Source organism: Pseudopipra pipra, chromosome 12, assembly GCF_036250125.1.
Source record: "Pseudopipra pipra isolate bDixPip1 chromosome 12, bDixPip1.hap1, whole genome shotgun sequence".
NCBI lineage: Eukaryota > Metazoa > Chordata > Aves > Passeriformes > Pipridae > Pseudopipra > Pseudopipra pipra.
In genome coordinates this window covers 13,224,046-13,484,035 of record NC_087560.1, presented here as the reverse complement: position 1 = coordinate 13,484,035, position 259,990 = coordinate 13,224,046, and the positions used below count along the sequence as shown (strand labels likewise).

The 259,990-nt window shown below is 50.4% G+C and overlaps 11 protein-coding genes, 5 long non-coding RNA genes and 1 other non-coding gene across 27 annotated transcripts; 9 read left to right on the top strand and 8 right to left on the bottom strand.

The window, feature by feature from the left end:
- Positions 1-12,999: 12,999 nt before the first annotated feature.
- On the top strand, positions 13,000-51,229 carry ABHD2 (abhydrolase domain containing 2, acylglycerol lipase). The gene is made up of 11 exons (XM_064669002.1): positions 13,000-13,076; positions 22,895-22,983; positions 23,816-24,016; positions 33,243-33,418; positions 34,342-34,509; positions 37,248-37,431; positions 40,986-41,078; positions 42,696-42,806; positions 43,981-44,050; positions 44,823-44,907; positions 45,780-51,229. The coding sequence occupies exons 3-11, from the start codon at positions 23,823-23,825 to the stop codon at positions 45,974-45,976; spliced, it is 1,278 nt and encodes a 425-aa protein (XP_064525072.1). The 5' UTR covers positions 13,000-13,076; positions 22,895-22,983; positions 23,816-23,822; the 3' UTR covers positions 45,977-51,229.
- A 2,062-nt stretch (positions 51,230-53,291) lies between these two features.
- RLBP1 (retinaldehyde binding protein 1) lies at positions 53,292-58,954 on the bottom strand. Its single transcript, XM_064669003.1, has 8 exons — positions 58,559-58,954; positions 57,624-57,667; positions 57,230-57,358; positions 56,747-56,948; positions 55,478-55,656; positions 54,650-54,808; positions 53,898-54,008; positions 53,292-53,787 (listed from the first exon to the last, which is right to left on the bottom strand). The coding sequence occupies exons 2-8, from the start codon at positions 57,633-57,635 to the stop codon at positions 53,629-53,631; spliced, it is 951 nt and encodes a 316-aa protein (XP_064525073.1). The 5' UTR covers positions 57,636-57,667; positions 58,559-58,954; the 3' UTR covers positions 53,292-53,628.
- A 1,961-nt stretch (positions 58,955-60,915) lies between these two features.
- FANCI (FA complementation group I) lies at positions 60,916-85,396 on the top strand. Its single transcript, XM_064668999.1, has 37 exons — positions 60,916-61,067; positions 61,147-61,219; positions 61,828-61,958; positions 62,347-62,503; positions 62,581-62,638; positions 63,078-63,119; positions 63,407-63,530; positions 64,413-64,498; positions 64,678-64,810; positions 65,050-65,142; positions 65,640-65,776; positions 66,598-66,778; positions 67,305-67,392; positions 68,285-68,415; positions 69,057-69,127; positions 70,020-70,134; positions 70,520-70,642; positions 71,723-71,791; positions 73,031-73,132; positions 73,928-74,110; positions 74,205-74,326; positions 74,724-74,888; positions 75,153-75,332; positions 76,614-76,777; positions 77,193-77,269; positions 77,721-77,837; positions 78,540-78,591; positions 79,155-79,282; positions 79,416-79,484; positions 79,613-79,700; positions 80,001-80,185; positions 80,808-80,864; positions 80,945-81,004; positions 81,712-81,798; positions 82,845-82,940; positions 83,490-83,615; positions 84,446-85,396. The coding sequence occupies exons 1-37, from the start codon at positions 60,984-60,986 to the stop codon at positions 84,509-84,511; spliced, it is 4,020 nt and encodes a 1,339-aa protein (XP_064525069.1). The 5' UTR covers positions 60,916-60,983; the 3' UTR covers positions 84,512-85,396.
- On the bottom strand, positions 84,118-94,747 carry POLG (DNA polymerase gamma, catalytic subunit). 2 transcript variants are annotated; one of them, XM_064669001.1, is made up of 23 exons: positions 94,646-94,747; positions 93,693-94,299; positions 93,189-93,384; positions 92,616-92,783; positions 92,219-92,365; positions 91,980-92,059; positions 91,339-91,521; positions 91,047-91,207; positions 90,707-90,830; positions 90,412-90,636; positions 90,151-90,271; positions 89,897-89,968; positions 89,665-89,784; positions 89,329-89,489; positions 89,161-89,214; positions 88,946-89,063; positions 88,361-88,496; positions 88,012-88,258; positions 87,810-87,932; positions 87,332-87,503; positions 86,857-87,065; positions 85,633-85,790; positions 84,118-84,955 (listed from the first exon to the last, which is right to left on the bottom strand). In XM_064669001.1, the coding sequence occupies exons 2-23, from the start codon at positions 94,265-94,267 to the stop codon at positions 84,894-84,896; spliced, it is 3,612 nt and encodes a 1,203-aa protein (XP_064525071.1). In that variant the 5' UTR covers positions 94,268-94,299; positions 94,646-94,747; the 3' UTR covers positions 84,118-84,893. The 2 variants fall into 2 exon arrangements, with proteins under 2 accessions (XP_064525071.1, XP_064525070.1); XM_064669000.1 differs by lacking the exon at positions 94,646-94,747 and adding an exon at positions 94,579-94,595 and having other exon boundaries at positions 93,693-94,293.
- A 69-nt stretch (positions 94,748-94,816) lies between these two features.
- TRNAR-UCG (transfer RNA arginine (anticodon UCG)) lies at positions 94,817-94,889 on the top strand. The gene has a single exon. It is a non-coding gene; the product is annotated as a tRNA-Arg (tRNA).
- A 3,256-nt stretch (positions 94,890-98,145) lies between these two features.
- Positions 98,146-99,349, top strand: LOC135420978 (uncharacterized). The gene is made up of 2 exons (XR_010433804.1): positions 98,146-98,383; positions 99,185-99,349. It is a non-coding gene; the product is annotated as an uncharacterized LOC135420978 (long non-coding RNA).
- Positions 99,350-100,688: 1,339 nt separating this feature from the next.
- Positions 100,689-141,005, top strand: LOC135420975 (uncharacterized). Of its 4 annotated transcripts, none has more exons than XR_010433800.1 (5): positions 105,333-105,449; positions 105,610-105,859; positions 106,935-107,628; positions 115,536-115,605; positions 140,380-141,005. It is a non-coding gene; the product is annotated as an uncharacterized LOC135420975 (long non-coding RNA). The 4 variants fall into 4 exon arrangements; XR_010433801.1 differs by having other exon boundaries at positions 105,336-105,449; positions 107,128-107,628; XR_010433799.1 differs by lacking the exons at positions 105,333-105,449; positions 106,935-107,628 and adding an exon at positions 100,689-100,918.
- On the bottom strand, positions 103,991-105,231 carry LOC135420977 (uncharacterized). Its single transcript, XR_010433803.1, has 2 exons — positions 104,326-105,231; positions 103,991-104,213 (listed from the first exon to the last, which is right to left on the bottom strand). It is a non-coding gene; the product is annotated as an uncharacterized LOC135420977 (long non-coding RNA).
- Positions 141,006-141,612: 607 nt separating the features above from the next.
- Positions 141,613-165,839, top strand: LOC135420976 (uncharacterized). The gene is made up of 2 exons (XR_010433802.1): positions 141,613-142,932; positions 163,904-165,839. It is a non-coding gene; the product is annotated as an uncharacterized LOC135420976 (long non-coding RNA).
- Positions 165,840-182,628: 16,789 nt separating this feature from the next.
- Positions 182,629-191,095, bottom strand: RHCG (Rh family C glycoprotein). Its single transcript, XM_064668996.1, has 10 exons — positions 190,567-191,095; positions 187,252-187,438; positions 186,622-186,772; positions 185,734-185,881; positions 185,174-185,340; positions 184,352-184,489; positions 183,866-184,002; positions 183,235-183,359; positions 182,952-183,025; positions 182,629-182,851 (listed from the first exon to the last, which is right to left on the bottom strand). The coding sequence occupies exons 1-10, from the start codon at positions 190,775-190,777 to the stop codon at positions 182,786-182,788; spliced, it is 1,404 nt and encodes a 467-aa protein (XP_064525066.1). The 5' UTR covers positions 190,778-191,095; the 3' UTR covers positions 182,629-182,785.
- Positions 191,096-195,321: 4,226 nt separating this feature from the next.
- On the top strand, positions 195,322-212,468 carry TICRR (TOPBP1 interacting checkpoint and replication regulator). The gene is made up of 22 exons (XM_064668983.1): positions 195,322-195,987; positions 196,535-196,808; positions 197,383-197,624; positions 197,875-198,118; positions 198,612-198,747; positions 199,446-199,588; positions 200,267-200,479; positions 201,023-201,171; positions 201,845-201,939; positions 202,297-202,390; positions 202,558-202,637; positions 202,962-203,198; positions 203,773-203,869; positions 204,088-204,160; positions 204,876-205,016; positions 205,505-205,595; positions 206,110-206,171; positions 206,990-207,145; positions 207,881-208,038; positions 208,252-210,547; positions 211,798-211,902; positions 211,999-212,468. The coding sequence occupies exons 1-22, from the start codon at positions 195,337-195,339 to the stop codon at positions 212,115-212,117; spliced, it is 5,856 nt and encodes a 1,951-aa protein (XP_064525053.1). The 5' UTR covers positions 195,322-195,336; the 3' UTR covers positions 212,118-212,468.
- A 1,674-nt stretch (positions 212,469-214,142) lies between these two features.
- Positions 214,143-224,610, bottom strand: KIF7 (kinesin family member 7). Of its 3 annotated transcripts, none has more exons than XM_064668985.1 (18): positions 224,156-224,610; positions 222,708-222,908; positions 222,055-222,466; positions 220,964-221,495; positions 220,511-220,648; positions 220,141-220,365; positions 219,521-219,720; positions 219,134-219,240; positions 218,669-218,824; positions 218,167-218,369; positions 217,857-218,054; positions 217,514-217,639; positions 217,017-217,193; positions 216,520-216,735; positions 216,092-216,298; positions 215,424-215,622; positions 215,182-215,331; positions 214,143-214,996 (listed from the first exon to the last, which is right to left on the bottom strand). In XM_064668985.1, the coding sequence occupies exons 1-18, from the start codon at positions 224,454-224,456 to the stop codon at positions 214,611-214,613; spliced, it is 4,134 nt and encodes a 1,377-aa protein (XP_064525055.1). In that variant the 5' UTR covers positions 224,457-224,610; the 3' UTR covers positions 214,143-214,610. The 3 variants fall into 3 exon arrangements, with proteins under 3 accessions (XP_064525055.1, XP_064525056.1, XP_064525057.1); XM_064668986.1 differs by having other exon boundaries at positions 214,143-214,993; XM_064668987.1 differs by having other exon boundaries at positions 219,521-219,693.
- Positions 224,611-225,005: 395 nt separating this feature from the next.
- Positions 225,006-228,201, top strand: LOC135420972 (ras-related and estrogen-regulated growth inhibitor-like protein). Its single transcript, XM_064668995.1, has 4 exons — positions 225,006-225,482; positions 225,864-225,917; positions 226,174-226,250; positions 226,795-228,201. The coding sequence occupies exons 1-4, from the start codon at positions 225,344-225,346 to the stop codon at positions 227,218-227,220; spliced, it is 696 nt and encodes a 231-aa protein (XP_064525065.1). The 5' UTR covers positions 225,006-225,343; the 3' UTR covers positions 227,221-228,201.
- A 200-nt stretch (positions 228,202-228,401) lies between these two features.
- PLIN1 (perilipin 1) lies at positions 228,402-235,460 on the bottom strand. Of its 4 annotated transcripts, XM_064668991.1 has the most exons (10): positions 234,359-235,460; positions 233,620-233,710; positions 232,782-232,980; positions 232,571-232,653; positions 231,997-232,249; positions 231,549-231,811; positions 230,890-231,024; positions 229,959-230,192; positions 229,185-229,469; positions 228,402-228,651 (listed from the first exon to the last, which is right to left on the bottom strand). In XM_064668991.1, exons 1-10 carry the CDS (start codon positions 234,646-234,648, stop codon positions 228,580-228,582), a joined length of 1,905 nt encoding a protein of 634 aa, XP_064525061.1. In that variant the 5' UTR covers positions 234,649-235,460; the 3' UTR covers positions 228,402-228,579. The 4 variants fall into 4 exon arrangements, with proteins under 4 accessions (XP_064525061.1, XP_064525060.1, XP_064525063.1 ...); XM_064668990.1 differs by having other exon boundaries at positions 228,402-229,469; positions 234,359-234,718; XM_064668993.1 differs by having other exon boundaries at positions 228,402-229,469; positions 233,620-233,678; positions 234,359-234,718.
- Positions 235,461-237,687: 2,227 nt separating this feature from the next.
- PEX11A (peroxisomal biogenesis factor 11 alpha) lies at positions 237,688-243,452 on the bottom strand. The gene is made up of 3 exons (XM_064668994.1): positions 243,321-243,452; positions 242,450-242,565; positions 237,688-240,934 (listed from the first exon to the last, which is right to left on the bottom strand). The coding sequence occupies exons 1-3, from the start codon at positions 243,374-243,376 to the stop codon at positions 240,375-240,377; spliced, it is 732 nt and encodes a 243-aa protein (XP_064525064.1). The 5' UTR covers positions 243,377-243,452; the 3' UTR covers positions 237,688-240,374.
- LOC135420973 (uncharacterized) lies at positions 242,617-243,314 on the bottom strand. Its single transcript, XR_010433797.1, has 2 exons — positions 243,057-243,314; positions 242,617-242,957 (listed from the first exon to the last, which is right to left on the bottom strand). It is a non-coding gene; the product is annotated as an uncharacterized LOC135420973 (long non-coding RNA).
- A 75-nt stretch (positions 243,453-243,527) lies between the features above and the next one.
- On the top strand, positions 243,528-255,116 carry WDR93 (WD repeat domain 93). 2 transcript variants are annotated; one of them, XM_064668988.1, is made up of 17 exons: positions 243,528-243,660; positions 244,107-244,418; positions 245,180-245,375; positions 246,030-246,094; positions 246,338-246,420; positions 247,276-247,399; positions 247,951-247,989; positions 248,875-248,962; positions 249,546-249,723; positions 249,922-249,992; positions 250,437-250,523; positions 250,843-250,974; positions 251,492-251,708; positions 252,373-252,433; positions 253,167-253,323; positions 253,454-253,628; positions 254,816-255,116. In XM_064668988.1, exons 2-17 carry the CDS (start codon positions 244,155-244,157, stop codon positions 254,925-254,927), a joined length of 2,049 nt encoding a protein of 682 aa, XP_064525058.1. In that variant the 5' UTR covers positions 243,528-243,660; positions 244,107-244,154; the 3' UTR covers positions 254,928-255,116. The 2 variants fall into 2 exon arrangements, with proteins under 2 accessions (XP_064525058.1, XP_064525059.1); XM_064668989.1 differs by lacking the exon at positions 243,528-243,660 and adding an exon at positions 243,749-243,766.
- Positions 255,117-259,990: the final 4,874 nt, after the last annotated feature.

Sequence of the window (259,990 nt, the reverse complement as noted above, 5' to 3'; positions counted from 1 at the left end):
GCCAAAGGTGCCTCATTAGCAGCCTGGAAGTAAGAGCCGCCACGGGCAAATTGATGATGCTCCAGTGCGGGGGGTCCGCTGGTTCGCCCCACGCCAGACCTTGACCCTCAGCTGGCCGGTGGGGACTTCCTGAGCCTGGCAGTGCCCATGGCTCCCACCCCTGGCAGGCAGAGGGTGCAGAGCTGGGCTGGGATGTACTTAGGGGCTGACAACACTTGGCAGGCAGAAGAGCTGTTTTGCAGCACAAACCCCACTTTTCTTTCCCTGGATGGGATGAAAGCTGGCGAGGGCTTCCCCTCTGCTGTACAGGGAACACTAGTGCCCTGTGCCGCCCTTGTCATCCAGCATGCCAGCGGCATGGGGTTTTCCCAAGTTCCTCCTAGCTAGCATCGAGGAAAATAGCTTTCATCCAGGTTGGGCATACACGGGAAAGGGACTGGGAGGGACATAACAGTTCTCTGCCCAAAGCACCACACCACAGCTACACTGGTTCAGCCACAAACTAGCTCCTCTTTGAGCTGTGCCCAGCCACCAAGGGCTGGAAAAGCCCAGCCATGCTATTGAGAGGAACTGGTGCCATGTGGGGAGCTCTGCCCTGGAAGGCAGAAACATATTTAACCCTGAAAGACTAAAGCATATTCAGGCTAAATCCATATTCAGCAGCAAATTCTTTGGAAAAGAGCACTGCACAGCACAGGAATGCTGGATCATTTGACCCTGTAATGGAAAGCCCTCCTCCTCCTAAATATGAAGCTGATTTTTATCTCTTCTTGCAAAACCCTCCATTTCAGCCTTAACTAACCCACCTCAGACACTTGGGCTGCTCATATTTATGTGTTGACTCTGCCCAAGTGTTGCTACATTACTGCTTTTGGCAATGCAGCCACGGCAGCAGCCACAGGCCGGGCAGCCCAGCCAGGCCATGCACTTTGACCAGTCTTCCCAGTCTGCTCCAGTGTCCAGCTAATTCTTTTCTCAGATGCAGTCAACCAGTGCCCATGAGAGCACCCAAACTGGGAGTGACACCCCAGGGACAGACCTGCCGGCAGGTCCGGGTGCACTGGTGATTTGTCAGAGTGCCAGGACATGAGGAACACATGGAACTGGACACGTATTCCCACCTACATCCATCACCCTTGCTGGTGGTGTTTCCTTTAATTAATAAAAACCCAAAGGAAACTCCAGGTAGAGTTTAAACTCCAGTGCAGGGAGAAACAGCAGCTGGAACGGAAAGAGAAGACAAGACACAGTACTTGCTTTCGAATAACCCTTCAACCTCAGGGTAATTACTGCTGTGGTGTTCCGACAAAAACAAGGTCAGAAGGAGGAGAGTGCAGGGCAAGATTCCCAGGGCTGTGCATAAGCAACTAGGACAAGGGTGTTTGTTTGGCCTTTTGAGGGGCTACTGCCTGGATTAGTCTCAGAGAGAATGCAAGACCCAGAGGGAGCTGCAGAAAAAGCATCAGCCTCTCTAAAAACAGAAATGTTTTCCTTCTGTCCCCAGAGGCATGAATGCCGATGTCCTGAGGAACACGCATGGGAAAGGATATTAAAAAGCAAGTCGTGGAGGCCTGGCGGAGCAGTGCTCTCTCCATAGGGATGGTGCTTCCTGCAGGCATCAGTGAATGGAGACCTGCAATAGAGAGGCATCCCAATGAGAAAACAGGGTTGGGAAGAGTCTGTGCAGTCCCAGCTGGCAGTGGGAAGCTCTGGTTATGGGAAGCAGAGAAGAGAAGAGAAAGGAACAACCTCTCAAGGACAGAGAAGCAAGAAGGAGTGGAAACAGCTCCCACAGGCGAACACCACGCCTGAGCTCATACAGCCGCCAAGTTTTCGCAAGGGATGGCTCTACTTGAAAGAGTTGGGTAGGTCGAAGGTCAGGCATAATTTCACTCCCTTCTGCAGGGACTACTTAGGCCTTGTTATAGCAGGATTTACCACTGGGTTTGGTTTCTTCTGCATGGAGATCTGCCAGGCTTTGCTGTGCTACAACCCTTTCCAAGCTGTGCTGATAGCAGATAGCCTGGTTCCCGTAGCTGGGGTGATAAAGACAAAAATAGGTGATGGGGCCACTTGTTTGATGCAATCCTCTTTAATTTCCAGCTTATACAAAGGTGTTTTCCTGTGAACAAGGGAGGTGAACAATACACAGCCCGCCCCTTGCTCAAGCTTAAAGCCCCCATCTGCCATAAAACTGGCCAGGGTGCGTCCCATGGCCAATGAGTGTGCAGTGATGGCTCAGGTATCAGCACAGATCTGTGTTCCTTCCCTCCGCTCCCTCTCAGACACTCACCTCTGAACCACAGGATCTCTCACTCCACATCATCAGGTAGCAAAGATGCCCTCCCCACCCCCAGCAAAGTCCTGCTGAGCCCTTGCACGGATCTTTTTTTCGTAGCAGCTCCTATTGTTTGAACTATCTGTTCTATAAAGGAGTTCACTGGCTTAGGTTTATCTCATAATAAAGTCAGCCGTTACACCCCAGAGGGATTCCCCACCCAAAACGCTCCCACAACCCTCCTTGCAACACGGTTTTCCTCCCTCACTCCAGCTTCAAGAGCCCAAAAAAAATACCCTGCCAGAGGTAGCCAGCCTCATTCCTCACAGGCATGGCTCTGTCCTAGAGCCCAAAGTTGTGGTTCAGGTCACAGCACAGGTCCTGGGAAGGTTTCCTGCCCCGTGGGATCAAGCCTCCCATTCTGCCACACGTCAGCCACTCCAAGCAGGAAGGAGAAACGATCGCAGCACCATAGCAGTGGATTAAGCCCCAGTCTGCTCCTAATCCCTCTAACAGGATAACCAAGGGCTTGTGCCAGCATCTCTAACCTCCTGCAGCCCCAGCCAGCGTCACTGCCTGCCAGCCTGCCAGCACGTAGTTTCAATAGCTGCAGAAGACATCCACTGGCCCAGACAATCCTTGTATGTAGCTGGACTTCTCTGTTTATAGATTTTTCTAGAGTAAAAAATAGCTTTCCACACTCTCTGGCCTTTCCACCAAAAGGGTGACAGTTTCTTTAAAAAGAGGCTGTGCATTTAGGGATGCGAACGTTTAGGAATCAGGAACTTCAGGGAAAAAACCTAGATACTGAATATCTTTAGGGCTAGCTGGATACAGCTACTGAGTGCTCTTCAGGGTATCTAAAACTTTCTGATTTAAAAGGAAGAAGGCAAAGGGCAGCACCGTCCCCTAGTTTTGCTCAGCTGCCCACTGCTGATCCTGTTGGAGCTCAGATGAGATCCCAGCCAGTTTAACTTCAAGTCCTTTGCTCTAACCTAAATAAACAAGATTATACTCAGCTTAGAGCTGGTGTGTCTGTGTAAGGTACTTAATATAAGCACCTTTATATAACCCCCTTCTCTGAATCCTTTGCAGTCTTTAAGGATTTATCCATGCTTATCTCCAACAGAAAAGGTGTTGCCTTTATCTTCATTTGACAGATGGGAAACCAAGGGCTAGAGAAGCTGGAGGGAAGGACATGTCTCTATTTTGTCCACCCAAAAGCTAGGCACGTGGGCTTGGCCTCTTTCACACACTTTCTCATCAGTGGTAACAGCACCATTTCCAAAGGTCATTTGTACGTGCTACAGCAGGAATTACCCTGGGAAATTCCTGTCTCCTCACTGATGATGGATCAGCACTGACCTCTGGTCAGGACTAAACCCCTGTGTAGTGATTCCCTGTGGTTCCTGTCTCAGAGCACTGCCCGGGATAGGCAGAGCAGAGGCCACATCCCAGACTTGCCTTGCCACTCTCTAGCCTGTTGCTTGGAAGCACCCATCCAGTAACGGAGTTGGCACTCCATGGTACACCATGATGCACAATCGAAACCGCTTATGGATTAGCAGCTGGGAGCAGCATGACCGTGCCTGAGCACCAAGCAGATGCCACAGGCAGATAAGCCATGGCTCTTTTGTTCTTTTTCAGGAAGCTCTTGGCAAGCTACTGCCTTGACAAAGCACTAACTTGTGTCCTTGATAACTTTATCATCCAGGTTCCTCTGATAACCCAGGTTTCTGTGTCAGGTTTCTGATCCTTGCCCTGTTATCACGATCTCAAGACCACTCCTTACTCAAGCCAACAATTTGCTTCTGGCATACCCTTGATGGAAGGTCCTCCAAGACCTGCAAGGATCAAGGCAAGTTTGCAGCCTGATTAAACACAGGGCCTGATGGTGCTAATGCTATATGAATATGTAACAACACGAATGAACTCTAATGAGCTGGGCCACAGGGTTTGTTTGCAAGGAGCCCAGAACCTGTCTTACCGGCTGGTGAAGAAGAGGCAGTTTGCTCATTATGGCACGCTCCCCTCCCGCCCATCCATGCCGGGGAGAGGCTCTGCCCAGGTGGAGGCCTTATTAATTTGTAAAGTTGTCTTTTGATCTCTATCTTGGAGCATAATGAGAAGGTTTGAACTCTGCCCGTCCCACCCTCTCTGTGCCTCCCACTTGCTCTTATCCCCCAGAACCTGGCAGGCAAGGGGAAAACTGCCACAGCTCTGGGATTCATTTCTTCCTGGAGAGAGGAATATTTGGGGCCTTTTAAGACATAGTTCAGTAGACACATCTACAGCAATGTAGCAGGATAGCACCAATCCCTGCACACCCTCCTCTCTGTCACACAGACACCTGATCCTGGGGGGAAATAAGGGGAGATCAAACCTCAAAGGCAGCTCCTTATTCCCTTGGTTCCCCCAGCCCAAAGCAGCAATCAGAGGCCACCTGGAGCCAGTTGTGTCCCTGTGTGGAGCACCATCGATGCAGGATGTTGGCTCCTATAGGACCTCTGCTCTGGAAGGAAGTTCCTGGTGCCCTGTGCCTTCCCCTGGAGCTGCTACAGGAGCTCCTGTGCTGGCAAAGAGCCACACATCCCCCCATGTAATGACCCATCAGTCTTCCCCTTGTGATGTAATCTCTCTCCCACCCTGGATCAATCCTGCACTCCTAGCACACAGGTTGCAGCTCCTTCTCCACCGCTTCCTGCCCCTTGGGCTGCAGCCTCCAGAGCCACAGCAGAAACCACAGCAAGAGCTTGTTTGGCACTGTAGTCTGTGTCCAGGAGAGCCAGCTCAGCCACTCAGTTACTCCTCTCCCATGACTCCTCCTTTCCTCAAAAGGAAATGAAAACAAGCTCCAAGCCAGACATGTGTCCTCAACGAAACCCATCTGTCAGAGCCATTGCCACGGTCCGACCGGGCTCTTGCCTGGACAGGGCGTCCAGACCCGCCATGGAGAAGCGCACGTAGCCAGTCCCAGGGGCAGCACGCACCCAAGGGGACACGAGGCCGGAGCAGTGGACACCACGGGACTGCCAGGGCAGCTGTGTTGTCCCCAAGAGATCTGCCTGGGGCTGTGCTACCTCCCTTCTCAGCAGTGACAACAGCTCCCAGGCAAGGAGCCAGCTGATAGCTCTGCACATCCACAGATGTCTCCATACCGTTTCCATACACACCAGGCAGAGTGGTGACGACCTCCTTAGCAGGAACAAGAGTGTCCTGAGGGGCAGAGGTATCCACCCATCCCCTAGCTGCTTCACAAATTTCCTCTGAAGGAGGTTACCTAGATCTTAGTTTTGTATCAGACCCTTGTAAAGTCCCAAGTGATTCTCCCTCCCTGCCAGGAAGCTTATACTAAAGTGTTTTTAATACATCCATTGTGTTAGTCATACCCCATATGTCCTCTGCAATCACCCCTCCTTCTCAGTGGGATCTCCCATCACACCAATTACTTTGTCCAGCCTCTGACAGAGCCTTTATTAGAGCATGAACCCATCTGCCTTCTGTCATCCACCCCCCTCCAGGCATTTTCACATTTCACTGTTCCCTCTCATGTCCTTTTCCTGTCCCACAGCCCAGTTGATACTAGATGCAAATCCCACCTATTCTGCATTCTCCCAGTGTCCTTAGAGAGTTAAGTAGCCCCAGCTCCAGTACTGAGTCCCTACATGCCCCCACCTGGCAATGGGCTTCTGCCCTGACAGCCCCAGCAGTAAAAACAGTGGCTCTTGCTGCAGACATCCAGAGTAGACACAGAGAGTGAAAACACGTGAGTTTCACAGCCCCTCTTAGCTCTTCAACAGAGCTTCGCATCCTCCTGGGGCATTCCCTTTGGTCCATGTTCTGGGCCAGGTTTGTTTGTGCCTCCTGGAGATGTGCCCCAGGGACCTATGGATGCAGCCCCAGCACTTCCTTTGCTGTGTGCGGTGGGACCAGGGCAATTATTAGGGGGTTGTGTGGTAACCCATGTCCAGTTTAGGATGCTCCCTTCCAGTCCCTGCTACCCCACCTCAAGCTCGAAGTGGAAAACAGGAGGGAGGTCACCTACATCAAGACCTGATGTGGCTCATTTCTGTGAGCGAGGCAACTGCACGGACACGGTGCTGCACGCACTGCGCACCCGAAAGAACACCAGAACCTCCCCGTGGCCCAGAGGGAGGTGCAATCCCTTTAGCTGTGAAATGGGGCTCCTTTGCAGTCTTCCTCCTCCCTTGTATGCCTGCGCCTTCCTAGTTTTGGTAGGCTGTCTTCTCCAACACCTGGGAAGGTAAGCACGCTTGCCTCACCTGCTGCAGGCGGGCAGAGAGAGCAGCTCTGCCAGCTGTGAGGACAGTGACCCCACAACCGCAGCCCCACGGTGGCAGGGCTGTGTTTTGCAGAGCACGTGCAGCCCCAAGCAGGAGGCACGTTCGCTCCTCCTGCCTGTGGTGAGCTGGCAGGCTTTCCAGGGAGCCGCGATCTGCTCACAGAGCTGCTTGTTCAGGAGCGTGCCGTGTTTTTGCCTGGTCTTGCAGCTGCCTGTCAGCTGCTGTACAAACACAGCCCTGTCTCCCGTGTCTATCCTGTCTCCCCTCAGCCCTGCTCTTTGTGGGGCTCAGGATCAGCCACACCTCAGCTGGGTAAACAGGAGCTGATCCTGCCCCAGCAGCCGAGGGCTTTGCAGCCTCAGCCGCCGCAAGCAAGAAGTGCTCCTTTATTTTTCTCCCAAGCAAATCTCTCTTTCATCATTCAGCAGATCTGAAGCCCTTAATTGGACACAGTAGCTGATGTGATCCTCTGCTTTGGTTTCATCTTCTATTTTCTTTCTTTATCCTCTGCTTTTGTTCCACTCAGCTTCCTTATTTTCTGATCTGTTCCTCATTTTCTCACTCTTTTTCCCCAGTCCTGTCTCTGTCCCCTTTTTCCTTTTTCACCCACCAGAGAAAAGCCACCCTTTCTGTATGTCACCTTTTTGGGTGCTAAATAGTGAACTAATGAACTATTATAGTCTGAAAAAGCCTTGGAGGTTGTTAGTAACTATAACCAGAACCTTGGTCTTCAACTCAGCTCAGAGGCAGCGTTTCCCGCAAATTTTTACCTGGCTTTGAAGGGGTGCTGAGCAGGGCGGGAGGAGGACGCCCATTCCCTGCAGCACAGCACCCTCTAGCCTCCACCGGGGCGGTAGCTCTTCCCTGAGCTGGAAGCAGGAACGACCTCCACCATCATCACTCAGCCACACATCCTGCATCCTCCCACGCTCCCTACATGGCCAGCCCTGTGTAACTCCAGCAAAATCCTCCTGCAGCACCATATCCAAGGATAGATTTCATGGGAACTCCAGGGATCAGGATCATAACTCTGGTCTGTTCTGAGCAGACGTGTGATAACTCAGACGTCATTTCCCAAAGGTTGAGACATCAGCTTTGCCAGGTGGAGCCTGCAGTGAGTTCAGGTGGTGTCAGCCCGGAGACGGGATCATTACACAGCGTCAGCAGCGCTGGTTACTTCCTCTAGCCCATGCAATACTTTAACTTGGTGGTGGTACAGGCAGGGTCTTCCAAGGGGAAGTGCTGCTCCTGCAAAGCCGGCTGAGGTCACTGAATGGTGTGGAATCAGTGACTGCAGTAGCTCTGCAGTTGCTGTGTTTTCTTGGGAGGCTGATCCACAGCCTGCCAGGTTCCCTGTGCATGGAAAAGGGTGGTCACCCCCAGCACACCTCTGGATGTGCCAGCAGGCCTTCCCCATTTGGCTGTGACCGCCAGTGCATCTCCAGGAAAGCATCAAGCAGATGGAGATGCTCTAGATTAGCCTTTCATGCCAGCCACCACACTTTTCCTTGCTGCCTCCTGCCCACCCGTCCACCCCCCAAAACATTCTCCTGTGGTTCCCACCAGCCTTACCCACAACCCACCTCCCTGCACCAGTATCAAGCCTGTTTCCTCTCATCCCCATTTTCCTTCTACACCTCCAGGAAATAGAGCTCTGGTTCTCTGCTCCCTAACACCATCACTCATTCTCCCAAATCACAACTGCAACCATTTCCTTTGTACTCACCCTCCTCCAAAGACAGTTGTCTGTTCCCTCCCTCCCAGACCTATTCAGATTCCCACTATTTTGGCATAAGGCAGTAGCTTCCGCCTCCGCTCATTTCATTTCCATAAATATTGCTCTCTAGGAAGAGGTCCTTTCCCATTCCTCAGGCAATACTAAAATTTGGATTTTTACAAGGGGTTGATAATCCTATTGTTCACTTCACTGAGCATTTCAGTTTGCAGGATTGCAACCCTTCATTCTCCCCAGGCACCACTACTTCCATGGAAAATTTTCCAGAGAAAATATTTCACAAGCAGACACTGAAAAATAAATAACTATGGTTTTAGCAGTCTCCCTCACCAGCTTTCTGAGGCAGGATAATCATAGTCTTTCCAAACTCCAACCTCAGGAACACAGTATAATGGCAAATGTCAGACAGACCACTTGGGATTAAACAGAAGACCAATGGCTTCCTTTATTCAGCATGACATCTTGGAAACACTCCAGGAGAAACTCATACATCCTTCTGGTTCTACTACATCAATTTGTTCAAGTCCATCCTGCTTTCCACCAGAGATGTCTCTTCTCCCTGCTCTCCAGGCCTGCCAGACACCTGCTGCTCTGATGCCACCTGCCCTGCACGGAACCCTTCTGCTTGTGCCAGTGGCTTTAGGAACAGGTGCCACACCAAAGCACCACTTGGCTCCTGCAGCTGTGTCTCGATTCACCAAAATGTGTGATAAAGGGGCAGAAGTGGGTGAGAGCAAATAAGAGGTGGCATAAGAAGTGGCTGCGGGGACAGGTCTGCTCAGCCTGGCAGCTTTTGGTGAAGAAGGTAGGAATTTCACCTAACCAGACCCCCTGGAAAATTCAGGGGTGTTGTGGCACAGATTCATCTGAGGGAGATACAGATGGATTCTTCTCCTAGAGCACCGAGACTGCTTGTGGAGCCAGGCAGGATTCAAGTGCCATGGAGCATCCAGAAGCAGGACCAGCAGCACTGCTGTTGCTGGGGAGTGATTTTCAAAACCTTTTCCTCCATCCAGCAGCTGTGGCTGGATGTGGGGTAAAAGCCGTGAGCTGGCTATTTGGAATTTGTGGACAGAGCAGCGGAGCACAGCCTGGTAAAGTGCTCAGCTAAGTGGCATTTCTCTTTCGGCCTAAAGAATTTGGGAATGCAATAGCCCATCTGCTCTGAAATGATTAGTGAAGCTCCCTGTGTTAGCAGTCAGAGCCCTCTTGGGTTTGGTAGAAAAACAAAAAAGGAGTCAAAAAGTCTCTAGCAATGGCTTTCAGCCATTAGAGACCAGAGCCTGTGGTCTACAGGGGACAAAAAGGTGGACAGCAGTACCCAGCAGGGCTGACTGAGGTCAGTCGCTTCAGTTCTATAATTAGGAAATAAATACCATGCTAAATAAACCCAGAGTAGAAGCTTTTGAGGAGCGTGACAGAGCTGGAAGTTGGAAAGGAGCAGCTGAATGAGAATGTGATGGAAAAATACTGAGCAGGTGGGCCACGTGCCACCTCCCTGACTGGTTTGTATGATGCAGCCGTTCTCCCATCCCAGGCACTTGCCTCCGTGCATTGCCAGCTCCTCAGGACAGAGGCTGGGCTATTTAGAGCTCTGCAAAGTGCCCATTACGCTTTTAGACACCATTTTCAGAAAACACGTAAGAGTGCAAAGAGCACTGTGCCTCCAGATCCAACAGGCTCCGGAACAGCACGGCTCTGCAGCCCACGAGCCAAAGCCTCGCTGGCACTGCAGGGAAGGCAGAGCGGGAGAAGAGGAAAAAAGCATTGCCTTTATTTCCATCTGCAAAGCTTTTTTTGTGCTCACATGTCACTGACAGGCACTTCGCTTATTTTCAGCTGGCAATCAAGCCCTGCCTAAGAGATGTTTTCCTTTTTTCTCTCTGCTACACCACTGGCAGAGATGAACACCCTGATGTTTCCTCCAGCAAAAAGGTTCCCTCGGGGGTGCATAGTCCGCGGGAGTCCTTCAGCACACGGCGGGTTTGCTGAGCAGGAGAAAAGCTGGGCCAGGGGAAATGAAGCAGAAAAAGAGTTTGAGTTCCTTGTGGCAGCAACAGCCAAAAAGTGAGAGGGATGTGAAGAACAAAAGGTGACTGTCACCACGGTGTTGCACGGGGGTGTCTTCAGGCTGGCTCAGCAGCACGTGGAGTTCTCTCTGCCTGGTACCTTTCCAATTGCTGCGTTTAAAAAGGTGGAATTATCATCAGTCTTTTTTTGGCCTCTGTACAGAGGTAATTGCCTGCCCAAAGCACAAGGCAAAGCTGCATTTTTCCCCGTGCCTGCAGTTCCCTGCACACACATTTGGCCCCTTTGACAGTATCCACATTACTCAGAGAAGGATCCTTCCATCTCTAGAGCATTAGGGTGTTCATGGACACCCCCATCCCACTTCCCTGCACTAACATCAGGCAGAAACATCTGCTGGGCTGGTGCTGCCAAATCCTTCCCTACAAGACTGGGAATGAAGCTCGGCCCTTCCCAGCACCCTTCCTTTTGGGATGGTTCAGGCTCCCACTCAGATGGCATTTCCTGAGCATGAGCTGTTTGCTGTGAGTGGCACAGCCTCTCTGCTGGCTCAGGGCTGGAGCGCTCCACCTATGCTGCTGTTCCCAGCGCCAGCCCTATGGAGCGGGCCGGCCAGAGCAACTCCCTGCACGCTATGAGAGAGGGCAGCTCCCTTCACAAGCCCTTTGTATTCCCAAAATGCTCTTGCTCCCTCCCAGACACCCCTGCTCCCACACCACAAGGTACAGCTGGAACCCCCCAAGGTCACTCAGAGTGAAATGCGAATGACTCGCACCGATTCTTCTTCCCCTTCCTGGAGACACGGCACCTTTTCCATCCCTTCCCTTCTTACTGCAGTAAACAAAACTCAGGATTTTGGCTACTGCTGCCACAGCCACCTGAGAATTTGTGCTGCCACCTCTCCAGTGTTAAGTCCCCTCCAGTTCTTGGCTCTCATTCCTCACTGATGCATCTGAGCAACCCTGGTGTAAAAGACCATTCTATGTTTCATTTCTCCTCAGCATGAAGTAGGCAGCTGAGAGTTTGGTTTGCTCTGCTTTGTGGCAGGATCCATAACAAAGCTGTCTTCTAACAGCTGAGCTTCTCTCAGGTCAGAGAAATCTCCAACAGCCTCAAGGATTTAAAATAAAAGCCTTACCCACAGGCTCAGCTCCGGTCTGTGGCATGTTTTCCTGCCTGGATCTGTTTTTTCCTGCCTGGATCAGATGGTGAAGGAGCTAAGGTACACCCTGAGTCAATTGGACTGCAATTTTGTGTAATCAAACTCAAACACGTTCCTGAAATACTTAGTTAAGCCTGATACCGGATGTTTATCTGCTGAGCCTATCTGGTAGCTTGATCACAAGCATAACTCAGCTGCCTTGAGACACACCAAACCTCAGCCCAGCTGAGTTGCTGACAAATTTAGCAACCATAAACCCTGGGCAATCCCACAAGGTTAATAAAATGATAAGGAATACTGCTGTTTGACTGAGTGGTGCAGGATCACAACTGGAGTAATCGAGGAGGAGAGGATGCCACTGTTTGTTCTGCCACCGTCACTCCAGCAATTCCCTCTCTCCCCTTCCGCAGGGCTCTCTCCTTCCCTGTGACTCAGGCTACAGCAGTTACTCATCTCTCCACATGCACAGCGCCCTGGAAAATGTGACTTGCTCCTTGAGAGCTTTCTCTACGTAGGAAGCTCCAACTCCCAGTAAACAGAGGAACCAAAATGTCTGAAATGAGAGGAAGGATTTTTCCACCCAGTTATATAAAGCAACCATGAGCACAGCTCGGAACAGTTGATGTTACCAGCAACGTAATGCATGGCTCTTTTGGGATAACACAAGAAAAGCAGGTTTATAAACATCACACTGTGGACAGTTTGTTATCTTATTATTTGTTTCCCTCCAGTGCCTCCCTGACATGGTGGGGTCCATCCACCTTCAAGTGGATTTCGCTGTCCCTGTCACACCCCCCAGTTGTGAGGAGGACGCTGGGCACTCCTGTGCCTCTGAGGGACCAGGGAAAGCCCTTCCCTGCTGCTGGCACAGCCCAAGGGTGGTCCCGGTGTTTGCCACACACAGGTGGCCTGTGGGCCCATGGCAACCAAACCCAGCGTGGTGAAGGCCCTGACACCATTTCAAGGCCCTAAAGTATTGTTCCTGAATGACTTTTAGTTGCAACACATGACCAGCATCCAGCACCAGCTCATAAGTAGCCTAGAGGGGGCTTTGGCCCTCAGGACTATGGAGCTCTGCATCACTGAGGGGTGAACGTGTCCATCATCTGGAGCCGCTCCTCACGCAGCCTCCCCTGCACCACGGGCGTTGGCTCCGGCAGCAGGGAGCGGCGAGGCTGAGGATGGAGCCGTGGCTCTCTCAGGCTCTGTCATGGCGCCGACGCTCCCGGCCCCCCTCCGGCACGGGTAGCCCCACCCCCTGCGCCCTCTGCCGCCAATCACCGCTCTCCGCCTGACTGACAGGCGCTGAAGCCAATGGAACCACGACGCCCCGCCCCGCCGAACCTTCTCCAGCCAATGGCGCCCGCTCGTCTCCGCAGGCGCGCGCGCTCCCGCCCTCAGCTCCCTTCTGACCAATCGCCGCGCGGTCCTAGGCGGAAGCGACACGGCGGGGGCCAATGGGAGGGCGAGGGCGGCTGCTAAAGGGCGGCGGGCGGCGGGCCCACGGCAGACGGGCGGGAGCGGCGGCGGGAGGAGTGGAGGGTGCTGTGAGCCCGGCAGGGCCTGCAGGTGAGGCGGGGAGCACCTTCCCGTGGGGCTCGGGAGGTTGCCGGGTCTCCCTCCCTTTCTTCTCCCGGCGGTGCGTGGCCGCAGGGGGCTGCCCCACGGCCGGGTCTCGCCCTGCCCAGCCGCCGTGCGTTGTCCTCGCGTGTCTATTGCCCGGGGCGGAGGTGGGGTGTCCCTCGGCGTTGGGTTCTCCCGGGGGTGGAAGCTCTGGGACTGGCGGTACGGTGACAGCCGCCCCCTGCCCTCCCTGGGGATGTGAAGCTGGGCCGGGAGCTGCACATCCCTGTGCTCGCAGGGAGGGAAGGCCGGGTGGGATGCTATCGGGAGCTCAGTGCAGAGCAGAGGGTGGCCCTCGTGTGGGTTAGAGCCAGGGCAGCTGTGCCTCCGGCTGTCAAGTCACACTGTTCTCCCAAACGGCTTCTTCTCTGGTGCTCCAAGGTCCTGACCCCACTAGGAGCATCTCGCATCAGCTTCAGACTCCCTTTTGTTAGATACTATGTACCTGCTTGTCAGCCTGTGTGATGGGATTGCTGCTTTCTGCACCTTCGCGTGTAACTTGTGACTTCCTCCAGCTCACGGTGGGTAGGTGCATCTGTTACAGCTGATGAAATCCCTCACCTGACACTAACTTCTTTGGAGAGGTTTGTCAGCAGTAGCTTTATTCATGCAGTTATGGCTGGAAGGATTGCATTCTGCATTTTCATGCAGGTCTCCTCAGAGAATTCATAACAGCTTCCTCTTATTGTTGATGTACAATTGTCACTGGCCTGGCAAGCACTAAAGATTCCTGTCTGCCTCTTGCAGATTGCTGCTTGGCTTCCACAGCACTGGTGCCTCGTTCTGTGACAAATGTTAGTGGCTTGTTAGTTAGTCAGCTAACTGGTACAGTATATTCATCTTACAGGCCTTATTTATCACACTCAGCCGCATTTGTAATATTGCTCAGGTTGACATGTTCTAGTCCCTGCTGATATGGTGTTTGTAAGACACTCAGTTCAGCTGTTTGCATTTGTGATATCTCATCTTCAGACTTCCTTCGATAACATTTATTTCCTCTACAGGGAGTTTTGTTATTGACAACTCGTCTCTGGTTGTTGTGTTATCTTTTCTTGGTTTGTCTGTGTCCAGGGAGTTTTGTTATTGACAACTCGTCTCTGGTTGTTGTGTTATCTTTTCTTGGTTTGTCTGTGTCCTCTCTTAGGTGCTTGCTTAGCTCTCATTTCACAAGAGGAGTTTCAATGGATTCTCCTGTCTCTTGGATCAGTGGACGTGCAGCTGCTCTTATTTGAGGCATGGCTTATTTTGGTCTCAAAGTCAAGAGTAAGAACAGTAAGGTTATTAAAAGGGAAATCAGAGCTAATGTTTGGGTTCTTCTATTCTCTTGCCTTATTCTTAAAAACAGTTGATTTTGCACAGGAGGTCCTCTGTGTTACTGAGTGAATTAGCTGCACAGAAGATGGGGCTGATCTAAGATTGTGCCAAACTGTCTTTTTTAGGGGTGGAGAAGATGGGGAGTTTGGGAATAAGTCCTTCCATCATGCACAACTGTTTCTGAAGAAGTTAAACTTGAAAATTAATTTATTCTACTCTTGTAAAAGCTATATTTTTCTATTCAGGGAATGAATAGCAGCTTAAGCTCTTAGTGTTTCATAAATCTGCTTTATTAAACTTGTCATGGGAAAACGCAGAGATTAACACGTTGAAATAGTTGTTCTGGGATGTGGCACTGGGAAAGAAAGATGGCTGAATAACATCCTCTGTCCTTGACACAGGTTGTCTGAATCTACTAAGTTCCAGTTGTACTTCTAGGTGTGATTTGGTGCACAACAGGAAATGGTGGCTTTAGAGCAGTGATTCAAACCTTCTGTAGTTTAACCTTGTTCAATAGTGGAAATTGAGTGCTGAGTGCTGCTGGATTCACATTGTCCTGTTATTCCCCTTTTTTGCTCTGTATCTCTTGCCTCCTCATCTCTACTTTCACACTGCTGGCTCTGGCAGTACCAGAACTTGGAATAAGTTAACAAAGAACAGGGTTTAGCAAAGTCTCTGGTAGGGGTTTAAGTGCTGGGATCTTATAATAAGCTGGGTGCTTATAATTCCTATTGCAAGGTATAGCCTGAAACTGGTGGTTTGGACTTTCCAGCAAAAGCCTAAATAACCACAGTTTTGCTAGTATATTGGAGTCTTCATCTTTGCTTTTGAGTTTCTCTGAAACAGTGTTTCATGAGGTGTTATAGCTCTGAATTGCTATTCTTAATGGTGCTATAGAACAATTGATCTTCTGTGCAAATATTTGCCCTTCTTCAGCCTAAATATCTTGCAAAGTTTAAATTTATATACAGTTAAACAACTGATCAAACTCAGCTGACTGACTGCAGTACCAAACAGTTGATTTAATTTCAGTGTGCAAGGGCACATTGTCCTTCTTGTGGAGAAGCAAAGTCCCACTTGCCCATCATATGTGGGTGGCAGTGATGCTAACCCAGTCAGGCAGCTAACTCGGCCTCTTCTGGCTCTGGGAAGGCTTGTACGCCCAAGGGCTTGTCTTTTCTTCAGCTGTATCAGTTGACTTAATAATAAAGATTGTCTCTGACTGCCAACCTTGCTTTGCTGATATCAGGCAGCAATAATTGAAAATGCTTTGCAAAGCAGTTCTGTACAAACCATATGCTTGAAGCACCTTCGTGCTTGTGCTCCATTAGAGGTAACGGCAGTGGAAGGAGGTGTCACACTTGCCAGGGTACAGATTTTTATCTGTACCTCTGGATTGACCAAGAAGTGCGGTTGCCTCGCACTTACTTACTCTGCTGTTGAGAAATACTTGTTTCCTTTCATTGTGGGTTTGATCTGACTAAAATAAAGGAGTGACAACTTCCTCTACTAATATGGACTGAGCCCTTGCAAAGACCATTCCAAAATGTCTTATGTATTAGTTTCAAGTAACTGAGATACAGCCCTATTCAGGACATTCTGTCCTCAAAAAGCGTAGTACAGACTCCTCAAAAGGGGACAAAAGACTGCTGTTGAGAGGGTCACTCTTCAATAATTTGTCCTGCTTCTAAACTTAATCTTCAAAGATGCTTTTGCATAGAGCTGCAGGTTCCAGAAAGGTTATGCTGAAGGTCTTCAAGCCTGGCTGTCCCTTAACTGGAACACCCAGTTCTGTGAAGGTTGGGCATATGTGACTATGAAAGGTTGCACTAAGTGAAATAAGCAGATGCACAGCCACTTACAGTGAACGTCCTTGTAAGAGGTAAGGACAAAATGTCCTAAGATATATGCCTATAATATCTCTAGCCTCTCACTTGGAATTCAGTAGGAGAGAGGGCAATGTAGCAATGGTGGTAATTGTGTGTTGGTCAGGTCCTGTCTCTTTGTATGCAACTCTTCTGTCCTGAAATGTTGTTGCTTCGTTTTCAATGTCATTACATGAATTGGACTTCTCTAGTGTGAGCCTTCTATCAGTCATGGACAGACTCTGAGAGAATGACTCTGCAAATCTTCTGTTCCCCGGTGGAGAGGAGCTGCTCACTGGGGAAAAAAAAATAAGATGTTTGAAGGCCTCAGTCAAGTGGCACCTCAGCTTTGGATCATGTTCAGATATAGGTGTTTTCAGACTACTTGAACTGGACCAGTCTTGAATAAAGTTCTCTTACCTGTGTTGCGCTTTGGGATAGGTGGTCTTTCCTTGCTCTGCAGCTGGTCTGGTGTGGAGCATGTTCCCTACTTGCTTGTCTGTGCACCCTGTGGCTGAGCAAACAGCTGTGATGTGCTTGGACTTTGACCTGCTCCTCCAGTATGAAGAGCTGAGCTCTGCGACTGCGGATGGAGGGGTTGGAGTTGAAGGGTAAATGAGGCTTTAACAATATGATGCTGTGCTTCAAAATATAGTGAGGGAATAGAGCAGACTCCTTGGGGATGTTGGTCTGTAATGTAGTTTTTATTAGCTCTCCCAGCTCTATGGCTTGATGCTGGGATCATTCCCTCAACTACTGAGCATGGATTGTCAGGTTCTCTACAGCCTGTTTACTCCACTTCTTCCCTTGAGCTTGATGCTGCTCGCTGGCACAGGGTTGTGTGATAAGCAGCTAATGCTGTAAGGCTGTGGAAAGGTGTTACCCAGTATTTCTCTCTGTATGTAGAAGTAAGCTTGACCTCTTGAACAAGAAGCTGAAGCTTTGCCCTGTAGTTCCATAAGGCAGTGGTCAGGGTGTGACGGTCCCAAGTATCCTGTATCTTATCATAAAGGAAAGGCTTATGTTATCTAAGCAAACATAGTTATTTGACTACTGCAATTAATTGATTTCTGTGAAGTCAGAGCCTCATTCTGTGTTAGTTTAATCATGTTCATCAGGTGTGTGCAATAAAAGCTAATGCAGTGGTTTTCAATCCGTCTGAGACAGAGGAACCAGATAAGGCAACGTACACGGAGTCTACATAGCAACCTCTTTGGGTAATACACAAAAGCTGCCTGTGGGGCAGTTGAACTATTTTTGATCAGCTAAAATGATATTGTAAAGAAACAAAGGCAGTTCCTGTAGTTGGAAGGGAGTGAAATTCAAGGCTCATTTGACTGTAAAATGCCCTTTTTGGAGACCTGAAGGACCTAAGGAGCCTTCGGACCTGTTGGCTGTAGAATTATTCTCAGGTGCTTCTTAGGCGAGTTCCCTTGGGATATACACCCAGCCTTCTTAGGTGGTTGATTTCTGCTCTGAAGATGTAGGATTCCTCAAAGTCAAAAAGGAAAAAGCTCCAGTTAAACGCACCTGTCTTTCTGCACTGATGGTGCCTTGTGCTGGGAACTTTATCCCTGTAACCTCACAGTACCTCTAAACTTAGTATGAGCCAAGTATTGTAATTCATGAAAAGGTCAAATTCCAGTGAAGGCACCAGCCAAGAAATTCTTTTTGGAACAGGGTGTAAACAATACTTGCTGGTGCCTGTGCTTGCCAACCGGCCAAATCCTGGCCTGGGTGCAGGCTCTGGCACGAGGTGGAGGGATTTGCACCAAAGACTTCCATGTGCTGTCCAAGTAGTGTTTTTTTAACCATCCTTGTGAGGGGACATGTCAGTGTGCCCTCTGTGTTTGGAGATAAAATCTGTCAGATATAGGACAACAAAACCATGGGGGGCTTTGCTGGACTCCTGAGGACTTCGCTTTATCTCTCGTGGCCACATCTAACCCTAAGCTTAAGTTCTTGAAGTGCTCAGCTAATTCTTAATTATACCCTCTGTGCTCTGAGACTTAGTTGGCTCTTTGAAATGGCCAGAAGTACCGAGTGATGCATCAAGATGATCTCAGCACTTGTTTCACATGTTTTTCTTTAAGCCACCACCAAAGGTTATGGGAGGTTTTGCTCTGGATAAGCTTGGGCTGGGTACATGCCAGTCTCAAGATAAGTGGTGTTGTGACTTGCTTTGTGTGCTTAAGCTGATGAGGTATAGTGCTGGCGTGGTCCTAAAATACTTGTATCTATTTAATTTTCTTGAAACAAAGTAGCAGTTTAGACTTGACACTTTTCCATCAAAAGGAAATCATTTTTTTTATACAAGTGCTGGGTAAAAGGTAGGATATGGGACTGTGCAATAAAGCTTGAGGCTTTCTTCATGATTGCTCTTGAACAGGTTCCTGTAGTTGTGTGGATTGTGTGCCTTCAGACTGCCCTCCAGTGCTTTACAAAAAGTCTGGCAGCCTTTCCCATCAGGACACATGCTTCAGAGCCTTTCCCAGGTATATTCATCTTCATCTGGATGGTCTCAAAATATCTTCCTCTGCATTGAAACCCTTGAATGCTCAGTAATGTGACATTTCTGTGCACTTCCTGGAGTGAGATTTGAGTAATATGCATAAAACTTTCCTTTATTTAAAAAACTATGCACTGCTCTGGCTTTCAAACCTCTCTTAAATAAAGTTCCCTTCTCCATAACATGGTTCTAAATATCTTACCTGGCAGTGACAGGCCTGTAATTTCTGGTTTTGCAGTGTATCTTTCAGAAGAGGCATTAGGTTTGGTTGATATTAAAGACAATTAATTTCCTAGAAACATTCCCCAAAGAACTAATTTGAGTGAAACAGCCATCCTTCTTTGCCCTTCAAAGAGGTGGTAAAAAAAAACTTCTGATCTGCCTAGGAACAACTCTTAAAGTAGGGTGAGTTTGCTTTTCTCTTGTCTAACATACTTACTTTGAGTTTTATTCCCCAAGTGGACACTAAAAATGTATTAAACCAGTCCAAGAAGTGTGTGGTGCATTAGTTAACAAAGTCTGTCTGCTTAGTCTGTCAGAAGCAGCTTCTTTGACTCTTCTGAATCTTTGTGGGTAAGAGAGTATCACACTACTTGGTGGAAGCTGTAAAAGCATAAGAAAGGGGATTTTTAAAGACTTTCAGTGTTGGCCAAGCATTCTTCACTTTGGTGTCCAGCTGAGCTCTGAGAGCACCAGTGAGCCAGAGTGCTGGCTGGTGGGAGGGCAGCTATGAGGCTTTTGTACTCAGCTGCCATTGCTGGAAATGGCATTCCTTCAAGATTCTTCAGTCAATGTAATGGAGCATAAAATATCTTGCTAGTGGAGTCCCTTTCAAAGAGGCCTTTGCTCTTGTCTGTTCCATGTAGCTGCATCTTTGCTTTAGCCAGAAGGGTTTCTAGTGAAATGAGGCTTTCAGTGGCTCATTAAAAGGCCTGAAGGAAGGACCCTGTGGGAATGGCTTCCTTTAATGTCTTTGCTTTTTTTAATGTTGGCTTTCCAGTATGCACAGTCAGACTCTGCTTCCATGGGTGGAGGAGCTGTAGTGCTTGGTAGTTAACAAATCCTGATTGTGCCGCATTGAGTCACAGCATGAAGTGACTTCTGTCCCTGGAAGAGTTTCCTCTCCACAGGAAGCCTGTAACTGAAACATGTACAAGTCCTGGATTTGTTGACAGTTGTGTATTCACTTACTATACAAGTAAATATTTTGATGGCTTTTCCAAAACGTAGTGTCTTTGAAAGGATAGTAAGGAATTTGCTGTAGCTCTCCTGGCTTTTGTTGTACTTGTTTCTGTTCCTGTCTGGAAAGGGGAGACATGGGGGTTTTTTTCTCATTGTACTTGTACAGGTGAATTGCACTCTAGCAAATAGCGCTGAAATGTTTCCTGCAACATGATTTTCAGCTTTTTGTGATGAAAGGGGAAATGAAAAGACCACAAATTCAGCACTTGCTTTCCAGTGATTGATTTTAAACTTAGCTCTCAGTCACAACTGGGACTTAAGAACATTACTTAAAAGGGCTGTAGGTCTTGGGGGCTGTCATGCCTGTGATTCTTTAAAAAAAAAAATGTAATTAAGGTTCTTCAAAATAACATCCTTGGGGTCAAGAGTTTCAAATTCTTTGTGTTCTTCAATGTGGATCTCAAACCCTGTGATGGATGTACAGGCAGGCTTGATTGCTTCCAGTGATACACTTACTGCCTCTTGCTAGTTTTGTCTAACCTGCCAGAAGTGAATCCAGTGTTCTGCATACAGAAAGGACCAAATGTTTGTCCATTTAAATTAGTGCTGACCCTGTTAGAGGATATTCTAGATTAAAATTTGTCTGGCTCAACACTGTGGTTATCTGTCCTTTTTCGTAAATAGACAAGTTTATTGGGTCAATGCAAAAAGGGTTTAACAAAACAGAAGCAAGGTGACCTTATCCCAGCTGGTAAAGAGGGAAGCATTTGTCCTATGTGATTAGAGGCAGAGCTCAAATTCATTTTATTAAGCTAAACCCTTGAAATTTTAGAGCAGGGTGCCTTGACTCAGCCCCTGCAAATCTGCCCTGGCTGAGATGGGTCTGTTTAGGACTTCAGAAATACCAGACTGTAGAGGAGGTACCTGAAGTGCCACAGCTGGATCCATAGGGCTTGGAGTTTACCAATCTAATCTTCATGGACTTAGATCCATTGCTTAAATAATCACTGCAGATACCTGTGCAACTGCAGCAGCAGTGCCAGCTTTGTGTTACATCTACAGACTGATCTGAGCTTTTGGGTGAAGATCCTGACAAGTACATGATCCTTTAGCACATGTTTGAGGTGCGTTAAGTTCAGTGAATGTGTGTTTAGACTGTCTTAAAATGGAAAAGTACTGGTTCACAAGTGTCAAAGCATAATCCTGCCTACCAACAGCTGATTTTTCTGTAAGTAATATCAAGCTGTTTTAAGGGAGTGACAGCCTAAAATGAGATCTAAAAGTATCAGAAAAGACGTGGTGTGTTTGTAATCTGAAGATTATATGGGAGAGAACATTCTCAGGGAGATAGGGCTTAGCTGGATCAGTTACACTGAATCACTAGTACAAAATCCTAATGACTAATTGTGCCCAGGTTTATTTTTAACAAATTCACTAAGGTGAAAGCTGTAAATGACAAGCTATCTTAAAATCCAGGTGGCAGGAAGGTCTGGGATAAGTCTTGTATTAGTGTCTCATAATTTTCTAAATAAAACAATGAAAGGAATATGTTAACAGAACTCCAGGGAGTTTCAGCTGTGGAAGACTTGCTCAAGCACCTGGTTGTCCTGGAGTTCAGGAACTTGGTCTGCTCTTCTGCCACTTGTGCCTTCTCTGGGGAAGCCATTTCTGTAGTTTGCCTGTTGTCTCCTACACAACTGATGGTAGGGTTGGTGAAAATATACTAAGTATGGACATGATAGAGCTGCACATTTTACTTGAACTCTTCACTGAGATATGTGATGCCAATGTAATCTTCTGAGTAGAAGATGTCTTTTTGTGGCCCACTCTGCTCCCTTCTACTGTGAAGCTCAGAATTGGAAAATAAAAGCTTCAGAGCTGTCCAAAATTAAATGTCTCTTCTTTCCTCACCTTCTGTTCTGTGATGCATATGGTTACGGTGGCAGAAACTTGCAGCTTTTCAGCACACTGTTAATCAATAACTGATGTCATTTGTGTTTTCTTCCAAGGGATTTTGGTGTAGCTGCACTGAGTACAGAAAGTACTTCTGATGCTCTTCATTCCTGCTAGGAAGAATAAAGCTTTGATATGATCTGTCCTGGTGGTGTGTTTTCCATTTGGAAGCAGCAGCTGTGGTAGGGAGCAGACAGTTCTGGAGCTTTTCCTGGAAGCTCTGATTCCCCATCGATTTGTTGTGCCTGTAGGAAGCCAACTCTAATTGTAAATATCACTTACGCTTTTATGGTCACAGACTGAAAGCTCTGTCCTTTATTGGCATCATCAAATTCTTGTAACAAGCCTTCTTGCATGTGCACTAGTATTAATTAGGTGGCTGTGTCTGAGCCTCCTGTGGCTCTCACGGTCTTGAAGTGTGATATGTTGTAACATCTCAAAAAGCAAGTGTGGGAACAAGCAGAGACTGTTTACAAGCTTCCATCTGTAGGAGTGAGCTGCCTTGCTAAGCCTGAATAAAAGTAGCAGGAAACTTCTTTCAGTCTGGCTTCACACTTCAGTAACAGTGTAGATATTGCAGGAAGTTGAGTAAAACAGCATCCTGTTAATTCTGGTCTTTTAAATACAAAAGGATTAGGATAGTTCTTCTAATTTGGTACAGTGCTGCACTGTCTTGCAGAGATGGGGTCTGTCTCTGCTCATGAAGGTGTATTTACATACTGCAGATGCATTAATATGCTGTAGGCAAGTGATCTAGTCTGGAATCTGTCCACGGGCAAGAGATTTCTGATGCAGATGGATCAGAGTTGAAGTGGTTATGACTGACTACACAAATCACTAGCAATGTCTGTGGTGGGACTTTTGTATAAATTTGTGTTTATCTCCAGCTGAGAGATGCAGCTTTATCAGTAATAATCAATTTGTTTTTCTTCCCTTCACAGGGTAATTCCTGTAGCACGTGGATCCAGAAGGTGACAAGTCTACTGAGGACTGGCAGGTTTTTTTCTAGCTTGAGGAAAAATTGAAATTGGTAAGACTTGGCTTGTTGGTTGATATCTTACTTGGGCTACCCATATGACTGAGGGAAAAACCTACCCCTTCAACAACTGCAGCCAGCTGCTTGAACTGTGTGTTCAAAGAAAGCTGGATCAGTTTAAAAACTTGATTTCAAGCCAGAAGGATGTATTTTTTTTTTTTTAGTTCTTTTCCCTGCCTCTGTTCCTTTACTCTGAAGCCCTTGAAAGACCAGATATTAATCTAGTCCTTCGGCTGCAGAACTGCAGTGAACTAAAAGAAATGCTGAAATTGCCAGTATGTAAAGTGACCACCTTAAACCGAGGCAGGATTTAGTACCAGTATTCTCATGGAATTGTAAAACTCAGGCTGAGGAACTAACACAGTAGTTCTTTCAGGTTCTCATTTTCAAGTCTGTCTTGTACATTTGTGAGGAAACACACATCCAAAGCTGCTAAGGTGTCTTTATAGACTGACTTTTCACCTGGCTTCTGTTTGAGCTGTGGGTAGTCTTGTGCAAGATCCTGAATGCATTGACTGGCTGCAGACCAGGGCTTGACACCTGAGACACTGGTGCAATTGTAATGCAGCACTGATTAGGAATAAATCTCCTTCCCAGCTGATCACCCAGTTTCCATTTCTTCTGTTGGTCAGGGTGCTTAGACCAGTACCAAATAAATTTCCCTTCATCTTGAAAGTTGCTAGTCTGAGTTGATATGCTAGGATTTCTTAGCAGTGTTGACTAACAATTTAGTTGGTTAGCACAGTTGTGTATTTTACATGACAGTTGATACATCCAACGGTATATTTCTAAAAGCTTTTATATATATTTTTTTTTTAATCTCTAGGCTCAAAATGAGTGCAATATTGGAAACCTCTGAGCTGCCAGCAGTGTTTGATGGGGTGAAGCTGGCTGCAGTTGCTGCTGTGCTGTATGTTATTGTTCGCTGCTTGAATTTAAAAAGCCCAACTGCCCCTCCTGAACTCATTTACCAGGACTCTGCTTTGGCCCGCTTTCTACTCAAATCATGCCCACTTCTGACCAAAGAGTAAGTACATTTTTTCCATGTTGACCTGTATTATAGGAATAAGAGCTGCACTTATCTCTTCTTCTGCCTAGTCTGTTTCTTAAACCTGGGTGCAAATAAATTGGTGCAGGGTGCAATCTTGATAAAATAAACCTGTTCCAAGTCAAGCATTTCATTATTGCTAGTGTCCCAGGTACTTGGAGTTAGGACCAACCCTTGTTGTGCAGGGCTCTCCACGGATGCAGTCAGCACTTGTTCGTGTTCTTGTACTCCTTTCTCTTAGGGAGGAAATCTGTTGGGGGTCACAGGGAGGAAATGGTTTTTATGCTGTGTCAGTGTGCTTATAATGAACACAGGGGTGGCTATTAGTTTTAAAGTGCCTACTCCTATTTGAAGTGCCTTAAGTTGATTGAAAACTAATTAAATGTATTACTGGGTAGAGCACATCATAACTAGTTTAATAAAGTGATGACATACTGACCAGCTCTAAGGCTGTTGCATTCACTTCAAGTTGACCTTATGTCAGCTGTGTATTTGAGCAGGCTGATCCTTGACCCTCCATTCTAGGACTTTCAGAATCAGTGCAGCAGCTTTTATCTTCACCAGTAACCTTCACCAATAATAGGAAGCATTTAGTACAATTTCATGAGCATTTGGAGGGACAAGGACTTTGATTACAGTATTTATCTTCTGCAATCACTTTGAAAACTTGCAAGTCCTATTTAGAAGCCCTAAATACATCAATTATCTAGTAAGTGCTCAGTGCAGCTGCATGAACTTTCCTTCTGGATCTCAAAAGTCAAACTGACTTAAGGATAGTCATTCTAGGGGAGATGAGAGGCTTTTAGCAGTGCTGTGTTGGGTGCCTTGATTACATAAGGTGTAAGATATAAGGCCATGGGGTCTGTAAACTTTTAGAGGAAACAAAGCATTATCTGTTTTTAAATTGGAACCCAAAGAGGGTTCTGTGATGCACTCCAGGTTCAGTAGTAATGTGTGTTTGGATTCTTGATTATGTCCACTGCCTCAACTGCAAAGCAATTACATACCTAAAAAATACATTAAGGAGGTTCAAGTTACTTGGTACCTTAGACACTTGCCACCTCAGTGTAGCAGTCCAGACTGACATAGTCACTGAAGGAGAAACCATGAAGCTGTGCTGGTGTCATGAAGCTGACACCAGTCTTGAAGGCATATTAGTATCAGCTAATCTTTGGAAATGGATTGGAAGCTAATTCAGAGTCCATATTACCCCTATTTCAGCTCTTCTCACAGCACAGGCTCTTAGCACTACTGTATTACAGCCATGTTTTTGACTTTCAGTTGGAGAGCAAACCATACCCTAAAGAGTGAAAATGCAGAACATGTACTGCAATTTTTAGACATCTGTTGTGCATTAATTGCAGGTGTGAAGAGCTGCTTGCAGAACCCTGGTGTTGTGTTAATAGTGTGCAGTTGTGGGTTGTTTTCTCTGGATCAGCTGAGCTCAGGCTTGCCAACTTCTCTGAAAGCTGCAGCAGTGATCTCCAGTACATGGTTCTTGGGTAGAATATTGTCTGAAAGGTTTCCATGACCCCAGGAAGCAAACTCAGCTGAAACAAGTTAGAACAATGTGTCAATAGGTAGTTGTTCAGTCCTCTTACCACTGTACCTCTGTTAAGGAAGACAGGAGTATAATTGCTGTTGGGGATTGAAAGGATTTACAGGACAGACAGCTTTAAGATGATGTATATGTGGGTTTTTTTCTTACTATTGATGTTATCATGGACTTTTTTCAATACAGAAATTAAAAAAAAATCAAAGAAATCCTGTCTTTAGGCATGAAAGTCACCTGGGGACTAAAGTGGAACAAATATATTTAAATTCCTGCAATTATGCATGAAATAGTTTGCAGGACTAATTAGCAAAAAGCTGTGTGAAAACAGCTTGTGCCATACTCCACTGAAAAATCTTGCAAGGCTTTGATTACTTGCTAATTATTCAGAGTGTTAGGAAAGCTGATTAAGCAGCTCTTTTCAAATTCTACCATGAAAGCAAAATAAGTAGCCCAGCAATCCCTTTTGTTATATCAGTACTGGGTTTGTTGTCAGATCTGTTATATGACCAATTCTTCTCTACAGAAGAATGTTCACAGCTGTGAACTGGCTTTCAGACCTGGTTTGTTCAGCTCCCTTACACTTCAGGGAGGAAGGGGTGAGGGTACTGCTGGGAAAAACAGGGTGGCAGGGAGAAAGCAGAAATAAGCAAAGTTATTCTATCTGTGCAGGTGTTCAGAAGTACTTGGAGAAAACACTTTTGGACTTTATTTTCCCTTTATGGCACCATCCTCACCTGTGAACTTAGCCGTGGTAACCGTGGTGTTGTTCAGTAAGCCAAGTGGTGGTAGATGAATAATTTAGGAACTTTGAATTGTAAAACTGCCTGAGATGGCTGCGTGCCAGGTACCTTGTACTCACTGATGTTAGTACTGCTTTTTACAGTTCTCTAAATTGGTAGAAGCTTTCTACTTATCTAGCAAACACTGGTAAGCAAAAGAATGTCTTCTTAGAGCTCATGTTTTCTTACCTCTGTCTCCCTTCCTCTGCTCTGTCCAGCTTTGTACTTTGGCTTGCCAAGTGGAGTAGTATAATCAGACCCTTTTCCATTCAAATTGCTGCTGCTTGCATGGAAGCTCTTGCAAATCAGCCCAGCTATTGGTGCTCTCGAGCCCTTGGGCCTAATCCCTGGCCGAAGCTGTCTCCTTTTCCTGTCTTTCAAATGGGTGCAGAAAGTCCTTCATCTGCTCTTACTCCTGTAGAAATGCAGCGTTGGCTCTTTGATTCATGAAGATAAATTTGACCAGTGCTTGCTGTAGTAGGCTAGACTTTTTTTGGCTGTTTACAATTTATTCTATCATCAAGTGTATGTATCTTTATTTCTGTAGAGATGTGGCACGTGTCACCCCTATCGAAAATAATTATCCTTGCTGTCTGCACACTTTTTATCATCAATAAAGGCAAGCTCCTCAAAGATTGAAGCAGATGACTGTCAAGCCTGTTAGTAAACACTGTCAAAGATCCAGCCTAGATCCTTCTTATCCTTTGTTTGCACACTAACCTATACTGGATAAGTAGGCTGCCTGGTACCATAAGACTCCTTTGCACTGTCACTGCGTTTCTCCTGGATGCAAGGAGACAAGTAGTCAGAAAAGCTGTCTTCAAGCTTTTCAGTGTTCTTTTCTTCCTCCTAATAGCAAGCAGTGTTTGATTCCTGTCAACTCCTTAGTGTTTTACCCTGGGAGGAACACTTCCAGGAGAATAATAAACTAGAACAACAGTGTTACCCCTGAAGCTTTGGCAGGTGAACATGCTGAGAGGTAGAGGGAGAATGGCAGCTCCCTATTGGTAAGTCGAAGTGTTAACCTTGGGGAGGGAAGCAGCCTCGGGGTTTTGAGTTCTTGCTGGGTGCTGTGGCATTGGCAGCAGCCTTATTCTCCAGTTCTTATCATCAAAAAGCCTTCACCCTCTGAAGGAAGACTGTAAGTGCTGTAATCCTCATGCCTTGTTTCGACTAAAATACTTCTTTGTAGTTAGTGAAGGTTGAGGGAGGGGTGTGTTGGGCACTTTACTAAATAAAAGCTGCCTAAATGGTGAAGGAGGTGGTTTAGCCAAGGAGGCCAGTCTGTTCTTTTAAATACTTTTAACTTCATACAGTTTCCATGGGCAGCAAACACTTCTACTCCAGTTGTTAAGCTCAGGGGACATGGAAGCTCCTTAAGCTGCTTAAATTTTTTTTGTTACATATTTGCTCTGTTTTCATCATATTGAGCAGCCTAGATGAGCTGATGCAGAAAAAGCTGCTTTCTATATATTTGTGGGAGGGGGTTGAACCCTGCAGACTTCTAGATGAGTTTTCTTGATCAGAATTCAAATTGCATTCCCTCACATCAAGTAAAGGACAAGGTTCAAACTAAGTTTGATTTTGTAAAGCATTCTTTAAATACTTCCAAACTGCTCAATAAAGGGGGAAAAAATAATCTGTCACCTGCTGTAATGCTGGCAGCAGTTCTCAGTGTGTCCTGACATGGACAAATTGTAGGCTCTGTTTTCTCACCATCAATATCCAAGGTACTACAGGACATCAAAGGCCATTTAAGAGTTAATGTTTAAAGTGTTAATCTCCTCAGATGAAATGAAGTAATGCTCCAGAAATAAGCCTGTTGCTGAACTTCCACTTCAGATCTTTGAGGACCTGAATGCTGATGCTTGCTAATAAAAATAGCACAGTTTTTATGTGCTTTGTGTGAGCTGCTTATACAGCTGCTGCTTTCCTAAATTCCTGCATACTGAGCGATGCACATGCTCTAAAATTATAATCTACTGCCTGAGAGCCACTAAACTTAATCAACAATCACATGTTGGAATTGTTTTAAATATTAAAATGCTAGGAGAAATATTTATGGAAAACCTAGGAATTCTCTTGCTGTTGGGCACTGTTGTGTGCAGCCACCTATCAAGATGGGGGGCTGTGCTGCACAGTTGAAATGCAAATTTGGTGCTAAAAAATTAGCATTTGTGAGCAGATTTATGTAACTGAACTCTGTACTCTCGTGCCATGTAAGTCAGCTTCCATAATAAGTAACTTGCATCCCCAGCCCTGTTCTCGTGTCTGCCTTCTGTTGCAGAATCCTCTTACTGGAAGTTATAGGGCTGGTTACTGGAAGACATAACTGCTTCAAATATTTATCTTTACCCAGAGTCCCTGCTGTCTATTGCAACCAAATCAAAACAGGAAAATGAGTCAGTTAAAAGCCTTTGGGTCTGGAGCAAACTGGGAAACCATTTTTGTTTCTCAGACATAAAAATATCCATTTCTAGCACAATGCAACTTTTCCTTTGGATTTTATCAGTACATGCTTCTCTGTGTTACTGTGGTACATTATTCTTGTCCTTGTGTGGAGGTCTTGGCAGGAGGTCTTCCTGAGTGCTGTTCACCACCCAGCTGTCTGCTCAGCTTCTGTTGCCATAAGCCACTATTGCAGAACAGTGAAAATGCTGCTTATAGGCACTGTTTGGGCCTGGGCTCTTGTACATCTGTGAGCAGCTTCACTGGAACAGGATACTGAGGAATACATAGTGAGTCATCTCCATACAGGGAAGTTTGCTGTGCTGGGGTAATAATCTCTACAATACACTGCTTTTCAAAACCACTTTGTTTTATAGCAGACATAGAGGAGTTGAAGTCTTTGAAGTCTTTCTCTGTTTCTGCTGATTATCAATGCTGGAGGGAAGCCAACTGCTTTTGAGTGAAGGGCCCTTGTTTGAAAGACATGGTTAAATTTAGCTGTAGTGATAGTTTTAGCATAAATTCTGAAGGGCAATGCTCAAATGTGCCTTATACTGAATACTACTTAGTTGCTCAGCCTGCATGGTTGTGTTGCATCCTGTTGAGCTTGTTTTGTTAAGGTAAGCCACAAGAAGGATACCCTGAGTACATGCTCTTGTCTGCAGGATGTTGTTTTGGAGGAGCATCTTTTTCAGCTGTTTGCCATGAGGAACGTTGGCTTCACTACAGAACAGTCTGTGCTAGCTATTGCTATCAGCACTGGGTTTTTTCAGCTGGGTTGAATATGGGAATGTCTTTGGAACTGTTTCTCACATAATAGGCTTAAATAAATTTTATCTTTCAGAGGGGTGAAGGCTTTTGCACATTTCCTGGCGAATATTTTCCCTCACCAGTGTGGTATTGTGCACCTTCATGGCTGAAGAGTTCTTTCTGTGCTTTCCTCTTTGAATGATTTTAGTAAATGCAAGCTGAAAGTCCACACAAACCCTGTATAAAAAGATGTCCATTCCCTCAATCCTGTACAGTCTTGCACTATCAGGCTCAGTACTTGGTCTTGGAAGTTCTTGTAGACTTCATCTCACTGAAAGGCATAGAAGTCACTTACAGGAAGATTTCAAAAATAGATTTATCCATTCCTAAAATGGAGGGTCAACAGAGAGCATGATAGACAGATCATATGTCTGATTCTGCTATAGATTATAAGGATCTTGTCCTTAATTGAGGACAGACTTTACCTGAATTCAGTGATAGAGAGGAATCACTGTCAAGCAGTTAGTAGGTTTTGCAGTAGTTAGATTGGCAGCTTGTCTTGGTAAACAAAAGTAATATTTTTTTTAATAGCTGCTTGTTTTTGCATCAATCTGGTAAGGTAAATTTTAATCAGTCTTAGTTTTTCTCTGATAATGCAAGATCTGTACGATCTAGGCAACTTCTTTCCCCCTCCCTGTTCAATCTCCCTGGTGTTCAATCTCCTGGAGCCTGGATACTTAAGGGATGTGTTTTGCCTCACAACAAGCCTGTCCCTTAAAGGTTGATGGACCTAAACAAAACTATTGGTGAGATAAGCTGCTGCTCGAAGGTTTGGATATATTTCAGAGCTTTAACTGCTTTAAAATAAAGTGCAAACTGTAGAAATACACTTAACAACTGTGCTTAAGTATTACTAAATAGGAGTAACAAAACTGCATCAGAGTACTATGCACATTACTCATGCTGAGTCTTGACCTTTAAATATTTATTTGAGAGTGCATTTTCATGCAGAATGACTAACACAAGGCATCTTTGCTGCAGGCAGTGTGATGCTTAAGCAGCTGACTGGAGTTAGCATCATAAAAGATAAGCATTTTACTTGGTCCATAGGATGCTCAAACACTTGTTCACTCTGAAAGGAGCAACAGTGAGTGTTCCCTTGTCCATAGGGCTTCACAGAGTTTAAGCTTTGAGGAAGATGTGGAAACTGTAGATATCATTTGTCCATTATGGATACTCAGAGGGATTCCTGCCTTAAATGAAGAATGTATCAATGAAACTGCATGTGCTGTTTGCCCGTAAAAGTAGCATAAAGGTTTGAGTTATTGCAGATGGGTTATTCAAAATCAGGTTTGGGGGTCTCTTTCCCAAGAGGAACCATCTGTGGAGGCAGACTGGTAAGTAGTATGCTTGAAGCCTTTTGTCTTAAACTCTGGCAGTAGTGGTGACTCTTTGAAGACTCTTCTTATTTCCTCTCTAGGAACACCCTAGAGAGGGTATCTGGTATCTGCTGCTGCATCCCTTCCAGTGGATGACTGTAACCTATAGCTGGAAACTGAACTGTAGATTAAACATGAGGAAAGGTTTTGTGCTGGCAGAGATCCTTGATTTTTGGCTTATATTTTTTTTTCTATCAAGATGGTAGCAGTAATCAGTGACAGCTGTATAGCTTAGCTGCTGTAGCTGAAGGTATTGCTTCCCTGTTAGCCTCATGGGGTAAGATTTTGGGATAAATGTTGATTTGAAAAGCACTGTATGGAAGCAGAATTGCCAAAACTTTCCAATGACTGCATTATTCCAATGGATATCTACTCTGAATCGTGAGAATAGATCCACTGACTACTTTCTACCTCTACCAGCTATTTCAGAGGATGAGCTTGTACAGTCCCTATCATTAGGAGTCTGCACAGCTGCACGTGGTACCTGGCAAGACCCAGTGCAGAGATGCTGGGCTGACAGAAGAGGGGTAGTGCTACTGGCCTTGTATGGATCCTTTGAAAAGCTTTATAGTTGAGTGATCAAATCCAAGATGCACTGAGGGCCAATTTACGAGGTTGCTGCAAAAGCTGCCAGCTGATGCTTACCTTTATTGAAGTGGCAGCTGATTCTACAGGAATCTATTTTGGGTTTCTTTGGGAAGTGCACTTGCAAAAATTTGAGCGAAACTACAGTGAACTGCTGTGTTGCTTTGACTGTAAGAAGTCTCCCTCATAGATGAGGGAAGAGAACAGGGAGAAGGAGCATACTGCTACTCTTATCTTGCTAAACAAGCCTAAATAGTTCTTATTTTGTAGGAAGTCTTTTTAAGGAGCGTGCGGGGGAAGAGGGAGTTGCAGATATGACACATAGGAGCTGGCATGGGGAAGGTCCAGCTGTGTGAGTAGGTAGTGTCAGAGCACAAAGGTAAGGTTTCAGTCACATTCTAGTGGATTATGGGCTTAAGTAGTAAATTTGAGTCCTGAGATGCTAGTTTTCTGTGGACAGGGAAGAACATGATCTCTGCTTCATGTGGTCTCAAGAATTCAAAGGGAGTAACCGAGGAAGCCCTAAACACAACAGGGAGGGAGTTGCTAATCTCTCGGGATCCAGGGTGGTGTCAGCAGCTCTAAAGCTTCTTCTGGATACCCTGTTCTGTGTAGCAGAGACCACAGTTTCTTGATTGGAAGTGTGTCCCCTGGGACTGCTGTTCTAAACAATAAATCATTCATGCTTTCCTGTTCAGTGCTGATAGAACCGTCTTTTTCAAGGCATCAGCTCAGTCTCCTTTGCTGAGTGGCCAGGTGACTTTCCCACATGGTGGTGGTGTAGGGCACAGTATGTTTCCTGTTACACCACTTGCAGTTCTGCTTGTACTAAAAAAACCTGATAACTAAGCCTCCAATGCTTTCCAGCACATAGCTATGTTTCTCACATATCTGTTTTGAGGGCCAGTAAGCCAGGAAAAGACAATCTGCTTTGTCACTTAGCTTTAATATACCCTTGATGAACAAAAATAATTGGTAGACTCACCCCTCTGATTGAAAGGGATTTATAATTCAGCAAAGCTTGGCCAGTTCTGAATGGGTCTCTTAAAATTGTCCCAAATTTACCTAATTCTGAGAGGCAAAATCAACCTGTCCTGTGCTCTTTCCTTAACTTAGTAAAGCAGTTCTGTGTAAAATGGTCCCAACCAGCAAGTCTTTCAGTTTTCTAAAACTTGCTGTGAATCCTGTCATTTCTGCTACTAGCTTGTACGGGTAAGTGCTTACACAAGGTCATGTGGCTCAACCCAGAAGGCTTCAGTGTTTCAATTAAAACAGATTTACAACACTTTGCAGTTCTAGAGGTCACTTTGGTTGGCTGGCAACATGGAGTCCCAGTCTCACCGAGGCACAAGGCCTCTGTGTATTTATTGAGGAGCATTTGTGCCTCTAACATCTCAATATAGAGGAATGTCAGGGTTTTGGCTGCTGCTGCTGCTATCGGTGCTGTTTTTTTAGCTTTGAGAGCATTTTGGTCTCTCCTCTTGTGTAAGGCTGCAAAGATCACTGCTGCCAGTTCAGTCATAGCAAAAACAATTCCATATCTGTTACTATATTTGGTAACTGGTGAGAGATTTGTTATGGGAGTGCTTATCTGTTCTTAAAGGATCATTAACACAGCAAGGGTAAGCCATTAAATTACTGCCTTTCAGGTACATTCCACCCCTGATCTGGGGAAAGAGTGGACACATCCAGACTGCCCTTTATGGGAAAATGGGGAGAGTGAGATCACCACATCCATACGGACTTCGCAAGTACCTCACGATGCCAGATGGAGCGACAGCCACATTTGATCTCTTTGAGCCACGGTCTGAGCACTGCATTGGAGGTCAGTCAAACAGCTGCTGGCTGCTAACCTTGATTCTGTGCTCTGGGAGACGGATGAAGATAGAGCCCATGACTCCCATTTGACCTTCAGAAAAAGCAGATTTCTTTATTTAATTGTCAGTGTTGAGATCCTCATGGTACAATGCTGCACTAGAGCAGTTACTGTTATCTTTGTAGCTGAAGAGAATCTGAACAATGCTTCTCTAATGAGGCAAAAATTCAGTGGCTAGAGCTGGTAATGTTGGAGCTTTGCATATGAGAGTGATAGCTAATTTGAAGAGCACATGCTAATCCTGAATGTAATTTACTGTGGTTACTTGAATTACAACAATTACTTTCTTCATTGATGAAATGATATCTTGTTAAAGTAGTGAGCAGTGTCAGCAGATCAAATATCATTAGATTAGCCACAAAGTAGATGATGGCTAATGTCAGCTGATCAGCATGTCTGTGCTTAGCAAAGCTTCATTTCAAAGATCTGTATTACACCCAGCTCTGGATGGGAAATGAGGGGAAAATAGCATAACCAATCTACTTGGTGCATGAATGAGCACTGGGCTCCACAGCTTCCACACACAGCACAGTCACAGCAGGCTGTCAGAAGGCAGAACATGTGTAATGTCAAAAATGTCCATCAAAGGGAAGAATATACTCTTGGTCTCTAGGCAGTGTCTGTAGAACTGTTTGCACAGCTTTCCCTGAAGTTAAAAGCCGTTCATCTCCCATAACATGAATTACTTTTTCACATCTGCAGTGCTGGAGCTGCTGGTCTCCTGTCCTGCACAGGATTTTTGGCAGACTAGTAGGAATTTTAGCTCGCTTGTGGTAGATGGTTTCCCATGGATCTGGAATGGAAACCTTCTGAGCCTCTTCATTTGCATGAAGTGACATTTACTTAACTTCCTCCCCTCTCTCTGTGCACAGAGGATGTCACGATGGTGATCTGCCCGGGGATTGCCAACCACAGTGAGAAGCAGTATATCCGCACCTTTGTCGACTATGCCCAAAAAAATGGGTACAGATGTGCTGTCCTGAACCACCTGGGAGCCTTACCAAACATTGAGCTCACTTCTCCGCGAATGTTCACATACGGTAGGTATTTCATGGCACCTGGGGGACTTATTTTCAACCTTATGGAATTTCCAGGCATTGATCAGCCTCCTTTGGGATAACACAACTGCTGCACCCAAATGAGGGTAATAGTTTCTTACTGTTTCCTAGGAACTAAACTGAGCTTACATGGGAGGAGGAGGAGGAGGAGAAGAGGCTAATAATACTGAATTCACTTTTTCTTGGCTCTTCTGCCAGTTCTTACACATGTTTTAATCAAGGAGGCATGTTTTTGAAAACTTCTTCTGGAAAAGAACTCGTAGGTCTACCACAAGCCTGCTCAAATGATTTTAGAGATGCTGAAATTGCTGGTTTAGTGGAATGTGAAACGAATCTGTCTCTAAAGGATAAACGCTACTTCTGAGGCTTTGTAAAATGTGACCCGAGAGGAGTTTGTACCAGTCCATCCAGAAAATACATTTCTATCCTAGGAGGATTAGCCCTGCTTGTAACACAGTGCAAAGAAACAGCAACAGTTCTAGAGTATGACAGCAAAGCTACAGAGGTGGTAGTGCTTAACTGCCATGATTTTGGGCTCTCACCTTGAGTGAGATGTCTTCCTTGAGCTAGCAATGAGAAGAAGTAAAGGATTTGGAACAGTGTTAAGGGTGACTCCAGCTAGTCTCAACTGCCCTATTAATGAGTCATGGGATCTTTGTAGAATGTGGCCTTTTTGCCTGTGACCTAATCTGCTTGTTCCTGAGCTCTCCTGAGCCTTTGTGTACCTCTTTACTGTAAATATATATAGGAACACTGTCAGGAGTCAATTGTGGGTTTACCAGACTTGTGCTAGGTTTTAAGATGACTGCGACAGATACTGCTTAGTTTGGATTAACAGTTAGAATAGTTATCTCAAGTGGTTAAATTGTCAAAATAGAAATACTGTGCTTTGAGATTCTGAGTCTGGCAGGCAAATAGGCTGTAATGCTTTGTTGCTTGTTTTAGAGTTATTAAATCTACTCCTCTTTGGAAAACACTTCAGGAATACGAAGTACCTTCATTTGTACTGAGGCCCTAGGCTGTTAGTGGCTGCAAGCCTACCATGTCTTCAAAACTAAGCTTGTCCTCATTAAAGCATTTGCTTTTTTTGACAAAAGTTGAGAGCTTGCTTTAGGCCTTAGGGAGTTACTCTCTAGTGCATCTGTTGAGGCATACCTGTTTGAGTCTTTTATAACCTTGGAAAAGGCAAGGAATGCATAGCACTTCCTTTGAGTAACGGAGTAAATCACTTGGCAGAGTTGCTTGTTAAGTAAAGTGCCAGCAAGACCATGAGCAGGCTTTACTCTGCCTCCAACCCAAATAACACAGTGTCCTTCTAGCTTTGCTGTATTCCAGACATATTTGTTGAGGAGCAAGTAGCCTAAATATGGGATTCGCTGAATCCTCCAGCCACTACATCAAGCTTGACCTGTTGCTGTTCTAGCTTTGGATTTCTGAGCTGCCCTGAAATCATGAAGGTCAACCACTAAAGTGTTTTGACTTCTGGCTTCTTCCAGAGGAAACCAGAGCAAGGCAGCTTTTGTTGTCTTGAGGAAAGTTGCTCATTAAGACTGTTCACAAGGGAGTGTCCAAGCCCTGCTAGATTGCTAAATACAAACCCTGGTGTTCAGAGTCTACTCTAGAGGTAGATAAAGCCAGAGTGATGTCTAGGATGCTACAGCTGGGTTGGTACGGGGTAGAATCCCAACTCTCAGAATTTATCCTGGACAAATTCCACAGGGTAGAGCTGAATTTCTGACTCTAAACAGCAAGAAACATCTGCAGTTTTATTTCTGTTATTCATGTGATGCCTTCTGTGGTTTGCAGTCTTAATCCAATGAGGAAGTTAACAACGTGCATAGATAGTTGATACCAGTGTACTAATGCCATCACTTTAGCAGCTTCTCTGTTTCCTTTTCCCATACTCAAAGGCAGGAGAAATAGCTGAAGGTACTCAAATGTTGCAGGTGTGGAGGCCTTCAAGTCTATCAAACAATTGGAGGATGCCAGAAACTGGACCCCTTGGTCCCAGCAGCCTGTGGGATCCAAATGGGTGCTTGCTGAGAGCAGAATAGATCTATATAGAGACACCTAACTCTTCCCTTGATGAGAGGATACCCATGTGTCCTTTAGAAAGCTGCAGTATCTTTACTTCTTTGGTGGTAGCAAAGGGCTGTCTGTCTCTGCTGAAACCCTTCCCCCTGATTCCAGAGGGAATCCTGCTTAATCAGGCTCTGCAGGAGTCTGCTGAGAGCTCTTCCTGACAAACCACTTTCCCTTCCCACATCAGTAGGGATTTGGGGACCCATGACAGTCTTGTGAAAAGCAAAGGAGTGAACTGCTTTCCAGATAGCCCACTTCAGAAGTGGCAAACTGCCTCAGGAAGGTAATGAGGTATGGTACTCTTCCATTGTAATGTCAAGCCTGGAGTTGCTGGACTCTGCATTTTAGGCTGTTTTAGAAGAGTTTCGATTGTCACATCAGCTGTTTCCATGATTTTTAAGTGCATAAATTTCATCTTACTTTGGCACTCTCTCAGAACTGAGCATGAGCTAAGCTCCACAGGACTTTAACAGATTCACATGTGTGAATCAGAGCTCTTAAAACCTTAAGGCTATTGAAAAGTCAGAAAGGGTAAGAAGCTGAACTCAAAGCACGCAACTGAAGCTTCAAGTGGGAATTTAAGTATGTAAGAAGATGAATCTTTAACTTAGTCCTTTTTTTTTTTTCTTTTTTTTTAGGTTGCACCTGGGAATTTGGTGCCATGGTGAATTACATCAAGAAGACCTACCCTCAGACCCAGCTGGTTGTCGTGGGCTTCAGCCTGGGTGGAAACATAGTGTGCAAATACCTGGGAGAGAGCCAGGCCAACCAGGAGAGAGTCCTGTGCTGTGTCAGTGTGTGCCAGGGGTACAGTGCACTGAGGTGGGTCTGGAGGCTTCTCCATGCTGGTCTCTTCTGGGAGTGCAGGTGGGGGCAGATCCTTGGCAGGGTACATGTGGAAGGGCAAAGTGAAGACAGTTGTTTCTCTTGTATTGACCTGGCATGACAGACTGCAGTGTGCAGGATGCCACCCTCCTGAAGGAGCAGCTAAAGCTTTGTTGATTGGAAAGACTTAAGCTTCTTGTCAGCAATCCAAACAGGTTTTCTGTACCTGGCCAGGTACATGCTGACAGCTTCTGGGCTGTGCTTGTGATGCTGTGTCATTGCTACAGTGTCCCCAGAGGATGCATCCCCCGTGCAGTTCTGGTGTAATTAACCAGGCAGGCTGGGCAGTGTGACCAGCTGCTGAGCTGATGCCAGGTTTGCAAGCAATAGTTTACACTGTCTCATCACTCTGAAAAGTATCCCGTGGTTCCTAATAGCTTGTTTGGCTTCAGTGTTTAGTTCCATCTGGAGGCTTTTAGCCAGGGAGACTGGAAAGAGACACAGCACATAGACTGTCAGTCCATGCTGCCCTCTTAGTGTGTGTCACTGAAACAGTGCTGTGGGCTGATGAGATGGAGGGGCACTTGCAGCTGTTCTAGAAGTGAGAAGTTGGGGAGGAGAAGGCTTTTATAGCCCTGGAGTCTGCTGAAAATTTTAACATGTCTCCCCCCCCCATGGAAGCCAAGGCTGTGGCACTTCAGGAGCTGTGGTGGCTCCACTTGCCTGTACTGATGGAGGTCCAGGCACAGTGCTGCTGCTTGAAAACTGGTGCCTCCTCAACTAATGTGCTTTTTTACTCCATGTATGCACAGTTAATGAAGCCAATGTAACTGGCTAAGCAGCTGTTTTCAGTTTTTACTTTCTGTACACTTGGACAACTACTAAGATGTATCTGACTTTACAGTAATTTAACTGCAGTTTTTGAGCCACAAGATTATTTACAAGGCAAGGGGGGCTGTTGAGACTCAGGTACTTGGTTCATGATACTTTGGACTGATAAAAATAGTGAAAACTATGGCAGACCTGTGAGGAGCTTGCTATGGAATTTGGCCTCACAGCCCAGTCAGGGTAGCTGGAACTCTCGATGCTGCTGATGCTCTACCAGTATAGGGACCAGTTTGATATTCAGCAGTCTGAAGATGCCTTTTATGAATTAGGCTCTTAGAGGTAAAAATAAAAAGCTTTTCTGGAAACATTAAAATGAGAGTATAAGTTTAATATACATGTAATATTCCAGCATACCTAGTCCCTTTTGAGGTCAGATGTGATACTGCTAAAATATATATAATCTGCTGCTAGTTCACACCCTTAAAATCTGAACAGATGCTGCAGGAACAGCTGTTCTGCTTTGTTTCAAGTAAAATGTTCTTAGCTGTCCTGGGGTTCTGGCATAGAGTACACAACATCCTTTTGAAGCCAGCTCCTTAATTGCAGCCATCAGACAGAGTTTGCAGGAATAACATCTGGCTGAGGTCCACTTGCTTCATCTTGTTCAATTACGCAATACTGTATTTCTGGTCTCCAAAATGATGTTTAGAGTAATGCTGTGATGCTTACAGGGCAATGACAACCTGATTAACAATACTCCACTTGGATATTTGTGTGGAAAAACAACTGGGTTTTTTTTTCCCTGAGTTTAATGCAAGTATTGGGTGGGTTGTGTGGATTACTGAGCTCTTGCCTCCACCTGCTGGGTAAACACTTCCTAGCAAACCTCCTGTCACAAAACATCTGCTCTCTATTACTGGTCAGCCAGCAGGAAGTCTTTTCAGGTCTTGTCTCCCTACCTAATATCTGCTGCTGCTTTAAGTGCTAATTAGCTGAAGAATTAGGGGAAAGCAACATCTACTGAGCGAAAGACAGGAGAGGGAAGACCTTGTGCCCTGGTTATAGAAGTGGGAGGGAAGGAGGTACAAAGCACCTCCATGTAAATGGTTAAAGCCTTAGCCTTCCTAGGCTTGGTCTGGTAGATTAAAATAGCTGGCTTCAGCCTTCTGGGCTACATGGAAGTGGAATACCCTGATAGATGTGACTAGTTAGTTTACAATTCCATTTTTTAATATTGATTTGTCCAGCCTTTATCCCCCATATAACTTTAGGAAGTGAAGGAAAAAAATGGTGGTGAGCAAGGGATCTCAAATAGGAAAGCATTTCCAGAGCAATACTAGGATTTGCCAGAAGAATGAGACTCTTAGTTTAATGAATTAACAGAATCTGGGGAATGTGTTCCCTGAGGCTAAACAGGGACAGGTCTCCTTATTCCTTAATCTCTGCCTGCACAGGCTTGATTCTGCTTCTTGATCTTGTGGAATGCATCATCTCCATAGCTACAGGCTGTGGGGAGAGACCTCAGCTTTAAAACCTGGGCAGTCCTCAAAATATGGGAAGCTGCCTGTGGTTTGTTTTTTTTGTTTTGTTTTGTGTTTTTTTTTTCAATGCTTACAAGCTCTTCATATTGGGAGCACTGCTGTACACCACAGGAACTGCAGGGAAATGTAGTAGCTTTAACATCAAACATCTTGTAATAACTTAGTAGGTTTGGAAAATCTTTTGTGAGGAAAGAAATGCACATTGTCCTATCTTCCTTCATTCCTCTGCCCTGTCATAAATGTGGTAGGTATAGTCTGGCTAAAGAAAAAGATTTTGGAAGGTTTGGTGGTTTGTTTGTTGTTTTGGGTTTTTTTTCCTAAAGAAATTCTGTGCTCAGGCATTGCTAACTACAAGAGAACAGCTTGCCCTTACTCTGGTAGGGGATTTGCTGGTTATGGCTTGGGAGGTCATGCTAAATCTGCTGCAGTTCTTATAGTATGTTAATGTTTAAGTGGTAAAGTGCTTCAGTAGCTGAAACTGCTCCCAGCATTCTTCAGTCGCTGGGTAAATGATAGTGTGTTTCCTCAGTAACAGCAAACCCTGCAAAGACTAAAGCTCTAACCTGCCCATGACCCTGCATAGCAAAGGAGTGCTGGTGTCTGGCAGAGCTCACAGAACTGTGGATGGCTTTAATTCTGTTTTAACAACAGATAAGCTGTGAAATGCTATTCTGCTTTGAGAAAAGGTAAAGACAATTCAGATGATACTTGCAGCTGCAACTAGTATTTATTCTTACAGTTCCTGCCAATGAAGCTGTGTCTGTACATATTGGAAACATCTGCACAAATTATTTCCTCTGCAGAGCTATATGCACAATAGGCAACACTGTTCAGCAATGGGTTTTGGCCCTTTCCTTGGTAGTGCCATTATGTAAATTACATTCAACTTCTGCAAAGGGATACTTTGTCAGTGTTTTGGATCTTGATTGATGGCTCTTAAATGCTCTTATCAAAACTTCTAATTTTGTTGTGCAAGATGAGACTGCAGATCTGTTTTCTGATAGTAACAAACTTCATCAAAGTGGAAGTCATTTCCTGGAAAAGGTTAAGCTGTGGCGGGGAAGGCCTGGAGGTTTGTTTACATAGCCTCCAAGCTGCCATGAGATGTTAACAGTGTATTAATCTGATCTTTCAAGATCTCCATTAACAGCTTTGTTTGTTCTGCACTGTGTCTTTTTCTAGGGCACAGGAAACCTTCATGCAGTGGGATCATTGTAGAAGATTTTATAACTTCCTCATGGCAGACAACATGAAAAAGATCATCCTTTCTCACAGGTACTGCAGTGCATCATTTACACTGATGGTATTGATTGGGTCAATTGCTATACTGGATTTGTCTTCCCGGTCCTTTAAAATAGGACTCCTGAAAGTTCTTTGATTGGTCTTTAGACGAATCAACAGAGAAGGGGAGCCTGTGTCAACCTCATTAGTGTACTGTAAAATATACAAATAAGCTTTGGTCCTCTTGTTGAAAGAAAGGCTTTGTTGTCCTTCTGTCTTCTCTGAAAACTTGCTCAATGAATAAACAAGGCATGCACAGGAAAACATTGCAATTAGACTTCAAAGTCGAGTATTCTGCATCTGTTTCACTTCTAGCCAAAGAATTCCCTATTCAAGGAGCCTCTTGTTCTGCCACCTACCTGAGGTAGGACTAATCTTCAAGATCTACTGTATGGAGCTGCTGCTTATCAAATAAGCAAATAGTCAAACCTGTAGCTCTGGCTTCTAGCTGTTCCTCTAGAAAGAGCCTGTAGCCAGCAAAATACTTAATGTTGCTGTTCCTGGAGTGCAAGTGCTGCTGTTGCGATCCGTGTCTCTCACATAACAAAGGAATGTGTGTACTAAACAGATGACATACTCAATGTTGTTGTTTTCTCTCACTAAAAGTTCTCTGGATGGTACTTTCTAGGGCAAGAAAGTACCTCATCCGTGCCTGACTGGAGAGAAAAGGAGAGGAATATCTAAGATCCACTGAATTAAGAGCATGTGTTACTTCAAACTTTTGGTTCTTTGTTTACACTCTTGTGCAGTATGAAACACTTGTAGAAGTTAGGGCAGCTGATGTAGGATGATCCACATAATTCATTCCAGATTTACAAATATTTAGACAACTTGACCAAATTTAACATCTGAAGTTAGGTAAGTTCCCTTTAAAAGGTACTTAAATTTGTAACTCAGAAAAAGTCAGTGCTGGCTTGAAGGCAAGTATATTAAGTAAACTTTTTCCATAATCACTTGTGCTCTTAGGCAGCTCCCCCAAATCAAACCTAGCTCTGCCCTGCAGCTGCCTCTGAAAGGGAATAAAAATCCCTTTCCAACTTGTGTCTTTTTTTTTCCTGTTTGTTCAGGGAGAAGTTTGTTCTGGTAAAGAAACATTCTCTCCTGGGGGCAGTAATTAGTTATGACAAGTGTCCATAGTAAATAGCTTTCTGCTAAGGTAATGCCCCAAGTGATTTCTGTTGTGTGAGCTAGGCTGATGTCTGTGCTGGGGGGCTTTAGGACCAGATGGTGGAGGAGATGCTGTGCCCAGGACTGCTCATGCTCTCACCCAAACCACACACAGGATTGGTCTGAAGCCAAAGAACCCTCCCTCTAATATGCAGCCTCTATTCCAAATACCTTTAGTGCTCTCTGTTCTGGGAAGATTGTTTTTTAGAGGCCCCATCATGCAGTTTTTCAGTATATCAGGACAACATTTTTCTCTGAGGAAAAAAGGGTTTCTGTCATGCTGCAGGGGGAAGTGGACAAATATGCTGTTCTGGTTCCCAAGAAAGCCTCATGTATATATTGCCCACTTCTAGTCTTGTCAGATTTGGCAGACTCGCTTGTCCTTGAAACAGGTCCTGCTGCCCTTTTGTTGTCTGGATGTAATTCTTGATGTTACTCTTTCAGGCAAGTTCTTTTTGGAGATAACATGAAGAAGCCACAAAGCCTGTCAGATGCTGATCTGAGCAAGCTCTATACAGCAACATCCCTGATGCAGATTGATGATAACGTGATGAGGTATGAGGGACAATTCTCTGCTCCTCTATAGAATTCTGAAAGTACCTACTCTTCTCAGTGTTGCTCTTGCATGCCCCTTGCTGTGCCTGTAGGAATCTGCTGATATACAGTGAGCTCAACTTCAAATTCTTACTTACCTCCACACTGAAGAAAACTTAGCAGGAAAAACCTTACTATTGACAGTCACAGCTTCTTTAAAATAATCCAGGAGGTGTTTATCAGTAACACCTGAACCTGCAGCCTTTAATAATGTAGGAATAACCTGCTCTGCTGGTGAACTCTAGCAAAAAAAAAAACCAACAAAAAAACAACAGTGGAATGTGAAAAGCATCTCAGAACAGCTCCTGGATTTCCTTAGCTCTGTTTGAATCTTGTAAAGAACCTTCTCCCCAAAAAACACTGCTGCCTTCTCAATACCTATGAGGGTTGGTTGAAATAATACAACTTAGTTGTCATACTAACAGCTAAATTAAGTTCTCTGCTTTATTAAGCTGTAGCCTGTTATTGCCTGTGTCCTTAACAACACCACAGCACCTTAAGTGGCAGTGTCCATACCACAGCATGTTCTGTGTCAGGCAATGCACCTTTCCAAAATAAAGCTGTGAACTTATATGTAACTCTCAGCTATAACACTTCTGGCAAACTTGGAGTATTGTTGGCTACTTATTAAAAAAAAAAAAAGCTATTCCCTGAGAGGGAAATCTCCCTACTTGTTTGGCCCAACATACCAGCTATGTTGTCTCTTAGATAAAAACAAGGCACTTGAGTATAGGTTTACTGAATTCTGAGGGGCTTATCAAGTATGTTTGAGCTTCATAAGCTGTGGTGAGGTTGTATTTGAAAAGGCTTTCAAGAAAAGATGAACAAGATCATAACTTTGTCTTTCTTCTACATGTACAGTTAAGTGAAGTGGGATACTCTAAAAGAAATGCCCTGAAGCCTGCTAGTTTTCAACTTGTATTTTTAACTTGCCCATGCTCTCACAATGTTTGAGTAAGCACAGAAAGCATAAAGGCATGTAATGCCAAAGGTGGGTTTTGCAAAGACACTGGGTATTAAATTCTTTGAAAATTGAGGCATCATTCCTGTTTCTGCGTATATGTCCTCACTTGAAAGTAACAGTCACATGGGTACTAGAAGCAGATGATTGCAATGACAATCTGCTCTATTTCAGGAAGTTCCATGGCTACAGCTCACTGAAGGAATACTATGAAAAGGAAAGTTGCCTGCAGTACTTGCACACGGTAAGCTCTTGCAATAGACTGCTCTTGTACATTCATTTTCCTACTGGAGAGAAAATACTCTGTGGCTTCTGTTGTTGATACCTGACACAGCTGTCTTAGCTAGGATTTTCAGAAATAATCAGGCACAGTATATTGGAGTGGGATTTCAGTTCTTGCTACCTCTAATACTGGGGGTAAATGCTCTGAGCTCTAACCAGGTCATAATTCTGGCAGGTAGTAGCACCCAAGTGATCTGGATAAAGCCGTGTGTTCAGCCGAGCTGCTCTGAGTGCATCATGACAAGGTGGGAAATGGGTGGTGGCATAGAGCCTGCAGTTTTCAAGAAGAAAGGTTTACTAGATGGCTGTGGAAGAGACTTGGGACACTATCTGGCAAGCAGATGCTTAGTAGAGCAGAGTTTTGCAGAAGTGGAACTGGGATTAATTCTTCCTTTTTCTGCTGAACCAAAGGATGGAGATGTTCCAAGGGAGTTTCCTGGACTTCAACCAAGGTGTCCATAACAGAGCTGGCACTAGCTGCCTGATGTGCAAAGCAGAGGAAAAAAAGGGTGTAGCTATTTGGGTTCTGAGAATGGGGACTTGGTCTGTGTTTGCTCTGATACACCCTGGCCTCTTTCTTACAATTGAGAAATTTATTTAAACAATAAATTAACTCTGCAATAAGTAGTCTTAATTGAATTAAATGAAGATACTTTTACAGTTGGTAGATTGACATTCAAATAATGAACCCCTTACTTTTGTTTTTTTCCTTTTATGCCATGTTTTTGATACAGATCTATGTTCCTCTTCTGTTGGTTAATGCTGCTGATGACCCTCTTGTCCATGAGAGTCTTCTATCAATTCCAAGAGCTCTTTCAGGTATGCTGAAGCAGTCTCCTCCAGCTGTGCATATTTGTGCACCTGCAGCTTGCTTATCACATCATGATTCACCATCTCAAAGCATCTGGACTTCCTCCTTATGTCTGTAATGCTGTGGGAGGTGTGCTAAGCCTCTTTAAATCACCAGTTGCTAGAACTAACAAGGCTAACCTTGAGCAGGCAAGAACTTTAGTCCACTCTGCTGTTCTGGCTTGTGTTGATAGCCAGCAGGTGACATCCAGGTTTATATTCTTGGATGGAAAAAGTGATTCCTCATGTCTTCATTCCTCACTGGGATTTAATAGAAAGGTGGGTATTAGTGACAGTCTGGAAGAAGCACAGATGAACACCCCCCATTGATGATGGAAGAGGGAGAGTGTGTGAATGGCTGTGTCACTTGGCACTGGACTGAGATCTCTCCCTTGAAAGGAGTTGAGCTATCTTCAGACAAGGAAAAAGGAAAATTATCTGTATTAGCTCAGAAGGGGGAGCTGCTGCTGCTTCATCACACAAATAGTGGGTGGGCAGGGAAGGAAGCAGGCTCCATTCTTTTCCTGGATGAAGGCTGTGAGCAGAGAATCTATCCACAGGAGCAAGCACAGGGTTTTGTTCAGTATCTATGAAACAAGATGGCTGATACACTGTCAGAGTTTAGTGCAGCTTGACATGGTGCAACAGTCCTAGTTCCAGTGGATGTGAGTTAAAGATGTTCATTTGTTAAATACAGTGCATTCTTAGAGCAATACAGCTATTGCTGTAAGGGCCTGGCCAGCAGAATTTCTTGGGCAGCCTTGTGCTGTCAACTTAAGATGGTTTCATTCTCAGCTCAAAGATGTTAACCTTCTGGAACTTTGTCTCCTTTTGTTTTACAGAGAAAAAAGAAAATGTCATGCATGTGCTGCCCCTTCATGGAGGCCACCTGGGATTCTTTGAGGGGTCTGTACTGTTCCCAGAACCTCTTACCTGGATGGATAAGCTCGTGGTGCAGTATGCCAATGCCATCTGCCAGTGGGAGAAGACAAAGCCTCACTGCTCGGATGCAGAGCAGGCCATGTCTGCCCAGGAGTAATTGACCCAAAGACTCTGGATCACTTCAATATATCTCCCCCTTTGGGAGCATCTTGTTCCCTCACCTGCTGCTTCAGGTTTCCATTCTCCTTGATATCCTATGGCTGGGGTTTGATCACAATGTTTTCTTCCGAAGTGGAGTTAAAGCAGAGGTTAACATCTGGTCAGAGCACTTTTGGGTGTATAGTCACTTGGGTTTGTAACTTACTCCTCTGCTTGAAGAATTAAGTTGCTGACTGTGGCTTGTTACAGGGCTACTGAGCTAAAGATTGCTTGCTTTAATATAACAGAAGTTTCAAATGTCGAAATCTCTTCACCTGCTGGTCAAAAACTTGATCTGCAGCATTTGTTTAAGTATAAATGACCAGGTAGCTATGGCTCTGTCCCCTGTTCTGGTGCTGGAAAATACCTGTACCAAGCCACAAGCCAGTAAATGTTCAGTCTGTAAGCCACTAAAATGTGGCTTGGAAAAATAGATGCTTGACTGCAAGTGGAGTTTCAGCTTTGCACCATCTCAAGGGAAACCTTGTAGTTCCTAGGAATGCACTTGCACAAGTGAATCACTTTAAAAATATTCAATTTTCTATGCTTCAGCTGTCTGTGGTTTGGGGTGGCTTTATACTGGTACTCCAAGTAGAGAAGAGCTGCAGCCTGGTAATGCCAGTTAATGTTTCTATGTGTAGACATTTTCTCACTTCAGGACCTGATCAGTCACTTTGTCATTTTTACCTCTCTTTAAATGCAGTCATCTTTTCAGTACTGGATTCTTTGTTTGACCCAGGGCTGGCTCTGGCTTCCAAATGGAAACCCATGATCAAAAATCTGCAGGATTTTTCCGTGAGATCGATCTGTTTGAAAGAATATTTCATGGAGAGCTATGGACTCTTAGGGGTTAATTGGCAGGGGGGTGGCATGTATCTCTTTAGATTTATTCACCTTATGTCATGGCAAATAATATCAAAGTTCTTCCCCTTAGCTTTCAGAGCATCCAATGGTTTTCAGACATGACTTACCTTACAGTTGATGGGGAGCAGGATGTGTCTAGCTCTGTGCAACTGAAATGACATCTTTGCATGGCTGACTACTTCCATAGCTGTATAATGCTGTAGGATTACTGGCTCCAGTAAGACACTGGGCTCTATCTCACTTGAATTTCTTTTCCACACTCAGACATCCCCTTCTAGTTTTAATGTGCAAAGTGAGGTGTGAAAGCTGGTTGCAGAAAAGATGCCTGCTCACTTGTGCTTTTCCTTCAAGTGGTTGTTATGGTCTGTGCCAAGATGGTTATTAAAGACTCTAGTCCATCTCCTGGAAGGAAAGTTGTCCCAAGACAATCTGGAGACTGAAACTTTGTGGTAAAAAAAAAAATAAATCTTTTTTCTGTTTGTTCTGTCAATATTGTAGTTTCATTAATCCATCTTCAGGATTTCTTTATCACAGTGTCAGTGAAATTCTTTTCCTGTCACAATTCCCACATCAGCACTTTATTGCTTCAGCCTTGGTCTGTGTTCCAGGCACTTTAATTTATAACTTAAGGGTGAAACAAGCAGCAGGACTTCAGTCTGATAATACAGGGGAACAAGCCTTCTGGACTGCCCTGTCCCTGAACTTCAGTAGGGTGGAGAGGTGGGGTTTTGGTTTAATAAAGCAATAATTAACTATTGTAGCAAAGGTGCATTGTCATATCAGGAAGTTTCTTTCATTTGCCTTAGGCCAGACACCTTGGCCTGTTACAATGAACTGTGGATATCTGCACATTCCCCTTGTTAGTAAATCCAGGTTTCCTTTTTCCTTCAAAGAAAAATGAAACTAAGTAAAGCTACAGCAAGACTTGGCCATGCTTGTGGCTGTTCCTTAAGAACTATTTTAGGGCATCAGTTAGCAAGGATATTCTTAGCTGATGGATATCTTGTCTCTGTTATCCTCTTGTTCATACTGCATCACCAAAATATGTCATAAAAGACATTTCAGTTTTTTGCTTAAGTAGTGTTCATGCAATATTCATTGGTTATGACTTAAATATCTTCTCGCTTCAGCAAAGTGGGGTGTAAACAACACTTGTACACATCAAATAGATACAGTATAAATTTAGGTGTCTCAGTCTCCTAAAATGAGATGAGCAACTGGGCAGTTCTCAAAGCAGCAGGAGCTGTAACTTTGTCTAATGAAACAGATTTTTCTTTCAAGTTAGAGGGTCTTTCTGAGGAATACTTCTTCCTGTCCCACAATCCAAGCCCTCATAATTCAAAAGTGCCAGTGCTGTGCACTTCTTGAAACTCTCAAGAAGTAATATGGGTCTCTGTCTTGTTCCTTTGCCCTGTTTTTGCACTTGCATCTAAAACTGTTCAAATGGCTTGTGACTTGACTGGTTCTGGCCTCTTTGGGGAAGAAGAGCTTTTGTCATGGCTTATTCATGCAAAGGTTTCTGGAGCCTGAAGTTCAGCTTATTAAGCCTGTGTGTGGAAGCAGTGGAAAAAACCCTATTTTCTCTATCTCAGCCAACTCGATGCTTCTTTCAAAGCAAGATTTGTGGTCATACATGCAGAGTCAAATCTTGGGGAACTGGGAGAGGAGAAAATTAAGCTGCAGTGCATATTATCTGAAGATCTTAAAATTGTCTATTAAATCTTGTTACCAGCAATGACTGACAACTGATATCTGGTGCCAGTGCCCCTAGACACATGGGACTTTGGCCAGTCCTCCTCTGAAATACTCTTACTTCCCAAAATAAGGCAGTACTAGTCTTGTTATGTGGGTGGGTGATCTTCATTTGCCCAGTGAACACAAACTTAAGTGCAGTCTGAATTTTTCAGTCTTAAAGGTGAGGTTGTCTTTCATCTCTCATCAAGACACATGAAGCTGCTGTGGTGTGCACCTGTAGATCATTGCAGTATGGTCTGATAGAGCAGTTCAAGATCACAGCATGACAAATCTGATGTGTGCTCTGCTTAGTTTCAAACTGGAATTAGAAAAAGCATTAGGAGAGTTCCTCCACAGGTAGTCTCATGGTATACACACCTTTCCCATCACTGGATGTAAGTAGCACTTGAGCATAAACCCCAAAGACCTTCTCAATCAGTCAGCAGGTTGCAGAATTATTATTCTTTGATGGTTAGGCTGGTCCAACCATCACCTTTGCCATTTTTCTGGAGAGATCTGAACATGATAGGTAAGAAGCTCAAGCTTGCTCTTACTGAACCACCTTTTTAGTGGTACCTTTGTTAGTTTCTAAAGGGAGATGTTTTCAGATGGGACTGGCAGTGTTGTAGTTGCACTGTAAAGGCAAACACTTGAACTTCCCTACGGTCTTTTTCCTGAGTGTTTTTCTGCAGTTCCTGTTTGTGAAGATACAGGTTACAAAGGGAGGGCATTTAGTAAAAATATTGGGAACTATTAACTCCAGTACTGAATTTAGCCAAGCTATTCTGTGTGTCATCTGTCCTGGGTCTGCCACAAGTTCCTAGACCCACAGCCCTTTGACACGTGGTGCCTTGCCCTTTTTCTCCTCCTCCCTTCACATCAGCATATCTAGAGACTTCAGTAACAGCTCTGTCAGAGCTTTTGGGGCTTTGCTTTTTGGTAAATGAATTTTTAGACACTAGGTATCAAGGCACATCCTTGTGTACACTGTACAAGTGTGTGCGGACTTAAAAGACCTTTGCGGGCAGCCTACAATTAGCTACAGTCTATTTCAAGGCATAAAATAACAATGTATATAAGCAGTGGATCATTTGCAGCTCTCTGCTCCTCTAGCAGTTGGAACTGAGTCATAGAAGCAAGATTTGCTTTGCTTGGTATGTGATTTGTTGTCTTACAATCCCAAAGTTCTTGTGTCTATTAACACTCCAGCAGCATAGCTGGAGGTAGATTAAGTGACTACATCTGAAAAGAAAGAGCAGAGAGTAACTTCTTCAGGATTTAATTGCCAAACAGTTTAGTCACCTGGATTGCTTCCAACTTTTTCTGGAAATACTATGCTTGTCTGGAGCTTATTGAAACTCTTCAATTTTTTTTTAATTTTTTTTTTTTTTTTTGTGAGGCCAGAGAAGGCTTGAGCCTTCTGCTGCATGTAGAAGTCATTTGTTGTAAAGAGCATCTTGTTTCTGGCTTGAGCCATACTCCTTGTGTCCTTATTCCTTAGGTGGGTCTGTTCATTGGGAAAGTCCTGGAGCCACAGTGACTCAAAAGCAGTGTCTCCTTCATGGCTTCTAGGTGAAAAGCAAAGAGCCCTTCTTGGTGTGAGGACTTTGAGTTTTCTCCAAGCTTAGACTTCCTCAGAGCAGCACCAGCCCAAGATGGGGGAGCCCTATAACTGTCCCCTCTTCTCACAGGGAGTAGGCTTTACACAGGCCTGGACTTTGTCTGCTTTCCATGCTGTGGTGTGGAAGGGTTCTTAGGGTTCTCCTGAACATCTGTACAAGGTGGCACAAAGCCTTTTTGCTTTTGTCTGAATGACATTGCATTGTAGTCAAAGCTCTTTCATGACTAGAGATGAGACACAGAACTTTCTTCTAGGATCTCCACTATGGTTCTACTGGAATGTTGACCCTTCTCATGGCTCCTGCCAACTGGGAAGTCTTTAAAATAAACAAAAAGCCAAACAAAACCCATTTGTATTTGATACAACCAAACCCTACTGCTTAGCCCAAGCCAACAGCTTTCCAAAGAAGCATATTTTCTCATGTTAGGTGACAGCTTGACCATAATTCCTAGTGACAGATCACTAGATGTTCTTCCTGAGAAAGCATAACCTCTTTTCTCTGAAACTTCCAGGCCAAAGAGGTGTGTGAAGAGCTTGGGAAGAGGAGACCTGTGCTCTTGTTTTGCTTGTGCAGATGTATTAGAACAGGCAGAGTGACTTCTAATGTTCTTGGTGAGCAGTTGACTACAAAAACATTTTCAATTTGGCAAAATTATATTCTGCAACCATCTCTAAATGCTACCCTGAAGAAACTTGTATATTGAGACACCCTCCCTGCTGCCATGTTCTGAGTCAAATTCTCTGGAGCTGAGAGCTTCAGGGGAGATGATTTGCAACTAGCAATGCAATTTTTCTATATCTGCTGATGTTTACCTTTAAAATTATATATAAATATATATAAAACAATGTCTTTGATTTTTTTTCATTAATTTTTGTTCTTGTGTGGTGTAAAATGGAAGTCACTGCAAAACAAAATGTAATTTTGTTATCTTTGATTTGGTGGGATTTCTTTATTTAAAAATAAAGGACTTATTGAAGTCAGTGCTACATCTAGTGACTGTGTGTGAAGTTATATATGTTGGCAGAGGCTCTCAGTCTTCCCTGAGGCCCAGTGTGGGGAGCTGGCTGGAGGGGTGACTTTATCTTCTCCCCCTTTCTCCCTTGCAGCACATAATGCAAGCACTAGTGCTGCTCGAGCCTTTCCCAGTTGCCTTTTGTCTTCTGGACAAGAGGGGGTCTTTGCCATTCTGGTGGAGAATGGGCAAGGCATCAGCTTAAACTGCATGCCTGCCCTGAAAATAGTGAAGAAGGGTTATTTTTGCCAGTGGAGAACATCTGTTATTTTACCCTGCCTGACAGGGAGTGGATTTCCTAACCTTTCAGCTGCTGGCAGAAAAAACAACAGCACCTCCTGCCAGGACAGTGACACTTTTGAGCCCAGAGTATACAAAAGCACTACTCACCTGACACTTAAGAGCTCACTGATGTGTGGTTCATTATCTACAGACCAAGTGAGATAGAGGTGGAGGGTAACTTGGACTTGTGAGTCCTTGGGGCAGCAAGGTTGGGACAGGACTGTTGCTGCTCTTCCCCTGTAATGGGAATTACTTTGTGGGAATTGTTTTGGGCTTCATCTCTAGTTTACTGGCCATTGAGATTTAGCTGTTAGTTCTGCTTTAAACCCGCTTCCTGGCTTGGTCAGAGTCACTGCTCCCTGCTCTGTTTGCTGTGCTGTTCTGTCTCCCTGTCAAAGCAAGCTACTGGCTGACAATCTGTCCCAGCAGTGGTGAGCAGCCACAGGGACCTCACAAAATCTGTCACTGTCTAAGTCCCAGAGGCAGCAGTGTGGTGCTTCTGTCTGTATGGTTTTGTTGGGTTGTTTGTTTTTTGTTTCCTTTTCCTGTTTTCACAAGCTGCAATTGCTCTGACTCCCAGGCAAGCTGTGCTGTTGTGTTTGCACTGGCCTGATGGTTGCAGAGTTGTCACACGTGGTTTCCTTGGGATGACTCCAGATGCAATAAGGAGCCAAATGAAGCCAAGAGGTGCCTTTTGCTCTCCCTCTGGCCTCTCGCACAAGGTTGGCACAGCCTCAGGCTGGGACTTGCCGTGCATGGCCTCACCATGCTGCTGGGGCTGGAGCAAACAGATTTAACCCCAGTGGCCTCTGGCCAAACAGGCCCCATCTTCCCTGTGGCTTCAGAGCCCACGTCCTGTTTGGTTTGAGCCTGAGCCAGTGCCGTGATGAATGTGGCTCTTGTCAGTGCCCTCCACCTCGGCCAGCTTTGGGAGGGAGGGCTGCTCTGGCTGATGAAAGATGAAGATGGGAGGGGGGACAGAGCACACTACAGGACCGGGATGAGGTAACCCCGGCAAAGACAAGTAACTTGCTCCTCTCCCAAGCCCTGCTGCTGACCAAGGGAGAAGATGGTCTAGAAATGGGTATCTGATCGGCTCCTTGGAGGAGGTGCCTGGTTCATGGACCAGAACAGACTGCCTTGCCTGGACAGCTACTTCTGCCTCCCTCCTCCCCACCCAGGTTCTGCTGACTCCACATTAGCAAGGTCAAATTAGCATCAGGCACAGCTTGTTTACTGGGCCAGGACCCTCCTCTGCCCTCCACCCTGGCTTTTGGTTGAGCTTCCCTGACTAAGCTCCCTCTCACAATGCAGTGCTAGGAGAAACAGCTTTTGAAGGATTTAGGAGGGTACATTCTGCTTGTCTTTCATTATTCTGTGCTTGAAATCCATCTCCTAGTCTCTGGCTGCCGCAGCCTCTGTTCCTCCTCCCTGCCTACCTGGCTGAGTAGGAATCAGGCACAGCCAGCTCTGCTCCAATTGGGTTTTTCTTTGCGTCTTTTGGGCTGTTTTCTCCTTCCTGGTTAGGGCAGGTGACTAAGAATTGGGGGTCCTTGCTCAGGCAGGGGTGGGACTTGATCTGGGATGCAGGGGGGATGGAGACAGACAGCTCCTTGGTCCTTGTGCCAAAGGGTAGTCAATGATGAGGGACAGGGGTCTCCTACGAAACACTGACACTCCTGGCCTCCTTAAAACCACCAACACAGCCAGTGCCCAAAAAGCTGCGTCCCTGTTCCTTACCACGAGGGACCCCAGAGCTCTGTTGTTAAACACTTTATTTCTCCCTCGCTGTAGCCCTCCCTTCCCAGAGCAGACACTCTCCTGTCCTCCCCCCACAGCTCCAGGGAGTGCTGTGGGAGGGGGCTGGTGGCCTCCTTTCTCTGCTGGCTCCCAAGGGAAGGGCCCGGGAGGGACAGAGCTGCCGGGCAGCCCCGCTGCCTGGAGTGGGGAGGGGAGGGACAGGCGTGGAGCAATGCGCCCAGAGCGCCTCGTCACGTCACGAGCAGTCACTCGACCAATGCTACAGAAAGGAGGTGGCTGGGGTTAGGGGGCCACCTCTGATGCTACTTTACAGGGCAGGGGGAGCAGGCCCCTGCTTTAGAGAGCTGTGTCTTCAGACTCGATGCGGGGCCCAAAGAGCTTCTCTGCAGTTGCTTTGCCGTCGTACTTGGGCAGGTTGCCACCAAAGTCTGCTGGCAAGATGTCAGCATCGATCTCCTGGTAGAAGGACTCCAGCTCCTCCCCGTGCACAAAGACCTGGAGGGAGATGGGAGTGACTCTCAGCAGAAGACTGGAGCCATTCTTCCCAACTGCTCTGTTTCACCCAGGGATGTGCCTTTGCCTCTGGGTCCCTTTCCCACACTCACCCTCTCCAGCAGTTTGCTCTTCAGGAACGGTTTGACCACGTTGTAGGTGGTGGTGAAGTACCAAGGCTGGTGGATGAAGTGGACGGCCTTGAACCGTGCTGGGAAGGAGTCCTAGGATCCCAAACCGAGACACAGATGGTTACAGATGGTGCCCAGATCTGGGCAGGCAGCAGTGGTTACCCAAGCATTGCCACAGCTCTCCTTGCCCAATCTCCCCTTCTCTGTTTGATGGCCCCTTTGTGTTCTGACCCAGAGGATCAGCCATCCCAGTCCCAGGAGCACCAGGAGGCTGAAGAGCCTCCTAGATAGCTCATTGCTCCCACTCCCTGAGAAGGATCATATCTCTACTGTCCTCCTTCCCTGGGGAGAGCTGAGTCTTTGGCCTCTGGTCCAAGGACAGAAATCCTGAAGTGCCTGTAAGTCTCCATCCAGCCTGGGTAGGGCTGGGCCAAGAGGTTGGTGAGGAAAGACCTCCAGGCCGTGCCATAGGATGTTGCAAGTGATGGTACTACTTCTGGTCAGACTTTTGAGAGGGCAGGGAGATGGGGTGGGAAAATTAGGATCCATTTTGCAAAGATTAAGCCAATTAGCTGGCAAGGCAAGGAGGGGGTGATGGGAAACAGCCTCTCCATGATGCCTTCTCATTGTGCCATTGTGGTGGCAATCCCAAACCCTCCTGCCTCCCTTCCCTAAGCTCTCTGCTCTACCAGGGCCCTCTCTGCCGCTGCTGGGCACAGACTTGGCCACCTCACCTGCAGCATGTCCACCATCTTCTTGAGCTCAGAGGGTTTGATCCCTGATGCCTGCTGCATGGTGAAGCCCTTGAAGTTCTCAACAATGCAGAACCCATTGATCTGGGTCTCTTCATTTTCCAGCAGCTTCTCCAAGATAATACAATAGGCACGAAGGATCTAATGGAGAGGAGAGACAGTGGGGTCTCGTATGAGGTCCCATCTCTAATAGGAACCTGCTGTAGGAATCAGGAGGTTCCCAGGAAGAGTCCCATAGAGTGTTAACCAGGGTCTGCTTGTCACAGCCAGCCCCAGGACTTCAGAGGAGGGAGGGCATTTCAGGGGATGCTCAGCCACCACCATATTCCCTTTCAAGGTAGGAGCATCTCAGATCTGGATCAATGATACGTTGCAACCAAATTCAGAGCTAAGCAGAAAACAGAGCTGAGAGAAGCTGTGAGTTACGTGCCTGGAGACCTCTTTGCCAAGAAGCCCTTTCTGTGCCCTCAGCTTCCTCCTCTGCCCTGTACATGCCTCCTTTCTGAAGGACCTTGTTTTAATGGCGTGGTGCCTTTCTTCACCCCGTGTTACCTGGGGGATGTACACCCCGAATTTGGTCCGCACCTTGCACTGCACTGGAGGGGAAGGAAGGGGAACACTTTCGGATGGGCCATGCTCTCCCAGGCTTCCTCAAAGGATAAATTCAGAGGGCTACAGACTGGCTTCAACCCGGATGTGTGTGTGGACATGCGTGTGTGTGTAAGGATGCTGTGCTCAGACCTGCCAGCAGGAACAGTCCTAGAGCGGGACCCCACCCTGCTCTGGGAGCGGTGTCTGAGGTGAACTGACCTCATCGAAGGTGATCTCCTCATAATCCCAGTTCTCGATGTTGAAAAGCATCACCACCCGCCCATGCTTGTCCCTGCTGGCCAGGATGCCAGGATACCCGGCCTCGATGGTGCTGCGCACGGCCTCGGGGCTCAGGTTCTCAAAGAGCTCAGGGTACTGCTGGCGGAAGTTCACGTAGCCTGGGGAGAGGCAGAAATTGAGAGGACAAGGGCTGCTTGCCCAGCCTCAGGCAGCTGGGGGAGCTGCCACAGATAGGATGGACTGGCAACAGTGAGATGTCAGTCCTGACCCCCAGAGCTCTGCCTGGGGTCCACATGGGTCAGGACTCCTCCAGCAAAGGGGGGGGAAAGAAGCTCAGCAGCAGACCAGCCCCAGCATCCCCGGTGTTATCCTCCCCTTGCTGGGAGCTTCCCATACCTGCCTTCTCTTCAACACCTCAACAAGCAGATAAAGTAATTTTTCCCCCCGTTTCCCTTCTCTCCTTCCTCTCTGTTTGGGTGACATACCCCAGCTCCCCTCTCTTGGTACCCTGCAGGCACGAAATAAGGAATTTTGTCCTGGGAAAATGCAGGCAAACAAAACAGCTCGTTTTGGAGCCAGCACTGATAATTACAACTCATTATCTCCCAAGCTGACACAAAGAAGAGCAGAGCTGGAGCCAGGCAGGTCCCAGTCGGCAGCCAGCCTCCAGGCTGCCCTCCCGCTTCTTCTCCACCCCTATGGGTCACTCCATCCATCCCTATGGACGAGGGGGTGCCCCAAGCCCTCCAGCCTGCCCCCAGCCTTTGAGGTGTCCCAGGGATGCTAAACCACCCAAGGAACTGTGCATAGAAGCATCGTGGGGTGTGGGACTGGCTCCTTAAAGGGGTACAGAGGGGTGAGTATAGGGCATGTATAGGGCATAGGGATCTCAAGGGGATGCAGCCCAAACCATCTGGGTTTTCTGCACAAATGAAACATCCTGACACCACCAAATGCATTTTTTTTTCCATTTTGTTTGGTAAATTGGCAAGGAATGGCATTGCCCTGGTGTTGCAGGATACCTGGCATCACCCTCACTTATTTCTTTCCCCATCCCAGCTCTTTCTGAGCCCCCCAGCCCTGTCTTTCTCTATTTATCCTTTCTCTTCATCCCCTTTCTGTGCCAGGGTCCTGCTCTGCCAGCCCAGCCCAGACTGGGGGCCTAGGAGGCACCAGCACAGAGCTGGGGGGCTGCTGGTGGACGTACCCCACCCTCACCCAACATCACAGCCCTGGACCCCTCCCCACCTTTCAGCAGCTCATAGGCCCTGTGGACATCGAACTTGCGGGCGCGGATGAAGCGGAGCAGGAAGGAGTCATCCTTCCCCTGCACCTTCTCGGCCACCGCCTTGCAAACGTCGTCGCCGCTCGCCTGCTCCTGCACCAGGTCCCGCAGCGCCTTCACCGCCACCCCCCTCTGCTCCTCCGTCTCGTTCAGCTCATCCTTCGCCTGGGGGCAGCAGAGAGGGTACCCAGCTCAGTGATGCCCCACAGAGGTTCTAAAACACCCTGGAGGTCATTTAGGCACCCAAAAACCAAGGCAGGACAGTCAAGCTCCTTGCGGCACCTCAGCACAGGGAGGGCAGGCTCACCCAAGTCCCCTACTTGGAGTCGCTTTGGGGTTAGTGCATCCCCAAATGCAAGAGCTGGTCAAGGGTCTCCTCTGCCCCCTGAGAAGGAGCAAGAGCCTTGGGCTGCAACTGCCCCCCCACTCCCCACAGCCACCCTCACCTTCTGCAGGGTGTGTGGGGGGATCTTCTCGCACTTCCCGAAGACGGGGCCATGGTCCTTGGTGGTGAGGCGCTCCAGCTTGGTGCGCAGGGCCTGCTCCTCCTCCGAGACGATCCGGAACGTGCCCGTCTGGGGGTGAGGAGAGCATGTGGGGTCTCCCCAGCCAGCCCCCAGCTCCCTGCCCCACTGCAAGTGTCCTGGGGCAGGGAGAGCCTCCATGCATGACCCAAGAAGATGCAATGGGATGGGGATGGACTGTGTGCTGCCCAGGCTCCCCACTGCAGGCTGAGAGCAGCTGAGGGGGCAGGGGGTGCACAGGTGAACCCCATCCCAGCACTGCAAGGAGGGGTTGCTGAGAGCCTAAAGGATGGGGTGGTGTGGGGGCAGTACTCACAACCGCAGACATGTTGTCCTCTGTCCTCTGTCAGCTGCAGGACACTGTGAGAGGGAAGGAGGAATCAGCAGTGCTGGTGATCCTAATGATCTCTGCAGCGCTCCTATGCCCCATCCCCTGCCCCTCTTGCTCAAACAGGGGTAGAGATGGGTGCTTAGAGGACACCTCCAACCCTCCTCAGCTCCATCACCTACTGTCTGTATCTCTGCCTGCCTGCAGAGACTGAGCAGCCTGGAGAAACACCACAGATGTTTGAAAAAGCAGCTTGAAAATATGTGCATTGATCATCTGATACCTTCATATGTTTTTCTCACTCTGCCTTTCCTCTGGAGGCTGGGGACATCTCATGGGAACCCCCAACAGCCTGAGCTCACACAGCAGTGTTCTGTCTCAGACCACCTTCACACAGGCAGAGGTGAGCACCCAGCTTTGTTCAGGCAGCCAACTCATCCTTTTATTGCCTTTTGTTTCTACTACCAAAATAAATAATATCCCCAAAATAAATAATTATCCCCAAAGAGTTTCCCACACCCTCGAGTCCAACTGCTCCAGCCCAGAGCCCACCACCAGCTGCAAGGCTGGACCATGAGCCTCTCGGCATCTTCCCAATGCAGTCTTGGTGAAACACCTTGTTCCCATCCCTCGGGAGGAGAAGGAGAACTGCCTTGATCCTATCTCCAACATCTCCCCCAGCCTGTGCTGGGCTGTAGGACCAGCTCTAAGCTCAGGCTGTGTGAGGGATGCTTGGCTCCAGCATTTGGCTCAACCATCTCCCAAGGGCATTCTCTTTCCCTCCAGCTCCTGGGGAAGGGACAGGCATCCCCTTTTTCCAGGCAGTAAAACCAATCCAAGCGCTAGAGGTACCAGGTTAAGTGAGGGCTGGATGACAGTCTTCAGTGCAGTCCTTTCTGGTGGAAAGAGTTCTGGATACTCACCAGGGAGAGGAAAAGCTGAACTGTCCACAGAAGGTCAGTGCACAGGGCCGAGGTGGACGCAGGGATGGTGAAGCCAGAGTGGAGCAGTGAGAAAGCCGGGCGAAAGCTTTGTAGAGTCACCGGGTTGGGATTAGACCGTCACAAGGCATCAACTCACTGCAGCTTTGTAATTAAGTCAGCACAACCCAGGCAAAAAAACCCATTAAAACATTACAAAAGGCAGCTGAGGAGAAGGAAGGAGGGAGCTGGGGCTCGGCCGGCCAGCGGGAGCGTGCGTGGAGAGGCGGGCTGGGATGCTGGACCCGATTAACAAAGTATAAAAGCTCCTTGTTGTGTAACTCGCTCATTAGCGCGGGGCAGGGGCAGAGGCAGGTGGTGGGCAGCCTGCCATCCCAGCCTGCTCCCCGGGGAAAACAGGACAGGTCTCTTCCCCAGCTTCTGCCCCAAAAGCTCTGGAAAGGTCCTGCTGTGGATTTGGCTGTGTGGGCAGAGTCCGACTGCAGGGACAGGACTGTGGCAGAGGATGCTCCTGGGACTGGTCTGTCCTGGGGCTCTCCAACTCCTCCCCAGTGAGGCCACCCGAACCAGCATCCATATGGGGCCCCTTTCAGCTTTTACAATAAAAAAAACATGGCCAGAATTTTTACAACATCCTCAAGCGCTTGGAGCTTTGGGAACTGGAACCCATTTAATTTCCAGGGTGATGCCACAGACCTGTGAGGGAGGGGAGCCCTGGGAAGTGGTAGGGACCACAGTGAGTCCACATGTGGGTGCAGCGGGATGGCAAAATGAGTTTTTCTGGGACGCCCCAGTACGCTGCAGCTGCATAGAGCAGGAGAGCCCTTGTAGCCTTAACTCTTTGGGCCCGGGATTGTGGGAGCTGGGTGAGGATGTGGTGAGGATAGAGCTGTGCTCAAGCTCAGGAGAGGAGCTCAGCTGCGCTCTTACAGCGATGCGGATTTTGGGGAGGTGGCAGGGCAGGGCTAAGCACCAGAGCAGGGCTGAAGTGGCTTACACAAGGCATGTTTTGTAATGCCTCTGGGATTTACGGATTTGGGTTCCACACAGGGATGTCCTGCAAACAGAGCTGAGACCCCAGTGTGAGGGAGGGAGGAGGAGGAAGGCACGAGACTCCAGATGAAAGGCAAGGGTGCTGCTGATGGAAAACTGGGACTTGTGCCAAACCCCTGAGCAATGCTGACATGGCCAGAGGCACAACAGCCAGAAGCACTGGGCACTGCCCTTCAGAGGAGACCCTCAACCCTGCTGCCCCCTTTCAACACCAGCCCTGGTGCAAGGCTCAGCTCCCTCCTACAGCTCATTGGACCTCTGTCTGCAGCCCAGCGGGCAAGACAGTGCACAGTGGGGGATACTGTCAGTGTAGGGGTTCCCAAACAGACCCAACAGTGCTCTATTGGGGTGGCAGAGAGCACCAGAGTGATCCTTGGGCCACCTGGGCACCCTGGTCATCATGTTCATCACAGATGAAGTAGTTTTGCAGGCACATATAGAGCCCCTGGCATCACCAAATGAGTGCTTTATCCTGGGAATAGGGGTCTCAAGGAAAGGGGTGGCAGCCCCAATGGGGACCTACCCTGGAGTGTTGTGATGGAGCCCTAAGAGGATCTCTCTCTCAGGTCTGGTTATCCCCCTCCCCACGGGCCCTGGCCTAGGGCAAACCCGCTCCCCTTGCTCGGCAGCATCAGCTCTCACTCCACGTGAGCACAGGGCTTGCGAAAGCTCCCACGATGTGCTGGCACCGGATCTTTTGGCTAAATCCCACTGCTTAAAGGCGGGCTAAACCTCCTGGTACGCCCAAGGCCACCCCTCACACCCCCCGGAATTAAGGGGCTTTTACTCAAATGTATCCTCACGCCACGTGGGTGGCACTCGCGGGGCCGGGTGCCGCTGATGCAGGGTGGCCCTGAATGAGCACTTTGTGCCAAGCACCTCAGTGCCCCCTCCCAAACTGCCTATCTCATGTGCCTGCACCCCATGTCACCCACCATCCCACTCTGCACCCCACGTGCCTGCACCCAACTCCGTACTTCTTCAACTCCATGAACTTCGCTGTGTGAGTGACCGTGCACTGGGAACAGATTGCCCAGAGAGGTTGTGGACTCTCCCTCGCTGGAGATGTTCCAGAACCGTCTGGACACAATCCTGTGCCATGTGCCCTGGGACCATCCAGCCTGAGCAGGGGGGTTGGGCCAGGTGACCCCACCGTGGTCCCTTCGCACCCGACCCATCCTGTGACTCCGCGCCCCTCGGGACTCGAACCCGGGTCCCGAGGGCGGCCCGGGCGGGAAGGGAAGCGCGCGCCGGGGGCGGGAGCTGTTTCCCGGGTGACGCGCGGGCGCTTCCGGGCGGGAATTTCGGGGTGACGGAGGCGCGGCCCGGGGGTCCCGGGCGGCCCCTTGTCCCCATGGCCCAGCGCATCCTGTCGCTGGCGGCCGAGGAGAGCCCCGAGCGGCTGCAGGAGGCCCTGCAGAGCCTGGGCGAGGCCGAGGTGCGCGGGGAGCGGGGGATGCGCCGCCCGGGCAGCGCCGCGGGCGGGGGGCGGCTCACAGCGTCCCCTTCTCTTGCAGCTGGGAGAGATGGTGACCAGGCAGGCGCTGAAGGGCAGGGAGACGGCGGCTCTGCTGAGAGGGATCTTCAAAGGTGGGTGATGTCTGAGCTGCTCTCAGGGGGCTGCGGCTCCAGCGCTGCTCACAACACAGGTGGGTGCAGCCAGTGCTGAACAGCACATGGAAGTGTCACTTTTGTTGTAAAAACCCACTCGTCAGGGCTGTCGCAGGGAAACAAGACACCCGAAAAAACATAGCAGATAGCAGACTGGACTAATAGAGTTGTAATGAGCTTGTGATAAGTGGGATTTATTTTGGGAGCACTTAGACACCTTGGGGTAAGACTGAGCTGGCCAGCTGAAAAACATTACCAGGCTGGTTCTTCCTGACATTTTGACGGTTCCTGATGTCTGGCATCAGGTTTGGTGAGCCACAGGGTGTGATAACAATGTTGAGTGCTTCAACTACTTTATCCAAGAGATTCTCATTTTCTGTGCTCAGTTTTCTTTTTTTATTATTATTTGGGGGTTTTTTTATTATTTTTATTTATTTGTTTTTATTTGTTTTGTCAGATAGATAAAATAGGGAGTTGCAGTCAGGTGACAGTTTATCCCTGCTGATTTCCTGTAGTTTAGCAACATGTTGTTACTTGCATAACTTTTTTTCCCTATTCTTTCCTCTCTATTATTTGCTTGCTATAAGGCTCCCCCTGCTCTCAGCGAAGTGGTGTTCTCAGGAGACTCCAGGTTTACAAGCACTGTGTCCCACTAGTGGAGTCAGGAGACCTACATTTGGGCAAAGTGTCTGAAATCATAGGACTGCTGATGCTGGAGGTAAAGCTCCTTTGGGCTGGCTTTTCTGGGCTCTGCTGGGTATCATTTCATATGTGGATTGAGATACTTCACTGAGCCACTGAGGAAAATGAGTTGTGTCCTTTCTACATATCTTCCGTGGACTAAGTTAGCTGGTGTTGGAATTTGCTCTGTGTGTGAATTTGATTATCTTTGGATATGTAGTCTTAAAAATTCCAAACCTATAATCACATCATCTTGATTTACTGCTCTGTTCTATAAACCAGGGAACTCGGGGCTGAATTCCCGTTTAAGGGGAGCATTTCACTGTGAGAAATGTTATCTTCAGCTGGTTTTTGGTGACAGTTTGGATGTGTATGTGGAATTCTGTGCACAGCGTCAGGCTCTTTCCTGTTGCATGTCCTCCCAGGCCCGCCAGCTGCCAGGCCACGCATTGGCTGAGCTTGCCAACCTGTTTGTTGATGTTATTAAAGGCGGCAGCCTCTCTAACGGGAAATCCTTGGAGCTGTTTTCCACTGTTCTCACTGTACTGGCCAGTTCGAAGGAGAGCCTGGCTTATGGGAAAGGTAACCCCCATCAGCTACTTCTCCTGCACCTTGTCCTCCTTTCCTCTGGAGCCAGCTCCTAAGACTTGTTTTTTCAGGTGAACTGAATGGGGAAGAGTTTAAGAAGCAGCTGATAAATACCCTCTGCTCCAGCAAGTAAGTACATCTGCCAGCTCTTAGTCACGTGGCAAAACATTGTGTTTCATTGTTTTGAAAAAGGCATCCACTATGAGCTGTGTGTCCTGTTCTGTCATCTTTGAATCTGTGCCCTCTGTGACAGTGTCTTCTCTGAGTGGGAAGGCAAGGGAGCACCCTGTTCCCAGATCTGGTGAGACCATTGCATGAACTGGTCTCAGGAAGTGCTTGTTTTTATTCCTTTCTTGGTATTTGTTATTGTAAGGGCTGGGGCGGTTCAGAACCATTGTAAATGTGGGTGGTTAGGGTGGTGCTGATGAGTTCTGGTGGAAATCTGGCTTCTAATCTTAGTATCAGAATGTAACAGGGAAATGGTGACACTGAATAGTTGTGTAGGAGGGAAGAGCTAAATGATAATCCTGCTTGCTCTCAGTCTTCCAATGTATCTTTGTTTCACCAGGTGGGATCCTCAGTGTGTAATACATCTTGCCAACATGTTCAGGTAATTATTTTTCCCTTCAACATCAACACTGCCTTATGCTGTGATCATGTCCATGTCCTATTTAACATGTAGTTTGGGGCAAGTAGGAATAGGAGGTCTGACCATAGCAGGTACAGCCCCATGGGTGGTTGGTCGATGAACATCCACACCAGATCCATGTGGATACAAAACACAGCTGTGCAGGCATGTCCCAAGGGCTGGGCATGGCACTGTGGTTTTGTTTCCATGTGTGAGTGAGCCTTGGAAATTAACAATATAGTAATGAATAAGAATCTTTGATTCAACAGGGATATTCCACTATCAGGAGAGGAGCTGCAGTTTGTGGTTGAAAAAGTCCTTAGGATGTTCTCCAAATTAGACCTGCAGGAAATTCCCCCTCTGGTCTATCAGTTGCTGCTGCTTTCTGCAAAGGTAAAAGTTCATGGGAGCTGGATTTCCTCTAACCTTATACCATCAGAAAAAAAATGTCCAGACTAATCTATAGGCTGGATTTGGACAGGGATTCTGATTGTTCCCAAACCATGCTGTAGGGACACAATGGGACATCAGTAGGTTTTCTCTAACTGCCTCTAGCCTGAAGAAGCTGACTGCTCAGAGAAAGAAAGGACCTTGATCTTCCTTGTGGGAAAAGAAGGAAACCTTTGGGAAATAAGGGATGAGCAGAGACCTAGCAGACAGCAGAGAGGATTGTTTTTTTTATTGTTCTCAAGTGTGGTTTTGCTCACTCTCTGTGATCTGCACACTATAATAATAGCTCATGCAGTGTGACTGTCTTCTGGGCTGTTGTCTGACTTGTACAGGGAATGTGTCATCTACTGTGCTCTTCCTCCAGAGCAGAGCACATCTCTGCCCTTTGACAGGGCAATCTGCCTCTTTTGCTTACTTCATTTGTGATCCAGTCAAAGACAAATTATATGTGTGTTATAGGAGGTCATTTGGGTCCCCTAGCCAAAATGTATTGTTAGATTTAAAGTTAGGAGTTTGAAAGCCTTCTCAATTGATTAAAACATAAAGGATCCTTTCTAATTAGTAACAACTTCAAAAAAAAAAAAAAAAAGGCAATCAGAGCATCTGAAAGCTTGAGTTTCTTCCAGCTCTTCAATAAGTGCAGTCAAAAGAAATATGCAAACTGGAAATCTGAAAATGAGCCACACAGGAGTCCTTCCCTGCCTCAGCAATTTATGGAGGGAAATGAAGGATACCATGATATTTGTGATAGGTGTGGGAATAGAGTGTAATTCTCTGGGATACTGCAGGCCCTGCAATGGCTTAATGTAATGTTCTGTCTTGCAGGGCAGTAAGAAGACTGTTTTGGAAGGAATCATCAGTTTTTTCAATCAGCTGGATAAGAGACAGAAGGAAGAACAGAGGGTACCACAGTAAGTTCCTGCACTGTTATCCCCTTTCTTTACTACCCAGATATTTGTAGTCACCCTGGTCCTGTCCAAGGTTCCTTGAATTTGAATTGTTAAACCTTGTACAAATACGTCCTCCTGGATCCATAAGAAATGATTTATGGCTTTGGATGGCTTGGGTTTTTTTCTGATAAAACTTACAGGTCAGCAGACCTTGAGGTAGCCACAACGCCCCTGGACCAGCTCCGCCACGTGGAAGGCACCGTTATTCTCCATATTGTTTCTGTCATCAACCTGGACCAGGACCTGGGCGAGGAACTAATCAGACATCTGAAGGTATGGCAGGATGGAGCCATTTTCTGTTGGTACTATTCTTGAAGATGTTGAAGCAAGGTTTTTAAAACTTAGTTGGTTACCTGGAGAAGGGATTTAGTAATTTTTATGATCACAGTCACGTTCTCTTTAACAAGTGTTGTGATATGTTTGAAGAGACATGTAACCGATGGCTTCCTGAACTTGCAGGACACTTCAGTAGAAGATAACAAGCTTTCTGACTGTTCCTTACTGTTTTCTAGACTGAGCAGCAGAAGGACCCTGGTAGAGCCCTGTGTCCCTTCAGCGTGGCTCTTCTGCTGTCGGTTGCTGTAAAACACAGACTGCAGGAGCAGGTATGTGGGTCATAAACTTGCAGAGAACTTCCATGGGGATACACTCTGCACTCCTTGTAAAGGAAAGGAAGCCTGGTTAGGTAGTAGTCCCATCAGAATTAGGCTTAAAATGGTTTCAGGATGCTCGTGGGGAGGCAGTTAGATCATTGGTATGCTGTACTTTACTGAACACTAGAAAAGACCCCAGAGCACTATCACAGTTTTCCGGAGCTGTGATTCCTGAGGGTTGGTATTGTAGGATGAGAAGAAAAGCAGTCTTCTTTTTCTAATGTTTTGGCTCTGTGTTGGCCACATGAAAAGCATCTGGCAGCAGGTTACCCTCCTTGAAGCACTTAATGAGGCTAGTGTATTTGTCCTGAAAAAGAAGTGAGTTGAGATTTTTGGCAGGCAGTACTGGAACTTGTGCCCTGGCCAGTGCTCTTACTGGAACGTACCCAAGACTATACACGTCCCATTTCAAAGATCATTTCCTCACACTTAATGATTTTATGTTCCAGATATTTGATTTCTTGAAAACATCAATCACAAGAAGCTGCAAGGACCTGCAGTTCCTTCAGGCCTCCAAGTTTCTGCAGGATTTGTTTCCTCAACAATATGATGTAAGCGCTGTAATTCTGGAAGTGGTGAAAAATAGGTGAGTTGTTGCCACGTGCTGCAGAACATTCAATGGGCTTTGGGAGGGGGGGAGAGTTTCAGCCTTGCTAAAATACTCTGGGATGCTAAATACCAAATACCATGTGCTGGCAGGGATCAGTGTCAAAATCCAAAGTTTTTATCCCAGTTTTATGTTGGCGAATTAAAAAAAAAAAAGGCAACAAAATATAGCTGTACAAATCTGCTCCTTTTACCTCAAATCTCAGAATCTGGTGGTACAAAGGACTAAACTAATCAGGACCTGATCTGTTTTTCTTACTGAAACACTTAGAGTGTGAGTCATGCTGCTGGCTGTAGTTTGTGTTCCAATCAAGGCATGAGGGATATGTTCTCTGTTTTCATCCCCCACATGGTTAGTCCTTTAAACATGCTGTGGGATAGCTCTGGTCTGTCACCAGTTGTCCTTTAGTTTGATGGGAGCCATTCCTCTTCTGTCTTTCTCTCCAACTTGAAGATCTTGTGATCAGTAGGATACTTGTGCACCCTGACTGTGACATACTGTTATATTCAGATCAGACCTGAGTGCACATCATTCCCCATAGCAAGGAAGCCTTTGAACTGGAAAGGAAGTCTGATGGAGAACTAGGACTGCAGAAGGTGTTGTGCTGAGCACCTGTCCCTCAGCCTTAAGACAGTCACAGAGTTGTGAGGGATGTCATCCTCCCTGCTGTCATCACGTGTCTCTCACTGCTGCTTTGCAACCTGGACGGACTGCAGAAGATTTTTACCTCAAACTGCTCTAATCTAAACTTTCCTGTGACTCAGTTGTTTCTTCCCTGGTCCATTTAATGTTTTCTTCAGTGCATTTGGCTGGGACCACGTTACTCAGGGCCTGGTGGATCTTGGCTTCAGTCTAATGGAATCATATGAACCAAAAAAGCCCTTTGGAGGAAAAGCTGCTGATACCAGTTATGGCCTTTCAAAAATGCCAGCCCAGCAGGCTTGCAAACTGGGAGCAAGTATCCTGCTGGAAACATTTAAGGTAGTGTATGTTTTGGAGAGGTTTTGAGCAGGGAGGGAGCTCTGTTCTTATTCTCTCTTGGTAAATGGTATCAAAACCTTGCCTGCTGTATCCATCATGAGTGTTTTGCAAACATTAGTCTCCTATTTGGCCCTCTTCAGGGGGAAGAGGCCATCCTCTTAAAGACCTAATCCTACTCTGTTCCAGCTACTATAGTACTTGTGTAATCCCTATTACAGTTTCCAAGAAACTAGGGAGAAAGTAGAGAAAATCAGAGGTGCAAATAAAATCTGACAAGGTGGGATTGAAACCCATTCTTCTTCACTGAGTTGATAAATTTGCGTCCCACAGACGATTTGCCCCATTATGTTTTGACTGTGCCTCTCTGGTGTGCTGGTTCTGATTGTCCTGGGGTGAAATCTGAGTTGATCTGTGTGGATTTATCTGAAAGGGACTTCTGGTGACCATCCCAGCTTACCTGTCTTGTGAGGTATGGGAATATCTTTATGTAGTTTTGACTTTTATTTATTGTTCTTTCTCATTTCAGGTTCATGAGCCCATCAGAAGTGAAATTCTTGAGCAGGTCCTGAACAGAGTGCTCACAAAAGCAGCATCTCCTGTCACCCACTTCATAGGTAACAGGAAAGGGAGAAAAATGTGCCGTGCTCCGTGGGCAGTCACAACATAGCTCCTCAGAACATGTTAGGGAATCACAGAATGGTTTGGGTTACAAGCCCCATTTGAGTACCAAAAGGCTTCAACAAGGTCTCCACGGAGCCTTCTCTTCTCTAGGCTGAACAACCCCAACTCTCTCAGCCTGTCTCCATAGCAGAGGTGCTCCAGCCCTCTAAGCACTTTTGTGCCCCTGCTCTGGACCCACTCATCTATGTCCTTCTTGTGTTGAGGACCCTAGAGCTGGACACAGTACTTCCAGGAGGGTCTTGCCAGAGTGGAGTGAAGGGGCAGAATCACCTCCCTCACTCTGCTGGCTGCGCTGCTTTTGGTGCAGCCCAGGATGTGGTTGGGTTTCTGAAGCTCCTGCTGAAATGACCTGAAGCCAAGAAAATCTGTTGTTCCTTCTCCTCTTTCTGAGGTATCAGCTGCATCAGATTACCTTGCATTCATCACAGGTGAAAAACACGTTTGCAGGCAGTTGCCATGGAACAGCTGACACACAGAAACTGTACCATCAGTCAGTAACCTGTTCCACATTCCTAGCCGTGCCTTCCTCCTTGTCCTTGGGCAAGTGCTTGGGAGCCGCTGGGGCTGCTGAGATATCTGTGCTGCAACCTTTTCTCTTACACCTCAGTGCCCTCTGGTGGGGTGAGGCCCTTCAGCCAGGCTGGGAGAGTTTTACACTTGGTGCCTGCAGCAGAGCTCAGCTTTTCAAAGCTCGTCCTGTCACAACCTCTCTGTGTAATGGAAGGTCTTCAATTAGTCTGTAATTCTTAGCTCTACAGACATCTTTTGCTCAGACTTTTCTGGCCCCTTGGCATCAGCTGCTCCTTTTGTCCTTTTATTTTTCAGAGTTGCTGTCCAATATTGTTGTGTCAGCTCCTCTTGTGCTTCAGACTTCATCCTCCAAAGTCACAGAGACCTTTGACAACTTGTCCTTTCTGCCCATCGACACAGTGCAAGGGCTCCTCCGGGCAGTGCAGGTAAAGCTTTGCGTTCCTCCGTGAATATCCTTGCTAGTTTAGTTTCAGCGACAGCTCTGGGCCACAATTATATGCATGATCTGATAACCCTCCTTATAAAATAAGCCTTCATCCTGTGCTGTGGTGTAGCACAGAGCTGTTCTTCAAGCATGGATTTGCATGTGCCCTCTAGCAAAAAGCATATGGTGTGGTCTGGCGTGGGACCGAAACCACTCTGTGCTGACCTTTCATCTGGAAGATGCCCAGATGCTGCACCCTGTAGAAAACTAAGTATACAGTGTTTAGCTGAACAGCTGTAGCTGTCATGTTGATTTTTCTTTTTCCAAGCTCCATGTCAGTATTTCTCTTTGACTGGGCAGAGATATTGCCCTGCTGTTAAACTTTTACCTGCTTTGTCCAACCTGGGGATAACATTTCTTTTCCTAAACCTTGCACTGTGTCCTCACTCACCCGCTAAGATGTCTCACTGCTACAGCTCTATGGGTTTCCTTTTCTATTTTAAAACATTTTGGGTCTCCTACTGTACTGACGACAGTGTTGGAAATGCAGGGCCAGATGGGCCTGAGGAAGATGAGCTCATATGCCCCAAGGGCTTGGCATGCCTTAGCGCTTTTCTCTCCAAAGGTTATTTTCCTTTCCAGCCTCTGCTCAAAGTCAGCATGTCAGTGAGGGACTCCCTGATACTTGTTCTCCAAAAAGCTATTTTTTCCAGGTAAGCTGGGAAGGGGATGCTTTGAAAAAATTTCTACAACTCATTTATGGCTTTGGAGCAGAAATATTTTTTTTGTTTTGGCTAAGTGTCTTCTTACTGTGTTCTTCCATAACTAGATGATGGCATCTCCTATCCCTTTATCCTAGGGCTGTAATACAGTCACAGCTCTACTGAACCAAGCCCCAGCTGCATGGGCTTTGCAAATTCAGAAAGCTGTTGGAAGCTCCAAATAAGCAGGCAAAATTAAAACCAATTCCAACATGTGTCTACACAGCTGAGTACATCCAGGTGCTAGGGAGAGTCTGGAAGGAACCACTGATCAGAATGCTGAGCTGCCACCTTCCCTCTGATCCCTTACACGGTGGTAGAGAAGCAGCCTTGTTATCTTGGGAATGCTTTGAGCAAACCATCCTGCTGTGATCGTGGATTTTCTTGGACAGTGGCTGCCTGTTTATGAATACAGAATTCAGAATTTAGGATTATAATTCAAGGCAAGGGACTTGGGAAAGACCTGGGATTTCTGTGAGCAAAGCAACACACCAGGTTTTTGTTAGGAGTTTTTCTACTCTGAGGTCTGTAAGACTTCCCCATTCCAGCTTTCAAGGGACATTTAATACTTGGGTCTTGGCCTGGGGCTCTCCCTCAGTGTGAGCATTGCAAGGACAGAAAGGGAATTGAATATTGTAGGAGTGTAAAGCAAGGGAGTTCCCAACAAATTGCCAAGCTCTTGACTGTTTGGGACTGTGCTGCCCTTTGGGGAAATACAGTTCTACTGGGCCCAGTCACTCCATATTTGTGGTCTTTTTTTCATTGCTGAGTTGATCTTGTATTTACTTCTGAGCTTCTTGCCTCCATGTTTCCTTATGTTTCTCTTTCGTGCCCCAATTCCCAGGCAGCTCGATGCTCGTAAAGCTGCAGTCGCTGGATTTTTGCTTCTGTTAAGGAATTTTAAGGTTCTGGGCAGCTTGTCCTCTTCCCAGTGCAGCCAGGCCATTGGTGCCACTCAGGTAAGTGCTGTTCTGTAGTTCTTGCTGTGAACATATGAGACAGTCTCGTGTCTGACATGCACTGTTTGAAAAAACTCAAGAGGGGAGTGTTTCCCCAAAATGGAAATAAAACTTCAGTAAGGATTAGTCCTGGAAGGAAAGCTTTGGGAAGTGCAATGTGCAAAGAGAAGCTGTTCTAGGGATGTTGCTGTTCAGAGTCATTCTCTTACAGCACGAAATATTCTGGGGAGCATCCCCACTGCTCTGTGAGGATGATAAGGAGCCTGGAAGCACACCAAGGACTATTTCAGTGGTTGTTCAGGGGCCAGACCTTTTTATCACCTTTCTTCTGTGTTGTGATATCTGAGAATATACCCAGTATAATGTGACTAATATTCCCTCTCAGATCCAGGCAGATGTTCATGCCTGCTATAATTCTGCAGCTAATGAGGCCTTTTGCCTTGAAATCCTGGGCAGCCTGAGGCGATGTTTGAGCCAGCAATCGGATGTTCGACTCATGTTATATGAGGTAAATGTGGTTTTTTCAGTCTCCTTTTAAGCAGCTTTTCTGGAGTCAGGTTCTGCTGCAGCCACAGGTAAATAATGATCACATTGTTGTGGAAAACAGTTATGTTCTTCTTCGGACACGTGTACCAAAAACTGGTTTTTTTTCTCAATCCTTCTGCTTCTTTTTATTTTGGACTATTATAAGCCCAAGGACATGTTGATGTATCTTCCTCAGCTCATGCATTGCTTAAGAGCAAAAATGCGTCAGTCTGTCTTCCTGTGTGGTGTGGCCTGGGAAAAGGGGGGTATGTTTGATGCCCAGTGAGGAGGAGTGGTATAAAGGCATTGGATAGATGTGGAGCTGTTGAGAGTTAATTATGGGCTCCAAAGAAAACCCTGACTGTAGAGTATGGAGAAACTTCCTTAGAGACTGTCTTTTCTCCTCTTCCTTTCCAAGTGTCTAGAAAAGCTTGAGTGTCCCTTAGATCTCCTGTGACAAGTGGCCTGTTATAAGGGGCCATTCTTGAGTGTGTATAACTGTGATATATGATATAACTGTGGGGTACTACCTTGAGGAAAAAAAACAGTCCAGGTCAGAGAGATTTTGTTTCCTTCTTGACTTGGTTGGATTGACCTTTGGTGAGCTGCAAGTTTTAGATGTGTTTGTCACTGTTGCTAGAAAACTTGAGTGCTTGCTCTATCCATCCACTGAGTTTTCTCAGTCTGCAGGATTTGTTGCCTCCTACAGTTTCTCCACTGGCTTGTTTTGCCTTTGAAGCAGGATTTCACAGTTTGAAGTTGGATCTAGTGCTACTGTTAAATAGCAGTGAAAGTCACTCTGGGCTTGATGCCACCGCTGCTAGGGAGATACAGCTTGTGAGAGGGCCCCTGTGAGGAAATTCATACTCTTTCTGATTCATACCTTCTTTCTGCGGTGCCTTTGCTTTGCCAGGTATGGAGTTGTACACTGAGCACATTGTTACTTCCTTGTGGTTCCTTGCAGTGCCAAAGTGTCATTGCTGTCTTATGACGCCAACTTATTGTGCCTGTGGTTCATTTTCTGTGTTGTGTCAGCCCACTTGTCCTTCCTTCCTGTCTACAGGGTTTTTATGATGTCCTTCGCAGGAACTCCCAGCTGGCCAGCTCCATAATGGAAACACTCTTGTCCCAGGTAAAGTACTGCTCCGTGGTGGGGCTGTAAGGAACTCTAAGAATTCTGCACTGCAACCAGCACAGCAAACAATTCGGGTTAAATATTGGGGAAAGTAGTTCTCCCACACACTGGAAACATGTTTAAGTGCTGCAACACTGCCCTAAGGAGGTGTTCAAATCCCTGCTATGTTGAAAGAGCAGACTAGGTAAACGTCTGGAGACTGGCTCATAACCTGTCACGGGGTGGAAGAGGAAGGATCTCTTGGAGCCCTTTCCAACCCTTCAGTTCTTAGGTCATGTGGGAAGTGTGAGTCTGGAGAAGTGCTTTGTGCTCTCCCTGTTCCTTAGCAGTGCACAGCAGTTACCCTCCCATACTTCCCTAAGGATGTGTGCTGACACAGTAATTATTACTGCTGTCCTCCCATGGGGAGAATACCCAAGTCCATGTAGGATCTGGGAGGATTAACTCATCCCCCAGCAGTGTTGCTCATGGCAACAAGACAATCACATTTCCCCAGTCCATTGGACAGGCTGTGCTTTCTTTGAGACAAGTAATTTTCTTCCCTTTAATCATCCATAGAGTTCATGCTGACTAATTCCAGCTTTCCCATGACAGTACAGGGTCTGGGAAAGAAACATGAACTGAGCTAAGACAGCTTTTGGGTAGCAGAGGGCACTTAACAGGAAGCTGGTGTAAATGCATAAATTTTATGGCATCATTATACATCTATAACTTTCCCTATTCGGTTCTGTATCGGTACTCAGAGCATATCTCTTTCCTGTGGTGCCAAACAGCCAGGAATTGGTGCAAGCGTGGTCTCATCGGTTTGTTTTCATGCCAAGTGTAGCCTCCACAGCTGTCTGCACCTTTAGGCCAGGAAGGTGAGTGCCAGGACAGGGCACTCAGGTGCTCAGGGCAGCAGCAGCAGCTGTTGATCCTCACTGTTAAAAGGATGGGTAGCACTGCAGGTGGAGTGCAAGTGGTGTTACATGTTGGGGCAACACACCAGCAAGTGGTCAGATTATTTTAGGGCAGTGACATGTCCTGGCTGAGAGGTACATGAGGAACTCAAGAAGGGATTTTAATCACCAGTAGAGCAGATGACGTGGCTCACATATTTGTACTGTCCCATTATTGCAGTGCCAGCTTTCGCTCTTTAAAGTGGGGTACAAAGACTATTGTATTCTATTTTCAAACATCCTAAGAGGCTCAGTTACCAAGTAACTAGTTATTTTTATTTCTGGTTTTCTGTGACAGATAAAGCAATATTACTTGCCCCAGCCAGACCTCCTGCCTCCGCTGAAACTGGAAGGATGTATTATGGCTCAAGGAGATCAAATCTTTCTGCAAGAACCACTGGTAAGAGCTATATTGCCAGGCCACAGCTGCAAGCTCATCTGTTACATAGCATTTTAGTTGTCCTGCTGCATGAGCTGAATACCTGGTGCTTCTTCAGCTTCTTCTAGCCTGGAGCGATTCTTTAAATGACAACAGAGCTGGGCATCTCACCCCTGCCTCAGGCTATTTATTAGAGCTCCACTAGCACAGTGGTTATGGGGACCTGTGTGAAAAATGCTGTAGGAATAGTGTAGTTCTGTTATCCACTGTTGAGTTCACCCTGCGGGGTTTTTTTCCCTCCTTCAACTTAATTCCACATAAAATGGTTGTGCAGTGTGTGTGTAGCAGGGGGAAGAATCTGCCCTTTGGTTTTGCTCCTTTGAAATTGTTGGAGATGAGACCTCAACAACTCGTTGGACTTCCAAGAGAACAAATTCAAGTTAATCACTTCGTTTTCCCCTAAGGAAGCTTGTGTGCTGTGCTGCAGTAGCACATGCAGGAATGGAGCAGAGTCTTCAGCAAGAGTGAGACTCCCTTTGGCATCTCCTTCAGCAGCTGAGGTAGCTGGGTGGAGGGAGCAGTGGGAGTTCAGTTTATACATCTCATCTAGGCAAGAACATTGAAGCTGGAGCTGGGTAGTTCTGTGTAGGATTACTGACCATCTCAGTCTAGGAATGAGGCATATTCTTGAGACTTAAGGCAGCTCTGAAGGCAGCTACAGCTCTTTGCATCCAACTATAATAGTCTGGCCCATGTCCACCTCTACCAGTGACCTCCAGCTTGCAGGCTGAGTGTGACTGTGGCTGTTTCCTTCAGGCTCATCTGCTCTGCTGTATCCAGCACTGTCTCGCCTGGTATAAGAGCACTGTGAATCTGTGCCAAGGATCTGAGGATGACGATGAGGAGGAGGAGGATGTGGGATTTGAGCAAAACTTTGAAGAGATGCTCGAATCTGTCACACGACGAATGATCAAGAGCGAGTTGGAAGACTTTGAACTGGTAAATCAAATTTTCAGTTTGACTCAGTGGAAGAAGATGCTGAGCTCTTGTCAGGTTTTGAAAAGATTTTTCACTTGTTTCCTTTGCCTCTTAGGATAAATCGGCAGATTTTTCTCTGTCTTCTGGTGTTGGTGTGAAAAACAACATCTATGCTATTCAGGTGATGGGAATTTGTGAGGTTCTGATTGAGTACAATTTCAACATTGGGAATTTCAGGTAAAACATCAAATCTTACCCTCCAGCACTAGCTGTGCTACTGTTTGCCCATCTCTTTGGAGTACAGCCTCATTGCAGGCACGGGGTGGTAGTGCAAAGACAGAATCAGTGATGTTTTCTGAGTGTGAGTGCCTTGTGGCACAGCCACTCACAGAGCCTTGGGGAGTGTTTTCCTTTTGAATGTCATGTGATGTGGGAGATGGGATCTGACATTTTGTAGAAGAACAGGTCGAGGAGGAATGGATGATGTATACACTGTTAGGGAGGTGGGAAGATGTCATATGTCATTGTTTCATCATTTAGGGAGTGTCATTGTTTAATTTGGCAACTGAAGCTTCAAACGGGAAACTCCAAGACTGCATTTTCTCTATTAATGGTTTCTACTACTTCATTGCAGTAAAAACAAGTTTGAGGATGTCCTAGGCCTGTTTACATGTTACAACAAACTCTCTGAAATCCTGAAGGAGAAAGCTGGAAAGAACAAATCTGCCTTGGGCAACAAAACAGCACGGAGCTTCCTGTCCATGGGTTTTGTATCCACTCTGCTCACAGCTCTATTCAGGTGAGAAAGTGTCCAGCCCTCTGTGGAGCAGAGCCAGACATCAATTCAAACCATGTCTGTTAGTGTATTTGGAAAGGCTGGTGGAACTGTGCCCTCCAAGTGTTCACTACAAGCTACCAAAGCACACCTTCCACCCTGAGTTCAGCCAATGATTTTATTTGTAAATATTTGTAAATCCAAATATTTGGATTTTGAATCTCGTAGGCCATTCCCGAGCTTTTATTGTGCATCTTCAATTCTCTGACAGTGCTCTTGGTTCCTCAGGGACAATGCCCAAAGCCATGAGGAGAGCCTGGCAGTTCTGCGCTCCAGCACAGAGTTCCTGCGCTATGCTGTCAGTGTAGCTCTGCAGAAGGTGCAGCAGCTGGAGGAGACGGGACAAACTGATGGACCAGACGGACAAAATCTGGAGAAGATGTTTCAGAACCTCTGCAAAATCACGCAGTGAGTCACTGTGGCAGGCGGAGACGTCAGCAATGCATTTTGGGGATTTTTGATTCTCGGGGTTTTGAAAGAAGAATGCAGTCCATAACTGTTTCAAACAGTTATTGTTCCCGGGTTGAGGTCATTGCCTTTCTTTGCTCCTGAGAAATCAAGTGGAGGCACTATGGTTTCTGTGCCAGAGTGAGTGATACAGCTCTAATAATGGTACTTGGCCTGGAAGAACCAAGCACCATCAAACTCTCATTTTCAGCCCCTCTCTGACTTTTGGCTCATCACTCATTGTCACAGAGAAGGTAGGATGATTACGGGCTGAATTCTTGAGGCCTCTGGAATGCAGTGAAGTTTAAATTCACTTCGAGCTACAGTACAAAACAGATGTATGAGGGACACAAGCTTTAGAAAACATTTTTTGTAGGACTTCTGCAAGATGCTGGAAGACATTCATGCATCTAATCCTTTGGAAATCCAAGAATGTGAACCATGTAAATGTCTTTTGGAATCTAGGTCATATCTGCATGGGGTCTTTTCAGAGCCCAGTCAGCAGAGAGCACAAAATGCAAATTACCCCTGCCATGCATAATGCCGGTTTTGTGTCTCGCCCCAAATAATAGAGGCTATTTTTGTTGCAGTCATTAGGACTACATGTGAGCTACATGTTTTGCGTGATTGGACATTGAAATAGAATAAGATCATCTGTGCAGGCGACAGAACTAATGAGAAGAAAGGAGAGGGAACAAAAAAGGGAAGAAGTGGTCTTAGGGGAGCAGGAAAAAGATGTTTGCCTACAAATAGAAAAGTCTCCTTTGGGCCAAACAATTTTGCTTTCCTCACAGCTTTTTATTTTGCCTGCCTTTACATTTCTGATTTTATTTATAGACAGCCCTGTAGTGAATTCTGACATTTCATAGATCCAAACTGCCAAAAGAAAAGCTCTTTTTGTCACTGGCAGATTTGACACCAGTGGTCAGGGTTTGGGTAGCCTGAGAAAGAAAGAAAGCTGGATGGAAGAAATGAGTGTATAAAGATGGACTCAAAATGGGATTGGAAGGTCCCTTGGCACCTGGAAAGAATTAAATTATTTAACTGTGCAGAAAGAATGCAGTAGCTGTTTTGCTGACATTGAAATAAAATTTTAAAACCAGATCTCTTCTCCCACCACTTTCCTATAGAAAAAAGACCTTCCAATTTAGTTATATTAAAAATACAATCCTAAGAGTAGAATCTAGTTCTTGCCCTGTGCATCCAGCTTTACTGGACTAAATCTCATCTCTCATCCCACAGGGTTCTGCTCTGGAGGTACACTTCAATTCCCACTGTTGTTGAAGAATCAGGGAAGAAGAAGGGAAAAAGCATTTCACTCCTGTGCTTGGAGGGTTTGCTGCGGATCTTCAACACGGTGCAGATCCTGTACACTGCCAGGATTCCCCAGTTTCTGCAAGCCCTGGGTAGGCACATAGTACAGTTCTGCTCTGGTTTCTGACCTCCATGTTCCAGCCCATGTGTGGGCAGGTAGGGACTTAGCAGCCTTTATCCATAACAAGGGAGAGAGGGGTCTGGTCCTTGTGTGTCAGTAATAAGGTGGGCTTCATAGCATTTGTGTCACACCAGACACAAATTCCAGAGATATCTTTACCTGCTTTTATAGAGCTCTAAGTCTGTCAGCAGAGGATAGTTGGGGTCTGATATAACATTCATCTATTTGAAGTTTGCCTTTAACACATTTCCCCGCTCACCACGGTTCTGCAGTCTGTATTCCTCCTCTAGCTGTGAGCAGTTGCAGTCTTTCCCACTTTTGGAAATAAATCCTGTATTCTGCTCTTGGCATTTAGCTTTTTTTCTGCACCTCTCTGTCTCTGCCAGATATTACTGATGGTGACGCAGAAGAAGCGGATATTAATGTCACGGAGAAAGCTGCCTTCCAGATCCGACAGTTTCAGGTAAGTACCACTGTGTGCTGCAAGTGTTCCAAAGCACTTGGAATCCTGGCAGAAAGCACTGCTAGCTCTCTTTTGCTTGACCACAGGGTTGAGTATGTGATAGCAACTGTGGCACTGATTCATTACCAGTACAGAAAAGTTTCTGATCCCTAAGAAAAGCTTTTTCAGGGTGCTGTGCAGAGCTGGATGGAAGTGCTTATGTATTTACAGAACTATAGGTTCTTCAGTGCAGCATAAACTTATCTGAGTATTGTAAAAGTCATACTGAGTCATAAGCAGCCTCTGTGTAAGCACTCCTAACAAAAAGCAGTACCTGCTCTTTAGAAGACTCCTCTTTTTATACTCTTTGTTATTCTCCTCGCTGCTGATCCCTTTATCTGCTGCAACTTCTGGTTATTTGCTTCTCCAACACATGTGCACACTCAGGGACTGTTTTCCTTCCTATGACCAGAGGTCCCTGGTGAACCAGCTCAGCAGTGCTGAGGATGACTTCAATGCCAAGGAAACGCAGTCACTCATCACAGTTCTCTCCACATTGTCCAAACTCCTGGATCCGGCCTCGCAGCAGGTACTTCACAGCCTTCATGTGGTTGCAGGGATGGATGTTGTAGCTGCAGGTGTGGGAAGGAGATTATCAGGTTGGGTTGGAATCTACAGGCACATGTGTCGAAAGAACAGTTTTGTTACGTTCTCAAGGGTTCTACTGTCACACTCCTGCAAGGACAGTTAAGAGCAAGTTTTCTTCTGATCCCACTGCTGCATCTTCTGGTCATGGCTTTGGGCACCTGAGTGATTTGTTTGCCTGAGCAGGGACTCCTAACAGAGCCTAGTTGTAGTCTTGTCTCCACATGGGAATAGAGGCAAAAAAGGCCAGCAGACTTGTGTCCAGTCCAAACTGGCTGAGTGCCTAATTCCTTCCATGCAAGGAGTCATTTTCTAAAGTGCCCGAATTTTACAAGCTAGGAACTGCACTAAGTGTGCCAGAAGTCTGGAGTCATCATTTACCTTAAATTAAATGGAGCTGTTACTTTGTCCAAGGGAATGTATCGCCATTCCCATCCTGGATCTCAGCTTTTCACTTGTTAGTAGTTTAAGTGTCTGTTGTGGAACTTCATAGAGCACAGCTGGGTGCCTTCTGCCAGGAGGGGGGACTTCACTCATTTTCTTTTGCTGTGATTCATTGTCTTGAATTTTTAGTAGTAGCAGTAGTAGTAGTATTGTGCTTTGAATTCTGTTTCGAAGTCATGATATCTTTTCTCTTTTTCTGTAGTTCCTTCAATTCCTGACTTGGACGGTCAAAGTTTGCAAAGAAAATGCTCTTGGTAAGTAAGCTTTGGGGAGTATGTTTAGATGTGATGTGTCAGGTCTGATATTAGACCCTTAGATGCTCTGCTGTTGTCTGTCCTGGTTTTACCTCTTTAAGATACATTCATGTCCCATTCTGTGGCAGATTGCCATGACATTGTGGTTATTAGCACAAATCTTAGAGAAAGAACTAAAACTATTAGTTGCTGAAGAAAAGGAAGCCACTCACTTACCTGAATTTTCTCCCTTGTTATTTAGGCTCAATTCGGGATTTATACTCTGGAAAGATAGTATTCTTGTCAGAGTTTGTATTGCACTTCCTCAGTGCTTTTGGTCACAATTTTTCTGTGAGCTGAGGGCTCCAGTGAGCCACACTTCCCCTTGCACTATTACATGTGATGCCTGATGTTTTGAACTCTGCTGCTGTAACTGCAGTATTTTGTTAGGATTTTAACCTACTGTGGATCATTTTGGTTAAATCCGCACTGAATCTGAGACTTCCCCTCGCTGGATGTCTGGTGTTCCTAAGTAGCTGGGGGAGCTCTGCGCCTGATAATGTGTTGTTTTCTCTTCCCCACAGAGGATATCTCTTGCTGCAAGGGTTTGCTGTCTCTGCTCTTCAGTGTCCACGTTCTCTACAAGAGCCCGGTCAGTCTCCTGCGGGAACTTGCACAAGACATCCACGCTTGCCTGGGAGACATAGATCAGGTGTGATGCAGAAGCAGCCTAGCCCTTCATCACATAGTGCTGTCAGGGCAGAATTGAGTGCATCTCTGGTATAAACCGTGTGACAGCAGCTGGAGTTTTATTCACCAGAATTTGTTTTCTCTCCTCTGGCCAGGACATAGAAGTGGAGAGTCGGTGCCATTTTGCCATAGTGAATGCCAAGACTGCAGCCCCCACTGTCTGTGTGAGTCAAAATACTGTGTGTGGAACAATATGTAGAGTCCAGGGATAAGGTGTGACAAACAGCTTGCAGGTTCCTGTTGTGCCAAACTCCTCCAAAAACCTGTTTTGTTTTTGGTGTTTCTGTCTTAGCTGCTGGTTCTGGGTCAGGTGGATAAGGTCCTTGAAGAGGTGGATTGGCTTATCAAGAAACTCACCAGTCTGGGGTCCAACACATCAGGTAATAAAAGTGCAATTATTAATGTTACATGTTTTGTCAAAACCAGATGAAGACAGAGGGGGAAAAAAGGTATCTTGGGATTTTAAGACAGCATCATCTGAGGGCAGGTTAAACTCTCCTTCAAGCTGGTTCTACATGAACAATGTAAGATAAGGGGCGTTGTCACAAAATCCCTCCAGTGATCCCTGTGCCACATGGGTGCTTTGTGCATTGGACACAAAGAGGGCCTTTTGTGCCTCCCACCTGCACAAAAGGATTCATTAGACACACATTCACCAAGCATTCATCTCTTTCTTCTAGAAGATCCTTCTCAGCCATCAAACCAAACCCAGGCTCTGGAGAAAGGTGTAATTCTGCAGCTGGGAACTCTGCTGACAGTCTATCATGAGCTGGTGCAGACTGCACTCCCAGCAGGGAGCTGTGTGGACACACTGCTGAGAAGCCTCAGCAAGACATATACAATTCTCACCTCCCTCATCAAACATGTGAGTGTGCTCCTCTGACAGTGAGCTGGCTATGAGCTAAAAGCTTTCTTCCCATCTGCTGCAGCAAGCTCACAGTGACCTCAGCAGCTACACTCAGAACTGGGCTGTTGATCTCTTGCAGGAGCTGAGCCCTTATTCTGTTGGCTTTCATGCCCTCATTTTTGTGACCTTTCTGAGCAGGGATAGTTGTACCAGTGGAGATAAGGGGAAGCTTCTCTCCAGCTCAACTTGGCTTTCCATGGCTTGGAGTGGCTTTTTCCAGTATATTTTGTGGGTTCCTTTGTGCAGGTCTGTGCCAGAATGAACAGCACTAACAGTGTTCTCACGGTACTCGTCAATCCTGCCCTTGCCACTCATTCCCATTAAAGGCCTGAGGCAGGACCTGAGGGAACAGGGCCATGAAAGCAGGCCAGCGGAGCTCCTTTGAGACAAAGTGGTGAATGCCCCAGAGCTCTTCTCTCACAGCTCTGGAATGCAGACATGTGATATAGCAAGCCACTGTGGGGGACAGTTGTTGCAAATCCTGCCCTCCCCACTGCGCTGTTGGATGAGCTGCTTTGAGCTCTGCCTGGATACAGGATGAGAACAGCATACCTAGAAGAAACTCATGTTTTTCTTGCAGTATATCCAAGCTTGCCGCAGCACCTCGAATACGATTCCAGGAAGGCTGGAAAAGCTGGTGAGTGTGAGCAAATTGCTGGAGGAAATGGCTCCTTGCCTCGAGTTAGGAGTAACACCAACCTCTCTGCTGCTTTGCAGGTGAAGCTCTCAGGTTCCCATTTGACCCCACAGTGTTACTCATTCATTACTTATGTACAGGTAAGGCCTAAATTAACTGGCAAAATCACAGTCAGTCTATCTCATGCTGAGTGGTGTATCAGCTGCAGTACATGGGCACCTTTGGGGATTATTAATCTTCCTGACATGAGTTGAGTTTCTTATAGTTCAAGCTTTACTATGTCAAATAATAGTATAAGACATTTCAGCACCAGTGGGACTGAGCATGCTGATTTCTGCTTGAGCAGGGAAGGAGCTGGTTTTCAGTTGTTTTTTTTTTTTTCCCCTGTGTTCATGTGGGTTTTTTTGGATGAGATTAATACTGCTGTTAACCACAATGGCAAATAAAGGTCAACAACACTGCAGTCATCACAGTGTGAAGTAATGTGGGTGCCAAAGACTGCAGTGCTGAAGCTGGGATTTATCTGCCTGGAGAGGAGCTGGGTACTCGTGTGAGGACCACAGGAATTGAACAACATATTGGGGAAGGTGTCGTGGTGTGCAGAGCTGTCACTGCTGAGGACTTCTCACACATGCATATTTCAGAATGTATAAATTACAAAATTAGTTTTTCTTTCCTTATTTTTTTTTTTGGTGTTTACTGAATTCCATTCTTGTATCGCTACCTTTCTGTCATGTAGCTGGTAATGCTGTTAGCTGGCCAGAGCAAGGACTTCTCTGGCTTTACTGAGCTGGCCTTTCTTCCCTGCTAACCCTGTAATGACAGATCTTTTGGCATCCTCCTTCAGAACATCCACAGTGAGAGCTTAAGCTTTATGGAAGAGAAGAAAAAGAAGAAGAAAGAGGATGAAGCTGCTGCAGTCTCCACAGTCATGGTAAGACTGACTCGCTCTGTCAGAACATGGGCTGTAGTTGAACTTGGAATCATACCTTGAGGCTTGTGTTACCTGGTGGCTTCTTACAGATCACCAGGGACAAACTGTCATTTGGGCCTTTAAGTAAAAATCAAATTTAATCTACTGTAACTTCAGAGAAGTCTAAAAAAGCAAAGACAAAATTCAACCAAAAAACCACAATGAAAAAGCCACCTTCACTAAATGCAGCCTAAAAGCTCACAGACATGAAGGAAAGGTCAATCTGGATAGTCTTGTGTTCTATGGTATTTTTAACATTTGGGGTAAGCTATGAAATTACAGATATGGGCTAATTTATTTGAACCACTATTGCATTCTCTTTAAGTGTTTCTTCATTTTATCAGTACATTTAAAAATGAAGGAATGGATTCCACTAAAGTAAAGCAGTTGAAAATGGCTGGATTATTTGGTTGGGAGCAAGCGAGCAGGCTGGCAGGTTCCTGGTCCTTGATGTCCTTTGTTTGTGCTCCCAGACAGCATCTCCTCCATCTCATCAGCTGTCCCAGACATTCCTGTGATGTTAAGGGTTTAAAAGCCACAAGCATGATCTTCCCAGCTCTTCCCTGAGTGTATGGAAACGGGCTGAAATGCTGCGTATCCTTTACCACTCTGTCACCATGGGGAACAAATACCAGTAGTGGTAAATAAACAGGACAACAATGTGGTGAAACGTCAGTGTGCTCCTTGCCTGGACAGCCTGTGCTTGTGATGCCTTGGGAGAGCTGGAGCAGAGGAACTGCTGCTCCCATTGCTCTCAGGAATATCAAGGGCTCTGGACTGCAGGCAGAGTACAGAGCAACACATGGGAGAGCCTCACTGCAGAACCATCCTGGGAGTCAATTTAAAACTAGTAGCAAAGCTGGCAAGGCTTGCTGGGGCAGGACTGATAAGGAGTAAGGCTACTGAAGACACTTGTCTAAACTGGGAACGTCATGGTCTTCATGTCATGCTACAACACCATTGTTCCCTTCTAAATCTGACCCATCACACTCCTCTCTGCATTTCAGGCCAAAGTGCTTCGAGAGACCAAACCGATCCCAAACCTGATTTTTGCAATAGAACAGTATGAGAAGTTCCTTATCCATCTCTCCAAGAAGTCAAAGGTAATGTAAAGCAGAGCTCTTCTGTGACCTGAACTCGGTGGAACAGTGGGATCGAGGGCATGGTGGAGAGCTATAGCTGGTCCACCTTTAATAATGCTCAAATTAGAAAGGTGTAAGGACTTTTCAGCCCTTGCCCACACTCCTGGCCCAGCAGTACTGAATTGCTGCCATACTGATACCAGCCCATGTCAATGTCAGTCCTGCCTGTGACCTTACAGAGTGTGGTTTCTGGTGGAGGAGAAGCGTGCACACCTCAGGCCAGCTTTCCTCACCCCTCTCTCCCAGTCTGTGTCATGAAATGTACCACAATGGGGTACTACATGACCGTGAGAGTAACTGGCAATCACTTGGCTTTTAGGAACACATAAATGGGCCACTGGATCGCATGGGAGTGGGTGCTTTTTCACCTGCCTTTTGCTTCAGTCCTGCATTATTACTGCGATGGACTCAGTCCCAGTGCTGTGCAAGAGACTAGGCAAGGTAGAGAACTAAACTAAGATGCTAATGGCTTGATGTCTTCTGCCCCTGGTTTCACCTTGGTTGCTGCAGGTGAACCTGATGCAGTACATGAAGTTAAGCACCTCCCGGGACTTCCGCATCAACGCATCCATGCTGGACAGCGCCCTGCAGGAGCACAACACTGAGGATGCTGAGAATGAGCCACACAATGACCAGGTCAGCATTCATTTAGCTGCTTTTACTGATAGGTTTCCCTCTCTTTAGAGGCCAACTGTATTTGTGAGTTGTGCAGGCATGTGTGAAATTAGGACAGCCTGTCTTCCCTGGGTTAGCTCTCACTTTAATACTCAGCTAATAGGAAGGAGTGAACAGTTACTCTGGTCAACCCCTATACCCCAGCCCTCTGCCTTGAGTGGCCTTTATTTCCATGTACTAGCTTTCTGTGTTCCTGGTCTTAGGGAAGTGAAACTGCTCTTAAGGCCTTGTTCTTTGCCTCAGCAAGCAGAGAGGTCTATCAGTGTTACCCCTGAGGACCTACTGCCTGGCCAGGATCAGGCCTTTGCAGCATGATGCAAAGTGGTTTTGCACCCAGATTAACTTTTGTAGATAAAGACCTGGCAGGGCAAACTCTGCAAGGCATCATTCTCCTCAGACCCATCTCTACTAGACAGTGCTGGTGAAGGCAGCATAACCTGTGCTGGATAATAAAAATAAGCTGTTTGCTGATTGTCCAGGTTTTTATTGGTGTGTCTGTCCATATTTTCCTGAGTGTTTCAATAAGCCAAAACCCAGGACACAGTCCCTGTTCTGTGCCACTGGTAGCCTGTGATCTAAGTTCCAGCATGAATTCAAGAGGGGGTTGGCCCACAGGGAAAGTCTCAGTGGGTGACAGAAGTCCCATATTCATGTCATTTAGTTAGGGAGAAAAAAAAAGAGCTAAATCCTTTTCAGCACATCTGGTTTCTTGCTTTAGATAAACATTCCCTAGACTAATCACACAAAAACAATCACAGTCTGTACTGCTACTCTCTCCCTCCCCTCTCCAGAGCAGCGCAGCAGAGCACACAGATGAGAACCAGGAACCCAAAAAGAAGAGACGGCGAAAAAAATAAACCGGGGCTGCTGCTGCTGCTGCCTCCTCCCACAGTGCCTGTTCTGTGGTGGATTCACCTTGGTCTTGGAGAGCTGCATGTATGGAGATGATGGTTTATTGCTTCTCTTGTCAAATACTTATGCCTTCTTCCTTTGTGCCCACGGGAGTGCAAGCAGCGACTCTGGCCCCTGTCTCAGGTTTTACAGGTGGCCGCTGCCCTCAGAAGCGCCTCTGCTATTCAAATATGCTGCTACCAAAATCTTCTTCCCCAGGAACATCCCTTCTTACAGCAAAAGGGAAATGGAGTGACTGGGATCAGTCCCTGCCAAAAGACCTCCTTAAAGGACAGCGAGGCTCTGGCACACAGTCTGGACAACTGTCCTTCTGGCACTCTAGCGTCATCACTTCTTCTCCAGCGAACCTTTGGTTATTTCAATTATCTGATATATATCCAGTGCTTCCCCTGGAAGACAAGGGGACAGTCAGTTCCCTGCAGTACACTCAGACTCTGCAGCATAAGACAGCGATAGCCATGGTTTGCTTTAGTTCAGAGCGTGTAGCACAGAAAGCCTTAAATTTATTCAAACTTCTGTTTTGGGTGGTGGTGGGAACACAAGAACCAGCACCAGTAGGAAGCTGGGAACACAAGCTGTTCCACCTTGGAGTTGAAGCTGCCACGTGCAGCTCCTGAGCAGTGAGAAGCCACAGCTTCCTCTGCCCAGGCTGGTTTTGCCATTATGTTTTTGCTGTTTTGTTTTTGCTGACCCTGATTGCGATGCACTTGTTTAATTTGCCTTGTTCTTGGTGAGAACGCAAGTGCCCTTTTTGCCCACAGAGCACAAATCCTGTTTCTAAAAGCACCTTTTGCCTGTAAGACTCCTAATAAAGGTTATCCAAGGGTGGAGTGGCTGATGTGTGCAATGACTGAGAGAACAAATCTGAGGGCAGGTTTGTCCTTTATCTGGGAAACAGCTGCTGCACAGCAAGGAGATGATGGGTCAGGAAGCAAGGGGCTCATGAGGTGCCTCTGCTGAACAGAGGAGCCCTCAGGGAGTGACTACTTAGGCCAAGTGCTCTGCCTAAGCTGGGGATGCCCATGCAGAGGGGATTACAGGGTGTAGCTTGCACAGACATGCTCACCTTGAGGGATGCCATACTTCTCCATCCCCATTGGATTTGAGGGCGTCACACAGTTCATGGTCACCTCTTTCCTTAGGCACTGGTCAATGTCCACCGCACTGAAGAAAGCCACTGACTGTGGCAGATCCTGGAGGCCCAGTTTGTAGGCAAACATGCACCTGGGAGAACAAGACAGCAGGTGGGACGCTGCTGGACATCACTCTTGGCCTTGTCACACCCAGTTCCAATCAGCCACAGCTTCATCAAAGTGGCCAGCCACTCCTCACAGGTCACTCTGCACCCACATCGCTCAGCAGGTGGGGGACAAGGTGCTTTTTAAGTCCTGGGTAGCAGGAGGGTCAAATATTGCTAAAGTGGGTGTGGGAAGAACAGAGTAACAGTCCCTCCTCAGAAGTAGCGGAGCCTCCTTGGGAGAAAGGAAGAAACCAGCCCTTCACTGCTGGCTAATCCTCCCAGGCAGGCAGAGCAGATGCTGGATTTTCCCAGCAGGAAGCCCTGTGCTTGCAGGAGCTGGCACAAAGGCAGGAACGTCAGGGTGCCTGTCCCGCTGTGTCTGCTGCACTGGCACAGAAAGGCTGTTTGTGGTGTCCCTGCCTCCGCACGGGAGAAAACAGCTCAGCCTTGGATGGCTCCTGTGTCACCAAATAACCCCACAATGCTGGGAAGGGGATTTGGCAAAGCTGGCTGTGCCGCAAGCCGGATTAACAGGAACCCTTTAAGATCAGGAGCTTTCTAGGCTGAGCTTAGTTTTGCATGGGGCAGGGAAGCAGTGGGACTGCAGAGACAAGCCGCGCCCCCTGCTCTCCCCTGAAGGCAGCAGGGAAGGAGGGATGGGACAGCTTCAGGCTCCCAGTTGCTCAGCCAAGCCCGAGGGCTGCTGCCACAGGATGGCTGCAGAGCAGAAGGGAGCAGGAGGCGATGTGTTCCCATCCCAACAGAGCACAGTGACTGGCCCCATCTCTGCAGGAGCCAAAAGCTGACGATATCCCCCTCTTGCCAGCATATTATCCCTGGAAATCAAAGCCGAGGTCTATTTACAGCCACCTTAAGTCACGCATGAAGGAACTGCAGCCTCCAGTGCTGCTAACTTGCCCTGAGCAGAAGAAAACTGCTCTGCACCAGTTTGCTGTAGGCACAGCCAACCCCAGCCCCTTTAACTTGCCTGTCTCACCCCAGAGGCACTTCTGCTCCTCCCCAGGAGACACCACAGCTGTCAGGTCTCACCTTGTGAGGAGGTTGGTGATCTGCAGGGCCAGGGCTGCCCGGTAGCGGTCTTGCTGCTGGACCAGGTAACGCACCTCATCATGGATGCTGATGCAGAAGCGCCCCTTGATGTCGAACTCCTCGAAGAGCCACTTCATGGCGACCAACATGAGGTGCAGGTAGTCAACAGCTGAGCTCTGCACCACCCAGTTCACTCTGCTGGTCAGAAACTGGTGAAAGGAAACAGAAATGGATAGTAAGAGAGCACTGGGTCCAGGGCATGGTCCCCCCTACAGGACAGCTCCTGTGAGAAATCTGTTAAATTCAGGGTTGTTGGGTTTTCTTGATCCCACAGAGATAAAGGGACAACGGGTTTCCTGAATGGCTACAAGAGCCTACTGGGTCTCCAGTACCTAAGAAGGGCTGAGCACGGAATCGCCATCTTGGAGAAGATGAGGAAAGCCCGACGCTCGGCAGCCCAGAGCGGCATCCTTACCTCCCCCTTGACCACGGCGGGCTCCAGGGCCCTGCTGATGTGGCAGCCCAGCACTGGGGTCTGTGGGGTGGGGGATAAGGCGATGCTCTCCAGCTTGTTGAACATCTCTGACTCGGTGCCTCCAGCCCACACTCGGTGCCCCACCACATTCCACTTACCCCTCTTCCGGGACCTGTGTGGCAGAGAGAAGGTTTGATGGAAGTGTGGGAGGAGGCTGCAGGTCCCTGTTTGAGAACCTCAAACACTCCCTCCTGGCTTGAGGCAGCTGGATGAGACCCTGCTAATTGTTCACTGGGAGAGTGGGTGAAATTGAGAGCCCCCCCCAGATCAAACCTCCCTGGCCCTGGAGGAGCAGAGAGCACCAAGACTATCCAGCAGCCCCATTTCCCTTCTCTGCCCCCTGCCCGTCAGGCTGCAGCTCCCTCTGCCTCACATCCCAGTGGATGCCATAGAGCCACACAGGCTCAGACCATCTCACCTTTTCATGGCTTCTCTCTGGAGTCGCTGGACATCCTGGGCTGACACCGATCCATCCTCCGCCCTGTCCACTGCCAGGTCCAGCTGCCTCACCAGCCACTCCCCCTCCTCGGACAGATGAAACCTGGAGGGAAGAGCAAGTAACCCAGATCCTGTGGGACACTGCCACCATCCCTGTCCCTGCTCAGCCCGGGAGCACCCACCTGCGGATGCCCTTGGTGACCGCGTACATCTGCTGGGCCTTCTCACGCGCCTGCTGCTGCGTCAGTCGGTGGTTGAACTGCATCAGCAGCCGCTCGGCGAAGGGCTGCCCGGCCCCGTAGATGCGCCCGTAGTTGAAGACCTTGGCGTGCTCCCGGCTGATCCCCACCGTGGCAGCCGTCTTGCTGTGCAGGTCCGTGGCATTGCTCTTCTTGCCCTGCAGGGTCATCCAGCCGAAGGCTGTGCAGCCTGTGGGAGGGAAGCAGAGGTTGGACATCAAACGGGATCAGGACTGGAAGGTCACCCCACTACCCAGCAAACGTGCTCCCCTGTGGCACAGCCCCGGCTCACCGTGCATGCCAGCGAAGTGTGCCTCGCCAAGGACGGCGGCTATCCAGAGCTCCTGGGAATCCACGTCTGCGCCCACCAGGGAGTAGCCGGGTGGCACCTGGACCATGGCTTTCAGCTCACTGCCCACCCGGTCAGCCTGCAGGACACAGTATGCAGCTCAGCACAGCCCTCTCCTCCTCCCCAGCACAACGTTCCTCCCGCAGCTGCAATGTGCTGGCACAGCACTCTTCATGCCCCTCAGTTTTGCTCTCAGTCAAAACCAGGTTTAACACACATATGGGGCATCACCCACTTGGTCAGTCCCTCCAGCACAAAAGAAGGGGAGCTTGAGGAAGGACAGAAGCAGGCACTTTGGTGTTTTCTTCTCCTTCCACCGAATCCTGAAGCCCCAGACCCTCTGCTCACTCCTTCCCCTCTCCCCAGCTCACAGCACATCAGCAAGAGAAGGGCCCCAGCACTGGTCCTGCCACCTCAAATCCCAGCATCCATCCCCAACTCCTATTTCCAACACAGGTAGCTCCCACCAGTCCAAAACACACAGAGGGCACCTCAAAACACCCCATAAGGATCCAAGCAGGGCCATACCCGGGCATTGCTGGCTGTCAGCCAGGTGGGCTCCACCGCCCGGCGGGTGATGGTGCCTGCGGTCACCACCTGCGGCAGGATGGCTCCGTAATTGTCCTCCTCGTTATAGTCAGGATGCCTGGGACAGAGGTGAGGGTGAGCACCATCCTGTGAGAGCCCTCCTGGCACAGGGTAGAGGGAACAACAGTCCAGATTTGGGGCATTCCTCCCCGTACCTGGTCACCACACGAGGCAGCTCTCCCTTCTTCAGCCACACCACTATCTGGGAACTGAGGAGACACAAGGCAGGTGAGATGCTGAGCCCCCCATGCACCAAAACGAACTCCCCTGGTCACAAAGCAGCCTCCACCCACAGGGATGTCAAGGTGAAAGCAGCTGCTCACCTGATCCGCTTGTGAGCATTCCTCCAAAATGAGATCATTTTGTTAATCTCAAGGGCTCTGGTCCCGTGGGTGCGGCCCACAGCAGCCCGCAGGGTGCCGTCCTCCATCTGGGGCAGGAAATCCTTGGCAAAAGGGCTTCCCACATTGTTTTCATTCCCGTCCTTTAGCAGGAAAAGAGGTGTCAGGGCTCAGTCACCACCAATCCACAGCAATAAAGCTCTGTGCATCCTCCTGTGCCAGCTACAGACACGCATTTCCACCACCCAATCCCATGGGATGAGATCACGTGGGTCCCAGGAGAGCTGCAGCACTGGAGTGACAGGAGCCCCAACTTGCCTTGTGAGGCAGCTTGAAGAACCAGCACCCAGGGATGTTGACATCGTTGTAGGGACCGTTGCCATGGTGGTACGAGGGCTGGCTCATCTCCAGCCTGTCGCACAACTCATCCACCTCCTCCTGTGACCAGCAATGTGAGGTGATGCCAGGAATACCTTCAGGCATGGCTGGAGGGGGAAATCAAGGAAAGAGGGACCAATCCACCACCCCATCCCACAGGAACCCCCCGTACCTGCACCAAGCTCTGGTCCACCCTGCCCATTTTCTCCTCTGCATCCACTTCCACACGGCTCAGCTCCTCCACCTGAGGCATAGAGGGACCACAGGGGAGGCCAGGTCAAACACCAATTATCCAGTAACCTTTATTATAGGGAATTTTTTACATGCAGAGCCTGGAGCTGCACACAGGGCTGGTTTTCACACGCACAGAGGAAGAAGCACAGCCCCACACCTCACTCCCAAAGGACCCTCCATCCCTTCCTTCACCTTCTGCCACATTGTGCTGCCATCCATCACCAGCAGCTCGTCCTCCATGGCAGCCTCCAGCCCCGGGGGCTGCTCCTTGCCTTTCTCCAGGCAGTACTGCTTGTACAGGTTCTCAATCACCCTGGCAGAGGAGAGGACAGGGCTCATACAACCACAGTGGGGCCTGAGGCTCTGGAGCACCACCTGGGCAGAGCCCCAGAGAGCTCCCAAATACCCCCACGGAACATCCCCCAGCTCAGTAGGCTACTACATCCTTCTCACCTGTATGGGCAGGAAGGCTCATCAATCTCTGAGGGGATTGCTGGCAAATTGTCCTGCCGTCCTGGCACCAGGTATCCCCAGCCATGCTTGTCTGAGTAATGGAGAGGGAAACCGTCCCAGGCCAGGCGCATCAGCTTCGGGGTCACCCTCATCTGCAGGCTGATGAGGCTGGGTCCGGGCACCCACCCCGCCTCCTCCAGGCGCGGGCACAGCTTGCGGTACCAGCTGGGGAGCAGCAGGGATGGGTCAGAAAGCACAGGGCAAGCCCTGGGGACACCCAGGGTCCCCAACTCACCCCGGGTGGCCTGGTAGGTGCTGGAGTCTCTTGGGTTGCAGTGCGACTGTCTCCTTCAGGCGCTCCAGACAGAGCTGGCTGGCAGGGACTTTCAGCTCCTCATCCTCGCCAGGGGGACCAGGGTCTGGTGGGACAAGGAGGACTGGCTGTCAAAGAGCCTCCATGACACTCCTCTGGGAACAGGGACCTCAAACCAGCCCCCCACCACATGCCCCAGCATGGGGACACAGGCCAACAATGTTTCACCTTGAAGCACCAACAAACCTTGTCCCTTTTTCTGGGCACCCCTGGGAAGGCATCCCTGGAACACCCCTTGTCCCCAGGGATCACCTGTGCTCACCCTCCTGCCACGCCTGCGCTGAGCCTTCTGCACCTGTTGCTGCCAGGGAGACTTGGCTGTTCCCATCCTCATCTTTCTTCTTCTTCTTTTTTGGGTTCTTCTTTTGTTTAAACTCCTGTGTGTCCCACTCGAGATCCCAGAGCCAGGGGTCATCCTTGTACCTGATGACATGCTGCTGTCACACCACAGCTTTGCTCCTGTCCCTCACATCCACCCACAGTCCCACAAGGACCATCTGGCATCTGGGCTCCTTCCTGGGAGCAGCAGGACCTGCAGTCCCAGCCCGTGGTACCTGTGCTCGTGCAGCAGCTGGCAGGCATCGTTGGCCAGGTTCATCAGGGACTTCTTCATCTCCTTCTGCAGCTCCTCGTAGACGCCCTGAGCATCGTCCAGGTACCTCTTCCAGTTCCCGTTGACCGGCAGGTAGGACACCCCCATCTCCAGCATCCCTGCAAATGTCACAGGGTGGGGACACCTAGAGCCCAAAGCAGTGAGGAATTAGACATCTGATGGAGCAGGTTGTCCCTGGAAGCACCAGACTACGACAGACCATGAACGTGTCTTCACCCAGAGTTTCCCAGCCTCACACAAGAGCCTCAGTGCTCCTCCCCTAAACCCACAAGGATCCCTGTATCTTCTGCCTGCCCTGTGCATCAATTGCTGCCATAAAAACAACCCTATGTAACAACCCCAAAGCTGTATCGCTCTGAGCTGCCTCAGGAGACCTACTCACCTCCTCCAGCCATGCTGCACTGCTGTTTATTCCTGCTCACCTACACAGGGGAGGTCTGACATCCGTCCTGAAAAGAGCTTCAGGACACCCTACGGACAAGAGGAGCCACATCCCATCCCCAGAGGGATTGTGACCCTTCCTGCTGCCCACTAAGCCCACAGCCCCTTGGCCAACATCAGTCAGAGCTTAGCAACTCTCACCTCTCCATGAAGAGTGGCAGCTGCTCCTGAAACACCTCATGGGTGGCCTGGACATCACGGGCACAGTACGACATCAGGTCCTGGGGACAGTGGCAGGTTGGAGCAGGCAAAGAAGCTACCCCCCTGCCATCACAGGGCAAGGCACTGGGGCTGTCATAGCAACTACCCCAGCAGCTGGTACCACCCTGCTCCCATCTCCAGCTCCCACTGTCAGGATGTGATGGGATGGCCTCCCGCACCTGGAAGTTACTCCTGATGTCAGCCATGGTCCCCTTCACAAAGATCTCCCGTGCCTCCTTCTCCAGCGGCTCCCCCCCGACGTAAAGCGCATGCACATCCACCAGGTTATTGATGCTGCTGACGTGCACCCAGTCCCACGAAGTCATCTATGGACAATGGGGGGTCAGACAGTGTGGGACAAGGACTGGCCACGAATGAAATCAGGAGGGATAAAGGATGCTGCTGCTCCAGTTTAAACCAACGCCACCTCATCTGGAAGGTGCTGGGAGAGCTTCACTCAGCAAAGCTGTTCCAGCAGATCCCATTCTGCCAGCAGAGGAGCAAATGGTCCCATTACAGCAGCACACAGCCCCCTCCTGCCCAGGCCACTGCCAGTGGCTCAGCTCCCTCACTCACCGCTGGCCCCTCTGTTTTGCTGCGTGTTTTCTTCATGTGCTCCTTGACCTGCTGCATCCCCTTCCTCTTGCCATGCTTGGCAGCCATCCAGAGGCTGCGCTGGAAGCCTGTCAGCCCCGAGATGGCCATGTGCATGCTCATAGTGTCCAGGAAACGCATCTTAGAGCCCTGGGACACAACAGGGGGAAGAAAAGAGAGGGTTTGGGAAATGCTGAAGAAGCTGCAAGTCCTCTGCTCAAGCTGCTTTTGTCAAGACAAGGCTTTGTCTCCCACATCCATCTTTTGAGAGCCAAGAGCACCCCCAGCACGGGCTGTCAGCTGCTCAAAGGCTCCTGCCACACCCCCAGCTGCCAACCTGCAGCCTCCAGCAGCCTTCAGCAGCCTTATGGGGTGCAAGAGTATCTCTCTCTAAAGAGATATAACCTCAAAGTACTCTGCAGGACAAAGTGAACACAACCCTGGGGTACCTGTGCAGAACAGCATCTGCAAAATAACCCCCAGGAGCCAATGCAAACAGTTATCTGCGTCAGAAAATGCAGCTGCTGGGCATAAAGCAATGGCTCGGCAGTTCACCTGGATAAGGTACTGCTCCTTGATGAATGCCCGGTCGAAGGCCACGTTGTGCCCCACCACCACTCTCTCCCTCCAGTCCTCCTTGCCGGCACAGCTGGCACCTGCCGGGCTCTCCATGGGGATGAGGTCGGCCAGAGTGAGGTGGCTGGACCAGGAGTATCGCTGCTCCAGCAGCCGCCTGCTGCACCACGAGTACCTGCAGGGGACACGCAGCTGTAACAAATAAAGCAGGAGCTCCTGGGACAACAAGCACCTGCTGTGCTGTGGGGTGCTGAGTAGGATCCCACCTGTGGGAGAGAGGTGACACACCCTGGGGAGTGCTACACTTGCTAACCAGGACACACATGCCACATCCCAGAACCGTGCTCTGGGGCTTCGTTGTGTTTTCCCTACAAGCCAGTGGAACTGCAAGAAAAGGCTCCACTCAGGAGCATCCCCATCCTCCCGAAGCTGGGTCCCCCCCGATGCTGTGACTCCCTTATCACTGCTGGCACCGTATCTCACCAGGCGTTTGGCGAGACCACCACAGCCAGCGTCGGGCAGTGGCCATCAGCCACGCACACCTCCACATCCAGCACCATCGCCTGCTCCTCGGGGAAGTCCACAGGCTCTGCTCGCCCGTCAGGGCTGTAGCGGGTCCAGCCCAGCTGCCATGCCCACTGGGTAGGCAGGGGGGGCAGCTCACACCGCAGCAGCTCGTTGGCCGCCTCCAAGTAGGGCAAGCTCTGTTTCTGTGCCAGGAGGCGAAAGTGCTCGTCGATGTTATCCCCGTACATGCGGGGCAGCCGCAGGTCCACGTCGGGCAGCGTGGAGGTCTCCTTGCCCCACAGGTCGTGGCGCTGCAGGTGCTCCACGCTCCGCTGCACGTCCGCCGCCGAGTAGCACACCTGGGCACCGCGGAAGATCTGCTCGTGGAGGGTCCTGGAGAGCATCTGGATGTTGAGGGGGTTCATGCGCCGCTGGCCCGTATTCTGGCTCAGCTCCTGTGGCAGCGGGCGGCTGGCCGAGGAGCTGGAGGGACATCGCTGGGGCTGGGGGCTGCAGCCCCTCACCGACCGCCTCCAGGGCAGGCGCCTCATCGCCCCCCGCTCCGGGTGTGCCCCGGCTGGAGCTGCGGGGAGAGAAACGGCGCGGGGTGAGCTCGGCACTGACCACCACTGCAGGCCCCCCAGCAATGCCTTGTGCAGCCATGCACCCCTCTGTACAGCGGGCACGGCTGTACAGCCACACCCCCTGTACAACCGTACCCCTGTACAGCTGTGCCCCTATAGAGCCATACCCCCTATACAGCCACACCCCCTGTACAACCGTACCCCTGTACAGCTGTGCCCCTATAGAGCCATACCCCCTGTACAGCCACACCCCCTGTACAACCGCACCCCCTATACACCCATATCCCCTGTACAGCCGTGCTCCCCATACAGATGCTTCCCTCTTAACTCAGTCCAGGCTCCCACCTGGTCCCCTCCGCGCCTCTCGGGCCTGGCTCGGCGGGCAGATCCAAACCAGGGCGCTCCCGGCAGCTTCCGGCCGCGCTGACGTCCCGTCCCGTCCCGCCCCCTCCCGCTCCCGGCCCGGCCCGCCCGGGATTCGTTGAGTAGGGCACGCGGGAAGGCGGGAGTGGAGGCGGCCGCGTGGCCTAATGGATAAGGCGTCTGACTTCGGATCAGAAGATTGCAGGTTCGAGTCCTGCCGCGGTCGTGAGCTAGCGCTGCAGTGGCGCACTTCTTTTGTTCCTCCACTCTGTGCAGTGGCCCCGCGGCTGCTGCGCCGCCGGTACCGGGGTCACTGCACCCGCCGGTCAGCGTTTTGCTCCTGTGTTCAACTGCAGCGCAGAAAAAGCGGGGTGCGGCTGCTGGGACCACGAGTCGGGCAGGGCGGCCCCAGGTATCAGCCCTCGGCAGGGGTGGGAGTGGAGCACCCTGTCATCTGAGTTCTGCGGACACACGAGCTCCATCCATTTCCTCCGCCCCGCGCCCAGGGTGATGGGATCAGCACCCACCGCCCTGGTCCCTGTCATCCTGAGAGCCCCGAGCCTCACGGTGGGTTGGGAACATCGTGGGGACCGGAGTCTGTGGAGCCAGAAGTGAGAGCTGGGCACGAGGTGTACGTGGGAACATCTCGGCTACTGGGGATGGAGCAGTCTCTGGAGAGGCAAGCACTGGCTGTGGGGTAATGGGCTGTAGGGTGCAGGGAATGGATGTATGGCACAGGGAAGGGGATGTAGTGTGCAGGGAATGGGATGTAGGGTGCAAAGAATGGTGTGAGGAATAGGATGCAGGGGATGGGTTGCACAATTCAGAGGAAAGGCCACAGGTGCAGGTAATGGGATTAGGATGCAGGGTATGGGTTGCACAGTTCAGGGGAAAGGCCACAGGTGCGGGTAATGGGATTAGGGTGCAGGGAATGGGATACCTGAATCATGGAAAAGGCCACAGGCTGCAAGGAATGGGATGTAAGATGTAGGGAATGGATGCAGGGTATAGGGGATGGGATGCAGGGATTGGGAAAAAGGTAATAGGTGCTGGGCAGGGATTGCAGGGTGCAAGAAATGGGATGTGGGATGCAAGGAATGGGATGTAGGGTTCACAGAAAAGGGCACAAGTGCAGGGAATGAGATGCGGAGTGCAGAACAAGGGATGCAGGCTGCAAGGAATGAGATATAGGGTGCAAGGAATGGGATGTAAGATGTAGGGAATGGATGCAGGGTACAGGGGATGGGATGCAGGTATTGGGGAAAAGGCTACAAGTGCAGGGAATGGGATGCAGTGTGCAGGGCAGGCATTTCAGGGTGCAAGGAAAGGGGTGCAGATTGCGAGGGAAGGGAAATAGGAGGTGCCGAGGTCAGAGCAGGTGAGTGCAGGCTCCCTGGGCCCCGCAGGAGCTGTTCTGGCCGGGAAGGTGGCTCCTGGCAGAGCGCAGCTCGGCCTTGGCATTGCCGGGCGCTGTGCCGGGCCGGGCCAGACCGAGCCGAGCCGGGCCGTGCCGGGCCGTGCCGAGCCGCCAGGTGGCGCTGCGGCCCCGCCGGTGCCGCCCGGGCCGGGCCGGGCCGGTCCCCGCGGGGCCGTCGGGGCGCGGACACCGCTCCGGTCCCGTCCCGCTCCGCGCTCCCCACGGGGCACCGGGCAGGGGCACCGGGCACTGTGACCTCCCCTTCGCCCCTCCCGGCCCCTGCGGAACTCCAAACCCGGAGTGCGGCTCCTCCCCAGTGCTCCAGCTTCACATCACCCTCTCCTTGTGGGTGCAGGATTGGGGGAGATGGAGGGTGAGGAACTGCAGCACCCCGTTCTCTGCAAAGGCAGAGCGAGCATGGGCGCGGTGTGGAATGTGAGAAACGCATACACACATGCACAGCGAGATCCTGTGTTCTGCGGCTTTGAATGCGTTTCACGGCCCCCCAGCGCACCCCAAAGTACCTGCTGGCCCCCAGCCTGAGATTCGATGGGGGGTTGTGCTTCACCCTGTTTCACCTGGCAGCGGAAGGTACCCGCTGCCTGAGCCTGGCAGGAGCCGGCCCCACAGGGGATGCCTGTCCTCGGCCACCTCCATGCCGGGAACTTAAGGTTTCCCGGTCCTTTGGCAGGAGTTTGGGGGCGCACGGGGTGCAGAGCCGGCAAGAGGGATACTCCAATGCTGCGGGTGCTCTAGTCAGGAGGGAAAAGCCATGAGCTGCCCTGGGACGAAGCGAGGAAGTGTTTGGGAACCCCCGGCTACAGGGTGGCTCTGGGGAAGGACCTCGGTGCACTTGTTCTCCCTTCGATTGCATTATATTAACACCGATTTCTCTTATCTGGGGTCTTTTATCTACTTATTTTTATCGTGATCGCGAAAAATTAAATTAAAAAAAATCCAAGCCCGCTGCATCACAAAAATTCCCCCTCTCTCCAAAGCGGAAATAAAAAAAATTTAATTCTCCTCGAAATGCTTCTCGCGGCAGTGCCCTGGGGAGGGTTGATGACAACGAGCTCCGCTGCATTGTCCACAGGCAGGACCGGGCCAGTGCTGCCTATGGTTCACCCGGGTACAAGCAGAGAGGGAGGTTCGGAAAGGCATAGCACCACTGTATTAAAAAAAACCACAGCCGTAAACAACCCGAAATAACCTCAAAAATCCACCGTTTCAGCAGAGATGGCTGCAATGCATAGGTCGAAATGTGGTGTGTATAGTCTTTTTTTTTTTTTTCTTTTCTTTCCTAGGCTTTTTGTTTTTCTGTCTGTCTGTCGGGGAAGCATCCCCGTCCCGGTGCGCCCCGTCGGGGTCGGGACGGGAGGTGGGAGATGCGACTTCTCCCCCACTTCTTGGAGACCCCACTCCCCGCCGGGAACTCGATGCTGTCGGTCGGATAATGGGGCGGTGGGACTTTGTTTAACCCCGTTGCCCCCGGGGCCAGGGGTCAAGGGCTTCCTCTTCCCCCGGGACATGGTAGAGAGGCCGTCGGTCACAACAGGAGGACCCCGGCGGGGAGGGGGATGTGACGGCCGCAGTGTTCCCCCCGCCCCGCCGCGGCCCTCACTTGCGATCGGCGTTGGACCCCGTAAACCTCCATGTCTCCCCGGCGTCGAGAGGTTGAGGAAGGCTCCAGGTGGGTGTTTTGGGGGAACAAGAGGCGGTCAAACATCAGCACGGGACAGAGGGGCATGCGAAGAAGCGGCCCCTGCCCTGCAGCAACCCCGGCTCTGCCTTCCCCTCCCAGCTGGAGCAGGACGTTTTTACCGGAGTGCCGGTTTTATCGGGGTTTCACCCCCTCCCTCCACAGGCAGAGATACCTCAGCTGCCCCCCCGGAGCCAAGAAACGGGAGAGAAACGGGCAATTTTTATAGGTGACGTACGGGCTTACGTGAGAATCCGTGCCCAGCACTGCTCTTTCAGTTTTTTTCTCCTGAAATAACCCTTCCGTGCAGCTCGCACCCCCCTATTCCAGCTCGCACCCCCTTTTCCAGGCTGGGGGGAAATCGGGAGAGGGAGAAGCGAAAGGGAAAAGAAAAGCATCCCCCAATATCCCGTTTTTTTCCTGCTCGGGCAGCGAGCCCCGGAGCTCCCAAAGTGAGCGGCGAAGAGGGCGACGGGAGACGGGCGGGAGCCGGCTCCGAGGTGGAGGGGTCGGGGGTGGGATGAGAATAGGGGAGGACCGTCCTTTTCGGGATCAAGGGAGAACCAGCGAGGGAAGGAGGCTGGCGGCACCACAGGCATCCGAGGTAAGTCCCTCTCCCTCCCGCAGCGGTGGTACCTCAGCCCAGGCGCTGCTGCGGGGGATGCTTTGAGGGTTCAAAGGAACTCGATCCCGGGGGATGCCCATCCCCGGGGCTGCTCCGTCCCAGCCAACGGGCCGAGCTCTGCGGGGCCCGGGCTGCTTTGGTGGCTGTGGTTTCTGTGGAGATTGGTACCGGTTATCCCGGCCCGGGGGCTGCAGGCAGCCCCTGCCCAGCGCCCTGCCCGCTCCCTCGGGGCTGGGCCGGGGTCCCCCCGGGCCGAGCAGCCCACGGAGCCCGCTCCCAGCCCCCGGGGCTCCTCCCGTGCGTGTCTCAATTCGCTCAGGCTTGACTTGGCAATAAGCTCTCTCAATAGGGTGACAATAGAGCCCCGGTGGGACCCGAACAAAGAATTTGAAAGTAGTTAAATTGCAGGACACGTCCATCGCCTGGGTGCTTGAATTAAAAAAAAAAAAAAAAAAAAAAAAAAAAAAAAAAAAAAGAGAGAGAGAGAAAGAAAGAAAAAATCGGAGAAAAGAAAAAGGAGAGAGACTTTTCTTTGGGCTGGTGAGAAAATGCTCAGGGTAAAAGTTGGTTTGGCGTCTTCATTTCAGCGACAATGGAGCAGAGCTAATTCAATAGGAAACGCGGGGATTTTTTAATGAAAAGACCGCCGGGGTTACACCGAAGTTAAGCTCTTGTGAATTAATTATTAGGGCAAATAAACTGGGAGGGGGGGAGAGCTCGGGAAGGAGTGTTGCAATTTCTTAATATTCTCCTTTTCGTGTTTAACGACAATGCCATTAGGTTTTCGACTCTGGGTGAGCAAAAGGATTTCTTACACTCTCTTGGAAGAGGCGAAGACGCGCTTTTTCCCCCCTCTCTTTTTCCTTTTTTTTTCTTTTTTCTTTTTTTTTTTTTTTAATGGTGTTAATTGCTTTTAAAATAAAATACGACGGAATTTGGCAACGAGCTACAGTTTCTGCTGGCGGTGGCGTTTGGGGTTGTATTTCCTTTCGTGGCAACTCGCAGATGCAAAAAGGAAAATAACGGGGGAATTTAAATACATGAATATAAAGGCGACGCGGCATGTTCGGCTGTTGCAGATCTCTCGGGCTCGATCGGTTTATTTTTTCCTACATAGAAAACCTGTCTGGGGATCCCTGTGTATTCATCGGGGTGGCGAGAGACTCCCCAGAGCCGCTCCGGGGCATCGGTGGAGTGAATCGGAGATAAAAAATAGGAGCCAGGTTAAACGCAGGAAGGAAGAGGAGGAGAGGTCGGAAGCGAAGTAAAGGTGTGCCAGGAGGGATTGGGGGGGGGGGTGGTTGTGTTTTTGGGGGGAGGGCTTTTTTCGCCTTACAGCAGAGGCTGCAGGTGGTGCAGTGTGTGTGTGATTCTGTAAAGGCGGTGAGGACGATAGAGGCGGAGGGGAGCCGGAGTGGGGACGCTCCGGCGGTACCTGCGTGCCCTCGCCTCGGTCCCAGCTCGCTGCGGCCGCTGCGCTGCGGCTGTCGGGGAGAACCGGGCTCCGGGGCTCGGCCTGTCCGTCGGGGAGAACATTGGCACGGCATGGCACGGGTGGGCCCGAAAAGACTCCAGGAAGGACCCCCTTTCCAGGGCCGGGGCTGCGGCCCGGAGACAGCCCGTGCCCTGGCTCTGCCCGACGGCCGCAGGCGGGCCGTGCCATGCCGTGCTGTGCCGTGCCGTGCCGGACACTCGCGGGTCAGTTCAGCATTTGGACAGCGGTGCGGGGCCGGGGAGGTGGCCGCGGGGCCCTGGGAGGTGCCCGGGGCAGCAAAGGGCAGGGGCGGCCGCAGCCCTTTCCCTGTCCGCCGTGACTGGGGGCTGCTCGTCAAGGGAAGGGGGCACCGCCGAGGGGGGGTCGGGCGGCGGGGGGGAGTCCAGCCCTGGCTCTCCCTCCGGAGAAGTGCACCCCAGAGCCGGGGACAGAGTGGGGTGCCCGGCGGGGCGGCCAGGTAAGCCACAGCAGCCCCGCGGGAGTGGGTGGCAGAGGGGCTCACCGGGGGGAGGGAGGGTGTACACGGCCCCCCTCCCCCGGGCAGCCCCGTCCTCGGCGGGTAATTAAGGAGTGAGGCGGAGGGGCTGCGCTTTCTGCTCGGCGGAGCCTGCCAGCCACCAGCCCCCGCCGCCACCGCCGCCTTCCTCCCGTCCTCCTCCTCTCCCCCTCCCTCCCCCCGCCTCCTCCCCTCCCCCTCTCCCTCCTCCTCCTCCTCTCCGCCATGGTTGGAGTGAATAGGCGGCTGCCGGGCTGACGTCAGTGCGGGCAGAGCCTGCCGGCGGCGGCAGCTCCCGGCCAGCGACCAGAGCCGGCACCGGCAGCAGCCGGGAAGACACACGGAGCGCGGGCAGAGCTGCCTCCGCCACCCCCGCCGACCAGCGCCCGGGGCTGGGGGCTGCGGGGGACACCGCTCGGCCGGGAGCAGCCTTGCCCGCCCCTCCGCCCGCCCCGGGGAGGGGAATGGCCTCGCCACCCGCTTCGCCCGGGAACCGCCGTCCTGCCCTCCGCACGGCAGCAGAGTGAGTGTCGCGGCCGGGCATCGCCGCTTCGGCGGGGCGGCCCCGGGGAGGCGGGAGGGCGCCAGGGGAGACGTTTGCTCCGGGGGGGACACACCAGCTGCCGGAGGGGGAGGAGGGAGCCAGGGAGAAAGGGAGGGGGGAGACGAAGTTGGGTCGGTCCCCACCGGAAAGTTGGGCACCTTCAGGTGCCGGCACCACGCAGGACCGGGACCGCCCCGCGCCGCACCGTGGCCCCGGCTCACCCTTCGCGGGGAACGAGTGGGAGACACGGGGGACCTTTTGCTGCCGGAGACGCGTTTGCTCCGGCAGCCTCTCCCCGTCTGCCCGGGACATTGGAGCTCGACAGCAGGGCCCGGGGCGGGCTGAGTCCCGACGGGGCGGAGGGGAGCCCGGGCCGAGCACTGCCGGGGTGCTGCCGAGTTGCCCCCAAATCTCTCCGTTCGCCGGCCGGAGAAGCTGCATCGTATAAAACGCTTTTATGAGGCCGAGCCTCCCTGGGCATTCAGGCTTTAGGCTGTGGGAGAAATCTCGGGTTCCCGGGGAAGTTCTTCCTCCCGATGCAGCGGGTACTGCTGCTGGGCCTGTTTTTCGGGGGGAGGAGGGGGGCACAGGGGCGTCCCGCTCCCCTGCTTGGATTTACCGCCGAGGAGCAGCAGCGTGGCTACCGCTACTCGTGTACAGCTTCTGATGCTGGAGGATTTATTTCATTTTTCATTTGCTGTATCCCTTTTCTTTGCTTTTTAAAAAAAATACATTTTATTTTATTTCATCCCTGTTTATTATTTTTTATTTTTCTTTCTTTTTTTTTGTTTTCTTTTTAAATTTTTTTTCTCACATTAATTCTTCCCTTCTGCTCCCTGCCTTCCCGTGAATAATTATTTCCTTGGGGTTTGTTGTTTGTTTTTTGTGTTTTGTTTTGCTTTTTTTTTTCCCGTATCACCCTGGAAGTGAAACGCATTTTAGGCCTCAGCCTTAAGGAAACCCGAATCATAGCAGTGCAGGTGGCCTGAGAGCCCGTACCTGGCCGGATCCCCTCGACGTGCCTCCACCCCCGGCCCCCGGCCGCGCAGCACCTCGCCCCGCCGAGTGAGGAGGGTCCGGGACAGTCCCCGCCAGGGCCTCGGCCCCGACGGCCGGAGAGAAAAGAGCAGCCGGGGGTGAGACGCCGCCGCTTTGCCTTTTCGGCGCCGGGGCTTGCTCAGAGGCGGCTTTTAATTGCTAAGCAAAACGACACGTTTCCCTCACGCCCGTCGGGAGCTGCCGCTTCTTTGCCAAGCCCCGATGGTGGGGAGAAAAGAAAAAAAAAAAAAAAAAGAAGCACAACCCCAAAAAACAATTAGGAGAAGATGCAGCTCGAGGCGGCGAGGTGCGGGGGGTTACTCCAGGTTGGCTAAAAATAACTTCTCCTAATTAAAGAAAAGTGACGTCAGACGTGCAGGACGTAGAAGAGGGGAAGGCAGCGGACTCTTTACTGGGCGATCACGTTAAATAATTCAGGGGCGGCCCGGTGACCGGGCTCTTCCGAGGTGCGGCCGACGGGGCCTCTTGCCTTGCCCGGCGCGGGGTCACGGGAGGAGGGAGCGGGCGGCGGGACCGTCCTGCTCGCGGGTGGACGCGGAAGGCCCGCGGGGCCCCGGGGCCGGTGCAGCACCATGGCCAGAGCCACGCCGGCACCGCCGCCCCTCCCCGTCCCGTCGGGCCGCGAGGGTTGTTTTCTCTCGTGAGTGCGTGCAGAGGAAGGACGGTCCCGCGGCCCCGGTGGGCGGCTCGGGTGAGGCAGGAGGCGGACTGGCTCCGGTCGATGCCTGCTGCAGCCACCGGAGCTCCGGAGCACGGGCAGCCCTATCTGATTCCTCCCCAAGATGCTCGCTAGTGCTTTGCCCTGTGCCAAGGAGCCATTTTGTAGGCATCCTGCTAAAACTGTACCAAAAATGAGTCCCAACCTCGCCTTCCCCCTCTGCAAAAAAAACCCTAAACCCAACAAAATAGCAAAAAAACCCACAAAAAAACCCCAACAAAAACAAACAAAACCCCCCAAACAAACAAAAAAACCCAAACCCAAAACCCAAAGCCTAAAACGAACCAAAATACTCCAAGTGCCAGGTATTTTCTCCTAGGTGCTGGGGCTCTGCCTGCACGGAGAGGGTCAAGGCGAGAGCTCCGAGCAGATCAAGGCATTGCCGGAAAGGATAAGGGAAAAAATATTATCCTATATATTTCTCCCAAGAAAATCACCTCCTTTGAGCGGCAGAGAGAGGGGATCCCGTCTCCAGCCCCGAGCAGCCCGGCGAGGTGCGATGGTTCACCCGCAGCATCCTCGCCTGAGCGAAAGGCGTCCCAGGGTTTCGGCGCGGCGGGCGGGAGACCTTGCACGGCGGCAGCCGGGCAGAGCTGCGGCTTAGCAGGGCTGGCTCTGCCCTCCCGGGCCCCCTCGCCGCTGCCGCAGGGGTGGCGGGGCTGGAGAGGGGCCTCATCGCAGCCAGAACGGCCCCGGGAGCGGGAGAAGCTGCCGGCGGCGCCCCAAGCTGCTCCCCGCCACCGCGGTGAGTACGGGGGCCTCCTCCATGGGGGGAAACCGAGGCCGGCCCCTGGGCCCCGTGCCCGCTCGTACCGTCCCTGCGCCCCCGGGCCGCCCTCGGAGGCGGTGGGGTGGATGAGCGCCTTCCCCCGCCCCAGCCGCGAGCACACCGACAGCGAGCACCCTAACAGCAAAACCGATAAATTAAGAGAAAATCCAAGGCCCGAAAATTAAGGAGATCCGATTCGTGGCAATTTTTCCCCCCCGTCTCCGGGGCAGATTAAAATAAACCGCGGCCAAACCCCCTCCCGAGCGCCTCCGGGCCGCGGGGAAGGCAGTGAAGGGTTGGGAACGGAGGAAATATTTCTCCCCACCTTCCCCAGCCCCGTGGGGGCGGCCGGAGCACCCCCGAGCCCGTTTCTCGTTAGGCAGGAGGCAGGAGGGAACCTGCAGTTCCCGGGAGCCGGGCAGGGGCGGCCGGGCTCGCCTGGGCGCCGGGAGCAACACCGGCTCGCGAAGGGCTGGCAGCCCTCGTCCTTTAGCTTTTAGCCTGATTGAGATCGTAGATTTTATTTATTTAATTTTTATTTTTTTTTTTTTAAGGGGATGGCGGGGAGGGGGAGGGCGAAGAGAGGTAGAAATAAATAACCCGAGCAGAGCTCGCCGGGAGCCGGAGCCGGCGGGACCGGCAGGCAGCGCTCTGCCGCGGCTGCTCCCGCCGCGATCGCTTCGTTTCGCGGATCCCTCGTTTTGTAGCAGGTCACATTTTACTCTCGTCTGGGATTTAAAGGAAGGCGATGTTCAGAAGCAGCGATGGTTACAATTTATTTTTTTTTTTTTTTTTTAATATGGAGCAGGTCAGTTAAGCACCCCAGATAATCACATTTACCTCCTGGCATTTTAGTCTGATTATTGATGCTGTTATTATTTGTACGTGCCAAATTCGCCGCTACACGCGTATCGCGTTATGAATCTGTGCGGGAAATAGCAGACTGTGGAGGGGAAATAATTAAAACGGAGGGGAAACGAGGAGCAGAGAGGATCGGTGGGGGATCGCGGGTGCGTCCCCAGCCCCCGGGACACGTCTCGGGACGGGCGGGCCCCGCGTTTGGCTGCGCGAAAAGGGGCCCTTCGGGCTGCCCCCAGGTGCGGAGACCGGACGGGGAGGGCATTGTTTGGGGAGGAGAAGGTGTGAGGGAGGTGCGCTGAACGTGGGGGCAGGGGAGGGGGGACCATGGCGAGGAGAGGGAAAAATGGGAAAAGGGAGAAGTAAGGGGGTCGGAAATAGGAAAAGAAAATGGATGGAAAGAGAAAAGGTGGGGAGAAAGGAAAGGCCAGGGAAAGAGAGAGCGCAAATGGGAGAGGGGAAGGGAAGAAGAAAAAGAGAGAGAGGGGAAAGGGAGAGGGAGACCTGAAAGGGGGAGAGAGGAAAGAGAGAGGGGGGAGTGCCTAGGACAGGGAGAGGGAAGTTAGTTGCGGGTGCAGGGCCATGCAGGGGTGGGTGCTGCCCGCCTCTCCCGCTCCGCTGCCGGCCCTGCGGAGCTGCTGCGGGGGCACGTAGGGGCGGGAGGAGGCGGGGGGGTGCAGAGCGACCCTCGGCGCAGCCCCCCGGCAGAGGCCGGGCGGGAGGAGAGCGGCCGGTCGCGCCCGGTGCCGTGTCGTGCCGAGCGGTGCCGAGCCCGCCCCGTCCCATCCCATCCCACCCCGAGCCGCTGGAAAGCCCATCCCGTCCTGGAAAGCGCGGGAAAGGGGGCGCTGATTTAAATGAGGGCCCGGGGATTGGCTGGGCGCGGCGTGACGTCACTTCCCAAAGGGGGCGATTACCATGCGAGGGGAGTAGAAGTTGGGCAGCGGGGCGGGAGCGCGAGTGGCGCTCGCCGGGCCGGGCCGGCGGGATGGGCACCGACGGGCTCGGATCGGCCCCCGCGACCCTGCCCTGCCTTGCTTTGCCTTACCCTACCCTGCCTGGCTCGGCTTGGCTCGGCTCCGCTCAGCGCAGCCCGACCTGTCTCGGTACGGCGCGGTTCGGCTCTGAGCCCCCGTGGCTCTGCCCCGCTTCTCGTTCTCTCCGCTTCGTATTTATCTTTCTCTCTCTCTCTTTCTCTCTCTCTCTTTTTTTTTTTTTTTTATTTTTTTTTTTTTATTTTAATGTGTGTGTGGTTCCCGGTGGCAGCTCCCGGCCGCCCTGCCCCGGCCGTGCCCGCATCCTGGAGCGGACGGACGGACGGACGGACAGATGGCCGGCATCCCCGACGGAGGGATGTTTCTGTCTTTGGTTATCTAGCTGTATGAGTGTTGTGGAGCCATCATAAAGCTAGATAACCGAAAGTAGAAATGACTTCCAGACCTGCTCGCCCGGGGGAAGCGGCCGCACCAGGACCGGCGGTGCAGAGACGGCCCGACTCGCCGCCTTGGGGCTCCAGGTAAGGGCTGCGGCTCCGCGGCCTCCCCGTCGGGCCGCTCCGGGCAGCCCGGGGCTCCGCGGCAGCAGGCGGGAGGGACGGGGACAGGGGGGCGAGCCCTGCGCCAATTCTTCCATTGCCAAAGAAACCTGGGGTTTAACTGTCGGTTAAACGCACCTCGAAATTCACTCCTCGGCTGCGGGGTGTCGCGACTCTGGGAGGATGGAGAGAGAGCGAGCGCCCTCCCCAAAAAAATCCTCCCCCTATCCCAGCCTACAGGTTAGACCTCGAAAACCCGCAGCTTTTGGGTATTTACCCTTCTCTCTCTCCTTCTCTTTTTTTTTCGGCTTTGGATTTGATCCTGGCCTCCCTTTGGAAGGTCAAGTTGGTGATAATGTGACCACTTTTCTTGCGCAGTGGCTGTTGCTTTTGTCCGTAGCTGGAGGGATATGCCCAGGGAAGGAGTCCCGCTGCTGGGTGCACTCCTCCGGCGTGCAGCCACCCGGCCCAGGGGCTTCTTTGGGAGCCCAGCGCTTGGCAAGGGACAAAGCCTCCCTCACCTTCGCTGAGAGCCCCAGAAGTTGAAACATAATGTGTATTACAATGTCTGGCAAATAATAAAAAAAAAAAGGGGGGGGGGGGAGGGAAAAAGAAAAGAAAAGAAAAGCAATTGGCACATCTGCATTCCGTTCCCATGGCGACAGAAAGCACCGCGCTCTCTGCCGAGCCTCCCCGGCACGTTTTCCCAGCTGGCGTGGGGCGAGCGCCCCTGGCCGGGGCCGGGGTCCCCCGGGGCCCCCCGGCACCCTGGGGCAGGCCGGGAGGCATCGCCACCAGCCCCTGGCCCGGCTCTGGCAGTTCGCATCCCGCAGGGATGATCCCCGCGCTGCCGCCAACCCTCGCGGGCCGTGACAGCTCCGGGAAGGCTGCAGAGAAAAATCTTCCCGTGGCTGTGGTTACCAGTGGGCTGTTTGCTGGCTCTCTGCCCCCCAGGAGATGCTGCGGGAGACTGGGGAGGGCTTGGGAAGGTGCTGCCGCGCTCCCGCTGCTCGGCGAGGTGGAGCGCGGGTACCCTGCCCCATCCTTTTCTCCGCAGTGGGCATCCCTTGCCGAGGGAGAAGGTAGCACAGCAGGGCCGAGCCACCCGTGCCCACCGGCGTGCAGGGACGGCGAGAGGTGGGAGCCCCCCCGCACCTCGGAGGCAGGTTTTCCACCTTCACTTGCACGGGGTAATGGCGTCAGATGCCACGTAGGCCCGCAAAGCTAAATATGCCTGTGCACCCTTCCAGGGCCGGCAAAGCACCGCCATAACCACAGTAAGGAAAAAGGATCTCAGCCTGAATTTGGCTATACCGGGAGAAAGAAAAGTTCTGAGGAGCTGTTATTATATATTCTAATGAGAAGTCATTGGAGAAATTAAAAAGGGCAGAGAAAGACGAAGACGCCAGCACTAATTCCGCAGGAAGCCTCCCAGGGAAAAGGCTGTGTGAGTGTGAACGCTGAAAAGCATGAAGGCCTGGAATTAGACTATCATTTAGAAAGCGTTACTAATCCGAAGTTACAGCAGTAATTCCATGATTTGCTGGGTCCCACACGCAGCGCCAGAATTAAAGATACGGATTTTCTAGAAATGTAACTCAACTGTGGCACCGAGTCTCGGGAAGATCCGAATGAATCATTCATTCCAAAGGCAGCGAAAGACGTGTCATTAAGAACCATCCTCCTTCTCTCCAGCCCATCTGGAATATGTATACTCGATGCAATCCCAGAAATTGTGGAAGAGATTGGAGGTGGGGAGGAGGGAATGTAGTCCTTTCCCTCCTTTATTATGTTGGTTATTTTTAAGAAATAATTTTCCAATTATTTTCACAATATTGTGAGTGGCGCTCAATTCTTCTCCTATTTATTTTTTTCCCCCTTTCCTACGCCAGCATCGAGTCAGGTGCAAGCGGTTTCAGTGGAGATGCTTTAAAACTAGACTGAACAAAGCAGGAGGGAACTGAGCAAGGTGGTTGATGAATGCATTTATTCCGGAGTAATGATTTGATGGGGGATGGAGGAAAGAAACATTCAAATTCCTAATGAATATAATTCAGGAGGAATCATTCAACCAGCGTGTTAGAGAAAATCTGTTTGGTGGGAGTGTTTCTGCACTGGCAGAACCCAGGAGGTATATCTGTCCTTGGCTTTTGTAATTGCAAAAGGTGAAAATATAAAAAGAGGATCTGAGGAAAAAAAAATATACACACATATAATAAATGTCTTTGTGTGTGTGTATATAAATACATATATATATATATATATATATAATTTCATGAAATAAAATGCAAGTGTGGCAATCCGTGTCTACATGAGAACTCTTACAAAGGATCAATGCAAGTTTTTTCACCTTGCTCTTTAATCAGGTGATCAGAAACCACCCTTGACTTCTACTATATTTTTTTTCTCCCCAAAATTGCCTGTTCTGAGCTGATTTTTCAGATATTTTTTCAGGCTGTGGACTTGATTCACTAAGCCCAGAGCAGTGTCCCCAAAGGGGATTGAGGCAGGGACCGAGCGATTTGGCCTTTAGTGTCTGGGAGAGAGAAACTGCAGTTGAATTTTTTCTGGTGCTTAAATTCTTCGCTTTTGCCCCCATTGTTGACGTGAACCTGCGGGTGTTTGGAGGAGATGTGGAGGTGGCACCCCCTCAGTTAATGAAGGAGGTGGCAGTGAGTGATGTGGGACAGTGGCATGAGAATCCCCAGCTCATGGGGAGGGTGGAGGGCGAGGAGGCAGCAAAAAGCCCCCCAGCAAATCCCTTACTTGTGACATACCCACTGCATTTAAAGAGTCCCTGGCAGCCCACTGACAGGTCTCTGCTTTCTATCTTTTTTTTTTTTTTTTTTTTATGTGCTATGGTGGAAAAAAGGTCCATAAGGGTCCATCCTTGGGCCACGGATGGATTTTGGCTACACATGGTTCCCTTTGTGGCTTAGCCTTTTGCCCTATATATGTAGCTGTTGGCTTTGGATGGGTCTTTTCCCCTGCGTAGCCAAAACCCCAAAGGGAAGGTGTCTCTTTGGGCTGTGCTGAGAGGAGAGCCCACAATGTCCTAGCATTCCCAGCTCTTTCTCTTCTCAGTGGGACTCTCCTGGTGGAGCAATGGGATGCAGCGTAGGCCAAATGTGGGTGAGGTTCCTGAAGCTGGGCCGTGATGTCTTTGTTCTTCAGGCAGAGGTGGGGATGGGCAGAGGGAGACAGAAACAGAAGAATCGGTGTGTGCCGTTGGGGGATAAATGGAAAATATAATTTGTGGGTTTCACCTTGGGGAAATGATGCTCTGTGGCATTGAGTGCTCCAACTCACGATTTCTGATCTTTTCCTAAGACTCGGCCACCATGCAGCGCGTTTGGCTCAAGGGATGAGGTGAAGGGGGTTTGTACCAGATACCTGGTAAGCCAAACTCGCCTGGGCTCAGGGGCAGATGGAGAATGGGATATTACATCCCTGCTATTCGAAGAAGCTGCCTTGGAAGGCAGGCCATGCAAACCCTCCCGCTTGGTTATGGATGAAATCCCATCAATGGGCATTTTTGTGGAATTGCCTGGCAATGGTGTGTTCGATGCTTGGGGCTGGGCTCAGCCATTTCTTTTGTCTCTCTTGGCTCCCATCCCCTCTCTGCACCCTTGATGCAGGCGGACAGTGCCTCCCTTTACCTGCTGCTCTGCCCTGGCTTTGTCCGTGCCACCTGAGGAAGGGCAGAGCCCAGGGCCTTGGAGGGCACATCCAACCTGTGGCTGCGGATGGGTGCTGCTCATGCACCAAGGAGGGATTGTGGCTGCGTGCTGGAAACACACTTTCTCATTTCTGCGTGGAGGGAAGGTGCTAATTTGGCATCTGTGCAGGTGCAAGCACTGAGGGCTGGTGCCTGGCACGTGGCAGTGCACGTGTGCCATTCGTGGGGTGGGTACCCCGTGTCACCCCTGTCACCGATGCTCCCACATCACGGACCCTCAGTTTTCTCTGGATGTCTCTGGGGGCCACGAGCATAAGATGGACCCGTGGCTGCCCACCTGGCTTCCCCGCCACATGGTACTGGGCGTCGCCCTGGCTAGGTCAGGGATTTCCTTGCCTACAAGCCTAGTCACCTCAGGAAGGTGTTTGCCAAGAGCCAGGCTGGAAAAACACTATCTCGAGCTTTTCGCCATCCCTCTGTCCCTCTGGGTGCACATGTTTGGAACCAGAGCTTGCACATGAAGCTGGGCCATCACACTGCCCACAGCCATGCTCCCGGGATCTGCAAAGAGTCAGGACAAGGCTCTGACTTTCCTGTTTTCTGATATTTATTCAGGGGCTCAGGTTTGGTTAGGAGCGTTTGCCTCGAAAGCTGAGGAGTGGAGGTAAAAAAAAGAAAATGGGAGAGCAAAAGAACACAATCTCTGGCAGTTAGCTGTCTCTTGGAAACTCAGTTTGCTGTTCCTATAGAGGCTTTCTCTTTTCCTTCACCCTGGTCTGGCCTTAAGTACCACTTTAAGCGGGCTTTGCTCATTCACATCCAGGCTCCTTAGAGCAATTGAGCCCGCGGGGGTTTGAAAAGAAGGGACAGTCCTTCAATGGCAGGACCTTGGGCCAGGCTAATTGGTTTTGGTTCAAGGGGATACTGGATTTGTGAAAAGCCCAAAGACATCTTTCCCACGCCAAATCCCAGCTCTTCAGAGGGGGAAGTGAGGGGTGCTGGGTGGAGAAGGGAGCTGAAAGAAATGTGGTTTAGTTGAGGAACCTCTGTAAGGATCCAGATGCCCACCAGGCTCGGCAGGGCTGGGTGCAGTGGGGGGCAGTGCCCAGGGGAGCATGGCAGCAGGGGGACTGTGTCCCTCCTCCTCAGGGCAGGTGGGCGGCGGTGGCTGGCTCCCACCACTGGCACTCTGGCAGTGGTGGCCTGGTTTCATTAAAACCAGGGTTTTTCAATGGATGCCAGACTCCTGTGGAGATGGCAGGAATGAAGGAAGGGTGGGACCTGGGTCCAGAAACCAAGTTGCTTCTGTGTACTCGCCTGTGCAGCCATGGGGGGAATTTGTTAAGGTCTCTTGTATCTCATTTTGATTTAGGAATTTATTTATTTTTAAACATTGACTCTCTCTGGCACCATTCCAGCAGTCCCACGACCTTTACTCTCCTCGATCCATAAAAATCACTTAATTATTAGGCTGAAAATCAAGGCTTGGAAACAAAGCCAGCTTATGGGACCATCAGTTCTTGATATATTTCCTGAGAGGACATATTTCTGGGCACCTTCAGAGCAGAGCACGCAGCTTGTTGGATATGAGATATCAAGGCATTATTTATTGAGGAAGTCTTCACACTCCCTCATCTGTTATAATTAACTGATGACATTTTTTCTTAGGTTCAAAATATGGCGAAAAAGTGTAATTAGCACGAAGCTGAGGCACTGCATTAAAATGTCTCCTATAGTTAATGTAGAGTAGTCGTGCTATTTATAATAGGAGGAGCTGGCTCTGACCTCTGTGTTGCCTAACACTTTTTATTGTAAAGATTCTTGAACTTTTTTTTTCTTTTTGAGCACCTCTGACACTCCCATTGTTTGCTGCGGGCCCTTGAAATTCGTCTGGGGGAAGCGCTTTGGCTAGAGAAATGCCTATTCTTTGTCCCTTTAATTCCTTTCAGGTTTAGCTGAATTATGAATTGGTCAGAATTGCGATTTCACTTTGGTTGCCTCTTGAGGTGGTGGTGGGGGGAAATTAAAATTTATTGTTTCCCTGGAATAATAATAACAGATCAGGAGCAGGGTGAAGCCATGGACTCCCACCACTTTATTGAAGAGCTCTGGACCAGCCAGGGAAGGTGGGAGGATGTTTACAGCCAACTCCATCACCCCCTTCCACCTTTAGCTCATATCCTTCTAGCATGGCCCCACCTCCTGGGTGCAAACTCCTCTGGGTCCTGGAGCCAGGAGGAAAAAGTGTAGGGGGTGTGGGTGTGTTGGCCTGGGCACTGCCAGCCTCAGCGGTCCCCTTCCCTGCCGGCCCCGGGAGAGCAGCCTTCTGCCGCTGCCAGATAACATTAGTCCTGTATTTCATAGTGGCAGAAATCTGTGCCGAGGCTTGGGGCTTGAAATCGTTCTGCCCGCACAGGATGAAGCAGGGATGGGTGCGGGGTGGAGGAAGGGGAATTTGTTACACTTGCCTACAATTGTTTTTCTTTTTGCTTATATAAACAATCTATTATTTATTAGCTATAAATAATGCATTTTTCTGTATGTTTAGAATGCACGTGATTTCTGTATATTAAAAATGTACATGGTTGAAGGCACCAAAGCAGGCGCTGGCAAGTCAGGGGGTACCCGATTTCATTTTGACCATGAGACGTTAATTCAGCCTCTCCCTGCCCGTGCCCTTACGAGGCTGACAACACGGTCACAGCCTATTTTTAGCTCCCTCCCTCTTTTCCTGTCCAGAGTGGCTGCACAGCGAGGTGGAATTAAGGTTGCATGGGCAGCCATAAATTGGGCACTTCCTAACTTCGAAGTGCTTGACCACGCAATCTAAGCAAGGGCTCTTCAGGGCAGTATTTCTGCATGTGGCATTATCTGCGTTGGCCAGGCACGTCAAATACAGGGGTAGAGAAGCCTTAGAGCAGAAAAGACCTATCAGACTATTGAAAGTGCTTGTTTGAATAGATGAGGGAGTCAACAGAACCTACACTTGATCTGAGCTAAATGGCCAAGAAGATGTCTCCAAGCTGAGAGGGGGAAGCCTTTGTTCCTTCAGTCCCAGCCTTGATGTTTTCTTTGCCTTTGGTTTTGCCTCGTTCTCTCCTAGGGAGGTTTGGGCTCCTGCTCTGGAGGAACCTTTGGCTTGCATAGTGAATTCATGTGCTTGTAAAAGCGAGGGTGTCCCTAGGAATGTGCACCCCCATACTCGCTCCCGTCACCGCACCAGCAGATGTGTGCTACCAGCTCACAGATACTTGCTGATTGGCGTCCTTGCCTTGCCTTGCCCTGCACACTCCCTCTTTCCCATGTTGCTGTCAGGAGCTGTTCCACATGTTGGAGGGAAAGGAGAGGCCTTTGTGTTTTACATAGGAGGGATAATCTCATTTTTAACTGCTGGAAGAATTACTCCAAAGATGATTATATGCAATGCACATTTATCTTTGCTTGAAATAGCACTTTTTTTTGTTATTTTTTTTTCTTTATTTACTGGTGAGTATCTCCATTCCGACTCTCAATAAGATGCTGGCTGTCTGTTTTATAGTGGAGTGGGCACCTCAAGCAAATCCATCTGGGAAGTAATCAGCCTTTTGTTTTACTTTCCTGGGTGTAATGCAGTCACAGCCCTTTGCACATACTTGTGCTGATACCAGAGCATTCTCCCCTGGCCAGCAATGTATTTGCCCTGGGTTATAATTACTTGACCTGGCAGTTTTGCCTTGTGGATTCCTGGAACCTGATACCTGCCTGGGGCTGTTTCTGGATCAGCCTGGGTATCTAAGTGTCCTACATTTGGGTTTCCATCGTTTGGGTTTGGCTTGTGTTCCCTGAGCATCTCTTTCATAACTTTCCCCCTTTCTCCTGCCTCTCAGTTCAGCAAAGGGCCTGTCTATCTAGATGCAGGCAATAAACATCTGTTCTCACCCTCACTTCTGTTAATGAGATAGAGACAGGTAAGCATCACACATACCAACTTCCCTGCTCTCAGCAACATCAAGGAAATGGTGACAAGCTATTAATGGAAAGTGATGGTCTGGGTGCTAATTAGTGCTTCCTTTTCAACTTTTACCTACATGTCTGCCGAGATGCCCATCCCAGTCTCTCCTCTCTCCTTGCATCCCTTTGTTTCCAGCAGGTTCCATGTTCACTGTGCGCATCCCATGTCAAAGAGGCTTCTCTCTTTATTTTTTCTCTACCAATCACTTTCTGCATCTCTTTCATTCCCTCATTTTTCCATGCACCCTCATTCTCCTGCAGTTGTTCCAGGCAAAGAATAAGCACCATATTATAGTAGGATTTGAAATCTTGGGGATGGGACATGTGAAGTTGGTCAGGAGTTTCTCATCTTCATCAGTAGGTAGTAATATTTGCTTGTGGCACCAGTGCACGGGGTCAAATTACCCTGGGGACATGAGGTCAGAGATCTGTCCCCTCTTCCCACAGGTAATGCTGTAGTGAGGCTCCCAGCAGCTCACAGGTCTTGATCATGGAGTAATTAGTATTTAAAGCAGATCCTCTGGTAATGCCCAGAGACTAAGTAGGACAGGCTTCCGTGGTGTGAGCCTGCAGGAGATGACAGGTCCTGCCCCAGAGAGCTTGTGGTCTAAACTCTAAATGATTTTGCTGTCCACCAGACCCTGTTAATGGCTGGTTTTTGAGATCCAGCCCAATTTATGCTGCTGCAGCAACGTGATTCCTGGTCTCAGCTTGGTGCCCAGTCTCTCCTGTTTCTCTTTCTTCTGGTCCCTGGGCCCTACCCCTTCCCCAGGGACCCTAATCATCCCCTCCTCACCTCTTTTGCACGGGCTGTGGGTTTCTTGCTGCCAGGCTTGTGTCCCAAGGAGCTGCCTAATCTGCCCCTGTCATTCCCAGTCACAGGCTCTGCACACACCATAGCTTTATGGGGAATGCTTGCAGGGCAGTGGGAAGAGGCAGCCATGGTTTGCACATCAGCTAATTAATTTTCATGACTGAACGGTGCTGCCTGGTCTCTTGTTTATACTCCTCGCCGCTCCCCTTCTCCCCCTCCTCGCTGACACACACACAAGACGACACATCTCGTAGGAACGTCAGCATCCTTCCACAGCCTTGAGACGCGAGCGGTTATTCTGTTGGCTTGTCAAACGCGGGTTTCCCTGCTTCATGGTACACAGGGGCCCCCTGTTTCACATTTGCTGATTCTTATTAGACCCAGCGCGCCAGGGCCTTGTCTCTCCCCGCAAAGCAACGTGCCGCATCCCATCCATAAATCCAACCCTGGAACAAAGCCTCTTCTACCCTGCCCCATATTTCTACCCAGCCTGCCCGCTTTCCCCTCTCTCTCTCTCTCCCCCTCTCCCGTGCTGAAGGTTTCCTAGTGCCAGGGAGATATGATAATTCTTGTGAAGAGAGCATGAAATGCCTCTGCTCTTTGTGTCTGTTTAATTCAATGAGAATCCCAGCCCCAGATGTCATGAATGGTGGGCTTTGTGCTGGCCCTTCCTAAGCCCTAACCGCCAGCCCAGCTCTCTGTCTTTCTTGTTTCCCACCACTGGATACTGATTAACAAACTAAATTATTTTTCCTCCCTAATGATGTTTTCCCACTTTGCCCACCAGGCTGGAAGAAGCCACGGGGAGGAAAGAGTTTGTGCAAAGGATGAGATAGCCAGGGAGAAAATTAAAGAGACAGTGTTGCTCTCTGGGCTCTGGCAACGCAGGTCCGCTCGGCTTTATTTCCTTATTAGAGAATGGGGTCGTGTCTGGCTGTATTTTACGTGGCTGGGTGTATTTCAGCCGAGGGATGGGCTTGAAAGCATCTGCACAAGGTACGCTCTGGAGCATGCCAAGGTCCGTAACTCACTTGCAATTGCGTGTGCGAGTTTGCATGGTCCCAAATTTAAGGTCTCTTTTCCAGCCGTGAGTGACATGTGGTAATTACTTGACATCCGTCCATGCATATGGGAACCTCTTTCTAATTGAGACAAATTCTCTTTTCCTTAATCAGACATGACTGAGAGTTCGTGGAGTGGGATGCCTTGGGAAGGGCTGGGACGTCTCCACCTGAGCAAGGAGAGGTGAGTCCCTGGAAGTCTTGCTGAAGGATCAAGTCCAACTCATGCATGGGAGACCAGCTCTTTTACCTGATCCCTCCCTCCCTCCCGCAGCCAAATTCCCAGCCAGGTTTTGAAACAGGGCCAGTTGTTAGCTGCTGCTAGAGAGGACCAGCAGCAATAATCCAGGGAGCCTGGATGGAGCTGAAGGAAGGTGGCCAAGGAAGGATCATGCAGAGCCACCTGCTTTTTGGAGCCCAGCAGTGCCTCCTTGCTGGGCACCAGTGAAGCTGTGGCCAGCAAACACCCTCCTGGAGCAGGGAGAGAGGATGGGTGTCAACCTGGTGAGGAGAAAAGGCAGTAGGGAGGGAGCCTTTCAACAACAACCTGGAGGTCTGGGTTGTGCAGCTGGGAGTCATTGAGAGGGGGTTGGTTTGGTATTTCGATTTAAAAGAACAAACAAACAAAAAACTAGAGGAGACCTCATGCTGGTGGTGTGGGCTCCTCTCAACTGTGACATGGGCAGGGTCACATCTGATGGACAGGGCACGACAGAGAGCTGGGTGTGCTCAGGAAAGCTTTGTGGTGGTGCAGGACTCAGCCCTGTATTTATGAGACAATGCAATGTATGTATTTATCTCTCACAATTGAAACCTCCAGTCAGAGAGGGCCAGAGACTTGCCTTTCCCTGTGCAGATCTGGGAGGCTTGTGCAGGCTCAGCTTGTAGAGTGGCTGCTCCTCTCAGAGCCACGCTGATGCTGTGGTACCCAGCCATGGTTCCCCTTTTCCTCAGCTTCGACTAAAAGGGGGAATAAACCAAGAAAAAGGAGCTGCTTGCCTGCACCCACCAAACCCCTGCAAGCACACCCACTGCATCCAGCAAAGCACTGCCTTGTGTATGGCCTTTGCTTCCCACTGCAGTCACATCTGACCCTTATTACTTCTGCAAGGTAGAACAAGGCAGGAAAAATGGCTGTGCAGCGAGTTTCTTCATGCGCCAGGATTTATTAAGAACAATAGGGGAAATCAATCCATCTATGTAGAATACATCGCAGGCTGCAATGGGATAAAGCATTTATTCCGCTCTTGAAGGGTAGAGCTATAACTCATGGGAGTTAGTGCTCTGGAGTCCCTTCCCTTCATGTGTGCAAAGAAATGCTTTAGCCCATGGCAACCTACCAGCTATTGAATTTGTGTGGAGAATCTGCCGTCCTTCCCCTCTGCCGGCCCCTTTTTGGAAGGCGAGTCACTCATTAAAACACACCTCTGGAAAAATGAAGGGGCTGTCGGTTCGAAGGCATCTCTGCATCTCAGTTTTACTTGAAACAGAAAGGGTATAGAAATGTCTCAGTGATGTAAAAGCAACCTCCCACCGATTCTGAACGGACAGATTGTGCTTAAACCAACATAGGATTTGCTGCAACTTTCTGCTGATGCCCAAAGACCAGGCTCTGCAATTACAGTGGAGAGGGATGGGTTGGGGTGTTGTGACAAGGCAAGATGCTGTGCAGGGAGATGTGTATTGTGCGGCTGAACACCTTCACTGCTGACTAGATAGATGTGTGTGTATATATATAAGTACTCCCTGTACCCAGCTCTCTACTCGTGGTAGAAGGCATGCAGTGCAAAGACTGGAGCAGTAGTTAGCAGGGGCAAAAGGTGACTGGGATTTGTTATAATCTTTCTGGGTGTGAGAGAGTGTGAAGGCGGGGGGGGCAGGGTGGGTGGCATTAATAGTGAAATGGTATTTTCACTAAGCCTATTTTCACTGGGTCTAATCTATGTTGTGGGAAGAGGATCTCTTCAATAGGGCAGACCCAGCGAGCTGGGGTCTGGGCAGCTGAGGAGTGTGGGCAGGGGAAGCGTGGCAATTGGGCAGACACGTCAGACGGTCTTCCTCAGCAGAGATGACTTGGTAGGTTGCGTGCTGCTGGGCAGATGGGGTTAATTCTTACACCCAAATCAAAAGGCAACTGAGGGGGGAATGTTTTATTAATGAAAGCAACCCTTTGTGAGTATTCCTCCTGAGGCACGTTCCCTCCACCCGCTGCCTTCCCCCCTGGCTGCTGTCTGGCCCCACGTCTTGCTCAGTACCTGCTCAGCTGCCACTCACCCACTGATAGGTTTCATCAAGAAATGTCTCCATATGTGTCTGAGTCTGGAACCTGGGTATGTAGGATGGGAAGAGGAGGAGGGATAGGTCCTTGGCCATGCTGTAGACAGGGGTGTGCCACAGGCAGACAGAGCTTGGGCTGTCACAAGTTGCATGTCAGCCCATCGTCTTCTGCAATGGTGCTGCAGGAGTCACCTCTTGTTGGTACCAAAGAGCGAGAGAACCAGCGTTTCTCTGGTAAAAGGTAAAAGAGAAGGTTGAAAGTGGGTAATTCAGTGGGCTGGGGATGAAGGGGACAGTGAAGCTGGAAATTGGGTTGGGGAAGTTGGAAGAGCCTTACCCACCATCCATCCCCTTTCCCATCCCACTGCCCTGCTGCCTGCCGAGCAATGGGCTCAAGAGAGGAGCAGCCAATTTCTGTGCACCAGAAAGCAGACTCTCCTGGTCTTTCTTACCCTGCTGTCTCCCTATACCCATGTCCTCGGGGGCCCTGGACAGCTTGTTCTGCCAAAGGACAGGGCCGTGGGAGTAGCAAGGGCTGTGTGTGGAGATTTTTTCTGTCGCTTTGTGAAAAATAAAACAAAAGCTGGTTTATGACAATTGATTCAGGAGAAAGAGGAAGTGGAGCTCAATTCCCAGAGCACCTTTTAGCAAGGCTCTGCATGCACGCGTGTGTGTCGTACGCGTGTCAGAACTGAGCACCCACGGAAGGCCGGGTCGGGAAACCTCACATGGAAGCGGGGAAAAGACCCCAGTGCATGGCTGCTTCCCTGAGGGAACCCCCGCAGGGCTAATGTTTGATCTGAGGCTCAGTTGTACTCCTCTGAAACCTTGGGATGTCAGGAGCTCGAAGGGAGCCTGGGATGGAAGAGGATGCTATTTGCATTTTCCTATGAATGCATCTATTTGTATAAATCTGGTGTCTCTGTGCATGCGCACACTCCCCTACGCATGCATTTGTTTGAAGAGCAACACACTGTCCCCATGGTGTTCTCTGCTCAGGGCCAGAACTGGTTAGTCTGAAATTCAGACTCTTCCTGGAGGAGCTGCAACTCCCCTCCCTGCTTCAAATCTAGTGATGGCTACGGACACAGGAGTCCCGAGATGGTTCACCATGCGATAGTACAGTTTCATTGTGGGGGATGAAGGCTCCCCCTTTCAAATTTGCACAGACATCAAAAGAATCTGGAAGGTTCAAACAGATCACAACGTAATCAAAATGCCAAGCCACCGTCTGCTTCTGCCTTTGGGTTGACAAGCAGGATTAGCACCCAAGGGAAGCAGGGTGTAATAGTGTTTCACGGGCACTGTGAACAGCCCAGAAGTGTGCGGAGTACAGAAAGGTTAGCCGAAGGGCAGGTCTAGCTACAGACGTACAGTTGGGGGGTGGATTTTAAAGCAAGGAGCTGTACATGTACAACCTCTGTGGATATTTACTTTAGCAGAAGGCAGGACTCTCCTGTATACCAGTTATGTCACACTGGAAGGAGTTTAAACTGGAGAAAGCCAGATTGAGAGTGGAGATATGAACCAGCGTGGCGAGGAGCAGCAGCAGTTGACCTATAGTGCTGTCATTATAATGGTGTGGTTTGCCATGTAGACATCCCCGGAGCAGAGCAGCTAGCCTGCCATCCCTTATGTTTCACTGTCTAACTGAGATGTATAACACGGCCCTGCCTGTGTGCAGTTGCAATCACCCTGTGGTTCTCTGCAGAGAACTGGAGCAGGTGCCGAATTTTCAACCTGCGTCATGTGCCTATCACACTATGTGAAATAGCCCCGTCATGGCTAAAGACATGTGAAACACTTCCCAAATGCTGCTTTAATGTCAGTAATTGCTGGTCCTGTCCTGAAGACAGCCTGAGATCAGGGATATGAGGGTTCCTTGGTTGGTATTTGGTGTTGCTCATTTGGAGAACTCAGCAATGCTGATGTGTCCACTGCAAAGCTCCTATGGAATGGGAAATGTAGCTGTGGCTTTGTCTGTGCTCTCTGTTAACTGTGCCTTCTCCTTTTATAACTGACCTTGTTTTAAATTTGTGTTACATTAAGGTTTAGGAACCTCACTTCTTCTTTAATGGTATCTCTGCAGTTTTGCTTTAGGATTTATTTTGTTTTGGCCAGGAGGAAGGCAGAATTTGCTCATAACTCACTCTCAGAATGCTGGACAGGTGACATCTTGCCTTGTAGCTCTCAGACTGCTGCATCTGTCCAGGCCTTTTCTTCCAGGGCCAGTCCAGTGCCCAAGACTCACAGGACAGATTGAGGCAGGGAGCTGTGCCCTGACAATGGCTGCCCGTGTGGGGATAACGCCATTCCTGTCCAAGGGGAAGGCCACGGAAAGGGCACAGCCGCCTCCATGGCCATGAGCAGGGCGCAGGCAATATGTGCTGCCTGGTGAAGGAGAAGTGTGTCAAGACTGTTCCAGGCAGGAGGGCTGGGGAAGAAGCTGAGGGAGCGCTGCATGCCCAGCGCCTTGGCACATGAGCGGGGCCCGGGCTAAGATGGCCGCTCGCCAGCACACTCTGGCCCACCATGGCAACTCCCTCTCTCCTGGGGCCCCCGTTTCCCGGCTGCCGCTGCTCCCGGGTGCCCACCGCCTCAGGGCTGGCGGAAGGGAGCCTGCCGGGACAGGCCAGCTGCGGGCCTGAGGCAGTGTGGGCCCTGGCGGCCATTTTGCGGGAGGCGAGCGCCGCCTGTAAGATGGCCGCATGGGCATGAGGTGGGGTGCAGCGCTGCCTTGTCCTCGCCACGCTGCCTCCCTCACGCCGTCCCCTCCTTATCTTGCTAATTACCGATGAAGGCAGAACAATAACGGGAGCTGGCATGCCCCAGTTCTTTCTCTGCCACCTCCTTCCTCGGGCGGAAAATCTGCGCGCACACCTCCCCCCCCGCCTGCCAGCCCCTCTGTGATATTAACTGAATTAACATACTTCCTAATTTGCCCTGTGTTTTCCCTGTGCTGGCTCCCAGCCGCCTCGTCATGGCTTCTCCAACTGGTGGGGAAGAAGCGAGCACGTTCATCCCCTCCGCTTGTTTGGTTATATGCGAAAAATCCTTAATGACATCTAAAAGGGGTGGTGGGACAATAGCTCACGCGGGGTTTGGCAGGAGACGTGCGATATTTACCCTGCCAGACCATCCTCGCTGCCGCTTTGCCGAGGGATTACGACGGCCGCCGTCCCCGCGTTCCTCCATTTATTTATTTTGCCGGTGGCGGGGGGGACGCGTTGGCACGCGGCTGCTTTGTGCGCCTTGCTTCACCTATGAAAAGGACACATTAAGGTGTTGCCATAAACCCCCGGATGACAAAGAAAGCGCCTTTCTCTTCGGCTCGTAGGCAACAATGACAGAAGCCTTTAAAACCATGATTTCCCCCCCCCCCAACGATTGCAGAAGGCTTCCCCCTAAAAGGAACTTAAATACATATCATTAATTCTAAAGCGCTGAGCTCCTGCTAACTATGCCACGCTTTTTGTTTCTGATAGTATTTGTCCGTTGCAGAGAGCAAGCCAAGGATGCGGAGCCTCTCCCACCCTCCTCCCTTTGTTTAAGTGACAAAATGTTTCTATGTTCTTGTTTAGAAAATAAACCTTTGTGGGTTTTTCAGCTTTTAGTTTTATTTTTTTTCCATTTATCCTGGTGTGAAATCCAAACTCCCCTTCTTCCCATATCTTGGGAATCCATGTTCCTCATGATCAATTTTCCCTCCTTTATCTAAAAATACAACATTATTTTATAGCATTACTCTGAAAACGCAGCAGTAATATTTTGAATTTGAGTATTTGGAGCTTCAGGATATTGCAATATTTTTTTTTACAAGCGATGAATGAAATGCAATGATTTAAGTGTGTAATGCACAATACAGATGCCATGCATTGTAAATACATTTCAGGGGCATAAAATCCAACACAGAGAGCCAGTGTTCCACAAAAGCCGGGAGTCCAAAAATAACTGTAAAAATGAATTGTCTGTCGGGACGAATCTCTCAGATCCGAGCCCATATTTGCAGGGTTACAATATACAACTGGCTTACTTATTGGCATAAATATCTCATTTTAAAATGCCAATGATAAACTGAAAAAGAGGTGAAGGAGATATTTGACTGATTACTGGATGCCATGGATTCCCTGCGTTTAATTTCATACTTACATGCTATTTACTTATCCCATGTTTATGGGTATGCGCTTTAGCTTCATATAAATCTCTCCTGTCTGCCTGTCTCGCTGCGTTCTTTTCTCTTCTGCCATCCCATCTGCTTCTCATGGTCCTTCTCCTGAAACCACATCACAGGATCTGATGGGGATAATGGGAATCCGCCTCTGGTCTCTATCATAAACATGCCAACGTGGGCTATTGTGTCAGGAGCCGGCGGTCACCAGATGGTGCTTGGTTGCCCAGGGTCTGTGTCACTGGGTTTGGTCTCTTGATAAACCAACAGCTTCTTTAGCATTGTGTTTTCTCCCAAGATCTACCTACCCTGCCTAAGGAAGTTGTAAGGACCTTGGGTAATGCACCCCAAAGGATGAAATCTTTCTGGGTGCGTTGAGCGCTTTGCAGCCTCAGCCACGCAGCTGTGAGCTGCCCTTGCAGAGCTGAGGTTTGTTAATCCCTATGCTCAGCTGCGTTCACCCTGTCTGCATTCCTGGGAAGGAAAACGAGTGTGGTAGTTAGGACTGAATGCTGTCTCCATGTGAAAAGTGGTCCATGTCAAGTTGAGCAGACATCTTGCTATCTTTATGTATTGGTCTTGGGAAGACAGGGCAGGGATATCTCTGTGGTGCAGACAAAATCAAGCCATCTCCTCTTGCCTAGGCTCCGAGACAACCCTTGAGTGTCTGCAAAAGGACTGGCTTGTGCATGTATCATTGAGAGATGGAGATATTACAGACAGGGACTGAGGTATGGGGCTTTTCCCTGTGAAAAAATGTCCTCCAGCTAGGAGAGACCCAGGGACAAATCCTGCTCTTCATTCGGTGCCTGTATGTCTTCAGGAGGTCCTGGACATTGTTGTGCATGTGAGCTGCAGAGGGGGGATTAATGCAGAAATAAAGATTGAAGATAAAAACAGTGAGAGCGATGGCTCTTCCCGAATGCAGACAGATGGAGAGAGCCTGGCATAATTACATTTAGCGAAGGGCCGCCATGAATGAAACCAATTAAAGGAGAAGCAATGCTCGTATGAGAGAGTGAGGGAAAGCAACCACCTCTTCTTGGGCATCCACCTTCCATGGGGGGTGAGTCCTGCGCAGTCCCCAAGTCATGGGTGAGCTTGTGCATGCACCTGCCTCCTGGCTTAGGGGGACTTTGCTTATCTGCCAGGGCGAAAAAAGAAGGAAATAGGAAGCATCGGGTGCTGGCAGGGCCGGCGCGGAGCTGGCTTGCAGCCAGCCCCAGCCTCGCCATCTCCATTGTCTCATGGCTTTAATGCATGCCTAGAAATCCAGTATTTAGGATTCAGGTTACCGTTGTAAAGCAGGAAGGTCGTGATCAGCGCTGCTTGGCATGGATTCCTCCGGCAGCTCTTTTGCCTGGATGCCCCATGTTGGGATGGTGTTGGCAGAAGGCCTGGGGCTCGGAGGCTGCAAGGAGCACGTCTTTTCTGTCTCTGGCATGGTGTGCACCTTGCAAGGGATGCTGCTGGCTTTGGGATTTAGGGAGGGCAGCGGGAGGTGTCCAGAAAGCCACACAAAGGAAAGGTTTGAATTTCCTGGGCAGCCAAAGCTGAGCATGTCTTGCTGACAAGCTTGGCATAAAATCTAGCAAGGCAGGATCAATGTGTCTTTTCCTTTGGCTCTCACTTGGTGGGAGCTTCACGAGTAGTTGCTGCTGGTGGCCAAGGCTAGGGGAGGCTTTTGGGACTGTTCCTCCTGATTTCATTTGTAGTCCCAGAAATGGCTGTTTTCCAGCTTGCTTTCCTTCTTCTACTATTCTGCTCTCAAGGGGGGGTGCCTTTTGGATAGAAGAGCAGCTGGCAAGGCTGGACTGGAATAATTCACAGGGGTTTTAGTACAAAGCTTGGGATTTGGGGTGTCTGTAGCAAACCCACAGCAAGTGTAATCAAGGATTGTTTAAAAGTCTCAGTTCTCACTTAAAAGTAATAGAATTATGCTAACAAGAAATGTATTTAGGGACATCGCAAGGAAAACTCTGGAAACAAGTCAAAGACCTTGTAGGGCTTAGGCATTACCACTCTGAAAAGAAATCCCTCCATATAGTTGGCTTTTTTTGGAATGAGACTTAACAATTTTGGGGATCGAGACTCAAAACTCAAGGCTGACAGTCCAGGATGCTGCATAACACTGAACAGGGAGTGAAAGAGAGTCTGATCACACTGGGTTGGATAGTGGCTGGCTTGGGTCTCAGGAGAGATCCCAGCCACTGTTGTATGGCCCAGGGCACAGAGAAACTTGGACACAGAGGTCTGTGGTCTGGAAGGTAATAACTGATGTTGTTGGTCCCTGGCACCCTATTCTGTAAGAGACAAGTGAGGGATGCACATCTGTGTATATGCTTCTGGAGGCAGTGGGGACAAAGCTGTGCAGACACTGCTGTGCCTGTGGACATGTATGGCTCTGTCTCATTCTGGGAACAGCTTGAAAAACAGTATTTGACTTCCACACAGCCAGTACTCAGAATAAAAATGCCTTTTAAAATTTATTTGGTCCTTGCTTTAACTGAGAGGTCACGTACTGTGTGCAGCACCGTGGAAGACTGCTTAAGAGCCAGAAGAGGAGATGCTGTCTCTGTGGTGTCCTCATGGGACCGTGCAGGATCTCCCCAGGCTGCAGCAGACATGTCCCACGTTGCCACTTGCACCAGTGTCTCAAGGGAATGTGCTCCTTCAGTCCATTTGTGATACATTTCATAGGCATTGCCCTGGTCCCAGTGGCCGCTTGTCTGAATGTGCTATTACCAGTGTGAGTTTAAATATGTCTTATACAGAAGTACTAGAGCTCTCTGAAATGAAGGGCAAACTGTATGTGTGAGTCCGGACTTGTACAAGCATTTCAAGCAGTTGTGGTCCTGCACCGTCCCCAGGCTGGGCTTCCTCATGGCCTGGCACTGAGAAGCAAAGTAGAAATGGAAGGCTCATGAGTGGGTGTGAGCCTGGGACCCATCTGACTCATTTTGCTTGACATCAGGTGGATGGGTGATGTGTCAGAGCAAGCTGAGAGCTTGGGGAGGAAATAAATAGTTCACGTAGATAAGTGCTGGCTGGGGAGCCCATCAGGGGCCTGTTCCCTTGCAAAGGGAAGATCTTTCCTACAGCTCATTGCATTTCTGTAGGCTCTGACTGACTTCTGCCTCCTTGCCTCCTTCCCATCCCCAAATGCCAGAGGTTAAAGGAGTGCCTGCTATTGCTGCAAGTGCTTGAGGATGTGGTAGGAAATGGCTGGTCTTTGCTACCTAATCAACAGCATGACTGAGTGCTGAGAAACAAAGGCTCCGGTTTCTACATTCTCTTCATCCTTCTTCCGTTCCTTCCTAAGCCCTAGAAGAAGCTGCTCTACTGATACCACGGGATATTTCCATAGATTCCTCTGAGGGTGTATGGATGTGGAGGGAACTGCCTTGCTGTGTGCACTGGGATGAGGATGGTGATGAAGTGCTTTATTCCAGCCTTGGATCAAGCACTCCTAGGGGAGGCATAACTGGAGGAACATCTCCTCTGCTCAGGCTATTCCCAGTTGCAGCTGTCTTGAAGCCCTGCAAAGTGCCCTTGTGCCTCCTTTGGGGAAGAGCTGCCTATGTTGACCCATTTGAACATGGAGCAAAGCAGAAACAGCCACAGATGCCTGCTGTAAGCTTTGTTTGCTCCACGCTCCAAAGGTGGCACCTGACCACCAGGGTCAGCCTGGGATTGCTGGCACCAGTGCTCAGCAGGGCCAGTGCACTTGGCTGAGGGGCTGGGAGCTGCAAGAACTCTGCCAAGGAGGGATTCTCTGCATCGTGGGGAACGTTCACATTTGTGTCCTCTGATCAGACCCACTCAGTTAGAGTCCTAGTGGCAGACAGGGACACAGGGTGTTTGAACTGCATGCTGTGCTCCTGAGGGACTTGCTTTATGGCTGTGCAGAATTAGTCTGTGTTTTCTAGGCCACCTTTGAAAATGGCTGAAAATTTGCTTTCCATAGCCTAAAAACTGTGCCTCCGTGTTTGACTCCTTAAATGAAAGGCAGGGACTAGAAATCTCCTGTGACTCGAGACCCCAGACAAGCTACGAATGGCTCAGTTAGGGTGGAAATGGGCTTTGCAATTTGCTTTGAACACAGCGAAGTTTTGCTGCTGTTGTTCCCCCAGTTTGGGCACAAGAGCCATGTTGAGAAGCATCCCAGCTCCTCTCTGCTGCCCCAAGTTGCTAGGGCAGAAACATGTCCTTTGGCAGGGCTGTCTGGTTTGGGAAGGACTGGACTGGCGCCTCTTTGGTGCTGTGCCTTCGTGGCTGTGCTTGGAAAGGGTGTGTGGGCACAAGGTGATCAAGCCCAGAGAGAAGGGACGTCTCTGGTGACGACCACTCATGTTGCCATGCAGCCCTGAGGAGCGGGAGGCTGTGTGTCAGCCCGATGGAAGCTCTCTGCAGGTCCTCCTGCCCGAGGAGCTGGCAGTGACACATTTCTGACACAAACTGAGAGGAGATGCCGGCGTGAGATCCCGGTCATGTCATCTGGGATCAGGTACCAAACTCAGCCATGGCTGCAAGCAGTGAAGGAAGCAGCTGCCCCAAGCGATGGTGAACATGATCCAGAGCTAATCCCGAGGTGTCTGCTCCCTGTGTGTGCCTGTGGCGAGGTGCTATCCTCGAGGTCTCCCAGCCCCACACCGTGACTGCTCTCAGGGCTCTGGTTCTCTGTATAGGGATGCTGTGGATGCCAGAAGGATGCTGTGGATGCCAGAGGGATGCCGGCTGAGGATGTGACGGGTTCGCACTGGGCTTGCATTAGATGACGGGTGCTGGCTCCACAGGGTGCAGGCACAAACATCTCAGGGGGATTTGCTTTCCTGCAGAGCCTGCTGCTCTCACAGGAAGATGGAAGAATTCTGGTCCTAAAGGGATGAATGCTGCCTGCACTTTGAAGGCAGACATCCCAGGAACCATAGGGAAAAAAAGACACCTACTGATTTTTTTTTCTTTTTTTTATTTCTCCCTGTTTCTGTCTACCTATCAGCCTGTCAGCCAGCTAGATGCTAATCCACAGCAGCAGCAGCACAAATAAAGCTAGACTAGAGGGATGCTAATTTATGCCTGGATTTCATGCTTTGTTTTACTTCTCCCCTTTATTGGACAGAGTAGGCTTTGTGAGTGACGTAAAATGTTGCGTGTGCTCTCCCCATGGCAGGTTACTGCACATGCAGCAGGAGAAGTTCATTTCTCCATAGCCCCTGCAGCCTTGCACATGCCTTTCTCTGCCTCCCCTGAGTCATTTGGGGGGGTTGTTCCTGATAAACCTCCATCAGATAAGGACTCGCTCTAAGTTTTGTTGCCCTGTATGTGAAACCCAGGGATGTGTTTTCAGTCTCATTGTGTCTTCTCTGATGGTGCCAGCATTTATGCATCTAAACTGTAATTTTTTACGCTCTTGCTGGGTAACCAGACTACAGCCTCTGCAATTTGCATGAATAAATGTCATGTAAAATCATCCGTTCATGGGTAGTGGCCAGCTGAAAAGTTATGTTGGGAGGCAATCTGTTCTGAGTGATCTGTTTAATGAGATATTGAGATTTACACCTCTCAATGTCTGAGGGGAAAAGCATGTATAGATTTAAGGTCACAGCCCTGAGGTGACCTTACCTGTGTGGTGCAAGTAGGTGAGGAGTTTTATTACTTGTTGCTTATGAAACTCAGATTGTTAAACAGTTTTATAATCTCTGGTGAGCAAAAGCCTTTGAAATGGACTGTCTTAGAATAAAGGAAAATTTAAAGAATTGTCAAATAGGTTTTAATAACAGAGGGTCTTGCAGGGTTTCTTCCAAGGGTCTTGTATGGGATCCACACAAGGACTGTAAGGATATGGGAAAGGAAGGATCAGCTGTCAGAGGCAGGGAATGGATGTGTTGAAGGATTGATGAGGTCTTCAGCTCTTATTAGAGGCAAAGGAGAAGAGATGCCCACATACCTTTGAGTTTTTGTGCTTACCAGGCTGGTACTGACTCTTCCCTGCAGCCAAAGCTCTATGAGCAGAGCAGCAAATCACTGGTGAAGGAGAGAACAACCGAGACTGAGCTAAAGGGGGCTTTGAAATGGCCACATTGGCAGGGATCTATGAATTCCTTTACTTTTTCAATCAATTTTTCCACAACTCCTGCTGACCTCTGCAGAGCAAGTTGAGGGGATGAGCCCGTAGGTGCGTCTTGTACTGAGGTCTGTCCTCGCCTTCACCAAGTTAAATCCTAAGTGATGATTTAATTGCGTTCAGTAAAAGCTGACCAAATTTACAGCATGGAAATGAGAGCAGAATCGCAAGTGTCCTTGTTTCCCTTTACCATCAAATAGCTTTTCTCAGCCTTGACTCCTGCAAGCTGATCTCTGTAGGGTTTTATTTCATTCGCTGTCTTCATTGCCCTATTAAAACAACAGCTCTGTCCCCGAGTCCCTGCGTGTCACTGTGTGTCGAGTGCTTATCCCTGTGTATTGGGGCACAGGAATGTGGCAATAAAACCGCTCACAACCACTTGTTTGGATAAAAAGCACAGATTTGCTTACTTGGCAGTAGTTTCCCTTTTTAAAAGCAGAAATGTTTGCACAGGTGACTTGTTTTGTTGCAGTGGTTGTGGGAAAGAAATGTTTTGCCTCATGCATGTTCTCGAGTTTCTGTGTGACATTTTTCCCTGCCTTGTTTATAGCAATGTCCAGGAATCTCTTAGCTTTCCTCTTATGGAAAGCAAACAAAGGTCTAGGGGGTGGATCTGGCTGCAGGAGCAATGTCGGAGGAGCTGGGCTAGCTCTGCCCACCGCAGCAGGGCTCATGTGGGTTTGCATCACAGCTTTTCTCTTCTCTGACTAAGCTGATGGACAGGAATAGTTTTGTACTCCTAAGGTGCATCTGTTTGTGTAGGAGGATGTGGGATTGTGGCATTTGTCTTTGCAGCTTTCTCTGGGCTCCTCAATCAGGCTATCTTTGGGCTGATATCTGCTCAGATGGGGGGGAACCTCTCGGCAGCATCACATCTTGCATGGCGCAGGTCCTCACGTGCAAACGCCGCAGGTTTACAGAGGTATCTGGCTTTGTGCGGGTCTCAGAGCCAGCCTCTTTGAGGTCTCTTTGTTTTGTCTCCCTCTGGGTATCTTGTGCGGATGCATTTGCATATATGGAAAACGTTGTCATCATCTTCTCCCCCTCCCCAGCTCCCGTTCCCTTTGCCCTGCTGGCTCATGGGCATTTCCAGCTGAACAGATCTACCAAGGCCAGCCAAGCGCGGTGGGCTTGGGGGCTCACATTCCCCGTCTGTACCTTTGCAATTTCCTTCCCCAGGCGTGGCTGGGGGGTGGTCAGGGCATTGTGGCATTTTTTTCCTGTTTTTTTTTCTCCTAGTATTTAATAACTCGCAATAGGCAGACAGTGGGGTCCTGAAGGTAGTTTGGTTCAACCCCTGAGCCCCCAGCCCCGACACCCTGCTGCTCCCTCCCTTTCTTCTCACACGATATCATGGCTGGCAGCAGCACCAAAGAGAGCAGTCCAAACCATGCAGTGAGGTTGCTCGCTTTCTCTAAATCCACGAGGCCAGGTTTATACACTTTTTGTTCCTGCCTGGAAAGCCTTGGAGTGGTTATACCAATAAATCCCTTGCTCCTCCATGAAGATGTCCTTCCCAGGACATTTTAAGTCCCTAATCCTCTCCAAGACATCTCTGGCTCTATCTTCTCTTCTCTAACCTGTACTTGCTCCCCTGCTGCCAAAGGCTTGAATGCCCTGAGGCTTCATCCCTCCAGTCTGCCATCTCTCCGTGCGCCTCTGTGCAGCCCTGCTCCTGCTCCCGCTCCACTGTCCCGACTTCCCGCTGCCCGCCACGAACCGGGGACAAGCTGGGCCATTGGAGCGGCCAGGGGAGGAAGAAGGGGGTGGAGGAGAGACGGGGCAGCTGCGAGGCTTGTGTTAGTAAACACTTCCTTGGGTTCACATTTTAATTCCTTACCCCCCTTCCACATCTTCTCCCCCATCCTTTCCCTTTTCTATATGCTCACACAATGAGACCATTGTCAAGGGGTGATTTGAATGAGGGGTCTCCGGGCATGTTCCCAGCATTGTCAAACAGAGTGGGAAAAAAACCACAACTCCAGCCTAGCCAGGAGGACCAGACCAGACTGAGACAGATGCCTAAATTAGTGACAAAGCCTTTTGAATGTCCCCCCTAGACAAGGGTTGCCTTGTGCATGCGTGCGTGTGTGTGTGCATGCTCGTGGGTGTGTATTTGTGGCTGGGTGGCAGCTTGCATGTCTCCCCATGTTAATTAGTTTTGCATGCATGTCTGATAAGGTGCCAATGAATATATTTGTACTCCTTCCATTGGCGAAAGCTGTCTCAGCGGCGGGGGAGATGCAGGGTGGTGGGGGTGTGCTCAGTGCAGCCTGGCAGCCCGGGGTAATTGAGCTGTGTGGAGCTGGGAGAAGAAGGGGTGAGGGTTGCATCAGCAGAACTGGGCTTCCCAGCAATGAGATCTGCTGCTTTCCTTGCAGATCATGGAGAGTTTAAAAGAGAACTGAGCCTTTTTTTGGTTCACTAGCTCTTTCTCTTCATCCTGCCTGATTGTCTGGCTGAGGGTCTGTAGGCTCTTTCTTCTCCTCTGCCCTGGGTGTCTGTCTCTCAAGTCCCTTAAAAGGTGTTTATTTCCAGTGGATTTATATCCATCTTTGTATACACACATACACATGCGATCACTCACACAAAGCCACAGCAACAAAACCCTTGCCTGCTTCTCCAGAAAGGGAGTCAAATCTGCTACCAGTTACAAAATATGGGAGGGAAGTGAAGCGTGTGGGTGCCAGGGGTGGAGCAGTGGAAACAGGCAAATGGAAATGCAGAACAGGAGTTGGAGAGACAGAGATAACGTGTGCTATAAAGGATTTATCAACATTTGCTCAGGATAGAGTTATTAATTACCAATGCAAAGAAAAGTCTTTCTACATCCCCAGCGTATGGACCAGCACATAATGTCATTCCTAGAGTCTGTTATCATCCATCCATCCATCCATCCATCCATCTGCATTCTGTAGGTTGACGCAAGAATTCATTGTATGAGTAGGGATGTAAACACCAGTTCACATCTAATTAATTTCCTTTCTAAATTAATTTTGCATCCTTTCCCTTAAATCAACAAGACTTAAGAGCCCACATACATTTCTTGAGCAGAATGGGAAAAACTCATTAATGGGCCAAGATGTCTTTTCTGCCCATGGTCCTGTGTCTGAGCAGCTGCCAGATGCCAAAAGAGGGATGGCCCAAGGCTGCTCTGAAATTGAGGTCATTTTGGGAGGTTTTGTTGGAGCACAGCTTGCCTGCTGTGGAGTTTGGTGGCACCCAGTTTCATCTTGGCTCCTATTTGCTTTGCCTTATATTCCATACTTGGGTCCTGGTGCAGTGAAGGGATGGAGAGCAGGGCTGGCCCTGCAGAGAGCCTGGGTGGGAGATAGCTTGGTCTGATCAGCAGAGTGCAGGGTTGACTCTTTCTGATGGGATGGCTGGGGAGGAGAAGGAAGGTCCTGATGAACAAGGTAAGGTGGCCATTGACATCAGCAGGGTTCAGGTTGGGAAGGGCTGACACCTCTTCCCCTACTGGCTCTGCAGCTGCACTGGGCTTTCCTCTGTTACTGGGAGAGAAGCTGGGAGGTGACATGGAGACAGTGACAAAGCCACCTGTCTGGAGGAGAGCTGACAAGTCCCCAGCAGGGCAGAGTGAGCTGCAGGAGAAGCAGCTCTGCTTTGTGCTCAGAGAAGTCCAGGAACATTGTCAAGGCCAGGCTACACCTCCCCATTGACCTGCATGGGGCATCTCTGAGGGAGCCCAAAGAGTGCCCCAAAATCCTCACTGCCATTCCAGCAGTAGGTACAGCAGGCGGTTCATCACTAATGTGCAAGAAAAAGGGACTCCCATGAAACATAGGTCTTCAGTTGGAGAACAAAGGCAATTTCATGTGACTTATCAGCGGTGCCTAATTGTGCAGGGTGAATAATGAGCAGCCGGGGAGGCAGCACTGCAGTCCCTCCATGAGCTGCAGCCGGTGGCCGTGGCTGGAAGCCCCAAGTCAGTGCCATCAGATCATGGGCATCCTCAGAGAGGTGCAGCCCCAGCACTCTCCCTCTGTGCCCGTCTCAGAGCTGTTTGGACTCCTCCATTGCAAAGTAATTGTGTGATGGATGTAAGAGGGGAACATGCTGTTGGAAAAAGTCACTCTGCAGTTGCTCGGACCTTTCATTTACGCAGAGGGTAAATGTGTCATCCGTACCTGACCCAGATGCAAGGTGGCCTTTAATCACAAAGAAGAACCAGGCAAAGAGCTTGCAGTTCCCTCCCTGTCTGGTGCCTCATCCCTGAGCTGAGGGACCCCTTTCAGCTGATCTCCCCCCACTCTGCCCTCCTCTCCTGTTTGCACATCCCTATCTCTCCTTAATTCTGCTCCCAAAGTCTGGGCTGGGCTGTGGAAACCGCTTTGTCAGAGCTCCTCGCCATGTTGATCTGCCAAAGGGTTTTTTTTCCCTTTCCCTGTTGGGATGACTATTCCCACACAAGCAAAGCCTCTTAATGAATCTGTGGCAGCAAAGTAGGTAACGTGCTCGCCCTGCCAAGGCTGCTTGGCACAGCTGGAGTCACGTAATCGGGCTGGGCTGCCAGCCGGGGACAGAGCGGGAAGAGTTAAACTGAGGACAGTGCAGAGACAACTAATCCCCAACAGGAAGAGTAGCAGAGACCTCCCTGTCCTTCATCATCCTCCCCCTCCATTCATGGACTCTTCCTCCCTCTCCACCACATCCTGTTCCTCTCCCACATCCTCCCTTTACTTATTTCTTCTTCCGTCTTTCTCACCCTCCTCTTCTCCATTGCTTTCTCACTCCTCCTCCCTGATTTCCCTCCCACCCCCTCCTCCAGCCTGGTCTTCTCTCACATGCTCAGTCATGTCTCCAGAGCTGGTTTTTGAGTGGGACTGAGGGACAGTGTATTTGGACTGTGGTGGAGGTCACAGCTATATGGGGATTGTTTAAAAGAGATTTGCCCACATCCCAGCCCATGTGACCAGCCTCAGCTGCAGGTCTCTCTTTCTTAATCTGGAGATAAGCGTGATTATCCGAGGAAGGGCTGTTCGGAGCTTTGTAACTGTGACAGGGGAGCTTTCAAGTCGCACTTTGCTGGCAGAGCAGCGTTTAAAGCCGGGGAATCAGATTCCAAGCGTGGCTTTGCATCTCTTTTCTGCTGGGAGCATGGTGCAGGGCTGGCAGTGGGGATGGGAGCTTTATTAGGACTTTGCTTATGATGCGGAAAAGGAGTTAGGGGAGGGAAACGGGGGAAAGAGGGAGGTGAAAAAATCCCAATTTGCCGTTTCCCCATCAGTGGTGGCGCAGGAGAGGTTGGCACTGATTCAAGGGGACAGGCCAGCCTGAACCCTGGTGTAGAGCAATAAGGTCCATCAACCTGGGGTCTGGCTTATTTTTAGCCTGGAGTCGTGTCTCCTTGTTCTGCGCTACCACGCCTCGCTCTGTTGAATCCCTCACACAAGAGGTCTCTGGGGCCCTGTTTGGAAATGAAATGCTGTTTTAGCAGCTCCCATGGTACAGCTTCCCTGGGAGAGATGGCAGGGCCAGCTTTGCTGCCCGATAAACACATCGTGCCCCAGCACTCAAGGCAGCCAACTCCCTGTCCAGAGAAATATTTGCTGGAGATGGGCCCTTATGGAGCATCTCTGCAGCCAAGGCAGGAGTGTAAGAACATATAGCAATTGTGTAGTTTAATATCATATCAGTGTCTTGTGTTGCTGGAGGCCGAAATATTTAACATCTCCTACAAGTGACACCGTCCCCAAAGATTTCTTCGGCTGGGACAGACATCAAAATAGGGTTTAGTGGAAATGTTCAGCTCTGGAGCAGGTGCTGGTTTGCTTCTATTTGTAGACTAGAAACTCAGAGCAGAGACTTGTAACAGCGCTTCTTTTGATGGAGATGGGTCAAGGAGAAAGAAACCTGGATGCATGCCAAGGGCGGGAATCTGGGGCAAGGTTGAATCAGGACGAAGTGCCAGCGCTTTGGACCGTCACTTGGGCAGGACTCATTGTTCTTGCCGTATCCTCCTTGGAAACAGTTCAGCTTCCAGCACAGCAGCTGAAGCCAGCCTGATCCAAAGGACACGCTGAATCCCATCTGCTCCCCCCACAGCACCCATTCTTAGCAGGCGGGAATTTGCAGTGAGAACACCAAACAGCCCCTTTGGCTGGGCTTGTTTGTGGAGGGGCAGTTTATTGCCTGTGTCAGGACAGTGAGGAAAGAGTATATCGCTCTTCTTCCTCTCCCATGAAGGCACATCTCATTTTTGCATCTTTCTGCCACAGTGGCCAGCCAGCCTTAAAGCAGCCCAGGACATGCACCTGTGCCTGAGGATTAAAATGTGTCTCTGCAGGGCAGGTAGCTCAGTTTACCTCCAGTGGTTGCAGAAGGGAAGTGGTTGCAAATGCATCATCTTGAGAGCAGGCTCTGAAACATCTCCCACGTTGCCTGCCTGTCTCTGGAGCCCCACACAGCTGCTCTGTGGGTGGAAGCTCTCTTTTCCTTGTGCCCCCATGAACTTTATTTTTTGCTATTATTTTTTGTATGCTGCTTAGATGAATCCTCTTCAGTGCCTACAACTTATTCCAGGGCTTTGCTGAGGATCTGGCCTACACATGTAGCCTTACTCCAGGGCATGGCTCTTGAAGAAACTAGATGGACACAGCATCTTTTTAGTCTGGTAACTGTAAGACCAAACAGCCCAAATGCCAACCTGCAGCCGTGTTGCTCAGATAATGCCTGTGCCCTGGTGGAGAACAAGAGCTCCCCTTGAAATCCCACAGCCTTGGATCCGGCAGCGGGAACGTGGGCAGGAACATGTAGGTGTTGGCATGTGCAGGCAGGAACACGTGTATGCCGGGGCAAGCGTGCCCATCTCTGCAGGCACAGTCCCACGCCTGTCTCTGCACCAGCCCATCTCTGTGCACTGGCCTCATGTGAATCTGCCCCATACCTGCCTGAAATGAGGGTTTGGGGGCTTAGGGCGACTGCGAGGGCTGATGGCAAATTTACCAATGGTAAATGAGGGGAAGCACAGTAGATGGGATTAATGGAGAGATCCGTTCGAGATGCAGCAAGAGAAGGTTTCCTGATGCAACAAACAAGGAGCTAAAAAAGGAGCAATGTGGTAGATATAGGTGTGAGATCAAAGTCTGTGACAGGGCCAAGTCAGAGGAGAGGTTGGAGCCAGGAGCAGTTTCTGTTCCTGGGTGTCGGGTGATGCTGAGGAGGGTGAAGGAAAAGCACTGGCTGCTCTCAACAAAAGCAGAGGGGAGATGGGAATGAGATGGAGGGAACAAAGCAGAGGTCACAGAACAACGAGCATGAATCTCAGGGATTTTGGAGGACCAACTGGGTGGCTTTCCATGCTGGTTGAAAGATAGGCTGGAGAAGGAGGCTTCTCCATGTGGCCCATGACAGGGAACCAGCAGAGTTCTGCAAGTTTGAGGCACAGGGTGGTTTTGGGATAAAGAAGCTGTCACAGTGACAGGGTGGGCGGTTTCCAAAAGGTGAACAAGGTTTCCAGGATAGAGAAAGGGAGCTCCACAACTGGATTGGGAAGAGCTGAGTCATTTCTCCAAACACCGTGTTAGGCCAGGTGCTGGAGTTTGAGCACAAGCTGGGCAATAACACATGCAAGGGACTGGAATGCCTGCACATCATCTTTATGCCATACTGGGCCTGCAGCTCACCCTGTGGCACCAGGACTCTGTGGGGTCCAAGGGGAAGGGAAGAGCTCTGGCAACTGCATTTGAATTCTCCTTAGACTCACTCAAGCATCCACTATCACTGCACTGGTGTCTGAGATCCAGGGCCTATTTGGGTCCTTGCTATCATTGCTGTTGGTCAGGGCTGTTTCTTACAATGCCCTGGCACCTCGGTGTGCTAATCCAGTTTTTGTGATTGATGAAAAGCAAAAATCTTGACCAAAAAACATGTTTGCTTGCAACCTCATTGCCATAGTAACAGAGGTCCTGAGGACACCTCTGAAGTAGGTCACCATGGACCCCGTTTTGCTGCATCTCTCATCATGGCATGGCTCCAGAAGCAGGGTGCACCCACCACAGTCCAGCCAGGCATCACCCTGGCACAGGGGTGTGCCAAATCTGCTCAGGAAAGGCCAGGCTGGAAAACTGCCCTCCGGTGACAGTGCCTAAGGGTGCCAACGGCTGTCCTGACCTGATCACGGGAAACTTCTGTCCCTCCTGCTGCCCCCATGCCAGCTTATGGTGTCCCCCAAGTCAGGGCTCCCTTCCATCCTCCCCTCTCCCCATCCCCCACCTCCTCGCTGCCTCCCTCCCCCCTTTCCCCCAGCGCCTCTCCTCCTGCTTTGCATAATTTTCCATTTTCAGTGTCCCCTTTTCTTTTTCTCCTCTCCATATGGTGCGTCCCCCTCTCTGCCTGGCGCTGGAGCCATCCTTAACAAGCTCGGCAAAGCCCTCTCTCTCAGGGGCTGCACATGAAAGATGCTCTGTAAAAATAGAGGCTGGGACAGAGCTCCCCCTTTTTTCCCCCCTTGATTTATATGGGGCTGGGATGTGGGAACGTTTCTGAGTCGCATTTTAGAGCCACCGGGTGCTCGTGCCTGTTCTCTCTGGCCATTCAGTGCAGACCCCAAAGGCCAGCTTGTCTCCAGCCTTTGATCTGCAATGCAGAAAGAGTGGCTGGGGCAAGTTTGTGCCTCTCATCCAGCCCTTGCCCTCGTTTTGGCTGGCAGGGAGAGATGCCCTGTCCTGCCACACCAGGGAGAGGCCATGCCCTTTCCTCTCAGTGTCCGGTGGTCTTTTCCAGCTGGCTATTTTGGCTCCCTCCTACATCCCTGGCACCATGAGGACCTTTGGTCTCACCAGGTCTCAGCAGGCTGGGTCATGGTGAAGCAGCGGGTCATGGGATTTGTGATACACAGCGACTCTACACATCTAACCCACCACTGCCCCTCTCCAGCTCCACCATGGATAATTGCCAGTGAGCACCCAGGGATGAGTGGAGGGTACCGGGGCTGAGCAAAGGGTACTGGGGCTGGTGATGCCTGCCCAGCATTTGATGGGTTAAGCTGGTCTCCAGCTAATTTCTCCCAGCGGCTCCCCTCCTCCTCCTCGTACTTCTGTATGCAGCAGGCAGGGCCTCAGCGCAGGTTCCTGCACTGAGCTGTTGCCAGGGGAGTAGTTAGGCGAGTCTGAGCTATGTGGGGAAAAGGCCCGGGCTGTCAAAGTGTCTGAGATGAACCATAGCCCAGTCCCCCTGCAGCTGGGCCCAAGCATGCATCAGCCCTTGTTTGGAGCCTGGGAATGGCAAAGCCCAGGGAGGTTCAAGGGCAAACTTGCTATTCATTAGTCAGGGGTCCTTGACGTTCCCACTCTCTGTCTCCCTTCTTCTTCTTCTTCTCTTTTCTGTCCCTCTTTTGACAGATTCCTGGGTGCTTTTGGGGAAAACTCCCCTCCTCCTCCTCGCCCCGGCAAAAGCCCTCCACATAAACTTCCCCAGTAGACAAGGCAGGAGGACAATAACGTCAGGGCCACGATGCAAACGAGAACCAGCGGAGCAGCCACGTCCCCCGGGTGTCCTTTCTCCCTGGTCCTTCCTGCGCTGCCGCGGGAGAGCCGACGCATTCATTTCACTCATCTTGCCCATCGCCGATGTTTTATTATCTTGATGCTTGCAGGAAATTGTAACTTGAGATAAGGAAAATGTCAGCCGCCTTCTCCTCTCTCCTGTAGCCCAAAGCGCCGGGAAGTTCCTCCGTAGGAAATGTAAATGCTTGCCCAGGTGCAGAGGATGAGCACGAGATGGAGGGAGCCTCGAGAGGCCGTGCGAGCATCTCCGCCAGGAGATAAAACTCGCAGCGTAGGCGTAACACAGAGCCTCCCTCCCACCCCCGCTGAACAGAATATTTCATAGCTCTTAGAAGCCGAAGCTCCCTTGTAATTATCCAAAGTAAACAGCACGTGTTATTAGTTTAAAATGATTTTTTTTTTCCCCTCCCCGGGCCCCTGGAGCAGAATGGAGGTGTAATTGTGCTAAGGAGTTAGCAGGGGAGAGCACAGCTTTTGGTCACATTCAAGTTGGAGGGCTTGAGCCAGGGAGGCTGGTATGAAAGGCTGGTATTTGCATAAGCAGCGTGCATCCCTACAAAAAAAGAAAGATATCAGGGGCTTGCAAAATTCAATCAAGGCTGGGAGGGAAGAAAAAAAAAAAAGGGAGGGGTGGAAGGGAGGGGGGAAAAAAATTGACAGTGAAAAAGGTTTTTCTAAGTAACACCCTGGCGAGATTAAATTGTCCAGAAAGTTTCTCCGTGTGAGCCGGTGAAGCGGAGGCTGGGCTGAGGGCAGGGGAGGAGCGGGGTCCCTCCTTCCTGGCCTCAATAGGGGATAGGAATCTGATTAGGCAGAGTGTTCTGCATCCATTTACCATTATTTGAGGTTTTTTTTTTTTCCCCTTCCCACCGCCCAGAATTGCTGTGGCGGGGCAGTTTGTCAGCTTATAAACCTCAGTGCTGGCTTTGTAGGGACACAAGGAGGCATAGGAGCAAGTCTTGGAGCAGAGGCTGAGCTGTAATTTCTAGTATTTATGCATTGTTTTTTTTAAAAAACAGTGATAATAATTCCACATGCTAGTTTGTGGGATGTTTTCCCTGCACAGGGCATTGGAGAGGGAAGGCAACCTTGGGCTGGGATAGGGTCCTGATGGAGTCCTATCTTTGCAGACACCCACAGTGCTAGGCTGAACTCTGACCGTAGAGAAAGTGCATGCAGGAGATTTAGGCTTTCCTAAAGCTTGTGTCAAATAAGTTGGGTCAGACCATCCCCTCCTTCCCTCAGTTACTGAGTGCCTGCAACTGCTGCAAACTGAAGCTGCAAATGCACCAGGCCAGGCAGAGGGTAAATTCCAGGGCAGGTTGATGTCTGGCACCAAGGAGCAGCTTCTCTATCTGCACCATAGAGGAGCTTCTCTGTAGGCCACAGCAAGCTCACCCTATGCCTGCAGAAGGCAGAGGGCTTTACCTGCCAGGTAAAGGCTTTTTGCTGGTGAGCACAAGGGTTCAGCCTCCTCCTCCTCCTCTCCTGGGCTTGCAGAAGTACCCACCCCAATTTGGATCTCATCTGCCCTGACCTCAGCATCCTTACCAGCCTTGGGGGGACATTGGGGATGACTCCTGATCTCACATAGGACAAAGAAGTGCTGAGCCTTGGCTTCTCACAGCCTGGGTCTCCCTACACACATGCCAGCATGGGCTCCATCCTCTTAGCACCCTATTTCTGCAGAGGCAGTCTTTGGTCCTTCCCCAAACACGTGCACATGGGGTGGGTTTGGCCTCTCGCTCCCTTAAGTTTTAGGTTTGCTTCAAAGTTGTGAAAAGGAAGGGATTTTCCTTGGATTTCCATCAAATGCTTTATGAATATTGCAATAAAGGGGTTACAGAAGATCTATTTTTAAGAGATAGAAAAAATACCCATGAAAATTGCAGCCTGGACCCCAGAGTGTAGAGTATTTGCACAGTTCAAAGAGTTACGGTGGTTCATCCAGTCACAGCCCGGGAACGTCGTGGTGCGACCTACAGCAGATCACATGCTGGCTACTCCCAGGGCGGCTCATTAGAGAGCCACACAGAAGATTTATCTCTTAAAATGGGCTTGCAAATATTTTATAAAATTTGCAATATTTTATAAAATTACAATTTGGTGCAATAGAAAGAATAAATTAGCCAGCTGATGGTTCCTTTTGCACTCTGGATCCAAGTGTATTCAAGGATTAGTTATATTACTCTGTACCCCTTCCAACATAGCAGTTTACAGGCAAAGCAAAGGGAAGACAGCAAAGGCATGGGACTGGTTTAGGGGCTAGGGAATATACTCTCAACAGGGATAAAGTGTAAAGGAAATAGAGAAAAAAATCAGGAAAAAGGGAGGAGAACGTGCTGCAAGGTGCAAGGTGTGTGGGGCAAAGCACAGGAGGTACAAGGAAAGCTGAGAAGGGGACTTCTGCTGAGTGTCACAGCTTCGGCTCCAGCTCGGTGTCTTGGTATCACTTTCTCCAGCCAGGCAAGGGCGCTGAGGGCAGGGAAAGTTAACACGAAGATTAAAACATCAGAGGGCTGTGCCTTTAGTGGCTCTGACATGCAGAGTAATCCCATGCCCCAAAGCCTAGGGAGGAAGGACAAGCGGTGAGCCCTCCCCTGGCTGGCGGTGTGCGGGGCAGGCAGAGGTAAGGGGTTGAGGCGGGCGAAGGGTAAGCTCGATGTCTTGAGGACCGTGGTTTTCCCGGTTGGGAAGGGGGAAAGGTGGTCCAGAGCTGTGAGAAATGTGTGGTGAGGAGGGAAAGAGGATTGGAGTTTCGCTCCATCAGTGAGACAAGTTGGTCTGTTCTCAACTGAGGGCTGCTGCACCATTTCCCTGACAGAGATCATAACCACTCCATTTTTTTTCTTTCCTTCCTAGATCCCAGCGAGTGGAGAAGGGATTTTTCAAGCCCGTGAGTTCCTTTGAGCCTGCCCAGACTTGCCACTTGACTTCTCCGAGTTTCTCCAGGAGGGTCCCAACTGCTTCTGCATTGGCCCCAGAGAGGAGGCAGCTTTGATTCATGAGCACAGCGGGTTTCTGCATCACTTCGAATCACGCCGGTCCACCCATGGGGAGGGAGCCAGGGCAACACAAGGGATCATCCCACATCACTCCTGTATGTTGCCTTCAGTGCCCTCAATACCCCTGAGCAGGACCAAAGCGCTTAGACAGAGACACCCAAGCCAGTCACTGTAACAACTGGTGAAATACCGGGTGTACGAAGGTTGGAAGGAGCTTTTCGCTCCCAGCTTTGCTCATGGAGCAGAGCTTGGCCCTTGCTGCTCTTGATCCCTGGGTCTGTGGAGCTGTGGGAGCACAGCCTTCCCAAAGGTGCTGTGCTTGTGGACCAGAGGACCGTGAGCCTGTCCAGGCCAGACAGCCCTGCTGCTGTTGTGCTGCACCCTCTCTGTTCCTGTAAGAGAAACGTACTGCCTGTAATTATCTCCCATTCAAATCCCGCCCCCCCATGCACTGTTGAAAATAAACTCTCCCTTTTGCAAAAAGTGAGCCGTGTGATTTGGTGCAATCTCAAGATGGAGGAGGCAATGGGCACAAAATAAACCCAGGCAAATCAACAGGAAAGTGGGAGCAGCCAGGAGCCAAGCGGCCGGGCTGCGCCGTGCCCCGCATCAGGCACATTTCCCTGAAAGCCTGAGCGAATCCCTCGCTGCTCAATGATCTTTATTTGGTCTGAACCCCGTCTGGGAAGTAACCGCTAAACCCAATGCAAACAGACCCCCGTGAAAGAATATAATGAATATGTCTCTCAAATGATTTGGAGCCCTTCTGCCTGCAGAGCAGGGTTCCCCATTGTGCCCCGCTCCCGGCGTGCTCGGGGCAGGCTGCGCGAGGTGGCCGCTTTCCCAGCTGAAATCCGAAAAAAGCAAACAATGGGTCAAGGCCGGCATTGTGCAAGCCCAGGCAGGCAGAAGGAGCGCAGCCCGGCATGGCCAAGTTCAAGGCTGGGCAGGGGGCCGGGCGCGCGGGGATGCTAATGGGGGCTGCGCGGGGGCCGTGGAGCAGGGGGGTCAGGGGCTCTGCGTGCCGTTATCCTGTGCAGCCACGAGCACCCAAAAACCACTTCACACAGAGGCAAAGGGATGTGATGGCCCAGTGCAGCGAGGGGTGCTGGGGGCACTGGTGGCACTGGGGAATTTGGGGTTGCTGGGGGGTTGCTGGTACTTAAGGAGCTGGTATTGCTGGGGAGGGTTGGTGTGAGTTGCAGGACTGGTGCTACTGGGGATGGACTGGTGTTATCGAGGTGGTACAGGGGTATCTGGTGTTGCTAAGGAGTATGACTGGGGGAACTGGTGCTGGGGGGGGCTGCAAATGGAGATGATGGCACAATACGGGGCCCTGCTAGTGCAGTGTGCATTCTGGGGGTGATCTGGGTTTGGGAGCCTCGCAGAGGACACTGCCTCTTTGGGTCTGCCCAGCGCTCCAGGCCCGAGCAGGGACCCCCCCACGCTCCCTCGTCTCCCCGGCTCTCCCCCCTCCCCGGATGAAGTGTGCGGAGACAGGCGGAGCGGCCCGTGGAAAAACACCATGGAGGGCCCGCACAAAGGGGGTTTTATTCAAATTTGTTTAGAGTTTAGCGGATTTGCATGAAAAATGTGTGAGAAAAGCCGGCTCCAATGACCTCATCCCCAGCTGCCATTAATGTTCAATTAAGTGCTGAATAGTAGCAAAGGGGGGACCGGCCGGGACGTGCAGAGAATCCAGGCTCGGGCGCAGACTGTGAGAACCGGGCGGCCCCCCCGACCGTCTGGCCCCGGCCAGCCCCGACGGGGTCCCCCCGCCACCGCCCCCCTCCGCACCGGGAGCTGCGCTGAGCCTGTCGGGTCTCAGCCCGTCTGGGTTATTCCCCGGATTACTCGTATCCTGAAGCAGAGTGCCCCCCCGGCAAAGGTGGGTGTTTGGGGGGGTAATGCCCGCTCACTGCGCCGCCGGGGCTGTTGTCACTCACCCCGCAGCCCGCCTCGCCCGGCCCAGAGCCGCTCTCTGCCTGGCAGACGGTGTCAAAGCCCAAGTTCAAGTCCACGCCGAGGGGCTCTGCCCCGGGATTCCCAGCTCCTTTCCATCCTCCGCCTTTTGTTCGCCTCTGACAATTGCTCTTTATTTCTTACACACCCCCAGCCTCCCCCCAGCGCCCCCCTCCCTACCCGCACTTGGCACCGTTTAGCTGTCTGCCTGCAAACTTAACAACCCCAGTTCTTGGTATAAGCACTCAAATTATCCCTCTTTCTACATATAAACACGGCCCGGGGTGTGCGGCTCTCCCCGGCCGCGGGGTCCCCCCGGCGCAGCCCGGCTACCCCGCACCGACCCCGGCCCCGGCCGGAGGAAGTTTTTGCTGCGGGACACGGCAGGAGAAAACGAGCCGGATCCAGAACCCCCCGCTCTGCGGGGCTCCCCCGGGCCAGCTCTCAGGTAAGGCAACACACATCCCCATTTGCTTTTGGGGGGCTGCCTCTGCTGCGGGGCGTGATGACACAGCAGGTTTAGGGGAAAGATGGGGAGGGTCTCTCTTCAGGGGTTCCCGCATACTCCAGCAAAACCAGACCTGCCTCGGGCACTCTGATGCAGAGCCCCGAGCCGACCTCCCCCGGGGGTGCGGATCCCCCCCAGCTGGCGTGCGAGGGGGACAGTGGCTGGCGGGGGCAGCCCGAAAGCCAGGGGAGGGGACCTTCCCAAACCTGCCTCTGCCCCGGCCTGCCCTCTCTCCGCCCCCCTCGCGAGGGGAACACCCACACGGGGAGCGGGCTGGGGGGCACCCCAGCAGGCCCCTGGGACTCCCGAGCACCGACATCCGCGGGTCCGCTGCCCTCCGGGACGGGGCTTCGGAGCAAAGCCCGCTCCGGGGGTCAGCAGCAGCATCCCAGCTTGGTCACACCTCGCTCTGCACAGGTGTGATACATGGGATTGAGGAGGCCATAGGGTGACCGGGAGGGGGCTGTGTGACCCCGCAAATAAACCCCCTTCCAGCACCTGCAGTTGGGTAGTGCTGGGATAAACTGGGGCAGGGCGGGTCCGAGGGCATCGGACACATTTGGAGTTTCGGCTGATTTTTTTTTTTTTTTCCAAGAGAATTTCGGGTGAAGTAGGAGGAATAAACACACACACACTCCCACACCTTTCGCGGCTAAACCAGAGATAAAGGACGGAGGGAGCGAACACACCTTCACTGGGGAAGGGAGCAAGATTTGGGACAGGGGGAAAAGAAAGGAGGGGATAAGAGGCTGAGAAGAGACAGAGAAGAGGTGGGATACCGGGTGGGGAAGCAGGAGCGGATTCCCCCAAACCAGTCCTCGAGCCCAGCGCAGCGAGGCGGGCGCCCTTCACCGACGCCTCGGGGCGGGGCGGCCCCGCGGCTCGGGGACACCGGGGGAGCCGTGCCGTCCCTCGGGCCCGGGGCTGTCACGTCGTATCGCGTCACGCAGCATCGTGGAGTATAATATGGAGCCATAAATTATAGCTTAACATAGAATATATGTGTTCTATACATATATACGTGGAATGGAGCTTATATTGTATTGCATTGTAGCCGCGAACTGTGAACGGGTTTCTCCCCGTCCGAACGGCCCCTGGAGTGTATGGGGGGAGAGGGGTCGCGCCGTGTTGTGCCGAGGGTGCGCTGAGGTCGCCGCAAGATCTCCTCCCTCTCCCCAAAACAGAGTCCTGCGCTCCCACAGGCGTGTTTAACGGTAGCGGCGTGGGCACACCTCGGGGCCGTGGGAGAGGCCGCGCTTTTTTTTCTAGTGGCTATTTAAAAAATCCACACCGGCTCCGGTGCCTGCGTCCGTCCTTTCTGTGGGCCCGCAAGCGTGTGTACACACGGCTGCTTCTCCCTGCTAGTGCCCGTGGACACACCTCACCCCTCTCAGCAGAAGAACCAAGGGCGAGCCCCTCCGGGGCGCCCACCCGCGGCTCCGCGGCCACGGGGGCCTCGCACAGCGGTCACAAGTAGCCGGGGGCTCAGCACCCGGGCAGGTGCCGGAGCCCCTCGGAAGGAGGGAAAAGACTTTTCCTCCGGTCGGTGGGAAATAAGAAATACCCCCGCGAAACAGCCAGGATTTGGCCCTGGGTGTGGGGAAGGCAGGATGGAGAGGGGAAAAGAAGGGATGGAGGCGAAAAAGGGATGTAGCGGGAGAGGGCGTAGGAGGAGGGAATGGAGAGATGGTAAGGGAGAAGGACGGATGGGGGAGAAGGAGGGATGAAGGGTAGAAAAGAAGAAATGGAGGTTGGAAGAGGAGGGATGAAGGGTGGAAAAGGAAGGATAGAGGTGCAATAAAGAGGGATGGAGGCGAGAGAAGGAAGGCTGGAGAGGGAGAAGGAGGAATGGAGGGTGGAAAAGGAGGGATGGAGGGGGGATGGAGGGGGGAAGGGTGCCGCGCCCCCGATTGGCTGCTTAAGCACAAAATCCGGCGATGGGTTTGTGGGGAGGGGGCGCAGATGGGCCAGGGGCTGCTGGAGGGCAGAATTAGGCGCTTGGGCGGCTGCAGGGCCCCCCCGGCAGCCATTTTGTGGCAGTACCTGCCGTGGTGCCAGGGCTGGGCGGCGGGGCTGGAGTAGCGCCCTGCCCGGCCCTGCCCTGCCCGGAGGGGCCGTCAGGGTCTCGGGGAGGGGGGAGGCCTCCACGCCACGGTGGGAAACGTATTACCGCGCCCGCCACGCTTGCCCATTGACAGAGATAAACATGCAAATGAGTCGCTTTGCATGTCATTAGCATACAGGCAGATTGCGGGGGGAGGGGCCGCAGTGTGCGCACTGCAGCGTGCTTTAGTGCAACACCCAAACAGCCATTGCGGGTCTCTCCCGCCAGCAGCACCTGCGGCTCCCCGCGCCCCCCGCCGCGGACAGTGGCACCCCATCACCCTCTCTCACCGCCCGACCCGCCAAGCCGCCACCGGGGCTGCCTCTCCGGGTACCCGGCTCGCCCAGCCCGGCCTGGGACTGCAGAGCACAAAGACACACAGGAATAAATAAAGCCAAACCTCGGGCAGTGTTCTTTTGGGGCTATTTCTGTTTTTTCACCTATTTCTGTATTCTTTCACCTGGTGCAGGGAAGGGAGCGGGCGGAGGGCCCTCAGCCACCGCCTCTTGCAGCCCCGCTCCGCTGCCGCCTTCAATTCGTGGGGTGGGTGGAGTGGGGAAAAGGAGAGAGAAAATCGGTGGATTTGGGGAGGGAAGGTGCAGGGAGGGAGCACGGCTCTGGCTGAGCGGTCCCCCCTGCTCCTGGAGGTGGGGGGCGGCCGGGGTGCAGCCTCTGGGGGTGCGTCTGCAAACGACGGGTGTGAACCCGATGTCCGCGTCCGTCTGTGGACGCGGGTGTGTCCGCGACCTCTGTATGTGCCGCACACGCGTGTTGCATCCCCGCACCGTACCCGGGTGGGTGTGCCACGCCGCGGGTAATCCACCTCGGGGTGGATTATGTGGTATCTGTGTGTGTCCCGCACACGTGTGTGTACATGAGCGGAGGGTGTCCACACATCCCGGGCATCCGTGGGGCGCATCCGACCGCGGGATGGGCACAGCACCCGCGGCCGGGGGGTGCGGGGAAGGCCACCGCCCCTCGCTCGCAGTTGAGACGGAGGGATTCACCTTGGCCGGGCTTCCCCTCCTCGCCGGCCGCCCTGCGGCGAGGGGGGCACGGCAAGGCGCCCCGTTGTCACCCCCCCGGGTTTTCGTTGAAGAGGGAACAGCTCTCCCATCCTTGAGAGAAAGGCAGGAGAACAGCCTGCGACGGGTCGTGGGCAGGGGAAAACGCATCCGTGGGGCAATCCACCCTCAGTGGGAAAGGGGGGACACTTCCTGGGCACCTTTGCCCTCCCACGCCCCCAAAATCCCCGCACGACTGCGATGAGACAGCGGGGAAGCACCCTGGCACCACGGATGCAGGGCTGGGTGCGGGACCCAGGAGCCCCTCGCAGCGGCCGCTCCGCAGCCCGGGGGAACCCGCCGGGGAATGAGCCCCAGTCCCACTTAGGGGGCACTCGGCAGGGAAAACACCCCCTTTCTTCTGCGTGCTCCCGAGCCGCGGCACAGCCCTGTGTCCCACACCTCCCAGAACAGCGGGTCCTCACTCTGCAAAGAAACAGGTTTTTTGGTCTCGTAAATAAATCCGATTTTTATTCTTGAAAAGAAACACACTTTTTATTCTTGCAAATAAACACAATTTTTTTTCTCTTGTAAATAAACCCGATTTTTATTCTAGCAAATAAGCCCGCTTTTCTCCACCTCGGTGGTTTATTTCTGGCTGGAAAAGACAGGGCGGGGAGAGGGTGCGGGGCCGGACCGGGTGTTGTTTTGGGGAGGGGGGAACCCAAACTCCATCCGGCGTCGAGAAATAAAATCGCGCTTTATCATCTCCGCGTCCCACTGCAGAGCAGATAAAAACATCGGCGAATTTGTTTTCCAAAACAATGTTTAAAACCTCGAGTATATCTTTTCCCCGTATGTCTTCGGGAGAGAGAAAATTCAGAGCAGCCCCGTTATGATTTTTTTTCTGCTGAAAATTCCACCCAAATCTAGTTAATAGATTATTATTGCAAATAATGCCGCCTCTTTTTTTAGCAATTCAATATACAATTGGAAATTAGAGACACCGTTGTTTGGTCTTTGGTTTTGTTTTTTAAAATTATTATTATATGTACGTTTTGTGGTGGGGGGGGTTAAGCTTTTTTTTTTTTTTTTTAATGTACCTGAAACACAATTTTCTTAAGCTTAAGAAGCCCTTCAGAATAGCCCGCTGGATAAAATTCGGAGGTTCTGCCTTTTAAAACGACAAGTGTTAAGTGAAGGCTTCGGGAGAAGCCCCGTGGCACGGACAATGCCGAGCAGGGATGACTCTGTCCGGCGTGTGCCACTTACGGGAATCATCCTTTTAATTTCAGTCTCGAGTGAGAGAATTTCAAGAGTCTGAAAAAGTGGGGACCCTGAGACCTGCGGCCGCTGGAGCGGCCTCGGCAGCCCCGGCCCTGGCCCACAGCAGCCTCCGAATCCGCTCTCCATCCTCCTGTGCCCGGTTCCTCCAGTATCGGGCTGGCAGGGACAGCCCTGAGCTGCCGGGCAAAGTTTGCAGCTCACGGCAGAATTGCTATAAGGGCGACCCGGAGCGTAGGGTCCGGTCCGGCTCTGCGGAACCGGTCCTGGTCTAGGTCCAGGGCTGTCACCGCGCTGTGCCACCACCGCCTTGTGCCTCCAGCCCCAGGCACAGCCGTCACCCGAAGCATCTCTGGCTCCAGCTTTGGGGCCAGGCACAGGCTAGAAGGAGGAGGGGAAGAGGTGCTTAACGAGAGAGGGCTCTATTTCTGGCAGTAGGGCCGGCTCTTTGTCGGTAGGACCGGGCAAGGTGACCCCGGGGCTCTGTCACCCCGTTTCACTGTCGGGGCACGGCAGAAAGTCCGCACCGTTCCCAGCCCCGGGAGCAGCCCGCATGCCGGCGAGGGCGGCGGAGGCTGGCCGAGCCACTCGATATTCATTAAAACAACCTTTCGGCTGCATTTTTGTCCCCTATACACGGTTTCCCCGCACAGGCGGGTATGTTTGTGTCGGCGTGGGCTCCCACCCGCAGCCAAACAGTGGCCCGCGCCCACATCGCGGCCCCGGGGCTCGGCGGCCACCGTGGGGGTGATCCCAGCCCAGTAACATAGGCAAAAGGAGGAGAGAGGCCAAGATCGGGCCGGACCAGGGAGGACCCCCCTCCCTTGGCTCGGCGGGACGCGGTCGGGGAACGCGCGGGGACCCGGCGGCGCCGCGCCCCGACGGCGGCCCCGCCCCTGTCCAGGGTCCTGAAACACTCTGAGGCCGCCGAGCCGCCGACGGGGCGGGCCCGGAACGGAGGGCGGCGGTACCCCGCGGTGTGCGGGAGGGACCTTTCGGGTGCGGGAAGGACCCCTCGGGTGAGGGGAGAGACCCCTCCGGTGCGAGGCGGGAGGCGTCGGTATGCAGGGCGGGAGCCGGGCATCCCACCGGGGAGACGGTGGCTCTGATGGCGGCGAGACGGGGCGGCAGCTGTAGGGCCGGCCAGCGGCCCCGACGGAGTGTTTCCATGCGCTATTCTTCCCCGATTTACTGCTTGTCACCGGCAGCTCAATGGGGGTCCCCCCGTCTCTGGGACCTGCGCTGCCTTCCCCCACTCCCACCCCCCCGGCCCCGTGGCCGCGCAGAGACGACCCCCTTCCCTCCCCCGGCACATCGCGCTGCCCGGCGGCCGCTCCCCTGCGCGGCTCCGGGGAAGTTCAAGAAGTTGGCTGGCCCCGCTCCCTGCGAGCAGAGCCAGCCCAAACACCACCGCCTGCCCCGGAATATTTCACCGTCGGGCAGAGAGAAGGGGGGGGGGGGAGACGGCTTAAATCCCCCCCCAAAACCCCTCGGGCTCTAATCTCCCATGCATCGTTACAACTGTCCGCAATGAGGCGGGGGAGGCCGGGCGAGGCCGGGCTGCAATTAGCTATAGAGCCGCTCGCCTTGCAAACAGAGGGGCTCGGATTATTGCAAATTCATTTCTATTTTCCAGGCCAGCGCTTGTATTCTCTGTTAGCATAAGAATAGAGCCAGGCCCTGTGAACTCCTCCGACCTACTGACCCCTCTCCCCAGAAATGAATAGCAGCACTTTCCGTCCCCCCCCCTCGCCAGCCTCTCCAGCAGACTCGAGCCACGGCCTAAATTCCTAATCAGGGTAATTTAATATATCTTAAGCCCCTGGCTGCTTTATTTTCGCTCCTTTTTTTTTAGTTTGTTTTAGGCATTCACTGGCTCTCACCCCGTCATTAGAGATCCTTATTTGACGGATATAAGAAGCTGTTATGAGACTACAAGTCTCTTTTTATCTTCTAAATAAGCTGTGCTTCCCCGTAATTAGAATGGTGTTCCCAGCCTTTGAGGCCTTTCAGGGCCGCCTAACAAAAAACTTGCAGGAGATGAATAATCCCGAAGTACAGACTGCCCGGCCCAACCAAAGAGCCGGGACGGAGACCCGCGCCGGGCGGAGCAGGGCGGGGGTGGGTGGCGGCGGGAGCACCCACGCGTGGGCCGCCTGGGCTCCGCCTGCAAGTGTGCGGGGGCTGCTTTGCCCGCATCCCCCCGGGGGCGTTGGGGTTTCGGTGGAGTCGGGGAAAACCCCCGCCTCTTGTTTGGGTCTCTGTCCCTCGAACCTCCACCGCCCTGAGAGGGTCTCACCCCCTCCCACACCCCCATGTGTGACCTCGGGGGCAGCTGCCCCAGCGCTTCCCGGGGGTGTCACCCCCTCCCCGTGCCGAGGGTGCGACCCTGGGGTGCCCGACGGGGTGGAGGGTCCCGTGGAGCCCCTTTAGAGGCCCGCGGGCACCTCGAGCCGTCGAGGGGATCCCACCGGGGCCGCCCCTCATTGGCCAGCGCGGGCTGATGATGTGCGGACGGGCCTCTCGGATTGGCTGGGAGGGGATTTGGGCTTGGTGGCGTCACGGATGCTCGACGGGGCTCCCCACGGCGCCGGGACACCGCAGGGGTGGGCGCTGTCCCTTCCCGGTGAGCGTCCCTGCAGCGTTTCGGGAGAGTATCGTGTCTCTGAACATAAGATACACATAGGTGTGTGAAATAGATGTGGAAAAGTGGCTTTGGGATAATTAGCCTCCTTGATGTGGTTGGAGAGTTATCTAATCCAGAGGAGCCTAAAGGCATCATTACGGAGACAATATTTCAGGAAATCCAATTCATTGGAGCAAAAATATGACATTCATTTTGCTGGTTATGTTATTACAAATATCCTTCAAAGCCGACATTTCACGCCTTCCCTCCCCCCACTCGAAAAAAAAAAAAAAAAAAAGGTTAAATAAAATAAAATGACCGGGCTAAAAGACCCAAAGTTGTGGACTGGGAGGAGGAGAAGGCCGACGGCAGAGGGATCACCCCTCGCTTCCAGGACCCAGACGCAGCGGGCTGGGTGGAACACGAGGGGTCTTTAATGGTGGAGGGAGCTCTCGGAGGAGGCAGAGGGATGGAGAGGGTCAGCGAAAACCAGCCCTAAACACCGGACACTGGCCCCCTGCCCGGCTTGTGGGAGCTGCGCCCTAATTTCAGCTCTTCCGCGGAGGATTTGCGATGCGAGCAGCGGTCGGCGGCGGGCAGCGGGCGCGGTGGCTCTGCCTCGTCCGACCCAACTCGGAGCCGAGAAGCGTAAAACCACAGCCCCCTCTGGCACGGCTTCCCCTCTGCTGGTGCTGCCCAGTGCTCCACTGCCCGGCGGGGAGCAGCTGGGCCGGGATGCTCTGCCGGGCTCTACCTGCCCGCATTAGTCCGTTTCCAACCTCTTGTATTTAGGGCTGGGGACAGGCGCCGGGCCGCAGCCGATGCGGGGATGGGTGTCAGTTGGTCATCTCCCCAAATTCCTTTCAACGAAATCCGCCCCCTGGAGCGCCCGTCGCCTCGCCCCCACGCCTCAGCCCGCCGGGCACCCGTCCTGTTCCACGCCGGGGGAGAGACACGCGTGGGCCTCCGCCGCCGTGCTGCGCCCCGCGCATTTTTTTGCAAAGAAACGGGCAAAACGGGGAGGGAAAATTGTGTTTCCCGGCCCTGGACAGAAGTGTCCGCGGGGAATCCGGGCCACCCAGCCGGCCTCGGCTTCCCGAGCCACATCGGGCTCCATCCGGCCGACGTGGGTTCGTCCCGGCGGGCGGCGGCGGGTGTCGGTCCCGAACCGCGCCCAGCCCGGCTCCTCCAGCTGCCGCCACGTCCCCGCTCCAGCTCGCAGCCTGGTTGTTTTGTTTAATTAAACTCAATGTCAGTGTTAATTTTCCGCCTGGCCGGGCAGCCCTGACTTTGCCGGAGCCGGCGTGTTGGTTACAGATGTCAACGCGCCCCGTCGGGGCTGCGCCGAGCCCGTGGAGACGCGCTGCGCCGGCCACGCGTGGCCACGGTCGCGAGTCTGGCTGGAACCGTGGCTGCGGGGCCGGGGAGGGCAAAGGCCGGGCTTCCCCGGGACCCACACCCCCATCCACGACTCGGTCCTGCGTGGGTGAGCAGGGTGGACAAGCATCGTCACGAGCGTGTTGTCTAAAGACCTGTCTCTGTGTGTCTTGGGTGGATTTCCACGGAGATACTGCTAACTGGGGAGAACCCACCCCAGCTGGGTGGGGACGAGCTGCTGGGAAACCTGGAGGTGTATTTTGAGAGGGAGGACATCCTTCCTGGTTCTATAGCAAAGAGGTCCCCTCTCAAGGTGCATCCCTGTCTCTGGGGGGCAGAGGTGCTCCAGGGACGAGTGGAGCACCACGGGCTGCGCCCAAAACAGTCGCAACTCCGGGGATGAGTCACTCCCTCCCCAGAGGTGTTCCAGGCCAGGGCACGGGACAGTGGAGGGGAAAGGGCACTCTCTTGTCTGCTCTTGCCCTACTTTCTGCAGAGCCCTTAGCCCCAGCTGGCTCACAGCCTTTCCAGCAGCCAGGCACCTCTCTGTTCTTTCCCAATTACTTTCCCAATCCCTTTAAACTTTTTGTCCCTGCATCCTCCCAGGTGGCTGCCAAAGCAGCTCCCTGTGCCAGGTGTTCAGCTGGCACATCCAAGCCCCTCTTTCTGCAGGCTGGAGTCCTACTCTATTTATTCCCTCCTCAGATGGCAGCTATTGACAACTCCAACTACTTTCCTTTTCCTGCCCCTCTGCCTCCCCAGCCCCATGAGATGCCCTCTGTGAGGCAGGGACCCACATGGCACAGGGTGAACCAACCTCTGCCCTTCCCTCACCCTGCCCTCTCCCCTGGTCTATTGTGAGTCGTTGCTGACATGCCATGTGCCTCTTTACCCCTACCAGTGACCAAGCTGATCTTTTCAAAGTCATACCCATGCCTTGGAGTGCTCTTCCTCGGTGGATGTAGCTGTTTCATTGCCATGTGCCTACAGTGGATTTTCTCTGTACTCAACACTGAATTCCTCCTTCATTTGAAGGCCAAGTTCATCAGCACAGCGAGACCCTTCCCCTCTGTACAGTGCCAGATTTTATAGTGTTGGAGCAGCAGTGGATATCGTCCTGTTGCTGTTTCCTCCCTCTTCCCTGGCACTTCCGAAGGCTCGCACTCCTGCCTGCTGCGGGGGCTCCGGCACTGACCCCTCAGTGCTGGGAACCCCCTGGGTTTGTTATGCCACTTTGTCTCCTAACTTTTAACCGGTTATTCATTCCCTAGCTGCTTTTCAAACTTCACTTCTCGGCAACAGGCTCGGCCTTATTTACCAAACAATCAGGTTTATTGCTGTTTCTCCCCATTCTTTGTTACCATTTCTATCTGTTTTCCCCATTAAAGTCAGGACGTTGTGGTTTTCCGGACCCCCCGTAGAGCCCTTTTCGGGAAGTTGGCTATCCTCCATTCCTATTTACAAAGACCAATTCACACAGGAGGCTAGACTCCAGCTACTGAAATAGCCATTTCATATTTAAGTTTTTCTAAAAACCTTGCTTAAATCCCGTCTTTTCTCATTACTTGTTTCTGTGCACTCAATCAAGCTCTTTTTGCAACCTCTGCTATCCCTACCTGGGCTGCCAGCGCATTTGACCCCCTCAAAAAGATTGGGGGGATTCCTTTGAGATGGTGGTAGAAGTATCCAATGCAGGAGAGTCTCCAATGTAGGGATTCATCCCATTTTCTTCTTCCTCCATTTTCTTTTCCTGGAGATTGCAAGCCCCCAGACATCCACCTCCAGTGCCTTTTATTTGTTTGCCATCAGCAAATCATTCCTGAAAATTCCCTTAGTCCCGCTTTGTTGTTTTATGTCGATATTGGGGATTTTATCTTGGAGGGGAGCTGAGGATGTGATTTGGGGGCTATAGGGAGGGCGCAGCTCTGACACAGGTGACTGGTATAAATCAGCCACCATATGCCTATCCCATCCCAATGGGGGGGGATTTACTTCTACCACCTGTCCCTAAAACCTCCCAAACAGATCCCTGTTCTTCTGGGGTTGCCATGGTCCAAGCACCATCATCCCAACCCCTTTCCCAAGGCAGGCATCACATCCCAGGAGACAGAGGATGGGTGATAGCAGGCCAAAAACAGGAGAGCCAAGGGGGCTGCAGAGCTGGCCAGTACTCATCCCTGAGGAGATCCAGCCTCTTGGCATGTGTCCACCCCCTGCCTCGATGGAGGTGCAGGTGTGAAGGCAATAGAAGAGGAAAACGGGCGCTGCCTTATTGGAGCTGCTCGTAAACAAAGCCACTTGAGTGGAGAGGATTCAGAGAGCCCAACAGCCGCAGGAAACTATAATTACGTTTAAATATTGTTAGCATCATTATCTTTTATCCGCCATCAGATTAAAACAATTATGGCATTTTCAGGAATCGTCCTTGGCATTCTCCTGACCGACGTTATCTGTCAGGCAGGAAATGTGATTTTCGCTTGGAGAGGTGCCAGCCACCATGCGGCCGGTCCCACAGCCCCCATGATGGGAGCAGCCAGCAGCCAGGGAGAATTCCTATTTTATGGAGAAATCCACATTCAGCCCGCTCCCTGTGGTCAGGCGTCAGTCACTCCTTCATCTTGTCCCCATATTACTCTGAGTTTCTACCCATTGGCTTTGGATTACCTGGCCTGGTGGTGGCAGGGGGAGGCAGAGGGGGGGACACCAGCCCGTGCCATCACCTCTGCCGGTGGTTGTGGCAGCGCGCTGGAGCGGGTGGCCTTGGCAAACACGGCTCCGTGCCTGAAAGCTGTGGTGAGCAATTTACCCGAGGAACTCATTTCAGGAGATCTAGTCTAAGTTAATTAAAGATGGCTGGCTGGGGTCATCGCCTTGGCAACAATTAAGGGCAGGAAAGACGCCTCATTAGTAATAGTTTTTAACAAAAACCATAATTCTTCATATCAAGACAATCCCAGGCACACAAGGCAGGGGGCAAGAGGATGCTTTCTATCTGGCTTTCTCTCTTTCCTTAACCTGGCTGTGGGTTAGCCCACAAGGCAGGACTGAGAGATGAGAAAACAGGATTGAAAGGAAAAGCCCCTTTGCAGATCTGTAGGCTGGTGAGGGTCTGGTGGCCAGTGCCCAGCACCAGAGCCATTGGGGAAGGGGCACACAGATAACAGGGGTTATGCCTGGAGGGTGAGATCCAGCTTCTGGGGAAGGGGAGAAACCAAGAATGGTCACTGCTGCCGTGCAGGGTCTGCCTGCACGTCTTGGTCCAGGGAGCATCATGCCAGGCTGCCACCCCCAGCCACCAGCAATGGGGTTATTCCTCCAGCTGTGTCTTTGTGTTTTAATTTCCCCCTTGTACTCCAGAAATCCTAATGCCGCTGCCTACTAATGCCAGGCTGGGCAGAGTAGCTTTATTTTCTACTTAATTAACTGTCATCCAGTGATTGATCAATTAATGATGGAGCCATCATGGTAATGCTCTGGGAGCTGGTGCGCCGGGGCCAGGCCGAGTCATGTGCTCGCCTTCCCACTCCTACCTGCTCCGGCACCCGGCATGCTCCCCCCGGCACCAGGGCTGTGCCGACTCCTCTCCTGACAGCAAAGGACAATGTGACAGATGGAAAATCCCTCGCTACCAGGAAATTTGGACATTTACAGGGCAGCTGTGGGAGGGACTGGGGACCAGGAGTGATGCTCCTGCCCTGACTTCCCTGACCGGTGTCTGGGGGCTGCAGAGGGGCCACTTCCCTGCTGGACACAGTATCTGCTGCTGTGTTAAGCTCTAGTCCAAGTATTTTGGCAGCTTCCCCTCCTCTCAGTGACTTTTTTGCTGGTGTTGCCCACCTGGGTGACCTGTCACTGGTGATCCAAAGGAGTCAGGGCTCAGCAGAGCCAGCAGTGGAGCAGCTCCGCTCTTGGCCTCCTCCTCCTCCTCCTCCGAAGTTACACACATGGCTCAAATGGGAGAGATAAATATAAACTCCATTCAGATATCCATAGAAACAGAGCTGGCGATGGAAGACCCCATGCAGATAAAACCTTTCTCCTTCCCACACGCTGCTATTCCCGGTATTATTCCAGAGCATTTTATAAAACCAGTAAAGCTGGGCAGGGACCAACAGAAATGACCAATGCGGTGTTAGCAGGAAAATCCCAGAATGGGGGAAACACTTTTTCTGCTGAATAATTTATCCATTATGACACAAAACCATCAGGATTGTGTTTAAAAAGCAGTGAGGCCACACCTGGTGGGGTGGGGCACGTCAACACACACGTGCACAGGACTGAAAGGGTTCTCCGACGCAGAAGTCGTGTAAGTCCTGTCACTTAATTACTGTTTCCTTTCTGCGCTGTGAAAAGTGCTGAGATACAGATTTGACGTGCTGAAAAGCCGTCTGGCATCTTGTCACGCACCAGCCCCATCTCCAGCATTCAACAGCTGGAGAACACACCCCCCCCCCATGCACCCCCAGGTGTATTCCTGCACCTACAACATCACCGCCTGTTTATGTACGGATTGGTCCCAATGATAACATGTTTATTCAGACGACTCTGCCTGGCTGGTAAAACAGAAACTGAACCGGTACCAAAGGGAACCAGCCGCTGCTTGGGGCTGCGTGTGCGGCTCCTCCTCCCCACCAGCTCCAGATTGAGTTGTTTGTCTCATTCCATCCCTGCACACACACCCGCACCCACACACCGACACATATATAGTCCCGTGCGTACAGCCAGGAGAAAACCTTATATAGTATTATAAACATAATGCTATTTTTTGAATTAAAGCTTAAAACTCTTCATTGGAGATGACACACACAACGTGTTCAAGCCTAAGAATAGGTTTGGAAGCAGCTCTGGAAAATATCAATAATCTCCAGAGTTTCCTTACATCCCAAACCCAATCCAACATAATTTCTGCTGTCAATAGTGCATGTTTTCAGGGAGAAGACATCCAAGGAGGCCCATGGCTCAAGCCTTGCCTTGCTTTAGGCTGAGGTTTCTGCACCTCCTTGGGCTGGGAGAAAGATTTATTTTCCCCATCCTCATGGCAAAGAAACTGTTTGCTCAGTTAAGCTCCTTGGGAGTTTTTGGGTGAGGAATAGAGCCTTTTCTCTGCCTGGTCGGTGTCTGAAGGTGCGTGGTGGTGTCAGGTGCGATGTGCCAAGCAATGCTTAGGCAGTCCCTGGACTGGTGCCGGCTGCCTAGCTCTAATGTGTTGTGGCCATGCAGAACCTAGAAATAAGCTAGGGTTTGGGTAGCAAGGAGGATTTTGCAGTGTGCCAAGGTGGGGGATAAAGTGGGAAGTGGGTGGCAAAGCAAATCTTTCCCATAGTCACCGGAGGGAGAAGGGAGCTGGAGAAATTGTGAATTCATTTGGAAAAGCAATGGCTGAGCATCCTCAGAATCTTCCCAGCTCCTCTCCCCATTGGCTGCATCCGTACCCTGGCTGAGAAAGTGGGAGCTCGGCAGGTCCCCAGGGAGGTTTTGTAGTGCTGACCATGGGGTGGAGGAGGAGGAGAGGCCATGGGGGAGGCGGGCTGGCTGCTCACCCACACAAAGGGGCTTGGGCCAGTGGTGCCCAGTGTGCCCTGACCCCGTGTCAGGCAGCCAGGAGGGCACAGGCACATTGTGGCCAGCTCAAAATAATGCTCTGAGACAGAGCTGGAGCCATTTAAAACCAATTAATAACTGTAAACTGCCCTGGCCCTTGCCGTTCATTAGGCAACCACAAAGAAACTTTATTTTAGAGTTGCAAGTCCTCTTTTTTTTTTTTTTTTTTTTTTTATAGAGAGAAACTTTTTAAATATGTAATTGGCTCTGGGAACCAGGACCCAAAGGGGTTGCAAAAGCAAGGGAAGCAATTGCCTTAATCAGTCCAAGATCTCTGATTTATTTATGTATTTATTTCTATTTCAAAGCAGTGCTGCTCATCATATCAGGGCCTTTAGAAGCACAATTATTCTCTCGACAGAAAAGCTAACCTAGGCTGCGATTATTTGCCTTTCTGAAAGGCAGCAGTTCCCCGTCAGTCGTCCTCCCCACGAACGCGCTCCCGCTCCTGCATCTCTCCGAGCGATTTTAGCATCCAAGAAACATTCCCCCCAGCCTTCCCGTAGCCACAGCCCGCCTGAACACCCAGCCTTTCTGCCGAGCTTCCCAGCTTCAAAGAGCGGGGTGAGCGTTCGCTAAATAATGATTCTAAAGAATTCCTGTTCTTTGGCTGCTTTTCAAGTGGTGGTCGGGAAACGTGCTCGCGTCTTTACGGCTTGTAAAAGACACCCGAGGTCACAGGTGGAAGGAGCTGGGCAGACCCAGCCCCAGGTGGGTTTTGGACCATGGAGATTTGCTTGTTTCACCCCTGAGAAATGCTTTTTTCCCAGGTTGTGCCTGGGTCTGGGTTCGAAGTGGGGTCAGGGTGGGATTTGGAGGAGATGGTCTGCTGGCTTGCGGAGACAGAGGGTGTTCCAACAGTGGAAGGGAACAAGTAGAAAGGTAGGGAAAGAGGGAGTTGTGCTTTGAAAAGAAACCTTCTTGCAGCTGCAGTGGGATGTCTAGGGTTGGATAAATGTCACAAGCCCTGCCCGCCCACCCTGTGGACATACATGCCCAGGGTGAGCAGGCAGATCAAGGCTTGGGATGGGCAAGCTGATACCTGCAAGGTCGAAGGGGCTGCAATCCACAGGGCTGGGATGGATCCTGCTATGTTCCCTCCACCAGCTGCAAATTTGGCCTCTGTAAAGAGACAAAACCCCTTTGCAGTGACAGCCTTGAAAGGATCCCCATCTCGGGGGCCTCTGCTGTCCCAACCCTGGGAGGTTCCTGTGGCGAGCAGTGATGGCACACTGCATCCCTAACCCTCCATGGGGCTCCTCCGCGGCGGCATGAGCCATCCGTGGGCTTGGGAGAAATCCTCGCGTGTTGTGTCCCCCTCCCATCCCCATCCCTGCAATGCATATTTTGTGAAGCTTTAATTGGCAGCAATTATTAACTAGCACGGACCCTGGAAACCTGCCAGTCAGGAAAATAATGAACCGTTTTAATACAAATTCAGCCCGTAAACAAATGTGGCTGCCAGAGCCACTGCGGCCGCTTGGCACTGGAAGAGGCAGTGCAGGACATCAGCAGGGAGATGCAGGGCAGCCCCACTCTCCCCCCTGGCACTGGTGAGAGTCTATGTCCCCAAGACACCCCATATCCCTGTGGGGAAGGCCTTACCCCAACACCACCCTGAAATAGCAGCATCAATAACAGTCAGGACCAAACCTGTGTAGATGTAAGAAGATGTAGATTTGGGCTTTGGGATAGTTTTGGGGAGGGAAGGGTGCTGCAGGGGAGGGGTGGCAGTCGGTCTGTGCATTGGGGAGCAGGGGCAGAGGTGCCCAAGACACAGTCCTGCAGACCAACCTTGCTCCCTGACTTGCCCTGCATCCCTCCCTGATCCTACAAGCCCAACTGGGGCCCTGGCCCCTCCACCCTGATTTGCATGGGGAACAAACCCACTCTCTCCTGGTAGACACCTCCTTTATCTGCCAACAGGCTCCCCCCAAAAGGGTTTTCAGGGCATTTAGACAGTGGGCAAAAAGCCTCCTCTGCCTGCTGCAAGCACGGAGTGAGATGCTGTGTCCCTAGAGCATCACTGGGCGCTGGCATCCTCCTGCACCCCTCAGCAACCCCTGGTACCCAGTGCAAAAAGCAGACCCCCCATCAGCAAAAAGCATCTCTGGGACACAGGCTTGAAATCTTCCACCCAGGGAAATATTTCTGCCAAAGAACTGCTTTTGGTTTATTCTAAAGGGGTTACATTTTTCTATGTTATTTTTTAATTTTCTGTCTCTCTCTCTTTTTTTTCTGGTTTTTTTTTTTTTTTTCGATAGTAAAATGGGATGATGGTTCTTTTAACTTTCAGTAATTTGTGGAAATTAAAAAAAAAAAAAAAGAAAATCATTTGCAACGCGACCCAGATTTTAATGGCACTCTGAAATGGATGTTGCCTGGCTTTGTTTTAATTTTTTTCTTTTTTTTTTTTTTTTTATGAACTCACTCCCAGAACAGTGAAAAATCTCTCAAATCTGGATCATGAAAATGTCATGAATTGTTTTCCTGATTTTTTAAATGTTCCTGACAAATAATTGTTCTGTATCTGAAAGGAGATTAAAATAATCTTTATTTTATATGTAGCTCACGGGAGCATATTTTACCATTGGAAAATAAAGCAAAATTGTATAAACCAGAGAGACTTAAAATATATAAATTAGTAAAAAGGTGGAATCAGCTCTTTCTTCAGGTTCATGTCTGTAAAAAGGCATTTTTATATCTTGCCTGGGCTAAGACTGTTGCTGCCTGCCTTCAGAAGTGGTTTCTTCCCTTGAATTAAGCACCAAGGTAGTAAAGATACAGTATTTATAAGCCAAAAAATAAAGCAGGCACAATTTATTAAACAGCTACAATGTGACAATAAATAATTTTAATGTCAATCAAAATTGGATTATTGTCACTGAAATTTGGATTGAAAAGATAAAAGCCTGAAAGGCAGAATTGAAATCCAATGCTAGACGCAATTCCAATATCTTTGTTCCTTGCAATAAATATTTTGGGTGAGAGTTTAAACCAGCTCATTCTTAATTTGGGGAGAAAAAGGTTGAGTGTGGTAGGCTTTCAAGAAATGTACTAAGAAAATATATTCGTGCTTGAGATTGGTGAGAAGAGATTTTTTTTTTTGTGGAAGTGAGAGATAAAACAATGTTTTATTTTATCTTTTTAAAACTGCTTGGGTTTTAATTTTCTTTTCAGTGTCAGGCAGCGGTGGGAGAGGGATGTTTTTCTTGACCCAGCAAATATTCCCCCTCCTTCCTCCCACCTTTGGAAAACCCAAACTCAGCCTCCCTGGAATTCATCGGCCAAAGCTGCCGGTGCTTTGGGACAGACGTTTTTTGGTGCAGCCAAACTCCAAAAGCCCGGGGAGCCCTGGCTGCTGTAGGGAGGCTCCTCTCTCGCACAGCCACAGCCCCAGCTCCCTGCGTGCTGTGCTGGGGTCTTGGGGGCAAGGGTCCCCTCCCAAACCCCTCGCTGAAACGTTCCCCTCTGGTCCCAGGGATATTCAGGCTACCTTGTGCTGCTGTTGAGAAAACAGCCCCTTTTGGGGATGATTAAAAACAAAAATTTCCTCCAGCTGGCAGCAGGGCATGTGGGAGTGTGGAGGCCGAGGACACAGCTCCAGGAGAAGCGTCCTCATCACCTATTTTTTAACCCCAAATGAGGATGATAAGGATGCTAGGGTGTAGTGGGGTGCAGGCAGGGCTACTGGCCTCAGCTTGATTCCCCTGAGGGGCTGAGACCCTCCGAGCAGGAGAAGGGTCCCCTCCTCAGTCCCCTTCTCGACATTATTGCCCAGCTGCCCACCGGCGTCCAGCAGCGGCTCTGCCTTGGCACCGAATTCAGATGGTGTCTGAACCAGCAAATATTCAACTGGAGTGGCCGAGGCAGAAACCCTCTGTGTCTCTAGGGCAACATGTTTATTCTGCATCCAAACAATGCCCAATTCCTCCCTGAGACAGAGCTCCCGATTATTTCGACAAGGATTTAGGTGCACGACATAAATAAATGAACTTATTTGTATATATTTAATGTGTGTATGAGCAAACCAAATTAATACCCAATATTGGCTTAAAACCCAGGGCACCAGAACATGCATGGATGGAGGTGTGGGCTAGGAGTGGGATGTCTAAGTTTGTCCCCAGAGCATCTGATGGATGGACAAGGAGGAACCGGCAGGGGCCGGGTGGTTTTAATCAGCGTGTATGTGTGTGACAATAGTTGGGTGAAGAAGGGGACCTGACACCAGCATCCTTGATTTGTTATAAATCACACACATAAAAATGGAGGGGGTTGAAATTAAATCTCGGGGATCACAGTGCTTTTATGCCAACTCAGTCCCCAAGCTGGAACAATGCTTTGCCAGCCCTGAAAAAAATGATGCTTCACCTAATGGCTCTTATCCCTTCCCTGCTGCCTCCGACCAGGCAGCTTTAGGGTTTTAACGATGCCGATGTGATGGGAAGCAGTGTCTGGGCCTGGTGCTGGTTTTTACTGGCAAAGGTAGCCCTGCCTGGTGGGGTGGAGACCCTGGGGGACTGGTGGTGGGGAGGGCAGTCTCGTCCCCTCGTCCCCACGTCCCTGCTCGGCCGTGGCTTCGCTGATGCCCCACAGCCGCCGGGCTCCTCTCTCTGCTCAATTGCACAGCGCGCAAATGGAATCGCTCTCCTCGCTGTGTTTGTGGCCACGGGAGTGGAAGAATTACATTGGGCTGAAAATAGTATTTACTTTTACTGATTGAAAAATAGATGTTAGGAAAAAAAAATAAAAAAAAAATGCAAAAGCAGGAATTGAAACTATAATTACAACAAACCATATGTAAACTCCCAGGTAAACACTGATTATACTGTGTCATTTCAGCCAGACTTTATTAGCGAGGGAAGAAGCGAATCTTCTTTCTCTCTCCGCCCGCGGCGGATGCAGCACACAGGATCCCACCGCCTGCCATTTGCAGAGCACTTTTCACCCTAAAAAATCTCATGTTCGTGTCCTGATCCTGCGTAGCTCTCATCAGCTCCATTCCCTGGGCTGAGCTGTGCCGTCCCCCTCGCATGGGTGCAGAGTGGGTTTGCTGGGATGCTGCTGTGGATGCAGGGCTGAGCTGCCCTGTGGCATCTCCTCGTCTTTGGGGAGAGGCAGGAAAGGGGCTGGAGTGTGCCAGGGAGGTGAGAAACTTAGGGTGCAGGACCCAGTCTGCTTGTTCCCAGAGTTCTGGCTATTTGGGGTGGGATGGGGTGCCCCAGTTGCAGCATCCCCTTTCCTGCAGGCAGTTCACAGGCCCGACTGTGGGAGGACAGGTCTGGCCGGATCTATCCGTGGAGAAAAGCTGGAGGAGATAAATGGCTGTAGCCTCTCCAGGCCCTTTACTTGCTTCCCAGCAATGGAGCCAGACCTCCTTTATTGGTGAGCTGCATCCCCAGAGCCCAGCACCCCAGATGCAGGAGAGGAGCGGGGTTGGCACATTGTTCCTGGACATCTAGGTTACACAGCACCCCCCTCACTCGCTGGCACTGCACATGGTCCCACAGAGCCTCCAGAATCTCTCCTCTCTGCCAGGTCTGCTGGAGACAGAGCAATGCCATGTTGATGTGTCAGTCCTCACTGTGTCATTCTCAGGACAACTCAGAGGGGATCCAGCATCCCCTCTTCTGTCCCGCAGCACAGGGGTCGCCTGGCAGCACTGTCCCCTTTGGATGAATATCTGGGGGGCTCTTAACGCAGTTTCCTTGCGGGGGGCATGGGGAGAGAAAGGAACCGAGGGGAAGAAGGAAACCACGAGTAACGCGGGTAACGCCAGGTATTCTTACACAACAGGGCTGAGGGCCCGGCGGCCTTACAGCTTTGCCATAGTGGCACCCTGTGGCAAAACGCATTACTACAGCTGGCAGGGGCTCTGGTGAGGCTTGGGGGGACCCTCGTCCTGGGGTCTCACGGCCCACGGGGACACACGCTCCCCACGCACGCAGGGAGGGGATGCCGGGGGCTGAGCAGGGGGTGGTCCCATCACCGTGACACGCCAGTCCTCCGTGATGGGTACCATGAAAGCCCGTGGGGTCAGTCGGGTTGCTCAACCAGCTTAAACATCCCCCCTGGGATGGTGCTGGGATGCTGGCAGGCTCTCTGGCCATCGCACGCTTGCTCACCGTGGGCTCTGGTGGCATCCGCGTGGCCGGGCGGCGTGGGGCTGTGTGGTGGCGTGGAGGGGAGTGTGTGTGTGTGTGTGTGTGTGCGCGCGTGTTGGTTTTCTCCTCCCGGAGCAGACCCGGAGTGACGGAGCGAGCTCTTTGTCTGCCTGCGCCTGCCTGTCACGGCTCCCGGCGTTTCCCAGCCACCTTGCACGGCGCGCAGCCACTTTGGCAGGAGCTGTCTCGGAATTTTAATGCGGCTGATTAACGCGCCACGATGAAATCGTGGAGCCAGCCGTACCCCTTCCCTAGCCTTGCCTTTTGGGAGAATAAATAACCAAACCCAACTAGGCACCCCCAGTCATGGTGCATCATCCTATCTGAACTGAGCTGGGGAATGGGAACAAGCTGGAGGTGTGAGGTGATCCCAAAGGAAGAGATCCTGATGCTAGTCCTGTCTTAGCCCAGCAAGCCGTGGGGTGTAATGGAGATGTCTCTGCCATCCTGTCCCAGGGGTGGCAGAGCTGTTTTTGGGGCTGGCACAGGGATGTGTTGAGGAATGTGGCACTGCATGACACAGTAAGTGGGAAGGGTCACCTGTCTCTCTGGGAACAAGGGTGAGAGATGGAAAACTCCAGGCAGAAGTGAAAAAGGTGAAGGGGAGAGGGTGGAGAGAGGGGTGAAATCTGCGTGAGGAGCAGGAAGGAGAAGATGGGTGAGCAGATACCCCTGGCACCCAGAAGAGGACAAGGGGGAGTTATTGACACAGAGGACACGTTGCTAAAAATTAAATCTGTCCCTTCCTTAGGTGGTGTTGAGAGAAGAGGATGAGTAGGAGATATCAATGGCAGGCACACGTATCCCAGGAGAGGGTGAAACACCAGCAGAGATGGAGCAAGAAATGAGCCTTGGACGGTTGCAGGAGAGAAATCTAAACCCTCTTTGGAAAGTGGGGGGCACCTGCAGGCTGGGGGCACACCGTGAAACATCCATCCCTACAGGCACTGGAGAGGATCGAGTGGCCATCAGGGCCTAGTGTGGTCCCCATTGGAGTTGAGGAAGGTGCAGGGCTGTGCAAGGTGCTCAGAGAGACCTCACACTACTTGTCTCTGGAGCTCTTACAGCAGAGAGGGGTGCAGGAGGAGACGCCTCCTGAACATCAGCTGCTCTGGTGGGGCTGCACCAGACCTCCACTGCAGCCAAAAATGACGTGGGGAAGAAGAGATATTGAACTCCTCTGCAGCAGGGTGGTGACTCATGCCCACCAGGCTTGGCGTGAGGCTGCTCCCACCCGCGTTGGTCCTTCCTGTGCTATCCACAATTACCATGCAAGGAGTTGAGCCCAGACAAGTGGAAAAAGAAGGAAGGTGGCAGAGACTGCAGTGACAGGGACCACAGCCTGGGAATCCCTGTGCTGTTTGTGTGCCAGGAACTGGGAGCACAATGACGTGATGCATCTTGTTATGACACAGACATGCAAGCAGGATGATCATGGGGCAGGGTAGAGCAAAGGGGGAGAGGGTGGGAGATATCACTCAGGACCCATCCTGCTGCTGGGATTTTTCCATGGGTAGAGTGGGACTGAAGGGGACAACTGGCCACCAAGGGAGCACAACAACACCTACAGTAAAGGGCTGAAGGTTGAACATAGGAAGCAAAGGTGGTTTGGGCTCAGATGTGAGAGAAGACCCACTTCTGGAGCACCTTCTCCAGTGGGAGATGATTTCAGAGGGATCATGGGGGTTTGAATTGGCCAAATTGGAGAGGTTAGGCTGATGTTTCTAATGTGATTGCAACCAAGCCAGCTCTGTTGGGGATGTCTGTTATATTTATTCATGGTAGGAAAGGCACGGACCAGCAGACTTTTAGATCCCCACAAGCATTAACAGGGGGAACGGGCTCTTTCCCAGGGATTGACCATGGACCATGATTGTACTACTTCACCACAGGGCTTTCCAGATGTCAGCCGTGTCCCAAAAAATAAATGATGAAGAAAGGGAGAATAAACCCCAGTGCAAGCAAGGCAGCAAAACCTCGTCCTCTGCTCTCTCACTAAAGGTTCAGTCAACCCTATTTTTGGGACCTGCAAGGTGAGCAAATGCAGAGCAAATGCCCCTCAGTAGGGGGACTCTCATTTTGCCCTTAGACCAGGGACCTCCCACTTTCACAGCTTCTGGGTGCACATGCCTGGTCCCACCACCACAGCCTTTTGTCCCAAGTGAGACCTGCCTTTGGGAAGGCAATTTCACTCCCATGTGCACCTTCCCTGGTCTTCTTTGGGGCTGTGTCTCCCCTCTAGCCTCCCTTTACCCTATTAATATCCTTTGACTGTCCTCACACCTGCAGACAATCTGGTCCCCAACCACCTCCACCTCCCCCCTTCCTCAAAAGCTTCCCTCAGCTGTCTTTAACTCGTAGCTGAAATCTGCGGTATGTAGGAGGAGAAATTCAGTCTGACAGCAGTTTAAAACACCGCACTACTTGGCAGATTTAAATGCTATTTTAAATATAAGCTATGACACAACGGACAAAAATAGCATTGAAAATACCCTGTCATGTTCCATATTGCGAGGAATAGGGAAGCAGACCAGGCTAGAAAGGAGCAGAGAGAGGGGCCAGATGGAGAGGAGAGGTTATTTTGTTTGTTTTAAAGAAACTGGATGAATGTATTTTGTATGTGACTGAGTAAATGTGTTTTATGGAACACAGAGCCAAAAAAAATAAATAAACCTTCTCATGAAAAATCTATGTGTTTTATTTGATGTGGGATCTGCCAAAGCAGGTTTTCTGGTAAATAATTGGTGAGAGGATACATTTGTTACCAGGTTGTGTTGGAGATGCTCAACACCAGCGGGCACCAGGTATTGAAGACCACTTGGTCTCCTCTGAGTCTTTTTCTCCCCTTTATTTATCTATGATTTAATAGGAATTCACTCTCCTCAAAAAAAGAAAAAGCCACCCTAAATACCTGGGAGCTGCTCTCTCATCACAACATCTTCTTTCCCACCCCTCCACATACACTGTTGTACAGGGCAGGACAAACCTCTGCCCACTTTTTGGGTTTGTCTGAGGGGGTCAGGTTTTGGCTTCCTCCAATCCCCCCCGTATAACCAGCAGTAAATCTGGTGGGAGAGGACGACCTAAGCCAGCCCAAGAGATTTGGGGAGAGGTCAGAATGTGAGCAAGCCTCAGGCTTCGGCACCATGTGACATCCTGAAAATCCCTGAAGATAGGGGCTAGTGTGCTCCCCACCTGTCTGTTCCTGCCTGGGGACAGACACAGGGTTGGCACCCTTGGTACAGTGGTGCCAGATGCCAGTTGTAACCTTTGAAACAGGGTAGAGTGTGGGGTTCACTCCCAGTACAGGATCAGAGCAGCTCTGCCTCTGGCTGCCTCATTGCAATAGCAGTTACCCTTGCTTGTGCTGGGGTAAGGATTTGGTCCTGATAAGCCGATGGCACAAGTTACTAGGGTGGCCAAGCTGCCAGTGCTCTGACAAACCCCCTGGCAGGAATTCAGGGGCTCCTCCACACCTCTGAATCCACTGCTAGTCCAGTGCCTAGTTTCTGCACCAGCAGAAACCAGGGGCAGAGATACAGAGTGAAACATTTTTGCTATCACTTGCAGAAAGCCCCTTTTTTTATTTTAACCCCACCATGTTATTAAGATAGAAACACACAATTTGAAGAGTTTAACGGAACAGTTCAATGAAGCCAGGTTAGCATTAGAAACCAAAGACCGAGATCTTCCAACCCCTCACAAGTCACCATGGCCTGGAAAAACATGTCCTCTAGGCAGAGGTCCCTGACCATCCAGTGACAGATGCAGAAAAAAGCAAAAGCTTTTTATTAGGAGAGAGAACAGCCCTGAAGCTGTGGTTCCATCTCATCCCCTCACCTCTGGGTGTCTGGTCCCAGCCAAGACCTCATGGCTCCTCCTGACTCTCCAGCTATGCCAACCCTTGGGATTCCTGTGGACAGCAGCTCTGTGGGCATGGTGACAGTGGGATCTCAAGCACTGCTCGGCATCAGGAACGGCACTGCCGCTCACCGCACCAGAAGGTCTGCAAAGCTCCCAACACGTTACCACAACCTTCTCCAGCTCTAGGCTAAGGTAAGGACACCCACAGCTCCACATCTTAATAAAGATTTTAAAGACCTCCACCCCGCCAGTTGCCCTGCCTGCTGCAAGGCAGTCAGGTAGGCAGTGATGTCAGTGTGGAGTCTGGCTCCAGACACTAATGCCAAGTGGGATGTACTTGTACAGCAGCTCTCAGCCCCTGTGCACCTTGCACAGGGAGGTGTGCACTTCTCAACACCTCCCTGCATGTGCAGAAACCCAGAGCTAGAGGGAAACAGGAGGATCCCTGGTAAGAGATGAAGGAAAACTCCTGGTAGGGCCAAGAGAGGCTTTGCTGTGTTCAGCCAAAGTAGCATCACAGCTGCCAGAGCTGGCACTGGTCACTGGATGCTCCACTCACTGAGTAATTTTCATGCCCCATTCAGAGAAGCAGAATCACCACTCTGTAAAAACAGCCCCTTTGTGCTTGTTTTCTATTTCAGATCAAAATAAAAGCATTTCTGTGTCTTTTGATCTGCCTCACTTCCTTACTGACACATTCAGGATGCTCACAAGTGTTTGGGTACTGTGGGTCCCCATAACTCAGCAGGGTCCCCAGGACTCCCTGGGAAATTGCAGCCATGCAGGTACAAACAGCAGCAAGAGAAGGAAAGTAAGGATGGGATGTGTCCCCGGCTCCTCTGCTTTTCCCCAGCTGTCTCACTCCCTGGAATGTCACCTCCTGTTGCAGTACAAGCCTCAGGGTGCAGAGTTACTGATGCTCAGGTACACGGCCAGCACAGTCTCGGGGGTACACCGAGCTCCTGCCCACCTGCAGCAGGTATTGCAGGGCCGAAGCTGCTCGCTGGAGTGGTGGCATTGCAGTCCTGCCTCCTCTTACCGCCCTGCCCAGCTGCGACGGCAGCTCAGCTCCCTCCCTTGCTCTTTGTTAACCACTGAATTCATCTGACAACTCAAAGAGAGAGAGAGAGGGGAGAGACCCTGCGGCCCGCCGTGGCCGGCGCGGTTCCCCAGCTCCCCCTCTGCCCTCATTTGCAATGCTTGAGTGGGGATTTCTCTATTTACTAAGCTAACAATGTGGGTTCCCAGGGCCTGGGCTGATGATGACATCCCGGCGCTGGTGGGTGGTGGGGCCGGGGGGGCGGCGAGGGCTGGGGGGGGATTGCATAATGCCGAGGCAGGCGTGGGAAACCACAGCATCTGCGAGAAAAGTCTCTGCCAGCCGCTTTGAGCATGGCTCAAAGGGCTCCCAGGGAAGCCACAGGGCAGAGGAAGCCCTGGGGACCCGGTGGCAAGGAGAGATGCTCAAACCCACATCCCACGACCCCAGCCCTGCTGGCACATCCCCGCAAAGCGGCCGATGGCCCCGCCGCCACCGCCTCTGTCCCTGGAAGGGTTAACGCGGGCTGCCATGGGTCTGCTCATTACAGGGTTAAGGGGGAGATGGCACTTGCAAATCCCTCAATTACCCGGGCCAGAAGGCTGCTCAGGAAGAGCTTTATTAACGGTTCCCGTCTTCATTAACTGCTTCTCCACAGCTGCCTAATTACGGCCGCCATTAGGCTCGCTGGGTCTCCCCACCACGACCCTGACCCCCGGCCCTCTGATTAACCTTAATTACACCTCCATCCTCGGAACCGGGCACTCACCTGAGTGGGGCCACGGCCAGGGGCTCGGGGCTGTCTAATTGCGGGCATCCCCGGCGGGGCGGCGCGGGGAGGGGGCCGGGGCGGCCGGTGGCCAGCCGCCCGCCGCACGCCAGATGTTCACTGCTGAAAAGCCGAGGGCTGCCCTCGCACTGAGCTAAGCGGTGGCAATGAGATCGGTAGCAGGGCATTGAGGGAGGCGGTGAAAGGGTTTCCCACCTGAGCCGATGGGGCTCTGCTGGGAGGAGAATGAGGCTTGCTGGCGAGGGAAGGCAAGGGATGAGTGGTGGGAGATGCTGTGGGATGCTGCCGTTTATCTCCCAGAGCCCATTCCTGCCAGGAGTCCCAGCATCCTTGGAATGAGGGCGTTGGAACTAGATGATTTCTAAGGTCTCTTCCTACCCAATCCGCTTTAAGATGATCCTTCTGGGTTTCCCCCAGGCCTTGCTCCTCTCTAGTTGGGCTGTGTCTCCAAGACTGGATGCAGCACACATGGACATCTGTCCTGGGATGTGGTCATACAGTGCATGCTAAGCTTGGCATTTCAGGCAAGGCCACAGGCGCTATGGAGGATGGCAGAGACCCCTCTGCCTTCCAGCCCTACTGTGCCCAGCGTGCCACCACTGCTCCAGGACAGCCCCAGCCTGATATGCCATCCTGTCCTCATTTCACAAAGATGATGTTGCTGCTTTTCTTCTCTCCCTCATGAAACAGGGTGAAGCACAGCTCCTCAGGCACAAGGCAAATGGAGCTGCTTTCTCCCTTTGCCACAAGATGCCCCTACCATGTTCTTCCCCCTCCTCACCACACACCTCCCTTTTGGGAGAAAAGAAAAAAAAAAAAAAGATAATAAAGTTCTTATTTCCACCACATTTGCCATTTCCTGGTCTAAGTAAAGAGTGTCATAAGAGTGACAAGCTAAAAGCCACTGATTACTGTGGATTCATGGCATTTATTCTCCTCGTGAAAAGAGCAAACATCAGAAATAATGTGGTCCGGCCTGCCTCGGAGCCTAACCCTGCAATTAATCAGCATTCATGTGCAGAAGGTGCACGAGCATCTGATATGCAGAGAGGGAGTAATTAAAGGCAGATGCAATCTCTGCTTCCCGCAGGCATGGGGAGGGCAACGGCGCTCCCCCCTCATTGCGGCGTAGCCCCCCGAAGTCACCACGGTTCCCCCTTTCCTTTGGAAGAGCCAGAAGAACGCTGTCCCCATCCGCCTTTGGTGGGTGCACAGGAACAGGCTCTGCTCCCTGGAGCGAGCTGTGAGATAGCGACCCTGCATCCCTCGGCTGTCGGCAACGCGAGCAGGAGGGTTGGGGGTGCGGTATTTAGGCAAGCTTCCGATGCCTTGAACCCTGACACGGCTCGGTGACACCACGAGGTCCCAGGAGAGGGGGATTGCTGCGAGCTGGGGCTTGCCCGGGACTATCGCTGGCCTCCTCCCGCCGGGGTCTGCCCCGCTGCTCCCGCTGATCCTGTCGAGACCTTTAATCCGTGGGGGATCAGCAAATTAATCCACTAAAGCATGAAGGGCCTGAGCTGTGTTTAATCGCTCCCTTTTGTGTCAGGGGACGGCTAAATGACCATACAAGAGAAAAACCCACAGAGGGGTCAGAGGGGAGGCGGTGGGCGATTAACCCCCGTCACCTCCCTCCAGGCTGCGGCGCGGAGAGAGACGGGGCCGGGCCCGCAGCCGCCGGGCCGGGCATCAGCTGAGCTGGTGTCCCCTTGTGTCGCAACGCCCCGTGCCACCCATCAGGGGTAGCATTGTGGCCCATGGCGCTCTGCAGTCCCCCGGCATGGTCGGAGCTGCCCCAACCGGGGGCAAAGATAAGCCGTCCGAGGTCTCCGCCCGGTTCCCAGCAGACAAGATGTTATCACGGCAATTACCCCACAATACATCCTTTGGGAGCTATTTTGGCCGAGGGGTCAGTGGCGCTGACAGCGGCCGAATACTCCCCTTGCTACCGGTGGAGGAGGAGCCGTGCCGGGGGAGGCTGAGCACAAGCCGTCTGCCTGCTCCGGCACAGATTGTGCCAACGCGTGGTTGAGCGCGGCGAACGCTCGCAGCCAGCACCCTTCAAAAATATCACTCGGGAACAAATGACACCACCTCCCCCTCGCCATCCTCGCACACCAACGCCCTCGCCCAGGCAGGGGCGGCCACGCCAGCCTGGGTGCCACGGCCCCCCTCTTCCCCCCCCCTCCCCTTTTCTTCAAAAGGAGAATAACCTGCAGTATATATATATTTTTTTTCCTTTCTGGAAACTAATGGACTCCTTAAATAGCAAAAATTGCACCCTGTAATTAAGATCTTGCTTTTTAAATGATTAATCATTCTAACCCCTTCCAGCGGCATCCCACTTACTGCTGCTCTCATATTGAAATGCAGATCTGAGAGGGAGGGAGCCGAGCAGGTCTGTGGAGAGGAGCAATTAAATCTTCCAGCTGTCGCTGGTCCACCCCATCCTCCTTTTTTTTTTTTTTTTTTTTTGGGAAGCCCTGGGTGTTGTCCGCCAGGCTGGCTCTGTGCCCTGATTCACATCCCCCCCTTTTTATCCTCTCATCTCCATCCTCCTTCCTACTTCCATCCCTTCTGCTTCTGTTGTCTCTTGGTTTCTGGGCTCAGTGATACTTTTTCAGTGCAAAGTCTGACCTTCCTTTCCTTGGAAGTACAGTCAGCTTCCCAAAAAGCTGCCTGGTACACCTCTTCCCAGGTGAAAGGCGAAAGGATGTGAATGTACAGTAACATCAGCCAGATGCCTTGGAGAGCCAGCAATCCCAGTCCAGCCCATAAAACCAGATGCCTGTTCAGGTACTGCTGCTCTGCATCTCTGTCTAAGCCAGTGTTTGCAGCCCTCTGAGGCTGCACCCTCCTGTCCTTCCCTTGGCTTTGCCAGGAACCACATCCCCCTGCAAAAAATCAAGTCCTGCAGAAGACACCCATGAACATGTGCCACCTCCCTGCAAGGGGTCCCTATAGCCTCAGCACATCACCTCATTCACACTTCCCAAGGACCAACTAGGGGTTTCTCAGGATGCTTCAGCAGGAAATCTGCTCAACTATGTAGAAACCACAAACAGAAGAAAATCTTCTGGCCTAAATCTATCCCGTAGATGCTCTTTGGGTTGAAGGGAATCTTTCGGGTGTTTTCTAGAAGCATGCTGTTGGTTTTTCAGGCCATTGTGGTGAATCCATGGGTGGATGGAAAATACATCTTGTTTTAGTCCCCAGCAGTGTCAGGATAATGGCTTGGGAAGGGCAGGCTCCTTCCTGATCATGACCCAAAGGGGAAGAACCTGGAATGCACATTTCTGATGTTTCAATGCTCTGCAATAAATCCTCCTTACTGTCACCCCCTCAAGCCAGTCCCATGCAGGTCTGCGAGGTGGATGGGACTGCAACTCCCAACCTTGTGAACTGAGGAAGAACCTAGTACTCTGAGTCTACTGAATTTAGTACAATATATACATTTTCTCCAAGGAAAATGGGGTGTGTGGGGGTTGTGGAGTGTCTTTAGAGTTTCTGTGTCTCTCTCCCAGTTTGATTTTTCTGATATGAAAATAGAGAGGAGACAGGGAAGTGTCTTACCAATGTGAGATGGGGGAAAGGGAATAATAGAGAAGAAAAAAAGAGAGGCTGGAATGGGAAGAGGATGCTCCCCACAGAGTGGAAACATGAGAAGAAAATGCTTTCCCAAAGAAGAGGAATGGGAAGGGGCTTCCTTTGTTACTGTTATCCCTAAAATCCTCACCCCTCTTCTCAAACATTTCCAAAATAGAAGATCTCCAGAAGATCTGAGGAGAGGAGGGAGACTGGAGCTCCTTTGGATCATCCATCCCACAGTCACTGCATGGCTCAGCACAGCGCTGAGCCCCAGGGCAGAGCATGGCAAGGATGTTCCATGGGCCAGGGGAGCGAGGAGTGAGCCTCCTCTATAGTATGCATCAGACACAGTTTGCCTTCAGCATCAGCGCTGTTTCCACTCTGATTTTCAGGCTTATTCCTTATATTCTGGGTTTCAACATCTAGCTATGACATGGCTATATGATAGGACCTGGTTCTCCTCACCAGTTGCTGACTTGTCCCAGGACACAACACAGTATTGCTAATGAGGCCAAAGGGAGTTCCACCCCTCCACCCTCGGCCTCTCGACATGGATGTATCCAAGCGGGAAGGAGGTCCCCAGGTTCCTTTTCCAGTTTGAAGAGTGTTTTGGTCTTTATGGTCACTGGGATGACTTTTAATGGTGTGGAAAACACTGACCTGGGGCTTCATTCCCCTCTCACTCAGCTAGAGGGGTGAGGGGCCTTTTCCCTGTGACAAAAGGAGACATCAACAAAATGCATATTAAGCAACAGGGAGTCATGGAGAACATGAGCCATCCTTCCAAAAGGAATGATTCCTTGCAGACTTCACACTGTTCTGACACCCTCTCTTATCTAGTCTGGACTCCCCAAAACATCCAGGGATTCTCCAGGATTTTAAAGCATTAAATGTCTGGTTTGTGGGTATTTGGGCTTTGGTCTTGCAGGGAAAAACATAGGCAACCAGATTTGTATGGCCAGGAGCACAACAAGGGTTAACCAGAGGGTTAACAGATGATGGGACCAGATTCCCAGAGCGCCAGGAGGAAAGTCAGCAAACCCCGTAAAGCTCTCTATTTATGGATCCCCACTCCTCTTCATGGACCCTTTCTTCCTCTCCTTTACTTTCCTCTTTTTGCTCCCTGCCCCGCGTTGCAAGATGCAGGACCCCGTCCTGTACCCAAGACCCCTCCATGCCGTCATTTGCATTTTCACCAGCCTTCATTAATGCCAGAGCCTGTTTATAGAGTTACAATCTCCAAATTAGGTTGCCGAAGGCATCCCGGGCCAGCCCTGGAAAAATCTCGGTGGCTGAAAGGAGCCATAACTAAGCCTCAAGCAGACGTCTTTATTCAGCTGTAATTGACGTTTAACAGACGTCTGTAACTTCGTCTGGACTTATAAAAAAACCCGAAAAAAAGTTCTCCCCTCTCTTTATGTTCCCCCCTTTTATCCAGCAGTCAAAAGTGTAAGAGCCCACCACACCGGCCCCACTCGGTCAGTGTGCAGCAGGGGCCGTGACAATAGTGGGGCTGAGACAAAGCCGCAGCCCACGCTGCACACACTGGCGCCTTGTATGTCTATTTACCTCCTAGAGTGGTTTATGCTAATTTATTGGCGAGCAGCGACCACTTCTGCATACTGATGTGCCGCCACTTCTTTCTGAGCGGGGGCCCTCGTCTGCAGGGAGGCCATGGCAGGACCCCCTTCCCCACTGGCAGCACCCCAGAAAAGGATGCTGCGATGCTTGAGGCTCCCTGTGTGCCCCCAAACCATCCAAGCTACTGTTTTGGTCCCACGATGGCTCTTTGTTTTGGTTCCCTTTGGACACAGGGTGCTGACACTGTCCCTTTGCACAAGGATGTTCCAGGCACTGGAACCAAAGAGAGTCCATAGCCATAGTATGGAGCTAAGGACATGGGAAGGAACGCTATAGATAGCTGTGGAGACAGCCAGATTTTCATATAAATATATCTCCGTGGTGTTCTGCTGACATGTGTGAGTACGGAAGGGTGCTCACAAGTCAGGAAGACATTAGAAATCAGGATAAAATTATTTTCTTCTTTCCTGAGTGCTTGCATTGTGTACTATTCTTTGCTGCACAATGGTTTATTTCAGCACTGGGACATGAATTCTCAGATCAGGTTTTACTGACTAGTTCTTGAAGGTAAATTTTCCTGTCTTCCTCAAGAAGACATGGTGTTGCTCAGTCCCCGGCCGTGGAACAGCCCCTGTGCTCTCCTGCTGATGATCAGACCATCAGGAGGACAGTCAAGTCTCTCTGCAGATCACATCCTTCCCAGAGGAGGGTTTTATAGAGCATTTTCAATGTAGAGACTACCCAGAGTTAGAGCAAATTGGTTTTGGTGGTTCAGGATTCCCCAGAGAAAATTGCAGCCAAGTGGGATGTTCCTGCTCTCACCCACAAGGCACCTTCCAGCACCTGCCAAGCACAAGCCAAGACAAAGCCAAGGCTTGGAGGGAAAGCCAGGAGAAACAAATGAGACAAAAGGAATGAAGTCAGGAGCAATTAATTTTGATGCTGGGGACTTGCTTTTTGTAGCACATTGAGCTCCCAAAAACCTGGTCGGTGCCATGATGGTGTGAAGGTCAGTGACAGCCAAACACAGGTCTTTGTGTCCCTGGCGTGAGCAGTGGGTCATCATATTGCAGATGATAAAGTGAATGAGTTGGACAGTTTATCCAAGAGAAACAGAGGTCATTTGCAAGTTTAACCAAGCAGTGGGCCAGGAAACTTTAAGATGTATGTTAACAGTCCTTCAGCCTTCCCCAGGAGAGAATGAAGGGTGTTGTGCTCCAATCCCCCCGCTTGCCTGCACAGGTGATTCCTGGCTGCAGAGCAAGGCAGGAGACCTGTCTGTGCAGTGGAGGACATGACTCATGGCTGGCAGGGACACATAAAAAGAGTGAGAAATCTGGCCTGAAGTACCAGAGGAGTGTTAAGGTCCCAAAGCTGGGAGCTTGCCCCTGCCAGAGTAGCCAAGAGCCACTGGTGACAGTGAGAGCTAGTTGGACAGGTAGGACTGTGTGAGGGTCTCAGAGGTCAGCAGACCCTGCCTGTGATTTGCTGGCTCAAGCCTAGAGAGATTTGAGCATATTCTTCAGAAGCTTTTGGCTGGGAGGGATTTATTTGGGGTGGGTGTCCACTACCAAGCATGGCAAGCAGCCCACACAGCCACTGCTCTCCACGGCAAGCACAAACTGACAGAGTACCTGCACCATAACACCACCTTCCTGTTATTTATGGGAAGACTGGAGAAAGTCATCATGCCTCTGATGTGACTCAGGGCACTCTCTGGGCACTGGGAATCCTGTCCCATTGCCCATGGTGCTGGAGGTGGCCATGACATCAGCACTGGTGCTGCCCCTTCAGCCACTGAGTGACCCTCTATAAACTGCAGGAGAGCTCACCGGGCCAGAGAAGCCAGTTTTTCAGCTGCTTTGTGTTGCTGAAGCTCCAGAAAGGGGCTGTGTCACAGCCACAGATACGGTCTTTTGTGTTTCAAACCCAGAGGCTCAGGGTTTCTTTCCTTTTTGTGTTGCTCAAAGCAGCAGTAACTTTTGCAGCCCCTCTGGCATCTTTCCCTGTTTTTTTTTTAATACCAGCTGGGCACAAGGCATGGCCGTGGGGATGAAGCCATTGTGGTGCTGTGCCAGAGTGGTTTATCTGTCCCATGGAAAAGGCAACAGCCTCTCTGCATGTCTCTTCCACAGTCCTGCATGTCAGTGAAATTAACCCTGGTCACCTCTCCCTGTCAGGATATCAAGGGCTCACAGGAGTCTGGAGTCAAGAAAGACTTCCTAGGCTGAGGTAGGGATGAGGGGATTTCTCCAGGCTGCCTACAGCAGTGGAGAGGGAGATTTCCTGTGCAGGGCTGCTCACAAAGAGCCTGAGCTGACATTCATCTGTAATACTCAGGGATGCCTTTGCTTGGAGCTGGTGAGGGAGGTTCGGCATCAGCACTAGAGAGTCACTGGAGGGGTACACGCACGAAGGAGAGCCGCCTTCCTCCCCCACAGCACCCTGCCTGCGAGAGAGGGCAGGCAGGGCTCTGGGAAGGTGCCAGCTCAGGCCCTGGCAGCCTGCAGTCCTGCCTGCACTGACTGCTGCTGTGCAGGAGGAGGGAGATGTGAGCAACATGTCTTAGGCGAGGGCACCTCATGCTGGCAGCTCCAGAAATAGCCTGGAAAGCCTTTGTTTTAGTGATTTCCCTTCTTTCTCTCGGTGTCGCTTGCTCCGACTGGTGCTGACTGGGGAAGAAGGTGCTCTGGAACAGAGTGAAGTTGCAGGGACCAAAAAACTGTCCCAAGCCTGGAGATCATCCTCCTGTTTCTTCTGCCACATGTCCCCCTGCAACACCATGCCCAGACTCACCCTTGCACGAGGCCAAGCCAGGCTTTTTCTTGGCCACCAGCACCAAGCATCCTCCAAGCCCACATCCCCAAGGTTCTGCTGTGCCCCAGCCCACCAGGACATGGGGGCTGTGGGGTGGCTGCCATTCTGCACCCAGATAGGAACACCCCCATGATGTGGCAAGAAACCCTGGACATTTAGGGCTGAGCACCTGAGCCCAGCTCACCAATCTGCCCTCCAACAGATTCTGCACCCTCCCTTTCCTCCCAGGGCAAGCTGCCTCGCTGGGGGCAACCCCAGGTCTCGCCAGCGAGCTGTTATCTGCCAGCCAAAGGCGGGTGAGAAAAGAAACACCCTCCCTGAAAAACAAGATGTCTGGTGTGAATATCCTGATCCTGCTAACCCGAGGGCTCCGCTGGAGCCGGCCGCGTGCAAGCGGCAGCCCCGGGTCTCACTTAGCAACAGGGCACGGAGCAGCCCGCGGCCGGCGGGGAGAAAAAAGGGTCTTTTCTTGTCGGTGAAAGATTCATCGTTGGGCTGAAAGTGGCCCCTCCCCTCTTTCAAATACTTGTCAGCAGGGAGAATACAGCTTAGATACTGGGCTGATCAGATCATGGCTAATCTGTTATTCCTGGCCGCGAAAACTGCCGGAAGACTTTCAAACAACTTCACTGGGAGCGTGTGCGGCGGGAGGGAGCGGGCAGGAGGTGCCGAGCCGCTGGCAGCCCCATGCCGGCATCCTGAGGGCATCTCCTGCTCAGCATTTGTCCCTCCACTCTGTGCTGACCAGGGCATTCTCAGAGCCGTGGACAGACGTGGCAAAGGGGAAGGGGTCAGTGCTGAGCTGTAGGAACAGAGAAGATGGGCTGACCAAAATGTCCCTGCAGTGAGAGTGGGCTGTTCTAGTTGCATGGCTTTTTCTCCCAAGTTAGGTGGTTTGGGGATGTTTGTCACTGTTGAAGGACATTTGCCACTCATGTCTGGGAGCCTCATTACCACAGAGAGTACTAAGAAAAAGATGGCCAACTCGGCAAAAGGTGTTTTCCTCCCTCTGGGCGGAGGGGAAAACCCAACCAGACAAATCAAGCAGTTTGTACTCAGTGGTTTGCAGGAATTTCACATGGTGACCCAGATTCCTCTCCTCTACATGGGTACAGCAAAGAGATGCAGCACACTCACCAATATCTCCTACATGCCCTGTTATGACCAGCGCTAGGGCAGGTGTGGGTGGCCAGCCCAGGGGACAGTGGCAATGCATACTTATTGCCAGGAGCCTACTTCTCCCTACAGAACCAGGGTAGGTGGAGCTGCTTTAACCATTGCCACTGCACATGCAGTGATCCCCAGGCCTGGCACATGCTGCTCTGCCTCTCCCCAGAGGCTCTGCATGCCCATACATCCTGGCCATGCACCTTCCCCTGCTCCCTAGATCTCCTGCTGCTGCTGCCTTGTCCTGCTACATTCCACTGCCAGCCTGGCTTTAGCCCTAAATCTGCCTCTTCTGGGCTCAGCAGTAGCCATGGTTATCGTCCAGGACCTGCTATGGACATGGACCTTTGGTGGGACAGTTCTGCCTGTGATAGAAAGGAAAACTATCCCAAAGTGGCCCAAACTGATGGTAGCCTGTGGGAGGGGGATGGATTCCCAGCAAGCCTGGGGACTGGCCTGCACCCTGGCAAGCTCCTCTCAGTCAGGAATAATTAATTACCTTCTTGAGGATCTTAGCTTCAGCCCTTCCCTGCTCATGCCCCAGCCCAGGAGAGGAGGGAGGGAGGAGAAGGCAGCGAAGAGGGTAGAGAATTAATTGGACATTGTGTTGGGAATCGCCTCCTGGTTGCTGTCAATCTTGGGAGTGAACAGCCTCTTGTCTCACTCAATAGGAACTTTATATGCTTCTTTAATCCTTCAGTCCGTATTGTCAGGGCTTCCCCCCTCCTCCTGTCTCTCCTTCCCACCACAGGACTTTTGATGACCCCAGCTGTCTGAGGCAATACAAAGAAGCCCCTTAACTAACACCCTGTGATCTATACAGGCAATAAAGAGGGTCCCCTTGACAAGGATTTGCAGGCAGAATATATGCAAATGCTGGGAGGTGTGCGGGTGGGGAGGTGTGCCGGGAAAACCGCTGTGCGGCGGGCACGGCTCCTGGCCCTGGGGATGCAGTGGCCTGAGCAGGCATGTGGCACAGGTGAGGGATGGCCAATAAAAAACAGGGTTGGCTGGGGCTGGCTCAGTGTTGCACACCCTGCTGTGGGCTAAACCAAACAGGAGTGCCCTGTTCATCTGGGCTGCAAGGCCAGGGCATCCATGGGCACGTAAATGAGGGGCTCTCCCAGCCCGTGTCCCCCTGCGCTTTGCTCCTTGACGGCCACCTCCCGAAGTCAGGAGGCCATGCTCCTTCCCACATTAGCACATGAATGGGGTTAGGGGTGGGGGGGAGGCGTGAAGGGGGGCAAGCCCCCACTGTCCACTCAAGCAAACAATTTGGCTAGCAAATTGACATAATTACAAGGGACAGAGAGAAAAGAAAGACGAGCCCCCTCCCCTGCGCTCCAGAGGGCCCGACCCCTGCCGAGTTACTTAGACCCTTTGTGCGACTCAATGCTAGGTACTGATGAGGGGACGTATGCCCTTTTCAAGGGCCCTAAGCGACCGGCTGCCCTAATCTGATTACAATTTACAGCACTCCCTCAGAAGCGGCTGGAGCAGTGCTCACGCAGGTGTGGACACGCCGGGTCGGACATGCACGTGCTCGCTCCAGCGCAAAGGTGGAGGGAAGGGCGCAGCGAAGGTAGATGGATGTGCATGGCAAAGGTAGATGGATGTGCACACTGGCACTGTGGCCAACAACACACCAACATCGGCAGCGACATCGGCAATGTGCATTTCAGTGTGCCAGTTGTACAGGGTCAAGAAGGCTGAAGGCATGGCCATAGGGACACAGGGCATGCTGCCAGCATCAGATACACCATGGCCAACACCTGGGGTGTGCAGTGAGCCCATTCTAGCCCAAACCCAGGGTGTGCATCGTGTACCTGCACCCACACACACCAACACACACATGGGCACAGATGTAAGCATGCAACCCCACCTTCTCCCGGGCAGGCCCACAGATGGGGCCCCTCTGCAGAGGCACAGGAGTGGGGGACAGAAGAGGTGAGCAAAGGCCTTCTGCCAAAATCTCTGCAGCAGCTCGCAGGAGCAGGAGTGCAAGCAAAGCCCACCACCTGCCTATTAAAAGCGGGATTAAATGATGCTGTTCCCCCCTCACTCCCCGCCCCCTTCCCGCTCTCTCTAACATCATCCCCTTGGGGAAACCACCACCTTTACATGAGATTTTCCCTTTTTTTTAACCTCTTTTCTGCTCTGTGCCCCGCAGATCCTAGGGGATTAGCAGCCAGGCTGGGCCTTCCAACCTCCTTGAAGGCAGGTTGTTTCAGCCACCCCCCCCATGGGAACCTGCCCCAGGACAACTTTGGTCAATGCCTCCGGTGCTTCCCAGCCAATTTGTACCACCTAATCCCTGCGAGTATCGACAGCCCCTTTCTCACACATTCTCCTGCCTGCCTGAGCAGCCCAATCCTCTGCTCTCCACGCTCCCCTGTTGAGAAACCCTCCATCCACCGCCGGGGCCACGACCGCTCTTCAAACACGCCAGTTCGACCCCGGCATTGTTTGCCAGAGAATTAAAACTGCAAGGCCAGCCCCAGCGAGTGATTTAGGTACTGAGACCAGACTGAGCCCCACAAGAGCACGGGCAATAAAACGCTTCGCTGCCCAGCAGCCTGGGCGATTGAGGTGTCTTCCCACGAGGAGGAGGAGGCAGAGCCCAGAGGGACAGGGAGCTGGGTCGGGGCTTCTTCTTCCAGCATGTGCACATGGGGCAGGACCATCTCCTGGTGCTCACAGACCTGCCTCACCAGAGATGTGGGCTGGCCATCTCGCTAAAGCAATGAGGGTCACCCATTCTTTGCCATTGCTCATCCTCATGGCCCTTTGCAAGCTGCTGGGAAGGAAGATCAGAGGCCATAGGGACACACAGCTGGATGACTGCTAATCTGGGACATGGATAGAACTCAAAAGGGTGGGACAGAGGGACACTGGTCCAGTGACACAGTAGGAAATACAGTTCCCAACAGGTCTGCTTCTGCCTTCAAATTTTGCAGCTTGGGGCAAAAAGTTTAGGACTCCCTTTTTGAAATGAGATTGTCTAGGGTGCCTGTCAGTAAACACCCCAGTGGTGGCTTCTGATGGGTTCTCTGGATGAAGCTGTGAACAGAAAATGGCTGTTTACATCCTTTCCCCAGTGCAAAGAGGCTGGGAGGTGATCTCCTTCCTTCAGCAGATCCCAGCACAGGGAAATCAGGAATTGCCCTTCATTTTCCCACCCCTGTCCTGGGGAAAGGATGTAGCACAATGTATGCTTCAGCCTCTGCAGGGATCATTCTCCAGAGGCCATTTCTAACCCCTGGTAGCCCTGCCTTTGCCATCATAAAAGAAGGTACAATACACCACTTGCTGGCAAGTGGGCTGGGGCTCCTGATGGCCCAGCTATGATACTTCTGAATTTCCCCTGAGCCAAGCAACCACTTCCCTGCATCCCACACTGCTGTCATGGTTGAGACCAATCCTATGGAGGATTTTAGGTCCTGTATTACTCTTCTTTTTTTCAATGGTGAGGTTGTTTCAGGCCAAACAGAGGCGACGGCTGTTCAGACAAGAGCATCTCCCGTGCCTGGCTGTCCCCGTCCCCGCACCATGGTGGGGGAACACAGTGTTTTGGCACCTCCTCCTCTGTCACAATGTTTTTCAGCTCCACCAAGCAAAGTGCCCAATTAGAGCAGAGCCTCTTGCTTCCATCTTTGCCGACATTTAATTAACATGCTGCTGCTGGCAGCCGCTGACAAATTCCAGAAACATGTTGTAAAGGGTTTTTGTCTTTACCCAGCATGGAAAATGAGGGTGTCATATCCCAAGGGGATGTGAATAGCTACTTTTGACTCCCCCCCTCAGGTGTGAGAATTACAGCTAGATGCAGTGAAGAGACCTATCAGCCCTCCTACCTCCTTTTCCCCCCTCCTCGCTCTTTTCCTTTCCTGCTCCTCACATTAAATCACCCAGGAAAACATGCAGATTTTAGGCCTAATTTTCAGTCCTGTTTCTTCCAACTCTGGCTGAAGCCTGATAGTCCAGTTAAGAGGGACACCATGCTCTGGCTTTGGACTCTTGCAGTTATATACATATGGCATAGCACCAATAAGTGGAAGGAGCTGTCTGATGACACAGGAAGAAACGGGTGAAGCCAAAAAGAGGGAAAGAGTCTTGCCATCTTACGCTGTATGCACAAACAAGGTTCCCAAGGAGCTGACGGAGGCCTCAGTAGAGCAGGTCAAGGGAAGGTGATGGTAGAGACATGTAGGAGTGCAGACAGACTCACAGCTGCCTTCACCCACACCGTGGATGGCTAGATGAGCACAGGGACAGCTGCTGCACCCCAGCACCCTCTCCCCAAAAAGCACCAGCCTGGCCTGTGTTTCCCACAGGGGCTCAGCCCCTGCCATGGACACCTTCAGGATCACTATCTTAAGGTGCCAGGTCCTAACCCTGGCATCTCCCCAGCCTGCACTATCTAATACATCATGTAACTAATACTCCCAGCCTGTATTGCCATCGTTCATGCCTCCACTTTGGTTCCCAGGTGTCAGGAGCGTCCCAGCGCCCCCTCTTTGCCCCCGGCAGCCCAGAGCTCTCCCGGCAGCTGCCCTGTGCCGCTGGTGGGAGAGAGGGGGTCTGAGCGACATCCCATCCCGCTCCGCCGCTGGCACACGGGAGCACAGGCCTGGAAAGAAGAACACGTCTTTATTTTATCCACAACAGCGCGTTACAAAAGCAGGAGAGTAGGGCAGAGCCCTCGTCGTCACGGGGAGTAAACGAGCCTTCGGCCCCGGAGCGGGGCCCGCGGTCCTGCGGCGGGGAAGGAGCGGGGCGGGGGCGGCTCAGGGCGACGTGGGTTTGTCGGGGTTGTGCATGTGGTACACGTCGCTCTCCTCGTCCTCCGGCACCTGCGGCGCGGCAGAGCCCCCTGAGCCCCCCGGGCCGGGCCGCGGGCCGACAGCGCCATCTCGTGCCCCCCGCCCCGCTCCCGCCCCGGACCCCCCTCACCTCCCAGTAAACCTCGTCCTCGAAGCAGTTCTCGGCGGCGGCGTCCCCCCAGATGGGCAGCTTCAGGATGCCCCCTGGAAGGAGGCGGGCAGGGCGGTGGGCAGGGGGCCGTGATGCCGGGGGGATGCAGGCGGGATGCGTATGGTCCACCCAAGGGGGCAAACGCAGCCCTGGCACGGTGCTCGGTGCCGTCCCCCGCCCCGGGCGCATCCAGCCATGGGCAGGAGCACGTGGATGCCTCCGTTTTAGCCGCAGGCGGGCACAACTCTCCCCTTTGGCTTACCGACAATGGCCCCCCCGACAAACGCCATCAGCAGAGACACCACAATCCCGGCCGCCTGGAACCCTCCTTGGACACTGGGTGTCCTCGTCTGGTACACGTCAGTGAAGTCAAACGCCTTGATGAACCTGCCGAGGGCAGAAACGGCGAGGATTGCTCCTGGCAGGAGATGTGTTGCTCTGCTCCCTCGGGGACTCCTCCCTAGCCCCATCCCTCCCCTGTAACGGACCAGGAGAGTGTTGCAATGACCAAAACACTGCTCATTTCCTTCTACTCTGGCCCCTGGCAAAGCTTTACCTAGGAGGACCACAAAATATAAACATGCCCTTTGTATTTCAGACCTTCACCCGTACCTGACCCTCCAAAACAATACAGGGAGGAGGGAGGAACGCTTCCCTACCCGTTGTGGCCCAGAATAATGCCAAGCAGCAGGACTGTGGCTCACTTTTTGAGGCTACAAGAAGAGGTAAGAGATGAGGTCTTTACACTTCGGTAAGTCCAAGACACTTATTGCACCTCATGTTTTTTTAGGGGCAACTGAACAATTAACAAAGACTTTTAAATGCTCCTTGCTCCCAGCCCAAGGAGCCTCAGGTAAAATGTATTCTCAGAGAAGATTTTCAAGCTGTCTTACCCTTCCTTTCCATATACATCCTCTGTAGCTGCAGCTGCTGTGATGGCCCCCACAATGCCACCAATAAGGCCTGGCATGGCATGGAGGTTGTGGATGCCACATGTGTCCTGAATGTGCAACCTAGACTCCAAAAAAGGCTGAGGGAGAGGGAAGTAGAGAGAGATCAGGGAGATGAACATGGCCCTGGAAAGGATTAGTTCCTTCCACAGAGGATAAGCAGAGAAGGAAGATTGACATTGTGTCCCATTAAAGTGCTAAGGGCTTGTAGACAAAGATGTGAGCCAAGATCAAGATGAAATAATAAAATTTCCTCCAAACACTCTCCTCTTGGGAGTCTGCATCTTCCTGAGCATTTTGGGGCAGTAAATAGAGTCAGAAGTGCATCTCATAAGGGATTCTGGGAAGCAGGAATCCTCAAATGGAAGTGAATCCATTTCTGGTCTCCTCAGCCAGACCAGGGCTGCAGACCCCTCGAGCAGCACTCACCGTGAAGTAGACATACCCCACTGTGGACACGATGCCAGAGATGGACCCGACAATGAGGGAGCCGTACGGAGTCAGCATCATCTCCGCGCTGGTGCCCACGGCCACGCCGCCCGCCAGCGTGGCGTTCTGGATGTGAACCTGCAGGAGTAACCGCCCTGTCTTGGCATCTCAGGGAGATTGTAATTGCTCAGGCATGGTGCAAATGGCAAAGCAGAAGAATCAGCTCTGAAAGTGTCTCCAGAGTAAATATCAGGGCCCATTTTCCTGCTTGGTCGTGAAAAAACAGGAGAAGAGCAGGCAGTTTCTGTCTGTAGCACAGGTGCACATAGACTCCCACTCCCTGTACCACACACGTTCTTTGCATCCACAGATCTGGGTGGGGAGTTGCGATGAGATGGAAATTGTCTCACCCGTGTGTCACGCAAGCTCTGCTGTCACAAAGACATGTCACCCACACACCTAACACGCACAAGTCAGCCCCCCGATTGCTCACGAGCTGCTGCACAGGCCCTGCTTGCTGGAGAGTGCTGCCAAACACGGCTCTGCAACGCACCCAGCTCTGGGCAAAGCAAGTCCAGTTCCTGCTGTGACTTGGGTCCACTGCAGTGCAGGGCATCACCCCACACCTCAAGCACTGCAAGACACATTTCCCACTTTTTTATTCAACATAATCTCAGTTTCTGCCTGGATGCTGGTTTCACCACTATGCCCTGAAACCCTGCATCTGTTCTGCAAAGGACAAGTGCCAATCATTTTCTAGACTCTCAATCAGCCTCATTACAAGTCCCTCGGGCATTGCAGGGCTCTCTGCTCCCAGCTTACCATGTCAAGCTTGCCCTTCTTCTGCAGCATGCTGGAGAAGGCCATGGTGGTGAGGACACAGGCAGCCAGTGAGCAGTATGTGTTAATGGCTGAGCGGTGCTGGGCATCCCCGTGCTCAGAAATGGCTGAGTTAAAACTGGGCCAGTACATCCATAGGTACAGGGTACCTGATGGGATGGGGAGGATGGGACAAGGAAGAGAACGGGAAAAGTGAGAATATAGGGACTGGAAAAAAAAATCCTCTAAACATCTTTCTGCACAAGGTGAAATTAAATCCTACAGTCCTGCTGCCCCGGAGCTGCACCCCACGTGATGCGACCAGCATCAAGAAGGGCTGCTGCAGAGAAGGATAATGCATCCTTGTTTTCCCAAGCACTATCTCAGCCCATCCACTGATGAAGGGAGCTGAGTAACTCTGAAAGGTGAAAGACCTCTGGGATACAGAGCTCCTCAGCTCCATATCCTGGTTTCATTTTTTTCCCAGGGACACAGGAGGAACCAGCTGTCTGCAGCTGAGTGCTCCACATGTAGCAGTGTCCTTGAGATGAGGGCTGACTCACCGATCATAGCAAAGAGGTCGGAGTGGTACACGGAGCCCTGCTTGTCCTTACTCTGCTCCAGGTTGGGTCTGTACAGGATACGTGTCACTGTGAGGCCAAAGTAAGCTCCGAAGGTGTGAATGGTCATGGAGCCACCTGCGTCCTTTACCTGCAGCCATGGGGAAACAGAGGTTTGCTTCTGCCACGGCCACTCATTCTGGAGCTGAGGCCTGATTTGCATTGTGACCGACTTGTTTGCCCATTCAACATTTCTGCCTGCACACAGTCATATGGAGAGGTGGACAAAACTGCTCTGGTCCCGCTCTCTGTTCCGCTCACTTGATCCTGTGCACTTGATCCTTGGAAGGCATTGAGGCAGAGGGGAGTTTCTGACCTGTCCCAGTGGCAAGAAGGTTGCAGAGACAGCCAGATTGGCTCCCAGGTGCAGTCTTGTGAGAGCCTGCTTGCTTCCAGCCCTCCAAGCCCTCTTTTAGAGGGCAGGAACCCTGCCTCTGTCAGCAGACATCTCGTCCTCTTTGTCACTTGATTTCCTTCTGCAATACCCATACTCCAGCAGGGAAAACAGACAAGATGGAAAGCTCAGGCACAAAGAGAGTGACTGGTCATTTGTGCTAAGACTCCTTGTCTGCTTTGGGAGCTGTGACAGAGGGACCCAGTGCTCCTGAATTGCCAGGATGGTGTTTAAAATCCCAGAAGATCTCCCTTCTTGGGGAAGTAACACCCACTGACCCTTTCCTTCATAATCTGCCTAATTTTTCTGCTTGAATTCTTGCATTTTAAATGCTTATGAAGGAACTATAGCTTGGTGGAGCCATAGCAAGGGGAGACAATTTGGAGAGATGCAGAAAGGAAGGAACAGAACCAAGAGGGTACTACCTAAAGCCTTACATGGAGCAGGTTGAGGAGGATGTACTCATTCACTGAAAAGAGCGTGACTTGAAACAAAGTCATGACGAGGAGTTGTATGGGGCTGGTTTTGCCCAGGATGGCCCCAAAGGCAATGCACACAGAGCCCACGCAGAAATCAGCATTGATCAGGCTGGAAAAGGGGAAGGAAAATTGTGGTTTGATAAGGAAATACTCCTCTGTAACTCACCCTCACTCATCCCCAGCTCTAGAGATCCCACCCAAAGGCAAGCAGGTGATTAGGACACATCCCTGGGTTTTTCCCATTGGCTTTCCTCCCATTCTTACATACTGGCCAGGAAATATGCTTTCCCCCAGGTTATTTAGATAATGTGGATTATACATGTTCTCAGCACTGGCATCCACAGTGCTTGGCTTGGGACTAAGAGGGGATGCTCCTCTCATGTTTTCCTTTGAGCAGTACCACCATAATGGCAGGTACCTTTTGGACCAAAAGGTGGAAGGCAAATGGAGATATGTGCAGAGAAGAGGGCAGTTTAGAGACTGATTTGATATAACTGAGGGACAGGTGTTGGCAGCTGCTTGGCTCCCATTCCAGCTTTTCCACTGGCCAGTCAAGAGGTGGCATCCCAGAGCCCATCTCCTCCTTACTTCTCCACTCCAATGAGGATCTTTCCATTCTTGAAAGAGTGGAACCATCCTTGCATCAGGAGAGCCCACTGGATCCCAAAGGCAGCAAGGAGGAAATTGAAGCCCACAGCTCCGAATCCATAACGCTTGAGGAACGTCATGAGAAAGCCAAAGCCCACAAAGATCATCACATGGACATCCTGGAAAGCTGAGGAGAGGGAAGGGACTGTCAGTTCTGCAAGGAGAGCAGGGCTGCAAGTGCCACTTGCATTTGATGTTGAAAAGAAACCAACTGCATCACGGGCAGTAAGGAACTCAAGTGACAATGTGTGTTTGTCTTATGTCCCTCTGTTCTAAGCCTGAAAATGGCTCAGCTTTCAGAAACTGGCTTTTGGTTAAAAAGGCTCAGTCTTGTAAGTAAATGCTTATTAAAAGCTGTGTGCAAGAGAAGACCAGAGGCTAATGGAGTGTACAGAAGAAAACATTTCTACTCAGATTGTTTCTCCCCTTCTATAAAAGACTTGGAAAATGTCATATGAAATGAACAGTGAAGTTTTGTTAAAACACATGAATGATCATTTTGGGTAGGTCTGTCCGATGCAGGGTCCTGGCAATGGCCCAGAGCCAGGAGAGCACAAGAACAAGGAAAGTTTACAGGTGCATTTTTAAATGTTGCTGAAATCAGTGCCAAAATACCCTTGAGACCAGAAATCCACCTTGTGAGATTTATAGTGCTTAAACCAGAGAGACCCAGTTCTTCCCACTAATGTTCAGACCTGCTCAGTCGAGCCCCTCAGATGCCCTTCCCCGGGGGAAGCCAGACCTGTGTGAGCCTCTTGAAAGACCTTTTTGGTGCAGTAAACCTGCTGTACTTCTTAATGCTGCACATTTCTATCAGATAAGCATCGCTTTGCAATTAAGTGAGCTGAAATGCTTGCATACTTACCATGCAAGCCCTCTCACTGCAGGCCATTGTGCCTGTGAATAAACAGGAGACCCAAGGCTGGGATCCCCCACTGGGATCTGTAGAACAGATGAACACACCATTTATGGAGCTACACCAGCAAGCTCTATGTTTTGCAGTGCACAAACCATTATAACAAGCAATGTCTGTGCACCTCAGAGAGGGCATAAGCTCAGGGCAAAAAAAATTCAGTGATGGCAAATACATTCTACCCCCAATCCACTCTATCCCAAACCCACTCTACCCCAGAGTTTGGACAGGCTTAAGCCATGTAGTGCCATGCTAATCTGCTTGTTTTTAAAATGCCTCCCATGCCCATGAAATCACTCATAAAAAAGGAAGGAGACAAGATCTGCAGCTTGAACTGTTCAGCAGAGGTCACTTCAAATGTACTTTTCCACTTCCACATGTCCTAAGAACCAGCCTTTCTTACTCTGGTTTTACCATACAGTCCCACAGACTTTCCCTCTGCAGCTGTATTTATTCTCCCTCTCTCTCTTCTCCAGTGTGAGCAGCACAATACAAAGCTGGAATTATCTGCTGCCATTTGTATTATATATTCGTTCTTTCATCCTAAAAGCAGAAATACACAGGTCAGAGTTAAAGCTGCAGACTGTGTACCCTCCAAAAACACAGAAGACTCCACTGTGTGTTAGACCCTGTACAAACCCAGGAGGAAGAGTAGGCCTTTCTTCAAACTGCACCCAGTCCAAAACCCTTTTCTAACCCTTGTCTTTGTTTTCCCTTGTGAAGAATAACATTGGCATCACTAAGAGGCAGCCCAGGCACTGCCATGCCCTAAAGGTTTTGTGGGAGGACGATTGCCATAACTATCGAACAGAAGTGTTTGGGCTTTGGGAATGTTACCCGGACAAGGAATCTCATTTCTTTTCCCCTAGAGAGCAGATGAGTCACCCATCAGGGAATATCCATGTGTGATTCAAAATGAGAAGGAATTGTCACACTGACTGGACCTGGATTCCCTCTGCCTGCCTTCCCAACCATCTCTGTCTCAAAGGACATGTCAGGTTGTTACTCCTATCCCTTTGCCACTGCAGACAGGTCCTGGGGACAGCAGCAGGCACAGATATGTTGATACAAATGATCCTCAGGTGTTCAACCACCACACTCTCTTCTGAGCAGTGCTGGATGGACACAGGGATCAAAATTCCAGGGCTTGGCCGCCTTGTTGTGTTTGCCCATCTTTGCAGAAAGAGACTATTTCTGATTAGATAAGGGATAAAAAACAGCTCTGCTTTTGGGCACGTGAACCCTTCCTCGGGTCTGAAACAGAAACTTAATTCAAAGCTAAACTGAGCAGTTGCCCATAGACTGATTTAGTTGAGTGAATCTACTCAGCCATTTGAGGGGGATTATTTGGCACTGTGGAGCAGGAGTGGGATATGAGGACAGAAGAAACGTCATGTTCTTAGTTCCTACAAGCTCTTCCTTGGACTCCTGACGTCCTCGCAGCACATCAGTGACAAGAGCAGCTCTCAGGCACTGCTGCTGCTTCATGCCAACCTGTGTGGGGCTAGTCCCAAGGGCAGATCTCCAGGGAGAGCTCAGGGCAGCCACAGCCATACACTAACTCGGAGGCTGGCTGAGCAGTGGGTTACTGTAAGCAAATCCTTCTCTGAACTAGCTAATCCTCAGCAGCCACAGGTTGCTATAGCTTCTTTGATTTAGCAGGTGTTTTTAATGGAAATGTTCTAAATAGATGCATGACTCAGGCCTGTTGCTTCCTTGGAAACAATTGCCTACAGAAGCAGCCTGTTCTGAAAGGCTCACAGAGATGACCAGCCCTGTAGATCAAAGTCACCCAAAGGCACTTCCCAGCCAGAAGGGCTTTAACCACCTGGATAATCCCTGTGGCACTACCGTGCAGTGACCCAAGAGCCCTGGGAACCTGGCAACTTAGGAAGACTCTGGCATTGAAATGCCAGTTGCTAAAGGGTAATTCGCTAGTGAGGGGGAGGACGTAGGAAGGGGAGGAAGATGTCACAGGATCTCGACAGCCATTCCTCTGTATGCACAGAAAGGCTTGCTCTGATCCAGAGCTGAGGGAGGGGGCAGCAAGCTGAAACTTGCAGGGTGCTAGGAACACGTCAGCCCTATTCCTGGAAAAAAGACGTCACAGTACCCTGCTGACAGAGCCCCAAGAGTGCCTGGAGGGCCACAGGGTTTTTCTCTTGCTCTTTGGTGCACCCCAAACCAACCACAAGGCAAGAGCCCAACTTTCTAGCAATAGGTGGAGAGATTGCCTCTGACAGGCTCTGCCGTAGGACAGAATAGGATGGATGTGATGGGTTGGGATGGGATGGATGGGTGGGGACTAGCCAGCAGCAGGACTACACTTCCAGAATACTCACATGGGTATCGGAAGTAGAAATCATTCTCCATGTCACTGGTCAGGTTCAGCTCTCGCTTCTCTTCCTCCCAGTGTGCATCAGCTTCAGGGCCGAAGCGCACGAAGACCCCAAAGAGGACAATCATGGCCACCTCCCAGAGGAGGCAGACGAGCGGGAGCCGCCAGCGCATGTACGTGTTCTTCACCATGCCCTGGTGCCTCGGCCTGTCCATCCACAGGGATCTGCAGGGGCCCAGCAGCCCGTGCGAGCCTGTGTCCCTTGTGCCTGGACACTGCCAGGGACATATATAGGTCGGAGAGGGCGAGGTGGGGCCCAGGGAGGTGCCTGTGGCAGGATCACATTTCAGAGCACTGGAGCCTCAGCAGGCTTGTTCCTCTAACCCACCTTCCTCCCTGGGAGGAGGGACAGGACAAGGAACCCTTCCCCCAAGCTGCTCTGAGCATCTCTGAGCCCTGCCTGCACAGGGACAAGCAGATGTGGAGTCCAGTGAGAGTGAGAAGTGGAGCCTGGGCGTCCAGCCCCCTGCTCTGCCCAGTCCCACACCCCGATCCCTGCTGTCCTGAGCACCCTCCCTCCCTGCACGGGGTGGTCCCCTCACCACCCTCCTGGCTCTGCACCCTTCCCCAGCTGCAACTGAGGTGAAGGCAGAGTGCCTTTTGCTTCAGCTCTCAGCTTTTGGAAAAGCAGACTGTGGTGCAGCCATAGGAGGAAGAGGAGATATGTGACTCTAACCAAGATCCTGCATGCACACACAGACATGCAATGGCCCAAGGCTGCCATACAGCTATAAGGATGTTCAAGTGACACATGTTCCTTTATTTCCCAAATTACCCAGTGCATCTTCCTGGCAAGACAAACTGTGCTGGGGCTGCATGAAGCAGGGCATTACTGTGAGATGGTGCTGTGGATGGGACTGGAGACCAAAACGTTCCCTCCTCTGGTATGGGGCATCCTTTAATTAACAAACACAAACAAAAAACTCCTTTTTTTCCTACTGTTTTGAACTATGTGCTCTTTCCTCAAAGAGCTAGGCAAGTCCTTCAAACAGATCACAGCTCCTTCCTCTGCCTGCAGATCCCTGGGATGCCTGTCAGTCTTCAAGAGATAAAAGACTGCAGCCCAGGCAAGCTGCCCAAATTTGCTGATGGCATCTAATTGTGGCCCGCAGGCTGAGCAAGCAGCACTGATTTCGGTGTTGATTAGGCAATAATTTGAGTTTATTATTTTTTCTTGTTTGCTTTCTTCTCAAAATGACAGATGGCAGAAAAATGCTGTGGATGGTCTTGAAGTGACTGACGGCCACACAAAACCATTCTCCAATCTCATTTGAACCCCGTGCAGGCAGCAGAGACAGCGTTGTGAAGGAGAGAGAAGCCCATCTGCCTGGCCCTTACCCTGCATGAGCAGAGCTTCGTGTGACTGGGGTCACTTGGTGGGGACACCTAAAGCAATTGGATGTTGCTGTTGTCTGGAGGACGAGCACTCCCTCAAGCGATGCTGCTCAGGGTATGTTTTTGAGTCTCCCATTAAACATGGTTTCTGCAGAGCAGTCTCAGCTGTACACACCAGGAAACAAAAGACTTCCATCTAGAAAGAAGCTGAAATCCCTAAACAATACTTGAGCTCTAATTGCTGGAAGCACTGTTGACAGTTGCATGTTCTCCTGCCAACTACGTGGTACGACCAGTATTCTGCCCTGCCCTAGAGCAGCTCCTAGACACCTTGAGAAATGCAGCAGAGGCACAGAAGAGCATTTTAAAACCCAAGGGTTTTAAACTTGCTAAGGTACTGTAGCCACCAGCAGTTATGCTTTGTGACTACTCTTCAGCAAAACTAACTGCAGAGCTTTTCCAATCCATGGTCTCACTGAAATGGCAGTGTCTCCAGAAAAGCAGCTTGCAAAGCCCTTGCACAGCCCCAGGAGGCAGCAGGTCTGTCCCATCTCCTGTCCCCAGCCCCTCTCCCCATGTCTGAAAGCCCAGGACAAAGCTAATGGCTTTTCTGCTGGCCTGATAGTCTCACCTTGCTGCACTGGCTGGCACTGCTGCTCCTTATCGGCCCCCAGATCAGCACTTTGTCACTGCAGTCCCATCAGGGCTGGCATGCTCCACTGGCTGCCCATGCCAGGAGAGCCCATTAAAGGACCAGCTACTCTCCAGGCTCCTTTGCAGGGCCAGGATAACACTGGAAAGGTTGACAGGGCCATGCCAGCACAAGTGCCTGCAGCAATGCAGGCAGAGTGCCTCCAGTGATGGGTTAGACCACCATTGCATCCACCCTACAAGGTACCTAACTGCATGGTAGGACACATGGGGCAGCTTTCATCATGCCCCAGTCACCAATATCCAAGTGGTTAAAAGTCCTGTTGGAAACTCCAGGCTGGTGTGAACCAGAGCAGTGTTTGCTGGAGACAACGCTCGCCTGCTCCACCACGGAATTTGGCACATCATGTCCAGCACCCATAAGAGCTGGAAGCTTTCCCCAAAAAACCACTGAAATGACGTTGGGGGAAAAGGTATGTTTGTCTTTCTGTTGAAGAGACATGGGACTGGATCTGGCAGTGGTCAGGCCTTTGGGTGAAGGTTGTACAGTGCTGGTCCCAGCTGGGTCTCTCCCACTTTCTAACTTTAATGAGCACTAAAAATATTTGAAAGATGTAGAGACAAAATCTAAATTACACTGAACCCCCTCCCTCTTGCCTGGAGGCCTTGGGGCAGCTTCCCCCTGGAGAGGAAGGAATGGGGGCTCCTTGGGTCACTGTGAACTGTCCTGGCAAATCTTATCCCAGCCAACGCTGGGCCAAGGCACTGTGCTGGCTCTGAGAGGTGACCTTAAAGCTGTGGACTCCAGGGGTCTGGAAGTGCCCAGGGGAAAGTAGCCCTTTTTTCAGCCCCCACGTATCCCTTGGAGAGAAATGCTGGAAGCACAACAAAATAAAGCAAGACTTTTTTAAGTTAAAAAAAATCCTGTCTGGATCAAAGTGTCAACCAAATGTGAGCCTAGTTTACAAACGATTTTTCTTGTGCCTTCTCCCTCCTCCCAAGATACCACATTTATCAGCAAGTAAATGATTGTCCAGAAAGAACCCAAGGACTGTTTGAGAGAGGCCAGTGTCCTTGGGCAGCAGGCAGAGAGGGCGAATGTCTCTGTGAGCACTTCAAGCACTGTGCAAGAAGCAGAGGTTTGAGTGATTCTGGCTGTCGCACTGGGAAACACAGTCACCAGGGCTCAGCCAATATCTGAGGGCTTTCCCAAGAGCTGGATGATAAGAGCAAATACACTGGAGTGGGCAGGAAAGGAGCAGGAGCTTGAGTAGCTGGCAGCAGTTCCTGTGTTGGAAGCTGCCAGGATTTGCTGGGAAACTCCCCTTTGCCCCAAGCTTGTTTTTGGTCCCAGGTGAGCTGTGATAAGGCAGGTTTTGGTCACACTCTGCTAAATGTCCTCAGTGGGCTGCTAGGACAGACACCAGTAGCTGGGCAATGGCAGTGAGAGCATAATGGGGTTGGCTCTTCTTCAGGGCTCAAACAGGACAATGATATATCAACAAGCAACAAGAGGCATCTCATGGGCCAAGAGCAACCCCCAGCGAGGAGGAGGGACCCACGGCTCCCCAGGGAGCCTCCGACCCCAAGACTGCAGGCTGCCCTCCACAATTCCAGTCAGAGAGACCTGTTGTCCTTCCCTTGCTCTTGGTGGCAGGTTAGTCCTGGGCACCCAAGTGGATCAGCTCCTTGTTCCAGCTTGTTAAACCTGCTTGTGCTCAGTCACCAGCAAAGCCGAATGGGCCGTTTATTGCCCGCTTGTCTTTGTTGCTTTATAAGTACAACTGGCTGCTGGTGACACTGGTTTAGGCTGGGACATTCGAGCTCTGGAGAGAAGGGTGGGGCGGCTCTGGTCTGCAGGGCTTCCTCTGCTGCTACATTGCACGATCACATGTCAGCCCTTGTCCAGGTGCCGTGACCCTACAACTTTCCATAGAACCATCGAGGCTGGAAGAGACCTTTAAGATCATCCAGCCCAACCATCAACCCATCACCATCAGTGCGACCAGCAAACCACATCACCCAGCAAACCACATCACCCAGCGGCAGATCCAGACAGGTCTTGAACACTTAGAGGGGCGGTGACTCCACCACCTTCCTGTGCAACCTATTCCAATGCCTGACCACCCTAAAAAATGATATTTTTTTTTTCCTAATATCTAATCTGAATTTGAACCTGAACTTCACCTATACGGGCCCTGGGCTGTCCGTGCCGTTGCTGCGGGGATGCTCAGGGGGGAGGTGCCGTATGGGGCAGCCGGCAGGGCTCTGCCCGCCCCAGCCCGCGGGCGGCTGGTGGGTGTCGGGGATGGGGAGGTGCCGTGTGCGGCGCGGACCTCTAGCGGCGAGCGGGGCCTGCCGGGGTGCGGGGCGGGCAGGGCCGGTCCCGCGGCTCAGCCCCGGTGCCCTGCAGGACCCGCGGCCGCCTCCGTGACGTCACGACCACAACACGTGACGTCACGCGATCACGCCCCCTGACGTCACCGTCACGCGCGCTTTCGCCGTCTTTAAATTTTAAAACGGCGGCGGCCAATGGGCTCGTCCCGCGCGCTGGCCCCGCCCCTCCCTGTCGTCACGCGTGCTCCCGCCAATGGGGGAGCGAGGAGCGGGGTGGTGGATGGGGCGGGGCTCTCTGCGGCAGCCAATGGGGGCACACGCAGGCCGAGGGCGCGAGCAGCCGGGCCGGGTCGGGTCGGGCCGGGCCGGGTGGCCGGTGGCGGCGTGCGCCATGTCGAGCTCCCGCAGCGCCGTGTTCCTGCTGGACACCGCCGGCCCCGCGCGCCGGGAGCCGCTCCAGCGCGGCGCCCTCCGCCTCCTCACGCTTCTGAGCTGCCGCTTCGGCCTCGCCCGCCTCCGCTGGGCATTCCGCTTCTTCGACTCGCTCGGCGGCCGCGGCGGCGCCTCGCGGGGTGGTGGGTTCCGCCCGCCGGGCCCCCGCGCCTGGGAGCGGTTCGAGGAGGAGCTGGTGGAGAGGCTCCGGGCGCGGGGACCCTCGGCCGCCCTGCCCGGCCCCGCGTCCCGCGCCGCCCTCACCCACAGTGGCCTCAAGGAGACGCTGCTCGACTTCCAGTGGGACCGCCCGGAGATCGCGTCCCCGGCCAAGCCGCCCCGCAGGAGCCGCAGGACGGGGCCGGCCGGCCCAGAGCCCCCCGAGGCGCCCCCTGAGGGCTTCGTGAACGCCGTGTTCGTGTTCTCGCCCTGCCCGCACTCGCGGAGGGAACTCCGGCGGTTCGTGTCGGGGAGCGATGCCCCCTCCTCCCCTGGAGAGCCGCCCACGGCGCAGGAGCTGGCGGAGAAACTCCTGCCCAGGAGTGTCCAGGAGCTGCTGGCGGAACAGAAGATCACGCTGTTCTGGGTGGACACCGCTGAGCGGGCTCAGGTAACGAGGTTATACCGCACAGCTTTCAGCTCTGAGCAGTGGCGGGCCGCCTGCCACCCTGCCCTCCTGTATAACAAGGGGGGACAGTTTTCTGCTGTAGTCTTTGGGTGATAGTGAGAGCTCCTCAGTTACTGCCACATAATCTTCAGCAAGGGACTGAAAACTCATATAGAATCATCCACGTGGAGGCTGAGATACTGATGGGCTGATATTGATGGGCCCTCTTGTGCTTTGAGTTAGAGGGGAGTTACAGCTATTAAGAATTGCAGATAAGCAGTCTCATGGTTCAGGTGTGTGGATACCAGATTCAAAAACCCAAGCTTGAAAATTTTGGCTAGCTCTTAATTCAGTGGAAAGTGTGTTTTCTTTGTCGGATTCCTGTGAAGGCTGATAAAGTCCATAAAAACACTTGGAAAGCACCGTGTTTAGATGCTTTGTGTCTGTTTCATGTGCCAGTTTTGTTAAAAGCATTCAATCTTTCTTTCTTTGGATGAAGGTTCTCTCACTGCCAACGTTAACTTGAGACCTCTCTGTTACTTTATTCCAGCTGATCGAAGCCCCAGATCATGTTGGATACTGGACAATGTTTGAACTGATCTGTCAGACGGGAGGCACCATTTTGCCAGCTGAAGCCTTGGTGCACTGTTTGAGTCACCCTAGGGCAGATGTTGCTCAGTCCTTCCTTGGAGACTTCAGTTTCCCAGTGTCTTGGACCACACTCCTGCCCCTGGATGCGACTCTGAACTGCTTGTTCTCAAAGCCCTCTGTGTATCGATCAGTGTTTCCCCAGCAAGAAGGAACGTTGTTTCTCAGCATGCCTGGTAATAAAAGAAAAGAAAAATATAGATGTGCATGCTGGTAACAGCTCTCATGCAGGGTCCTTGATGACCTTACCTTGTGAATAGTATGTGTAGAAGTAACTTCAGTATTTAAAAGCCTAGTTTTTTTTTTTAAAAAAGTTCAGGATATGCTCTAGTTCCTCTGAGAGCTGTTAGCCCATATTTCTGATTTAGCCTCTTCAGTTTTCCATGCTTCTAGACTTTTGGGTGAAGAGATCTTTGCTGGTCCCACCTTGTAGTAGCATACTCCCTTTTCTTATACAATTATTCAATTTATCTAAAATAAGGATGCAGATAAAAAGCCCCTTCAAAAGAAAACAGGTTAGCTTTAAAGCAACATGCAGCATGCATGGGCCCTTTCTTCAGTGGTCCCTTCATGCAATCAGCTTCTTCAGGGCCTGGGGAGGAGGTCAGTTCTGTAATACACTTATGGTTGAGCATATTCCCCCTTTAATCTTGGAAATCGTCTTTTTTGCATTGAAGTTGTCTCTTTACCTGGATTGGAAAACCCATTTTACTTGCCTTCAGACTTTTACTTTATCCTATCCTTGTACAGGAGGAAAGAAGCAGGAAAGCTGTGCTGTGATCCTGGAACCTCTTGCCATGGGCCAAAGACAACTGCAGTGTCCAGTCAACATCTTCCTGAAAGGAAACTTGATGGATTGGAACTTGGTACAGGCTCGCCACTTTCTCACGGAGAGCTGGATACTGCAGAGCTCTCAGGCTGAGCAGGCAGGATGTAACAGGTCACTGTTTCATCAGCTGTTAAGGACTCTGGTGACTGAAGGACTGCACATGGTAAATATTCCTCTTTGTCTCAAACTAACACCTATTCTGAAATGACCTGTGACAAAAGGGGTGACAGTATTGTATTGTGAAGACAATCATAGTTGTAATTGCTGCACTGCAAGTTGCTCATTTGAATCTAGAAGGACCTTCTTTAGAAGGTCATGCAAGTCTATAACCTGTTTGGAAAGCTCCTTAGGTCTCCATATTTATAGATAAAGTAAACATTTTTCTTTTCCCTTTTTTTTCTTTTTAAATATAGGTTGCTGAGGTATCTCTGTCTAAAACTTGGTGCCCCTGCACTGCTGTTCTGTCACCACTTTCTGAGGGTGCTGCAGTTCTGACTGTGCTTGGTACTGAGAGGACTGCTGAAGTTCAGCGATGCAGCCTGGAAGGAGCTGTAGTGGAGGACTCTTCCCAAGACTCTACTCTTCATCTCCCAGAGATTGTGAATAGTGTTTTGAGTAAAATTGACATGTTGGTGGAAGATCCACTGGGCAGTCTGGGTAGGTGTCAGGAAATGCAAAACTCTCCCTCTTTTGATCTCTAGATCTGACTTAGAGTGGAAGAATCTAAAGCTAATGATTTTCTCAGTGAGGCGTCTCTTGTTTTCACAACTTGTTCATTTTGTCAACTGTAGCTCAAGCCTTGTGAGGTGATGCAGAAATCTGCATGGTTGTACCTTTCTGTTTTATTGACAAAGTGTTTGCTTCCATTAGCTTGTAGATAAAGTGCAGCTATGTGTGCTTGGGGACAGGTTTTTAGAAGGAGGTTTCCTAGAATGTGTCACATAGGCCATCCCTGGCCAGTAAAGCCTTTGGGTGTGGTTGCAAGGCAGCTGTTTTGTGTTCGAGTGAATCTTCCTCAGGAGTCTCAAGACCTGTTGTATTAGCTATGAAATTGCCTCTCCAGGATCAAAGGTTGGGGAGCCTCTGTGAAGGCTGGGACTTTTTGCCACTTAATTTAGTTTTTCTAATTTGTGTGTGTGTGTGCTCACAGGAGAAGAAACTCCAGTGCCAGAGTGGGTTCAACGGGAACTGTCCCATACAGGGGGATGGCATCCTTCAGTGCTGGAAACATGGTATCCTGCATCGAATGCTTGTGGAGCAAGCTCAGATTTGATGGAGTCCTTCAGGTATTTTTCTGAAACATATTTCTCATGAGTAATAATCAAGGATTTCTACTTCCTGTCAAGGGAGTATGGCTGTAGCATTGTTTAGAGTTCTAGAATGAAGTGCTTTTCTAGTGCTTTTATTTCTGTACTCAGTTTTTTGTGGGCTTTTACTTCATTATCTGTTGGTAGCAGTTTGTGTGGATTAAAATCTTGACAGTCTCAGGAGTGATACAGGTCACTTAAAATGACCTTAAGCTACTTGGGAAATGTCAGACTTCAGCTTTTCTTATGGTATGATAAGATCCACTGCAAGATACTGAAGATAGTGGTTGTGTTCTCACAGTTGGTATTTACTTGTAATGAATGAGCTTACTTTCTTCAAAGAGCTTGCTGAGTGAAACAAAAAAAAGCCTACTACAGGGTAATTTAGAAAGCACAAAGCTACTTATGTGGTTTTGGGGTACAGGGCAGTGGTGTATCCATTGTACATCAATGTAACACTTGTTTCCAACTTGGTGTGACCCTTTTAAAGGTGGTTTGGGTTTTCTGTATCTCTTAAGTGTGTTGGGGAACAGGTGATGAAGGAGTTACTGGCATGTGCTACTTGCACTATATTGTCGTGGACTGGAACCTAGAAAAGCCTTGTTTTTGTCTACAGGGATATGCCTCCCATTCCCATTTTTTTTTGATAACTGTATTGATTTGCTCTTTCATTATAGGCTTCTGCAGGTTCCTTGTGCTAATGGGAAGGATGATGCAGACCAATCTGATGTGGAGCTCTCAGAAAGTCTATCTGATCTGTACCAGAGAAAATTCAGTGAAACATCTGCTACAGCTGGACCAGGAAATAACAAAAAAAGACGTATGTATACTTTGGGATTATGTGTGCCTGTTGTCAATAAAAGGTGATGTGTGAACCCCAGAGATCTGTGCTCTGCTGGGTAGTGGCATGCTTTAGATTTTTTTGTTTAGGGATGGTCTCATTTGCGTATTAGTATTAGGTTTGTCCTGTAGTAGAAGCCAAATTACTGCAATTCAAGGCTGTGCAGTGACTGACAAAAGCAGCATGCAGAGCTTTGCAGTTTGAAACGAGGACTGCTTCAACTACTAGTAAATATTACAACCTTTCAACTTTATTCTTATTAGAGAAATAAAACATTTTCTTCTAGAAGAATTTAATCATTGCATTTCCCTACACTAACCACAGTTGATGTATCCCCAAGCCCTGCTCTGTCAGCTGGTTCTATTTCTGTGATATAAAATTGCTTCCTATATATATAACTTTTCATTATACCTATGTAAGTTCTTATGCAGAGCAGTAGTTTTCATCCACTTTTTACTTGGAGAAGTAGCTGCCTGCTACACTGCCTGTACATGGATTTCATGGAGAAATGCCAACCTTTTGGGCCATGTTTTCCTCCAGAAGGTTATTGATCTCACTTGACGATAACACAGAGTTCAGTGTTGTGCTCTGCCTCAGGCGGAGTTCCTGCCCCAGTGTCCCTGATGGTAAAACTCCTTTTTTTTAATGGCACTGTAGGTGGAGTTCCCCGAACTCCAGTCAGGCAGAAGATGAAGACCATGTCCAGATCCCTGCAGATGCTCAACGTAGCAAGACTGAATGTAAAAGCTCAGAAGTTTCAACCTGATGCTGTGCCACCTGCAGTGAATGAGAAGGTTCCACAGAAGCTTCCAGCAAAAAGATTAGATGACAAGATGGAAGGAAAGGAAAAGGCACTTAAAATACCAATTGGTGTGTGTTAAGTCCTGGTATCTTCCTATCCTGATATATCCCATATGAACTTTCGATATCCTGATACAGGAGTTCATACAGGATTTTTATGGAAGGGAAAGGGAAGGTTAATAGTGCAGTATTCAGTGCCAGGGAGTAGATCAATATTTGGGTTTCTGTATCTTCAGGGTCGCAAAGAATAGTAATTTTTTTCTACCCCTCTCTCTCTTTATTTAACCAAAAGAGGTAGAGGGAAGCACCCATCAAGGTGTAACTGGAAATGTAGTCCTCTTTACTAATTAGGTAGAAATAAAGGGCATTTCTTGACTGCTGTAGTAGCCTGAAAGTTTGCTCACCTTAAGCAAACTTTGATTTTTGATTATAAACTTGATTTAACTTATGATAATGTCATGGGTCTGGACCTGGGACTGGTTCTGTTAGTGTTCTGTAGGCTTGATGCATCTTTGCTGGAGAAAATATTTTTGACCTCCTCTGTTTTCCTCCTCGGTTGGAATGAGTTGTGGTAAACAGGCATTGAGTTAACACAGACCATTTCCCTTGCAGACTTCCAAACAGAGGAGGAGCTGCAGTCCCACTTAATAGAGAGCTACCAGAAGGCTGTTGCTGAGGGAATTCAGTTGTCTGCGTGTGCCCAGAATATGATCACGGCCATTAAAAGGTTCTTGAAAGTACAAGATTTCAAAGAGAAAGAGGTAGGTAAGAGCATGTGGGCAGGGTTGTTACTGATCTGGAAGTTGGAGTTTTTACTATTTCAGGCTACCTTTCCTTCATCTCTGAAGTTTTATGTGCAGTTGCATGTAGTCAAAACCACAACCACTAACTGCTTCTATCTGTTGATTCAGTACTGACAAACTGGGTAGTTGTAGAAGAGTGTAGGAAAATCCACTTCAGTTACCCATTTACACACCTTTGCTAAAGGTTGCAACAGATGTCCTTCCTTTACATTGACCTCCTTCCAAATCCTAATTTCAAAGACAGTATTTTTAAATACATTCTTGAAAAAATGTATTTAAAGAAGGTATTTACAGTCTTTAATACTATGCATAGACTTAAAATAACCTGAAACCAAAATTGGTAAACTTGTGAATAATTGAAGAAAAATACTGTGAGAAACAAAACCATAGTAAACTGAGGAGGGCCTAAAGCTGCAAGCGACCTCTGTGATTTCAAGCTCACAGTTTTTCTATTTCTCATTGTGACTTTGCTGCTGAAAGAAAAAGATAATTCCTTTCCTTGAAACAAAAGAGAAAAAATTGGGCTATTCCCAAAAGAATGGCTTAGGGGGATGACCGAAGCCAGGAGGGAACCTGCCCTACAGACAGGGAACAGAATTGAAGGTTTTATTGTAATTATGTGTGTTTGCAGGTGGCCTGTGTGGAAAGAGTCAGAAACCATCTCCTGAAGACCAGCAAAATGCTCAGACAACAGCACGGCTCACAGAAGGAGACCAAAGTCAGAGAGTAAGAGACACTGTATTTACTTCAGCTTCTGAGATTCTGTGCAGTTGGTTAGCAATTTTTAATGGTGGCATTTTTGTACAAATGGAAAAGTATTGACATGGGGCAAAAATTTCAAGGAGAATCTCTGGTCACAGTAAAACCATTTCATTAAATGCAAATATGCCCATGCTGTGTGATAAGCAGTGCAGCCTATATCTGAAATGAGGCATCTCCCCTGCCACCAAAATGAAATGCTAACTAGATTATGCTGTCAAAAGGAGCTACTTCCCTTCCCATTGCTTTTTTGAGCACACCTTTTGCAGTAAATATGCTGCTTCCATTAGAAAAAAGGTAGTGGATAATTACTTGTTTTCTTAGGTGCCGACTTCAAGTATTTTTGCGCCTTGAGTTGTGCCTTCAGTGCCCTTCGCTGCAAAGCAATGCTGACGAAATGGAGCAGCTGTTGGAAGAGGCAAGTAAATTATAGAGCGAGTTGTGTTTCTGGGTGGCACTAGAAATGCAGACCTGGAACCTGCAGTTTTCCTTTGATATTACTCTAACACTATATTCCTTGCTAAAATATCTGATGCCGCAGCTGTCCCAACTTAATCCATTTTCCCACCTGACTTTCTCTTCCAGATGACAGATGTGCTGCGCATTTTATGTCTGACCGAAGACCCGGGGTATCTTACAAAGTTTCTAGAGGAAATACTGGAATTGTAAGTTCTTTAGCATGACTGAAGTGTTGCTGGGGACTGTGGTTTTGGTTGGATGTTGTCTGTGAGTAGACAGCAATCTACAGCTTTGATTTGCTGCATCTTTGTAATTTGCAGAAATTTAGACGTGTTGTTTGTTACGTTTATGTTTTGATTAAAGAAAGAGCAGCCGATAAGTAAGTAAACTAATTAAAAAGCCCAGTTGATATTTGGTTGTTTTTTTTTAATTAACATGTAAGAACAAGGATTTAGTTCAAACCTTGGGACTGAAACACCAACAAGTTTGAGTGGGAATGTATTTGATATGGGTTCTCTCTGCTGCTCCAGGTACATGAATTCTATACCAAAGACTCTTGGAGATATTTACTATGGTCTCGGTACACAAATACCCCCGAAGCTGGCAGCTGTTCTGCCTTCAGACTTCTTCAGTGATGACTCCATGACTCTGGACAGCAAATCTCCAGGCCTTCCACCGTCTTTATCGTCTGTCCTGACTCCCAGCACTGTTCGCACAGAGAGTGACCAGCTGGAGGAGCTGCGCACCAGATCTGCCCAAAAGAGAAGGTAATAATTCCAAACAGGAGGCAGCTTTTTGTTGCAGCCTGGGCTGTAACTGAGGAGTTATCTACGCTGCAGGTTTCTGTTGCTGAATAGCTGGCTGGGGCAAACAGACACCTCCTCATAACTCTGCAAGCCTGAAAGAAATATTAGAGGCTCTAATTTTTCATTTTAACTAGCCATTGTTGACCGTATGAAAACATAATCTTGATTGTGTATTTGCATCTTATGCAAAAGTACATGAGCATCTTCCATGAAAGGAAAAGGATGTTCTGCTCTGCAGTAGGTGACCCTATATTGTTAAAGTTAAAACTGATTTACTGTAGTTCTCTATGTTAGGAATTCTGTGTATGTTTTAAAAAATTGTGAATAAGCTTCAATACCAACCTTAAAGTTAGGAATAGTTATTTATATTGCAAATCATCCCTCAGTGTTGTATTAAGTGAGGTACTAATGCAGTTTGCAATCAATTTAGATAAACACTTCCTATCTCTAGAGTCAAACCTAACTTTAATTGTCAGTAGGTTGATAACTGTGCTTCTGGTCTTATGCTAACTTAGTCTTTGTATACTTTCTAAAGGAATCACGTGTTAGCCAGACACAGGAGCATGACAGAAGCACCACAGAACTTGCGTCAAATTGAAATTCCCAAGATGGCCAAGAATCCCATCAGAAAGGTAAAACTCTTCCAAAAGGGTTATGTGTGAGTTGTGACACTTGAGTGCAAAAAACTCTTGCTCTGTATTCCCCTAGTAAGTGTACCCTGTGTCAACTGTACAGAGATCAAATTGCCTTGAAGGAGAAATTGAAATGTGTAGTTCAGAGCTTACAGTTAATATGCTTAATTAAACATAACATTGCGCTGCTGGTGAGGCTGATTTCTTCTTTGTTTCAGGAGAACTCCCGTTCTTACCTTGCTCCTGAGAAGTCCCAACAGATGCCTTTGTTGCAGAAAGAAGCAGTGCAAGGTATATTGACTTCTAGCTTTTTCATGGACAGGTGCATCTTCAGCACATGTTCTCCCTGTAAAATTTAGTGAGCCACGATGAAATTATGCTGAGGCACATTGGAAATGAGAAGGAAGTTTTGTTGAATTCTGTAAAAACTTTGAGGAAAAGATAAACGGTATTCTGTGTGCTCATGTGCAGAAAAGTTAAATCCTGCATCCTCTAAAAAAAACCCTTTCCATTCTTCCTTGAATCTTTTCCATCCTTGAATTATTTCCATCTTCTCTGTCCTGAAAAGAAAATTGGGACAAGATTGAATTCCTATATCTGGAAACAGGATATCACCCCACAAAATAATTAATAAAAATAAATCCCACATTTATTGTTCTCTGAACCGTGTTTCAGTTGAGATTTTGTAGTGCACCTAATGCTGCTCCACATGGACACTGACTGGCTGCTTGTTCTACTATGGTACCTTCTTGTAGCTTATTGTTGGGATAATGTAAATAATACAAATTTATAAGAGAAGTCTGGAGTGGATTTAGAGGAGGACATGTTCCAGTAGCAGAAAAAACAACTTTTCAATGCTTTGTGGCCTCTAAAAAGTTGTCTTTCCATGCTGGTGTGTTTTTCTTTCTCTGGTGTCCTGACAAAATTACCTTCCTGTGATTTTTTTTTTTCCCTTTTTTTCCTCTTATTTTTAATTTGATCTTTTCTTGCTTTTCTTGCTTCACAGAGGTTACAAAGGTAAGGAGGAACCTCTTCAATGAAGAGATACTTTCACCGTCGAAAAGGTCTCTGAAAAAGATGCTTAGAAGCCAGTCAGTATCTGCTGTGGAAGGCTTAAAATACAAATGCACTGATGAAGGCACCAAAGGTAGGACATGACTTGCACATGTAGGATTGTTGGAGAGGAGTTTTTGCTAGAATTCCTATTTTTGCTTTCTCAGTTCAATGAAACAATTATAATCTGTTTTTCAATAAAGAGAAAAGGTGGCCATTGCTGTGGTGTTTGGAGGGTGAATATTGATGGTATTGAAACTGAAACCTATTTTTTTACTGAACTCTACATCTCAAAGAAATCCAGTGTTAAAAATTTTTGGTTAAAAAAGGATCTGTGAAAGAAAGATGAAGAAATCTCAGTAGATTAACTCTGTCTGACATGGTACTATTAATAATACTGAGTGGGAAGGAGATGTGGACACTGGACTCTGAAATCATGATAGCTTGTGAATGCTGGAAGGCTGGTGCACAGTGATTCTGTACAGACTGTCCTTAAGCTGAAGCCTGTACAAAACTGTATTTATTTACTTGTCCCAAGTGCTTTATCATTGTGTGATGTTATAGCTCTTGCATGATTTTTAGATCATCGCAAGTTGTTGACCAAGAGAGTTGCAGAAACACCACTACATAAGCAGGTCTCCGGGAGACTCCTACAAAAGCAGATCAAAGGCCGGTGAGTTAAGTTCTTTCTAAGTTTCTTCAGTAAGTATTGGATGTCTAAATAATGGTTATGAGCACAAGTACCAGGTATCTTTGTGGTCAAAGTGTCATCTTTGCTTAAGGCAGTAAGAGAACCAGTGGAGGCTGAGTTCCATTGCTTAAGTGGGGGGGAATACTGCTGCTTTCATCATGTAGGTCAGGCTGCTTTAATTCCTGCAGCTAATGTCTCTTGAGGTTCAGTTGCTGATTCAAGGGCTTCTGAAAAGGCCTATGCTGTATTTTGTGGACTCCAGGTTGAATTCTAGCATTTACTTCCATGTAGAACTGCTACCTGTACAGCTAGGGAGTAACCCATGCTAAATCATATCTTAATAGGAGGCAAAGCACTCAGTAATTTCTCACTTAGAGTAGCCCACAAAGCAACATATTGGTGTAGGATGGAGTACTACTTTTCAGTCTCTGGGAGAAGTTCCGTTCCTGTCAATGTGCTTAGTATGCTAAGACCAAAATGTCTGTTGTTTCTCAAGGTCTTCTGATCCAGGTTGTGACACTGGTGTTGTAGAAGAATCTCCAGAGAAGGCTATATATGGTAAGCACTGATTTTTCATGAAAGGTGGTTTGGCTGTGTTGTAGCTTGTAAGATAAGCGTGTTTCAATTTACGTAATTCATGAGTAGTCAGTACAGAAGTGTTGTACTGTTCTGTTGGTGGAGCACAGCTGCCTCTGATAGAACCACTTGCTGCTCACTGTTTTAACAGCCCTGTGTAGTAGAAGTTAGGAAAGAAAGGTAGATAGTGACTCCTGTAAATGAAAATGCATGAAGGACTTTAAGGGTGAACAAGATTCTGAGCTTCTGTAATTACTGTCAAACCAGCACATGCTTTTTTTTTAATGTAACTTCACCATGTTGTGCTGTGACCTTAATACTGCTCTGATTCCTGCTGTAACAGACAGCCACCTGGCTCTGTGAAGTGTCTCTTAGGTTGGCTACTGCTGTTCCTTATCCCAGGAAGGAAGAGGAAAACAGCATGGCTGGGCAAACAGGAAGATGAAATCACGACAAAAAAAGAGACAAGAGAATTAACCAATCTTTTAACCTGGATATAACTTGCATTGAACATGGCTTTTCTAGCATTCCTTTCCATATAATTGCTAGAGAGGAATGAAAATAACTATGACTTAGAGGAGGGGGCATCATAGTTTAGAATGAGATTTATATGCATAAAAATTCCAGATCCTCAAGAAAGTTGAAGCTTTCTTCATACACTTGCCTCCATGTGTGAGGTAGTTTGTTGTAGGGAATTTTCTTCTTGGAGTGTGCCTGTTTCAGTTACAAACTGTTCCTGATGATGTGCCCATTGCTGAGGGAGAAGGAAGGCTCAGTCTCCAATGTTCTTACCTTTTCAGAAGCAAGTTTGAGAAGAAGCCCACGCATCAAACAGCTGTCTTTGAACAGGACCTGCTCCAGTGCTTTCTATTCCACTACACAGCCAAGCTCAAAGAATTCACAGCGCGTCCACCAGGGGCAAGAAGAGGAGAGCTGTGCACTGCAGGATGTAGAAGGTACTGACTGGGATTTGAGCAGACTGATACTGCTGATCTGAAAAGCTGACATGGATAGCTCTGAGTTTGATTTGATTTGGCTCTACAAGAGACTGTAAGAAGCTAAGAGCTGTCATGTAATATCTTCTGTAGACAGAAATTCATCCCCAGTAATTATTTTTAATTGGTAATCTGAATTTGGAGGATGGTAAGGCAGCTATTTCTATGATGAATTCACTGCCAACTTAAGAAACCAGTCAGGCCCATCTAACAGAATACCACTGATTGTCAGTCTGTATTCCTTAAATGCAGTGAAATCCTTGTAAAATATGGGACAGAAATCCTGAAGCTTACTTTCAGTCTGCTCTGTGGCAGCATAAAGCAGTGACTGATGGGATCTTCTTTGCTGGCTTTCTCAGTAGGATTATCAGCTAAAAATGGTGACACTTAGTTCTTTATATTGTACTTACTAGAATCCTTAGTCATGAACCAGAACTATCTAAAGCTACAAGCTATAAATAGAATAAGAGGCTGAGCTATTTTGTACTTTTTTGTCATTGAAGTGCTCTTTCTACAGATGGATATTAATTTCATATTGGGAAATAACCATAATTCTGGTGAAGCTTTAACATTTGGTTAGAAAAGAACATGCCAGGGATATGAGCTTTTTACACTACTTTTTCCTACATCTGAAATGATTCAGACAATTGTGGCACATTAGTTGTGTTAGTTGAATTGTACTGTTTCATTTTATAGGCCTTAAGCAGCATTCAGAGATCCCCCCTGTGCAGACTCCCAAGAGGTTTTTCTTTGGTGCAGTCACTGACAAGTGTAGTCCTGCAGTGAAGCATTCACCTGGAAAGAGGAGAACGAGAAAAGACTCCTTACACTTAGAGGAAGTAACCTCCTGTCAGGTAGAAACAATTACCTACCTCCCTCTCTCTTTCTTCCCATCCTGTTTTTCTATTCATGTTTAATCAGACCAATGCATCTTAAATTTAGTGTTTCTTAAGTCTAATCAAATGGAGGGTTGTGTTTTAAATTTTAGGAAGTAAATAAGGAGATGGGTAGATGATACTGTTGGAATAGAACAAACATGATTCTTTAATTTATTTTTTCTCCTGCAGACTCCTAGGAAAACACCTCATAAATTTGCCTGCAAGCTGCTGAATTCTGCCAGTAAGCCACCAAGGAGATCGCCTCGCATTGCCCACAGGACACCACAGAAGCTGGAGAAGACTCCTGGCAAAAGTCCAGCAACTAAGCAGACTGTAGCTAAGTGTTTGGGAAAGTACTTTTCTCCTCCTGCACAAAGGGTTAAGTCGCCATCTGCGTTAACTGAAAGTAAGAGGGTTCACTTTCTGCAGGTCACTTCTGAGGACTGTTCTACAGCACAAAGACTTTCCCCTCCTTGTAAAGAGTCTCTCTTACAAACATCAGAACACAAAGGGTTCACAGCACTCAGTGCCTCATTATTGCCTCCAACAGATTCAAATCCAACTACTTCTTCCCCCTCTGCCATCCAGGAAAGGTGTTTTACAGGACTGCAAACTCCAAGACGTTCCTTGAGATACCTCTCAAAATTAGCATCTCCAGTTGGTGCTCGGAGGCAAATCCTCACAAAGGAAATTCAGATGCAGTCTGATCCGTTATCTGAAGCAACTAAAAGGACTCCCAGGAAACCCGAAGATCCAGGTTCAAAGTTGTTTACAAACCCACTGGGTACAGAAATACCTCAGCTTGTTGTGAGGCTCGAGCCTCTCTGCAGTTCTCTGCTCTGTGGAAGTTCCATGAACACTGTGACAATCTGCTCTGCTTCCCGTGCACAGGCTGGGGAGTCTGACTGGGAACTTAGTGCATCTAAACCATCTTCTCAGAAGTCTCCAGGTATTACTGGCACTTCACTGAGGTCCCTGCTTCACACATCCAAGCAGGCTAATTGTGAACCAGATTCTAGAGAAGAGAACCTCATGCTTGCATGTGCAGCACCTTCTGAAAATAGGGACAGTCATCATGATAGTGGTAACTGTTCTGTAGAAAGCCTTCAGCCTCATCAGTCTCAAGTTACTGAAATTACCTCTGTATTGCAGAAAAATAAACAGATGAATGTAGCATCTCAAAAGTCTCCTTCGAGAGAGGACTTGGAAAACTTGGAAAAGCATTTGTCTCCAAAGCCTTTTGCTGGAGAGCAGGTGCATGCACAGGATGCTGAGATAGACTGTGAGCCATTGGTTAAGGAGGGGATCTCCAATGCAAACACCTGTGAGTCCTCCCTAAGTGATTTGCAAACAGTTAGTGATGACTTGGAACCAAGAACTCTGGTGAGGGAAGAATATATGGCGCTGAAGGCTCCAAGTCTCAAGAGACGCTCCAGATTTGCCCTGAACGTGTCGCCTCCTGTGCCAAAGTCTGCCACAGCCTATTCCTTGCGCTGCACTGCAGACAGGAGGCAGCGGGAGGCTGCAGCACGGATGGGAGATCCTCAACTTGTAGCCAAGTTCTCCACTCCTAAAAATGGTAACAAACTGCCTTCTGCCAGCCCACCGACCTATGAAGTTGAAATGGAAATGCAAGCTTCAGGCCTGCCCAAACTTCGCATTAAGAAAATTGGCTCTTGCTCATCATTGGAAGTTCAACCTGAAGCAAGTGCCAGCAAATCCAAGGGAGGAGAAAGCCCCTTTAGTGATCTTGCTATGACCTTGTGTAGCAAGCACCCAGGAAAACTGGCAGCTGCCTGTGTTTCACCGTCCTGCTGTCGTTCTTTCCACAGTACACCTGGGAAAGGTGCGGGCCAGACCTACATATGCCAGTCATACACCCCAACAAGCTGTGCCTCTAACGTCACTTCCCCCTTCCCCATGGAAGCAGGAGTTTTCCAGACGCCTTCTCCAAAGCAGAAGGGGAAGACTACCCCAGATGCCATCAAGGACTGGCCTCGGAGAAAGAGAGCAGCAGGCAGCACTGCCAGCACGAGCTGTGGTCAGAGCGAGAGGAATGCTGATGAACGGACATGGATGTCAGCAGGCAGAGAAAGAGTGATGAGGATCTCAGAGCATCTCAGCAGCAAAGTAACAAATACTCCTGGGGAATTTGAACTGGAAGGGATTTGCAGGCTCCAAGATCAGGCATCTCCTAGTGACTCTGAACCCAGGGCTGATGAGGACTCTGCCATGGGAACTTTTGGCTTGAAGTCTCAGAAGCGGGTCTTTACTTATCTATCACCAGAAAAGGAGGAGAATCACGATGCCAAGAGATCGTGCACTGATAGGTGCAGTTTGGATCTCCCTGACTTTTCCACAGATGAGGGAAACAGAAGCAAATCAAGGACAGGCTCTGTACTTCCTGAGAAACCAGGAATGTGTGCACTCAAAACACTTGAGCAGCACAGTAGTCTAGGGGATGACGATGTCTTCCTTTTGTCAGGTAATTAAGTGGCATGAAAGACGCTCCACTGAAATTCAGATTTGGTTAAAAATGGGGGTTAGACAAAAACAAGAACACAGTTGTTTTCTGTGTAACTATCTGAGGGAAAATGAGGTGGAAGGGGAGAGTGGCTTGTAGGAGACATGGAAGTTAATTATGTGGAGAGGCAGACTGGACATGAGGAGTTCATCAATGGTGTATTAATGATGGGAGAGATATCAGAGAAATATGAAAGAGCAGGAGGCTGGAGGAATTAAAAGGAAAGTTTGAGAACTTGAGGAGGGAGGATCCTGCTTGCACCCAGCTGATGATTTATTTGGGTTCACATTGATGCCACTAGCTGTTTCTGCCCAGTGTCCAGCTCTGAAACCAACTGTCTTAAGTCCAAAGTTTGGCTGTTTCAGTGTAGACTTGGAGCCATGACAAGGTTAGTCCTATGGATGTTGGTATTTATTGGTGCACCAATTTTTCCATCTGCCCGTGGTGGGCCTGTTGTAAGTGGGTATCAGAAATGATTCCCTTGCTGGCAATAATGTTGTGTCAGTAGGTGTGTAAGTTTAAGCTGCCTCTTTGCTTTTGCTGTGAGTACAGATGATTCAGCTGACTTCAGTGAAATAGGCTGTCTCAGATCTGTAAACAAGGCCTTAATACAAATACTTAATCCAAATATTTAATCCAGTATTGCTGTAGAAATTACATGTTACAGGAGACTCTGGCAGGTGTTCTGAAGTCATTGCATTAAGTTTCAGTGTCTGTTTCCTCTTGCAAAGAAAGGTTTGTATACAGAGGCAGTGTCTTATTTATTCAACAGTTATTACGGAGGAAAACAGGCAAACTTTAAAGCAACATCAGTCCATAGTTAGGACATGAAATAACAAGTGTTTAGCTGTAAGATGGTTCCGTAAGAGACTTTCTGTATCTACAGCCCTTGTGGTTGTATTTACAGATCATCATGATTGTAACAGTTTTCTTCCAGGACACGTGAGTTACCTGAAGACTAACTGTGTTTAATAGAGTGAAGCATTCTTCTGCTGAACCACCTCAGAAAACTAAATGTGCTAAGAGCTAATCCCAGGCTGCTGTTTACCTTTCTTGAATGCCAGAAACCCACTGCGCCAGCCTAGGGTTTGTTTCAGATAAAGTATCCCTTGTACTGTTGGCGGTTTCGAGGTAGCATAAAGGCTGTGTGTGAAACTTAACACTGGAGTTGTTGAGTGGTTTTGCTGCAGCTTCTCACTGTGCTTCCCCAGGCTCAACTCCACCCTTGAAGAGCACGCTCTCGACCAGCAGCCTTCTAGCCCTGACCCAGTCCCCGCTGCTGTCCCCACCGCCGGCTCGGAGGAAGTGTGTCCAAGGTAACAACTTGTCTCCCGTTGTCACTCGGCTTCTTGGAGTCACTGGTGAACTCTGGCAAACTGTGGCTTTCATGTATTCTTTCTGTTTTTTTGTAGAAGAGGAATCTGATGCTGTCCAAATTGCTGCCAACCAGGAGCTGTCTCCATTCCACATGAGGGTCTCCAGGAGGCGTCCCCTTAGCAGGACTTACTCACGGAAAAAGCTTCTCTGCTGAAGTTTGGAGCCAGGACAGCATGGGAAACTTAGCGTTATCCTGGCTGGACAACACACTTTTTAACAGGGACCTTGTATTTGGGTGCTGGATGGGAGCTGCCTTGAGTTGGTAGGAGACTGGATGCAAGCACGTGGCAGTGGAATTAAGGACCACTGTAAAAGTTTGTGGTGTTTTTAAACATCACTTGCAGCATCTCTCCATCCACACAAAACCTGGCTCAGTCTTTCTGGCACTTCTTCTTATGGTAGCTTGCAGTGAGCTCTGTAGTGAAGGTTCAATTCTCCTAAGTCAAGAGGGAGAATTGTCACTTTTCTACAGCTTTCTTGTAAAATAAACCAGTGTGAATTTTCATCATGTCCCTTAATCCAAAAATCTGTCTTTAGCCTGAGGAATGGGGGCTGCAGGAAGGAGGATGCTGGGGGTGAATGGGTACAAAACAAGCTGCATGCTCCTGCTGTGTCTTGTGCTCATACTAACTGGATCCCTCAGTACTCCAGTTTGCCACAGCTTAGTAGAAAATAGCAAGCACATTAATTAATTACTCAACTGCTAAGAGTACAGAGGAGGGGAAAAATAACTTGGCTGGGAACATCTTTGTAGATGATGAATGGTTTGGTGCATCTGCTCCTGGCCACTGCTGGATAAGCAGGTGCTGATGGAGTGACTTCATTGTCCTTTTCTGCAAACTTGCAGTGAGCCAGAGAAGACTGGCTGGGGAAATGACCTTGAGAGGTAAAACTTGGATGGAATAACTGGAGATGACAGCTCCAGGACTACCCAGCTGCGTCACTGATTAAATGGTGACTTGGTTGCCTGTGACACGTTTGCATTCTAACCCCATGCAGAGAGCAGGAGCTGTGATTCAGTGCCTGAGATGTAGCCTACAAGGGGCTAAAATGGTGTGTGATCTTGAGATGAATTTTTTCACAGTCAGAATCACAGAATATTCTGAGTTGGAAGGGATCCAGAAGGATCCTTTGCCTTAGGATAGTGATGTGCATGGCTGGATTTCAGAGAATTCACCCCACTGTGTCTACTGAATGCACAGGAAGTGGAGAGCTATGAAGGTAATGTGAGGTCATCCTAAAACCAGGCATGGCAATGCTGAGGTTTGTTAGGTGGCTTTAAGGGGTTAGATGGGATTGAATGGAGCTTGTTTCCTGGGAACACTCTCTGGTGGGGAAAACTGTCAGTTTCCCTCTGCAAAGAAGGGAGGAAGCGGGTACTCACTAGTGGTTATTTTGCTTCTGAGAGAGGTGCATCTGCTTCAAGGAGGTGGTGGACTGATACACAGGCATGGAGATCCAAATCTACTACTTACTTCCAAGTAGGATGGACTCCTATTTTCCCTATTGAAGATTTTTGTTTCAATGGCAGAAAATAAAGTCTCTGAACTTAATCTTGTGCAGCTCAGCCACACCCAGAGCCCCCAGTAATATCCCCCCCCCCCTTACTGCCACACTACTGCTAGCAAGGAGGAAGATCAGAAGGTGGTTCCTACATCAGATGCTCGCTTTTTTCTTGGTGTGTTACTCCTCAAGTGGGGGTTGTGGTAGCTGTGTGCCTCATGACTTCAGGCTGAAGCAGTTGCTTGCTTTTTGGGGTCAGGTGGCCAAGCTGCCCTTCTCCCTTGCCCTTCTTAAAGCAAATACCTGGGCTTTCATTTCTTGCTCTGCCAGAATTAAACTTATGTCCCCCTTCCTGAGCTGTCAGTCACCCTTATATCCATACTGGAAGTTCTCCCAGGAATATAAAAACACTCCTTAAAGCAGCTTATAGTCTGCAACAGGAAAACAGAACCAGAGTTACTTTTATCCTGGATGTTTCAGACAATTCTGCTGGTGGCTGGAGATGCTTTTCCTGTGGCAACTTAATGTAGGAAGCCACCTCTAGTAGGGAGCACTTAAAGCAGATCTTCAAACCTTAAGGCAACACTGAGAGCAGCTGAGTTCCTATGCAGTGAGATTAAAATAAAGCTCTTTTCTTGTGTACCTGGAGTAAGTGACCAGTGGACTCTATGCCAAGTGACTGCTTCATAAAACTCACTCTGCTTTATTAAAAAAGTTACAGTAGAAATGTAAAAAACTCCAAGTTACTACAAAAAAATGAATGTACAAGTTCTGCAGGACTGCAGAGCATCCCCCTCCAAGGCTGCCAGGGCTGAGCAAGCCCTGCAGCAGCGGTTTCCAAATTGTAAACAAGTTTTTAGTGTTAAGAGGCCAGGGTGGAGGGTGTATCCTGCTTCACAGTGTTTCAGCTGCTGCAGGGGCAAAGTGTCCTCTCAGTGCTGTCTGGACTGGCAGCAACATGGAGAGTGCAGGCTGGTGCTCCCACCTTACATGCTTATGATGAAAGGTCACCTTTCTTTTCCTCAGGCCTCTGAAATGGAACAGGGTTGGAGCCAGGCTGGCTTGTGGGGCAGGAAGGCACTCAAGCTATGTCAGCACTACCTGCTCCTCCCTGCCCTGTGCCAGGTGGATGTTAAGCCGGTGTCTAGAGGGGGTTTTTCCTCACGTCAATCATGGCTGGGTGGTGAGGCACTGGGCTCATGTTCAGGCTGGCTCTGCGCACTTCCCGGCGGGGCTTGGAAGCAGGAGCAAGGCTCCGGGGTGGGTGCAGCTCGTGGGGCTGCCCCGCCCTCAGCAAGTGCTCCACATCCCTCTGCCGGAGGTCCCCGGGGCTGTCGTTGGGCAGGGAGGAACGTCTCCATGTGGAGGGCAAAGGGGCGTGCACCAGGTCCCTGCTCTCCTCCCTGACCCGATGGCTCTCTTCAGTGACAGCCAGAGGCACGGGCTGTTCCCCAGGGCTGGATTCCTCACAGGTCCCGAGCACAGGGGCAGCTCTGTCCCCAGCCCCATGAATGCTTCTCTCCATCCCTGCTGGGAAAAATTGAGGGTACAGCGAGGTGAGTATCAGGATCTCTGCTTTCCTCATCAGAACTGGTGCCTGTAGAGCACTTGCTGAAAGACCTGTACCCTCACTGCTCCAAGCTTTTGGGATGGGAATTGGAACTCCCTTTTAACTTGGCAGGAACAGCAAAGCCCCAGCCTGGGTTTCCTCTCACCTTTGGCCTGTCCAGGATGGAGGTTCATGTTACTCAGTCTCTGGTTCAGCTCCTGGTTTGCCCACATGTAACGGCTCAGCTCCTTTTCCAGCACCTGAATCCTTGCCTCATACTGCAGCCTGCTGCTGGCCAGCCCCTCATCCATGTGCTCTACAAGAAAAAACAAGGCCACTTCAGCATGCAAGACCCCTGAGAGACAAAAGCAGTGGCACTGCTGCCAATGCCGGGGGCTGAGGGGTTACCACGGCTCTGCTGCAGCAGTAACTGCATGTTCTGCTCGTGCTCCTTCTGCTGCAGGGTGAGCTGCCGGTCCATCTCCAGGCGCTGGCGCTCCACGGCCGCCTCCAGCCAGTACACCAGCTGCTGCTGCTCCTCCAGCTGCATCTCCAGCTCCGAGAAGGCAATGTGCTGCCTGTGCTGATCCTCTCGCAGGGTCACCACCTGGCCAGGGCCCAAGAGCAAGGAACACTTCAGCTCCTTCAGCACCCCGGAAGATCTCCTGCCCCACTGAGCCCTGATCAAGTTAGTTTTTTGGTACAGCTTACAAAGGTTAGTAGTGCTGGGATGTCAGAGCTGCCTCGTGGAGGGAAGAGCAAGGTGTGGCTGCACTGATGTGGCAGAGCCACTGCAGGGATCCATGCATCCTATGATTAGTTAAGCCCCTCTCCCAGCTGAGGGTCATGGTGCTGTGGCTTTTTGGCCTGACTTTACAGGGCAAAACTACAGTAGGAGGCAGGGAGAAAGCTTGAATGAGGAAAACAAAGATTTTGGTCAGATCATCATTTCTGTTAACAATTCCTTTCAAGCCATGTTATATTAATTGTGTGTTCTGGCTGGCTAATAATTTAATCAGTAATAGCCAGTAAATTAACTACAGCTCCCACCAGCACAGAGGGCATTTGTGTCCCACCTTGTCAAAGTACTTGCAGAGCAGAGCTCGGGTCTCGGAGGAGGAGAGGTAGCTGAGCTTGGCCATGAGGTTCATCTCACACTGGGACAGCAGGCTGGCTGAGGCCCGCAGGACTCGTTGCCTGCACGTGATGGACTCATTCTTGTACTCGATGGCTGCATCCAGAGCCTCGATTGCCTCATCCAGCTGGAACAAGATCCGTTCCTCCTGCCAGGGCAGAGCTGCAGTTAATAGGGAGCAAAGGGTTTGCTCTGTCTCACCCTGCCCCAACCTTCCCTGTCATCTCAATAGCGCCAGTGAGAAGCTGGGATATGCACAGTTTGGGGATGTGAGGAAGCATTTGCCAGCAACCCTGTGCTCTGGTCTTTACTTCTCTCGTGCTACCTCATGCTGTTGCAAGCAGAGCGGCCCAGCCCAAGCAGAGGTACCTCTGGGGACAGCAAGGTGCCGTGACGCAGCTTGTTGTCGAGCTCCAGCCTCTGTTTGAGCAGCTGGTCCTTCTCCTGGCGCAGGCTGTTGATCTCCTGGCGGATCTGCTGCTGGTCGTGGGCACTGCCATGACGCAGCTGCCCGTTCTTCTCAGTCAGTTCCTTCTCCAGGTGCTCCAGGCGGCTGGACACGCGCACTATGTCATCTGTGAGGGCCTGCAGCACAAGGGGATCTGCTCTAAAGGCAAGTCAGGCCCTCAGCCCCTTTCTCTGTAGGTCAAGTGACCCCACAGTCATAAGCCAAAGGCTAACAAACCAAATAGCTCAGAGGCACAGCACAAACAGGCTGTTACATAGAGGCAGATTTCCACTCACTTCCCAACAACACCTTGTCCTGGCCTGCAGCCCTCTGCTGTAACCAAGATAGCACCCAGGTTTTCCAGCCTCCACCTCTGCTGGAAATCAAGCAAGGGGTTGGGGTGTCACTCTTGTCCTACCTGGCTGGAGCGCAGTCGTTTGCTTTCCAGGCCACTCTTTTCCTGCAGCAGGGCTTCCTTTTTGGCCACGATAGCTTCCCGCTTCCTCAGCTCATCTTCCAGCTCATCCAGGGCTCGGCGCTGCTCAAGAACTTTATCCATCTCCATGTCCAGCCACTTCTTCTGTTCCTCAATTTTCTGATGGAGAGAGAGGTAAAAGGCATGTGTGTGTGTGTGCAGATAGCAGCAGCAGTGCACAGGACTGCTAAGAGCAATGGAGTCGAGACCAGAATGAGAGTCTCGATTCCATCTCTGCTACTGACAGCACAGACTCGGCTGGTTTTATCCTTCCAGCTCCAAGATCTAAGTCTTCTGCTACTAGATGCAAGTGATAGTATGGGCTGTCCTCCTCAAGGGCAGGATGGGCTGAGGTCCCTGTTTTCAGATCTCCCCTGTCAGCCTACAGTCTGCCAAGCATCCGCTCTGAGCAGGAAAGAGGAGGCAGACTCGCTCTGTACCTGCTGCTGCTCCAGGCTGATCACGGAACCGTTGCTGCCGCTCCGCCGCTTCCTCTGGAAAGCCGCAATTTCCTCAGTTTTGATGCGCAGGATTTTCTGGTGCTGCTCGTGCTTCAGTTCCAGTTCCTGGGTGTGAAAGAGCAGCCATGAGCATGGAGGGAGCAGAAGATGTTTGCCCTACAGCCAGGGGCTGAGGGACAGGTTATGTTCTCCTCTAGGTCCTTGGATATTCTCTCTCCATCTCCATGCTCTGAGACCCCATCAGAGCTACCAGCTTGCAGAGCCCACCCATCGCCAACCTCACAAATACCACAGTGGCACAGCTGCCCCTGCCCATTCCTACCTTGACTCGGTGCTGTCCCTTGTTCACCTCTGTCTCCAGCCGCCGTTTCTGCTCGCTCTCCTCCCGTAGCCGCCGCTGCAGCTGCCCCTGCTGCCGCCGCATCAGCTGGATGTTCCTCTCCAGCTCCTGCACCCGCTTCTCGCTCTGGGCCGAGAGCGACACCAGCCTCTCTGTCGCCTGCTTCTTCTTGCACAGAACCTGCCAGAGGGGAAAGCTGCCCTTGGCCTCGGCACCTCCCCCGTGCCCTTTGCAGAGGTGCCCCCAATCTGCCCCCGCTCGCTCTTGAGTGGCCAGAGCTCTTCCCACTCACCTGTGCCTTGCTCTGCGCGACCGCCACACGTGTGCGGTACTCCTGCAGCTTGCGCTTCTCCCCAGGGTCCCACGGCTCCTTGCCCTCCAGCTCCTGGAGCTGCTTCTGGCTGTCACTCAGCTCTGCCCGCACCTGCTCTGCTTCCTGCTCCAGCTCGCTGATCTTCTGGCTGTACTGCCTGTTCAGAGCCTGGGCGTCCTTGCCTGCAACACAGTCCCCTCCCTCACAGCCAGGATCCTCACCTTTCCTCTCTCTCCCTCCAAGTATTTCTGGCTACAGAGACCAACTGCTCCCTTTCCCTCAGCCACTCCATGGAAGGGAGAAACTAGTGGAAGGGTTTCTGTCAGCTAGAGGAAGGGAGAAACAGGGCTCCGCTATCTACAGGAGAAGGGGCTGAGCACAAGCAATGCAGGAAGATGAGGATGGAAGCACAGACCACACATCGTAACTAGGAGGCCATTTCATGGGAAAGGGGTGCATTTTCCGGCCAGTTGCTCTGCACCTGTCTTAATGAGCTCTGTGATCAGCTCCTCCTTCATGCGGATGTTGATCGCCAGCTCTCGGATCTTCTGCTGTGCTTGCACCAGCCTCCACTCAGAGTCCTTTCCTGACAGGCGCTCCCAGTAACTGACCAGCGGTTCCCGCTTCCCACAGACCTCTGCAACACAGATTCCCAGGTAAGGAAGGCCTCATCTTAGTAGTTGGGTGACAGGACAATCCGATCTCACATCTGTAGCCAGAGTCTGGCACAGCATCGCCCAGAGTCACCTGCAGCTTCCACCAAAACACACACTCTTGCCAGAACTCTTAACCTCAGGAGTTCAAGTTTCTCCTTAACAAAAGCAGCTGGACTGTCATCTGCTCCAGTTTTGTCCTCTGGGATTATCCAGGTGGGACATCAAGAGCACCCAACAAAGTACCCAGCAGCCTGCAGGAGACTGCCCAACAACCTATGGTTGCTACTTGCCTTTTGACAGCTCCAGCTGCTCCTCCTGAATCGAGTGGGCATTGCCTCTACTTGGCTCCTCACTCAACATGCAAATCTCTTTCTTGCTCCAATTTTGGATCCCATTTCTAGAAAAAGCAGCAAATTAATCAGTTTGGTCTGGGCATTGCTACAGCTGTTCCCAGTAAGGACCCTTATGATCTACAGACTTCAGAAGGAGATGAAAACAGTAGCTGTGGTCAGGAAAGATAGTAATTAGCTCCCCAGGGAGCAGTAAAATATCTCAGCAGAATCACTGACCCCACAGGCAGCATTTGCTCTCAGACGTGAGAGCTGAGCTGCAGTGGTGGGACAGCCTGTCACACAACTGACAGGGCACTGCACAGGGCTGGGACAGCCCCAACTCACCGGCGCTGGGACAGGGACCGCTTCTGTTCCCATTCCACCTCCTCTCCTGAGGACAACGCTGATGGCTTCTCTGAGTCCTGGCTGAGCTCCCTCCTCAGCACCACATCTCTGACCTCAGGATCACCAGTCAGGCATTGTGTGTGGTTCGGGTGCCATCCTGCCAGCTCCTCCTCCTGGAAGGAGAAGTTGCTGTTGAGTTGCTGGGGCATGGAATTGGAAAGAAAGGAAACATGCTGCATGAGAGCCAGTGTCAGAAAAAGCAGCTCCTAGCTGGGCATCACTGCTAGACACAAAGAGAAGCAAAAAAATGGAGTTGAGCCTATTTTCAGTAGCACTGGTGTGTTGCCAGACCCAGCTTCCTGCCCTCCTGCCTTCTGCTGCTCAGACACTGAGCAATTCTGGGACTCACCCATAACATCAAAGTAAAAGCCTCACTATTGAAGCTGGGCTGTTTTTGCCAGAGTTGTGAAACTCCACGGATTTGAACATGGAGTGCAGTCCTCTGGACTACACTTCTGACAAGGGTCACGTTCAACAGCAGTGAAAAAGCAATTCCTGCAGTGGAGAGCAGCCAAATGAAGAGGCAGCAGTTCTTCAACAGCACAGCCTTGTGCCCTCACCTTCCTGCAAAGGGATCTTCCACTCTGCTCAGGAAGGAGCCCTGAGAGAACCCCACCAAGGCCGTGGGACGAGGCAGCATCCAGTGGGGCCGTGTGAGGTCTCTGGCTGGCAGTCACCAGGTGAAGGTTTTCCAGGAGTCCTGGCACACACAGGTTTGGCATTGCCATCTCCAAGCGCACATGCAGCTCTGAGATCTTATCCTGCTGCTCCTGCAGTTTGTCACTCTAGGAAACAATGAGAAAAATGTGGTTATATACATGTTGATTTCGGACCTGCTACAGAGGAACCTGAAAGCTGGGCTGGGCTTCTCTGGGCAGGACAAGGAGGAGTGGGGCAGGTCCTTACAAAGAGAGCAGAGCCCAGAAATACCTGCAGCTTATACTGCTCCATGGCATCCTCCAGGGCAGCCAGGAAATCACGGTTCTCCTCCTCCAGGCGCTCCACTTGCCTCTGCAGTTTGGCCACCTGCTCATCTTTGACAGACTCACATTTCTTCTCGGTGTTCACCTGCTCCCCAAAATACATGAGAGGCAGCGTCAGCATCCACCTTTGCCCTTCCCTTCCCATGCTGGACTCTGCAAGGGCATAGCAGCTCTGCAGACCCAGATTTTTCCTGCAAAATAAATCTCTCAGCTGCAGCTGAGTCCAACTTCTTCCTGCCTGCCGGGACGACCATGTCTTTCTGCCTCCCTGTGGCCTCCTGGATAGGATTCTTCTCCTCCTCTCTCTCTCCTGACCCTTCCATCATGCCATACTGGGGCTGCTGCCTCTAGTGGCCGCCAGATGAATCCAGCCTCAGAGCTGCAACACCCCAACTGTTACCTGGGCTTTTGCCAGCTTTGAACTTTGTGCCTCAGCGCTTTGGTCCTCCATGGAGGTGCTCTCAATGCCGCTGTCCAGCCCGGCTGAGGTCAGCTCACTCCTCTCGCTCTCCACGGTGCACAGCCACTCCTTGACCCGCAGGATCTGCTCCACTGTCAGGTTACTGTCCTCCTGGAGCTCCATCAGCAGCCGGTACGCGGCGTCGGTGCAGGTGCGGTAATGGGCGCACTCTGCCAGCAGCCGCGCCGTGGGGTCGGGCGCGCAGCGCTTGGCGCTGCCTGAGCGGTTGATGATGCGGGTCTCAGAGCGCTGCCGCTGCTCCAGCGCCTTCTGCAGGTTCTTTATCTGCAGGTGAAGCTCCTCAATGTGCTCCGTCTCCTTGCGGCAGTTCACCACCGCCTTGTTCTGGATGTTCTGAGCCCGGTTGGCGTAATTCAGTGTGTTGAGGCTCTCGTCGAAATCGGAGGAGGATGGGCTGACACAGGCTATCATCACAGTCTGGGCGTTCCCCCCCAGAGAGTCTTTCAGGATCCTAGGGAAGAGCACAGTGATAATAATAGCTGAAATACAAAAATAACACAGGAATCAGAAGGTTTTCAATCTTTTTCAGAAGTTAAGCTTAAGGAAAACAATATTCTTGTTCAGTAGTTGGTTTGGCGCTAGTGAGGTGAGTGGAATCATTAAGCGGAGGATTTACAGTTTGCACCGTGGCAAGTTTCCATCTGAATAATTCCTGAGGCTCCCCGACTGTGATCACTGCTAGCTAGGCACGTGCTGCAAGGGATCCTGCTAGAGATTGCAAAGACCACCTGCTTGAGCTGAGAACTAACTGCAGGCCATCAAACAAGCCTATGGGAAGCTTTTTTTATTCCCTGCCAGGCAGGAAGCATAGGAAAACCCACAGTGGCACCCCATCTCGTCTTCAGCAGCATGACTCATACAAGCCTTGTCTTTGCCAGCGCTGCAATGAGCTACTGTCATTTCTATCGTGGCCTCATTGCTCCTCAAGCTTCCTTAAAAGAAAACCTGCAGAGAGGGTAAACCTGTAAAATGAGCCCATAAGACATGGAGTGTCCTGGTCCCAGCGGTACCTGGTGATTTTGGAGTCCCTGTATGGGATGTGGGTGGTCTTTCTCCGAGGATCTCCCAAGGCACTGATGACGTTGCCCAAGGCCAGGAGGCCACAGTTGATCTGGATACTCTCCTTTAGTCTCTCCCCTGTGTTTCCTGTCTTCACAATTCGCTCTGAGCCTGCCAGGTCCACAAAGTGAAACTTGGAGACCAGGACCTGTCCGGCGGCAGGGACGGAGGGCGGGCGGTGATGTAGGGGGAGGCGTCCAGCCCCACGCCGCTGCTCCATGGTCACCGTGAAGATGGTGTGCGAGCGGCTCGACTGCCTGTTGATGTGGGTAGCTCCCGTGTGCTTGGCTGTGTTCCCCATCTCCAGCAGGCTCAGCACCTCGTCCAGCCCTTCCACTTCCGACTCCTTCACACCGCAGAGCACTGCAAAGCAAAGGGAGCTGTGCTTGGGAGGGATGGGCTGCCCAAGGTTGCAGCTCCTCTGCACACCTGGTTCTGTCACCCTGCTCATACTGTGCCGTGCACAGACCAGCTTTCAGCACTAAGCACAGCAGTCTGCTGCAGGAGATGGAGGGAGAAGACCTGGCTCTCTCTTCAGAGATAGATGACCCAGCCCTGGCCCCTGACATGGGAAGAAAAGGAGCACGTGCGCAGCTACACATACCAATGTTCCCCTTGTCATCCTCCCGGATCTGGATGTCTTTGCTGGCTGTATCCACCTGCAGCAAGTCCCGAAACTCCTCCTTGTACACTTCCAGGTAGGACACTCGTACCGTGTAGTCGATCAGGTCATTCTCATCGATGAGCCTGAAGGCCTCGGCCATGGCTCGTGGGATGATGCCCTGCTCATCTTCATTGATGGAAGCTGGCAAAGAGAGGCACAGGGTCACAGGGAGCAGGGAATGTCTGGGGACAGAGCCATAGACAGAAGCCTGCCAGCAGCATACGTCAGCTGGAAAGGAGCAACCTCACAACCCTCCCACAGCTCAGCCCTCACAGCCCGGGTTAAACATCCCACAGGACCTTTGGGCAAATCCTATCCCACTGCCATGCTGGATTCCAGCAAAGCTGCTCATTTCCAGTCCTTCCTCAAGAAGGCTCAAGAATGCTCCTTAGCATTTTAGCACATAGCAAACACTATGCCTGCAGCTATAGTGTGCTGTCCTTTGAAGCCAGCATGACTCCACAACTTTTCCCTTCTCTGAGAAGTTTTTTTTTTGTGCTTGCAGCCTGCAAGCAGCACTCTGCTGTCTGAGTTTAAAATGGTTTTCCTTTTTTCTCCAACAGCTGTGTAAAAAGGTGATTCCCAAGTTTGGTGCTATGATAGTCTAAATTGAGAAACTGAAAACAGAGGTAGACTGAAAGTATGGAAACAATTCAATGTTTACAAACTATGCAATTAACTAAAGCTGACTGAAACATTTACTGTATGTCCTCTGAAACAGATCACAATGCTACTAAACCAGGATGAAAAGTTTTTCTCTTTCCCCAACTTCTTCCCATAAACAAACTAACAGGATTAACCCCTGCAAACCTCACTCTCCTTCAGGTTTATTTCAGGACCTAGGAAGATCACCACCTCCTCCAGAGCAGGTGGAGGACCAGGTCCTGCAGTGGAAAAGGAGAAACCCTACATGCTGTGATCTCAAAGGTGATTTCCTTGGAGGGTGGTTACAGCAGCATGGGTGGAGAGAAGGAAAGGCTGCTGGGGGGAAAGGATGGGGAGGGGTGGTACAGGAGTGGGGTTGGGCTGGTGGGGGCTAACAGGGTGGAAGGGTTGGTTAGGACAGTGATGCTGGAAGTGATGGAGATGATGATGCTGTAGGGTTTAGATAGAGAGCACAGGTGCTGAAATGGGGGTAGATGGTGAGGCTGGAGGGTTGGGAGAGATGGCTGGGATGATGGTGGTGGTGGTGGCTTGGCTGGGGATGGAAGGAGGTGGGGATGGAAGAAGGTGCAGTGTGGGACTGCTGGGGAGACCTGGGAGTGGTGGGAATGCTGGAGGGACAGAGATGCTGGCGGGGCAGGGATGCTGGCGGGGCAGGGATGCTGGCGGAGCAGGGATGCTGGAGGAACAGGGATGCTGGCGGGCGCGGCGCTGCCGCGACTCACCGACGCTGGCCTCCCCGATGGTGTAGGTCTTGCCGGAGCCCGTCTGCCCGTAGGCGAAGACGGTGGCGTTGAAGCCGCGGAAGAAGGCGCGCAGCAGCGGCTGGACGCAGGCCCGGTACACGGCCGCCTGCCCCGCCGCCTCGGGCAGCACGGCGGCGAAGCGGAACCGGCGGCGGCCCAGCGACACCTCGCCGGTGGCGGCATCGCCCCGCAGGCAGGGCCGGTGCCCCCGCAGCGCCTCCCGGGGCAGCAGCGGCCGCACCCGCACCGCCACCCGCACCGCAGCCCCCTCCGCCGCCATGGCCGCGCCGGGCGCCCCGCGATGGCGTCAAAGGCTCCGCCCGGGCAGGGGAAGGAGGGAGGGAGGGAGAGAGGGAAGGGAGGATGCGGCGGGGTCAGGCGGCCGGTCCTCGCCAACCCCCAGGCAGCACCCGGGAGAGAGCGGCCGGGGGGGGGAACGGGGATGCGGGAGGGCTGCGGGGGCTGTGCGGCGGGTCCGGGCAAGCGGTGGGTGCTCCCGACGAGCTCCGTCGCTCCAGAGATGCTCCATCACTCGGGAGATGTTCCATCATTCGTAGGATGCTCCATCACTCACAAGGGACTCTATCCCTCGTGCGGTACTTCATCACGTGTGGGACAACGCTCCGTCAGTCGTGAGATGCTCCATCTCTCGTGAAACAATGTTCCCCAACCCCGTGAGGTGCTGGAGAGTCACTTACAAGGGGCTCCATCTCTCATGACGTGCTCCGTCCCTGACGAGACTCTCCAGCACTTGTCAGACACTCCTCCACTCCTCGCGGGCATTCCCACGGTCGCCATGGGGAAGGGACAAGGGGCTACGTGGCGCTGCCAAGGGGCAAAGTGCTCGAGGTGCAGGCGTGGGCACCTCCTGGGATGCAGTTTGCAGAGCAGCTGGTGCAGACAGCCGGAGCTTCCCGGCCGCCTGCTGCGCTGGGGGCTGGCACGGCCGGCTCCAGGCACTGACGTACGTTCAGGACAGTCTGAGCGATGACAAAGTTTTTCATCCGGCTGCCTGCAGTTCCCTCTGCACCGCCCCTGCGGCTGCGGGGAGGGGTATGGTCCTCGCGGGTCCCCTGGGTGCCGTGAGAAGCACTGGACCGTCGGCTGTGCCGAGAGGAGTTGTGCACACACTGCTGGGACTGCTGGAGAGCCACGGCCACGCTCGGAATGGGGCTCCGGCTGCCTCTGCGCCGGAGCACCAGCTTCACCCCCGACCACCCTGCCCTCATGGAGGTGCCTGGCCCCACTGCCCTGAAGATGGAAGCAAATGTCCTTGTTATGGGAGCGGACAATGTGGGGAAATCAGGTGAGCTGGGAGCATGAGGTTCCCAGGCTGCAAACTGCATCAGTGTTTGGAGAACCAGCTGCAGGGAGCAGCCTGTGGAGCAAACTGGTGAGATGGGGCTGACCCCTTGTGATTTGAGCTGGGGAAGGTGAGCACAACCTTGTAGGCATCGGGTGAGGGACGAGGGAAGGTATTTTCCACTGAGCTGCAGTTTGCTGATGCGGTGGGGTCATGCTGTGCCTCTGCTCCGCTCGCAGACTGCTGGTGGCCAGGGGAAAAACAGAAGCCGTTCATGCTGTTGGGAGTTTACAGGGGGATAGTGCCTGACTCTGCTCTGAATCTAGAAAGGAGAATTCTTCCGGTTTAGGGTTATTCTGGTGATTCTTATCTTTCCCTCTGCAGCTCTGACTGTGCGTTTCCTGACCCGGCGCTTTATCGGGGAGTACGGAGACATGGGTGAGTGCCAGGCCAGGTTCCCATTAGGGACTGGGGTCAGGAGGCAGCCCTGCTTCTGCCCACAGGATTTCCTTCCTGCACATCCTCTCCTGCCTTTCTCCAGAGCCTTTGCCTTCTCCCAGAGGCTCAGTGGTTGTATTTATTCACTGAACCATCTCTTTGCTCCAGAACTGATTCTCTGGGGTGCAAAAGGTCCCAGGTGGCAGCTGGTGATACCATGAGGATAACTTTTTTTTTTTTGGGGGGGGGGCGGCAGAATTCATCTACAGCCACAGCGTGACGGTGGATGGCCGAGAAATTCTCTTCCACATCTGGGATGCCCCCAATTCTCAGGTGAGAGGACTCCCCTCCTGTCACCCATTTCCACTCCAGGGACAAGAAACGCTTTATTGAAAGTTACCTGTGGGAAACCACAGGCTGGGAGCTCTAGTTGAGCAAAGCTCACACATCAGAGGTGATCAAACCCTTCTCGTCTGCTGAGCATGGGGCAGCAGCATTGCTGGCAGGGTAGCAATAGTCACTGTAGCCCATGGTCCTGTGACTGAGGACATTGAAGCTGAAGCACTAATACTGCCAGCCCAGAGTAAGGACAGGGCTGTTCTAGAGAAATGGAAATGCTGCTCTGAGGTCCCCATGCTGTTTTCACCTACAGCCTGCAGTGCTTGGCAGCTGGGTGAGGAGGTGAGGACAGTGATGCTGAAGGCCAAATTGTCCCCCTTGGTGAGGTCTTCCAGGTGCTACTCTGCCTTTTCAGTACTCCTCTTTCTCTCTCCCCTTTTGCTGTTTGTTAGGCTTAGGATTGCTGCACCCTCTTCTAGCAGGTAGGTGTGGAGGAAGGGAGCCAGATAAAAATGCCCTTCCTTTTCTCTTTCCCCAGGAGCAGACAGAGGATGGCTCCTCAGAGGAGAAGCGAATCCAGTGGGCAGACAGCTTTGTCCTGGTCTACAGTATCTGTGACCGTGCTAGTTTCAACATCCTGCCCCTTAAAATCCAGTTCATCAAGGCAGCCAAGGAGGGGCAGAGCCAGGAGAAGGTGCCCATCGTCATTGTGGGCAACAAACGGGACCTGCACCACCAGCGGGTGGTGTCCAGCGAGGAGGGTCGGCTCCTTGCTCTCTCTTTAGACTGTGGTTTCTATGAGGTCTCTGCAGCTGAGGCTTATCATGGGGCCCTCATGGTCTTCCATGGACTGGCCAAACGCATCCCAGACACCAAACTGGCACTGAAAAAGGGTACAGGGATCCGTGGCATCGTCAAGACCATGTCGGCTGTGTTTACCCGCAAACGAACGGACTCCCTCTGAGCTACAGCGTGGATGTTGCTGCTCTCTGTGCTGCCCGGCTGGGCCAGGCCTCCTCCCTGGGTGCCCTTGGAGGTGGTGTGAGTCTTTCCATAAGTACGATGGGTTCCTTGCTGTCCTTCTAATGTCAGGGTCTGGGTGTCCAGCCGATGCAGCCAAGGACTGAATGCATTACTCTTGGCTCTGTGATGGGACAGAATCTCTACTCTCTGCTGTACCAGCTTTTTAGGTGCCTCCTGCTTATTCCTTCTATCCCCCAACACTGGAAACCACTGGGCGATTTTGCCACAGCTCCAGGCAGCAGCATCCCCAGCTTCTGCAGCAGGAGCTGCCCAGGCTGTCGGTGAGCAGGGGTGACATGCTGCTTCTGTACAGCACCCTAGTCCTTGTCTCTCCACTCCTACCCTGGGATCCTTTTTCCTGTTAAATGCTCGTCAGGATCCTCTCCAGTAACCCTGGAGCACCCGTGAGCTGGCAAGGTGGGGGTTTCTCTACCGGGAGGCACTGGCAGTTCCCACGTGTGTCTCACTGTGTCCCAGAGCCCATGGCTCCGGCTGACCCTGGAGGTCCTCGGTGAGGGCTGATGCCTCCCATCCCACCCACCTTGCTTTTGAACCGTCCTCTCTCCCACAGCCTTTCAGTGATCACAGCCTTTCCCTTGTGCGAGTGAGCGCTCAACAGGCTGTGCCTGGGAAAAAACAGGCTCTGGGCTTGTTCCCAGGATGGGGATGGTACCACAGGCCTTCCCAAGCCACTCCTTCTGTAAGGCTGCCTCTCCCTGGGGAGGAAAGGAGGTGGGAAAGGGGGTGTCTGAGCTTGTCGCTGAACCCTTCTGCTGCTTGGAGGCTTTTCCTGCCTCTCCCCAAACCCTTCCCCTCATGCCCTGGGAAGACTGTGTTGGAAGAGGGTTTGTGTGTGCTGTATGGACACTTGACTTCTCTGCTGTGTTCTTCTGGAAATGCAATAAATTGTGTTTGGCAGGAAGCCCTAGCTCCTTGGAGCTGTGAATTCATACTTGGGGCATGGGAAGAAGCACGTATTGTGCTGGGCATGAGCACCCACTGTCCCTGTGGCAGCTACCCGAGGGTGTTTCCCGCACCCACTCCCTTGGCCCTGGTTTGGGGGTCTCACCCCACTCTGTTCCCTTGGTTTGGTGTCTCACTCCCATAAAGCAGCCGAGCAGATGGGGCGAGCAGCAGGTAGGAAGGTTTATTATTGCAGTGAGTACAAGGCATTGTGGGAAGCCAGGTGATCCTGTGGGAGAGGGGCTCCAGGAGCTCCACCTGTTTTCATCAGTCATTTTCCTGACCCCACCATCTATCCCACCACCAGCTGGGAGGGAGATGCCCTGGGCTTTCCTACTCATGAATCCTGCTGGTCAGTGGGAATCTTCAGCCCCTCCATGGAGGAGCAATCTGTGGCCAGGGATGGGCCCTGCAAGGGGAGATGAGGGAGGAAGGACAGGGAACCAGGCTTGCTATGGTGATGTTTGATGGCTTTGCTGTCCTCCCTGCTCTCTCAATGTGAAGCCCATATAAGTCCATGCTATCTGCTCAGCAGGGACCAGGGTAACCCAGTGCTAGCCCTGGCTGGTCCCTTTTCCTCTTTTCTGGTCTCACCACTCTTTCTACACCTCCTTCACCTCACCGCTCCCCTCTGGTCCCACCTCCCCCTACCTTCTCCTTCCGGCAGCAGGGCTTTTGTCTGCCTTTATTACCTCACCCTGACTTTGATGCACATCCTATGGCCTGTCTACCACTTACAGCTCCTGTCCTGGTACAGGGGTGCATGTGGGCAGCTGGCAGGGGGCCTGGGCAAAGCGTACTGTGGGGGGATTAGAAGGGGGGTGGGATGTGCTTGTCCTCCCCACTAGCTCAGTCTTTCTTGAAGACAGGAGTGTAGAGGTTGCCATAGTAAGCCCGGCTGTACATGGGCTCGGGGCTGAAGCGGTAGGAGCCCTCACTCACCCGCCTGTTGTAGGGGGAGAAGGCGGATTTCCGCGGGAAGGGGTACTCGGGCTCGAAGGCAGGGCTGCGGTAGTAGCTGTGCCGCAGGAAGAGGGGGTCCTCGAGCCCCAGGAAGGAGAGGGGGTGATGGCCACGGTACCGCCAGTCACCTCTCAGCTGGGATTTCTCCTCAGCGGAGGGGGCAGCAGCCTTGGTGTCCTCCTTCTCTTCCTTCTTCTCTGTCTTCTCCGGGTCGGACTTGCTGCCCTTGGGTGCCTCTGCTTCCTTCACTGACTGCCTGCGGAGCTGAGAGATGGGGTGAGGACCCAGCCAGGCTGTACCCACCTGCCAGCCCTGCCCTACCTGTGCTACACAGCCCCCCACCCCAAACTGGGAGAACCTCAGGATAAGCCAGTTTGCCCCCAGAGGGGCAACCCCTGAGCAGCTGTGGTGGAGAAATGATCCCAGGGGAGCAACAGGGTGGGGTAAAGAAGAGGGGACATAGTCTCAACATGAACTTGCACCTTCCTAGAAATGTGTGGTCACACCCTGGCTTGGAAATGAACTGTGTGAAGGTGCCACCACTGTCCAACCTATTGCTTCTATTGGGGAACTACTGTCACAGCTTGGGGGATGCTTCAGGAGGAGGGTGGGACTGAGGTGTCCTCACAGCACCCCATCTCCCCACTCTGGTACCTCCTGACATTGCCTGGAGCTATGAGATGCTCATGGGAGGAGGCTGGGCAAAATGGGGTTTGCTAGAGAGGGACAGGACCTGGCTGGGGACAAACTCACCGGCACGAAGCTGTACAGGGTGCCCAGCAGATGCTTAGGGGCACTGACGAGGGTCCCCCCGAGAGCATCCACTGTTTCCATGGCCCTGGACAGCCTGCGGGGGGTGAAGAGGATCAACCCCTCTGCCGCATCCCAGGCCACGGCTGGGACCTTCTTCACAGTGGAGATGCCGGAGGAGCAGGCGCTTTGCAGGTTGTGAGCCACGCTGCCCACCAGCCCAGGGTCCTCCCCTGCCTGCCAAGAGAAACCAGCTCAGCTCTTGATCCTGGCCCCTTCCCCACCAGTCCCTTTGGGTGGGATGGGCTGGCCCTGGGCTCCCCTTCCCCTTCACAGCTTGAAGCCTGAGTGCTTTCAGCTCACTGCTCTGGAAGAGCCACTGGAGCCCTTTGCAGCAGGGTTGCTCCCTGTCCCCGCCAGCTCCCCCCACTCCAGGCCCCCGGGGACCCTCTGCTCCAGGCTGTGCTTCCGCTGCAGGCAGAGGCGAAGGGCAGTGACCCCAACCTGCCGCTTCCCGTCCCCATGTCCCAGTGGAGCCAGTGCTGGAGACTGTTCCCAGCCCCTCCAGCTCACACCACCCCTTGCTTCTGGGACCATGGGGGCGGGGTTCAGGAGTGTTCTGGGGCTCAGTTGTGAGCTCTGTGCTGACACCCCACAGCTCCAAAGGAGTCTTGAACATACAAGACAGCGTGACCCTGCCTGGTACAGAGGCTGCCCACAGCCCCCAGCTTTGGGGAATCAGGGAAGAGGACTGCTGGGACTGCCCCCCTGCCAAGCCCCCAACTCATCTCCTCCAAGCTGCAGTTCAGGGTTCAGTGGGGATGGGGGCCTGTTCCCCAAGGGTGTAGGGGAAACAGCCTCCATGCTGGCATGGTCCATGGGTAGGAGGATGCTTTGGGGTATCCCTAGCTCACTGCCCTCCTTTTCTCCATACCTTGCTGTGGTTGTTGTCTTTCTTCCCTGCCTTCTCCTGCTTCTGCTCTGGTGCCTTGCTCTGCCGCCGGGTGCTGCTCTGCCTGTCACTGTGGGCCGGCGGTGCCGCGGGTATGCTCGGCTTGGCCAGGCTGCCCTGGAAGAGCAGCAAAAAGCCATCTCTCAGAGGGAGCTGGCAGGTCCCATCCACTCCATCCTGCTTAGCCTGAGGATTTTTCAGGGACCTTGGCATGCACAGGGAGCAGGGAGTTCATTTGTGTATCCGAGGAGAAACCCCAATGGCAGACGGGAGCTCTGGGATTTTGGGAGAGGCCAGGGAAGGGGTTCCCACTGCAGCACGGGGTGGGAGAGGGGCCTCTGTTTCCTCATCCCCTCTAGGTCTCTGGAGGGGCTTTTTGCTTTAGGAAGGATGTTATGGCAATGCCATAAATCAACAATTATACACTGGGAGTCTGCTAAAAATAACTTGTCCCACTGATGTGGTACATGGTTGTGTGTGAACATCACGCAGGAACCAATGGCCCCACCTTGTCCTGCTGAGCAGGAGAAACATACTCTGTGCTTGGACTTCCTCCAAGCTGCCTGCAATGTCTCATGTGAAAATTAGCTCCAAAGAGGGTATGGGGTGCAGAAACCCAGTAGGTGGGATTTGGCACTCACCACGATGGGGATCCAGGTGGCCAGCTCCTGCCCTTTGGTTTTGGCACGCTGGAGGCTTTGAGTGGTTTGCTGGTAAGCACGGTGGGAGACAGAGCTAACCAAGGCACCAATCCGGCCCAGGGTGCTGGGAGAACTGGGAGTGCTGGGTGCACTGGGTGTGCTGCAACCACTGGGAGCACTGGGAGCACTGGCAGAGCTGGCAGTGCTGGCCTGCTGCTGGGAGACCTTTGCTGTTGACTGATGTTTCTTTTTGGGCTTCTGATCTAAAAGGCAGAAGAGCACAGGCAGAAGAATGGTGGAAAGATTACAAGCTGATGGGACAACCCTCTGAGGCAGCCCTACACCAAAATCCAGGGGCTGCCTCCTGCCTCATACACTCCACAAGTGAGGAGCTGCCAAGCCAGCCATCACCAGACACCCTCAGAGGGGATTTAGGTATCAGGACTACCTGCTTCTTCATCCTCCTCTGGCAGCAGGTACTCCATCAACTTCTCCAGCCCTCCCAGGGCTGTGTCGACCCCCGCAGCTGCCATCTGGGTCACCGAGTTCTTCCTTGTGTACTTTGCCGTCGTTTCCACCGTGCTCTTGGTGGCCTCATAGCCCTCCGCTGCCAGCTCTATGATCTTATCCATGGAGCTGCCAATGGTGCTTTTGGCACTTTGGAGGGGGCAGGAGATGGTGTCTTTCAGTTCAGATGCAAGCTGCCAGCAGAGAGATGGAGAACAGCCCTGCTGGTGAGCTTGGGGTGGCATGGGACAGCTGGGGGAACCACAGGGACCCCAGCCATAGCCATGCCAGTAAACAGCTCGGAGAGGGGCATAGCAGCTCTCTCCTGCCTGGGCTGGAAGTAGCTGGCAGGAATGGGACACAGGACATTTTTGATCTGTGTCTGGGAGCCTTCACTTAGGCTGCCTTGTTTTCCACCCAGCAGCCCCTCACCATCCAGAAACAAGACCAGAGAAGATGTGCTGTGGGGTCTGCAGTGGGAGCGGGGGTTCCAGATTGCCCCGCCTATGACTTACCTTATCAACTGGATACTGCAGGGCAGGGATCTTCTCCTCCAGGTGGTCCAAGCCACGGCAAGCCAGGTTGTTGGCCACAGCAACTACCTTGGGCAAAAGCACGGTAAGAAAAGTACCCCAGGCTGTCCAGGCACATGCTCGTGCCATCACTGTCCCACCAAGGGAGGCTCTGGTGGGCACCCCTGCCATGCCCCCCAGCACTGGCACTCACACTGTGGCTCCAGCCTGCGCACCACGGGCTCCATGCCCCACATGGCCAAGGCACCAGCGCCCTGCATGCCCCGCTCGTACACCTCACACACCGAGGCCATCAGTGGGTGGGCCTCCTTGGTGCTGGTGTAGGTCCGCTGGAGGCTCTCACAGGTTGAGCTCACCACTGGCAGCTGCAGGACCCTCTGCAGCACGTTCTCCTGCACATCAGATGGGCATCAGTTAGCCAACAGCCCTTCTCTGAGGAATGCCCCATCACCCACACACTGGTAGCATTTGATGTGTTTCAGAGAGCACAGAGGACCTCGGCTTGCACTGAAGAAGGCCATTTCTCAAACCCTATTGAGGGTCTCCTATCTATGTCCTGTAAGACATAGCCACGGACAAGCAGGCTGTCTGCTGCCACTGAAGGAGGGGGACATCACAGGCAGTGTTGGAGGGATGACAGTCCCTACTCTTCCCATTTCCCAAGCCCAACTGTCTGGGTTCTCCCTCTGGCTTTCCACTCTGGTGGAAAACTCCATGTCTGATGGAGGTTTGGGGCTACAGTGGGGCCATGGATGAAGGACAGGCACTGCCGGCAGCTGTCACATCAGGGCTCACATCAGCTCAGGGTTAACCTTTTGGAATCTGAACTATTTAATTTCAAGCAAGCAAAAAGGTTTATTTTTTCCCTTTGATGATGCTCTACACTGTTGCAGATAAAGATCCATAAAGAGATAACACAGTGACATGTGGGACTGTGAGATGTGACTGCTGTTCACCTGGCAGAGTTGTATGTGCTACCTGGCCCCCTGGCACACTTCTGCCCTCCCCTCTCTCCCTCTTCCCGCACCCACCTTGGCACTTCCATTCTGCAGAGTCTGACTCTTCTTCACTGTCATCGTGGCGCATCCACCTGCAAAGCAAAGTTGGGAGCCGCAGACCCCACTGCAAAGGCAGGGCTGTGCTCAGGCTCCCTCCCTCAGTCCTGCACCCCTCCAAGCACAGCAGGGCTGGGAGCTGGGCTGAGACACACACCTCCCATGGGTGCAGTGGAGGTGGCATTGCCCAATGCTTGACTTTTTACCAGTTAAGCTGTAAAACCAATGTCTCCACACAGCCCTCCCCTGACAGTGTGTCCTAACACCTAAAGATGCACAAAATGAGCTGAGAGACATCTAGTTAGCAGTAGTTACAGTACAGGCAGGATAAAAAGCAAACTCAGAGTAACCAGGGTGCTGACAGATGTGCATAAGAATAGACTCAGGCTGAGAAAGAGCAGAGAGAGGAGCTGTGGATAGGGATGTGGTAAGATGTCCAGCTGAGGTCAGCATCCCCTCCTCATACATCTGCTGTTTGTAATGTCAGTGCCTGTTCCTGTGCAGCTCCAGCTTGATGCAGGGGACAAAAGCACTGCAAAACACTCCCCTCCACTGCTCCTGGTTGGGTGACAGCCGAAAACACAACTCCAGCTCCCAGCCCCAGCACAGGCTCCCTTTTCTTAGCAGCAGATGAAATTCTGAAAATCTAAAAAGAGTGGGTGATCCCTCCTTTCACCCCCCAGTCCCATTGAAGCTGTGGGCACAGGCTACTCACCGAGGGGCAGCCCGTTCCCAGCAGAGCAGGAGCAGAGGTTGGTGGCTGCACTGTCCCTTCACCCGGGTCCTCTGAGGGTGATGCTCTGTGCTCTGGCCACTACCACCACTACGAGGCCCCACCTCCCAGTTGCGTGGGTTTGGAAGCTGACGGATTGTGGTGGAAACTGGCCAAAAAGTTCCCTGAAGCCACCGTAATTGGGAACAGATGATGGCAGAAAATCCCCTTTGTTGTCTTCCCTGCACAGCCTGTGGTACAGCTGGGATGCACGGGGATTTAACACCACTCATTCAGGAGAAGATGAGAAGAAGCTGCCTTTGGACTTCACCAGCTCAAAAGCAACAGATCATGAGCAGCCAGGGAGAAGGTGCAGAGTCAGGCAGAGTTTCCCAAGATATTAAAATCTTCCTGCATTTCTGTAGCCCCTATTTTGCCCCATGGCAGACCAGGATACCATCCCCTGCTGGGAAGCCTAACACAGATCAAGAACATAGTTTCTCCCCAGGAGAGTTTATTGAGCAGAAGGAGCAGAAGGCAGATGTAGGGGACAAATCCTGCATTAAACAATCTGGTTTGGCCAGGTCTGCAGTTTCTAAGAGGATTCATTGGTCTTGGTGAGGAGGTTTTTAGCTGAGGGTCAGGGCAGACACTGCATTAGGCAAGCTCTAGGCATTTGGACTAGATAGAAATGGAGGAAAATATCAAGTTGGAAGTGATCTCTGGTGGTTGCATTACTCAACTCTTACTGAAAAGTAGGGCTACTCTCAAAGGTAGATCAGGGTGCTTAAGATCTTCAGTATTGAAAATCTCCAAGGACCAGATTCCCATCTCTCTGGGACTTGTGCTAACTATAATAAGGGTAAACTAGCTTTTCCTTATGTCCAGAAGGAATTTTCTCTCTTGCAATTGGTGCCTGCCATCTTCTACCTTTGCTCTGTGCACCTTTGAGCAGAGTTTGTGCTCCAGTCAGTGCCGGTACAGCATGTGCTCCATTCCTCTAAATGCTTATCCTTTCAATGATTGATCCTCTGCTGGACCCTAGTCGATCTCTCCTGTGCTGGTGGGACCGAAGCAGGACACAGTTTCCCAGATATAAGCTCACAAATGCTTCACAGAGAAACAACTGCCCTCCTTGACCTGCCAGCAACTGAAATGCTGCTCTCCATGGCCTCGCTGCACGGGAGGCACACTGACAACTCATTCCATCATCAGCAAATCCATTTGTGGTACTGACTGGAATAAGAAAAGACATCACCTGCATGGAGCTATATCAGGTCTTGGTTATTGACTTTGGAGACCAAGGATGAGCCACACTGATGAGACAAGGACAACAAAGAGGACAAGTGCCAGAGGACAAGGCAATAACCAAGGGGATCAGTGCAGATGAGTGATCCAGGCAGCCTGCTGACATGGGGCTGCTGTGTGTCCTGGACCACCTGGTGTGAGGCAGGGAGACCTCTGGCACGTGGCTCAGAATGCCTTCAGCTTCCAACCACCCCGTGCAGGACACAGAGGTGTGAACCCAACATGACTCCATGGTTCCCTGCTCCTGGCTGTGCTGCCTGTACATAGGGGTGGGAGACTTCCCAGGGACATGGGAAAGCCACACATGGGAGGTAAATACCCCCCCTTCCTTCCCAAAGAGTCCAGAGTTTGCTTCTAGCCTGGGGCCGTGCAAAGCTTGCAGGCCTGCCTTGCTGGCTGGGTACAGAGGCACATGAATGTGCTGGGCTGCCTCCAGCTCAGCGCTGAGGTGAGTCCCTGCCCTCCAGACAGCGGGACAAAGGGCATCAGCCTGCTCAAAAGTTTGCTCTCTTGGCACTGAGACTTTTTCCAGCCCTGCTGGCCTGGCTAAAAGTGCAGGGGGCATGCCAACCTCCTCTCTGCCCTGGCTGGAGTCAGGATCAACTGAAAACACAGCCTTTGCCCTACTAACGCTTTCGATCAGTCCCTCCCCTTCCTCTGGGGCAAAGGCTGTGCCAGCCCCAGGCTCTGCAGTGAAAAGGTACCACGGCCTCCACCACCCCACCGCTCCAGCTCACACCAGAAATGCTTCCTGTGTCCCTGCAGGCAACATTTAGAGTTCTGTGGATCTGTGGGGTGCAGGGAAGCAGTTTCACACCCTTGCCTCTGCAGTCTCCTCTGTACCATTAACATACCACGGTGAGGGGATAAGCCATATCCCCAAAGCCCAGCAAGACTTCTCTACACTTTGGTCTGGGAGGGGGCTGGGGAGGTAACTCCATTTCCATGCAGGATCAGCAACCCCATAACCACTGCTGACAGATGCCTGTCCAGTTTTTTTTTTAAGCACTGCTTTCCAGGGCAATCTATTTAGACTTTTATTTTACTTGCAGTTCAAAAATTAAGTGTGATTTAATTCTTTGTTGCAATATAATCATGTTACCTCCTGGATGGATTTAGAGACCAAATTATTGCCTTTCTCTAGGCAGAAAACCTTTTAGACACTTGAAGACCTCACACACCCTCCCCTAGTCACCCTTCCTCTACAGAACTGGTTCATTTGGTGTCTCCCTGGAACTGTTGGTTTTTAACATTTGATCATTCCTGCCACTCACCTGGGGATCCTTTGGAATTCCTTGAAATATCATGCCAAGCACAGTGTTAACAAGGAAGGCCTTGTCTGTAAGCAGAAGATGACCATTCTCCTGCTAGCTGTTTCCATTACAAAATGTGTATAAGGCCACTAATCCAGGAGGAAACTCTTGCTAAAACATTGCTGAATGCAATGCTTTATACATTGTTCAGGAGCTGACATTTTGGAGCTTCCAAGGTCGTGAGGCCCTTACTACAGGGGATAGGAGCTAACAGTAAACTCAGTTTAATCGTTATCCTGGCTCCACCCCTTGCCATCTCTGCTGGAGATGTTACCCTTTGCTCCGTGCCCTGAACTGGCATTTATCATTAAATTATGACCATCCAAATGAAAAGCTGTTTATAAGATACTGAAAATGCAGGTGCACCCATTCCTTTCACCACAGCTTGCCTACGCTGGGCACAAGGTTCCAACCCTCACCCTCACTGCTGGTACTCAAGGGCAGCTGATGGCAAATCCCAAAATGTCACTTTGCTTCAGGGCATTCCACAGATGCAGTTTTATCTGGTAATCATATTTTTGCAGCTGAAATAGGGATTGTAAATTAGCCAGATGAATCTGGCTGCCACTTGGCTACTGCAGAAGGAAAGCTCTAGAACCCAACCAGAGACAATGTTTCTTCAACAGTATCACCACAAAATTCGGAGGTGGGAGGAATCCTCCCTCCTTCAGCGTATCTTTATATCACCAAATTACACACACAGACATGGTCTCAACACTCATTGCAGTTTATTGCTTGTGTTCAAACATCTTGTCCTTATTTCAACTGCTGTATTAGAAACAGATACAAAAAAAAGGCACTAAAAGGATTTTCTCCATATGATCATGATTCTATGGCTTCAGTCACATTACATTAAGGTACCTTAAATCACCAGCCTCCAGCTGGGGAGCAGAAGGCAAATATTAGTGCTTAACATCCAGTAAACAGAGCTACTCCTGTATGTTTCAGCATGCATCATGTAGAATGGGACAGGTAAGGCTCAGACAGGCTGAAAGCTCCCCCCCCCCTCCCACATTAAGGCTGTACTTGCTAATCCATGCCAGTACCTACAGGAGAAACATCAAAGCCTGGCTTATGGCTTTGCACAGTGTTTGCCTGCACAGGGAAAACCCCACCCTTCTCTGCAGGGCACAGGGGCTACATCACTATCAACACCTTTCCCTTTCCCTGCAAAGTAAAAGAGAGGAAGAGAAAGCAGTTCACACACAAGTATTTTGTGAAGTATTTTGCATCTGAGAGCTCTCCTGGGTGGGATTGAAAACACTTTTTTTTTTGCAAGAAGATGGAATTTTGTAGACAAAAGGTGGCCAAACCTCCACTGTCAGATAATCAAGACTTCTCTTCCTTCCTTCCAGGGGTTCCTACACACTGGGATAATGATCAAATCTGACCAAGGCAGGGATGGGCTCCATATTGCCAGGAGATCAAAGGCAAACGGAGAATGAAACAAAAAAAAATCCATTGTTATAAAGGAGAGGAAGCCCTTGAATACAATATATCCCATGCACAATGCTCCATTATGGTCTGAACTGCCAGTATGCTCTACTTTTAATGCTATTCATTTCCATATTAAAAAGAAGAGCTGCTGCAGGCCACATCTGGTCTTCAAGAACACTTAATTATCCTGCCCAGCAACCTCTTTCTTTTCAAACACTTCACTGGCAGGCTAACACTTCATATTCAAACTGGAAGTAATTCCAAGCCCAGCCACAATGACTTAAGGTAAACTGGGGCACTGCCTTACCTGCCTACTTAATTCCATAACCTTTGCCTTTTAATAAAAGAGACCAGCATCTTTTAATTTCTGTTTTCAGATAGCATCAGAAATAATAAGAGAACACTTTGGTCCAGGTAAGAGTGTCTGTTCACATCTCCTGATAGATTAAACAAGGAGTTCTTACACCAGAAAGTAGCAGAACACACAGGCCTCACTCTGATGAAGAAAAATGTTAATTTTATCTCCTATATAATGTGCATTTTTTCTCAGATGGTGTCAAAACTGGTACTCTGCAAAGTCAGGAGCAGCAAAGACTGTATGCCATGTTAGACAGCTGGACACAGCATTTCTCTTTTAACCTAATTGTACTGCCAGGCATCATTCCCAGTGAGGTCAGTGATGAACAATAATGCACCTGCAGGGCAAATATGAGGCATTTTCAAATGGTAAAACCCATTCAGCCAGCAAGGGAACACACAAGAAATCTTGTGGTCATGAACAGGGAGGATAGGGAGGACCAGATAGGAAAATCTAAACCATAAATGCCCAAATTCAGTAAGAAGCTTTTCTCACAGGGGATCCAGATATTATCGTGACTAGCTCCATTCCCTTCCCTCTGGGAGCTTACACAATTAGAAACACACCCTTGCAGTCTGTCTGAGTCAACTAGCTCTGAGCCAGGCTTCTCTCCTTAACTGCAGGTTCCAAACTCCTCATTATACTGGAATTTTTCATGTAAAATTAAAACTGCAAAATAAGCTCCTTATCACAACACAATTAATGGAAAATTGTTGCACTTGCAGTCACAGTGGTTTGGAAGTTCAGGTGCTTGTGTAATGGGAGGTTTAGTGTTCATGAGTGGTTTCAGATTCACAGTTTTGGAAACCCAGTTCCCTAGAAATCATGGCATCACCAACAATCAAATGAGCTTCTCTACACACTGTCCTTCACCAAAACCCTCAGCCATGACCTGCTGGAGGAGTCAGAGTCACTGGCCAATGGTCCTTGGCTCACAGTATCAAAGGAAAAGAAGAAAGTGCTGATTTCTTGGGACACAAGTTGGCACTCACTAGACTACAGCTCCAGCACCACCAGTGCACACCACAGAGATCATCGAAGGTCAGATCATACCACTCTTCAGTTACCATCACACTGCACCCAGACCACTGCCTGCAGGAAACAGGATCCATCAACCCAAACCCATCAAAACACTCATCCTTGACTTCAGGCCATTTTAACAGCAGCTCCTAACTTGCCTGAGCCCAGTACAGACAATCTGACTGTAGAAATCTTGAATTAGTGAATTGCAGCTTTCCAGTGTAAACATGATTAGTCATCAGTCATGTACCTATGACAGTTGCCTATGCAGCTATTTCACAACCCTGTATTAAAATAAAGGAATATTTCCTTATCTAGCAGCCATGTTCCAAGTCTTGTTTCTGCTGGTGAAATATTACTCTGCCTTTTCCTATCTCCACTCCATCAGGGGGTGTGTAATGGCACCAAACTCATCTGCAAAGGCACAGGGAAGGAAGAAGGGTAGAATTCACTTATTCAAAGGACAGAATTAATCTTGAGGTTATTGTAAGACAGGTTCATTTGAAAGTGCCATATGAAGATAAAAATCTATCAGAGGATCAAAGCTGCAGCCTCATACTATGCAGCTCCTTTTATGTCACTGTTAAAGCTTCAGATGTGGGCTTGCTAATGTGAGGATCCCCACCAGGGAGGAGAGGACACCGCAGAAACCAATCACTCCTGGGTTGGTCTTGTAGATTCCCAGTGTATCCAAAGGGCCTGAGAGATCACAGAGGTTCTTCACCAAGTCCAGCAGCAAAGGAGGATTTCTTTTCAGGATCTGAAAGAGCAGGAGGAGAAAACCGCGCGAACCACCACATTTCACACAGTTTAGCTCCCCGTTGTGTTTGTCCCAGCAGGAATTCTCCTTTGCCTTTTCTTCCTGTGCAGCTTGTTCCAGCCTCTGGGAGATCTCATACCAGTCCCTGGCTAGATTCAGCAGGACTGAGTAGTAGTAGCACTTGGTGGCCCAATTGCTCCACTTGGGCTTGTCAATGTCGGGCTGGAGCCCGACGCTCCTCACCCAGAGCACGGCGTCGCACACGAAGTACAGGGCACGGGTCAGGTTGGAGGCTGTGAGGCAGAAACGAGGAACCACATCTGGCAGCTCTGCAGTTTTCCTGGCTGCCACCAAGGCGTGTACCATGTTGCCCAGTCTGAACACTGCAAGAAACCCCACAAAGGTTAGCATGGCCTGGTCTTATGCAGGACAACACGGCCTGTCACTGTCCACATGTGCTTAAAAAAAACTTAGAGGGCTTTGGGTGTTTGTATGCTTAAGTGCTTGCTGGTATTAGTGAGGAATGGGGTCTAAACATCTCAATTCTGTGTGAACATCATGAGCCCAGGACCTACACACGTATTTTGTCAATAGTCAGACTTGCAGCTCCTCCTGCCACTCTGTTCTCAGCACCTGGGTGTCCTCTGGACCAGTGTCACCCTTGGGTCTGCAGGAGTCACCATCAGCAATAAGGGGACACAAACAGAGCCTCTAATCTTAGCTGTACATTTCACTGGATTTCACCTAACTCTGTGGACACGAGATGTTGCTGCATTAATCCTATTGCAACCAGGAGCTTCAGTTTTCCTAAGCATTTGCGAAAGCTGGTGATTCACATGCTGAGCACAAATCCCTCCCATGAATTTGTCAGAGACACATAGTTCCCTGCAAACTGTGTGGAACAGTGTATTCCATTTCAAGCTACAATATATGGCATACCTGAGTTCACCTGTGGCATGTCCCCGTGAATGTTAATACAATATTATGCAAAACACTTTTTACACCCTGCTGCACTGTCACAGTGACAGATGTTGGCAGCACCTGAGCTTGGTGGAACTACCAGAGCCCTGAGTTTAGGCCTGATGTCTATTAGTGATTTGTTTAGAAGAAGCAAGAGAATTATGGCTCTGTTGGTAAACCAGCTGGCCTCTCCACTAGAAAATGCCATACTCTGGAGCAAACTGGAATAATAAACAAACCCATGGCAACACATTAAATTAGAATATTTGCTTCATGCGTTGCAGCTGTTCCAGAATTGAGCAACTGGTAAGTAGGTGTAAGATCAGCCCGAAAGCAAGTGATACAACTACAGCAACAGCGTAACCATCGTGGATGCAGCCCTGACACAGAATGGAGTGATGCAAACAGACTGTGAGGAAAGCATGGAGGGTAGGTGATTTAGTAGAGTATAAATGCTAGAGAAAATTAATATGTGAAGTAGGACATAAAAAAAAATTATATATAAAAAGCCATATTGAAGGATGGTCCTTCAGAGCTGATTTTATTGGGATGATGATCTTTAACTCTGGGTTGTCTCAGCCCATCAGCTGGAAGGACTAATGAGCACACAGTTGGACAGCCTTGCCTTGTAACTCTGGTCTGTCCTTGAACAGAGATGACAACTCCACCTCTGCAGCAAACTGACTGTTAACTTTTGTTACTCTCGTTCTTTCAGCAAAATTCTGACTGCCCAGTTGGAGAGGAGGCTGAGGAAAAAAGAAGTGTCTATTTGGCCGTACCCAGCCTGGCAAGCCATGGCAGGGATAAGGCCTGTTGACAACTTTGTAAATATACTAAAAGAGTTTTGTGGTTAACTACAGAAAACACAAGGCCAGGAGCTGTTTTGCTGGAAGGAGCAAGTAAAGAAGGTTTTAAACCTCTAGACAGCAGGTACTTACTTTTCCGGCCAGAGCTCATGCTAGATTCCAACTGCTTGAGTTTCATTACCAGCTTCTTTTTATCAGCCTTATTCTTTATTAAATAGCTAAGCAACATGCATGTGTACTGAGTGGCTCTGGAAGGGAAAAAACGAGAAGGGGACACAGGTGAGACATGGACAATCATGGGATGGCAGCAGCAGGGTGTGTTTATTTCACAGAAACACAGATTTAAGGTTGGAAGGGACCTCTGGAGATCACCCAGTCCAACCCCCCTGCCAGGCGGGGTCACTTAGAGCAGGTGACAGAGGAACATGTCCACGTGGGTTTGGAACGTCTCCAGAGAGGGAGACTCCATGACCTCCCTGGGCAGCTGTTCCAGTGCTCTGCCACCCTCAGTCGAAACAAGTTCTTCCTCATGTTGAGGTGAAACTTTTTGTGCTTTGGTTTATGGCCTTTGCTCCTTGTCCTGTCGCTGGGCACCACCGAAAAGAGTCTGACACCATCCTCTGACACCCCTTTGAGACATCTGTACACATTAACGAGATCCTCTCTCAGTCTTCTCCAGACTAACCAGGCCCAGCTCCCTCAGCCTCTCCTCAGAACAGGGATGCTCCGGACCCCTCACCATCTTTGCGGCCTCCGCTGGACCACCTCCAGCAGCTCCTTGTCTCTTGTACTGAGGAGCCCAGAACTGGACAGAGTAAAGCTTAATGTCCGAGCCTAAAGCCCGATCCCAGGGTCCCCCCGCAGTGCCGGGGCAGGTGCGTGTGCGTGTGCGTGTGCGTGTGCGGGGCCGGGGCCGGGGCCGAGGGGCGGGATGGGCGGGGGGCCGGAGCCGGGGCCCGCCCCACCCGGGGGGCAGAGAGAGGCAGCCTATGCTCGCACTCACCGGAAGAGCTGGTCGCGGCCCTGGCAGCGGTTGGTGAAGCCCACGAACCCCTCCATGGCCCGGCGGCACCGCAGGAGCTGCGCGGGGGCAGCGGCCGCTCCGCCCCGCTGCGCCCGGGCCCCGCCCCGCCGCGGGAACGCGGGAGCTGCGGGGCCGCGTTCCCGGCCGGGCCACGGCAGCGACGCGCCGTTACCACGGCGACCGTCAACAGCGGGGCCGCGACGGTGTCACCGCTAAAGGCTTCCCCCACCCGGGAGCCGCCGGCGGCTCCTGCGGCGAGTCCCGCCGGGAAAGCTGGAGGAGCACGGCCCGGACCCTCGGCCTCCGGCCCCACTCCGAGGTCAGGCCGATGTGTGCGGTGACGGCGGTGGGGGTGAAGCTTATGAAGCATCCAATGGCTTGGAAATGAAGTTTATAACTTCCAGTGGAAACACCTGCTCTTCCAAGTTAATTGTCGGTTTTTTTTTTCCCAGGCCGAATAAGTCTATTAATTCAAGCTAATATTTCTGAAGCTTTGTCATCATTTTTATACAAACTCGTGCCGAAGTTTTTTAGGCTCCCTTTTCCCCACAGGCAGCCTGTAGATTCCTGTGTGACTGATATTCCGAGAGCAGGACAAAACCCCTGGGTAACAGAGGGGATACGAGCAGAAACGAGCTGTACAGAACAGGGTTGCTCTGGCTACCAGTACTGAAAGGAACTCCCCCTTAGAGATTATTAATCATCTTTTCCCCCATTACCTCATTAAAGTAGATATTGCAGGACTCTTCATTCTTCTGCACCCAGGGTGATTCCTGCATCTGTGGTGTGCTTTGCACCTGGAAGGGCAGAGCCATGGCTGCGAATATCCGGAGGCATCCCCTGGAGATTCCCCCACCATCTGAAAAGGACTGGCCGAAGGATGATGAGGAAGATTTCTTCCTGCAAGATCCTGATCGGAAGTGCGATGAGTTGCCTCAGCCCTTCAGGATGATCAACAAAGTGGTGATGGAGGTCTTTGAGAGTGCTATGGAAATCATTGAGAGAAGGGAAATGCTCCGAGAAGCACAAAAACGGAAGGTCCAGCCCACAAAATGCTCTCCTACAGCTGAATTCCAGGTACAGAGCCCCCCACACCAGAGACAGCATTAACCACTGTAGCAGCTTTCCTGAAGAATATCCCTTCAGTTGATTTTACATTCTTCTGTTCATGACCTTCCTCAGGATCTGCCACCATCTCACTAGTTCACTTTAAAAGCCTGCAGCTTCTAAGCTTGTCTGGCAGGTTCTGCTTCCCACTCGTCTATCACAGCTCTCTGAAAAGAGAGAAGCCGATATTAAACACTAAATTCACCTTGTGCTTCCCAGGCTGGCTCCACCCTTGTCTCCTGAGGAGAAGGTAATTAGCCAGGAGCACATAAATGGGCAAGCTCAGCTCTGTGCTGTGGTGAATACTCCAATGGGAGCACTGTGAGCAGAAGGGCAGTGCTGCCTTCTCCATCATTATGTAGAGAATCCTGGAGGATACACTTGTGTGCTGCAGCTGCCTGGAGGGGTTCAGCACAGCTCTGTGTTAGCAGTGGGAAGGCTGAGTGCTCCTGAGCTCTTGGCCTTTAAAGCCCCTCCTGTTTATGGGAAGGGGAAAGGTGGAAACAAACTTTCTCATTCCCAACACAAAACAATCTGTGACAGAGATGAGAGCCTGCTCTCTGATGCTCCCCTGCTCTTCTCATGAAAGCACATGTCAAAATTTTTCCCTTGTGGAATAAATCATCATTTTCTGTTGGTGAAAGGCCGTGAGTATATCGTTAGCATGGCTGATGTATCTTCCTCTGGGAAGGCAGTCAGGTACTACACTCATGTTTTCCCTTTCTTGGTAGGTGACTGGAAGAGCCAATTGCCTTGCAGTGTCTGGAAAATACATCTTCGTTGGTGTGTCTGTGGGTCTGGCTGCCTTCAGCACATGTGACTGTAAGGAAATCTGTGCTTGGGATGCAGTCAAGACAGAGATCTGTGCCCTCCATGCCTCAGATTTGGGGAATGAGAGCCATGTCCTGCTTGCTGTGGATGAAATGGGTTAGTGTGACATGGATTTCCTTGCCCTAGCCAGGGATAACTGTGCTCTGGAGCTGAATAGGCAGCTGCATTATGGAAGAGTGCTAAATCAGGAGGAACATTAGGGTGGCTGACAGGTTTCCTAGAAAGCCCTGCAAAGAGGGCGTTAGATACCTATCAGGTTGTAGGGTGACAGAGTGGCCCTAGGGCCTTGTGATTAGCACAGGGTGTGGGTTTGATGTCCTCTCTGGAGCAGGAGAGGTGGGTGCAGAGCTGAGGGTGAAGCACAGCAAATTTTAGGAACACCTCGGACTGGACAGAAAGAGCCACTGCTTGGTATGACCTCCTGCCCACGACTGTTTCTGCACCTGTAATTTCCCTGTGGGAAAGAGATTAGTTTGTTGGTTCAACTGAAACCTATCAGTTCTGGTGGAGATACTTTTCAAACTGGCTTAACCATCTCCATGCACAATCAAATGTTTGCTGGTGATGGCATAAGGAAGCCAGCAAAAGTTTAGTGCTGGAAACAGTGGGATATTGTTCCTTGAGCCCAGGAAAAAAACGTAGTCCTGTTCACTCTCCTGCACATGTTGTAACAACCATCTCCCAAAACCATGGCTACCATCTGTTCACTTTTCTCCTCCTCCTCCTGCTACTTCTGTATTTCTATTCCAGGGCTTGTCTGGCTCTTCTGCTTTCATAAGGAAAGCTTCCTGCTCGTTAAAGCCCTAAATGAAGTGGTAAGTACTGAGTTAATTCCATAGACCCTGGGCACAGGCTGGTAAGTAATCAATCATGAGGAGTACTAATTGCCATCAGGAATTTCTGCCACGGGTGGCAGCACTCCAAGAGTGCTGTCCAATATTTATTCCCATTCTTCCAACAATCTGCCTGGCCTTCAGCCTGTTGAGAGCTGCGTAAAGGCCGTGGAGCTCTCTGAATCAATGATCCTGCTTTGATGCCAGCCTGTTTTCCTTTGGCAGGGGGATATCAGCAAGAGAAGCACTTGTGTGGAGGTGGTGCTGTCCCCGGGCGGTGATTACGCAGGAGTCCTGCTGCAAGGCAAGTGCAGAAACATGGTGTGTTGGGTGACAACTGCTGTGTTCTGTCACACAGCAGAAGGGCCAGCAGCAATGCTTTTAAAATGCTGCAAATGTTCTGGGTACACAGGGATCCTGTTATAACCCTCCCAGCCCCTCCTCCAGCTTAGAGAGCTGCTCCTACCACTCCTTGTCCTCTCTAAAAGGCTTGATGGGGACCAGGACTGATCCTAAAAGTGAGCTGTCTGGAACCAGTCAGTGCAGTTCCCAGCTCCCAGAAGGCTCAGTGAAAGCAGATTTCCCCCTCCTCTCCAGGAGTCCCAAACTCAGTTTTTCCTCTGTTTTGCCATGGCTCACTTTTACACTGGGAATAGGTAGACCGAAGAATTTTCTCTGTAGACAAAAGTCAGACAGCATGGAGAATTTCTAAAAACTTGACAAGAAACTCCTTGCTACAACATTCTTCTGTTTCATGGCAGTTGTCTTAGTGAATCCACTGCAGGCAGGTTTTCTGGACCCACGTTTGGTGGAATCTGCCTGGACACATGCTGAGTATGAGATATGTAGCATCCACAGAGAACTAATGTGAGACCACGTCTCACTTTCTACTTTCTACTCTGCTACTCAGAGGCTACAGGTCAAATTCTTGACCGAGTAGCTTCATGGAATTTCTTTGGTGGGTATGGGACCTCAAGGACTTGAGCTGGAGGCTGAGATGTGAGTCTCAGTCCAGCATGTCAGGCCTTCAGTGGGAGGAGAGGTGGACTGCATGGAGTTCAGAGATTTTATATTCAAAAAATACATGATAACAGAGGCTGCTTGCTTGAAAGACCTTTTCTCCTCATTTCTAATTGCTCAACATGGTTTCCCAATGCAGACAGTACAAAAGCTTGGCTGGAGATCTACCAATTGCCTAAGGATTCCTGGCTGAGGGAGATGGAAGAGAACTCAGAAGCTGCAGCAGGGCTGGCTTGCAGTGAGAGGAGGCCAAGCCGTACATCTGCGGTACAAAACAGTTCCATCTCCCACTGTGCTACTTTTCCTTACAGCCTTTTGCCCACACGTCTTTCCCCAAGCCTTGCTGCTGCAGACAGTGACAGCAAGATACAGGCTGAACAAGTCTGTTGGCCCAAGGGGATGGTGTGTGTGTCTCTACAACTACTACAGCTGCCCATCCCACATTTCATAAGGCCTTTGTGTTATTGGGCCATGTTTACTCTCCCAAGACAGGCTTTCCAACGAGATTCCCTTGGTCCCAGGGTTAGTGTTCCTGCTGCCCCTCCCTGAAACTGGCAGCTGATTTCCCAGCAGTATTGCCCCATTTGAGAGGGCCCTGTGTAAGGGTATTCCCACAGGGCTTCTCTCTTATGTTACTGGGGGAAGGTGGAGTGGGAATCAGGCAGGATGCCTCCCTGGGGGAGTCTGGCCCTGAGCCAGGGTTTGTGTTTTAGACTACCTAACATGAGGAGCCTGGTGGGTAACAGCCTCACCCACCTGAGCAGGGGAGAATCTCTGTCTGTGTGCACTAACCACTGTCACCTCTGGTTCTTGGGCAGGAAACTCAGGAACTGCATGAAGACAGTTCTGCAGAGATGGTAAGTGACCTCAGTGACTATCCTGAGCTGTTATGGGGAATTTTAAATGCTGAGTCAGGGCATAACCATCCCCTCTATCACTTTCACCCTGCTAAATTTCACCTCTCAACACAAAGGCATGTCCTGACCAGCACCTCCTGCTAACCCCCTGTGATACCTGCCTCCTAACTGTTTCCTCTTCCTTTGGCAAAGACTTTCCTGGACATTTAAGAGGGAGCTGCTTCTCAGCCCTGCCTTTAGGGCAAACATCCCCCTTAACTTAGCTGAGCAAAAAGCAAACACCTAGGCAGTCCCTCTTTGCTGATTCCATATAAACTACCCAAGTTCCTGCCTCTTCCTTCTCAGACATGGTTGATTATTTAGGCCGACCTTTTCTGTTTAGCCAGGTCTAAATGTGTGTGGGGTGGTGATGGTGGGCACATGCCAGTACTGGTCCCCTGTTACAATTTTCTATTTCCAGCTAAGCATATAAGTCACCTTTTCCAGTCCTGGGTTCTATGAAGTAAAATCTGGTTCTTGTCTTCATTAGCACCCCTCAACCTTTAGTCCTGCTTATTTTCCTTTTTTTAATTTCTTTTTTCCCCTCCTGTATTTTCTGAGCACTGCTGTGACTCACACAGGCCTGTGCTGCAACAAGAATAATTCAGAGATGGCACAAAACCAGGAGTCTGTACAGGACATCCTTTGTAATGTTGTCCCCTGTTGTTGAGAAAGGAGTGATGCTTCTGTGTTTTGGCCTGGAGAATGAGCCTAAACCCAGTATCTCCTAAACAGTGCCAGCCAACCTTTGCATACACATTCTTTAGGAAGCTTTTGATTCCCATGAACAGCTGAAAACTCATCAGTATAGTGCACAATGCAGTTTTCAACACTTTTCCGTTGCAGGACTTTCCAGTGTCTGCAAACCAAGATGGTCCAAAGCTGGATCTCCCAGTGCTGCTGCTGACAGTGAAGCCACCCAAACCCATTACAGGTCAGAACTCATTCTCTGTGTGCAACCTACAGCCTGTTTCAGGTGGCAAAAGAATCATGGCCCTTATAAATACAGAACAGGTCAGAAAGTTTCAGTAACATGCTCCATGGTCCCTTCCTGACTTGTCTTTCTAGTTACATGTAATCCTGTACTGGGAGTTGTTTCCTACTGGGCCATCTCACGTGTCATCCTTGTCAGCACAAAATATTCCAGGGTGTCTCAAAGGGGGTGTCATATACCCTTGGCTTCAGTGTCATTGGAGAGGGAGGAGTTTGCTTCCTGGACCCTGACAGCACCCCTAGTTCATCACTCTGGATTTATAGGAAAATACTGAGGATGTGGAGGGAACAGACTTTATGCTGGGAGAATGCCACAGAAAGGCAAGGTGAGCAGGGTCCTCAGAAGTCTTGCCCTAGTCCCTGCCTTCAAATACTGGAAAATGGACTAGTGATATGGAAATTCCCACAGCAGTTGCAGTGTCCTGCTTCAAGACAATGCCACCCCAAAGGACGAATAGTCAAAATGCCTCCATGCTGTCTGCTCCTCCAGGGTCGTGCCTTTTCCCTTTGTGTTCTCAATCCAGGCAGTAGTTTTGAAAGCCCATTGGATGCCTTGAAGGAAGTGGATGATGGCAACATGCTTGGCTTGGGGTACAATCACCTGATCAAGGATTTCCAGTGGGAGCTGCAGGAAAGAATCTTCCGTAGCACGTACCGGGAGTATCTGGAGGCTGAGGGTGTGATCAAGGAGGAGGTCCCCAGGTGAGTGGGAGCACCAACCAGGATTTCAGTCCATGAGTCATCAACACAGGGCACTCAGCAAGTGTAGATGGAAGCCTCTGTCTTTGCCTCCTTCATCCCAAGGCTTCATGGCAGGGGGCTGCAGACATTTCAGGTCTTGTCACAGTGCTGTGCTCTTATAAAAGCCTTCTTTTACATATATTTCTTCCTTTTTTTCAGACATGCTACCTTTCATTTCCTTCTGCCTAGCCAGGTCCTACAGGTGGGACCTGATATGGAAGTACAACCAGGTAATCCAAATGGGAAAAAGCTGTTAATCTATGAAGTACATTGTTTGCATGATGTTGAGCTCCACTTAGAGCTCAGTGGTTCTGGCTTGGGTTCACTCTATAAATTCCACCTTCAAGGACATAAGCCTGGGTAAAACTGTCAGCCTTAAGACTTGTTAGTCAGTTACCAGCATGGAGTAAAAAAAAAAACTTATCTCCATAGTTTAAAAAAAGCCCACAACTCTACTACCCCCAAAAAACACCCAAAAACTGGAGGCACGTAGGCAAGATAAAAATAACAAACAAAGGGGGGGGGTTATCTGGTTTAGTTTCTGTATGAGCAGATTTTCCATCAGGGAAACCATGAATGCTCTAATGAGAGCTTTTTAATGATGTTTTTTGTCTTGGGTTGTTCCTTTCTTTGTCTCAAGTCTCCTCTTTTTGTTGTCCTCTTCTCTGTACCAGATGTTCCAGCTGGCATTGGTGTGCACTGGGGTGGAAACCACAATTTCTGCTTGTACTTACTTAATCATCCACTCAATGAGCAAGTGGGTAAGACAGTCTTGCTTTCTCTAGCAGAGCACTCTGTGGGGAGTAGGAGTGTTCTGTGGCCAGTGGCTGTCATTCTGCCAGGTCTTTGTGATTCAGGGAAATGAGGAATTGGGAGGAGAGCTGACTCATATCTTCTGGGTTAGACTGGCATTGGGATTGTGGGGCTCTGTGTTGCACAGGCTGACAGTCTTTTTAGTGAAGACACTCTGGCAGGAGACTGCAGAATGGTGCATGTTTTATTGGGAAAATGGATGCTAGTACCATGAGAGAGAATGTTCTGCACCTTCTTACAGTTGTGTCTCTTTGTCATTCTGTTTAGATTCTGATCTGAAACCTGATGTTGTGTGGCCTTGTGCAGCTCCGATTGCATGCTCGGCTGTCAGTTCCTGCTCCAGGTACCTGGCACTGGCAGGTGAAGATGCAACAATAACTATTTGGGATAAACACCTAGGTGAGCTTGCCCTTTGGGACTGTGTACTGGGATCACTGTGGATAAATTACTCCCTTCCCTAGGAGCCTGAGGCTCTGGCTTAGTATGAACAAGTGGCTGGTAGTGAGTTCACAAGCAAATCTGTAAATAGTTTGGATTCAGTAGTCCATCAGATGCTTGGCCAGAAGTCACCAGCACAGTGTGATTTCCCTTGCCCTTGCAGAGCCATTCCCATCCATGGCACTGCAGGGGCTGGAACTGCTGCAGGGAGGACTGAAAATGGTCTTGCCCTGAGGCTGGGAGACAGTGTCAGTCACTGCTTTGCCACTGCACTCTCAGGTCATCTTTGAGACTGTTGTGGCATCACAGTTCAGGCTGCCATCAGTGCCAGTGTCATCCTACCATGATGCAGGGTTTCTCCTGGCGGAAGAATCTTCTTCTGCCATCAAGCTTGTTCTGGTGGCTGCTTCTTCTGAGCAGGCCACAGTCCAAGCTAAGCTTTCCTTGGATAAATTGCCAGTTCCTTTTCCTTCCTCAGGATTCCCACTGTCTGTAACTGCCATTCTAGAGGAACGTTTCATCCGTAGTATCCACTTTCTGCGGAGTTCTGCAGCTGCCAGTGATGACACACCTTGTCCTGGTACAGATCCTGTCTGTCCCATTGTGCAGCTTCTTGTGCTATGTACAGACAGCTCTTACTATTTGGTGAAAGCACCCTGGGCCGGGAAGTCCAGCATCACACTCCTGGCAGACAGGTGAGGTGGACTCTGATAGACCTCACTCCAGCCAAAGAAGCCCTGGGTACAGTGGTCAGGTCTAACAGGGAGCCCCAGATTTCTGTAGAGTAAAGAACTTTCTACTGCTTTTACCCAGAGGGCTCTGCCATGCTGCTGTCATCAGCAAGTGTGGTTTTGCTCGTGCAGTGATTATGCCAGAATTAGAGGTGTTTCTCAGCTATTCTGTGCACCAAAATACAAGTACTTGTAGCACAGCTCCAGAGCTGGTGTTGAACTATTTCTGTCTCTGTCAGGTACCCAGGGGAATTTTTTCTTCTCTTTTTTGCCCTTAACAGAGTAACTTCCCCCTAAAAGTCAAAATAAACATTTGTTGCCATCTTTCTATCATTTTTGTGTTCACTTATCCCCTTGGTTTGAGGAGAAGGGAAGCTGCTGCTCTGAAGACTCTGGATCCATGCCTCCATGGCAGGCAGGAGATTTGTAACTCCAATGTAGTTCCTAGGCAGGTTTGCACAGGGATAGGGGTTCCTATGCAGAAGGAGACAGGCTTTGTCTGTATAGGGAGAGGGCTTGGCTGGAACTTCATGCCAGCCAGTGTGCCACAAACTGCCACTGTCTTTATCACAGCCTCTCAGTATCTGCCAGGTACATGGAACAGTGACATAAACCTGTTCTTTTACAGGCCTGAAGACCCAAATCTTACTGTCAGTGCAGTGGTGCCCATCCTGGCCTTCCCCAGTGCAGTGAGTATTACTGTCAGATCTCTTGAGAACTGGCTGAGAACACATGTCCAGTTGACATAGGATCTTGTTTCCAGTAATGACTGTAACTGGGTGCCTAGGAGATAAAGAACAGAGCAATCAGATATGGTTCTGCCCTCACATCCTTTCCCAGCCTCCAGTTACTTTTAGCATGAAGGCTGCCTGCACCAGTTATAGGTCTATATGTAGCTGGCAATGGTCAAAGGGTTTCTCTTCCATTGCTCAGTATTCCCTGGCACCTGTGCCCTCTAGTTGACCACTGAGGTGGGAGGCACTCGAGGCCCTCTGCACACGGACAGGTCCAACTGAAAGAGGAGAGGGTTCAGCCATGAAGCTTCAGGCATCAGGGTCAAATATGAGGGGGCATCATGGTGAGGAAGTTACAAACACAAGTCCAGCCAGACCTTTCAAGTGGCCTCAGAAAGGCAGAGACAAGGACTAAAAGCCACTCACCATAGCAGCCATGCAGAAGGCTGGATCTAGTTCGTTTCTAATGTGCCCTGTTGCCCTTTTCCAATCGCAACGTGCAGCAATTCAGTTCAAGTTCCCTGCACGACCTGCTCTTGATCTGCTGTTGCCATATGACTATGGGGCAGGCAAAAAAACCAGCATCATAGTTGTGGATGTAAAGTTCTGAATATCATTCCATGTCCTTTCCAGGAAATGTTTTTCACTTCTTTTACATCTATTTCTAAGAGTCAATTTGCTGTTTCAGGTCCTGATTTTCTCCTGGGATGGCACAGTGTCCCTGATGAACACTGACACATCACAGACTCTTTACTGCTTCAGTACTCCACTTTCTCATGCTGTAGCATCCCCCTGGCAGCCAGTGTTCACAGTGGATAGTGTAAATTCCTGCTTGCTGCTTCGAGGTGGGTATCTATGACCTTGGAGTGGTCATAGATACACGATCTCTGGGTGCATTCAGCTGTGTCCTGATCCTTGATAGTTCTTATTGGATGACTTCTGATGCAGCAGCTCACTGTGCTCATTTCTGTCTAGGAGATGAGCAGCAGCAAGACAATGAATTGGCACAGAGCAAAGCCAGTCACAGCACCATCTTCCTTTTTGATTTCAACCCACTGAAGGAGGCTTTCCCAAAGGAACCAGATTTGCCTCACAAATCCTTGCAGAACCTACCATGGTTTGAGAGATGTAACGTTTTCTTGCGTGATAGGTAAGTTTCTCCTTCTACCTGAGAGGTAAGTGCACCTGCATTATTGTAAAACCCCTAGTGTTGCTGAGGTTCGTGCAAGGTCTCACCCTGGATCTTCTGGGTTGTTCTGTGTGCTGTGACAGATTTGTGTCTGGGTGAGGTTAATGTTCAGGAAGCTGGATTCCTGACAGCCTCCCAGAACCTTTCCTCTTCTCCTTTTCTCCTTCCTACAACAGCTTCAAATGTAAGTCAGGATGCCTGGCACAGGCTTGTCTTTCCAGGTGGAGAGAGCTTGCTGGTTCTAATGTGCTTTTCTGCAACACAGATCATGTGAGCTTGTTATGGATTATGATCCTTAAGTGTCTGCATTTTCCTTTTGATCCCACAGCCAGGCAGAGCTGGGGTCTCTTTATACCTCTCTTCTCTCCTCCACTCCCGGGTTTATTTGATGTTTAAGTAGGTTTGTCTTGGAGGTTCTTCGATTTGAGACCATCACTCTCGGACCGAGTTCGCAGTTTAGCTGATGCATTGCATGGATGCCGTCACTAGATGGCACTGTGACATCTCTTTTTTGGGTCCTTCGCCTTGAATTACTGCTTTGGGAACCTGGAGCCAGATCCGTGTCAATGTTTTTTATCTTCTTTTCACTATGCCTTAATTCTCCAATTTGAAACGTAACAGGTGGGTGCAGGTATGATCTTACAGCACAACCTGGTAGTCTTCCCTAATTCCTTGTCTCCAGGGTGAATCCTGTAGTGCTGTCTGGCTAATTAAGTGCAGAAAAATTACTCCTATGTTACCAGCCACCAGTTCTGTCCCTCCTTCTCATAAAGCTGGAGATTCTTGTCTGCCTTATACCAGAAAAACTGGGGAGACGCCACCTCCAGGAATATCTTGCTCCCTGGGTACTGAAGAGTTATTTTACTCCCTGGGAACTGAGACCTGAAGCCAGAGCAGTGCAAATACAGCTGCAGTGAGACCTATGTCTACAGAGGTTACAGGCAACAAGTAATTCAGAGGTCATTGCTGTCAAGAGCAGTAAACTTCAGCGTTGATTCTTGTGAGGGAATCACTGAGGTTTTTTGGACACAAGAAGTCGAACTGCTTAATTTGTAGTGGGCCCCGGGCACCCCTGGGGGAGTTGTCTGAGCACCGGGGGAATGTCAGGGACATTTTTGTTTTAACCACCCTTTCTCTCCCTTCATTAGGCAGCAGAGCCCGCTGGGACTGGAAGAGCCTAAGTACTGGAGTCGTCTGAAGGCACGAGCAGCTGCCATGGATAAGGAGAAACAGAAAGTGAAGGGACAGAAGAAGCAGTAGCCAGCCTTGCATCCTGAGGGGCAGGCTCTGCTCTATCACAGTCTGTAGACTCCTGATCCAGAAGTGATGTTTTGACAGATACTCTATTCAAATCATCATGCTCCCAGAGACCTGGAGCATCAGAGCAATATGGTATGTTATTATTATAACAATGGCCCTTAATAAAACCTTTTCTTCAGTAAAAATCTGTTGCTCTTCATAGGACTGGCATTTTATCAGACTCTGTTCTGTCTTTGTGTTGCTGAGGCTCACCAGTGAGTCTCATCTTCTGCTCCCACCTAGGTGGGCAGCCAGCAGCATCCTTGTGCTTAACAAGAAACCTGGTCATTTCAAAGCAGGCAGCAAATTGGCCATGAAGGTGTCATCCCCCAGAGCATAGCAGTGCTAAGCAGCAGTGACACAGCAGAGTGTGACAGGCCTGACATAGGCTGTTCTGCAGGCTAGTTGTTTCTTTTGACTTCAAAGCAGGCAGTTTGGGGATAAGACTGCTTAGGAATTGCAGCCTGGAAATGTGTGGACAAGCTCTCTGGGTTAAGGTCAGGATAAAACTGGTGTTAGAGCCAAGAATGTCACTAAAGAGCAGGACAGAAAGCTGAGGGGTTCGGAGAAGTCAGGGCTCTGCTGAGCCAAAGACAGGCCAGGAACATGACCAGTACAATGGTCAAAGGCCATAAAAAGCTGAAGCATCCCTCTTACAGGCAATAGGACAAAGAACTGGCAGGGACAATGCAAGGCCAAGCAGCCATGCATTTGTTTCTTACTCCAGAAGTGTATTAAGTTAATAGCTTACCCTGTATACTTGACCGATGGGCAAAAAAGTATGCAGGCTCCCTGGTCAGTCTTTCACTTGTCAGTATTTTCAGGTCCGTAGTCCTGTGGGAGATTGACAGCATCTCAACTGTAGTTGTTCAGTTGGGAGCTTAGAGCCTACCTGCATTTTGCACTGGGTATCTTTGTTGCTCTTCAGGTGGTCAGGGGCCCTCTGGAACCTGAAGGGCTTTAGATGAGATGACTCAAAACATCCATTCTCGACCATAGCAAACATATGCTTTCTTGAGCATAAACCCCATGAGAAATCCCCAGTCTTTCTCAAACTGATTGTGCTTCCAGGATAACTGCATAACCCACAAGGAATCTGACAAATCTGCCAGGAACCACTCCAATCTGTGTGCATGGGGGAGTTGTTTTTTTCTAGGTCTCACTCTAGTGCCTCCCACAGAGGTTCAGCAAAGCACCAATGCAGGGTGCCAGGGATTCAGCACAGATGGAGCTGTGTAGATGCTCCCATGGCAAGGTCCCATTTCAGTTTTTCACAGCAAGTTGTCATGTTTTCGGCTGAGTTTTGATGAGAGATTTCATTTCATCCTCTGGAAATGAAATCAACCAGTCTTTTGGGGAGGTAGGAAAAGGGAGAAGCATCCCCCTTGTTTCACAGTCTCAGATGCCTGGCTTTGCTCTGGAGAAGGACAAGCTATTTGAATTAAACCTTCCTATTTGCTACCTTTGTGAAGGGCTTTGCTACCTTTGAGGGCTGTAGTAAAACCTTTTGTGCTGTCGTTTTCCATCTGCCACAGATTACAGCTTCACAGCTCATCTGATTGTTACAGATATTGATACTGGGTTTTGTGAGCACTTGCCATCTGCTTCAGTGAGAAGTGAAGCAGGTTAGCTCAAACCAACCTTCAATGCCAGTTTAAACTGAGCCACCTGGTTCAGCACTGAAAGTGAACAAGGAACAGTCCTTGATCGTTTCTTCTGTACTTGTGGTGGTGGCTGTACAACTTAGTTATTTTGTTTCTATGGTACTTTTAGAAACAATGGACTCTCTGGCATAACCAGGCATGGGGGATTACTTGGGGCAGGAATTCCTATTCCTGCATTGCTTCCCATGCTGCAGAAAGCCAGCACAACTAATACGTGGCCCCTTGAACAGCACTGGGTCTAGTTCTTGCTATTTGTGCAAATGTAAAGGGCTTGGGGATCTTTACCCTGAATCCTACCCCATCTGCTTTCCATCCAGTAGAGGAGCAGGGCCTGCCTAATACCAGAAGAGGCAGGACAGGATGTGCCAAACAGTTAGACATTCGCCAGTTTGTGTGTATTCATCTCAAGATGTACTTGTTTGTTTGCAGTTAGAATTTGCTCTAAGACTCTAATCATGTGCTTGGCCAAGATAACCAGGAGCTGGCAGGCTCCACAGAGAAAGGAAAACAACAAGCAGCTGCAGGAGGCTGATGAAGAGCCTTTGTTTTCACTCATGATTTCAGCAGGGGACCATTTGTTTCCTGCTTCTTCGAAGGGATACAGAGAAATTGGCATGATCAGTGTGTTGACATGTGTGTTGGTGATGGAACTGTGTGCTGAGCTCCACAGCACGTTCTGGAGAGAAACACAGGTACCTGATTGCTTATTTCAAAGACGATGCCCTTGCCAGCTATGCTTTCATTCCTGGTCACTCCATGAGCCTTAGGCAGCTGTAGGTCTGTTCCAATTTGAGCTATTCTGCTGCTGGAAACTATAGAAAGGCCTTGAGAGGTATCATATATATGTATATAACCATCAAATGATGAAACTGTAAGAGTTCTGGCTTGGCCAACTCCTAGCTCAGTGCCAAGTTCAGTGAACTCAGAGGTACTGCCTGGGTATAATAGGAGCCATTTGGCTCTGTATTTTAAAAAAGTAAAATAAAGTTAAAAATCATTTGATGGATTAAGAAGGCTGTGAGAGGGAGGAAGAGGAGCTCATATCCACAGAGAGGCGCTCGAGCAGCATCGTTCCAGCAGAGCCAGGTTACTGCCCAGCCATGCAGAGATAGTTTCTGTGGGAGAGGAGGCTGTCCTTTAATCTCGCTAAATTATCTTCTGTTCTCTGCAAGAAGCCAAATGTCATCTTACTTCTTTGCATACTTGCTTGTGCTGTGGAAGCAGAGGAAATTAGAGGCTGATCTGATAAGATTCCCTCACTCCTGAGGGCAAGCTTTGGGCTGTTTGGGTAAGCCACTTTGTGCTGTTGGAAGGAGTATGGCCCTCTGAGGAGCTGAAGTGCTGTGTGCTCCCAGATCTGCACTCCTTGTTGCCCGTGTTGCCGGCTTTAATGCAACAACCCACGTATCCTGTAGTGCCTCACCACACAGAGCCTCAAGCAATCCTAAGGAGGAATCTGCAAAGACCTCTGTATCCTACCTGGGGTAAATAATGTCCTTGCAAAACACTGTGGGACATACAGTGGTGCCTAGGGCAAGGCAGTCCCAGCAAGTGCTTGCTCTCTTTGCTCTGGAAGAAGCAAGGGAAGGCCAAGCTTCTTCCCCTGCTGTACAAATTTGTGTCTAGATATAGGTGAGCCAGCTACTGCATCCTATTCCTAATTGCTCAAATAGCTCTCGTTGTCCAAACTTGTGTCACCTCATTACCTCTAATGCCAGTTCCCTGTACCAGGGTGCAGTGTCTTATCTTCCTCTGAATCCAGGCTATTGCTGTCGAGTTGTGCTGTTCAGCAAAGCCATGCAGATTAACTCTTTTAATCTTCCCTAATGCATTGTGGCAGACATCTCACTCTGGTTTAATTTGGGGTTTCTGCAAAACCCTTCCAGTTTGCCTCTCTTTCCGTTCCAGTTTGATGTTGCCCAGCGTTTCTGGTACTGCTCTGTCTAGGACCTGGTACAATATTCATGTGTGGTCTCACATGAGGAGCCAGGTTCTGCTGGCCTTGATACCAGATTTTGCAAGAGCAGGACCATTGGCTGGGATGAGAAATGAGCCATGTTTTCAAGGCCAAGACACAGGATGCAGTTGGCTGAGCCTAGCTCAGGGTGCTAGAGAGATAAGAGATTTGCAGTATGACTAGGGTGATGCTGTGTTTTGGCTCTCGCCCCGTGGATTTACAGGCACTTCATGCAGCTGAAGACAGACAGGGCTCTTGCTATGAGGAGCTTACACCCTATGTAAGCCAAGTACCAGGGCTGGGGTAAGGCACAGCAGACTCGTTGTGCCATAGAGGAGGATTTGTCACAGCAGGAGCCAGGTCTTCACGTGGCACACCTCTGTGCAGTGCCATGTGTTGGCTTGGCCCCAGGAAAGTCCAGGGTTTAAGAGGAGGGGAAGGCAAATGACTCATGTCACTGCAGGGCTGCCAATCAGGCAGGAGGGAAATGTGCAGTGTCTGAGTGGTGAATTGGCTGGGCTGCCAGGTTTGGAACACTTCGACTGCCTCGAGCCCATCAGACTGAACAGCTCGTTATTTAGAAGCTTCGTGTCAGCTTGAGCCAACAGCAGCTCTTCTGCATGTGAAGGGCTGGATCACTGTCGGGGGAAGAGGGTATAACTTTGTGTTGTGAGGGAGTGTGCACAGGAGAAGGAGATTTTGTAGGGGGAAAATAACAAGTCCTTCACTGAGCAATGAGGAAGAAGCACTAATTAGGCAAGGAAGAAGAACCTGCCAGGTTGCAATCCTGACCTAACAACCAATTATAGGATAATATAGCACAGGGTAAACACTAAGTAGAGGATGCTTCTGGATTAATTCCTTTTTGAAACACAGCGATGGTTTAAAAATTTCCGGTATCCTAATTTTAAACTGCCCATCACTGATGCCAGCACAGCCTGTGGTAAATTGTCACAGTTGTTAAACTACCTGTGTTGTTTGAATTTAAGCCCTGCTTCTAATCTGAATAGGTCACGTTCCAGCTTCCGGTCACTGGAGCTTGCTGGATCTCTGGGAAATGGAAGAGTCCACCAGCAAAAAATGTGGGTTTTGTGAAGGGACTTAGAAGCCGTATATGTAAGCAAAACAGATGTAGGGAGACTAAACAGACTGCAGTGTCCACAGGTGTCCATAGTGTCCTTAGATCCAGGAAGACATAAGTAGTGGGTTCAGGTGAGATGTGAAGGGAAATTTGTACTGGATGTGGAGGCAGAATTGGTGTAGTCTGCCCTGGCCAGGAAGATTCACTAGGATAGAGGCAACTCTTGAGTTCCTTCTAGCCCAAATTCCCCATAATTCTGAGTTTCTAGAAGTGAAATGGTCTGGGTTCCGGAAGCATTCCCTACACACTCAGCTCTTGGGTC

Excerpts from the sequence above, each read along its gene's own strand:
- ABHD2 (XM_064669002.1), top strand. The coding sequence starts at position 23,823 with ATGAGTGCAATATTGGAAACCTCTGAGCTGCCAGCAGTGTTTGATGGG. Across the intron at positions 33,419-34,341 it reads GTCTGAGCACTGCATTGGAG|AGGATGTCACGATGGTGATC; the intron begins GTCAGTCAAACA and ends CTCTGTGCACAG. Across the intron at positions 34,510-37,247 it reads TCCGCGAATGTTCACATACG|GTTGCACCTGGGAATTTGGT; the intron begins GTAGGTATTTCA and ends CTTTTTTTTTAG.
- RLBP1 (XM_064669003.1), bottom strand. Across the intron at positions 54,809-55,477 it reads AGGAGATCACCTTCGATGAG|ATCCTTCGTGCCTATTGTAT; the intron begins GTCAGTTCACCT and ends CCTCTCCATTAG. Across the intron at positions 54,009-54,649 it reads AGATGGTGGACATGCTGCAG|GACTCCTTCCCAGCACGGTT; the intron begins GTGAGGTGGCCA and ends TTGGGATCCTAG.
- FANCI (XM_064668999.1), top strand. The coding sequence starts at position 60,984 with ATGGCCCAGCGCATCCTGTCGCTGGCGGCCGAGGAGAGCCCCGAGCGG. Across the intron at positions 63,120-63,406 it reads CATCTTGCCAACATGTTCAG|GGATATTCCACTATCAGGAG; the intron begins GTAATTATTTTT and ends TTGATTCAACAG. Across the intron at positions 81,799-82,844 it reads CTGCAGTCTCCACAGTCATG|GCCAAAGTGCTTCGAGAGAC; the intron begins GTAAGACTGACT and ends TCTGCATTTCAG.
- POLG (XM_064669000.1), bottom strand. Across the intron at positions 92,784-93,188 it reads AGGAGCAGTACCTTATCCAG|GGCTCTAAGATGCGTTTCCT; the intron begins GTGAACTGCCGA and ends GTTGTGTCCCAG. Across the intron at positions 90,831-91,046 it reads AGCGCAGGCGTGGCAGGAGG|ACCCTGGTCCCCCTGGCGAG; the intron begins GTGAGCACAGGT and ends TTGTCCCACCAG.
- RHCG (XM_064668996.1), bottom strand. The coding sequence starts at position 190,777 with ATGGACAGGCCGAGGCACCAGGGCATGGTGAAGAACACGTACATGCGC. Across the intron at positions 187,439-190,566 it reads TTTCTACTTCCGATACCCAT|CTTTCCAGGATGTCCATGTG; the intron begins GTGAGTATTCTG and ends CCCTCTCCTCAG. Across the intron at positions 185,341-185,733 it reads CGACCTCTTTGCTATGATCG|GTACCCTGTACCTATGGATG; the intron begins GTGAGTCAGCCC and ends CCATCCCATCAG.
- TICRR (XM_064668983.1), top strand. The coding sequence starts at position 195,337 with ATGTCGAGCTCCCGCAGCGCCGTGTTCCTGCTGGACACCGCCGGCCCC. Across the intron at positions 198,748-199,445 it reads GATTTGATGGAGTCCTTCAG|GCTTCTGCAGGTTCCTTGTG; the intron begins GTATTTTTCTGA and ends CTTTCATTATAG. Across the intron at positions 207,146-207,880 it reads TGCACTGCAGGATGTAGAAG|GCCTTAAGCAGCATTCAGAG; the intron begins GTACTGACTGGG and ends TTCATTTTATAG.
- KIF7 (XM_064668985.1), bottom strand. The coding sequence starts at position 224,456 with ATGGCGGCGGAGGGGGCTGCGGTGCGGGTGGCGGTGCGGGTGCGGCCG. Across the intron at positions 222,467-222,707 it reads GGATGACAAGGGGAACATTG|TGCTCTGCGGTGTGAAGGAG; the intron begins GTATGTGTAGCT and ends TTTGCTTTGCAG. Across the intron at positions 216,736-217,016 it reads AACGACTGCGCTCCAGCCAG|GCCCTCACAGATGACATAGT; the intron begins GTAGGACAAGAG and ends CTTGTGCTGCAG.
- LOC135420972 (XM_064668995.1), top strand. The coding sequence starts at position 225,344 with ATGGGGCTCCGGCTGCCTCTGCGCCGGAGCACCAGCTTCACCCCCGAC. Across the intron at positions 225,483-225,863 it reads GGACAATGTGGGGAAATCAG|CTCTGACTGTGCGTTTCCTG; the intron begins GTGAGCTGGGAG and ends TTCCCTCTGCAG. Across the intron at positions 225,918-226,173 it reads CGGGGAGTACGGAGACATGG|AATTCATCTACAGCCACAGC; the intron begins GTGAGTGCCAGG and ends GGGGGGCGGCAG.
- PLIN1 (XM_064668990.1), bottom strand. The coding sequence starts at position 234,648 with ATGAGTGGTGTTAAATCCCCGTGCATCCCAGCTGTACCACAGGCTGTG. Across the intron at positions 232,981-233,619 it reads TGCAGAATGGAAGTGCCAAG|GAGAACGTGCTGCAGAGGGT; the intron begins GTGGGTGCGGGA and ends TCTGATGTGCAG. Across the intron at positions 231,025-231,548 it reads CCACCTGGATCCCCATCGTG|GGCAGCCTGGCCAAGCCGAG; the intron begins GTGAGTGCCAAA and ends CTGCTCTTCCAG.
- PEX11A (XM_064668994.1), bottom strand. The coding sequence starts at position 243,376 with ATGGAGGGGTTCGTGGGCTTCACCAACCGCTGCCAGGGCCGCGACCAG. Across the intron at positions 242,566-243,320 it reads GGCCGCGACCAGCTCTTCCG|AGCCACTCAGTACACATGCA; the intron begins GTGAGTGCGAGC and ends TTTCCCTTCCAG. Across the intron at positions 240,935-242,449 it reads CATGAGCTCTGGCCGGAAAA|TGTTCAGACTGGGCAACATG; the intron begins GTAAGTACCTGC and ends GGTTTCTTGCAG.
- WDR93 (XM_064668988.1), top strand. The coding sequence starts at position 244,155 with ATGGCTGCGAATATCCGGAGGCATCCCCTGGAGATTCCCCCACCATCT. Across the intron at positions 247,400-247,950 it reads GGCCAAGCCGTACATCTGCG|GAAACTCAGGAACTGCATGA; the intron begins GTACAAAACAGT and ends GTTCTTGGGCAG. Across the intron at positions 250,975-251,491 it reads TATTTGGGATAAACACCTAG|GATTCCCACTGTCTGTAACT; the intron begins GTGAGCTTGCCC and ends TTCCTTCCTCAG.